Below are 288,358 nucleotides of genomic sequence, written 5' to 3'. Positions count from 1 at the left end.
AATAATAAAAAAGAAGAGTTAGCTGGGCATGATGGTGCAGGCCTGCCAGTCCCAACTACTTGGGAGGCCGAGGTAGGAGAATCTCCTGAGCCTGGAGAGTTTGAGGCTGCAGTGAGCTATGACTGTGCCACTGCACTCCAGCCTGGCTTACAGCGTGAGACCCTGTCTCAAAAACATAAAATAAAATGTCATTGCTTAATCTACACATCTTACACATATCATTGCATTGGGTATGCACATTTACTTACTGGACATTAATGAAGGAATCAGACATATAGTCCTCTTCTGCCATGTTCAACTTCATATGGCTATAGTATCTACAAATAAAGTAACAATTACTTTTTTTTTTTAGTTTATCAGAATGGAAATAAACCTTTCTGTATCTGCAGCCATGAGCTGTCTCTAGAGCTCCACTATATATTCAGGTGCCCTTTGGACATCTTTATCTGTGGACGTTTCGAACTCAACACTCATTTCTTTCCCCTCTCCCCAGCCTTCTACATCCCCTGTATTTCCATATTAATGTCATCATTATCTCCTTCTTCCCGACCTCTTAGGAAGCTCTGTCAAGTCTTCCTCCATAAAACTCCTCACAGACATTTTTTCTACAGCTGCGACCACTGCTTTAGTTCAGGCACTTTTTTTTTTTTTCCCTCACCTGAACTATTACAACAGCTTCTTAACCAGCTTCTTAGTTGGTCTCCTCTTCCAATCCATCCTCTGCACCCCATCCAGAGGTTTTTTGTTTATTTGCTTGTTTGTTTTTAAATACAAGTCAGGTCAGGTTACTAGCCTGTTTCAAATCCTTCATTAAACCTGACTCTGTAGGCAGTGGGGGACCAGTCAGTTTTGCAAAGCATGAGATGTTGTCCTTCATAATCTGACACAACTGTCCCTAAGGATTCATTATTCAAGCCCCATGGCTTCTAACGGCCCTCTGAACACAGCATAGACATTTCTTCCCTGTAGGCCAAGGCTACCCTCCCTTCAGAAACCTGTCCTGACCACTCCAGGCCTTTCTCTACAGCACTTTATGTCCAAGCTGCTCATGTGGAACTCGATAGAGTTAACAACTCACTTATATGGAAATATTTTTGAGGGACAGTTTCTATCCAGAATAGTTAAAATCATGTAATTACTGGCCCTTAATGGGTTAAAGTAATTATCTACAAAAGTACTACTCAAACTTTATTGTGTATACAAAATGCATTGAGATCTTCTTAAAACGCAGAATCTGATTCTGGGGCTGGAACCTGAGGTTCTGCATTTCTAACAGGTTCACAGGCAATGTCAATGTTGCTAGTTCAGTTGCTTTTAAGACAAAAGTGTAGTCACTTGTTGTGGTGCATATATACTGTTTTTTCCTGCCTACCATCTTTTCCTTTGGGAACCCAACCCTCTGCCCTTCATGTGGTTCTAGTAGAAGGTGGCAATGTCACTATCCCAGATTTCCTTGGGCACAAAGATGGTGAATTATAGTACCCTATGTCCAGCAATAGGGGACGAGATGACCCAGCCAGGGAAATAACCATCTCTTTCCTTACATTATATGAATATATGGGTTGTCGGGGAAAGAAAGTCTTTGATGGGTGTTTCTGAACTGGGAGAATGTGAAGCTGGGCTGTGGATGGCCATCTTCTTGGCCACATGAAGGGATCTTGTCTGAAGAATGAAGCCAGATAGAGAAAACGAGCCTAGTTTTCAAGGCCGTGGATTCTTTGATGCTGCGACTTAGCATTCTACCCCATTACATAGACTAATACATTTCTGCATTACCTAAGCTTGCTGAAGTAGAGGTTCTGTCAACTGCAACCAAGTGTCTAGAAAATTACACTGGATGAAAAAAGGATTACTATACTAATTTTTAATGGGTTTCTTTTTTGTTTTTTGAGACAGAGTCTTACTCTGTCGCCCAGGCTAGAGTGCAGTGGTGTGATCTCAACTCACTGCAACCTCCACCTTCTAGGTTCAAGCAATTCTCCTTTCTCAGCCTCCCGAGTAGGTGGGATTACAGGCATCCACCACCACACCCAGCTAATTTTTGTGTTTTTAGTAGAGACAGGGTTTCATCATGTTGGACAGGCTGGTCTCAAACTCCTGGCCTCAAGTAATACACCTGCCTCACTTGGTCTCCCAAAGTGCTGGGATTACAGGCATGAGCCACCATGCCTGGCCTGGTTTTTTATATTTTTAATGTATATCTTCTCAACTAATGTATATCTTGTGTTAAACACAAAAACAAGTCCCCTGTATCATCCCTACCTATCACTGCATCCCAAACATAAATGCTTAATAATTGTTTAGCAACAATGAGGATAAAAAGGGTCTTTAATATTTGTGATTTTATAACTTTTTCCTATGTCAACATGTCATTTTTAAACACTTTTTAAATAAGTACAGAAAACACATAAAACAAACACACAGCTTAATACATTTTTGTGAGTCAAACATTCTTGTAACCATGTGGTACCCTCCAACATGGCTCCCAATCATTCTTGCTGCTTGGTTTTCTACATCCTTAGTGTAGTCTCCTTCCACAGTGAACAGGATTAATCTGTGTAACCAATAGGATTTTGTGGAAATGATGGAGTTGATTTATTGGTCATAACTGCAGCTCTTAGGTCATTCTAACTTTGAAATTGGATGACTCACTTGAAGGAAGTCAGCTGTCACATAATAAGTATACTCAAGAAGCTCTATGGAGAAGGTCACACGATTGGAATCAAGACCTCCTATTAAAAGTCAGCACAAATTCATGAGCCACAGGAGCGAGCTACCTAGGAAATGGATCCTCTTGCTCCAGTCAGGGAGGCCTTCCACTCAGCCTGGGCTGGCATCTTCACTGCAACTTCTTAAGAAAGTCCATGCTAATAAACTAAGCCAAGCTGCTAACAAATTCCTGACTCATAGAAACTCTGAGATAACAAATGATTACAGTTATCTTAAGCTGTTACATTTGGGGATAATTTGTTATGCAGCAAAAGTTATCAGGAGGTAGAACCTTAACAGGCACCTGGGAGCCCTCCTCCCCTACCCAGTTGCACCTCTCTTTTGGTTCTAAGAATAGTCACTATTCTGGTTTTTATGGCAATCATTTCCTTCATTTTCTTGGTAGTTTTGTCATCCACGTGTGCATCTTTAAACATTACAGTTTAGTTTACCTATTTTTATTATAAGTTAAAAACGTGCACTATTATATACAGCATTTATAATTCACCTACTCCCTCTAAACCTGATTCTTCATTTGTAATAACAGCATTTTTACACATAATGGTTTCACATTTACCCAGTATATCACACATTTTTATCACACTTAACCACCACTAACAACTCTACAAGGTAGGAATTGTTTTTCCTATTGGAGAAATTAAGGCTCAGTATGGCTAAATGACTATTTCAAAACCACAAAGAATCCAGGTCACAGTGCCTTGCAAATAGGATTACATTGTTTTTAAGAGACCTATTTAAAGTGCCAGGCACATCTGAATGGGGTTACAGGTTGCTTTTAAAGCTCTCTTTCTATTGGTAAAATATACTTTAGCATTATCCATTTCCATCAAACATAAGCATAAACGTCACAAGGCGATACTCTGGCAGAGATGATGGAGGCTTGGACCAGAGTGATAGCAATGGAAGTGGTCGCATTTGGGGTATACCTGAAGGTAGAGCTTACAGGATTTGCTGATGTTGTAGGTAGTATGTAAAGAACGATGTCAAGATAACGCTAAGTTTTTGGCCTCAATGCATGGAAGGAGTTAACATTTTTTGAGAGTGGGAAGACTGTAGGAGTAGGTTTGTTTTCGTTTTTTTACTGGGTGTAGTCAGGAAACAGACATATTGAGAGTACTATTACATATAAAAGTGGAGAGATGGACCTACAGTACAAATGTGACAAGAAATGTCCCACTCTCAACACTACGCTCAGGAACCGCTGATCCCTTCCCTCCCGCGTTCCTCCTGGCTGCAAGCGCCCCACAGACGCAACCACCCATGGATGGAAAGGTGGCTGACGGTGTGATATGGTACTCACGGCCAGCGCACGCTGCCTTTTATCATTCTACCGGCGCTTCCCAGACCCTTACCTGACAGCTCTCTTATCTGACAGCTCTCTACTCGCCCCGGTTCAGCTCCGCGGAGCGCGCGCTGCGCATGCGCCCACCAACCAGCATCGGACTTCCGGGCCTCGGCTCACAGCAGTTTCCGAGCGCAGACTCAATTGGAAACTTGCGGTGGGTGATAGGAGGACGTGGTGACTGCGCTTGCGCAAGACCAGCCCTCCGCGCAAGCGCTGTTCCCTTGTTTCCTGCAGGCAGGAGTGCGGGAGGTGGGGCATCCGGGTCTCTTGGTGGCTGCCTCTGCCCCCGGAGCTCAGCTGATCTGCCTTTTCAGACTAGAAGGTGAGGTCGCGGAAGCATGCACGTTGACACGCACGGACTCCTGTCCCACGTACATTTTTAGACGGGTGGGGAGGAAATTTGAGTTCGTACTGAACATTTTCCCTTTTCTGGCTCCCTGCGCAGTTCCGAGCCGCCGCCTCGTGCTATTGACAGCCTGCGGAACCCCACGGAGGCTTGCGGCGGCCTCTTGCGTTTCCCCGGGTCCGCCGCTTTCGGTTTTTGGAGTAGCCGGGTGAAGCCAGACCCCGAGCGCGCGAGGCTTCTCGGGTGCATTCCTGACCGCCCGGTGTTGTCACTGAGGCTTTGGCCGCCGGGACCTGGCCGCCCCACCCATCCCCTTTGGAAGAGTCTTGGAGACCTGCAGTTCGGGATGTCTGTGCTGGGTGCTTTGACCTCAGTCCCCCGACCAGGTGCAGCGCGGGAGGGTAAAGGTGCGATATACCGAGCAGTGGACGAGAAAAAGAGGAGGATGGTTGTCAAGCCCGGCTGGGGTGTTTGATCTTAGTGCTTCAGTTTTCTCATTTATAGAACGGGTAAATGACATATGTGTTGCTGGACATATTTCTTCTGGAATAATGCCTTTTTTTGGGCAATAATTTATTTTAATTTTCCTTTCACTCCATGATTCATTCTTCCTTATACCAAGCAGTTTTTTTTCGCTTTTTTTTTTGTTTGTATTTTTGTCCTTTAAAAGTATGTTTGTTTTCAGGTTTTGCCTCAAAGAAGTTGAGTTTTTCCCCAAAAGAAATGAGTAGTCATACTTTTCTTAGTGGGTATATTCCATAAAGCTTGACTTTCAACATTAAAAAAAAACTTACAAGTATTTTTTACTTTGTTAAATTTAAGGTGTGAATTTAAAACTTCAGTAATGGAGTTAGCCCACAGTTTATTGCTAAATGAAGAAGCTTTGGCTCAAATCACTGAAGCAAAAAGACCGGTTTTTATCTTTGAATGGTTGCGATTTCTTGATAAAGTCTTGGTTGCTGCCAACAAGGTATGGTATTGCTCTTTTTTCCCAGTTGCATTAATGTAAAGAGATTATGTGGTCATGATTCTTAAGAAAACATATATTATGTTTTGGAAGGTTTGTGGGTCACTTGTGGAACTTGAGAATATTGCACGAATGGGAATTTAGTGGCAAAACTCAAACCTCGTTTAAATCCGGCTCATTGCCTACCTTCTTTATATCTCTACCTGTGCAGTTCATTGTAACTGGAGAAAAACATGGCTACATGATTGGTGTCACTTTAAATTTATCATCACCCATTGCAAGTGATCTCTCTATGCAGCCTAACAATCCCAGTATCTTCACTTATCTCTCTGAGGAGTCAATAATAGGCTTTTTTTTTTCTTTGTTTTCTTCCTGCGTAGTCTCGATTCAGCTTATTTTTTATTGTCTGTGTATTTTATATTCTGTCTTTAAAAGTAGCTATGGCCAGGCCTGATGGCTCACGCCTGTTATCCCAGCACTTTGGGAAGCCGAAGTGGGCGGATCACCTGAGGTCAAGAGTTTCAGACTAGCCTGGCCAACATGGTGAAACCCCGTCTCTACTAAAAATACAAAAATTAGCCAGGCATGGTGGTGGGCGCCTGTAATCCCAGCTACTCGGGAGGCTGAGGCAGGAGAATCGCTTGAACCTGAAAGGTGGGGGTTGCAAGGAGCCTAGATCGCACTATTGCACTCCAGCCTGGATGACAAGAGTGAAAACTCCATCTGGGAAAAAAAAAAAAAAAAAAGGTAGATGCTTCCCTCAAATGTCTGATGATCTTTGGCTGCCTGTTCAAATTTAAAAGTGAGTAGTAAAACCTTTTCTCAGCAGGGCCAGTCTTTTAAACTGGACTTCACTGTAGGCTGGTCTGGTTCCTGACCGTAGTATTTCAGATTTCTGTAGGCTGCTTATTCCCCAGAAGATACTTTTCTACTCTCAGGTCTGAAGAGTATATGGCTAGCTGGCTATATTCTTGGAATTGTGGGAGAAGAGTGGAGACTTTAACATTCAGTATGTGTACTTTCACTGCATATCTGTGTTTTCAGTGCAGTTTTCCCAGACCGCAACTGTGCCTGGGGTCTCCTAGTCTAGACATACGGTATTTCACTCTTCCCAGAGAATAAGGTTTCAGTCTGCTTCCATAGTGGAAAAGAGGAGTCTTACTGCTTCTTAGACTCTCAACCATTCCCTCTCTCTCAAGGTACAACTTCACTCTCACCTCCAAAAGCACCTAGGGCTTAAAAATACCACGATCTCTTAGGGGGTCCTGTGTAGTAAGATAGGTCCTTTCTTAGCTTTCCCTGTTGGGAACACTTGGTTTCCAAATATTGTGCTGATTCTTTTTCCTATTTTCTTTACCCTTTGGATTTGTGCTTTGTTGTTATTATTCCTCTTGTTGCCCTTTAGTATGGTTTTAATGGAGTTTCTATGGAAACAGTTAATGCTTGACCTAATGTAAATGAGTTAATAGGTGCAGCACACCAACATGGCACATGTATACATATGTAACAAACCTGCACTTTATGTATATGTACCCTAGAACTTAAAGTATACTAATAATAACAACAACAACAAAAAGAAACAGTTAATGCATGGATTCACTTGTAATCTTTAACTAGAAGTTTCTGTTTTCTCTTAAATCCCCTACAACCGGGGATTTACTTCCACTCCACTGAAACAGCTCTTGTCCAGCCATCAGTGGTCTGGGCAATCAGTGGTTAGTATTCTGTCTTATTTGATCCATCTCTATCTTTTCACCTCGAAACACTTAAAACATCTTTAATTTTGTTGTGAAATTGATAAATACAAGAGTATATAAAACATAGTTATGAAGCATAATATGAATATCTGTACACCCTCTACCCAAATTAGAAAATAATATTGTTTTCATTGCTTTGCACAGTTTGTGTGAAGTTTTCTTCCTGTTCGTGGCTTCCCAAGACACTGTTAGGTTTTGGTTCCTCTCCCACTTCACTAACTACTACTAGTTCTTTTTTTAAGTCTTCCTCAGTTCAGGGCATTTTAAAAAAATCTGTACATATTCCCTTAGTGATATCTAATTGTATGATTTTTACTATCTATAAAATAGTGATTCCCAGGATAATGTTTACTCTACTTATTTCTTACCTAAGTGGCATCCCAGATTTAACATACCCAAACCAAATTCTTGATTTCTCCTCCCAAACCTGTCTTTTCCCCTATGTTCTCTATCTCAGGAAATGACCATTTCATCCTTCTGGTTGCTCAGGGGGAAAACCATAGAGTCATTTTTGACTTCCCTCTTTTTCTCAAATTTCACGTCATATTCATCAGCAAATCCTATGGTTTCATCCACAAATAAATCCAGAGTTTACTTGTCTCCATGGTTACCACTATCATCTCTCATCTAGATTATTGCATCTGCTTCCTATTTGCTCATGATGCTTTCCATTTATGGACCTCATAGAGTATTCTTTGAAGTCAGAGTGAGTCTGTTAAAACATTTAGATCACGACCTTCCTCTACTTCAAACTCTTACTCAGGGTAATATACAAAGTTCTCTTACTGAGAGTAACATACAGAGTTCTATAGTGGGGTACAAGAGACTACCTGATCTGGCCCCTTCTATCCTTCTGACTTCATCTCTTACTACTTTCTCTCTCTTACTCCACTCCAGTCAAACTGGCCTTCTTGCTGTCTTCAAGGATGCTAAGAATGCTCCAACCTCAAGGCCTTTATGCTTCTTCCTTCGGCCTGGAATGTTCTTCCCCTGGGTATCTGCCTGGCTCACCCCTTCACTTCCTTTCAGAGAGAGGCCTTTTCTAATTAATCCACATAAAACAGTAAGCACCCATACTATTCATTTGTTTGTTTGGTAAACCCTATCCCTCCCCGCTAGAATGTAAACTTCATGAGGGCAGGGACTTGTCTATTTTGTTCACTGTTGCACCCTAGTACATGGCATACATTAAGTACATAATAAATATTATTTGAATAAATGAATGAATTGTAGGTATTGATTATGGGTAGAGCTGGGTATTTTTTTTTCCTGTTGCCTAGGGCTCTTCAGTTTCTTTTGGTTTCATTTGCTGGCCTGTAACTTTATGAACTGCTGACTTTGCTCTTACATGGGAAACCTATCTGGGTTGTAAGACATCAGTTGTCCATACACCCAATATTTTGCATCCTTTGGCTGCTGGTTTATTTCTCAGTAAGTTGGTCTCATAACTTTTTGAATCAGAGTCTTCACTTTTATTGGAGCTAACCTTTTGGCTTTGGAGGAGAATGAAGGAGAATATTTAATGTAGGAAAGAATGGCTCATTTCTTACTGAACTTTTCCTTAACTTGAAAATTCTCACGGTTTATGTTTAATACAATACAGATTTTTAATTATTAGAGTGCCTTACGTGTTAACTATTTTTTATTTTGATTAAAAGGTAACAGAATTTTTTTAATGATGTTCTTTTAAAAATGTTTTTGTAACAGACTGATGTAAAGGAAAAACAGAAAAAACTTGTCGAACAATTAACTGGATTAATAAGTAGTTCACCTGGACCACCTACACGAAAATTGTTAGCTAAAAATCTCGCAGCCCTTTATAGCATTGGAGATACTTTTACAGTTTTTCAGACACTTGATAAATGCAATGACATTATCAGAAATAAAGATGACACTGCAGCCTACTTACCAACAAAATTGTAAGTACTTACTTTAACAGGGGCCCTTGAAGTGTTATTTTTTCTTTCAAGGAAACTTAGTAGGAGACTATGGACCATAAAAACCCCCAGATGGGTGTAATCTGCGACATGCTGCTAACAATGAGAGCTCTAAGTGGATCGAGTTGTGTTGGGAAGAAAATGAGTTAAATTTTAGGCATGCTGATTCTGGAATACAAATGGGAATATCCAGATGACAGTGTATAATAGGTAGTTGGAAATTCTTGTTGGGATTTTAGAGATTTGTTGGGAATGTAGTTTTGGTGAGTAGGCAGAATCCTTTGATATGAGTAAAGTTACCTAGGAGGAGGAGTATATTTGAGAAGAGAAGAGAAGGAGTGTATTTGAGAAGAGAAGAAGGAGTATATTTGAGAAGAGAAATTCTTGTTGGGATTTTAGAGATTTGTTGGAAATGTAGTTTTGGTGAGTAGGCTGAATCCTTTGATATGGGTAAAGTTACCTAGGAGGAGGAGTATATTTGAGAAGAGAAGACGGCTAGGGATACAACTCTAGAACGTCAACATTCAAGGGGCCATGGTCGGTGTAATAGCTTGCAGAGGAAATAGAGAGATTATTCAAAACCTGGATTCTGATTTTTAGGTCTACTTTTAGATAGTTACCTGGTATCACTAGGTAACTACCTAGATACATTGTGATTAGATTTTGTGTTTTGCTTAGGATAGATGTAAACCTCAAAAGTTTTAGAGGAGATTAGACAGTTCTAGTACTTTCTAGTTTATTTTGAAGTTTGAAGCTATGTTCACTGCTACTTAGCAAATACACACATAATTTTATAGTTCTGGTTAAGTAGAATTGATTATAAATTCATATGTATTTCCAGCGGATCCATGGGTCCTATTTAGGAAATCTCTAATGTATGCTGGCATGTGACGCCAGTCATTTAAAATTTATTATCAGCCTACAGGGTATCAAAAAGCATGAGATTTGGAGTTGAAGAGGTGAAAGTTGATTCCCTGATTCTACTGTTTATTATGTGTTTGATTATGAGCTAAATTTAGTTAACCTCTCTTATCTGTAAATTGCTCAGATCATACAGCGTTTATTTATTTTTATTTGTTGAAACTGGAGTGACTCGCCTCATGGTAGACCACCTGCCCACTTCCAAGATCCAACTACATGTAGCTATTAGACGGTGGGTTCTAGGATTTAGGCACAGGTCTGCCAGACTCCAAAGCATCCGCTCTTAACCACGACGTCCTACTTTTGCCTTTAAGCTAAACCCACAGCTATTCACTTACTATTGACCTAAGTGACAGTGGGGTCATTTCTTGCTCCTGAAGAAATGTGTTGCTATTGGTTTATTCTTCCGAGTGTTCTGTTAATGTAATTTAGATTAAATTTTACAGGTTTACAAATAGTATAGTATTATTTGTAAATTAAGAGGCAGACACTGTGAGCAATGCAAATGTGTGAGATATATTCCCTGTTTCTGGAGTTTACATTTCCACTGGCAGAACAAGATAGAGACATATAAAATGGTCAAGTTACAACACAATAAATGATATAATTTTGTCAAAATGAGTGATTGACATTAGTGTTACATATAATGAAAGAAGAGAGGGATTGTTGAGGATTGACATAATTTGGAAAGTCTTCATAGAAGCAAAGCTTAGGGGCTGGGCGCAGTGGCTCACGCCTGTAATCCTAACACTTTGGGAGGCCAAGGCGGGAAGATCACCTGAGGTCAGGGGTTCGAGATCAGCCTGGCTAATGTGGTGAAACCCCATCTCTGCTAAATATACAAAATGAGCTGGGAATGATGGCACGCACCTGTAATCCCAGCTACTTGGGAGGCTGAGGTGGGAGAAGGGCTTGAACCCAGGAGGCGGAGGTTGCAGTGAGCCGGGACCATGCCACTGCACTCCAGCCTGGGTGACAGAGTGAGACTTTGTCTTCCCCCTCAAAAAAAGAAAAGCTTGGATTTCTTCCCAAATAATGGGTATGATTTATTATGTACATATGTAGATTCTTTTGTATTTTAACAAGAAAACAATTTATAGTATTTAACAAGAATACAGTGTAAATATAGTATAGTATTTGTTGCAGTTATGAAGGATAAACAAATTGTTTTCGATAGTTGAAATTAAGGATTATAGCCAAATGTGTCCTAGACAAATGCAGATTGATTTCTGAAAATGAGAAAAGTATAATTGTATCATTAACCTGAACGATGACCAGTGAAATTGTCACTTCTCACAGGGCTGCAGTGGCTTGTGTCGGAGCATTTTATGAAAAAATGGGGAGAATGTTGGGCAGTGCATTTCCAGAAACAGTGAATAATCTGTTGAAATCTCTGAAAAGTGCAGAGGTAAGTTTTACAACCAATATTATTTGAATATTTGCTTGTGGCAAGAGTTAGATGTCAGCTAAAATACGTTTGTTTCTTTTTCTGTCACTGTGGTACTCATATTGCTTAACAAGGAGGTAATTTCAAATTATTACTTGTCCCTTCTTTTAATATACATCGGGGGAAGAGAAAGAATACTTCTCTTTGACAATGAATAGGTTTACCTGTTATTTTTTATTTAGTCCTGTAATACTTTTGGATTGGCTTTTTTTTTTTCTTCTTTTTTTGGTATCATAGCTAATGTGTTAATTTTCTGGTTGCTGTAATAAATTACCTTAAACTGGGTGGCTTAAAACAACAATTTATTGTCTCACACTTCTGGAAGCTGGAGGTCTACGATAAGTGTCAGCAAGGCCATGTTTCCACTGAAGGATCTAGAGAAGAATGCTTCCTTTCCTTCTTACCTTCTAGTGATTGCTGGAAATATTTGATCTTCCTCGGCTTATAGATCCATCTCTCCCATCTCTGCCTCCTTTGTCACATAGCCTTTTCCCTGTGCCTGTGTGTTTTGTGTCTAAATTATTTTCCTGTTCAGTGATACCTGTCATTGGACTAGAATTGGATACCTCTTCTGGGAACTATTTGTCTATTCATTAATTAAAAAGAATTGATAAAATATTATTTGTCAGGCATTAAGCGTACAAAGATGGTCCTGACCTCAAAGAACTTACAATCTAGTGGAAGAGATCTAAGTGTGAATAAGCATTGTGATACACTGTGATGAGTATACTGTTAGAAATAACAATAAGCACTATGAGAATATGGATATAAGAGTTTGAGTTAGTCATAGGAAGACGAAGGTTTGCCATATTTCTGACACTTTTTAAAAATGTGTTGGTTGTTTTCTGCTTCCTCTTTTGGATGGTTTATATATTTTTTTCTTAACTATTTTATACTTAATATTTTATATTCTGAAAATATTTTATATTCTGAAAGTTTGAGTCATTGAGATATATTGAAGCTTTTGAGTCTGTCTTCATGTTCTCAGTATATTGTATGTACTTCAGTAAGTCATAGAAACATTGGAATATATTTACTTATCACCTAATTTTTAAGAAAGATATTATTTAATGGAATATTCTTACTTTCCAGGATACTTAATTTTATTGTACTTTTCATTATTTACTGTTTATAATTTGGAGGTAAGACCATTAGACCCAAAGAACTTTTGTCTTGGCATGTTCTTGTTTAAATATGGAATTTATTTTACAAAATCTTTTTTTTTTTTTCTATACATGTCTAGTCTCAAGGGCGAAGTGAAATCTTAATGAGTCTGCAGAAAGTTCTAAGTGGCCTGGGTGGTGCAGCAGCTTCCTCTCATCGTGATATTTATAAGAATGCCAGGTCTCTCTTGACTGATAGGTCAATGGCTGTTCGATGTGCAGTGGCCAAGGTTAGTACTTGACCAATTTAGAATACTGCTCCTTATCCTTCTTGCTCTTAAACAGTCAATGATTTTTTTTCTTTTACAATTTTAAATTATGTTTTGTGTTCCAATGGATTAAATTTTCTAGAATTATATGTAATAGTATCACATCATGAGATATACTTTTGTGCATATGTGTATTCTGGCTTCTTTTGCTTAGTATAATTATTTTGAAATTCATTTATGTTGTATATGTATCCATAGTTCATTCCTTTTTATTGCTGAGTAGTATTTCCTTGTATGGATATGTCACATTGGTTTGTTCACTCACCTGTTATAAACATTTGAGTTGCTTCCAGTTTTGGTTATTATAAAAAAAGCTTCTGTGAACATCTGTGTATAAGTTTTTGCATGAACATATGCTTTCATTTCTCTTCGGCACATACCTAGGGATGGAATAGCTGGTTCATAGGGCAGATTTAGTTTACCGTTCAGATAACTACAAAACAGTTTTCCCAGGTACTTGTGCCATTTTACATCTCTACTAGCAGTGTATGAGAATTTCACTTCCTCCATGTCATCACCATTGTTTGTTACTGACAGTCTTTTTAATTTAAGCCATTCTGATGGATACATATCTCATTGTATCTCATATCTCAATGGTATCTCATTGTGGCTTTAATTTGCATTTCCCTAATGATGAATGATAAGCATATCTTCAGGTGCTTATTTGCCATCCATATCTTCTTTGAAGAAGGGTGTGCTCAATCTTTTGTCCATTGTTTTATAGGGTTGTTTTGTAATTACTGACTTTTGAGAGTGTTTTTTAGGTTCTTTACATATTCCTTTATCAGATACGTGATTTACAAATATTTTCCCAATCGGTGGCCTGTCTCTTTATTCTCTAAATGGTGCCTTATAAGGAAAAGACATTTTGAATTTCATCCAATGTATCTGTTTTTCTTATATGAATTGTGCTTTTGGTGTTGTATCTAAGGAAACATTTTGTAAACCAGGGTTTGTCCTGTGTTTCCTTCTAGAGGTTTTATAGTTTTATACTTAGATATATGATCCATTTTGAGTTAATTTTTGTATATGGTGCAAGGTTGGAATCAAATTTTTTTGTTTTTTGTTTTCAATATGGATATCCACTTCTTCCAGTGCCATTTCGAAAAGCCTGTCTTTTCTTCACTAAACTCCCTTTGCTCCCTTTGTTGAAAATCAGTTGTGTGTGTATGTATAGGTATAATTTTGGACTCTATTCTGTTTTATTGATCCATTTGTCTATCTTGATGCCAACAACACTTTTCTTCATGACTGTACCTTTATAATAAGTCTTGAAATCAAGTGCTGTTAGTCCTCCAACTTTGTTCTTTTTCAAAATTGTTTTGCCTAGTCTAGGTTTGTCAGTGTCTACAAAAAGACCATGCTGGGATTTTGATTCAGGTTGCATTGAATTTGGAGAGAATTGCCATCCTAACAATATTAAGTCTTCCACCCTATGAAAGTACGTGGTATATCTCTCCATTTATTTTGGTCTTTAGTTTCTCTTAGCAACATCTTGTAATGTTAAATGTACAGATCTTGACAGAATACAAATAAGCCTGGGAAAATATGAATAAAATCATGAATTATATCAATGTCAACATCTAGGCTGGCGTGGTGGCTCACACCTGTAATCCCAGCACTTTGGGAGGCCAAGACGGAAGGATCACCTGAGGTCAGGAGTTTGAGACCAACCTGGCCAACATGGCAAAACCCCATCTCTACTAAAAATACAAAAATTAGCCAGGCGTGGTGACATGTGCCTGTCAAATCATTTTTCAGCATCTATTGAGCTAATGATTTGATTTTTCTTTTTTAGTTTGCTAATGTGTTGAATAACATTGATTAGTTTTAGAATTTTAACCAATATTGCATTCTTAAGATAAACCTCACTTGGTCATGATATATTATCCTTATATATTATTTTATTAATGTTGCTAGAAGTTTGTTTAGAAATGTGTATCTGTGTTCATATGGGATATGGATATGTAGTTTCTTTTTCATGTAGTGTCTTTGTTAGGTTTCAGCGTCAGGGTGATATTGGCATTATAGGATTAGTTGGAAAGTTCCCTTCAATATTCTGGAAGAGTTTGTATAGAATTGGTATTATTTCTTACCTGAACATTTTGTTGAATTCACTGGTGTAGCCATCTCCTAGAGTTTTTTTTGAGGGAAAGATTTTGAAGTACAGAATCAAATTTTAACATAGATACTGGGCTATTCAGGTTATCTGTTTCTTCTTGAGAAAATTGTCTATTTCCTCTAAGTTGTCAACTTTATTGGCATAAAGTTGTTCACATATTCTCTTTAACTTTTTAAAACATGTTGAGTCTGTAGTGATTTGACCTCTCTCATTTCTAATTTTGGTAATTTGTATTTTTACTGTTTTGTTTTTCCTCATCAGCCTGACTAGAGATTTATCAAATTTATTACTCTTCTTAAAGAAGCAGCTTTGGTTTCATTTCTATTATTTTTCAGTTTCCTAGTCATTAATTTCCTTTATTATTTCCTTTTTCGGCTTGCTTTGTGTTGAATTTGCTCTCTTTCATCTAGTTTTTTAAGGGTGAAGCTGAGGTTATTGATTTGAGACCGTTCTTCTTTTCTAATGTGGTAGTTTAGTGTTACATGTTTCTTCCTAACTGGAAACTCTCTCAAAGCAGTAGGCTGGGACAATTGTAGGGTTCATCTTGTTTTTTCCTCATCTCTTAAGGATACCTTAAAATGCTTCATTGCCTGAGGTCCAGTGTCTTGAAAACTTGTTTCATTTATTTTGTCGAGTGTTTTGGTTATCTCAAGAGAGGCGGTGAGTCTGGTTCTTGCTCTTCCATATCTGGAAGCAGATGTTGTAGGATGTTATTTACTTTTTTGTTTTTAATTCCAGTGTCTACTAGAACTACAGAATGAAGCTGTATTTATGTGGACTGCTGAACTAGAAAATATAGCCACTCTCTGCTTTAAGGCTTTGGAAAACTCAAATTATGGGGTACGAGTGGCAGTGTCTAAACTTTTAGGAACAGTCATGGCCACAGCTTTAATGCCAAAACAGGCAACAGGTATTGTGTTTGCCCTTGATTTAGACCATAACAGACCTAATTAGTTATTACATATAGACAGGTCACTGTAATGGATTTAAATTTTTAAGTATCTTTGTCTACTTTTTCATAAAATGAAAGAACCTGGCTGGGCGCGGTGGCTCACAGCTGTAATCCCAGCACTTTTGGGAGGCCAAGACGGTTGGATCACGAGGTCAGGAGTTCAAGACTAGCCTGGCCAAGATGCTGAAACCCTGTCTCTACTAAAAATACAAAAATTGGCCAGGCGCAGTGGCTCACGCCTGTAATCCCAGCACTTTGGGAGGCCGAGGCAGGTGGATCACAAGGTCAGGAGATCGAGACCATCCTGGCTAACTCGTGAAACCCCATCTCTACTAAAAATACAAAAAATTAGCTGGGCGTGGTGGCGGGCGCCTGTAGTCACAGCTACTTGGGAGGCTGAGGCAGGAAAATGGCATGAACCCGGGAAGCGGAGCTTGCAGTGAGCCGAGATTGTGCCACTGCACTCCAGCCTGGGCAACAGAGCGAGACTCCATCTCAAAAAAAAAAAAAAAATTAGCCGGGCATGGTGGTACGCACCTGTAATCCCAGCTACTCAGGAGGCTGAGGCAGGAGAATCGCATGAACCTGGGCAGCAGAGGTTGCAGTGAGCCGAGATCGCACCACTGCACTCCAGCCTGGGTGACAGAGCCAGACTCCATCTCAAAAAATTAAAAAAAAAAAACCCAAATGGCATTTTCCTTGATATAGTCACATTTTTTGTGATGATAATGTACAGGATATCTAGAAATTATGCTGGACATACAAGCATATAAGATTTATGAAATGATTTTGGATAATGTATAAAGTACTGGAATCTGGCACTTTATTTGCTATTTATTTTCAGTCTCTGATGAGTAGATCCCCGTTTGTACCACAGTGTTAATTTTTAATTTTTCCTGATTATCATTATAAACAGAATCAGAGGCAGCATTGAGTTTTCAAATTACTCTTGCTTTGCTTCACAGTTCCGTAGAGATATCTCAGGGGTGCCTGTGAGCAGATGCTGAGTGAACCTTGCTCCGGTCTTGTCCTCACCTCTACCCCACCTCTGTATCATAGAAACAGAACCAGATGTTTTAGGTTCAAGTCCTGTCTCTTGTATTTGTTAACTGTGAAACCCTATTTCACTTCTCTGAGCTTTGATTTCTTCATCTTTAATGATAATTATTTCAGTAGATTATGATGATGATGTAATGTTTTGAAGTGCTGACTACGTGCCGGGCACTGAATTACGTGTATTACAAAATTTATTCCTCCTAAAAGCCCTGTGAATTATATGTACTGTTGTTATTACTGTTTTATAGATGAGGAAATAGAGACTTAGAGAGATTCTGTAACTAATTTTCTAAAAACTGTTCTGTGTTGGAAATGAAATTCATGTCCCGGGCAGCCAAATACCAAAGCTTGCATTCTTAGCCATGAGCTTTATACCTCCTCTACAGAATTTTTGTGAGGATTGCATTTGCTACTGTATGTGGAAGGACTTCATAAAATATGAAACTCTATACCAGGGATGCTGATTCAGTTGCATTCCCAGTAACATTTTAATCTATTGGTAGCTGCTGTATAGAAAGCAATGTGATGAGAAAAGTTTTTTGTGTCCACCTCCGGTGGGAATGAGAACTGAGATCAGTTAGTAGTATCTGCTGTGGGTACGCTTTGTCCTTATTGTGTTACACACAGTATTGTCATTATTATTAGACTGTTTTGCATAGATTTATTGAATTGCTTTTATTTCTAGCGCTTTCCATTTTTCTGAGCATTTTTTGCTTTGGAATTGAATTCAGGTTTACAAGTACATTGAAAGTTTTAAGAAAAAAATTATAAGGATACTAAACCATTTCCCCATTGTAGTAACATATCCTTAAAAATAATTATTTGAATTATTAAGCTAGAGTGCCGCAGAAATATATTTGCTCATACTTTTATTTTTCTTCCTGAAAGTAATGCGTCAGAATGTGAAGCGAGCAACATTTGATGAAGTCTTAGAGCTCATGGCCACAGGATTTCTGCGTGGTGGGTCAGGTTTCTTAAAGAGCGGTGGAGAAATGTTAAAAGTTGGAGGGTCCGTTAATCGTGAAGTGAGAGTTGGAGTTACACAGGTTTGTAACACATATGTGTAAAATAATTTTGGCTGGGTGTGGTGGCTCATGCCTGTAATCCCAGCACTTTGGGAGGCTAAGGTGGGCGATAGCCTGAGGTCAGGAGTTTGAGACCAGCCTGACTAATATGATGAAACCCTGTCTCTACTAAAAATACCAAAAAATTAGCCAGGCGTGGTGGCGCACACCTGTAGTCCCAGCTTCTCAGGTAGGAGGATCACATCAGCCAGGGAAGTGGAGGTTGCAGTGAGCCAAGATCATGCCACTGTACTCTAGCCTGGGTGACAGAGGGAGACTCCGTCTCAAAAACAAACAAAAAAAGATTTTGTTCATATCACTTATGAAACTTCATGGAAGACTGTTATGAAGTAACAGCTCACAGAGAGATTTTTAATATTGTCTGGTTTCTTTCGAAATGTTTCTTTTACCAAATAAATGAGTTACATTCAAATTCCAAATTACATGCTTACATGGAAATTGAGTAGATATTTAATGATACATAAATAAACCTATGTCTACTATATTTGTGTAAATATCTTTAAAGTTCCTATGTTTTGCTTAACAGAAAATCAGATATAAAATAACTCAGTTTTCATTGAAACTATATTCAGGTAGCTTGAGCATTTAGATTTTAATATTCTCCAACAACCCTGTACCTAAAAATATTGGTTAATGCTTTGATTGGATTTTCTGTCAGTGTTTAGTCACCAATGTAATTATAAGATTATATCTGACTTGGAATTATAATTTCAAATAGCAACACCAGATACGAGGTTATGGTTAATGATCTAATAATACTTAACACCTAATAAGATGAAATGGTGATCATAGTCAAAATCGTGACTGTACCTTGATCCCGGAACAAGTATAAAATATTAGTAAACAATGTTTTAACTTACAGAGAAAGTCGTAAGTAAGATTTTATAGCTCTTTAGGATGTTAAGGTTTTCTTGTTTCTGTAACCTGTTACCTTCCCGATCACTGGGGTAAATTCAGCTTCCCTTCCCTCTCACTGCTGTCCCTTTGTGTTCTTCATGAAGTTGTTATCTTAAGAACTGTTTTTTAGTCAAAGATACTTCACTAATAATTCCTATTCCGGAAGTAGTAAAAAGATCTCAAGTTTAAATTTTCTCTGTTTTAGTCTCAAATATAATTTATTCTGCATGCTGTTATCATTTATTTTTGTAGTTCCTTTATCTTTGATTTCTGTTCAGTGATGTAAGTATATCTGAAGTTGTCCCTTCCTCTGTTTACAGGCGTACGTTGTTTTTGTGACAACATTGGGTGGTCAGTGGTTGGAGCGCAGCTTTGCCACGTTCCTGTCCCATGTACTTGATCTGGTTTCCCATCCTCGGGCAACACAAACACATGTGGAGGCTGTGTATTCAAGACGATGTGTTTCCTTTATCCTAAGAGCTACTGTGGGCAGTTTGCTAGGTGAAAAAGCCCAGATTGCAGCTGCCAAAGAAATCTGCCAAGCTATTGGAAAACAAATGAAAGCCGTAGGTAAGAATTGGTATCATTGTGTGTGTTGATTACCTTAGTCATTTAGTTCTTTATTATTCTTCTTAATAAATATCGATAGGACTGATTAGTTTATCTTTCTATGTGTTTTCATGCTTATTTTTATTGACTACTCTTATTTGATATTAAAATCACATAATTACAGTGAAATAGAGTTTTTGAAGATTTGGGTGGCATGTTGGTAAGATTGTGTTTTCTGTTTTATTTCTAGCACCTTTGCTGGTTTTATAACTTTCCTGGCATGCAGCAGCACATTGGTTGCTGTCTTCAAAGAATAATATATTGTGATCTTTCTGCTTTTAGAGCCTGTTGTTTTATAAACATATATTTTTATTGTTTCTTTTCCTCCCCTCATAGGCTTAATATGAAAACTTAGAGAGGAACAATTACAGATGGTTATTAGCCCCCATAAGATGCACTGTGAAACCTCAGTTATACATAATTACAAGAAATTCTTTTCTAAAAAGTATCAATTTTATAAATTTTTCAATTTAACAAATAGTTACTGAGTGAGATTTGCAGAGCAGTAATTCGGGGTTTCAATAATGAATGAGATAAACTTTCTGCCTTCATGGAGCTTTTAATCCAGTTATAAGCTAAATATAAAAGCAAGGGCCGGGCGCGGTGGCTCAAGCCTGTAATCCCAGCACTTTGGGAGGCTGAGACGGGCGGATCACGAGGTCAGGAGATCGAGACCATCCTGGCTGACACGGTGAAACCCCGTCTCTACTAAAAAATACAAAAAACTAGCCGGGCGCAGTGGCGGGCGCCTGTAGTCCCAGCTACTCGGGAGGCTGAGGCAGGAGAATGGCATGAACCCGGGAGGTGAAGCTTGCAGTGAGCTGAGACCTGGCCACTGCACTCCAGCCTGGGCGGCAGAGCGAGACTCCGTCTCAAAAAAATAAAAAATAAAAAAAAATAAAAGCAAGGCAAAATATAAATTCTAAAAGACAGTTTAGTTTTTTCACTATTAGAAGTATATACTAACTTTAATAAGGCAAATTATATTGCCTAATAGAGGTCTTTTGGAATAAGGATTTAATGAATAAATATCATCAATAATTTATTTTTCAGATATATATGTATTAAATGTTTTATAAAATTAGTGGAAAAAACACATAAATAGTTGTAGTTTTTGTTGTTGATAATGGCTTACTTAGTAAACTAGTTTTATTTTTTATTTTATATTATTTTATTTGAGACAGAGTGTAGCTCTGCTGCCCAGGCTGGAGTGCAGTTGTGCGATCTCAGCTCACTGCAACCTCCACCTCCTGGGTTCAAATTATTCTCCTGCCTCACCCTCCTGAGTAGCTGTGATTACAGGCATGTGCCACCACATACCCTGCTAATTTTTGTATTTTTAGTAGAAACAGGGTTTCACCACATTGGCCAGGCTGGTCTTGAACTCCTGACCTCAAGTGATACACCTGCCTTGGCCTCCCAGAGTGCTGGGAGTACAGGTATGAGCCACCATGCCCAGCCAGTAAACTAGTTTTAAATGTATAGAGCTAACTGAAAATTATGAATTGTGAATTAAAGAGTGTTTAATGAGATATCATTCCTTAGATATGCTAAAATAGTCATCTATCTTAGATTCACAACTTAAAGAATAATTTGCACGTTGATTCACTGAGGAAATGTTTAGTGCACAAAATAGTGGGAGTAAAATAGCAAGCCAGATGCATACAGCACCTGTCCACAGGGAGCTTAAACTTAGCAGTCAAAAGCTAGAGTTTATGCTTTTCCAAGTCCAGAAATACCTAAAAACAAAAGAGTTATTTGGCCAGGCATGGTGGCTCATGCCTGTAATCCCAGCACTTTGGGAGGCCAAGATGGGTCAATCACTTGAGGCCAGGAGTTCTTCGAGAACAGCCTGCCCAACATGGTGAAACCCTGTCTCTACTAAAAAATACAAAAATCAGTTGGGCATGGTAGTATACACCTGTAATCCCAACTACTCAGGAGGCTGAGGTGGGAGGATTGCTTGAACCCAGGAGGCAGAGGTTGTAGTCAGCTGAGATGGCACCACTACACTCCAGCTTGGGCAACAGAGCAGGGCTCTGTCTCAAAAAAAAAAAAAAAATTTAATTACAGTCCTCAATTTATTAATCTGTTATATCCTATTATTCTGTATTAAGTATTTTATAGTCTGTTAAGTCATAATGATGCAAAAAAGAAAGTTTTACTATCATTTAAAGGTTCTTAATGTTAAGGTCATAAATTCGTTATTTGATTTTTTTTTTAAGTCCTGAAAGCAGAATTAAATACAATGATACGTACTGGGGATTTGTGGGCCAGAATGTATTCTCAATTAGTAATTTGGCAAGGGATCTTTAATTGTCTCTTGTCAAACACATTTCAATTCTAGGGGAAGCTAAAAGGTTGGGGTAGCGGGCAGCAAGGCTAATGGAACTTTCAGAAGGATTCCAGTAAGAAGTTCTTAAGTCATTTTCTTTATAGATCCATTTTCTGGTCAGTAATTTGACAGATACCTCCAATATATTGGAACACTTAAAGTAGCAATGGTAATAAAGTAATAATAGCTGCTAACATTTATTGAATGTGTATTATGGGCAGCATTGTGTTAAATTCTTTATATGCACTGACTTTTTAATCACCACGTACCATTTGAAATAGGCGTGTAAGCCCGTTAACAGATAAGGAAATTGGGACAGAAAAGTTGAATATCTTGCCCAACGTCACATAACTAATAAAACTAGTGGAATTGGGATTTGAACCCGAGTCTTGTTTCTGCAGTATCTGTGCTTTTAAACAAACTGGATTGCTGCCGCTCACTAAAATTAGGTTGTATTCCTGGAAGCAAAGGTATATCTCAGTGTATATTTTAGCATTATTATAAAGCCATTAAACAGTGTTTTTAAGTCACTTCAGTGTTTAGTTCTACAAGTTTTCCACTGAGAAATAACTGCATAGTTTTTAACACTGAGACATCAACTGGTATGGCTAAAATCATAAATTGTGTAGACCAAAAAAACCATTCAGTTCTCCTATGTCAAAGACATGATTTTGTGTTTCCAGAAGCAGTAGTAAATGACACAAGTGGAGAAAACAAATCTGGTGCAGCAGACATTGCAGCAAGCCAGCATGTGATGGTCTGTGCCCTCCAGGAACTCGGGAGCCTGGTGCAGAGCTTGAATGCCACCGCATCCCCTCTTATTCAAGAAGCATCTATAGGTTTGACATTCAGTTACTTCCTAGCATGTTTCTTTCACTTTTTTCAGTCATAAGTGTGATTGATATTTAATTCCTGATTAGTTGCTTATCATCATCATTAGCACTTCAGATCATCAGGTTTTACTTAAATTAAGATTCATTGTGATAGGCTGGGCGCGGTGGCTCATGCCTGTAATCCTAGCACTTTGGGAGGCCCTGGTGGGCAGATCACTTGAGGTCAGGAGTTCGAGACCATCCTGGTCAACGTGGTGAAGGTCTGTTTCTACTAAAAATATAGAAATTAGCCAGGTGTGGTGACATGTGCCTGTAATCTTCTTGGGAGGCTGAGGCAGGAGAATTGCTTGAGCCCAGGAGGCATAGGTTGCAGTGAGCCAAGATCGTGCCACTGCACTCCAGCTTGGGGGACAGAGCGAGTCTCAAAAAAAAAAAAAAAAAAAAGATTCCTTGTAAAGAATATTGAATTAAATGGTTAAATAAAGTTTTGGAACAGAAATCGAAAGCAATCGTGGTAGTTTTTTAATAAAAATTGACTGAAATTTGTTGAAGCCTTCTATTAAATTTTATATCAACATTGGATATAATTGTACTATGTTCTTCATAGAAAACGTTCCTTTGAAGTACTCTACTATTTATGAATAATATATGTAGTTTTAGGCAAAGTTATGGATCTATGTGGGTGAAATCATGGTGATTGTGATTTCAGTTATTGTTTTTTAGGTAGTCTTTGAGTTTCTGAAATAATTTGGCTTCATTAAAGAGTAATATTTTGAGTATTTCTTTTTTAGGGCTTTTGGAGATTGTGACTTCAGTGCTTCTTCATCCAAGCATGGCTGCCCGACTTGCTGCTGCATGGTGTTTGCGCTGTGTGGCTGTGGCATTACCTTTCCAGCTGACACCATTTCTAGACAGGTGTGCAGAGCGGCTCAACAACTTGAAGACCTCACCAGAAGCTGTTAGTGGATATAGTTTTGCAATGGCTGCTTTGTTAGGTGGAGTACATCAGTGTCCTTTGGGCATTCCTCATGCCAAAGGAAAGGTATGATGGAGATCCTAGATATGTGAATGTTGTCACATGGGCTTTGGTCTTCATAGGAATGCTGCTGTGTTTGATGTTGAATGGGATGGTCAAATAACAGTTTTACTATGTTAATGTAAAACATAGTGTTCTTACTATAGGGTTAGCAGACCCTAATTATAATTTGATATTTAATTCTGATGTAAGGATAATAGATTTTGTCTAAGTATAGTAATATGTTATAATTTATTTTAGAGGGAAAGAATAAAAAACAGCCTAGGCAACATAGTGAGACCCCTTCATTATAAAAAATTAAAATTAAAGTTAGCCAAGCTTCATGGTCCTAGCTGCTGGGGAGGATGGGTTGGAAGGATCTCTTGAGCCCAGGAGTTTGAGGTTACAGTGAGCTATGAACATGCCACTGTCCTCCAGCCTGGATGACAGACCAAGACCTACACTGTTTCTAAAAAAAAAAAAACCCAACCTTATACTAATATAGTAATTATTTGAAAGTCAGAGCTTTTCTTTCAGCTTTTAGAAATAAAAGTTCACATTGCTATATATTCAAAGATGTTAGGAGAATATGCTATTGTCATATTTAGCATTTTGATAATGTTTAATAAAAACTGAGTCGTTTTAATAAATCATGGCTGGACATGGTCGCTCATGCCTGTAATCCCAGCACTTTGAGAGGCTGAGGCAGGTGGATCATTTGAGGTCAGGAGTTTGACACCAGCCTGGTTGACATGGTGAAACCTTGTCTCTACTAAAAATACAGAAAAATTAGCCAGGCATTGTGGCCCATGCCTGTAATCCCAGCTACTTGGGAGGCTGAGGCAAGAGAATCGCTTGAACCCAGGAGGCGGAGGTTGCAGTGAGCTGAGATTGCGCTACTGTACTCCAGCCTGGGTGACAGAGTAAGACTCCGTCTCAGAAAATAAAATAAAATAAAAATATGAGTAGCTTTTTTTTTCTGCTTTCTTTCTATTTATATTACTATCATGGTTTTCTTCTCAGTAATCTTAAGTGTTTATATAAATATTATGTGAAACCCTACATAGGCAGATTGGGGCTAGAGTTTTAAATTTTTATTTTTTTCTGAGACATTAAGCCCAGGTCCATTCATAGGAGTTGCATAGCTACCGATGAAATCCAGACTTCCCTCTCACTTTGTCAAACAGTTGCTTCCTCATTCTTCTCATTTTCCTTAGACTTTCTGTCTTCCCCACACCTGCCATCTTCCTCACACCACTTTCATATTTTACATTTGCCCAGAGATCCTTAGGGACTACCCAGTACTCAGAGAGTAAAATATAATCTCCTTTGTCTGATAAACTGCTATCTTATAATTTGACTTCATTCCGTCTGTTCATTCTAATTTCCTGTTGCTCTGATTAGACTAGTTATCTTGCTTCCTTCTCTGGCCTTTTTCGGCTTAGCAGGCTTTGCTTTGCTAACCTCGTAGAGTTTCATCTCCCCGCTCATTCAATTGTACCAAATTTAAGTCTATACTAGCCATTCCGTGTGGATGTTAATACAGCAAAGCACTCAGAACAGGTGTAGCCCATGTGGCCACTAAATAAATGCTATCATTATTGGCACTATTATTCCACATTCAAAGATTTGTTGAACTCCTGTTATGCATCTCCCATTGAGCTAACCTTGCCCGGGCGTGGTGGCTCAGACCCGTAATCCCAATGCCTAGGGAGGCTGAGGCTAGAGGATCACTTTAAGTCAGAAGTTTGAGACCAACCTGGGAAACATAGCAAGACCCTCTCATACAAAAAAATAAAAAATGAAATTTTTAAAATTAGCCAAGTATGTTGGCATACACTTGTAGTCCTAGCTACTCAGGAGGCTGAGGTGGGAGGATCCCTTGAGCCCAGGAATTCCACGTTACACTGAGCTATGATTGTGCCACTGCACCCCAGCCTGGGTGACAGAGTGAGACCCTGTCTCTAAAAACCAAACAAATAAATAAGCTAATCTTTTGGAGCTTACCGTCTTAGGAGACACAGGAAAAATGAGAAGTGGATTTGTCGCATGATGAAATGACAAAAGTAGTAGCACAGATGCTATGTTAACTTATTTTATCCTTGCAAGGCTGAGATAGGCATTCCTATTATTTCTGTTTTTACCAGTGATGGAACTAAGTTGTTGTAGATGAGAATGCGAGTAAATGGCAGAGATGGCATTTGGCCCTGGAGCTTGTCCTTAACTACTACACTGTTCTGGGTTCTTCAGAGTCATCATTTCAGTCAAGACTGACCAGGTCTTGATGTCTTCAAAACATGCTAATAACGTGAAAGGACAAAGTCTTCTTTTGTGTGTGTGTGTGTGTTTTTTGTTTTGGAGACGGAGTCTCACTCTGTCACCCAGGCTGGAGTGCAGTAGTGCGATCTCGGCTCACTGCAACCTCTGCCTCCCCAGTTCGAGCAATTCTCCTGCCTCATCCTCCCGCAGAGCTTGGACTACAGGTGCCCGCCACCATGCCCAGCTAATTTTTTTGTATTTTTTAGTAGAGACAGGGTTTCACCGTGTTGCCCAGGCTGGTTTTGAACTCCTGAGCTCAGGCAATCCACCTGCCTCAGCCTCCCAAAGTGCTAGGATTACAGTCATGAGCCACCGCGCCCGGCCAACAACTTCTTTTAAGTAAAGTATGCTAGTTATCTGTGTCCTTATTTAATTTAACTTCTTTGAATTAAAATCCAATTCTAAACTTTTCTTGCAGATGGTAGTTAGTATTGCTGAAGATCTTTTACGAACTGCTGCCCAAAATAGCAGGCTATCTTTACAGCGCACCCAAGCTGGCTGGCTTTTACTTGGAGCACTTATGACTTTAGGTATAATTATATTTGAATAGGATTTTGTCACACTATAACCGTCAGTAGCCTGTAAAGTAAATTTAATTTAAAAGTATTAAACTTCACATTCTAGATTTTCATTGAAGTTGTAAAAATGGTAAAGATGTTTTCCTCGTCATTTGCTAGTAGATTTCTCTTTTTGGTAATTATTGCTTAAGTACATTTAGTGAGAAAGTTGTTAGCAAAGTTTCACCTTTACCATCAGAATAACCTTTGTCTACCTGATGAGTTTAGTGTTTAAAAGAGATGAAAATATGAGGAAAAATGCCATCCCCTAAGTGAAAACCAGCAACGTGATTTTAGTAGAGTGGTAAAGTCACATTTAATTGGTGTTGGTATTTTCTGGGGTAACGCTTAATGTGTTTCACTCTTAAGTAGTATGACAAATCGGCAATACAGGCAAAATTTAACTTGTACATAGTACAAAAATACCTATTATTGTGATGGCCTATGTTCACATTTTAGTTCATATGTTTAGCTGCTGCTGTAAAAAGTGTGTGTATATGTGTACTACAAAGTTATGATACAGATCTAAGCATCTGTCTATTGGAAATTATAGTTTGACCTACTTTTCTTTTCTGAAGAAAATAAAAAGTTGCAACTCATTTCCAGGAGTTTATGTTAAGTGGTATGTTAAATGAGTTATTTAGCAATGTAAATATAGATTCCTAGGTCCGAATATATTGCTTCTCCATGAAACTAAATTGGCCATGTAAATTACCCCCAAAACTGAGGAATATGTATATGTATGTGTGTGGGAGTGGGTGTATCTGTTTATATACATATATATATATGAAAAAGACCTCATAGAATGTGTCCCAGATATATTTTATTGATAATATGCAATCCACCATTCTCAATATAGTTGGGTAATCCTTTAAAAATTGCTTTTTGTGTATTTATGTTTGGATTCTGAAAGTATTGATAGTTCAAGGTGAATTTTGTTATGCGTTGATCTATATTTTAATCAGTGAATGAAGTTTGAAAATGATGTAATTTTAGAGATAAAAATAGAGTGAAATGACAGATACTGTTAAATAACAGTATTTTACTCTATTTTCGTCTCTAAAGTTACATAAAGTTTGTGTTGGGCTCATTTTCCTTGACACCTGTTTGGAAGGTTTGTTACATATACATGGTTTTATATTCTCATTTTCTTGGTTAGGACCGTCTGTCGTTCGTTACCATCTGCCCAAGATGTTGTTGTTGTGGCGAAATGTTTTCCCACGTTCCTTAAAGGAATTGGAAGCTGAGAAGGCCCGAGGCGATTCTTTTACCTGGCAGGTAACTTTGGAAGGTCGTGCTGGAGCCCTATGTGGTAAGAACTGAAAGGATTGTGCTTTCACAATATTAGGATATTACTAAAATATTTATAAAGTAAAAGAAACTAGGTAATGATAAATTCATAGGCTTTTAGATTTAAAAAGAAGCTTTATAAATGATCCACTTCAGTTTGCTAATTTTGTAATAAAAATGAAACTGAGACTCTGAAAAAGTGTTTAGACCTGGTGATTAGACAGGAACTAGAACCCAGTCCTCTTATTCCCACTTGTTGCTATCTTACCTGTCAAAGAAGCACTGAGTCACCATGTGAAAAAAAAAAACAACCCGATAGCTATTTAAAGAAAAAGAAACTCAGAATTACCAAAGTGATTGCATTTGCAGTTAGTCTTTTCATAATGGAGAAACAGCTGTTTTTTTACATCCTTATCAAATCTCCAAACCTTAATATGTTTTTCAGATGTCAACATTACAAAAATTACAGATACAGTTGTTTTTGTCTGGGAGTTACAGGAAACACTCAGGTTTTGTTTCATTTGAGAACTAGAATGACATTGGATGTCCCAGTTCTTTTTTGGTTTATCTCAGGGTGAAAAGTACTTCTTTTTCCAAACTGGGAGAGAGATATACATTTAACCACAAGGGCAGCCAGGCTAGGGGGCACCTTTACTCACACATCTAGGAGGTGTTTTAGTCTTGGCTCTATTGCTAAAGGGCCAATAAAAATATTCTTTCCTCACTGGACCATTTTTGTTTGTATACGTATATATTTACATAAATATATGTAAAAATTCAAAATGCGAAAATATATGTAGTGGCTGGGTGTGGTGGCTCACGCCTGTAATCCCAGCACTTTGAGAGGCCGAGGCAGGTAGATCACTCTCAGGAGTTCTAGACCAGCCTGACCAATATGGTGAAACCCCGTCTCTACTAAAGATGCAAAAATTAGCCAGGCGTGGTGGCGGCCACCTGTAGTCCCAGCTACTCGGGAGACTGAGACAGGAGAATTGCTTGAACCTGGGACACGGAGGTTGCAGTGACGTGGAGGTTGTAGTGAGCCGAGATCCCGCCACTGCACTCCAGCCTGGGTGAGAGTGAGACTCCGTCTCAAAAGAAATAGATATATATGTATATGTATATACACACACACACACACACATATATACATATGTATCTGTAAAAATTGCAAAAATATATGTAATATATGTAAAAATTCATGTAAATTTTAAGGCATTGTTTATACACATAAATGTATATGTTTATAAACAGTGCCTTAAAATTTCTTTCTTTGTAGTCATCTGAGTTCCTATGGGATTATAGTCCTCTGATTTCCACCTACAGAAATCTCTCTAACCAGTACCTTCTCTTCCTCCATTTTTCTGTCCACCTTTTTTCTAGCCTTTTCCATGATTTTTCTTTGTAGTTGTTGCAAGTTTTTCTTTTGGTTCGACATGGTTTCAGAACCTTATATGTTGTAATAATTAAATATTATATAAAATGCCTTTATATTTATACAATTTTGTAAATTCATGTTCACAAAAGCTACTCCAAATCTGTCCTTTTAAACATTTTAGCCATGAGGAGCTTTGTTGCACATTGTCCTGAGCTCCTAACCGAAGATGTGATTCGAAAATTGATGACCCCTATTGAATGTGCCATGACCATGATGTCACAGTAAGTAAGCAATTAGGACAAGTTCACATCCTATTTTATATATTAAATATATAACAAATTATACATATATAATATATAGCAACTTACATAATTAAATATATATTAAATATATATATTATAGTTCTCAGCCATATTTTGTGCTTTCTTCTAGAATTATCTAGAAAACATATACAACTTTATTTTTGTAATATAACTTTACAAATTACAGCAATGGTGTGGACTGAAATACAGTTGTATCTTAAAGTGTTTTTGTTACAGTGAAGATCGCAACATAAGCTAAAATGAAAGTGTTTACTTATCAGTGTACTTTGGCAGTACATTGATACATTGCTAAAAAAATGTATAAGTAATACATATTCTGGTAAGCCAATACCAACTATGTTTTTGATATTTTAGCATTCCATCTGTAATTAAAGCCCATGGAGCTCATCTGAAAGCCAGTGCTGCAATGGTCCGTTTAAGACTTTATGATATCTTGGCTTTGTTACCTCCAAAAACTTATGAAGGTAAATTAAACATTTGTGGTATCTGATAAAAATTTTTCTTTACAGTTCTTCACTGTGTTATAGAGTCTGACCAAGGCTCTCCCGTGGACTTACTTTGCAAAGGAAGGTCACCGTTTTATTTTTCTTCATGTAGAGTAGCTGACGCTTGTTGACTGCTTACTGTGTTCTGGGTCTCATTTTTAGCCCTTTGCATGTATTAGTTTCTTTGACTCTTTTGCAACTTATGAGGCCATTAGTCCTATTTTATAGATGAAGAATCTCAGATTGAGAGACTTAAAGAAACTTAACTTACCCAAGACTTAGAGGTAGTTAAGTGGCAGAGCTTGGATTCAAATCTAGCTGGTTTATCTTCAAAGTATGCACTTTTTTTTTTTTTTTTTTTTTTTTTGAGACGGAGTCTCGCTCTGTCGCCCAGACTGGAGTGCAGTGGCCGGATCTCAGCTCACTGCAAGCTCCACCTCCCAGGTTTACACTATTCTCCTACCTCAGCCTCCTGAGTAGCTGGGACTACAGGCGCCCGCCACCTCGTCCGGCTAGTTTTTTGTATTTTTTTAGTAGAGATGGGGTTTCACCGCGTTAGCCAGAATGGTCTCGATCTCCTGACCTCGTGATCTGCCCGTCTCAGCCTCCCAAAGTGCTGGGATTACAGGCTTGAGCCACCGCGCCCGGCCCAAAGTGTGCACTTTTAATGCTTCCTATGTATTGTAATATAGCCAATAATTCAAGGATCTGGAGGGAGAAATCAAATATTATATAAAATATTAATAGTAAATAAATCATTGATTTATTTCTGGTATCATCATGCCCAGGAATTTTGGTGTGCTGTGGTTCATTGTTTATATATTATTGGGCAATAAATAGTAAATCATCATCATATCACATTTAATGTATTTAAAATAAAGTATCTTTTTTTGTGTGTATGTTTGAGACAGGGTCTTGCTGTGTTGCAGAGGTTTGTCTCAATCTCTTAGGCTCAAGCAATCCTCCCGCCTCAGCCTGCTGAGTAGCTGGGACTACAAGCATGCTATGGCATGTGCCTCTCTTTCCTCTATTTGAGTTTTTTGGTTATTTTAAATAATTTGGGCAAAAAGACACAATACAGTATATGAAAGGAAGTACCATTATTGTATATTAAAACCAGCATTTAAATATAGATTTTTTTAAGAAGAGAACAAAGACCTAATTTTTTTATTCCTGTTGAACATGTTGCAGCTCTTTGTGGGCAATGATTATAATTTTCACAAAAATTATTCTTTTTAATCTGATCTGAAGTTCTGTTTTTTAGGATCTTTTAATGCACTTCTTAGAGAACTGGTAGCGGAATTCACTTTGACTGACAACTCAGCCAACACAACTACTTCCCTCCTCAGATCCCTCTGCCATTATGATGATAGTGTTCTTCTTGGTTCTTGGCTTCAGGAAACTGATCATAAATCAATTGAGGACCAGGTAATAAACCATACAGGGAAATGAAATACTTAATCTGAAACAATGGTCCTATTACACACTGTCACTTAAAAAGAAAGTAGTGTATAGAAAGGTTTCATCCCCATTTAGTGTTCTTAGACACTTAAAGATGGCATCCTGGTGGTAGTGAAAAAAGTTAAACAGGAAGAGTTAGAATTTGGCAAATTGTCTTTGTTTAATATTCTTTGTATTTCGATACCTTGTGGTGGCTGTGATAAAGATCAGTTTTAATTGGCTTTTTGGTTTTTGGTATTTTGTTTTGTTTTAGTTTTGTTTTGGGACAGGTTGGAAAGGAATAAGTTAGTAGGTTGAAGATTTAGAACTTTTGCCCACTGAATATATTATTTCTTATGTACTTTTTAAAAAGACTGATTAAAGCCCCATTTAAAATAATTGTTTGTGGGATTAAGTTCTTGCTTATATTGTTCACGCAGTAAGGTGGGTAGTGTAAACATGTTTTCAAATGAATAAAGCTTTTCTTAAAATTGTAGAAGGCGTTACTGATGATTTTTTAATGACTAAATTAACATTTTGGTCTGTTTTCAGATGTTCGGATCCAATCATTCTTTTTTTGTTGCCTTTTCTCCTTTTTCCTCTGCTGTAATCCTCATTCCTAATGTTTAATAAGTAGATTTCCTAAAGTTGATTTTGAATAATTTTTATGTCACTCTTTTGCAGCTCCAGCCAAACAGTGCATCAGGAAGTGGGGCTCTGGAACATGATCCTTCCTCCATTTATTTACGGATCCCTGCTGGAGAAGCGGTACCTGGTCCCCTCCCTCTCGGAGTCTCAGTCATTGATGCCTCTGTGGCCCTTTTTGGTGTAGTGTTTCCTCATGTTTCTTATAAACACCGGTTAGTATAAAGTCAGTCAGGTAATTTTTGTTAAATACATATTATATTAAACAAAGAGTAGATTTTCTCATCCCAGTTAACTCTGCAATAAAGTGAGTTATTATAATACTTAAACATTACTCTTACAGATTTACTAACATAAGTGACACATACATGATGAAAAAAATTGCATGCAAATTCCATATAATTTGAGACTGTATGTAAGATTTGACCCTGTGAACTAGCATCTGATATCGGTTGCATTGTGGACTGTGTATTCCTTAGCAAAATTTTCATTATATATGCTAGAAATGACAACTATTGGCAAAAAAAATGCATTATAATAGTTCGTTTGATAGTTCATAAGTAGGTCTTGACTGTATCTTTAATTAAGGACGTCAATTTGCTAAGCCTGTTGACTTTGTTGTTGAAGAAGTAAATGGGTGAAAATTCCACTCCCTAATAGCATTTGTGAGATGATTCAAGTCTAGAACTTGGAAACTAACGTAATTGGTTCTTTTTGTAATAGAAGCATTTTGGTTTGCTATATTCTATATCCACAGACACTATTCCTAGCTTTAGTAGGCAGTTTGCATATTGTGATTTTCCCAAAAGGAAAACAGAAATGAATTAATACAAGATCATCACAGATAACTTAAAAGCTTTACAAAATTAAAATGTCTTAGAAATATTGTTGGGTCTGGTGTGGTGGCTTATGTCTGCAATCCCAGCACTTTGGGAGGCTAAGGCAAGAGAATTGCTTGAGGCCAGGAGTTTGAGACCAGCCTGGGAAACATAGTGAGACACTCATCTCTACAAAAATTACAAAATAAAAAATGTTTTTAATATGTAGGTTACTTGATTAATTGCTTTTTAATTTGAGGAGAAAAAAATATATCTTTAAATATGTAGGTTACTTGATATAATTTCTTTTTCATTTGAGGAGAAAAAAGTTTAAATATGAAACTTGACCCTACCCAAATACCTTTAAGAACATTTGGTTGCCACATAAATGTTAAATGATGTTAAAGTTGGAAGAATCTTATAAAGCATCTATTTTAACATTTTGGTTTTAAATCTTAAGGAACTCCATATCTAAGAGTTTTTGGTTTACCCAAGGTTATACAACTAGTTATGAAAGTTATAACTGAAATCCAGGATTATCTTAATTCTATATGATTGCTTTTATAGAATAAGATGAAGTATAAATAAATTCTATTAAAAATATTAACATAATAAATAACATAAATATCCAATAGTAGGATAAGTGAATAAATAATAGAAAGTCCATTTGTGTAGAGACAATGTTTTGATAGAAGATGCTCATGATACAATGTAAATTAAAAAGGTAAAAAGCTAGAAGTGATCCTACTTTGGTTTTTAACCAGCAGGCTGTGCAGCTTAATATGTTTACTGCTGTTCTTAGTGCACTAAAGGTACTTACTTTTAAAAGTTTTTTAAAGCACATCAAAATGTACATGTATACACTTACATCTGAACCTATATCTTCATGTGAATTTTGAAGAATGCTTTGACCTGAGACCTGTGGACTATTGTAAATTGAGCTTTAAATCCATAATTACAGCGACTTCAGGGAGATTTTATTACCAACTTTAGGTTATAATTGTCTTAGTACTAAATCCAACTTCCTTGGATTCTTTTGTTTCACATCATTTCTTTTTAGAAGAATACTCTCTCACTCTCTTTTTATCAAAATCTTCTGAAATGGGCTGCTCCCACCTGTAATCCCAGCACTTCAGGAGGCCAAGGTGGGCAGATCACCTGAGGTCAGGAGTTTGAGACCAGTCTGGCCAACATGGTGAAATCCTGTCTCTACTAAAAATACAAAATTAGCTGGGTGTAGAGGCGAACACCTGTAGTCCCAGCTACTCAGGAGGCTGAGGCAGGAGAATCATTTGAGCCCAGGAGGCAGAGGTTGCAGGGAGGCAAGATTGTACCATTGCACTCTAGCCTGGGCATCAAGAGGGAAACTCAGTCTCCAAAAAAAAAAAACAAAAAAAAAAGACTGGGCGTGGTGGCTCACACCTGTAATCCCAGCACTTTGGGAGGCCGAGGTGCTCAGGGCAGATCACCTGAGGTCAGGAGTTCGAGACCAGCCTGAGCAATGTGGAGAAACCCGGTCTCCACTAAAAATACAAAATTAGCCAGACGTGGTGGCACATGCCTGTAATCCCAGCTGCTCGGGAGGCTGAGGCAGGAGAATTGCTTGAACCTGGGAGGTGGAGATTGTGGTGAGCCAAGATCGTGCCATTGCACTCCAGCCTGGGCAATAAGAGCGGAACTTCATCTCAAAAGAAAAAGAGAGAAAAATCATCTAAGATGGCCATGGATTTTTTTTTTATAAACCGATTCTTTTTTTGTGTTAAAGCAAAGAACAATTCACTTCTGGTTTTTTACATTTTAAAAAGTTAGCCAAAGCTAAATCTTTTTGAACTTTCTTGAAAGCTTTGGAGGCTAGGACATGAGGTACTATTCTCTCTAAGAGTATTTTTAAAAAAGGAAAAAGAATTATACTACATTAAAAATTTTCTAACTTAAAAATCTTCCACAGAGATGCATAATTAATGGTTGTTATCTGTACAAGAAACCTTGAGCATCTACTAGATGCCAGGCGCTTTGTTGGACACTGCTGTTGATGTTGAGGACCACTGCAATTATGACCTTATTTTGTTAATTGAAACTTAATATCTAGTCTCTTGCCTTGTTCCATTTAATAACCGCATGTCTGTATAATAATTTGGGAGAAGGAGATCTGATTTGGACTAGCTGTGGGAATGAAATAGAAAAGAGATGGCGTGGGGAATTATTTGCTAAACAATTAACTTGTACTCTTCTTATCGGTTTTTGAGCCATATTGGAATAAAATTTGTCACTAATGTGATTTTTTTCTTATTGTTATAGATTACAAATGTTGGATCACTTTGCCGAATGTGTTAAACAAGCTAAAGGTGTCCGCCAGCAGGCTGTGCAGCTTAACATATTTACTGCCGTTCTTAGTGCACTAAAGGTATTTACTTTTAAAACGTACTATTCTGAAATATGATTTTAATTAATGCATTTAATAAGCCAGACATAGCAAGATTATTATAATGTTTATATGTATATCACTTGGTAACTATGCCTTTATATTAGCTTAATTAAATTACTTGAAACTTTATGTTAAGGCTCAGTGTAGGTAAATAAGCGTTTTATATTTTAATGTTGTTAAAGTTTATGTTTCAATTTGAACTTCAGATTTTACAAGTGCCAATAAATTCTTTCAGAATTTTCGAAAGTGTTTGACAAATGAAATCTGATATTCTACTGAAGGTTAACTAAATAGAACTGAAGCTTGATTTGTGGTTTAGGCCGTAAATCATATGAGGCAGTGTTATATAGTTGAAAGAATGTTGCATTTAGAGATTGTGTTCTAGTTAAGCTGCTGTAGGTTTGTGTCCAGAGTAATTTCCTTAACCTTTTTTAACTTTTTTTGAATTGTAGTTTCTACAGGTATGAAGTAGAATACAGTAGTCCCTTCCTTATCTACAGTTTTGCCTTCTGCAGTTTCAGTTACCTATGGTCAACTGTGGTTTGAAAATACTTTAAATGGAAAATTCCAGAAATAATTTATAAGTTTTCAATTGTGCAGCATTCTGAGTAGCATGATAAAATCTTGTACTGTCCTGCTCCATCTTGCCCTGTCCTGCCTAGGACGAAAATCATCTCATTGTCCAGTGATTCCACACTTTCTGCCCTACCGTGCTATTCACTTAGTCACCATCTGTCTCAGTTATCTGATGGGCTGCTGCGGTATGGCAGCACGTATGTTCAGGTAACCCTTATTTTACTTCATACTGGCCCCAAAGTGCAAAAGTAGTGATTCTGGCAATTTGGATATGCCAAAGGGAAGCTGTAAAGTGCTTCCTTTAAGTGAAAAAGAGAAAGTTCTCAACTTAAGAAGGAAAGGAATAATATCATGTGCCAAAATTGCTGAGATCTACAGGAAGGACAAGTCTTCTGTCTGAAATTGTGAAGAAGGAAAGAGGAATTTGTGTTAGTTTTGCTGTCCCATCGCAAATTACAAAAATTATGGCCACGGTGTGTGACAAATGCCTAGTTAAAATGGAAAAGGCATTAAGTTTGTGAGTAGAAGACGTGAACAGAAACAAGTTCCCATTGACAGCAATCAGGTTCCTAATCCCATGGTTCAGACATCCAAGGTGGGCCTTGGAATGTGTCCCAGAGGGGACCACTGTTACAAATATTTTGCCTATCTCACGGAGTTCATGCATCATACTAGGCACGCTATCATAACATATTTGAATACTTTTTATATTATTTAGCGCTAAGCTTAAAGTATTGTTTTAAAGTAAAATGGTAACAAATATGTGTTTGCACGAGCATGTCTTAATCATTGCCTATATATGTCCCTTTTCTCTGATGTTTACAAAACCTTAAGTCATGTTTTGTAAACATCAGGGGAAAAGGATATATATAGGCATTGATTATAGAAATAAAGGTTTGGGGCCAGGCACGGTGGTAATCCCAGCACTTTGGGAGGCCAAGGCGGGGGTATCACCTGAGGTCAAGAGTTTGAAACCAACCTGGGCAACATGGTGAAACCCCATCTCTACTAAAAATACAAAAATTAGCTGGGCGTGGTGTCAGGCGCCTGTAATCCCAGCTACCAGGGAGGCTGAGGCAGGAGAATCACTTAAACGTGGGAGGCGGAGGTTGCAATGAGCTGAGATCATGCCATTGCACTCCAGCCTGGGGGACAGAGCAAGACTCTGTCTCAGAAAAAAAAAAAAAAATACAGGTTTGGACCATTTATATAACCATTAGTATATACTTTATGAAGAGACCATCAACTAATTTGGACCTGTGAGTTTTTTAAAAAAGGAATGGGGTGGTCATGGTCTCCAGTGATTGGGAGAATGGTGAACCAACTGTAATATTGCTGTACTGATTACACTTTTCTTCATAGATATGCTAATGCCTCTGTTGTAGTTAACATTTTCCCCATGCAATATGACATAGATTTTTGGTCTCAAATAAGTAAATTAAGTTCCAGGACGGTAAGTACAGCGAGAACAAAGAGAGTGACATTTAATATGATGAACAAACTACTTCAACATTGAGTTACTGATTATTTTTACCTTTTTTTTTTTTTTTTTTTTTTTTTTGAGATGGAGTTTCACCCTGTTGCCAGGCTGGAGTGCAATGGCGTGATCTCGGCTCACTACAACCTCCACCTCCTGGGTTCAAGTGATTCTCCTGCCTCAGCCTCCCGAGTAGCTGGGATTACAGGCACGCACCATCATGCCCAACTAATTTTTGTATTTTTAGTAGAGACGGGGTTTCACCATTTTGGCCAGGATGGTCTCAATCTCCTGACCTCATGATCTGCCCCCCTCGGCCTCCCAAAATGCTGGGATTACAGGCGTGAGCCACTGCACCTGGCCACCTCATTTGTTTTTTATTTTATTTTATTTTATTTCATTTCATTTTTTAAAATTTATTTTATTTTATTATTTTTTTTGTTTTGTTTTGTTTTATTTTTTTGGAGACGGAGTCTCGCTCTGTTGCCAGGCTGGAGTGCAGTGGTGTGATGTCGGCTCACTGCAGTCTCATCTCTGCCTCCCGGGTTCAGGCGATTCTCCTGCCTCAGTCTCCTGAGTAGCTGGGATTACAGGCACATGCAGCCACACCCAGCTAATTTTTTTTGTATTTTTAGAAGAGACAGGGTTTCACCATGTTGGCCAGGATGGTCTCAATCTCCTGACCTCATGATCTCCCCACCTTGGCCTCCCAAAGTGCTGGGATTACAGGTGTGAGCAACTGCGCCCGGCCTCATTTTGTTTTTAGATATATGTTGATTACACTGTTTAAGTCATATAATTGTCTTCTGTGAAATTTTTATATAAACTATTCAAAGTTTCATACTCATCAAGAGTTTTCCTCTTTCCAAATATTTGCCGTTGATTCTGAAATCACTTTTTTGTTAAAGATGTCTTAAAAGATAGAACCAATCCATTTAATGGTTTGTGCTCTATTTCATAACAGGTGAAATAGGAGAATGTTTCTTTAGAGTGATAAATTTCAGTTAAATAATGGTTGATTTAGTCATACAGCGTCCTTAATATATGTAAGCAACTTTTAAGTACTAGTCTTTGAATAGAGACACTCCTTACAATTAGGGAGTATTTTATAGATCATGTTCTGAAATCGTATTTAGGAAAGTAATTACCATGAATCTAACAGTTACAGATTCTAGGCGTTAGTATATACGTGTGAAAATTGACTGAAGACAATAACTTATGAAGATGTGTGTATATTTTAGAAAGATTGCAGCATGTGTTTCTCCTTTAATATGAATTGTGAGGCCAGGTGTGCCTGTAATCCCAGCACGTTAGGAGGCTCAGAGGAGGATTGCTTGAGCTCAGTAGTTTGAGACCAGCCTGGGCAACATAGTAAGACCCTGTCTCTACAAAAATTTTTTAAAAATTAGTCCAGCAGGGTAATTTTTAGCAGGCACGCACCTACAGTCCCAGCCACTCAGGAAGCTGAGATGAGAGGATTGCTTAAGCTCAGAAGGTCGAGGCTGTAGTGAGCAGTGATTGTGCCACTGCACTCCAGCCTGGCAAGGGAGCAAGACCTTGCTTTAAAAAAAAAAAAATCATGAATTATGAATTGCTTTTTTTTTTTTTTTTAATGTAGGGCTTAGCTGAAAACAAAAGTACTTTAGGACCTGAGGAAGTTCGTAAATCTGCTCTAACACTGGTTATGGGTGCCCTGGACAACCCAAACCCCATCTTACGTTGTGCGGCGGGGGAAGCTCTTGGAAGAATGGCTCAGGTGGTTGGAGAAGCAACTTTTATTGCTAGAATGGCCCAATATAGCTTTGACAAGTAAGTGGGTTTCTTTACTAACAAGTTTCATATGTAGGAAAAGATGTCTTTTAAATAATAATTAACTGGAGTATATGTTTTCCGCATGGTATATAGCATGTGATAATATTTTGTGGGTTTTTTTGTAATGATCTCAATTTTTAACTTAGCAGTTGATTCAACTCTAGAATCTGGGAAAGTTGTAGTATGTTAGATACTTTCTGTGTGGAGAGGCCTTCTAATCCGGCTCTTGAATGTTACTTAATGGAATCAAGAAAAATGTTAATAAGGACTTCTCTCAGTTATGTGTATTCAGTGAAGAGGTGCTCTGAAGTCATTGTCTCTTCTCCCTGCCTTTCCTTGTCCCTCTTTATTCTTTCTGTTAATTATCCACTTTTTGGGATAAGCCATTCTTTTTCTAACTGCTACCAAGTTTTCCTCTTAAATTATGATTGAAACAGAATAGTTAAGCATCAGGTTTTAAGGATTTACTTACATGTTAATTATAAAGAGTGATCTCAGAGACCCAAATAAGTATCATTAAGATGATGAGTTATTAGTGACTGTCGAGTTGTTAATCAAGTACATAAGTAGAGAAATTAAAAATCAAGGATTGTCGAGAATTGACATTGTGTTATGTAACATATACACCATGGAATACTATGCAGCCATAAAAAAGGATGAGTTTGTGTCCTTTGTAGGGACATGGATGCAGCTGGAAACCATCATTCTTAGCAAACTATCACAAGAACAGAAAACCAAACACCGCATGTTCTCACTCATAGGTGGGAACTGAACAATGAGATCACTTGGACTCAGGAAGGGGAACATCACACACCGAGACCTATCATGGGGAGGGGGGACGGGGGAGGGATTGCATTGGGAGTTATACCTGATGTAAATGACGAGTTGATGGGTGCAGCACACCAACATGGCACAAGTATACATATGTAACAAACTTGCACGTTATGCACATGTACCCTACAACTTAAAGTATAATAATAATAAATAAATTTTTTAAAAAAAGAGTGAAAAAAAATTATATCATTCTTAGCTATCATGTATATATTGAGTATTAAATATACCAAACTACATCATGATCATTAATAAAAGAGAAAGAGTATGAAGCAGTGGCTATGAAGTAGTAGTTCTGAAGAATATGTATTTGCTGAATTATTGCATATCTGTAAATAGCTTTCCTTGTCTTGACTTGTGAATGGCAATTTGATTGGTTATTCAATAATGCCCTAATGCACTAAGGATAATATGAGCAGGCAGAAGACAGTTAAAATATAACCAGACACTTAATCTTCTGCAGAATGATTGCTGCTATTTTCTAGCAATAGATTAGTTTGCCTCTTTCCAAATATTTTCCATTGATTATAAAGTAGCTTTTTATTAAAAGATTTATTTTTTTTTATTTTTATTTTTTTTATTTTTTTTTTTTTTTGAGACGGAGTCTCGCGCTGTGTCACCCAGGCTGGAGTGCAGTGGCGCGATCTCGGCTCACTGCAAGCTCCGCCTCCCAGGTTCACGCCATTCTCCTGCCTCAGCCTCCGAGTAGCTGGGACTACAGGCGCCCGCCACCACGCCCGGCTAGTTTTTTGTATTTTTAGTAGAGACGGGGTTTCACCATGTTAGCCAGGATGGTCTCGATCTCCTGACCTCGTGATCCGCCCGTCTCGGCCTCCCAAAGTGCTGGGATTACAGGCTTGAGCCACCGCGCCCGGCCTAAAAGATTTATTAAAAGCTAGAAACAATCTTAGTTATCCATTTAATGTTTTGTGCTCTGTTCATAACAGATTAATTAGGAGTATGTTTCTTTAGAAAGCTCTTGAAGGGTATCTTTTTTTTAATTACAAGGAGTTTTAGTTTATATGTCCTTGACCTGGCGCTTTGTCTTCTGCCTGTAATCCCAGCACTTTGGGAGACTGAGGTGGGTGGATCACTTGAGCCCAAGAATTCTGTATCAGCCTGGGCAACATGGTGAAACCCTGTCTCTACAAAACATACAGAAATTAGCTGGGCATGGTTGCCTGTACCTGTAGTCCCATCTACTTGGGAGGCTGAGATGGGAGGATCGCTTGAGCCTATGAGGTGGAGGTTGCAGTGAGCCAAGATCATGCCATTACTCTCCAGCCTGGGTAACAGAGCAAGACGCTGTCTCAGGAACAAAAAAAAAAAAAAAGTCTGTGTCCTCAGTGTCTGTAGGATACTGTATTTATTTTGTACTTTGAAACACAAGGGCATTTCATTTATTTATACCTGCCCAATTTAGTGGTTTACAAGTATTATCAGTGCTTGCTTTCATTATCTTTTTCAAATCCTTAATTATGATCTAAAATAATTATTACGAAGATTTTGTTGCCCAATTTTTCAATTTTATTTAAAACTGGGATTTTTCTTAAATTCTGTATGAAATGTTGTAATATTTGGCAGCATTTTAATTCTTTTATACTGCTATGTAAAGTAATAGTACATTTTTTAAAACTATGGTGTCTTAGATTTGGCAGAATCTGGCTGTATTTTGGAAAAACTTGTCTTTCACAGCCTCATTATATTAGACTGTTTTCATCAACATCATCTCTTGCTGATATAATATCTGACTGTGAAACGCTAAAATCTCCTATCGCTACAGGTCCGTCATCGATATTTGCACATTGAAATATTATGCTAACTTAGCATGAACACAGAAATTCACAGAAATTAAAACAGGAATCATTCTGTAAACCATCCTAAGGAAGTCAATAGGGAGTACCTTTCAATTGCTTAAGACCCAGTTCGGATAAAAATAAAAATCTTTGATAGTTAAATTTATTTCCATTCAATTGAAAGTCACTTTGAGACCTCTGAGAAATGTATATTCTTATATCTCAGATTATTTACTGTGAATAGATGATTATCACTGTGAACATTGATTCTACTTTGTAGTTCACTAAACTGTTACTTTTTGAGAAATAATAATACAAAGATAACTTTCTAATCTGTATAATGTTTTAGAATTCACAGATTGCATTTATTCTTAACTTTATTCCTCAAAACAACTGCTCTTTAGTAATAATAATAATTTCACTTAGATAAAGAAATGGAGGCTTCAAGAGGTAAAGATTACTTACCCAAGGATAGATATAATATGTTAGAAATACTGTTATGGATAGACCTAGTTTACTTCATTCATTGCTACATTTCTTTTTTCTTTTTTTTTTTTTTTTTTTGAGATGGGACCCTGCTGTGTTGCCCAGGTTGGTCTCAAACTCCTTGGCTAAAGCAGCCCTCTCACCTCAGCCTCTTGAGTAGTTGGGATTTCAGGAGGGACATACCACACCCAGCTTCATTTTTTTTTTTTTGAAATGGAGTCTGGTTCTGTCACAGGTGCGATCTTGGCTCACCAGAACCTTCACCTCCTAGGTTCAAGTCATTCTCCTTCCTTAGCCTCCCATGTAGCTGGGATTACAGGTACACGCCACCATGCCCGGCTAATTTTTGTATTTTTAGTAGAGACAGCATTTCACCATGTTGACCAGGCTAGTCTCAAACTCCTGACCTTAGGTGATCCACCCGCCTCGGCCTCCCAAAGTGCTGGGATTACAACCATGAGCCACTGCACCCAGTCTGCCACATTTCTTAACATCTGTTCTGTGACAGCACTTAGAATTTTCTGTTGTTTACAATTGGCAAACTGGCCAGCTAGAGTCTTGGGGATGATTATTCATCTCTCGATTTTTTTTTTTTTTTTTTTTGAGACTGAGTCGTACTCTATCGCGCAGGCTGGAGTGCAATACACAATCTCAGCTCACTGCAACCCTCCACCTCCTGGGTTCAAGTGATTCTTGTGCCTCAGCTTCCCGAGTAGCTGGGATTATAGGCGACCGCCACCACGCCCAGCTAATTTTTGTATTTTTAGTAGAGATGGAGTTTCACCATGTTGGCCAGGCTGGTCTCGAACTCCTGACTTCAAATGATCCACCCACCTTCGCCTCATTACAGGCATGAGCCACTGCGCCTGGCCCATTCGACTTTTATGAGGTTGTCAGAAGTCTGGTTGTGGATAGCTTATTGAGAGTTTTAATGAAGTTTTGAAAATACAACCAAAATTGCTTTTTAGGCTGCTTTGTTAATTTAGGTGCTTTATTCTTAGTAGTATTTTGTTCTGTTTTCTAATAGTAGTTGACTGTACTGGTGCGTGATTATGAGTCATAGTATTTTATGGCTTAAAAAAGTATTCCTTCATAGCTCCTTTTATTTGATCCTTTCCATTGTTTAAAATGAGGTTTACATGTTAGCTTCATTTCAAATCTCTACATTACTAGTTAAATATGAACAAAATGATGAAATCTATTCTTTCAGATACACATTAAAAGAATATACAGGACTTTCACTGCCATTAATGGTGGAGTAACAGGGACTATATTTACCCTTGTGTCTTAAACTGCTAGAAAAACAAATAAATAAAACAGCAGTTTTGAGACATTGGACAACAGCCAGCATAGGACAGTGATTCCTAGGGATGGGAAAGAAACAAAGGGAACACTAACATTGCTCCAGATTACTGCTTGAAGAAAGTTTCCAGGCTTAAGTACAGAAATAGGAAACCCAAACTTGAGGAGAGAGCATTTGCAATTTGGAGAGGCAAGGTAGCTAGAACGTGTAAGGTAGAATAACAGAGAGGAGAGAGCTGCACAGGGAGAGAGCTGTGAACAGAAGGGTCATCTAAAGTCTTTGGCTGAATACTGATATGTGCAAGAATACAAGGAGACTACCCAAGACCAGGGAAAAAACCATCAAAAGGGAATAGGTGAAACAATGTTCAGAACTCACAGGGCTGAGAATATTTCGTGTTCCCACTATTCAGAATAGAAAGACCTCCTGAGATGAAGCCCTCAGAACGATATTGCTTTAGTAATGGGAGCAATGTCCCTGACCCACCCTAAAAAAGCTTAAAAGCAAACTTTGAAAAAATGAAACTGATTTTTAGTAGTAGCTTAACTATATCCCAGAACAAAACTCAGCAATATTTAAAGGAATACAATAAATGGAGCAACTCAGCATTGTAAAATTCACAATATCCTGTATCCAATCAAAAATTACCAGACACATAAAGAAGCAGAAAGATAAGACCTCTTACTTGGAGAAAACATCAATCAGTAGAAACAGGCCCAGAAATGAAAAAAAAAAAAAAAGATGAAATTAGCAAAAAAGAATATTAAAAGAGCTATTATAAATATGCTTTACATTTTCAAGGAAGTACAGGAAAACCTAAGCATGATATGAGAAAAAGAATTTGTAAAAACAGCCCAAAGGAAACTTCTAGAAGTGTAAAATGTGTGTGTGAAATGAAAAAATACACCGGATAGGATTTACAGAGGATTAGACAATGATGTAGGAAACAACAGGTCAGTCAGCTGTATTTGTGTATTGACATCTTACACCAGCTTAGAATTAAGACTGAAATTCACAGAAATTGAGAAAAGAATCATTCCAGTGATGTTGAAGACATAGAAACGATCAAAAAATGTGGCATAGAGAGAAAAAAGACTGGAATTAAAAATGAACAGAGTCTCAGTGACTTCTGGGACCAATATCAAGCTGTGTAACATGCATATAATTGAAATCTCAGCAAAGGGTAGGTCAGGAACTCTCAGACATTGCCAGTAGAAATGCAGAATGACACTTTGGAAGATCATTTGATGGTTTCTTATAAACGTAAATATACACTTCTGTTTCGCCTAGCCATTCTACTTCTAGGTATTTACCTAAGAGAAATGAAAACGTGCGTGCATACAAACACTTGTACTCAAACTTTCATAGTAGCTTTATTTATGAGAGCCAGAAACTGGGAAGTATCCACAATTATTGATGGTTGAATAGATAAATAGTGATGTATTCATAAATGGAATATTGCTCAGCTATATAAAAAGAGCAAACTACTTATACAATAAATTGGATGAATCTTAAAAGCATTATTCTATGTGAAAGAATCCAGACCCCAAAGACTAGGTACTGTCTGATTTCATTTGTATGAAACTATATAAAAAGTAAAACTATAGTGATAGAAGACAGATCAGTCGTTGCCAGGATGTTGGGGGAAGAAATATGACAACAAAGGGACCTAAGGCAACTTTTTGTGGTGATGAAAATGTCCTATATCTTGTGTTGTCAGTATGGCAGCCACTACCCACATACGACTATTGAGCAATTGAAATGCATTTTGCCCAAATTGATACACGCTATGAGTGTGTAATACATACTGGATTTTGAAGACTTAGTTCAAAAAAAGAATGTAAAATATCTCAATGATTTGGTATATTGATTACATCTTGATATTTTAATATTTTGGATATATTGAGTTAAATAAAATTTATTGAGATTGATTTCAAGACAGGAGGATCACTTGAGGCCAGGCGTTTGAGACCAGCCTGAACACTAAAACCTTCAATTCTATTTAAAAAAATAATAATTTCACCTGTTTCCTTTTTGTCTTCTGGAGTGTGGCGACTGGAATATTTTGAATTACATATGTGGCTTCTATTAGGGACTTCAAAAAGTTCTTGGAATAATAGAATGAAAAGGTACAAGTAAAAAAGATAAACTTTTTTCTTGACATAAGCTCCATCAGGTTCAAGACACTTTTGTAAGTGATGATACCAGCCATTTAGTTCATCCCTAAATAACTGAGAATCCTGGGAATTTAACCATGTCAATGAAGTCTTTTTTGCATTATTAGCTGAAGAAAAATGAGCACGCTTTGAAAATTTTTGTAAGATTAGGAAACAAACAAAAAGTCATAAGAAGCCAAATCAGGACCGTAAAGTGGTTGTCTAATGACTTTCCACTGAAACTCTTGCAGAATTGCCCTTGGAGAAGAACTCTCTAGTGAAGCTTTCCCAGTCATTTTTCCACTAAAGCTTTGGCTAACTTTCTCAAAACACTTTTATAATGAGCAGATGCTATTGTTCTTTGGCCCTCTAGAAAATCAAGCAGCAAAATGTATTAAGCATTCCAAAAAACTGTTGCCATGACCTTTGCTCTTAACTAGTCCACTTTTGCTTTGACCGAACCACTTTTACCTCTTGATGTCTATTGATTTGATTGTGCTTTGTGTCAGGTTCTTACTGTTACAGCCATGTTCCATCTCCTGTTACAGTTCTTTAAAGCAATGCTTCAGGATCTTGATCTCACTTGTTTAAAGTTACCATTGAAAGCTCTGCCTTGTCTGCAGCTGATTTGGGTAGAACAGTTTTGACACACATCAAGTGGAAAGTTTGCTCAACTCTAACTTTTCAGTCAGAATTATGTTAGCTGAACCAGTTGAGATATGTATGTTGTTGGCTGTTATTTCTGCTGTTAATCATCAATACTCTTCAGTTAGGGCACAGGTAAGATGCATTATGCATTATTTTCTCTCAAATTGATGGGTGTGGTCTTCAGCTGTTGGGCTTCATCTTCAACATTATTTTATCCCTTCTCTTCTTTTTTTTTTTTCTTCTTCTTGAGACAGTCTTACTCAGGCTGGAGTGCAGTGGCGTGATCACGACTCACTACAACCTCTGCTTCCTTGATTCAAGTGATTCTCCTGCCTCAGCCTCTGAAGTAGCTGAGATTACAGGCACGTGCCACCATACTTAGCTGATTTTTGTATTTTTAGTAGAGACAGGGTATCACCATGTTGGCCAGGCTGGTCATGAACTCCTGGCCTCGAGTGATCCACCCGCCTTGGCCTCCCAAAGTGCTGGGAGTACAGGTGTGAGCCACTGTGCCCAGCCTGCCTCATCTCTTCTTAAAACGAGCTATTCATTTTCATTTGCTGATATCTTTGAGAGCATTGTCCCCACAAACTTTCATGAAGCATCGGTGATTTCACCATTCTTCCACCCAAGCTTCACCATAAATTTGATGTTTGTTATTACTTCAGCTTTAGCAGAATTTATGTTGCTCTGATAGGGGCACTTTTCAAACTGATGTCTTATCCTTCTTAGTGCCTAAAACTAGGTCCAGTTCAAATGTGTTACAACAAGCTAGTACAAGTTTATTTTGGTACCCCAAAATATTGAAATCCATGTATAGTTCTTGCATTAATGCGTAGTTTCCATGAACTTTTTGAAGACCCCTCATATTCATCTTGGACATCCCTGTTCTAATGATTATGCCGTGGTTACATACTGTATACTTATATCAAAACTCATTAAATTGTATATTTTTATATACATTTAAAATGTAATTGTATATCTGAAGTTGGTGCATATTGTATATGAGTCTCAAAGCTTGTTTTTAAGGTAATGTTCATCTCCTTTTATGTATTTGAATTCATGTAAAATATATTTCACAAAGAAAAAAGATTGACCTTTTTAAAAGAGGTTCAAATCATAATTATAGGGTATTTCTTAAGTGTAAAATATTTTATGTAATACTGTGAATACAAATACCTTTTTACTATTTTTAAAACCAGACATAAAAGTTATTTTATTTTTTTAAAATATAAAAATGTTTCAAGTAAGTCTTGACTTTTCAAGGAGTAATTAATACTAAAAATGAGTTGTCAGATTTTCTCTAAAATTAAAATAGGCTTTATTCGGTCAAATATATGTTTTTAACCAATTATTATTATTATTATTATTATTGTTATTATTATTGAGACAGGGTCTTGCTCTGTCACCCAGGCTGGAGTGCAGTGGCGTGATCACAGCTCACTGCAGCCTCAACCTCTCAGGCTCAAGCAGTCCTCTCACTTCAGCCTCCCTACTAGCTGGGCCTACAGGCATGCACTGCCATGCCCGATTAAGTTTTTAATTTTTTTTTAGAAATGGGATTTTGCCATGTTAGCCCAACTGGTCTCCAACTCCTGGGCTCAAGTGATCCACCGGCCTCAGCCTCTCAAAGTGCTGGGATTACAGGCATGAGCCATCACACCCAGCTGCAGTTATTTTAAATTGAAGTTCTAACTCCTGTTAGGGAGTAGAGAGAGAAAGAAGTAATTGATTGTAATCTTTTCTTATTTCCCCAATAATTCCCTGTTTCTGTGTGACTTACAAGGTTGTTGTTTTTATAGGGAAACAGCAAAATCAGTTCTTGAAGCATAATCTTTTTTTCAGGTTGAAATCGGCTCGAGATGTTGTATCTAGGACTGGTCATTCATTGGCTCTTGGTTGTTTGCATCGTTATGTTGGTGGAATAGGCTCAGGACAACATCTGAAGACCAGTGTCAGCATTTTATTGGCTCTAGCACAAGATGGGACATCCCCTGAAGTCCAGGTATAATATTATTGATTTTTTTATTATAAAAGTTTAGAAAATTTTTGGAAAATTATTTGCTCTGTAAAATAAAAATGACTGTGGTAAGTTGTTAGGACAAATGTATTAGGGTTTGTTTTTATAATAGTGCATAGCAAGATTTTGTTTATCAGCCTAGTCTTAAAGTCTGTCTTATTCTGAGAATTTCACCCATTCACGTACATTCCTTCAAACATATTTTCTTTTTATTGTTTATTATTCTGTGTACTTGTTTCCTCTTTTTTTTGATTTTCCTTAGATTTGTTAGATTGATCAAGTTATTTTTTCAAATAACTTTCCTTCTCTCTCTTCCTGTAATACTCCAACCTAGGTCCTGGGTCATTGGCTGAATCTTCATGTGGACCCTTTGAATATTTTGTTTTTGTTGTTTCTTTTTAGACATTATTATACATAAGTAAATATAACTACAGTGAAGATGGAGAGTGTGTGTGAAAATATCCTACAATCTTCATTTGCTACTTCACATTGATATGCCTCAGAATATTAAGAGTATACCCATGTCACAATTCAGTATACTTAATTCAGTACATTCGAATTCTTCCTTACAACTAAAATGAAATTGTATTTTATTCTAGACTTGGTCTCTTCATTCACTTGCTTTGATAGTGGATTCTAGCGGTCCGATGTATCGTGGCTATGTGGAACCAACATTATCTCTAGTTCTTACCTTGCTGTTGACAGTTCCGCCTTCACATACGGAAGTTCATCAGTGTTTGGGTCGATGCTTAGGTGCTATAATAACTACTGTTGGCCCTGAACTACAAGGTAAGTAAATCATCTGAAATTAAGGAACCTAGACAGATAATCACTATCTTTAAATTTCCTGACTATCACCATCACATTGCTTGAAGAAATTTTGTGATAACAATTACTATGTACTGAATACTTGGATTTACTGAAAGCCTGGCGCTCAGCTTTTTGCATGTGGCATTTTGTTTAATCCCTATGAGAAACCTATGACATGATAATGTTTGTTGGAGTTTTGAGCAGAGAAAACATTTTAAATGAAATTTTACTTGGAGTCCCATGAAAACAAAGTTAAAAATGGAGTTCCTTTGGCCTAGAGTGCTATCCACTTGTCTTCATGGACTTTTGCTTCACTTTTTTTGAACTCTAAGGATTAGGAACATAGCTTGAAAAGCCACTGTCGTAAGGTAAATATTATCTAAATTTTGTTTTCTTTATGTTAGAGGAAAAAGATATTAGCTAATTTTCTATGAGGAAGTAAACTGGGAGAAGATAAGTAACTTGCCTAGAGTTAGTCAACTTATGAGTGGCACATTTATGATCCTAAAGCCTATGTTTGTACCACTTAATTCCACTGAACTAATTCTACTCATGGTTAAACTCCCAAGTCAGCAAGTTATTGTAAAGATATCGTGAATACATAAGCCCCTTTCAGAGTTTTCCTTTTTCTCCTTTGTCATTTATTATGTATGTTTTCAGAGGGTTGAGCTTTTAACATACATTATTTAATTCTGTTAACAACCCAGAGACTGATATTATCTCTATTTTATAGATGAAATATTTAAGCTGATAGAGGTTAAGAACTTTTGTTGTGGGTTTTTTTTTTTTTTTTTGAGACGGAGTCTCACTCTGTAGCACAGGCTGGAGTGCAGTGGCCCAGTCTCAACTCACTGCAAGCTCCGCCTCCCGGGTTTATGCCATTCTCCTGCCTCAGCCTCCCTCCCGAGTAGCTGGGACTACAGGCTCCCGCCACCATGCCTGGCTAATTTTTTGTATTTTTAGTAGAGACCAGGTTTCACCGTGTTAGCCAGGATGGTCTTGATCTCCTGACCTCGTGATCCTCCCGCCTTGGCCTCCCAAAGTGCTGGGATTACAAGCGTGAGCCACCACGCCCAGCCGAGAGGTTAAGAACTTTTACAAGGTTTTGGAAACTAGTGAGTGGTTGGAGTAAGAAGTGAAGCCCAGATCAATCAATTTCCGATGCTTGCATTCTTTTTTTTTTTTTTTGAATCTGTTGCCCAGGCTGGAGTGCAGTGGTGTGGTCTCAGCTCACTGCAACCTCCGCTTCCTGAGTTCAAGCAATTCTCCATGTTGGCCAGGCTGGTCTCGAACTCCTGACCTCATGATCTACCTGCCTCGGCCTCCCAAAGTGTTGGGATTACAGGCCTGAGCCGCCATGCCCAGCCTTTTTTTTTTCTTTGTTTTGTTTTAAGAGACGGGGTCTCGCTATGTTGCCCAGGCTGTTCTCAAACTCCTGGCATCAAGCAATCCTCCCACTCCCATCTCAGCCTTGCAAAGTGCTGGGATTACAGGCACGAGCCTCCCCACCCAGCCCGTTGCCTGCATTCTTAATCCCTATGCTATGTTGCCTCCATTTTGACAGGTATTTTTAAAAAGAGAGGAAAAAGAAAAAGACTTATAGAAAATGCTAGAAATTGAAAAATATGTGATTTTTTTTTTTGTTTTTCTTTTCAGCGAGACAGAGTCTTGCCCTGTCTCCCAGGCTGGAGTGCAGTGGCATGATCTCGGCTCACTGAGACCTCCGCCTCCTGGGTTCAAGCAATTCTCCTGCCTCAGCTAACTTTTGTATTTCCAGTAGAGACGGAGGTTTCACTATATTGGCCAGGCCGGTCTCAAACTCCTGACCTCAGGTGATTTGCCGCCTTGGCCTCCCAAAATGCTGGTATTACCGGGAAAAATAGGTGATTTAAATTAGCCTCTTTCTAAGACCCATTGTCCTCCTTGGGAAAGTGAGGATAGTTCTTCCTGTGAATATCACAGGGACATGAAGAGGATAAATATGTGCCTTTTATTAAGCATAGGTGTTTATCAAGTATTTTCTAAAGTGATAATGATAAGGCAATGCATATAAACTAGAATGTAGCTCTTATGTGATTTTTATGATTTTCTTGTTTACATATAAAGATATGCATATAGGCCAGGTACGGTGGCTCATGCCTGTAATCCCAGCACTTTGGGAGGCCGAGGCGGGTGGATCATTTCAGGTCAGAAGTTCAAGACCAGCCTGGCCAACATGGTGAAATCCCATCTGTACTAAAAGTATAAAAATCAGCTGGGTGTGGTGGCACGTGCTTGTAAACCCAGCTACTCCAGAGGCTGAGGCAGGAGAATTGCTTGAACCTGGGAGGCGGAGGTTGCAATAAGCCGAAATCACGCCACTGCACTCCAGCCTGGGCGACAGAACGAGACTCTGTCTCAAAAACAACAGCAACCAAAAAAAACTGAATAATAATTGGGTGGAATGGTTATTGAGAAGATAATTGTTTACTAGGAATATTTTTGGTGGTACTAATAAAATAATTGTATTTTATATTTTCTTTCAATTTGCACTAGGAAATGGAGCAACAATTTCTACAATTCGTTCCTCTTGTTTGGTGGGTTGTGCAATAACACAGGACCATTCAGATTCTCTTGTTCAGGCAGCTGCCATATCTTGCCTTCAGCAGCTTCACATGTTTGCACCACGACATGTCAATCTATCTAGTCTTGTTCCTAGCCTTTGTGTAAGTATAGAGCTATTTTATTCATTGATTTTTAAGTTGTATTTTATTTTACGTTTAAAATATTTCTATGGGTACATAGTAGGTATATATATTTATGGGATACTTGAGGTATTGTGATACAAGCCTGCAGTGTATAATAATCACATCTGAGTGAATGTGGTATTCCTCACCTCAAGCATTTATCATTTATTTGTGTTACAAATAATCCATAGTTATTTTAAACTGTACAATTAAAATTATAGTCACCCTCTTATGATATCAAATACTAGATCTTTGTTTTTTTGAGCTTCAGTTGTCATTTTATGACTTCATAAATTCAGAAATATCTTGATGAACTGTTTATTTTCTCGCTAAGAATATATCACATTTGGGCTGGGTGCAGTGGCCCACGCCTGTAATCTCAGCACTTTGGGGGGCTGAGGCAGGCAGATCACGAGGTCAGGAGTTCGAGGCTAGCCTGGCTAATATGGTGAAACCCCATCTACACTAAAAATACAAAAATTAGCTGGGCATGGTGGCACGCGCCTGTAGTCCCAGCTACTCGGGAGGCTGAGGCAGGAGAATCGGTTGAATCCAGGAGGCGGAGGGTGCAGTGAACCGAGATCGCACCACTGCACTCCAGCCTGGGTGACAGTGCAAGACTCAGTCTCAAAAAAAAAGAATTGATCACATTTTTAGTTTTTCCCACTCAGAATTTTATTTCCTAAAACTTGATTGATACTTCTGAGTATCTGTTGCTATTATAATTGTTAATTTATTCATTCATCAAATACTTACTGATAGCCTGTTATATGTCAGGAACCATGCAACATACTGGAGATAACATTTGTGGATGAGACAAGATCAAGCCTCTGTCATAGTAAAGTTTATAGTTTACAAAGGAATATGGAAAAATATTATTTACATATAAGTGCTATAAAAGCCTGGAGGAAAGCCTAAGAGAGCATATAGCAGGACGCCTATCATAATCCTGACATTCTGAAAAGATTTTCATTAAAAAATGGTATTTAAGGCCAGGCACGGTGGCTCACGCCTGTAATCCCAGCACTTTGGGAGGCCAAGGTGGGTGGATCACCTGAGGTCAGGAGTTCGAGACCAGCCTGGGCAACATGGTCAAACCCCGTCTCTACTAAAAATACAGAAATTAGCCAGGGGTGGTGGCAGGCGCCTACCATCTCAGCTACTTGGGAGGCTGAAGCAGGAGGATCACTTGAACCCAGGAGGCGGAGGTTATAGTGAGCTGAGATCACGCCATTGCACTCCAACCTGGGCAAGAAGAACGAAACTCTATCTCAAAAAAAAAAAAAAAGATATTTAAGGTGTGATCTGCAGAATAAATAGGAGTTGGTTTGCAAAGGGCATGATACTGAAGTAGACAGCATTTACTTTTAGACAGGAAGAAAAATATGTGCAAGGCCCTAAACTGGGAAGGGCTGTCATACATTTAAAGAGCCAATTAGTTAGTGTGGTTAAGGCTGAGAGAGAATAGGGAAACGTGGGGTCTAGAGGAAATGATGAGGCTGGGCAACTAACCAGGTGACATACCACACAGACTTTCTACATACATAAAACCTTTGGACTTGATTCTACAAGCAGTGGGAAACCATTAGAAGGTGTTCTCTGCAGGGGAGTGACATAATCAGATTTGCACTTTTTACATTTTGTTCTTCCTGCATGATAGAGACTGGACTCTACAGGGTAAGAATTGTATTCTCAGAAGAAGTTAATAGTGATTTGCTCTAAGTAGTAAGGGAATGAGGAGAAATCAGTGGATTTGGGTAATATTTAGGATGAAGGATTTGTTCATTAATTGGCTCTCAGTGGGGCATAGTTGGGGAAGAGGGTTAGAAGTATATGGCCTAGGTTTTTTACTTGAGTATAGTAATGTAATTTCCTGAGATTGGCAACATTGGAGGAGGAGGATTGGGAAGAGTGGATATCTTAATTCAGTTTTAGACACGTGGATAGTTAGTTATATGGGCCTGGAGCTCAGAAAAGAGAGGTCTGGTTAAAGAGGTAAATTTGAGAGGCATAAGCATTTATATGGAAAACAGAGACATAGGAGTAGATGAGATCACCAAGGAGAGAGTCCTGATTGAGGAACCCAACTTAAAAAATTTAGAAAAGAGAAAAGGAGTCAGCAAGGAATATGTGGAAGCAGTTAAGAGAGAGTAAAGAAGAAATAGAGGTTGTATTGTTCACAGAAGCTAAATGGGGTAGAAGAGTGGTGTTTTTGGAAAAATTGACAAGCTGGTTCTAAATTTAATAGGGAAATGCAAAGTGCTTATAAAGATCAATGAAGTTGGAAGATTTACTATACTTACTATCAAGATTTACCATAAGCTCCAGTGAGAAAGACAGGGTAGTATTGCAAGTATACACAAGTAGACAAACGGAACACAATGGAGTGTCCAGAATTGAATTCACACATACACAGTCATATAACTTACAACTCTGGCACATGTTACCACTACAGTGTGGATAGGATTATCTTTTCAATAAATACAGGGACTGAAAGATACCATTGATTGTACTTTACAACTCTAATATCACAGATGTTAAAATGAAAGAGAAAAGTACACCTGAGAATGACTGCAGTGGAGTTTTTGAAAACACTTTGTAAAGTGTTTTATTTCTTTCACTTAGGCTTTGCCAGTCAACATTTGTTGAATGTATTTTCTGAGCTACAATTCTCTGTAATTGTTACTAAATTAAAATTTTATGATGTTCTCCATATATGTTTTATCACTGGATTCTTACAGCAGTTGTGTAAGATGGGTGGGTTGGATGTTGTCCCCACTGTAAGAATAAAAAGGCAGAAACTTCAAGAGACTAAGTGACTTGTTCTTCCCATTTGATATGACCATGCTTGAGCTTTCTAATTAATTATGGAGTATTTGAAATTTCCAAAATGTGTTTATTTTCGGGAAGAAGAGTAAATAAAATCCCAGTGCTTTGGGAGCCCAAGGCAGGCAGATCACTTGAGCACAGGAGTTTGACACCAGTCTGGGCTATAATATAGTGAGACCTTGTCTCTACAAAAAAATCAAAAACTGAGGCGAGAGGATTGCTTGAGCCCGAGAGGTTGAGGCTGTAGTAAGCTGTGATTGTGCCACTGCACACCAGCCTGCATGACAGAGTGATACCCTGTCTTAAAAACAAAACAAGCTCAAGCCTGTAATCCCAGCACTTTGGGAGGCCGAGACGGGCGGATCACGAGGTCAGGAGATCGAGACCATCCTGGTTAACACGGTGAAACCCCGTCTCTACTAAAAAAAATACAAAAAAACTAGCCGGACAAGGTGGCGGGAACCTGTAGTCCCAGCTACTCAGGAGGCTGAGGCAGGAGAATAGCGTAAACCCGGGAGGCGGAGCTTGCAGTGAGTCGAGATCGCGCCACTACACTCCAGCCTGAGCGACAGAGCGAGACTCTGTCTCAAAAAAAAAACGAAAAACAAAACAAAAAGACAAATAACCAAACTATTTTGTTGATAAAAATCTGTCAGATTTTTTTTTCTCTTCAGTTATAGTTTATTTTTATTAATGCTTGGTATAAATTTCATGGGCTATGATTTTATGCAAGTATATCTTGAGTTCCAAATGCTGTATTAATAGCCTAAAAATATACTATCTGGCATTGTGAAAGGAGGTGTATTCCATACACCTGTTCTCCATCCCCATCATTTGTGTCTGGGATTCTTTCTAAAAGATTCCTTCCTTGCTTAAAAAGCAGCACATGGAACATAATTTAATATTTTTTTCATGAGTCAGATTTATAGTAACAATTATAATAGCTTACATTTACTGAGCAGTTACCATGTGGTAGCCAGCATTGTAAGCATTTTACTTATTTACACCGTATTCCTGTGAAGAGTTAATATTCCCACCGTACATGTGGGCAAATCAAGGCACAGAGGGGCTAAGTAACTTGTGTAAGGTGTCATAGGAATAAGTGACAGAGCCAGGATTCAAACCCAGTTTGGCAGCTGTGCCTGAATTCTTAACTTTTATGCCATGCTGCATCTTATACTTTTATGTTTTAGAGTGTACTATATTCGGGGACCTTGCAGATGAAAAAAAAGTCTGTAGCAAAAGGCCCCATTTTGCAATTTTTTCGGGTGATTATGTTTGCCTTGATTTGGTTTTTTCACTTTACTAAATAACCTCCTTTGCTTTCAAATGTTATGGTGTGCTCTGCCCCCTAACTTTTCATTCACTACATCTGATCTTTATATACTTAAAACATTTAGATGACAAAATTGAGTAGGACTATGTGTAAAATAAGATGTGCAGAAAGTCCTTCTGGATTTTTCATCTAAGTATATTGTATGAGCTTTAGAGCACAGATCTTGGGACAGTTATTTTGGCAACTAACATATTTTTCGTATATTTTATTAGTAGTAGTATTTTGTCAGAAGGCCATCATTTGACTATATTTTAAACAACTGAGGTTGTTAAATTAAGAGCATCTTCAGAAGTAAGATGTTAATATATATTCATTAGGGCCGGGCACGGTGGCTCATGCCTGTAATCCCAGCACTTTAGGAGGCCGAGGTGGGTGGATCACGAGACCAGGAGTTCGAGACCAGCCTGGCCAACATGGTGAAACCCCATCTCTACCAAAAATGCAAAAATTAGCCAGGCGTGGTGGCAGGTACCTGTAATCCCAGCTACTCGGGAGGCTGAGGCAGGAGAATCGCTTGAAACCGGAAGGCAGAGGTTGCAGTGAGCAGAGATCATGCCACTGCACTCCAGCCTGGGCAACAAGAGTGAAAATCTGTCTCAAAAAAAAAGAAATATATGTGTGTGTGTGTGTGTATGTATGTATATATATGTGTATGTATATACATACATATACATTCATTAGACAAGTAAGATTAAAGAATTACAGCTTTTTTAAGAGAAATTGCCTAACATTGTTATGGTTTACAGGTTCACTTATGTAGTTCCCATTTGTTACTTCGACGAGCAGCTGTGGCATGTCTTCGGCAACTGGCACAAAGAGAAGCAGCTGAAGTTTGTGAATATGCCATGAGCCTGGCAAAAAATGCAGGGGACAAAGAGAGCAGTAGTGCCAGTAAGTTATATTATTGGTCAATATTCTTTTTTGTTTAAATACTTTTACATTTCAAATAAGTATTATTTATCAAATAACATTTTTGTGTTGAAATGTGGCCAGATGTCTTATTCTTTGAAATAAAACCATTACCACTTTAAAAATTCCAATGTGGTTTTCTTGGTAATTTTGCATTTTTGCTTTTTAAAAATTTTTGCAAGTTGGGCATAGTGTCGTGTACCTGTAGTCCTAGCTACTCCGGAGGCTGAGGGGGGAGGATCACTTGAGCCCAAGGGTTCAAGGTTACGACGAGCTGTGATCACACCACTGCGCTCCAGTCTGGGTGATAGAGTAAGACCATGCCTCCTAAAGAAAGTAAGTAAATAAATAAGTAAAAAGTAGGGTGTGAACGACTGGATTTAGAAAAAAATTATTTGTAGCTTAAACTGAATAATATTTAGTATCAGAATATTTCTGCCATTTCCTGAGGATGTTTTAGGGGCACTTGAAGGTTTCCAGTTCTGGATGGTAGTTAGCCTTTTGTGATGTAATTTTCCCTCTAAGAAGGTAAGACCAAAGTAGCCAATAAAGCTATGAAATATCAGTAGATGTTTGGTAGCAAAAGGTTGATTTTTGCTTCCTTTAGTTCTTTCTGCTTTTTGGACGGTTTTAGGTATAGCTTAAATTCCTAGCTGGTCTTCTAATATCTGGGTGTAGGTGGTTTGGAAACTTTTTAAGAGTTTAATTGACAGAGGTATTTCCCCGATTATGAGGGAAATTTTTTACTTATAAAAGTTTTCTAATGCCTAGAATCCGCTTGGATACAAAGAAGCAAGATACAAGAATAACTTCAATTTTTAGCATAGCATAAGAACTTTATTAACAACCATACAGTATTGTAGAATATTAAAGAAGTTTATTAGGCTGGGCGTGGTGGCTCACACCTGTAATCTCAACACTTTGGGAGGCCGAGGCGGGCGGATCACGAAGTCAGGATATCAAGACTATCCTGGCTAACATGGTGAAACTCTGTCTCTACTAAAAATACAGAAAAATTAGCCGAGTGTGGTGGCGGGTGCCTGTAGTCCCAGCTACTCGGGAGGCTGAAGCAGGAGAATGGCATGAACCCGAGAGGTGGAGCTTGCGGTGAGCCGAGATCACACCACTGCACTCCAGCCTTGGTGGCAGAGCGAGACTTCATCTAAAAAAAAAATAATAAGTTTATGATAAAAATCTAACAGTAGACATTATTGCTTTTTGGAGAGAAGACATCACCAAAAGTAGTTACAGACCTCTTCTGAATACATATAAATTTTCAGAACTTCTACATGTCAGTTGCCATAAACAAAATTGAGACTACTTGGAAGACTGAGACAAATCACTTGAGCCCAGGAGTTCAAGTCCAACTTGGGCAGCATAGTGAGATCCTGTCTCTTACAAAAAAAAAAAGAAAGAAAAGAAAAGAAAGACAGCTAAGATAGGGAAAAATATTTGCAAAATATATTTTTTATTAACTAATTTTATTTACTAATGTACTTATTTATAAAAGTGTTTAAAGCTTTTACAAATGAGTATGTTTGGAGTCCCCAAGATCACCCCCAGGTTTGATGATTTCCTGGGTGGACTCATTGTATAGGCATTTTCCTGGCTGTGTTTATTATGACAAAAGGAAGAAAAGGTGTGTAGGATGAAGTTAGAGGAAACCAGGCACAAGCTCCCCAGCGCCCTGTCCCCATGGAGTCGTACAGATTGCAGCCCAGCAATGTGTTGTGACAACATGCGTGTAATGTATTCTCCCAGAGAAGCTTATTAAAGACTTAATGCCCAATGTTTTTACTGGGGGCTGATCCCATAGGCATGGCCTGCCTGGCACATACCAAAAGTTCAGACTCTCAGAAGGAAAGCAGATGTTCAGCAGAAGCCACAATTTAGGTACAGCGAGCCACTTTTATCAGGGAATTAATGGGAAACCTCTAGAAACCCAATTCCCAGATGCTAGCTAAGGGCTAACCTTGTAATTAAGTCTTACTAAGGTAGTCTTAGGGCTGCAATGTTAATTTCTCTTTGCATCTTGTAAAAACCACTAGAGCACGTTTTATAAAGAAAAAATAACAAGTGTCTTTAACCTCCAGTGATTTAACAATTGCATGTTATTATACTCATAAGATAGCATTTTTCTTCTATAAAACTAATCAAGATTAAAAATAATGTTTATAACCAGTGTTGGGAAAAGTAGGAATAGATATTTCTTGTACTACAGATAGAAATGTAAAAAATCACGCACATTTCCTGGAGGGTTTTTTGGCACTGTGTCCTTGAAGTTTTCAAAATGTGCTTACCCTTTGACCTAGAAATTCCCTTTTAAGGAATTTGTCCTCTAATCAATTAATTTTCTTTTAAGGAATTTGTCCTCAGTGATTAATCAATTAATTTTATCCTAATGTATTGGTTTGCTGTGTAGCCATTAACATTCACACTGTAGAAGTATAATTACTGAAATGGGAAAATATTCACTATGCACTGCTAAGTGAAAGAAGAGTCTCTGTGCCTAATCTCTTTCTAATGTTCTCTTTTCTTGGAACCTTTTCATTTAACTTTTTCTATTGTTTTAGAATTTCACTCACTATGGCTATTTTCTTCAAACCTCACTTTATTCTGTATTTGGGGTGACAAAACAAAAATAGTTAACCTTTCAGCTCCATTCCTCTATCTTACTCCCTTAAGGGTTCAGAGGGCTCTAGACTTCAGAGGGCATAGTAATACTCATTCTTTTTTTTTTTTTTTTTTGAGACGGAGTCTTGCTCTGTCACCCAGGCTGGAGTGCAGTAGCCGGATCTCAGCTCACTGCAAGCTCCGCCTCCCGGGTTCACGCCATTCTCCTGCCTCAGCCTCCCGAGTAGCTGGGACTACAGGCGTCCGCCACATCGCCCGGCTAGTTTTTTGTATTTTTTAGTAGAGACGGGGTTTCACCATGTTAGCCAGGATGGTCTCGATCTCCTGACCTCGTGATCCACCCGTCTCGGCCTCCCAAAGTGCTGGGATTACAGGCTTGAGCCACCGCGCCCGGCGTAATACTCATTCTTAAAGCCACCAGTTATATACTACTGCTGTTTACAAGAATGAAAAGATTTTCCAATGAAGCAAGAAATTTAACTAATATTTCGTGACAACATTACTTTTTGGTTGTTGTTAGTCTTTGGGTTTTCCCAATTTTTATTTATTTTTTATTTTTATATTTATTTATATATTTATTTATTTATGAAACGGAGTCTCACACTGTCACCCAGGCCGGAGTGCAGTGGCACGATCTTAGCTCACTGCAACCTCCACCTCCCAGGTTCAAGTGATTCTCCTGCCTTAGCCTCCCGAGTGGCTCGGATTACAGGCACCTGCCACCGCACCCGGCTAATTTTTGTATTTTTAGTAGAGGCAGGATTTCACCATCTTGACCAGGCTGGTCTTGAACTCCTGACCTTGTGATCCACCTGCCTCAGCCCCCCAAAGTGCTGGGATTACAGGTTTGAGCCACCGCACCCGACGGAGTTTCCAGGCTGGAGTGCAATGGCACAATCTCGTCTCACTGCAACCTCCGCCTCCTAGGTTCAAGAGATTCTCCTGCCTCAGCCTCCCGAGTAGCTGGGATTACAGACACCCGCCACCACACCCAGCTAATTTTTGTATTTTTAGTAGAGATGGGGTTTCACCATGTTGGCCAGACTGGTCTCGAACTCCTGACCTCAGGTGATGGGGCCTTCTAAAGTGCTGGGATTACAGGTGTGAGCCACTGCGCCCGGCCTTGAGTTTTCCCAATTTTTAAATGAACTGTTAGGATACAGTCCACTTAGAGTTTGTGTTCTGACTTTAAAAAATTTTTTAAATCTGAACTATAAGACTGAGTAAGTTTCAATTTATTCTTCTAACAAATAAAACAGTTTTTTAGTTTGTTAAATATATTTAGCTGTATATCTCTTTCCCACACTTTTTCTTATTAGAATCAAATATTTATTGAGTGTTCCCTGAGATTTGTTTACAATATCTCAGAATAATCAGTTTTACAGTTCAAGGTTTTACTCTAATTGCCAGATTAAATTATGATCCCAAAGATACGTAAACTAGAGGCCGTAGTTAAATTGTATGTAGCTAGCTGGTTTTGTGGCTGTTGTGAATTTATATGGAAGACTTGATCTTTATCATAATGGTTACCTATAGCATACAACAAAAATCCCGTACAAATTCATTTGTAAAAATTACCTTTCAGATGTCAATCCTTTTGCACCTGGGGTTAGTTCTCGAAGTGATATCCATTGCCGGCACCAAGGTGTTAATATAACAGAAACTGGTCTTGAGGGACTACTTTTTGGAATGCTAGACCGGGAGACAGATCGAAAATTGTGTTCTGATATTCATGACACTTTGGGACATATGCTTTCTTCGCTGGCAGTAGAAAAACTTTCTCATTGGCTAATGCTTTGTAAAGATGTCCTGGCAGCTTCTAGTGGTAAGTATTTAATATGTGTTCTTAAAATAATGGAAATTGTTTTACTTCTGATATATGCATATAGATATATGTATAAAGATACATACATGTAAATCTGAGCTTATATTTAAAAGTAATAACTTTTGATCTACAAATCCCTGTCAAAATGTTGAAGGTTAAATTATGTTATAAACAAATGAGCTTTTTTATATTGTTGGGAAAATGTATTTCAAAATTTTTTGGAACTTCAAACTAAATTTTCATACATAAAAATCCCGAGTAACTCTAGAGTAACACATACTATGTAAAACTATTGAAATATGTAAATGTAGTTTATATAAAAGTAATTTATGTTATCCTTTCCTTGGCTTTTGATTGTTGAAAAAAAAAGTTTGCTAGTTTTACTGTTTTCCAGAAAGTAAGAATTTAGTCTTTTTTTAAAATTAAAAAATTTTTAACATTAATAACTTTTTAAAGGATCATTTTTGCTTATGTAAGGTTGTTATAATATTCCTTATTCTTGTTATAGATATGAGTACTGCAACTCTCTTAAGTAGTGGAAAAGATGAAGAATCTGAAAAGAAGGATGAGATGGATGATGATACCATGTTTACCACGTTAGGTGAAGAAGATAAATCAAAGCCTTTTGTGGCCCCTCGCTGGGCCACTCGAGTATTTGCTGCGGATTGCCTGTGTCGAATCATCAATTTGTGTGAGAATGCAGACCAGGCTCACTTTGATCTTGCCTTGGCACGTTCTGCTAAACTTCGAAACCCTACAAGTAAATTTAAAATCAGCACTTATTTTCCCCAAAGCATTTTTACAGCTTGAGATGTTTTACTGCTATGAGATATTTTACTGCTATGGATGTAGTGTGCTTTAGAATGTGCCATTTGTTTATTGTAAGTTCTCTTGCCTTTCATCTTAGTTTTCTGTCCCCTCTACATACTCTTCATCCTATTCATCTTCTGATTCCTATTGGGAAGATAAGTTGAAGAAGGTGGTCCACAAGATACATTGATCTGTGTGTCTGTCTCTTTAATCATCTGCCCAAAGGATAATCATGGCAGTTACTTAGATTTTCTTAGTACATTGTCCTGGATTTTAGCATTTCAGCAGAAAGGAAATGGTAAAATTTTATGGCATATAAATAAAGTGAGAATCCCCAGCCATGGAGAATGTCAGAATTCATGAATGCCCTGGTAGATTGCAAACTCTCAAATTTCAGAAGTGCTATTAGGTATTTTTGAAAAGGTGAAAATTGTTTATTATGGAAACAATTTTTATCTCATTATTTTTTATCTTTTGTAAACTTTTTATACCGTGTATCCCCTGAATCTGATATTATAGGGAATTTACAAAGAGACCATCAGGCCCAGTACCTTCATTTCATAGTTGAAGAGACCCAGAGAAATTGAGAGGTGATAGAGTAACAGATTCCTTATCCTATAGTTTGCTGTCTCTTTATCACCCAATCATTTTTTAAATTTCTGAAGACAAATTGTATGTATTAACAATATTGACATCTATGAATTGAAAATGTCTTTTGGGTTATTTCATTGTGTATAAGAAGCAGCAGAGCTCACATACATATTTTTAAAACAAACAGGCTGAGTACGGTGGCTCATGCCTGTAATCCCAGGACTTTGGGAGGCTGAGGCGGGTGGATCACTTGAGGTCAGGAGTTCGAAACCAGCCTGGCCAACATGCGGAAACCCCATCTCTACTAAAAATACAAAAAATTAGCGGACATCCTGGCATGTGCCTGTAGTCCCAGCCGCTCGGAAGGCTGAGTCAGGAGAATCACTTGAACCCAGGAGGCGGAGGTAGCAGTGAGCCAAGATCACGCCACCACACTCCAGCCTGAGCGACAGAGCAAGACTCTGTCTCAGAAACATACAAACTGGAAAACAGTAGTACAACATGTATAAAATGAGACTCTGAATATAGAGTATCAGCAAAGCACAGTACATCATGAACACAGTGTTTTTGTTCATGTCATTATTCAGCAAATATTTACTGCATCCTATTTTTTGGTATACAGTGGGGATACAGAGAAGAAAAAAACATAGTCCATACCCTGGAAGAACTTACAGCCTAGAAGACAGAGAGACAGACTTCTCAGTCAAATGGTTGTGGGGTGTCCTAATAGTAGTATGTTAAAGTACTTTGAGAACATTAAAAAACATATAGTATTCATTTCCTATAAAGCCAGGGAAGACATCACAGAAAAGGTTATTTTGAAGTTTTAAAGGCAGAGAAAGGGTTAGAAGAGACTGGTGGCATTAGTTTTCTATGGCTGCTATAACAAATGCCCACAGACTTGGTTTAAAATCGCACAAGTTTATCATCTTACAGTTCTGGAGGTCAGAAGTCTCGGTGGGGTAACATCAAGGCGTCAGCAGGGCTGTGTTCCTTTCTGGAGGCTCTAGGGGGCATCCCTTTCCTTTTCTTTCCAGCTCGTATATGCTGCCTACACTCTTTGGCTCACGGCTCCCTTTCTCTCTTTTCAAAGGCAGCAGCGTTAAATCTTTCTGTGATGCTTCTTCAGTCCTCACGTGTCTCTGACTGCAGCCAGGAAAGGTGCTCTGCTTTTAAGGACTCATGTGATTAGATTGGGTCTGCCGTGATAATTTAGGCCAGTCTCCATGTTTTAAACTGCATAACCATAATCACATCTGCAGAGTCCCTTTTGCCCTACAAGGTAACATAGTCACAGATTCTAGGGATTAGGTGTGGAAATTTTGGGCTGCCAATATTCTGCCTACCACACTGGATTATTAGAAGCGGAGGGATTCAACATGAAAAAGCTGATTGCCAAAAAATAAATAAATAAAAAGAATCAGAGGAAGTAAGAGAATTTGTAAAGCCGTGGAATCATAAGTGTGCATACTACATTTAGCAAATAGTGAAAATCCTTAGGTAGGCTTTTCTTTCTTTGTAGATCTTAACTGTTGTTTTTCTTCCTCATTGTGTCTTGTTCTTTTTACCTTAGTGCTCAGAGATCCTCACAGGTTTTTTCTTTATACATTGATGTTTTGCTTTTTTTAGCCTTCATTAATAATCTTAAATCTGCTTTAATTTTTTTAATTTTCCTGTAATTTGTCTACATTTCTCCCACCTCCATTGTATCATATCCGTTTTACTCTCTAAGATTTTCTGTTTTTATACCATAGCAGCCATGATTCTTTCCATCCTATTGAGGATGCCACATGATTTTTTTTTTTTTTTAATTTTATTCTGGTTTTTATAGAAAATTGTTTGCAGAGATTAGCCATTTCTCTGAATCTTCAGAATCTTTCTTTTCCCTGGTTGCATTTTTCTTTAATAAACTTAATTGTTTATATATTCTTGAAAGAGAAGATTCCATATTTGAAATTTTCTCTCAGTGTAGAGGTGGATTGCCCGTGTTCTCTGTTGTTCATGTATTTCCCACCTGTAGTTGGATGGTAAGCTGCTGTAACAGCTCCCACCCAGATTCCAGTGTCTGGCATATTTTGCTGTGGATCCTTTCTAACAGGATGCTTTCTAACATCACCGCCTGCCATTCTGATTCCGAACAGTCATGGCAGAGTATATGAAAAAGTATAGACCCAGTAAATGTGCTCTTCAGGCTCTCCTGTATCATCTTCATCTCTTCATCTTCCTATCTCCTATGCTTTAATTGTAGAGAATTGCTACTCCCCACATATAATAAACCCCCTAATTTTTTTTCCACTTTGAAGTTTTTGTTCAGTCCCCTTTTCATACCCACCTTTTCAAGAGTTCACTTCCTGGGATTTAGAAAAAGACAAGAGGTCTTGCTTTGGAAGGGTAGACAGAGAGATGGGCAGAGAAGCAGCAGCACTCTGGTTGTTGGGGAAAGTGGCACCCTCGTTCCAGAAGCAATTGCCTAGATTTTAGTTTGGTAGATTGATACAGTCCTAGACTTTGTATATTAGATGATAGAGTGCAGGAGGAATAATAGGTCTTTTTATTTACTTTCAGGTTGGCATAATATAAGTAGACTCATTTTAATCTACTTCCTACTGCCTTGGGAATTTTCTCCCAAATTTTGGCCGTAGTTTATTATACCTCATTCTTGTTTGTTTCTCAGTTTTTTTGTTGTAGTAAAATACATATAACATAATAATTATCATCTTAACTTTTTTAGTTTATCAGATGGGCAAAATTTGTTTAATTGACTTACATATATATATATATATATCATGTACAACAAGATGTTTTGAAGTATGTATACATTGTAGAATAGTTAAATCTAGCAAATTAACAAATGCATTACCTCACCTAGTTATCATTTTTGTGTGAGACCACTTAACATCCACCATCTTTGCATTTTTCAAGAACACAGTGTATTGTCATTAACTATAGTCACCATGCTATAGAGTAGATCTCTTACATTTATTCCTCCTATTTAACTGTAACTCAATATACTTTGACCAATATATCCCCATCTTACCCTTAACCACCCAACCTCTGGTAACCACCATTCTACTCTCTACTTCTGTTAGATTAACTTTTTTAGATTCCACGTATGAATGAGATCATGTGGTATTTTTCTGTGCCTGACGTATTTCAGTTAACCTAATGCCTCCAAGTTCATCCATGTTGTCTCAAATAATAGGACTTTATTCTTTTCTATGACTGAATAGTATTCCATTATGTATTTATACCACATTTTCTTTATCAATTGATAGATACTTAGGTTGGTTCCATATCTTGGTTACTGTGAATAGTCCTGCAGTAAACATGAGAGTGCAGATAACTCTTCAACCTACTTAGTTCAAAACCTTGCTTTTGGCCAGGAGCAGTGGCTCAGGCCTGTAATCCCAGCACTTTGGGAGGCCGTGGCAGGTGGATCACGAGGTCAGGAGATCGAGACCATCCTGGCTAACATGGTGAAACCCCGTTTCTACTAAAAATACAAAAAAAAATCAGCCAGGTGTGGTGGCGGGTGCCTGTAGTCCCAGCTACTCGGGAGGCTGAGGCAGGAGAATGGCGTGAACTCGAGAGGCAGAGTTTGCAGTGAGCCGAGATCGTGCTACTGCATTCCAGCCTGGGCAACAGAGCGAGACTCTTTCTCAAAAAAAGAAAAAAAAAAAACCTTGCTTTTATTGGTGGTATGTTTTTGCTTCCTTTAGGTGAGGAAGCACTGCGGGCTTCTAGCCAAATGTTTTCCCTTCTCTGCTTGCCTCCCACCCACAAAGCAACAGATATTCTTTTATTTTTATTTTATTTATTTATTTTTTTCTGAGACAGAGTCTCGCTCTGTCACCCAAGCTAGAATGCAGTGGTGTGATCTCGGCTCACTGCAGCCTCAGCCTCCTGGGTTCAAGCGATTCTCCTGCCTCAGCCTCCCGAGCAGCTGGGATTACAGGCACCCGCCACCATATCCAGCTAATTTTTGTATTTTTAGTAGAGATGGAGTTTCACTGTGTTGGCCAGGCTGATCTCAAACTCCTGGCCTCTGCCCGCCTTGGCCTCCCAAAGTTCTGGGATTACCAACATGAGTCACTGCACCTGGCCAGATATTCTTTTTAAACTCAAGATTCTAGAATTAGTTTTTTTGGTAGGCACATGAAAAAAAATTGAAGGTACACAACTTGTAACTTTGACAACAACAATAACAACAAAAACTTATTTAAATAGGAACTGTTTGAAGATCAGGCTGAACCGTAGAATTGTCACTGCTTCAAAAAGACTTTGTGGGTTTTGAAGCCTCCTGAAGAACTTTATAGGCCTTGAGCTTAATAATTTCTTTAGATAATTTGTGTTGCTATGTCTTTTAAGTTCACTGATCTGTAGTATTTAATCTCTATTAATTTTATCCAGTGTAGTTTTCATTTCAGATATTTTACTTTATATCTCTCAATTCCCCTTTGTGGTTTTTTTCTACCTTTCATTTCTCCCTTCATTATTTTCGTGCTTTTCTTTTCCTTTTTTTGAACATAGGAAACATATCGATAATAGCTATGTAAAGTTCCCTGTCTACTTCTCTTATCTTTTTCATTTCTAGACTTGTTTCTATTCACCGATTTTTTTTTTTCTCTCTTTGTTGTGAGACATATTTCCCTACTTCTTTGCATTCTTGGTAATTTTTTTATTAGATATCAGACATTATAAATTTTATGATATTAATGCTGGATTTTGGTGTGTTCCAAAATAATTTTGGACTTTGTTCTGGGATGTAGTTAAATTAGTTGGTATCATTTTAATTATTTTGAGACTTGCTTTTAAACTTGGTTCATACAGATCCAGGACAACTTTTACTCTAGGTCTAAAAGGAAAAACATTTCCCTTTTCCACATCTTATTCTTATAAAAGTCTTTTCTTTCTTATTTTGTAGATTTAAGTTTCCTGACAAGGGTTTTTCTGAAGTAGAGATTGGCAGACTACAGCCTACTGTCCAAATCCAACCTACAGTCATTTTTGTAAATAAAGTTTTACTGGAGCACAGCACACTCATTTCTATACGTATTGTCTGTGGCTGCTTTTGCACAGTAACAGTGGAGCTAAGTAGTTGCAATGGAGATAATATAGCCTGAGACCAGGCACACTGGCTCACGCCTGTTATCCCAGCACTTTGGGAGGCAGAGGTGGGCAAATCACAAGGTCAGGAGTTTGAGACCAGCCTGGTGAACATGGTGAAACCCCATCTCTACTAAAAATACAAAAATTAGCTGGGTGTGGTGGTGAGGCCTGTAATACCAGCTACTTGGAAGGCTGAGGCAGGAGAATCACTTGAACCCTTTGGGGGCAGAGTTTGCAGTGAGCCAAGATCACACCACTGCATTCCAGCCTGAGAAACAGAGCAATACTCCATCTCAAAAAGAAATAATAATAAGATAATATAGCCTACAAAGTGTGAACCAAAAAGTGACTGAAGCGCAGATATCAATTGATAGAGGCTTTTTAGCCAAGGTTAAGGATTCACCTGGGAAAAAACATAGGTAACAGGAGCATCTGTGACCCATGTTTTATCCAAAGGGGGTTTTGGGAACTTCATTATTTAAAGAAGAAAGAACAGCAGGATGGAAAAAAAAAAGGGGGAAGGGAGGGTAAGCAGTGAGGTAAATGGTTATTATATTCCTGTGAGGCTTTGATTAGCCTCAGTAAATGTTTTTTTTTTGTTTTGTTTTTGAGACAGGGTCTTACTTTGTCACCCAGGCTGGAGTGCAGTTGCATGCTCTCGGCTCACTGCAGCCTTGACCTCCCAGGTTCAAGGGATCCTCCCACCTCAGCCCCCTGAGTAGCTGGGACTACAGGTCCACACCACCAAGCCCAGCTAATTTTTGTATGTTTTGTAGAGATGAGGTTCACCATGTTGCCCAGACTGGTCTTGAACTCTTGAGCTCAACCTGTCCACCCACCTCAGCTTCCCAAAGTGCTAGGTTTACAGGCTGAGCCACCTCACCCTGCCTAGCCTCTGTAAATCTACATTTTACATGTGAAAAGGAGGAATAAAGGAAAAAGTCGGTTATGCATTGGCCTCAGTGTAGAGAGAGGGATGATTTCTCATCTTGTCTTTGTCCTATACCTGTGAAAATAAGCTGGTAGTTGACATTGTCAGGGTGAGATTCAGCAGAACTTGGTTTTAGGGCTGGTTCTTAGCGAGGGATATGTATTTGGAAAGATTCCTTGTGAGCAATTTGTGAGAGGAGGCCATTTGGGAAGATTTTTGGCCTTCTGTCATTGTGGGAATGTGGCTTAAAATGAGGCAGTGACACACAGATGTGAAATTAACAGCTACCTGGGAGCAAAAGGAAGGCAGTATTGCAAGACTCAGTCCCCAAGCCTCAGTTTCTCTTTGGCATAGTGAGTTTGGGGTCCCAAGATTCTATTTTCTTTCATAAAGTCAAAAGTATTAACTGTCTGGTTCTTTACCTAAAAAGTTTGCCAAGCCTTTGTTCTTAAAGAATTAGAAACTGATTTTGGGAAAGTTACGTTAAAAGTATTTTGCATCAAATATCATTGTACATCCTATAACATCATCAGCATTACTGTATTGTATATCACTATTCTTGAAAGATTGATATAGAAGTTGTCTTGAAAGAATATAGTATCTTTACTATTTCCAAAGTCATGAAATATGTGGATTGTGTTTTTTATCAAAACTGTATTTCATTTCATATTTTTATGTTATTACACTTATTTTTGGAAGAGTTTTCATTTTTGCATTCTATTTTTATTTTTAGATGACCTCTTGGTACTTCATCTCTCTGACCTCATTCGCATGGCATTCATGGCTGCGACTGATCATAGCAACCAGCTGCGAATGGCTGGGCTCCAGGCACTTGAAGACATTATCAAGAAGTTTGCGTCTGTGCCTGAGCCAGAATTTCCAGGTCATGTGATACTGGAGCAGTATCAGGCTAATGTGAGATTTTCTATTTATTTAAAAATTTAAAATTGATCTTTTGAAAGACGACTGAAGAAGTGTGGACTTCCTGAAGGACTGCATTTGGAACTGCAATCTGTTTATTTCTGTAGAATGCGTCTCTATCTCCATTGTCTGTTACCTAGTTTTAGTCACCCCACAAATGAAGAAATAAGTGTCAAGCTGTTGTCACTATTTTTAAGTTGTGATAACATATTAGTGATAAAACTAGAATAGAAATTCCAGCTCAGTTTTCCAGTCTTGTGTTTAGATATTTAGCCCTGCCGTTTAAGAGATAAAAGGAACCTTCAAAAGAGTGTTGTGGATTTGCTGCCATTATTTTTATATGGCAAACCTTCATAAGCATTTTTAGAAACAGATAGCAGTTGCCGCTTGTATAATAAAGGATAAATTAACTCTTAAGAACAACAGTTAAAAGTATTACTGAGGTCAGGCACAGTGGCTCACACCTGTAAACCTAGCACTTTGGGAGGCTGAAGCAGGTGGATCACAAGGTCAGGAGATTGAGACCATCCTGGCTAACACGGTGAAACCCCATCTCTACTAAAAATACAAAAAATTAGCCGGGCCTGGTGGCACACGCCTGTAGTCCCAGCTACTCGGGAGGCTGAGGCAAGAGAATCCCTTGAACCCAGGAGGCGGAGGTTGCAGTGAGCTGAGATCGCGCCACTGCACTCTAGCCTGGGTGACAGAGGGAGACTCTGTCTCAAAAAGAAAAAAAAAGTATTGCTGAAAGAGTTAGATAGTTTCAAAGTTTTTTGTTTTGTTTTGGAGACAGAGTCTCACTGTGTCGCCCAGGCTGGAGTGCCGTGGCATAATCTTGGCTCACTGCAAGCTCTGCCTCCCAGGTTCATGCCATTCTCCTGCCTCAGGCTCCCAAGTAGCTGGGACTATAGGCTCATGCCACCAAGTCCGGCTAATTTTTGTATTTTTAGTAGAGACGGGGTTTCACCGTGTTAGCCAGGATGGTCTCGATCTCCTGACCTCGTGATTCACCCGCCTTGGCCTCCCAAAGTGCTGGGATTCCAGGCGTGAGGCACCACGCCCGCCCAATTTTTTTTTATTTCATTCAAAAGAGGGATCTGCTTGTTGGTCCTGAGATTCATACCTGTACTTATGTTATTCAAATGAGGCACAGTAAACTAATCCTAGCAGTGGGGGGTTATATGAAGGATAAAATTTTTTAACAAGGAAATAACAGATTTTTTTTTTTTACTGTGATTATGGCAAAATCTTTGCTTCAGTACGCTATACCTCATCTAAAAGTTGTGCTTAAATATATAAAAAATTTAAAATGTGAATTATGTATAATCCGTTGTTTTACATCTTAAGTGAAGAAATTATAACTTCTAGCCCAACTAGCTATAGAAAACCTGTATACAATTGTTTACTCCCAAATACCCAACCTATTGGAATGGTGGGTTTCTTAAAAGACTTTTTATTTAGAAATGATATCGCCAGCTGAGAGCGGTGACTGATGCCTGTAATCCCAGCACTTTAGGAGGCCGAGGTGGGCAGATCGCCTGAGGTCAGGAGCTCGAGACCAGCCCGGCCAGCATGGTGAAACCCTATCTCTACTAAAAATACAAAAATTAGTTGGGCATGGTGGTGCACACCTGTAATCCTACTCAGGAAGCTGAGGCAGGAGAATCACTTGAACAAGGGAGGCAGAGGGTGCAGTGAGCTGAGATTGCACCATTGCAGTACAGCCTGGGCAACAGAGCGAGACTCCATCTCAAAAAAAAGAAAAAAAAAAAAAAAAGAAATGCTATTGCTGGGTGCGGTGGCTCACGCCTATAATCCTAGCACTTTGGGAGGCTGAGGCGGATGGATCACCTGAGGTCAGGAGTTCGAGACCAGATTGGCCAACATGGCGAAATCCCATCTCTACTAAAAATACAAAAATTAGCCAGGCATGGTGGCACACACCCGTAATCCCAGCTGCTTGGGAGGCTGAGGAAGGAGAATCACTTGAAACTGATAGGTGGAGGTTGCAGTGAGCCAAGATCCCACCACTTCACTCCAGCCTGCAGGATGGGAGAGCAAGACTCTGTCTCAAAAATAAAAAAAGAATGATATCAAATTTACAGAAAAGCTACAAGAATAGAATAAAAAACTACCTTACAACCCATATTCATATTTGCCAGTTGTTAATTTTGCCTCATATGCTTAAACAATGGTTCTCTCTCTCTTTCCCCAACACACAGTTTTTTTCTAAACCATTTAAAAATAAATTGTTTAAATCATGTGCTTTTACCCTTGAGCATTTTAGACTGTATTTTCAAAGGACAAGAACATTGTCTTATATGACTACAGAATAGGTAACCTCAAGAAATTCAACATTGATATACTACTTTTACATAATCTGTCATATTCCAGTTGTGTCAGTCAACCCAGTAACCTATTTCATACAGTATTCTTTCTCTGCCAGTACAGAATCCAATACTGGCTCACATACTGTGATCAATTACCATCTGTCTTTAGTCATAGAGAGGGAGTCTCGATTCATTTCCTAACTACTATCGATATACCTGACCAACTGGATCTCTATTATAAGGGAAGAATATCTCAACGTAGGAGCTGACTACATCTTACTCCTGTATTCAACTTATACTTGTTGTATCTAATATAGCTAAGAATCTGTGACTGATGTGGGCTTATTTAAAACAGAAGCTCGTATTCCTCTACTTATTAATATAACAAAAATGCATAAATTAATATTTTTGAGCAGCTTTTTAAAGCATCTCCTTTTGAGGTTAAATGTCCTCTAGGGTCATGGAGTGACTGTAAATCTTTAGTACTACTCAGTTGTTTAAAGAAATTGATCCAGATAGAAGATTGACTCATAAGGTAAATACTCTTAGAAATAGGTTTAGAAAAATATAGACAGAAAAAAAATCTAACAATAGCAATTTTTGGTATGTCTGATAATGTGACTTTGTCGGAAAATCCTGTTTAGTATGAAACAAAAACGAGAAAAAAAACAAGATTTTTGCCTACTTTATATAACATTCATATAGATTTGATAATGATAACCTCCTGGAAAGCAAAAGAAAAAGGGTATGACTGAGTTTATTATAACTGAAAAGAAATAAGGGAGAGGTCATAAAAAGGAAAGGAACATAGAAGGGTTTTTGTGTGTTTTCATCTCCAAACACACAAGAGGCTTTATGTTTACTACTTACCTTTAAAAATAAAATGCCTTGGGCCAGGCGCGGTGGCTCACACCTATAATCCCAGCACTTTCGGAGGCTGAGGCGGGTGGACGATTTGAGGTCAGGCGTTCAAGACCAGCCAGGCCAACATGGTGAAACCCTGTCTCTACTGAAAATACAAAAATTAGTCAGGCGGTAGTGGCACACACCTGTAATCCCAGCTACTCAGGAGGCTGAGGAAGGAGAATTGCTTGAGCCTGGGAGGCAGAGGTTGTGATGAGCCAAGGTCGCACCACTGCACTCCCACCTAGGTGGCAGAGTAAGACCATGTCTCAAAAAATAAAAATAAAAAATAAAATGCTTTATTTATTTTTCTAGGTGGGAGCTGCTCTAAGACCAGCCTTTTCACAAGATACACCATCAGATATAATAGCGAAAGCTTGCCAGGTAAGGAGAAAAATGGGACTTTGTATAGTTGTCTTCTATAAATTCATAGATATCTTAGAATTTAACTTGTGTGAAAGAATAGAGAAAAATTTGGGAGCCCAACATGGGAGGATCGCTTGAACCCAGGTGTTTGAGATCAGCCTGGGCATCATGGGGAAACCCCATCTCTACAAAAAAATACAAAAATTAGCTGGGCATGGTGACATACACCTGTAGTCCAGGCTACTCGGGAGGCTGACGTTGGAGGATATCTTGAGCCTAGGAGGTCAAGGCTACAATAACCCAAGATTGCACCACTGCACTCCAGCCTGGGCAACAGAGCGAGACCCTGTCTCAAAAAAAAAAAAAAAAGAGCAAAACTAAATAATATTTTTATCTTGGAAATACAACAGTGGTAATTTTCCTTTTTATTCTGTATGAAATGATGAAATAATAATTAGGTAATAAACATTGTGGTTGAAACACTGTTTTTGACCACATATTATAAAAATTTTGCTAGTTTGTAGGTATTAAATCATCCTGAAGAGAATTTCACAATATACACATTTCATTGCAAAATTAATCCCAGGGAATTACTCTCACCTTATTATATCTGAGGAGACTCAAAACAAAACCACCAAAAAATGGCACATTTTCTTTTTATTTTTGGAGACTGAGTCTTGCTCTCTCGCCCAGGCTGGAGTGCAGTGGCGTGTGATCTCGGCTCACTGTAACCTCCTCCTCCCAGGTTCAAGCAATTCTCCTGCCTCAACCTCCTGAGTAGCTGGGGTTACAGGCGCCCGCCACCATACCCAGCTAATTTTTGTATTCTTAGTAGAGACAGTGTTTCACATGTTGGTCAGGCTGGTCTCAAACTCCTGATCTCGTGATCCGCCAGCCTTGGCCTCCCAAAGTGCTGGTATTACAGGCGTGAGCCACCACACCCAGCCCTCAAAAAACGCATATTTTCTTATGCCTTTAATCAGTTTCTCTTTTTCATATGCTTCATTTTGAAAAAGGATTCATGTATTAAGCTCTAATCTTTTAGGAAATCAGGTTATTTGTCTGCTTACCTAAAGACGGAAGAGAAGCAACTCTCTTCTTCTAGTTTTCTGGAGTAAAGTGCCGTGGTCCATCATTTTTGCTTAGAATCCATGGCCAAGCTTCATGTAGCCTCTATGCAGAGAAGATTCTGCAATAATAGGTTTAAAATTCTGACTTTATTCTCTCTGTAACTGAAGACGAGTTTGCCCCTTCCTTCCATTTTTGAGATTGGTATCTCTGAAACCTTAATGGCAGGCAGTCTTCAGAGAAATTAACTCTCTTCACTGACAGGAGACCAGAGAGAGAAGAAACGTTGTTGATAAGAGATAGGTCTCGGGATCATGGTGCACACCTTCAAGTTCGACTAGGTAATTTGGTTTGGGATACTGCCACACAAATATCAAAAAATTACTGTCCATATGTAAATAAGTGTATCGTGATTATGTTTCAGAGCACAGCATTTAAGCAGACAAAATCTCCTACAATGCTCCTGATCATTAGAAAAGCAAAGGCTATTAGAATTTTATCTTGTATATGAGTATTGAATTTGCCTTAAACTTACTGCTTTTGTGGCCCTAGCTGCGTTTTTTTATAAGAAGTTTCCTTTTTTCTAGTGGCAGGCTTAAATTTGTGACCTCCTTTCCTTCTATTGCTGGGAGTGGTTTCCTAACAGGTAAAGCTGTAGGTTACAATTTCCTTTCCTTAAAGGAAAGTAAGGAGTTGGCCTACATGATATCCTAGCCTGTCTGTTAGAACAAATGTCATGTTAAGAAACTTTAAAATCAGGGTAACTCTTAGATTATAGGAAGGACCCTCAGTTGTCACACAACCGGGTACAGTAATCAGTGGATCAATCAAAAATTATTTAAAGTAGGGTCAGATCATGAACATAATGCATACTTAAATATTTCATTTCAGCATAAAACTTTTAAATGTACATTCATTCACCAGGCTTTTCATGTAGGGCAAAGTCTTTTCTCTGAAGATTATTTTACTAATTCAGTGCTACTTTGTCACTCTTCATAAACAGACTCCATAATGCATTATCTGTGATTCTAGTTTCAGATTTTTTTTTTTTTTTTTTGAGACAAAGTTTTGCTCTTGTTGTCCAGGCTGGAGTACTGTGGCTTGATCTTGGCTCACTGCACCCTCCACCTCCCAGGTTCAAGTGATTCTCCTGCCTCAGCCTCCTGAGTAGCTGGGATTGCAGGTGTACGCCATGATGCCCAACTAATTTTTTGTATTTTTAGTAGAGATGGGGTTTCACCATGTTGACCAGGCTGGTCTTGAGCTCGTGGCCTCAGGTGATCCACTCACCTCAGCCTCCCAAAGTGCTGGGATTACATGTGTGAGCCACCGCACCTGGCTGTTTTTTTTTTTTTTTTTTTTTTGGAGACAGAGTCTCCCTTTGTTGCCCAGGCTGTAGTGCGGTGGTGTGATCTTGGCTCACTGCGACCTCCACCTCCCGGGTTCAAGTGATTCTCCTGCCGCAGCCTTCCAAGTAGCTGGGATTACAGGTGTGTGCCACCACGCCCAGCTAATTTTTGTATTTTTAGTAGAGATGGGGTTTTGCAATGTTGGCCAGGCTGGTCTCTAACTCCTGACCTCAGGTGATCCACCCACCTCAGCCTCCGAAAGTGCTGGGATTACAGGCATGAGCCACCACGCCCGGCCTAGTTTCTGATTCTTTAATGTGAAGAAAGTACTTAGGTTTTTGCAAAGAAAGCTTAGTGCCAAATTCCTAATCTCTGTAATTTTCCCCAACTTTTAGTTACATTTCTACCAAATTTCACAGAAATATTTATCAAATCTTTCCCATATGTTCTTTAGTTTCCGTAGGAGTAACAACTCTTTCTTTTCATATTCATATTTAATTTCTTTTCACTTTATATTTAATTATTTTTCAGCAGTTTTGACTGACATTTTAAATTTTGCCATCAGTATGTCCTTAATTGGTAACAATCAGTTAAAAATGTCCTTATTAATTTTATTAAAATTAGTTTTGAATTCTTTGAGAATAAAATTTGATATAAATACTTATTCTTAACTTTTAAAACGTTTTCAATGTAGGAACTCAAGTCCATTAGCCATGATTTGAAACCCAAATGCTGTGAAAACCAAAAGCTTTTTTTATCATTTATTTGGCAGCAAAACCTGAGCTGACTTGTACTCATTTGGCTCTGACGTGAAGCTAAGTGAGAATGTAGCATTGGTTAATCTTTCTTATTGTGATTTATAATACATTTTGTTGCAGATACATCTATATGGTAATTATGGGGTGCTGCCACACATCTTGCTAGGTGTATTCTTTAATGAGGTTCAGGTACCTTAGTACCTTTTACCCAAAAGTTGTGAACTCTGATAAAAATCTTGGTCCAAGGATTTCAGATAAGAAAGTAAGGGCATGTAATTATTGTTGATAAAGTTGACACTATGAGACCACCCCTTCCTTCCTGAAATTCTTCCCTTGGCTCCATTGGCACTGCACTTGCCTGCTTTTTCTTTTGTTTTTCTGGTGTTTTCTTTTCAATTTCTTTCTTTATTCTTATTTTACTTGTCCCTTAATTATAACTATATTCCATCTGGTCTGGCTTTAAAGCTTTTTTTTTTTTTTTAACCTGTCCTTGAAAAAATATTAGCTAATAATACTTTAGTTATCACCTTTGTGTGGGAATTCCTAGGGTTATGTAATTACCCTTGAACTTGCTCCTGAAATCCATACCCAAGTTTTTAATTGCCTGCTGGATATCTTTCCACAAGTCTCTTAGTGGCACTTTGAACTCAGCATGTAAAAATATTCAAAATTAAAATCATGCTCTCTCACTTCTCATCTCCACGTAGTTTCCTTTGTTCCCCTATCATCCCCGTAAAGCAGTAGTATCACCTTCCTTCCATTCAAGTCAGAAGCTTCAACAGTCAGCATTTGGCAATTGTTGATTCCTTACTCTTTTTGTATCTCCCTTCACCCTTTCCCTAAAATAGCTAATTGGTTTCCATATCCTGGGATTTCTAACTACAAGTCTGTCTCAGATGCCTCTCCTTTTTTTTTTTTTTTTTTTTTTTTTTTTTGTTGTTGTTGAGACGGAGTCTCGCTTTGTCACCCAGGCTGGAGTGCAGTGGCTGGATCTCAGCTCACTGCAAACTCCGCCTGCCGGGTTTGAGCCATTCTCCTGCCTCAGCCTCCCGAGTAGCTGGGACTACAGGCGCCCGCCACCTCGCCCGGCTAATTTTTTGTATTTTTTAGTAGAGACGGGGTTTCACTGTGTTAGCCAGGATGGTCTCGATCTCCTAACCTCGTGATCCGCCCGTCTCGGCCTCCCAAAGTGCTGGGATTACAGGCTTGAGCCACCGCGCCCGGCCTGCCTCTCCTTTTTTATTCCATTCCCAGTTTGATCCATATCCTCTCTGTTCTATGGTATTGTTGAAGACACTTAGCTGAACATATTACTTACTATCTATATACATTTTTTCTTATACATAAGTACTGGAACAGTTTTCCTAAAGCACAATTCTAATAATATGATCCCCGTGTCCAGAGGCCATAGAAACTCACAATTGCTTACAGAATGAGTGTGAATTCATTTTCCATGGAATTTAAAATTTACCTTAATCTAATCCCAGTTAACTTTCCTAATCACATTTCTTCCTCATGTAACTCTCCTATGTCTATACATACAAACCTCCTTAACACCTAAACATTCCCATTTCTCCTGCTAGAATTAATCTCTCCCTTGTCTGTTTTTAAGTGTCGTGTAACAGTGGTAAAACATTCCCATGTGTTCATTCAATCTGTGTTTTCTTTTTTTTTTTTTGAGACGGAGTCTTGCTCTGTCACCCGGGCTGGAGTGCAGTGGCCGGATCTCAGCTCACTGCAAGCTCCGCCTCCCAGGTTTATGCCATTCTCCTGCCTCAGCCTCCCGTGTAGCTGGGACTACAGGCGCCCGCGACCTCGCCCGGCTAGTTTTTTGTATTTTTTAGTAGAGACGAGGTTTCACTGTGTTAGCCAGGATGGTCTCAATCTCCTGACCTCGTGATCCGCCTGTCTCGGCCTCCCAAAGTGCTGGGATTACAGGCTTGAGCCACTGTGCCCGGCCTCAATCTGTGTTTTCTTACTTGAGGGTAGGGACTAGATTTTTTTTTCCTATTCCTTTTTATTTTTTGAGATGGAATCTCGCTCTGTCGCCAGGCTGGAGTGCAGTGGCATGATCTCGGCTCACCGCAACTTCTGGCTCCCTGGTTCTAGCGATTCTCCTGCCTCAGCCTCCCGAGCAGCTGGGATTACAGGCATGCACCACCACTCACACACCCAGCTAATTTTTGTATTTTTAGTAGAGATGGGGTTTCACCATGTTGGCCAGGATGGTCTCAATCTCCTGACCTCGTGATCTGCCTGCCTCGGCCTCCCAAAGTGCTGGGATTACAGGCGTGAGCCACCGGACCCAGCCTCTTTTTTTTTTTTTTTCTTTTTTTTTTTTAAGTCCCCTTCATAGCAGCTAGCATAACCCTTTGCCTATGGTAAGCAGAAATTTTGTTGAAGAATTATTCAAGACTGAACTGCTTTGGGTGGAAAATTATTTCTGTTAACATTTTTGTTAAAGTACACAGTGGAAACATGTTAAGTACTATTTTGTTTTCTACATAGGAGAACAATAAAATCTGTGCTTTCCATTGATATAAAAAATAATATCGGCTGGGCACGATGGCTCATGCCTGTAATACCAGCACTTTGGGAGGCTGAGGCAGGCAGATCACAAGGTTAGAAGATCAAGACCATCCTGCTAACATGATGAAACCCCCGTCTCTACTAAAAATACAAAAATTAGCCAGTCGTGGTGGTGGGCACCTGTAGTCCCAGCTACTTGGGAGGCTGAGGCAGGAGAATTGCTTGAACCCGGGAGGCGGAGCTTGCAGTGACCCGAGATCGCGCCACTGCACTCCAGCCTGGGTGACAGAACGAGACTCTGTTTCAAAATAATAATAATAATAATCATCATCATCATCATCATCATCATCAAAGCATAGCATTGGGTAGTTTATTTTACTTTTTTCTTTGGTTTTCTTTTGTGTTTTATCTGCTAGGAAAAAAATCATTTATTCCATTTTCTTATACCGTGTTAATTTTTTTTACACAAAAGTTTTTGAATTCTCTTTGTCTAGGTATGTAGTACATGGATTGGAAGTGGAGTTGTCAGTGATCTCAATGATCTCCGTCGAGTACACAATCTTCTTGTTTCTTCTCTGGACAAAGTTCAGGCTGGAAAAGGATCCTCTAGCCAGCTGTACCGAGAGAGCGCCACAACCATGGAAAAACTGGCTGTTCTCAAAGCTTGGGCAGAGGTAACGACTACACCTATTGTTTACTACACTGCAACCTATTGTTTTTGACCCATTTATTCATCCATGAGAAAATGTTCCCCTACTTCTGTTGGTAAAAAAATGTTTGTTTTTTAAAAATTAACCCGTGATATGGAATATTTTTTGAAAATATGTTAATCAGTTTACTGAAAACCTCTGTATTGAGGAAGGGCTGTCCTGCATAATATGAGGAAATTAGGTAGGAAAAACTCAAAAATATAAAAAATAGAAAATATTTTATGCCAAAAATCTTTTCTTTGATTACATTTCAGTAGACTTGCCACCTTGATATCGAGGCCATAGGGGTTTTGTTTGTTTTTTTTAAAGGTAGGGTCTTTGTTGCCCAGCCTGGGCTTGAACTCCTGGGCCCAAACAGTCCTCCTGCCACCGCCTTCCGAGTAGCTGGGACTGCAGGCATGCACCACAGTGCCCAGCTTATTTTGTTTTTTAATAGCTAGTTTTACCTTTTTCATTCTCACAGTCACTTTAAAAAATATATAATTACATTGTTTTAAATTCACTTTTCTAAATTCCTTCTGCCAGTTGCTATAGAATTCTTATCATCTGCCCTCCAGTATTGAAGTAACTAATTCCTTCCTGTACCAGCTCAGTATCTCACTTCCCTATTTTCGTGGTATTATTCAGCAACAGGTAACTGAAACCACAGAAAGTAAAACCACGTTTAAGGGAAGACTATTGGAATTATAATTGTTTTAAGCTTTTCCGCTAATCTAAGACTAAACTTTTCTCATTCCCTTACTTCCCACCCTCTGATTCATTCAACAAAGTGTTATTTAGCTTCAGCTCTGTCAGGTTAGCAGTTGAGAGTACAGGGGTGAGATATACTACATTTGCTGAGCAACACAAACTGATAAACAAGTAGATGCAACAAAGGGTAAGGAGTATTATCGTAGGAGAAATACGAAGTGTTTTGAAACACATAGCAGAGGCACTTACAATAGACTGGAGGCTCAGAAGTAGTCTTTTTGGAGAAAGCGATGTTTACACTGAAACATGGAAGATAGGAGGAGATACCAGTTAGGCATGAGGGTGAGGAGGAGGCTGTGTGAAGCTCAGTGCTGTCAACTCTTCCTCTTTGAATCTTCAGCACCTTCCTCTGTACATCCTCTAAAACTGCACACATAGGCGAGGCACAGTGGCTCACGCCTGTAATCCCAGCACTTTGGGAGACTGAGGCAGGCAGATTACCTGAGGTCAGGAGTTTAAGACCAGCCTGGCCAACATCGTGAAACCCTGTCTCTACTAAAAATAGAAAATTAGCCTGGCGTGGTGGCGCATGCCTGTAATCCCAGCTACTTGGGAGGCAAGGCAGGAGAATCGCTTGAACCTGGGAGGCAGAGTTTGCAGTGAGCTGAGATTGCGCCATTGCACTCCAGCCTGGGCAACAAGAGTGAGACTGTGTCTCAAAAAAATTAGTTAATTAATTAATTTTAAAACTGCACACGTTTGTCGACGACTTTATTCTCAGGAATATTTAAGGATATGCACAAAAGTTCTGCTGCAAGGGTATTTGTTACGGTGGTGTTATTCACAAAAAAGTGGAAGTAACCTAAATGTATTTCTTGATCTTGAAAGATGATATTAAGTGACTAGAAAATTGGGGTAGAAATTATACACACACACACACACACAAACATACACACTCATTATTACGTAAAAAACTGTGAGCATGTTTACATAACTGTCTGGACTGTTAACAGCATTGTATCTGAGTAGTAGGATTATGTGTGGTTTTAATTTTCATTTTGCTTATGTTTCTGATTTTTCTCCTTTTTTGTGTAATATCTATAAGAAAAATAAGCCTAAAATTTATTTTAAAATAGATCTGAAAGATATATTCTCATATATTGCAGGTAGCAATGTAAAATATAGAACCTTTTTAGAAAGCATTTGGCAATGTCTATTCAGAGTCATAAAAATATTTGTAAACATTGACCTAGTAATTCCATTTCTGGGCCTGTATTCTAGTGAAAAATATCCAAAATGTGGAAAAGAGGTAAGTTTACAAAAATGTTTACTTGCAACATTATTTATAATATGAAGAAATGAATATCTTTTGTCTTCAAAAGCTGTATTTCATCTTTCTAAGATTCCCAATGCTAAGTAAAGAATGAGAAGTAAATATAAAATTTCAACTGTGGGAAAACTGGTGGATACATCATGGGTCATCCACTGTAAGTCATTAAAATAATGATTATGAAAACTGGTATTCACATGAGAAAACCCTGTGACATGTTTATCAGTAAAACTAAATACGGAATCTCTGTACACAAAATTACAACTTACAAAGATGGAATCTAAAAACCCAGAAATTGAGGTTATGAGTCATTTTTAACTCTTATTTTCCCAACTTTTTATAGCATGATTATTAAAATAAAATTATAAGTTGAGGAAAAATGCATACATAGACCTTAAAGTCTTACAGTGACACCCTTGCTTCCCCATTGCCTGCAGAGTAAAACACTTCAACTACTTCCAGCTTATAACCTGTGCTCAGTCTATATGAGAAACTTGCTCTTTACTTAGATTACCATGCAGTTTCCTATTTCTGTGCTCTTGCTCTGGCTGCTCCCTCTGCCTCTAAGCTCCCTTTCCATCTTTGCCTGTGAGCAAGTGAACTTTTGTCCTTAAAAACTGTCTCACCTTTCTCACACTCCCAAGGCTAAGATTTGTTTATCTGTGATGTTCCCTGAGACTCATTCATTCATTGCGTAAACTGCCAAGTGTTCATTAGGTACCAGACACTGCCTACGCACTGGGTAGAGTATACTAGAAGATAAATCATTAAAAAGATTATAGAAGATAAATAATTAAAACCAAATATTTAAAAGTTTCTTCTTTTAAGCACTTTTTCACTTCCCTCTCATTATAATATTAGCCTGTGAATTCATGGAGAGCAAAAACTATGTATTATTTGTTTTTGGTTTTTTTTTTGCTTCCAGTCTTAGAACAATAACAAATTCAAGGCAAAAGGTGCCTACATAGTAAGGATTTGATGAGTGAATGGCTGGATATACTTAAGAGTGCTTATCGTGACATTTTCTTAAAAATGTTAGTGGCTGGGCACTTTGGGAGGCCGAGGAAGATGGATCACCTGAGGTCAGGAGTTTGAGACCAGCCTGGCCAACATGGTGAAACCCTGCCTCTACTAAAAATACAAAAATTAGTCAGGCGTGGTGGTGTGTAATCCCAGCTACCCGGGAGTCTGAGACAGGAGAATCACTTGAACCTGGGAGGTGGAGGTTGCAGTGAGCTGAGATCGCGCCACTGCACTCCAGCCTGGATTACAGATCGAGACTCCATCTAAAAAATAAAAGGTGTTATAACAAATTTAGGGGGGAAAACAAGCGTGTAATCACTAGAAGATATGACTATGATATATTTATAACTTTGGAGATCCAAAGTCCCTATTTTAGAATTTAGTCAATTACTCTGTATTTTCTCTGTGCTGTAAGTCTGCTCGGTGTAGGAATAGGGGTAAGACACAGTGCTTCTCATCAAGAAACTTGCAGTGTACCTATACAGATACTGTACTTAGACTTTCTCGTTAGGTACAATAGACATAACACTGTGGAGGAAAGACAGTTTTCTCAAGATGTTTATCTAGCGTAATTCTTTTCTTGCTTGCTGTCATTCCTTTGTTTTTTGTTTTCTCATTAATATGCTATTCAGCTTTGTATGTGCCAGTTGCCAAAGCCTAAATGTATTATAAAAACAAAGGAAAATAAATATGATTCAACAAAGAAGAATCTTTGAAATTATATTTTAGGAAAGTTGCTTTTATGTCTTTTTGGCTCACAAACTAGAGAGAAAGGATACAGATAATGTATGTGACTAGCAGATTATATTGGCCAGGCTATCTGTTGTAAAGGCTAGATTGCAAAATATCATTTAAGGTCTGTGTAAGGAGGAGTTTAGAAAGATATTTATGGAAATCCTTTCTGATGTCTCTTTTCACCTCTCAGCTGCTTACTTTGAATGCCTGGTTGTCTAATGAGTCTAGGAAGGTGGAGGCAGAAAAAGAGTTATACCCTGTGGCGAAAAAAAAAAAAAAAAAAAAAGTGGGGGGTGCTTTGTAAAGTAGAAAGAGGGAAGCCGGAAAAAACTCCGAGAAGCCTACTCAAGGAACATGCCATCAGAGGAGTAGTCAGAAGTCAGATCAGTTTTTTAAGAAAAATACCTCCAAAGCAAATGGAATTATTCTTTTGTGTTTATCAGGAAATCATGGAGTTGTATATACTTTTTTTTTTCTTTTTTTCAGACAGGATCTCAAATCTGGTGCCCAGGCTGAAGTGCAGTGGCATGATCATACCTCACTGGAACCTTGAACTCCTGGGCTCAAGCGATCCTTCTGCCTCAGCCTCCCAAGTAGCTGGGACTACAGGCATGTGCCACCATGCCTGGCTAGTATTTTTGTTGTTTTTTGTAGAGATAGGGTCTTACTATATTGCCCAGGCTGATCTTGACCTCCTGGCTTCATGTGATTCTCAGCCTCTCTAAGTGCTGGGATTACAGGCTTGAGCCACCATACCCAATCAAAGTATATACTTTCTTTTTTTTCTTCTTCTTCTTTTTTTTTTTTTTGAGACGGAGTCTCACTATGTCGCCTGGCTGGAGTGCAGTGGGGCGATCTTGGCTTACTGCAGCCTCCGCCTCCTGGGTTGAAGCGATTCCCCTGCCTCAGCCTCCGGAGTAGCTGGGACTATAGGTGCCCGCCACCATGCCCGGCTAATTTTTGTATTTTTCATAGAGACAGGGTTTCACTATGTTGGCCAGGATGGTCTCGATCTCTTGACCTCGTGATCCACCTATCTCGGCCTCCCAAAATGCTGGGATTACAGGCATGAGCCACCGCACCTGGCCAAAGTATATGCTTTCTAATATCTATACCCAGTTATCTTTGATGATTTAACTGTATTTTTATAATAACTTAAAATATCTTATTTTTTTATCTTATGCCTTGTTATTTTGTCCTCCTAAATATCGTCTTAGGTATATGTGGTTGCTATGAATATTAAAAAGGAAGCAGAGTCAAAACCAAAAAGAGCAATTAAAAATACTGACGATGATGATGATGACTACGGTACCATCGATGAACTGCCACCAGATAGTTTAATAACACTGGTACAACCCGAGCTGCCAACACTCAGTCGCCTGTGGTTAGCAGCATTAAAAGATTATGCACTCTTGACTTTACCAGCTGAATTTTCTAGTCAGCTTCCTCCAGATGGTAAGTATTACATTCTGAGTTTTACTTTTATGGAGTTCAAAGTAGTAGTTAAACAAAATAGAGACGGTATAGGCTAGCAACAACAGTTACTATAGTAACACTTTAAATTTCTGTGACTTAAGTTTGATATCTCAGAGTATGTACTCTATATTGAATTTGTAGATGGAAGATATAGCATAGAGCTTTTTTGTTGGCTGAAGCAAACATATTAGCAAGCACTGTTACAATAATAGCTGTGTGAGCTAGGGTATTCTAAATAGCTATGGATAACAAGTCATTATGCATAACCATAGATATATATTGCTGTACTGTTCAATGTGTGTATTTTCATATTCTATTTGAGATTCCTAGTGTGCCAATAAATTATGTTCCTAAAGTGCTTTGCAAATTGTACTTTAGTTTTCTTATTGAAATCAGTATAGAAATCATCAACATTTTTTTCTGTTTAGAAAGTGTGTTACCAGTTCCTACTCGAAGAACCCATTCTCCTTCCTGTATATTAATGATAAGAATAATGGAGTTCCCCCTACCCCCTTTTTTCCTTCCTTAATCCATCATAACAGCAAGGAGTGATGAGGAAGTCCTCAGTGTTAGTAGTGGAAACAACAGGAGGTGGAGAGGATTAGCAGAAAAAGAAAGAAACAGAAGGAAGAAATGGAGTTCCCTGGTTATGGTAGAAAGAGAAGATGATAGGGTGTTAGGAGCCACTGGTAACAATGAAGAGGTAAATTCTGTGACAACAGGGTAAGAAAAGGCAAGAACACTTAGTGAAATCAGCAGTAGCAGAGGAAAGGCTGGAAAACTAGCATCAGTGAGGAAGAGACAGGTATTCCAGTTCATCAGCTACAGAAAAGGGGTTACTTTTGGTGACTTTATAAAGAGGAGAAGCCCTTTGGCTAGATTTCTCTTTTGTATGTAACAGATATTTTTGTTAGTGGTTTATAAATGAGCAAACATTTATAATAGTAATGTTTTGGCTGGGCGCAGTGGCTCACACCTGTAATCCCAGTACTTTGGGAGTCTGAGGCGGGTGGATCGAGAGTTCGAGACCAGGCTGGCCAGAATGGTGAAACCCCATCTCTACTAAAAATACAAAAAATTAGCTGGGCGTGGTGGCGCATGCCTGTAGTCCCAGCTACTCAGGAGGCTGAGGCAGGAGAATTGCTTGAACCCAGCAGGAGGAGGTTGCAGTGAGCCAAGATCACACCATTGCACCCCAGCCAGGGCGGCAGAGTGAGACTTCGTCTCAAAAAAAAAAAAAAGGTAATGTTTTTAATTGATTTGATTGTTTTACAGGTGGAGCATTTTATACCCCTGAAACTATTGATACAGCTAGACTTCACTATCGGAATTCCTGGGCCCCAATTCTCCATGCGGTGGCACTTTGGTTAAATAGCACAGGATTTACGTGCTCAGAGTCTACAGAAGCAGCAGCAATATCTGGTTTACAAAAACGTTCTACTACTGTCAGTTTAAACCAGGCGTCAGGAGCAGCGGGTAGTGCTAAATCTTTGCCAGAAATTAACAAAGACAGAATGCATCTGATTTTAGGTAGGTCTGTTATATTAATGTATTTCAAGATTTATCACTTCTGAAAATTCATATCTTTCATTTTAAAGCTATGGAAAGATTTTGTACAGTATAGCACAGTTCAGAGAAGGAAAAGTGAAAGGATTTTTCACCTCACCTTATAAATTGTTAATTGAATTTTTAACCTAAAAATTAAATTATTAAAAACTACTGAAACTACTTAGCTGTCATGTTCATTCACAGAGCAGTATCGAATAATTTTCAGTAAAAAAACTTAATATGTTTTTTATTCAACAACTCGTTTTCTTTTTACTTGGCACTTAACCAATTATCCTATTAAGAAAAAAACGTTTAAGCAGATTTCAGTGAATCCTAATGTAAAATTGCTTTATAGATCCTTTTGTTTGTTTGTTTGTTTTTGAGACAGAGTTTCACTCTTGTTGCCTAGGCTGGATTGCAATGGCGTGATCTCGGCTCACCGCAACCTCCACCTCCTGGGTTCAAATGATTCTCCTGTCTCAGCCTCCCAAGTAGCTGGGATTATGGGTATACGCCACCACGCCTGGATGATTTTGTATTTTTAGTACAGATGGGGTTTCTCCATGTTGGTCAGGCTGGTCTCGAACTTCTGACCTCAGATGATCTGCCCACCTCCGCATCCCAAAGTGCTGGGATTACAGGTGTGAGCCACCGTTCCTGGCTATAGGTGCTTTTTTAACATTTAAGAATTTATACATTGTAATGAAGCTTTTGGTGATCTTATGTTTTCTAGGGTTGAAAAGGAACACAATTAATAAGGTATAATTATGGGATTCATCAGTAGGTCTCGGAAGTGAAAAACTTCCAAAACATTGACTTTGCCCTTATGTAAATTAAAAGAAGTTGTTTCCTATGATACCCATTGTGCCTCTATAACTTGCCATTTAAGAACTTTGTATACATGAAAAATTATTTGGCTACCATTTAATGAAAAGCAGTTTTATAATGTTTGTAAATTTATTTTCTTAATGTATTGTTTTAAAAGTCCTAGAAATAAAAACTTATTATCTTCATAATCAACCTGACGGCATGGGAATTCCTTCTTTCACACATAGCTAATTTGAATATTAACCTAATTGCAAAACTACAACCTTGTGTTGAGCTTGGCTGCTTAAGTTGGAAACCATTTTGAACTCTAAGGCATTAGTAAATATATGTTAAGGTAATCTGTAAAAACATAAATAGAGAAATATGGGATCAAACAACATAAAGTGTTTTATAAGTGAAAAAACATGTTTTTATTTTGTATATTTCAGGTGTGAGTATACAGTTTCTTTGTTCCCCTAGACCTGAGGAGCCCATTGAACATGTTACAGCATGCCTACAGGCCTTACATACCTTGTTAGACTCTCCTTATGCTCGAGTCCATATCGCAGAAGATCAGGTACAGTGTATTGCTATGATAGATAATTGTGTGTTTTTTTCCGAGTATTGCTTTACAACGGAAAAAAGGATGGAATTTTTTTTCTGTATTGGATCCTATTTTAACACGATATGAGTACACTGACTCCCTATATTTATTCACCCAGTTACTTTTACTCTGTGCCTGGTCTGCCCCAAACATGGTTTGAGGTTACAGATAGTGAAAGCAGTTTCACTGTGCCTGAATTAGGAGATAAGTACAGTGTGATAAGTGCTATTTTAGTACATGTAAAGCTGAGAATAGAGAGGAGGAGCCCGATGTTGTGATAGGAAAGCAAAGGATGGTTTCTCAGAGTGGGCAATGGTTGAATCAAATCTTCAAGAGGAATTCATGAGGCAACACAAGCAGGATGGGTTTTCCTCTCAGAAAGAATAGCGAATACAAACACTAGGAGGCATGAGAGAACACGGCAAGTTCAAGGGCATTGCCATTTACTATGGCTGATTTGAATCGAACATGAGGTTGTTAGATGAGGCTGGACAACAAGGTGAAGACCAAATCATGAAGGTTTCTTGATGACATGTAAAAGAGTTTGAACCTTATCCTGAAAGTGATAGGGAATCATTAAAAATGTTTAAGTAGAGGAATGATGTCACTAACTTTATATTTCAGAAGGATCATTCTGTCAACCCATAGAGGTAGGTTGCCTTGTAAGAGATGCGAAGGGTGACGGATGCCAGTTCTGAGGCTTTTTTCATAATTCCAGAGAAATAACAAGTGCATTAGCCTAGGAAGGCTGAATAAAGGAAGAAGAAAAGAGGACCAGGATTGGAAGCTTGAGGATAAATAGCATTTAAAAATTGAGAAGAAGGGAATAAATCAACAGTGGAAACTACTAGAGAGGTTGGAGGAGAACCAAAAGAGAACAGAGTTATCAAAGACAAGGGAGGAGTTTCAAGAAGGGTAGACAGTCTCAAAAGAAAGAATAGAGTAAATAAGCACAGAAATGAATCTAGAGGAGGCTATTGGTGACCTCCTGCAGAGGATTGTTTGAGGTGACTAGTAGCCAGATAGTAGGAAGATCAAGGAAGTGGAAGCATCTAGGCTGGGGAAGGAAGGAGCAAGATACATAGAGGAGGACATGGGGTAGATAAAAGGATCTGGAGGCTTTGGGAGTGCAGGGGGGACATTAGATAAGAAAAACTTGAGCATTGTCATTATACTGAGGAGCGTAGCCTAACTAGAGAGAGAAGTTGAAAACATTTGAGATATGATCAGAGCCCTTGAAGAATCCCTAGGAAGTCAAATAGGATAGGATAGGAGCACATAAGGAAAGATTAACCTCAGATTAAGCCCCAGATAAGAGGCTGAACACATGATCTTAAGGAAAGAGGTAAAGGTGACTTTGGTTGCAGTTAAGCATTTTCCCCCTCTTTGAAATTTCCGTTAGGTTCATTGGATGGATTTGATGTGTAAGATTGTGAGTAGAAGCTTAAAGTCGGTGGTGAAAGTTTGTAGTAGTTGCTGAAGTGAATAGAAGAGGAACTCACCAAAAATTTCTACAATCTCTGGTAAGCAGAGGTTGTAGAAATTCTTGGATATTCAGCTCAGGTTAGAAATTATAAATTTTAGCCGCATTGGACTCTGCAATACTGTTTAGCTCAATTATTTCCTTCCAATAGGAGAATGATCATCTTTGAATATAAAGCGTATTTAAATATGTAGATAATAAATCATTTGTTGCTTGAAAATATACATCGGGGTAAAATGTGACCATTTCTCAAGATTTTTACAATGTTCTTATTTGTTACATAGTCCTATATTTTAATTTTAGCTACCCAATTTCTTTTTTTACATATGTATTTTCTGATTTTAACAATATAAATTTATCCTTTGACATTGAAATTAATTAAATGTATTTGTGTTTATTTGTATTAGCTGATAGGTGTTGAGTTGCTGAGTGTTTTGCACCGCCTCCTATTGACCTGGAATCCATCATCTGTCCAGCTGTTGGTTACTGGAGTTGTACAACAGATAGTAAGAGCTGCTCACGATTATTTGCAAGAAAAAAGAAACACTCTAAGTAAGCAGTAGAAATTACACGAACTTGAAGTAAATCTTATTTTATACTGAAAAAAAAATTTTTAAATATTACTGCCAGGACATATTTCTGTAGTTTTTATATTCTTTTTTAGAGACAGGGTCTCATTCTGTCACCCAAGCTAGAGCGCAATGATGTGATTATAGTTCAGTGTAGTCTCTAACTCCTGAGCTCAAGATCCTCCTGCCTTAGCCTTCTGAGTAGCTGGGACTATAGGCACGCTCCACCAAGCCCAGCTAATTTTTTTTTTTTTTTTTTGCGTGGGACAGTCTCACTCTCAAGAGCCCAGGCTAAAGTGCAGTGATGCAATCTCGGCTTACTGCAGCCTCAAACTCCCAGGATCTTCCCACCTCAGCCTCCAGAGTACCTGGGATTACAGACACACACCACAGTGCCCAGCTAATTTTTGTATTTTTGGTGGAGACAGGATTTTGCCATGTTACCCAGGCTGGTCTTGAACTACTGAGCCCAAGCAGTCCGTCCATCTCGGCATCCCAAAGTGCTGAGATTACAGGTTTGAGCCACGGCACCTGGCTAGAAGTTACTAATTTAAAAAAATAATAATCATACATTTAGAAGATTTGAAATTGATTTTATTTTCATTAGAAAGGACCAAATGAAATTGCTGAGAGTCAACTGTTTTTCACCTTTTGTCAATTTAATTTGGTTCAACGTAACATATGTGTTATTTCTATTACAAAATATACACCCAATAAAAATATGTGATAAAGATTTTCCAAGTGAAAAATGAACTATTACCTTTAAGGACAGATCAATGCACAGAATTCTAGGAAGGCAGAGAATTAATTATACAGAAAAAGACGTGTGACATCAGTTAGACATTTGCTTGTAAATTCTTTTGAAGGAATTTCCTAAATATACTTGTTGTGTTGTTTTACGTACTTTTTTTTTGTTGGAAATTTCACCAAATTATCTTTTACCTCAGATGAAGATGATATGGAAAAAGAGGCCTGTACTGTATTGGGTGAAGGAGGTGACAGCGGTGGTCTCATTCCTGGAAAGTCTCTTGTGTTTGCAACTATGGAGCTGCTGATGTTCATTTTAGTACGGCATATGCCACATCTCAGTACCAAGGTGTCAGACTCTCCAAGTCACATAGCCACTAAAACTCGACTATCAGAAGAAAGTGCTCGTTTGGTGGCAGCCACAGTTACCATACTCTCTGATTTACCATCCCTTTGTTCACCCGCTGGTACGGTATTGATCAGTATTTGGAAATGCATTATATTACAGTAGACAAAGATGAGCTTGCCTTTGATTTTAAGCGCTGTAATAACTTAGTTTCCTCTTAAATCTCAAGTGAGAAATAAGAAGCTGGTCTTTTTTTAAGGTTTTGTTTACCTTTAGGAGCCTATGAAGATTAAAGATTCAGAAAGTCAGAAATCTGAGGTGCTCTTTCCAGGTGTGTTTCAAATAAGACATGGGATTACAGGTTGAGGAAAGACAGTGTCAGCAGATAGACATAAAGTGGAGTAACTAAACTCTGTTTTCCAATCTGGTTGCTACTCTTGAGCAACACGGAAAAACTCAGGGCTGGGCGCGGTGGCTCATGCCTATAATCCCAGCACTTTGGGAGGCTGAGGCGGGTGGATCACCTGAGGTCAGGAGTTCGTGACCAGCCTGACCAACATGGTGAAACCCCGTCTCTACTAAAAATGCAAAAAAATTAGCAGGGTGTGGTGGCGCATGCCTGTAATCCCAGCTACTCAGGAAGCTGAGGCAGGAGAATCGCTTGAACCCAGGAGGCAGAGGCTGCAGTGAGCCGAGTTCGCGCCATTGCACTCCAGCCTTAGCGACAGAGGGAGACTTTTGTCTCAAAAAAAAAACAAAAGAAAGAAAAAGAAAAACTCAAGAAGGTCAGAGGAGAATGACAGCCAACTTTAAGGAACACTGAAAGAAATTATGGCTGGAAAAAAGTAACAGCTGGCTGCAGATATTGAAGAACTGTTGAATGTAAAAGTAGACTTTCCCTCTGTTTTATCCAGAACAAGCTTGTCCAGCCCACCGCCCAGCATGGCTTTGAATTTCACCAACACAAATTCATAAACTTTCTTAAAACATTATGAGATTTCTGCGTGGACTTTTTTTAGCTCATCAGCTGTTGTTAGTGTTAGTGTATTTTATGTGTGGCCCAAGACAATTCTTCCGGTGAGGTTCAGGGAAGCCAAAACATCAGACATTCCTGATCTAGAAGGTAAAAATTGTATCAGTAGATAAAGAGGTAAATTTCAGCTCAACCCAAGGAAGACTTTTCTACCTTTTAGAGTTACCCTACATGTTTGAAAATAATGACTTCTCCATCACTGGAGTTTTACAAGCAGAGGCTACAATGGCTGCAGGTCAGAGTGGTGAAGGGATTTTTTTCCTTTTGTGGGAGGTTAAACTTTCATGACCTAGAATTTTTAGTTACAAATTCTAGGATTATTTCATTTCTTCTTTCCTTCCCCCAATAGTCCTTTTACTTTCCTGGCTTGATTAGGTTGACTTTAGTACACTGAGGATTGATTATATGTCTTACAATTGCTGTAAAATTCACCAAGTTACTCAGATGCTTCTCACAGTATCTGGTAGTGTTTTTTTCCTGTTTTTCTGTCTTCCTTTTTCATTTTCATTACAAAGGGCATGAAATATTAAATAGGTGAAGTATTAGAAGTAATAAAAACAAGGCTAGCTGGAAAAAGAAAGAAAATACCAATTCTGTCTTTGAAATGCTATGACACTTCCTTATTTTCTTTTTCAAGCATTGAATTATAGTAATGGTAATACAGTAAATTTTGTATAAAGGCAAGGTAAAAAACAATATTAAACCACCATCAAATGCAAAAAAAAATAAGCAATGGAAACAACTATAATGTGAGAACTGAAATAGTTATGAGGTAATCTGATTTGTTTTTCTTTCAGGATGTATGACAATCCTGCCTACAATTCTGTTCTTAATTGCAAGAATATTGAAAGACACAGCAATAAAGTCTGCAGATAATCAGGTTCCTCCACCAGTCAGTGCAGCTCTTCAAGGGATTAAAAGTATTGTGACACTTTCAATGGCCAAAACTGAGGCTGGCGTTCAAAAACAATGGACAGCTCTGATTCGTAGCACGCTTGCGTGCATCCTGGAATATTCTCAACCAGGTAACCTATCAGTTTTAAACGTTTTAATCAGTTAGGATATCTGTTCCCTAGGTAATGAATTAGTTGAATAAGCTTATCAGAAAACTGCTGTATAACAATCAACTCAGAGAGGTACGTTAATCATACCTTTCAGATGTGAACTTTAATACTCTTTTCTGGATTGTTGACTCTAAATGCCCTTGTGTTAGTACTTATAAACATGTTGGGGCCACGCATGGTGGCTCATGCCAGTAATCCAGCACTTTGGGAGGCCGAGGCAGGCAGATGCCTGAAGTCAGGAGTTTGAGACCAGCCTGACTAACACGGTGAAACCCCATCTCTACTAAAAATACAAAATTAGCCAGGTGTGGTGGCGTGCGCCTGTAATCCCAGCTACTTGGGAGGCTGAGGCAGGAGAATCGCTTGAACCCGGGAGGTGGAGGTTGCAGTGAGCTGAGATCACGCCACTGTACTCCAGTCTGGGCAACAAGGGGGAAACTGCATCTCAAAAAATCAGGGCCGGGTCTGGTGGCTCACACCTGTAATTGCAGCACTTTGAGAGGCTAAGGCAGGCAAATCACGAGGTCAGGAGTTCAAGACCAGCTTGGCCAACATGGTGAAATCCCATCTCTACTAAAAATACAAAAAATTAGCTGGGCGTGGTGGGAGGCACCTGTAATCCCTGCTACTCAGGAGTCTGAAGCAGAAGAATAGCTTGAACCTGGGAGGTGGAGGTTGTAATGAGCCAAGATCGCGCCACTACACCCCAGCCTGGCAACAGAGCAAGACTCCCTCTCAAAAAAAAAAAAAAAATGCAGAATTTAGCTGAGCATGGTGATGTGTGCCTGTATTCCAGCTACTCAGAAGGCTGATGTGGGAGGATCACTTGAGCCCAGGAGGCAGAGGCTGCAGTGAGCCCAGATCACACCACTGCACTCCAGCCTGGGCAACAAAGCAAGACCCTGTCTCCAAAAAAAAAGAAGCATACTCTTTAGCCTTATTGATAAAAAAATTATGTTCAAGGTTATTTATCATCTATTATATCTTACAACAATGAAAATGTGTGATAACTATATCTGGCAATGGGAAGAATTATGAAGTACATGTTCGTATATTCATTTGGATAATATATCCATTATATCTAGTAAGTATCATGTTTATAACCAACTATATAAATTAACCCAGACCCAAAGAAATTAAGCCACAACCTAGTAATTTAATTTAATTTAAACTATTACTGGGTGGTAGAGTTACAAGTTTTACTTTCTCTCCTGTACTCTTTTTATATTTTAAACAATGAATTCGTTTAAGTGAGTATGTGACTTCTAAAAAATTATAAGGGATAACTTTAGTTTTATTAATGTTATTAAAATTATTTTTGCTTCATCAAGAGCTGGTATTTTGTTTCTTAAGGTAGATTTTAACAAACTGAAGAAACATTAAAAGCCGTATTTATATATGTATATGTGTGTATAGATAGGAATAACAAGGGCTGGGCATGGTAGCTCACACCTGTAATCCCAAAGGAGGCCAAAGTGGGCAGATCATGAGGTCAGGAGTTCAAGACCAGCCTGGCCAATATGGTGAAACTCCATCTCTACTAAAAATAACAAAATTTAGCAGGGTGTGGTGGCATGTGCCTGTAATCCCAGCTACTCAGGAGACTGAGGCAAGAGAGTCACTAGAATCCGGGAGGCGGAGGTTGCAGTGAGCCAAGATCACACCACTGCATCCCAGCCTGGGCGACAGAGCAAGACTCCATCTCAGGAAAAAAAAAAAAAAACAAGGAATAACATGAAGAAGAAATACTTAAGAATTTGTTTAAAAATAATTGATTTAATTTTTGGTGAGGGAGTCCAGAGTCAGTATTTTTGAAATTGTTCATTAAGGGAAAGTTTTGATATGTTATCAAGCTAGTTCATTCATATGAGGTGAATTTAAAGGTCTGATAATAGAATTAACTTGCCTGAGATATTCTGTCTGGAACTAAATTCCAAGGAGACACAGTCAGTTATGGACTACAGGAAACACAGTCAGTTATGAAGTAGGGATCAAAGCCACAGGCATATTTATATTTGTATATCAAGGCAAGCAGATCCCTTGGTTAACAAGCAAAGTCTTATAATTATTTCCATTGTGGAAATCCTATTTCCTGTTATAAAATCTGTCATCTTTCACTTTAAAAAGTGTATTGTGCATGTGAACATGCACAAACATGTACAGAAATCTTCTTGGATCTAATGAATCACTCTTGATTGCTATAACATTGTTTTTCGTTTTCAGACCCTTTGACTTTGAAATAAATTTCAAACTTTAAAAAAAGTTACAAGAATAAAATAAGGAACTCCAGCATACCCTTCTCCTAGATTCACCAGTTGTCAGCATTTTGCCACACATGGTTTATTACTTTCTCTGTAATCCACATATCATTATTGTTAATATTATTATTAATTTTGCTAAACCATCTGAGGATATTAAGTCATCATGACTCTATTCCTAAATACTTCATGGATATCCTAAGAATAAGGACATACCCTTCCATAACCACAGAAGAATTATCAAATTTGGCGCTACTTGTCCTGATAATGACCGTCATAGAGCCCTTTTTTTTTTTTTTAGTCATTATATTGCCTTAGTCTCCCCTAATCTGGGGCAGTTCCTCAGCCTTTGTCTTTCATAGCATTAACGTTGTTGAAGAATACAGGCCATCTATTATGTAGAATGTTTCTCAATTTAGAATTGTCTAATTTTTTTTTCCTCTCAGGTTAGATTCAATGTATGCATTTTGGCAGGAATACTGCATAAGTAATGTTATGTCTTAGTACATCATATAACTAGGACATATTGCTTTGTCATGTTGCTTTGTCCCATTATTGGGAATCTTAACTTTAATAACTTTTTTTTTTTTTTTTTTTGAGACGGAGTCTCGCTGTGTCGCCCAGGCTGGAGTGCAGTGGCCGGATCTCAGCTCATTGCAAGCTCCGCCTCCCGGGTTTTTACGCCATTCTCCTGCCTCAGCCTCCCGAGTAGCTGGGACTACAGGCGCCCACCACCTCGCCCGGCTAGTTTTTTGTATTTTTTAGTAGAGACGGGGTTTCACCGTGTTAGCCAGGATGGTCTCGAACTCCTGACCTCGTGATCCGCCCGTCTCGGCCTCCCAAAGTGCTGGGATTACAGGCTTGAGCCACCGCGCCCGGCCCAACTTTAATAACTTTTTTAAGAAATTGTCTGCTGTGTTTCTCCACTATGAAGTTGCCATTTTTCCATTTTATAGTTAATAGGTAATCTGTGGGGAAATGCTTTGAGACTTTCTCACTTGTCTGTTCCCATCAAACTTTCTTTTTTTTTTTTTTTTTTTTTTTTAACAGAGTCTTACTCTGTTGCCCAGGCTGGAGTGCAATGGTGCGATTTTGGCCCACCGCAACCTCCACCTTCTGGGTTCAAGCAATTCTTCTGCCTCAGCCTCCCAAGAAGCTGTGACTACAGGCACCCGCCACCGTTGCCGGCTAGTTTTTGTATTTTTAGTAGAGATGGGGTTTCACCATGTTGGCCAGGCTGACCTCGAACTCCGGACCTCAGGTGATCCCCCCACCTTGGCCTCCCAAAGTGCTGGGATTACAGGCGGGAGCCACCGCGCCCAGCCCGTAATTTTTTTAAATTCAGTGGGTCCCTTACTGTTACTTCAATGTATCCCCATTATTTCTTGAGCACTTCCATGCTTTCTAGCGCCAAGATACAGCAGACTGAGTATTTTCCGCCTCACTGTTCTAGAATCAGCCCCTTCTCCAAAAGCCTTGATTCCTTTTAGTAGAAAATCATATTTAGATGCTCAGTCTTCTTTTTTTTTTTTGAGACGGAGTCTCACTCTGTCGCCCAGGCTGGAGTGCAGTGGCGCAATCTCGGCTCACTGCAAGCTCCGTCTCCCGGGTTCATGCCATTCTCCTGCCTCAGCCTCCCGAGTAGCTGGGACTACAGGCGCCCGCCACCAAGCCCGGCTGATTTTTTGTATTTTTAGTAGAGACGGGGTTTCACTGTGTTAGCCAGGATGGTCTCGATCTCCTGACCTTGTGATCAGCCCGCCTCGGCCTCCCAAAGTGTTGGGTTACAGGCGTGAGCCACCGCGCCCGGCCCCCAATCTTCTTAAAATCAGTTTAAAAATAAAATGGGGCCGGACACCTTGGTTTAAACCTATAATCCCAGCACTTTGGGAGGCCAAGGTGGAAGGGTTGCTTTAGGCCAGGAGTTCGCCACTTGCCTGGGCGATATGGTAAGATGCTGTCTCTATGAATTTATTTATTTATTTATTTATTTTTAATTTTTATTTTTTTTTTGAGATGGCGACTCGCTCTGTCGCCCAGGCTGGAGTGCAGTGGCGCGATCTCGGCTCACTGCAAGCTCTGCCTCAGCCTCCCAAGTAGCTGGGACTACAGGCATGGGCCACCACGCCCAGCTAATTTTTTGTATTTTTACTAGAGACCCGGTTTCACTGTGTTAGCCAGGATGGTCTCAAGTCTCCTGACCTCGTGATCCGCCCCCCCTCGGCCTCCCAAAGTGCTGGGATTACAGGCGTGAGCCACCACACCCAGCCTCTATAAAAAAATCTTTAAAATCAGCCGGACATGGTGGTGCACACCTGTAGTCCCACCTCCTTGGGCAGCTGACATGGGAGGGTTGCTTGAGCCCAGGAGTTCAAGGCTGCCGTGAGTTATGATCATGGCACTGCACTCCAGCTCTTTCCAGGGGGAAAAAAGAAAAAATAATAATTTTTAAAAAATGAAAATAAAATAATTTTTGACAAATTGCTTGCAGCATTGCCAACTCTTAGTAAGAGATTATATTAATTCTACGTAGAATAAATTCCCTATGATGGGGTTTTCAGGGTTTTTTTGTTTTAGGTTTTTTTGTTTGTTTATTTGTTTTTGAGACAGGGTCTCACTCTGTCACCCAGGCTGGAGTGTGGTGACATGAACACAGCTCACTGCCACCTTAACCTCTGGGGCTAAAGTGATGCTCCTGCCTCAGCCTCCTAGGTAGCTGGGACTGCAGGCATGCACCACCATTCCTGGCTACTTTTTTTGTTTTTTGTAGAGACAGGGTCTCACCATATTGCCCAAGCTAGTCTTGAATTCCTGGGCACAAGCAATCCCCTCCCTCCTCAGTCTCCCAGAGTGCTGGGATTACAGGAGTGAGCTCCCTAGTCTGGGTGAGTTCTCAGGTTTTTAACATTTGTGACTCAGGTTATTATAAACTGGTTAAATCCTTCAAATTTTACACCTCTTTTGTTTGTTTTCCTGTTTGTTTGTTTTGAGACTGAGTCTCACTCTGTCACCCAGGCTGGAGTGCAGCAGCACAGTCTTGGCTCACTGCAACCTCCGCCTCCCGGGTTCAAGCAATTCTGTAGCCTTAGCCTTCCGAATAGCTGGGATTACAGGCGTGCGCCACCACACCTGGCTAATTTTTGTATTTTTAGTAGAAATGAGGTTTCACCATGTTGTCCAGTCTGTTCTGGAACTCCTGACCTCAGGTGATCCGCCCATCTCCGCCTCCCAAAGTGCTGGGATTACAGGTGTAAGCCACCACACCCAGCCGACATCTCTTTTTTTAAACTTTATTTCTTTACATTAAGTTAATGGACTTTTTCTAGACTATTGTTCTTAACCCATTATTCCATATTACAAAAAGCTTGTACCCTTATTATGAGATAATGTTAGCATGTCAAATGTGTATGTTTGTAATCCTTCTAAAGTACTGATTATCACTGGGTATTTACAGTTGTCAAAATAGCTCAGATTTAAACAAAAGGTGGGGATAAGATATGATAATCACAAAATGTTTGGAACTCCTATTTTATATGTTCAGAAGTATTGTTCTTTAGAATAACTTCATATTTCTAGTATTTCTAATTATGTACTGTATTTCTGTTCAAGTTGTATCTATTCTTGAATAAATGTAATGGCAAGAAATTCCTTAAAATTCTTAGAACACTGTCTTCAGGAAATTGTCTAAGTTTATTTTATTTATTTATTTATTTATTTGAGACGGAGTTTCGCTCTTGTTGTCCAGGCTGGAATGCAATGACACGATCTCGGCTCACTGCAACCTCTACCTTCCTGGTTCAAGCAATTCTCCTGCCTCAGCCTCCCAAGTAGCTGGGATTACAGGCATGCAGCACCACACCTGACTAATTTTGTGATCAAGCTGGTCTCGAACCCCTGACCTCAGGTGGTCCGCCTGCCTTGGCCTTCCAAAGTGCTGGGATTACAGGCATGAGCCACTGCACCAGACTGATTTTTTTTTTTTTTATGGTTTTATGGAATTTACAGGTTTTCATATTTACTAAATTGAAAGGAGATACCACTTAAAAAGTACTCTGAATTTTAAAATTAATTAGAATATTTTATAATCATTTAGCGTTAAACATAACTGTATGCATTTAACTTTATGCATTGAACTTCTTACAGTTGTCTGTGGACTGTATTAGATTGAGGCAAATACTACTATAAATGTTGCGGGGAGAAAGAGATGATTGTTCAAGACTAAAATTCTGGCTGGGCGCAATGGCTCACACCTGTAATCCCAGCACTTTGGGAGGCCAAGGCAGGAGGATCACCTGAGCCCAGGAGTTCAAGAGCAGCCTGGACAACATGGCAAGACAACATCTCTCTCTACAAAAATAAAAAAGCAAAATTCCCAAACGTTTTAGAAACAACACACTTCTTTCATTTTTCATTTTCAGAAGACTCTGTACCTACACCTGATGAAGTCAGCATGCTGACAGCAATTGCACTCTTCCTGTGGTCTGCTAGTAGTGAAATAATAGGAGTCCAGTCATTACAGAATGGCTGCATGAACAGATTTAAAAATGCATTAAATTCATGCGACCCATGGGTAAGTTACACTTTAAACAGACATAGATAAAAACATTTCCCTTTATCAGGAAAATGTCAGATTGATTCATTAAAATATGTGATACATAATTAAAAGCTAAGTATTTGCACTATGGCTTTTAAATGGAAAAACTAAAATCACTGGGTTTAAGCACTAGAACACATGTGTATGTTTATTCACATATGTAGAAATTCTCCAATATCTGAAATATTTGATTAACCCTGGGGCATACTGGTAGAGACAAGAGTCTATGATTTTGTTTTCCAGTGTTTATTTAAATGACACTAAGGACATTAAAGGAGAAGTTTACATTATTAGACATTTTAATGAACCTACTAGAACCTCTAGTTTGTCTAGAATGTAAGATTTTTTATTTTACAATGTCAAAGTCTAAACTTGTGATTCTCAAGCCTGCTGCACGTCAGAAATTTTAAAAAGCAGAAAACATTTTTGAAGGCCAGGCGCAGTGGCTCACACCTGTAATCCCATCACTTTGGGAGGCCAAGGCGGGCAGATCAGGAGGTCAGGAGTTCAAGACCAGCCTGTAGTGAAACGCCATATCTACCAAAAATACAAAAAAATAGCCGGGTGTGGTGGCAGGTGCCCGTAATCCCAGCTACTTGGGAGGCTGAGGCAGGAGAATCACTTGAACCCAGGAGGCAGAGTGAGTCGAGATTGCGCCATTGCACTCCAACCCGGGCAACAGTGTGAGACTCCGTCTCAAAAAATAAATAAACAACAAAAAAATAAACATTCTTGGACTCCACCACTGTCTTCCTGAATCTGAGTCTCCAGATTGGTGGCTCCAGGATCTGTATATTTAAAATGTTCTTCAGGTTTTTCTTGTGTCTATCCAGATTTAGCCACTTGTGTTCTACTGAAGCACTGAAATAGTTTTATTCTATTCTGTCCCATATATTGATGAGTCTTCCCTCCCTCTCTTCCTTCTTTCCTTCCTTCATTTTTTTTTTTTTTAAGTGTTAAATCTGAAGCCTTTCTAATACAAAGTGGAGCCAGTAAGCCTTTATTTTTTAGGTCTGGAAACCTTACATTGTTAACAGTCATTTCCAGGGAATCAAATGGTTTTGAGATATCTAAGCAATGTATTTTCATAGCTTTGTTTCAGATCATTCAAATATTAACTTTCCTTACTAAATATATTTGGTTAAAATGGGAGGGACAATTGTACATTAAAGGAAGAGTTAAAAACAGAAGTGGGAATAACTGATTTCTAACATATTTCACAGTATAAAAATATGGGAATTGGCCGGGCACGGTGGCTCACACCTGTAATCCCAGCACTTTGGGAGGCCAAGGCGGGCAGATCGCATGGTCAGGAGATTGAGAACATTCTGGCCGACATGGTGAAACCCCATCTCTACTAAAAATACAAAAATTAGTTGGGTGTGGTGGTGCACGCCTGTAATCCCAGCTACTCAGGAGACTGAGGCAGGAGAGTCACTTGAACCCGGGAGGCAGAGATTGCAGTGAGCCAAGATGGCGCCACTGCACTCTAGCCTGGCGACAGAGTGAGTCTCCATCTCAAAAAAAAAGAAAAAAAAAGAAATATAGGAATTGTATAAGCATGGTGATTTGATCATTAAAATATATGAACATTTTTTTACTAATTTTGGTCAGAAAATTCTATTCTACTCCATTTCTCTAAGTAGAAAATGTAATATCCATTTTCATCCCGCAGTATCACTTTTTTTCAGTACATAGTAAGATGCAATGTGATTGTACAGCAAATAAGAACTATACACATGTTAATTGATAATATGTTCTTCTTGTACAGGTTCAAGCCAAATGTTACCAGCTACTCCTCTCAGTCTTCCAACATTCCAATCGTGCCCTTTCAACTCCTTATATTCATTCATTAGCTCCAATAGTGGTTGAAAAGCTAAAAGCTGTTGAAAGAAACAGACCAGCCAGTAACATAGAGCTTTTAGCGGTTCAAGAAGGAATAAAAGTTCTTGAAACATTGGTTGCTCTTGGTGAAGAACAAAACAGTAAGTATATTCTTATAAAAAGCTACTAGTTCAAAATGAAGATCTGTATTATATATAAATCTTATTTGATATTAGAAACAGGCCTGCCGGGCATGGTGGCATACACTTTGGGAGTCCCAGCATTCTGGGAGGCCGAGGCAGGTGGATCAGGAGGTCAGGAGATCGAGACCATCCTGGTTAACACGGTAAAACCCCATCTCTACTAAAAATACAAAAAATTAGCCGGGTGTGGTGGCAGGCGCCTGCGGTCCCAGCTACTTGGGAGGCTGAGGCAGGAGAATCACTTGAACCCGGGAGGTGGAGGTTGCAATGAGCTGAGATCGCGCCACTGCACTCCAGCCTGGTGACAGAGCAAGACTCCATCTCAAAAAAAAAGAAAAGGAAAAAAAAACAGACCTTTGCTTATGTTATATAATGTAGTGAGTTGACTTTTTTTTTTTTTTGAGCAGGAAGTTAAAATGAATTGCCAATGGCATTTCAACACACTGATTTTTTAAAAAAAATTTCTAGGAATGTAGGCATCCCTTAAGATCTAGGAAAAATATAGATGTTTAATAGGGCTTTTTTTTTCTTTTTCTTTTTAAGACAGAGTCTCGCTCTGTCACCCAGGCTGGTGTGCAGTGGCACCATCTTGGCTTACTGCAACCTCTGCCTCGTGGGCTGAAACAGTCCTCCCACCTTGGCCTCCCAAATAGCTGGGACTGCAGGCACATGCCACCATGCCTGGCTAACGTTTGTACTTTTTGTAGAGACAGGATTTCGCCATATTGCCCAGGTTGGTCTCTGACTCCTCCTGGACTCAAGTGATCCACCCGCCTTAGCCTTTCAAAGTGCTAGGATTACAGGTGTGAGCTACCGTGCCCGTTTCTTAGGGTTTTAAAATAATAACATTCTAATCTTTGTATTAGAGGTATAAAAGCTTTATAACAAATATAACCAGTTAAGTATTAATACCAAACATCATTATTAAAATATCTCAAAACTTGTTATTTAGAAATTTTTTTTAATTTAATGAAAAACTACTGCATACATCCATTTAACCAGAGACTTATGCAGTTTAATATATATTTTCTTTATTCCCTTAATACTTAAGCTTTGATTTTATCACAATATAATATTTGTCCTTCAAAATATGATTTTTAATTGTAGAGAGACTGTACTTTTTAAACTAGTATCTTATGATTGAACATGAAGCTGTTTTTAATTTTTCAAGATCACAATGAGCATTTTTTTTTTTGAGACAAAGTCTTGCCCAGGCTGGAGTGCAGTGGTGCAATCTTGGCTCACCGCAACCTCCGCCTCTGAAGTTCAAGTGATTCTCCTGCCTCAGCCTCCCGAGTAGCTGGGATTACAGGCATGCGTCACAACGCCTGGCTCATTTTTGTATTTTGAGTAGAGATGGGGTTTCACCACATTGGCCAAGCTGGTCTTGAACTCCTCACCTCAAGTATTCCACCTGCTTCAGCCTCCCAAAGTGCTGGGATTACAAGCATGAGCCACTGCACCTGGCCGAGATGAGCATCTTTATTCTTTTTTTTTTTTTTTCTTTTTTTTTTTTGAGACAGAGTCTTGCTTTATCGCCCAGGCTGGAGTGCAGTGGCACGAGCTCGGCTCACTTCAAGCTCCACCTCCTGGGTTCAGGCCATTCTCCTGCCTCAGCCTCCCAAGTAGCTGGGACTACAGCCGCCTGCCACCACGCCCGGCTAATTTTTTGTATTTTTAGTAGAGACAGGGTTTCACCGTGTTAACCAGGATGGTCTCGATCTCCTGACCTTGCAATCCACCCGCCTCGGCCTCCCAAAGTGCTGGGATTACAGGCGTGAGCCACTACACCCGGCCGAGCATCTTTATTCTTAAATTATTTCTATCAGATTCCTAAGAGTGAAATTACTGACGAGAAGGGAATGCATATATTAAGACTTTTAATTGGCCAGGCGCAGTGGCTTATGCCTGTAATACCAACACTTTGGGAGGCCAAGGCGAGCAGATCACTTGAGATCAGGAGTTTAAGACGAGCCTGGCAAACATGGTGAAACCCCGTCTCTACTAAAAATACAAAAAATTAGCTGGGCACGGTGGCTCATGCCTATACTCTCAGCACTTTGGGAGGCCAAGACAGGCAGATCACGTGAGATCAGGAGTTCGAGACTAGCCTGACCAACATGATGAAACCCCATCTCTACTAAAAGTACAAAAATTAGCCAGGGTGGCATGCGCCTGTAATCCCAGCTACTTGGGAGGCTGAGACAGGAGAATCGCTTGAACCTGGGAGGTGGAGATTGCAGTGAAAGACTTTTAATCTATATTGTCAGATTGCGCTCCACGTATATAAACTGTACCTGTTTTTTTCTGTCAAAATTGTTTTCCTCTTCTCTTAAAAACATTTCACAGGAAATTGGAAAAGAGTAGAGATTTTTGAAAAGCGATTGCAGTAGCTCCTCTATAAAATAATAATCCAGAACTATGCCAGTAGAAGAAAAGAATGCAGAGGAGAAAGTGGAAGAAAGGTTTATCTGATTTGATGATTAACTGATTATAGAAGGCAAATGAAAATAAGCAAATATTACTATGTTGCATGAAAACAACATCAAAACTGGGAAAGTCAGAAAAGGCAGTGTTTGAAGAAGTTGATAAATTTAGTTGAAATTAGTAACAATATATATTATTTAGGCAAAAATTTTATGACTGACATGGCCTATGTTTGGCAAATCAAAATTTTATTTGTATTTTTATTTTACTAATTGTAAATTCCATAAAGATGAGGACTGAATCTTATTCACTTTGTAATCCCAGCACTAAGTTTTATTGCCTTCTAGTATTTAAAATATTTTTGAGTTGACTCTTGGGATCAATTCTTGTTCAGGCACCCTAATTTGGAATTAAATTTAGCATGAGGACAGATAGGGAAGGGAACCTTTTTGTTTGTTTTTTAATTCTGTATTTTTTTTTTGACAGTAAAAATATATATGTCTTTGCATAATTTAGTTTAATAGCTCGTTAGACTTTAACAATGTCCTTGAAATAAATGACCCTTTTTCAGTTTAAGGTATAAAACAACCAAAGCATTGTAATTTCAACTATCAACCAGACCAATCTGTAGTGTTACTAGTGAGGTGTATCAATGATCAGCACCATCTGTCGGTCATGGTGGCTCACGCCTGTAATGCCAGCACTTTGGGAGGCCAAGGCAGGCAGATCATGAGGTCAGGAGTTCAGGACCAGCCTGGCCAATATGATGAAACCCTGTCTCTTCTTAAAAAAAAAAAAAAAAAAAAAAAAAAATTAGCCGGGCATGGTGGCACACACCTGTAGTCCCAGCTACTCAGGATGCTTAGGCGGGAGAATCGCTGGAACCCAGGAGGCAGAGGTTACAGTGAGCCGAGATCGTGCCACTGCACTCCAGCCTGGGCAACAGAGTGAGACTCTGTCTCCAAAAAAAAAAAAAAAGGCACCATCATGATTTCTTCATTTTTTTAATGGACTGCTTCACTCAGATAACAGATATTTTGTACTCTAACAAGACTTTTAAGAGGTAGAATAAGCAGTTCGCCTGTTTTTAAAATTAAAACTAAATCTAAGGCTAAATGCCATGCAAAAAGTAAAGGCAAACAAGTCTTATTAGTGAAATAAGATGACATTCATTAGGAGGATACCATCAAATAAATGAATGGATGTAAATCATATTCATTTGATGGCAACATTTTTATACTTCATATTTTATATGGTTACATGATTCCAAGAGGGTAAGTTTTCAGCTTTTGAATTTAAGTCACTCAACTTTTTTCATCTCATTTACAGGTGTTAATTTTGTTTTCAACTTTACAGTATCCAGTATAAGAATGGGCCGTATATGTTTTCTCACCCTGCATGACCAAGGTTATAAGCTAAAAATACTAGAATTATATTTGACTCCTTGTTCATCATCTTTATTGACTCTATTATTCAAATCTTGCCCTATCTCTTTCTGAAATTTCTCTAGGATTCAAAAGAAACTTGTACCCTAGTCTTATATCTAATCACCTCCTAAATAGATAACTATAATAGTTTTCCTAGGTGATATTCCCCATCAAATTTACCTAAAGTAATTTTATCTCTCCTTTGCTTAAGAATTTGGAAAAGTTGGCCGGGCGCGGTGGCTCAAGCCTGTAATCCCAGCACTTTGGGAGGCCGAGACAGGCGGATCACGAGGTCAGGAGATGGAGACCATCCTGGCTAACACGGTGAAACCCCATCTCTACTAAAAAATACAAAAAACTAGCCGCGCGAGGCGGCGGGCGCCTATAGTCCCAGCCACTCGGGAGGCTGAGGCAGGAGAATGGCCTGAACCCGGGAGGCGGAGCTTGCAGTGAGCTGAGATCGGCCACTGCACTCCAGCCCGGGCGACAGAGTGAGACTCTGTCTCAAAAAAAAAAAAAAGAATTTGGAAAAGTTTACTGTTTCCTTACAGCATCAAGTCTGAACATCTTTGCTTGCTTTTCAAAATGTTTTTTCTGCTCCCCAACGTGTACCTACTAACCTGACCGGACCAGTTTCCTTTCTGTGCTTCTTTTAATCACTTTACATTGTTCATATTATTTTCTCTTTCCTCCGTTGTTGTTTCTCTTCTTCTTATACAAATCCGTTAAACCTACATTAGATCTTTTCTTTGAGGAATATTGCCTAATTACTTAGCTCACTCTGATCTTACCCTTTATATAATTTATTTGGTATTTGTAACCAGCCAAATAAAATCCCAAAGTATTCCTCAGCTTCATGAGTCTCTTGGTGAATTCTATACTGAAATGCTACCCACGTTTTTTAGCACTTAGTACTCTAATTGTTCTATGTGCTGTCTACTGTTTTCATTTAGATAATAAAAGCATCCAGGTAGAAACGAATTATGTAACATTTCCTATAATACTTAGCGTATTTCTCGATATTTGATGAATACTTAAATAACTTATAATTTTTCCAGTTATATTTTAAAATTGTTAAAACCAAAACCTTAATTTACAACCTACTGTTGAAAATGTATTGAAACCTCTTCCGATTTAGCAAGCCAGTACACTGAAGATAATTTTATATATATTTTATAATTCTCTATTTTTGATTATGAAAGCCAGCTTTTATAATACTATTAACTTTTTTTTTTTGAAAGGGAGTTTCACTTTGTCACCCATGGTACGATCTCGGCTCACTGCAACCTCTGCCTCCCGGGTTCAAGCAATTCTCCTGCCTCAGACTCAGAGTAGCTGGAATTACAGGCATGTGCCACCACACCCAGCTAATATTTTTGGGTTTTCTTATTTTGTTTTGTTTTGTTTTTTGAGACAGAGTTTCGCTCTTGTTGTCGAGGCTGGAGTGCAATGGTGCGATCTTGGCTCAACACAACTTCCGCCTCCCGGATTCAATCGATTCTCCTGCCTCAGCCTCCCAACTAGCTGGGAATACCGGCATGCGCCACCATGTCCGGCTGATTTTTTTTTTTTTTTTTTTTTGTATTTTTAGTAGAGATAGGGTTTCCCCATGTTGGTCAGGCTGGTCTCAAACTCCCGACCTCAGGTGATCCGCCCGCCTCGGCCTCCCAAAGTGCTGGGATTACAGGCATGAGTCACCGCGCCTAATCAAATTTTTTATATATTTAGTAGAGACAGGGTTTCACCCTGTTGGCCAGGCTGGTCTCAAACTCCTGACCAAGGGATCCGCCCACCTCGGCCTCCCAAAGTGCTAGGATTACAGGCATGAGTCCACCGCGCCTACCCCTATAATACTATTAACATTCTACATGAGGGAAATTAAATTAAATCTAGAAGATTGGAGGATTTACCTGGGACTTTAAAAATAACCTTTTACCTTTCTTCTGAAAACTTAGTATGGAAAAAAAATCCTATTAATTGGAAACTTCTGGGTATTTGCCAAGAGAAAGAGTGTGTATGTTTATTCGTTCAAAGGATAGTTATTGAATGCCTGTGTGCCAGATAGTGTTCTAGGCATTGAGAATTTAGCATGAAATAAAACAGGCAAAGGTCCCTGAGTTCGTGGAGCTTACATTTATGGTAGGAAAACACTGACAATAAACACTTCTCGTCCCCTATACCTGTGTGTGTGTGTGTGTGTGTGTGTGTGTGTGTGTGTGTGTGTGTCTATTATATGTAGACATAGTCTTTGTATAATTTTATATAGTGATGAAGATGGATATATCAATTTTAGATGTAGATATAACATCTATGGTTCGATGCAGGAATTGATAGGAGCTGTGAAGAAAAAAAATACAGCAGGGAAAGAAAATAGGCAGTAAGGTCCAGGGTGGGACTGGGATTCTGGAAAGGCTTAGCTGATTTTTATAACTGTCCTTGCTGACATCAGTGAGTGTCACACATTCTCTCCCAGATGCTACCTGCAGCCTTACAATTGTATCGATTGTCATTCTACAAAAATTGACAGTAATTAAGGGGGAGAAAACATAATTCTCAATGTGATTATAAGAGATGTTATACACACACACAATTACATATAAAGGTTAATTGTTAGAAAAATATCACCTTTAATGAAACTTATATCTCAGGATGGAGTTGTTAATAAGTAACGACGAAAGACTGACAAAAGACTACCAAAAGGAGATGAAGCCTCCAAATAAATCTTTTTTTAAGGACTTGGAATTTATATCAGTCAGACATAGGTTCTTGTTTTTTTGACCCTAAGCTTATGTATTCCCTTAGTTTTGAGGAATTTCCCCTCACTGTGAGTTTTGGGGGATGATGAAATAGGAAAAAAGTTGTGTTTCTACTTAAAGAGGAAAGAAACAACTAGTTTTAGTTAAATAATGGTAAATAGATGCTTTTCAGGTTTCTGTTCCCCGCGCCCAATCTCCTGATTCTAGAATGCCCGTACAAATTTTATAATCTTACTCTCAAGATACATTCTACAGATGGCAATTGTAAAGTGTTTTATTACTTTTTAACCTTTGGCCCATTTTTTATTTGAGTAAAGCAAATTAATGTAAATGTAAAAATATAATTAACAAAGCTGGTTTCCAGCTTGGACATTTAGTAAATATTTAATATTAATTACGCGTTATTGAGGTCTAAAGTAGGCTGTGCATGTTTACTTTTATTACAGTTCAGTCTTCCATGGCAATTGCCTAGTTTTTAAAGTTTATTATAATCTTTATGTTTGTGATCTTTTTTCATACTTTATTATTTACAGGAGTCCAGCTACTTGCTCTTTTAGTTCCCACTTTGATATCTTATCTGCTGGATGAAAATTCTTTTGCCTCAGCAACTTCAGCTTCCAAAGATCTTCATGAGTTTGCACTCCAGAATTTAATGCATATTGGACCTCTGTATCCACATGCTTTCAAGACGGTAATGGGAGCTGCTCCTGAGTTGAAAGTGCGTCTAGAAACTGCCGTTCGAGCAAGCCAAGCAAGCAAAGCTAAAGCGGCTGCCAGACAGCCAGCCCCCGCCATACATTCTGCACCAACAATTAAGCTAAAAACAAGTTTTTTTTAATTTATACTTTCATTTATTTGTATTTATATTGTCACCTAGCACCTAATTAGTGATGGCCTCTGTATCATTCCAGGCTATCTGTGGGTTCTGTTGTATTTGTATTTTGGTATTATAGTGCTTCCAAGTAGGATGAGTGAAATAATGCTCACACCACTTATTGATTTTTAAGGAGTGATTTTTTTTTTATCATGTGGTGAATATGTTTTCTTTTTCCTCCTAATAATGTTTCTCTTTTGTTAATTTATTTATTTTTCAAACACTGAGCCATAGTCTTAAATTTAAATGCTAAAAACATAATCGTATCATGTAGTTGGGCAGCCTATTGATATTGTCAGGGAAAAAAAATGGGTCAGAACTCAGCATCTGTCATGAAAAAAAGCGATTTGAAAAACAAGCAGATTTTAAATTTTGAAGTAACCAAAATAATGGAAAGTGTCTGTTTTGTGGTGTATATACTATGAATAAAATCACAGCATTTTCTAAGCATTTCCCAAAATGTCCTTACCTTTCTGATGGGTCTTTTAGCTTTCATATCAAATTACCAAATTATGCTATGTATATTTTAGTTGTTAGCAGAATTAAAATTCTCATTTAAAGATTCACTAAAATGTTTTAAATGTAATATTCTGCTTTTTTAATGGCTAAAATTTGGCTTCAGTTATGTTTTGTAATTACAGAACCTCAAGTTCTGGCTATGATGGTTAGTTTCCTTCATCAAATATTTATTGAATGCCTACTGTGTATAAGGCATCAAGCTAAGTGCTGCAGGGGATACAAAACTGAATTAGGCATCATTACTGTGATGCTATTCTCTCATGTAGTGGACATTTTACCATACGAAATAGATAATTCACAAAATGAATGTTTGCCAGAGCATTTAGCAAATTTTAAACACCAGGTTTTACACCACATAGTGTAACAGACTGAACAAGTATGATCAAAAGCAAAGTTACTTTTCTGAACATTTTCTCTTTTCCCTTTTCCTTTCTTTTCTTTTTTCTTTTAGAAACAGAGTCTTACACTGTTGCCCAGACTGGAATGCAATCATAGCTCACTACACTTGAACTCCACTCAGCCTTTTAGATACCTCAGATAGGTACTTTGTCTTGCCTGTTTTCTCACTGACTTCTGTGTGGTTTTTTTTTTCTTTTTTTTTTTTTAGACGGAGTCTCGCTGTGTCGTGCCCAGGCTGGAGTGCAGTGGTGTGATCTCGGCTCACTGCAACCTCCGCCTCCTGGGTTCAAGCGATTCTCCTGCCTCAGCCTTCTGAGTAGCTGAGATTACAGGCATCCGCCACCACGCCTGGCTAATTTTTTGTATTTTTAGTAGAGACGGGGCTTCACATGTTGGTCAGGCTGGTCTCGAACTCCTGACCTCAGGTGATCTGCCCGCCTTGACCTCCCAAAGTACTGGGATTATAGGCATGAGCCACCGCGCCCAGATTCTTTTCCTTTTTCGTTTTTGTTTGTTTGTTTGTTTGTTTTGAAGCAGGTCTCACTGTTGCCCAGGCTGGAGTGCAGTGGCACGTGACCACGGCTCACTGCAGCCTTAATCTCCCAGGCTTGAACAGTCCTCCCACCTTAGCCTGCCAAAGTGCTGGGATCACAGGCATGAGCCACCACACTTGTCCCTGGTTGTTTTTTCATTTCAGGTTTGCATTGCCAAAATTATTCTCCTTGGTTTTTGTTTTTGGTAACAACTTCATGGCGATCCAGTTCACGTACCATACAACTCAATTCAGTTTGGGCATGGTGGCTCACACTTGTAATCCCAACACTTTGGGAGGCTGAGGCCAGGAGTTTGAGAGCAGCCTGGGCAACACAGCAAGACCTCATCTCTACATTAAACAAAAAGAAAATTAGCCAGACGCGGTGGTGCACTCCTGTAGTCCCAGCTACTCAGGAGGCTGAGACAGGAGAACTGCTTGAGCCCAGAAGTTTGAGGCTGCAATAAGCTGTGATCATGCCACTGTACCCCAGCAAAGTGTACAGTTCAATGGTTTTTAGTGGTGCCACCATCACCACAATCAATTGTGAACATTACCCCAAAAAGAAACCTTGTATCCTTTATCCTCCTACAATCTCCCCATTTCTCCCCAACTTTGGCTAATACTAATCTGCTTTCTGTCTCTCTTAGATTTTCCTCTCATGGACATTTCATATAAATGGAACCACTTAATATGTGGTTTTTTGTGACTGGCTTCTTACTGTAATGTTTTCTGTTTGTTTGCTTGTTTTCGAGATGGGATCTTTCTCTGTTGACCAGGCTGGAGTGCAGTGGTGTAACCTCAGCTCACTGCAACCTCTACCTCCTGGGCTCAAGCAATCCTCCCACCTCAGCCTCCTGAGTAGCTGGGATTACAGGCGCACACCACCATGCCCTGCTAATTTTTTTTTTTTTTTTTTTTTTTTGAGACGGAGTCTCGCTCTGTCACCCAGGCTGGAGTATAGTGGCGCGATCTCGGCTCACTGCAAGCTCCGCCTCCTGGGTTCACGCCATTCTCCTGCCTCAGCCTCCTGAGTAGCTGGGACTACAGGTGCCCGCCACCACGCCCGGCTGATTTTTTGTATTTTTAGTAAAGACAGGGTTTCACCGTGTTAGCCAGGATGGTCTTGATCTCCTGACCTCGTGATCCGCCCGCCGCAGCTCCCAAAGTGCTGGGATTGCAGGCATGAGCCACCACGCCCGGCGCCCTGCTAATTTTGTATATTTTTGTTAGAGGCAGGGTTTCACCATGTTGCCCAGGCTTGTCTCAAACTCCTGAGCTCAAGTGATCCATCTGCCTTAGCCTTCCAAAGTTCTGGTATTACAGGCATGAACCACCAACCCACTGTAATGTTTGTTTGTTTGTTTTTGAGATGGAGCCTCACTCTGTCACCCAGGCTGGAGTGCAGTGGTGCAATCTCGGCTCACTGCAACCTCCGCCTCCCGGGTTCCAGCGATTCTCCTACCTCAGTCTCCCCAGTAGCTGGGGTTACAGGCGCATGCCACCGTGCCTGGCTAATTTTTTGTTTCACCATGTTGGCGAGGCTGGTCTCGAACTCCTGAGCTCAGGCAATCCACCTGCCTCGGCCTCCCAAAGTGCTGGTAATACAGGCGTGAGCCACCTCGCCTGGCCCACTGTAATGTTTTTGAAGGTTCATCCATGTCGTAGCATGAATCTGTATTTCATTCCTTTTTATGGCTGAATAATATTCCATTGTATATATACCACATTTTGTGAATCTATTCATCAGTTGAAAGACATTTGGATTTTTCCACCTTTTTCTTGCCTGTTAGGAATAATGATGCTATGAGCAATTATGTACAAGTTTTGGGGTGGACATATGTTTTAATATCATTTGAGTATACCTAGGAGTGAAATTGCTGGTTCAAATAAGTCTAACTTTTTCCTTTTTTTTTCCTTAAATATGGACTTTCTGACTCATGTTTAACTTTCTAAGAAACCACCAGACTGTTTCTAATCTCCTTATTTTTTTGCACACATGCATGTACACACGTAACCCCTTTTCCCTCATCTATTTATAAAGTATGTTTATTTCTGCCTTGGCTATTTTTTGCTGTTCTTGGCTTCTCCCATCATTTCCCACTTTAGGGTAGACTGCATCATGCATTAGCAATGATCCTCTCCCTCCTGTCTCCCTTCCTCTCTCTGTCAGTACATCTTTATGCTTTCTCTAGACCCTTCTTTTTTTTTTTTTTTTTTGAGGCGGAGTTTCACTCTTGTTGCGCAGGCTGGAGTGCAATGGCACGATCTCGGCTCACCTCAACCTCTGCCTTCTGGGTTCAAGCGATTCTCCTGCCTCAGGATCCTGAGTAGCTGGGATTACAGGCATGTGCCACTGTGACCGGCTAATTTTGTATTTTTAGTAGAGACGGGGTTTCTCCATGTTGGTCAGGCTGGTCTCGAACTCCTGAACTCAGGTGATCCACCTGCCTCGGCCTGTAATCTGGAATTACAGGCGTGAGCCCCCATGCCTGGTCTTCCCTAGACCCTTTTAAGTCACTGACAACTTCTAGTTTTCTGTGATCATATCTGTAAAGGGAAGATCTGTTTGAAGATTAATATTAATTTGTTTTTCTGCCCAACCCATGAGATTTTTCTCAACCTAAACGATCTTATTTATTTGATTATGAACATCCAGTATCATGAAGCTAAACGGAGAAGCATCATTATAGCCAGTAATTCTTTCTGAAGCATAATCTGAGCAGTTTTCATAGTTGAAGAAATAAAGTATCCTCTGTTTGCTTTCCAAGTTCTTATTAATCAATATTATACATTTGAATAATTAATATTATTTTTGAGACAGGGTCTTGCTCTGTCATAAGGGCTAGATTGCAGTGTTGTCATCGTAGTTCACTAGAGTCACAAACTCCTGGGCTCCAGCGATCCTCCCTCCTCAGCTTCCCAAAGTGGTGGGATTACAGGCATGAGCCACTGTTTTTTTTGTTGTTTTGTTTTTTTTTTTTTTTTGAGGAAGAGTCTCACTCTGTCACCCAGGCTGGAGTGCCGTGGCTTGATCTCAGCTCACTGCAACCTCCGTCTCGGGTTCGAGCGATTCTCCTGCCTCAACCTCCCAAGTAGCTGGGATTACAGGCGCCTGCCACAATGCCTGGCTAATTTTTGTATTTTTAGTAGAGATGGGGTTTTGCCATGTTGGCCAGGCTGACCTCGAACTCCTGACCTCAGGTGATCTGCCGGCCTCAGCCTCCCAAAGTGCTGAGATGACAGGCATGAGCCACCACACCCAGGCCTGAGTTCTTAATTAGAGAAAACTCAGCCCTGATGAGGTCAAGTATCCCTGTTTTAAATAGGTTCTGTCATCAACTAGGAATAGAAGTTTAGACAACCTAACCCTTTGGGGCTTCAGTTTTATGACAGAATTGAGTAGATATCCTCTCTCTGATCTTTTACACATTAAAAAAAAAAAAAGTACATATAGCTGAATATTTGTCCTGCTTATTTTTATCAAGCGAATCTTTGGCCAATCCTTTAATATTGGTACATAACATTATGTAGTCTGACAAGTAGTCTTTACATGTGTGTAGAACTATCACAGTATGACAGTGTAAAACACAGTAAACAAGGCTGGGCATGGTGGCTGATGCCTGTAATCCCAGCTCTTTGGAAGGCTGAGATGGGAGGATTGCTTGAGGCCAGGACTTTGAGACCAGCCTGTGGAACATAGCAAGAGCTTGGGAGACTGACACAGGAGAGTTCAAGTTTACAGTGAGTTATCATCACACTACTGCACTCCAGTCTGGGTGACAGAAAGGGACCCTGACTCAAAACAGCAACAACAAAAAACCCACTAAACAGAATCCAGATATAGAAGTTAAAATATTACAGATTGATATTGTCAGTAAGAATGACCATTTCTGTTGTGTTCCAAGCACTGTACTAGACACTTCATACCCATTATTTATTTCAATTTAAACAATATTGAATGATGGATATAATTATCCCAATATTGAAGACATTCAATTATACAAATTATTATCCCTGCATTTTCTTTTTTTCCTCTGGTTTATTTTCGATATTAGAATTCTTAAATCTCAGTTGGAATTTTTAGGTTAATGTCAGACATGGCTAGAGTAGAACTATAAATAAATTTCTTGCCTCAGTGCTTTCCATTAGATGGATTATTTTTTATACCTGATTTAATAATTACAAACTCATTTCTAGTTCTCTCATATCTAAAAGCTTATGAAAGTATTTATGGGCTTCACAGAATTTTATTAAGAATTTCACATCTTTTTTTTTTTTGAGACTGAGTCTGGCTCTGTCGCCCAGGCTGGAGTGCAGTGGCCGGATCTCAGCTCACTGCAAGCTCCGCCTCCCGGGTTCACGCCATTCTCCTGCCTCAGCCTCCCGAGTAGCTGGGACCACAGGCGCCCGCCACTTCGCCCGGCTAGTTTTTTGTATTTTTTAGTAGAGACGGGGTTTCACCGTGTTAGCCAGGATGGTCTCGATCTCCTGACCTCGTGATCCGCCCGTCTCGGCCTCCCAAGAATTTCACATCTTAATTAATTTTTTATGTGTTATATTTTTTTGAAACAGGGTCTCACTCCATCGCCCAGCCTGGAGTGCAGTGGCATGGTCACAGCTCACTGAGCCTCAGCTTCCTGGGCTCATGTGATCCTCACACCTCAGCTTCCCAAAGTGCTGGGATTACAGGCGTGAGCCACAGCGCCCAGCCTGCCTCAGCTTCACAAGTAGCTGGGACTGCAGGCACATGCTACCATGCCTGGCTAAATTTTTTTGTATTTTTTTTATTTGTTTTTTGTAGAGACAGGGTTTCGCATGTTGCACAGGCGAGTCTCGAACTCCTGAACTCAAACAATCCGTTTGCTTCGGCCTTCCAAAGTGCTGGGATTACAGGCATCAGACACAGACCCCGTTCCCTTAATCATAATTTAGAAAAATTATACTGAGCTAAGTTTTGTTTTGTTTTGTTTTTTTGAGACAAAGTCTTGCCCTGTCGCTCAGGCTGGAGTGCAGTGGCGCGATCTCGGCTCACCGCAACCTTTACCTCCCAAGTAGCTGGGACTACAGGCATGTGCCACCATGCCCAGCTAATTTTTGTATTTTTAGTAGAGACGGGGTTTTGCCATGTTGGCTGGGCTGGTCTCGAACTCCTGACTTCAAGTAATCCACCCACCTCGGCCTTCCAAAGTGCTGCAATTACAGGCATGAGCCACTGCCAGTAGTAATCATTTTTTGATGGCTACTTAATAATGGATGTACCATTATTGACTTAGTCATTACCCTAATCTTAGGTAATTTACTTCCAGTTTATGTATGTATATATAAACTGGAAACTATACTTCCATATTTCCAGTATTATATATATACAAACACACACATATGTATATACAAAGTGTGTATATATACAAAGTGTATATATATAAAGTGTGTATATATTACATATATATATATTTTTTTTTTTTTTTTTTCCTTTTTTGACACAGGGTCTTGTTTTGTTGCCCAGGTGGGAGTACAGTGCCATGATGATGGCTCACTGCAGCCTCAACTTCCCAGGCTTAAGTGATCCTCCTGCCTCAGCTTCCCAAGTAGCAGAGACTACAGGGGCATGCCACTACACCTGGCTAATTTTTGTGTTTTTAGTAGAGTCAGGGTCTTGCCATGTTGTCTAGGCTGGTTTCAAACTCCTGGGCTCAAGTGATCCTCCTGCCTTGGCCTCCCAGAGTGCTGGAATTACAGGAGTGAGCCATTGGACTGGGTCAAGTTTTTATATTTTTATAAATAATGTTGCATTTGGGGCCGGGCACAGTGGCTCACGCCTGTAATCTCAGCACTTTGGGAGGCCGAGGCAGGCGGATCACGAGGTCAGGAGATCGAGACCATCTGGCTAACCCAGTGAAACCCCATCTGTACTAAAAATACAAAAAAAAATTAGCTGGGCGTGGTGGTGGGCACCTGTAGTCCCAGCTACTAGGGAGGCTGAGGCAGGAGAATGGTGTGAACCTGGGAGGTGGAGCTTGCAGTGAGCCGAGATCATGCCACTGTACTCCAGCCTGGGTGACAGGCGAGACTCCATCTCAAATAATAATAATAATTATTATTATTATATTGCATTTGTGTTTTTGTGTTTTTAAAAATAGAACTTTGTGGCCAGGTGCGGTGGCTCACTCCTGTAATCCCAGCATTTTGGGAGGCCGAGACGGGCAGATCACCTGAGGTCGGGAGTTCGAGACCAGCCTGACCAACATGGAGAAACCCCGTCTCTACTAAAAATACAAAATTAGCCGGGTATGGTGGTGCACGCATGTAATCCCAGCTACTCGGGAGGCTGAAGCAGGAGGATCACTTGAACCCAAGAGACAGAGGTTGCAGTGAATCAAGATTGTGCCACCAAACTCCAACCTGGGTGACAGAGCAAGACTCACTCTCAAAACAAACAACAACAACAAAAAAACAGTAATTGTTATTACTTTCATGTTGCTCTTTATGTGTCGGCCATATTGGAGTTCTTTCAACATATCAAATATACCGTGTACTTTTCTTCCTCGGGGTATTTGAATTTTGCCAAAAATGCTCCCCATCCCACCCTCATCTTCTAGCTTATTTATACTCTTCCTTTAGCATTTTAATCTGGCTACATTCTTATAAAAAAAAGTTGCAGCATTAATTTGGTTATTGCCATATACTAAAAACCATGTTATTTAATTTATCTTTTTCCACTACAATGAATTTTTATGTATCGGCTCCCTAAGCTTGAATACAATCAGTTTATCAGGAATAATGTTACGTATTAGAGTTCATGTGAAAGTGTATATAAGCTGGTTCCAACCACTCCCACTCTTGTTACTTCATGTCCTGCAGCTGAGGGGAAATCTGGGAAAGAAGATAACATAGATAATGATAGAATTTTCCATTACAGAGAACAACTGCAAGTACTATAATTAACACATATTGAACAACAGTAGCATATTGAGGGCCTGGAGAGTAGAGGGAGAGAGATATAGCACAAGTGAAATAGGTTAAATCCTGTTTTAGAAAATCTAAGGAAAACAGTGTTCAAAACGTAACAAAATGTATTGAATTTCTTCAACTTCATTCATTTCTCTTGTTTTTCTTGCACAGTGCCAGATTTCGTTCCACCTCCCCCTCGCCCATCATATTTGTAAAAAATATTGTACCACATTTGAATTTTTTTGAGGATCAACTTAATTTATGTCTAAGCACTACCAGGTGGGAGCTTGGGAAGGCAGTGCTGTTCCGAGCAATTCAAGCCTAAATGAAAATTGAGTGTCGTCTGCTGAGAAAGTGGCTATACCTGGAAATGAGTGCATCTCAGCTAAAGAGTTGACAGGAATAGCAAGCTCATAAAAAATGTTCTTTTTCTATACACCACACATACACACACAGTTATTTTTATGTAATGAGGTAGACGTTAATTGTTCGAAATTCAGTTTCTGGCTTAGAAATGAGGACACCTTAGTTACTAAAAGAAAACAATCTGTTGAATAGAGCTTACATTCATTGGAAAGTTTGAAAGAGAAAAGGAGTAGGGAAGGCAGGCATGGGATTGATGGGGAGAAAGGAAAAGAATGTCTTCAAAAACCAGTTTACCTTTGCTTAGAGAAATAGAATCTGAAGTTGATCACCATTAATATTCCAAGAGAAGTCTTGCTACAGCTTCAGAGCTGTATTATTATTTCAGTCTCCCGTGTGTTAGATATTTAGATTTGTCAAAGTAATCCTGATTTTAGATTTGAAGTATCTGTTTCTCTAAATATCAGTCACTACAAAATTAACTTTAACATTAAATTAAGTTTTATTTCATTAAACTTATTAAATTCAACAAAATGAAACATCAATTTAGAAATTAAAATTAGGCAACTCCCTAACTTCAGTCATACTATTACAAAAGAAAATAATAGTAACAATAATGATAACAACTGATAGAAGCTAATTTCTCATCCTATCACAAGACTGAATATAGATTTAATTCTTGGACTCCAAGAGAAATTTTAGATGCTACAGTTCCTTCATTTCTAACTTATTATTGGCTGTTTCCCCAACGCAGCCATTACCAGACTTCAAATTTAGGGAGTAAGTCTGGCTGGAATCTGAGAAAGGTTGAAACAGAGACTGGACCCCTGAAGCACGGTAGGCAGAAAGGAGAGGTGGGAGAGATTAGGGAGTGAGCAGGTGGTAGAAGAGGTGGATAAACAATGGGTTATTGCATATTTCTATTCCCTAAAGTTCTTTTTTTTTTTTTTTTTTTTTTTTGAGACGGAGTCACGCTTAGTCGCCCAGGCTATAGTGCAGTGGCGCGATCTCGGCTCACTGCAAGCTCTGCCTCCCAGGTTCATGCCATTCTCCTGCCTCAGCCTCCTGAGCAGCTGGGACTACAGGCGCCTGCCCCCACGCCCAGCTAATTTTTTGCATTTTTAGTACAGACGGGGTTTCACCATGTTAGCCAGGATGGTCTCGATCTTCTGACCTCGTGATCCGCCCACCTCGGCCTCCCAAAGTGCTGGGATTACAGGTGTGAGCCACCGTGCCAGGCCAATTCCCTAAAGTTCTCTTAATCCTTGGGGAGGCCTTTCTCCTGTCAATTAAGTAGTCCTTTTTTTTTCTTTCTTTCTTTCTTTCTGGCCATAATTCTGAAAGAGCCATCAAGTTCAACTTAAAGATCTTTCTTTGAGCAGTTAGAGTCAGAGCCCCAAATAACTGGTCATTTTGAACAGTTTTAGAAAAATAGACTGGGCATGGTGGCTCACACCTGTAATCCCAGCACTTTGGGAGGCCTAGGTGGGCAGATCATTTGAGCTCAGGAGTTCAAGACCAGCTTGGCCAACATGGCAAAACTCTGTCTCCATGAGAAATATGAAAATTAGCCAGGCGTGGCGGTGTGCCTGTAGTCCTAGCTACTTGAGAGGCTGAGGCAGGAGAATCGCTTAAATCCATTAAGCAGAGGTTGCGGTGAGCTGAGACGGTGCCATTGCACTCCAGCCTGGGCAAGAGTAAGACACCATCTCAAATACAAGCAAAGAAACAGAAAACATTACAGTAAGAAGCCAGTCACAAAAAAATACATATTAAGTGATTGGATTTATGTGAAATTTTTGTCCATCTCAAAAAAAAGAACCATTCATTTTAATGACAAATTTTATTTATTTATTCATTCATTCATTTGCTTATTTATTGAGAAGGTCTCTTGCCTTGTCACCAGGCTGGAGTGAAGTTGTGAGATCTCAGCTCACTGTAATCTTGCCTCCTAGGTTCAAGTGATTCTCCTGCCTCAGCCTCCAGAGTAGCTGGGATTACAGGCACCCACCACTAGGCCAAGCTAATTTTTATATTTTTAGTAGAGAACAGGGTTTCACCATGTTGGCGAGGCTGGTCTTGAACTCCTGACCTCAAGTGATACGCCTGCCTCTACCCCTCAAAGTGCTGAGATTATAGGCGAGAGCCACTGCGCCTGGTCTGACACATTTTTCAGAAGAACAGGTGAATTATTTGTCATTTTATAGATCTATAATCCTCATCCCACAAAGCATACACATATAAACTGAAAAATAGTAAACACTCAGCAGGACAAGGTGGCTCACACCTGTAATCCGGGCACTTTGGGAGGCCGAGGCAGGCAGACAGGTCAGGAGATAGAGACCATCCTGGCCAACATGGTGAAACCCTGTCCCTACTAAAATACAAAAAATTAGCTGGGCGTGGTGGTGTGCACCTGTAGTCCCAGCTACTGGGGAGGCTGAGGCAGGAGAATCGCTTGAACCCGGGAGGTGGAGATCGCAGTGAGCCGAGATCACGCCACTGCACTCCAGCCTGGTGACAGAGGGAGACTCTGTCTTAAAAAAAAAAAAAAAAAAAAAAAAAAAAAAAAAAAAAGGCTGGGCGCGCGCAGTGGCTCACACCTGTAATCCCAACACTTTTGGAGGCTGAGATGGGAGGATCATGAAGTCAAGAGATTGAAACCATCCTGGTCAACATGGTGAAACTCCGTCTCTACTAAAAATACAAAAAATTAGCTGGGTGTGGTGGCCCATGCCTGTAATCCCAGCTACTTGGGAGGCAGAGGCAGGAGAATCACTTGAACCCGGGAGGTGGAGGTTGCAGTGAGCCGAGATCGCGCCACTGCACTCCAGCTTGGCGATAAAGCGAGACTCCGTCTCAAAAAATAAAATAAAATAAACACTCCTATTATCTAAACAACCTTTCAACATTTCACAATTTTCACTGTAAACTCATTGTAGTGATATATGAAATCAATATTTTGACAATTGCTCTGTGTACTGGGAAAGGAACCCTTATTTTCTGTCATTTTGGCTTTATTAATTATAAAATGATCACAACACGTTGAGATCTGAGGCTTAATGATTAGGCATAGGCGTTAGTTTTTTTGGGGGGGGTTCTTTTTGTTTTCCTTTTTTTTTTTTTTTTTTTTCTGAAAACGGAGTTTGGCTGTTGTTGCTCAGGCTGGAGTGCAATGGCACGATCTTGGCTCACCGCAACCTCCGCCTCCCAGTTTCAAGACATTCACCTGCTTCAGCCTCCTCAGTGGCTGGGACTACAGGCGCGCACCACCATGGCCAGCTAATTTTTGTGTATTTTTGGTAGAGATGGGGTTTCACCATGTTGGCCAGGCTGGTCTCAAACTCCTGACCTCAGGTAATCCACCCACCTCTGCCTCCCTAAGTGCTGGGATCAAAGGCGTGAGCCACCGCCATCTGGGCTGTTTTTTTTTTTTTCTTTCTTTCTTTTTTTTTTAAGGCGGAGTCTCCCTCTGTCGCCCAGTCTGGAGTGCAGTGGTGCAATCTCGGCTCACTGCAACCTCCTCCTCCCGGGTTCAAGTGATTCTCCTGCCTCAGCCTCCCAAGTAGCTGGGATTACAGGCGCCTGCCACTATGCCCAGCTAGTTTTTTGTATTTTTAGTAGACACGGAATTTCACCATGTTGGCCAGTCTGGTCTCGTTATCCTGACCTCGTGATTCGCCCACGAATCACGGCCTCCCGAAGTGCTGGGATTACAGGCATGAGTCACCGCACCCGGCCCTTTTTTTGTTTTTTAAAGATTATTTTAACTAATTTAAAGTTCTGAATAGGGGAAAGGAGGGAACAATTATTGAGCCCCTAGAATTTAACAGGGACTGTTTCCTTCACATATTTTGTTTCAGTTACTCTCGTGAACTAATATACCGTATAGTAGGCACTATGAGAGAGGATTTACTTTTTTTCTCTCATTTAACTTTACAGCAACTTTATTTGGTGCCTATTGTTCCCATATTAAACAATGAGAGAATTGAGCTGGGATTATAGGCGCAAGCTATAATTTTTTTTTTAAATTAGCCACGCCCGGCTGATTTTTTTTTTTTGCATTTTAGTAGAGACGGGGTTTCGCAGTGTTGCCCAGGCTGGTCTTGAACTCCTGAGCTAAGGCAATCCAATCCACCCACTTCAGCCTTCCAAAGTGCTAGGATTATAGGCATGAGCCACCGCGCCGGGCCCAGTTAAAAGTATGGTATTCATACTCCTATAGTTTTTTTTTTTTAATCAGTCTCGCTGTATTGCCTAGGCTGGAGTGCAGTGTCATGATCTCGGCTCACAGCAACTTCCGCCTCCCGGGTTCAAGCAATTATCATACCTCAGCCTCCCAAGTAGCTGGGACTACAGGCATGTGCCACCACACCTGGCTAATTTTTGTATTCTTAGTAGAGACGGGTTTTGCCGTGTTGGCCAGGCTGGTCTCCAACTGTTACCGGTGGAGGGTGTCCAGGTTATTGAAATATTGAGCAAAGAACTGGAAAAAACGCACAAACAAAGCAAGGAAAGAATGAAGCAACAAAAACAGAGATTTGTTGAAAATGAAAGTAGGCTCCACAGGGTAGGGGCAGGCCCGAGCATAGGGGCTCAAGAGCCCCGTTACAGAATTTTCTGGGGTTTGAATACCCTCTAGAGGTTTCCATTGGTTACTTGGTGTACGTCCTATGTAAATAAAGAGGATGAAGTAAAGTTACAACGACAGTTACTTGGTGTGCGCCCTATGTAAATGGAGAGTATATTTCCTGTTATAGCTGAAGTGTTTCCATTTGATTCAGTTCTAGGAAGTCAGCGTGAATCTACTTTATGTTCCCTGCCTCCAGACCCTATTCTCCTGCTTCCTGCCCACAACTCCTGGGCTCCCGTGATCTACCGCCTCGGCCTCCCAAAGTGCTGGGATTACAGGCGTGAGTCATGGCGCCCGGCCAAAATGTAAATGAGTTCTCGTAAAGCAAAAAGAGGTATTGTGAGTAATAAAGCTGAACTATGAATTAAAATAGTTTTTGTATATGTGTGGTAGTCCAGATTATCTATAAATTTAATTACATTTTGTGGTCTGCTATGAATTGACTTAAAGGAATTTTCGGATATGTCGTCTCACTCAAGGCCTCATTGTTGACAAGTCTCAATTTTTTTGGAATTTAGTTCCTTGAGCTATTAATGAGAAGACTGGGCTGTATCTCAAAGGACGCCGACAGCCAAAATAAGTTATGGCACAGGGAATTTGGCCAGGCCTGGATCAATCTTTGATGATAATAAAGAAGGAATTCATAAAGCAGAAACATTAACCGAGAGAAGAGAGTTCTCCATCTTTATTTGCAACCAGAGCAGACACAATGTGTTTCCTGTCCTTTCCGCAAGTAGCCATGCGAAAGGGGGGAGGGGACAGAGGACAGGGACAGGATATCTTTCCCTGACATGTCACTCAGCAGCCTAGATCTTTACATTTTTTCATGGCCATCAAGTCTGATAGCCCAGAAGTACATCCTACAAAACGTAAGAGTTCGGTAACTTGTTAGGGTGACAAAATAAGTGCTTAATTTCATTTGCATTTGTTAAATTGTTTCCAGGGGCCTTCCTTTCTGCCACTGTTGTAGTGTGAATTTATAGTGACATGTTATCAGACTTCGGAGAAGGAAAATATTTACAGGGAGTCACTTAAAAGGAAAGGACTTTGGTGTACCTTTGGTAGGCGGATGCTGTTGCCAGTTGGCAGGTGAATCGTGAAACTGGGAACAGGACAAGAGAAAAAGGAGCGGAGCCGGGATATCTAAGACCGCGCTAGGGAGCAGAAAGGGAACTTGCTTTTTCAAGGGGGTGTAGCTACTAAGGCCTTGTGATATTTGATTATATGCCAATCTCTGATTACAGAAACGACGTCATTTATCTTAATATTCCCAGCGCGGGAGATAACTGGTAATAAAAATATTTGTTCAATTAAGTGGAGTAAAAATGAGCGGGAGTAAGATAGGAAAAATGAGACAGAAAAAACAATATCTGTTATTGGATGCTAAAACTTTTACAGGATTTACTGCAGGAGGACTGCAAAGGGAAAGAAACTTCAACGGAGCCGTTTTTTCAGATGGGCTGTCAACAAATCACAATTTGGAAGCAGCAGCAGAAAGCTGCGGCGTTGTCTTAGATGATCGGCGTTCCTTAGAAATGAAAACTGGTCAGGCAACAGGTTTGAGCCCCTCCAGTCAGAAAAGAAAGGCAGGAGCGACAGCGACCCGCAGATTGGCAGAATGGAGGAGCGTCTAGGGTGAAAGAAACTCCAAAGACTGAGCCCAAGCGAGAGCACGCAGGGCAGCTGGAGGGAGAACCCCAGTCCAGCGCCCGCACCGGGTAGCTCGCTTTGAGCCTGTTTCTTCACAGAACGGCCAGGAAGCCTTAAAAGATGTGCAGCTCGAGCTGGTATCTTGGCGTGATAACTTCCGTGTGTGTGTGTGTGTGAATGCAACAGGGAGCGCCGCCCGCGAACTTCCGCGTGCGAGGAAGGCTGGAGAGCTGCCAGCCCGCGCCCAGCTGGCCCCAGAGGAAACCCGCGCTCCTCGCCCAGCCGGCCCCCTCCGCGGCGAGCCGGGGCGGGGCGGGCCCGAGGCCACGCCCAAGCTGAGGCGCAGCCCTACAGGCCGCCCGGGCCGCGCTCGCCCGCGCTCCGCCCCGCGACTACATTTCCCGGCAAGCCCCGGGCCGCCAGCGCGCCGCAGTTGACCCATTTCCCGGCCCGTCACGGGCTCGGCCGGCCCCCGCGCCCAGGCGGCTGCTCCCTGCTGACTGGGGTGTGGGCGGGAGCGGCGGAGGGAGGAGGAGGCGCTGCTTGCCGCCGCTGTTGCCTCCGCTGCTGGGCGCCGGGGCAGCTTCCCGGGTATCTGCAGCCGCCATGGACGAGCAGGCGGGTCCCGGCGTTTTCTTCAGCAACAACCACCCGGGCGCCGGCGGTGCCAAGGGGCTCGGGCCTCTGGCGGAGGCTACCGCGGCCGGCGACGGGGCGGCTGCGGCTGCGGCTGCGGCGGGGGCGGCCCGAGCCCAGTACAGTCTCCCGGGGATCCTGCACTTCCTGCAGCACGAGTGGGCCCGCTTCGAGGTGGAGAGAGCCCAGTGGGAGGTGGAGCGGGCGGAGCTGCAGGTAAAGACCCTCCCGGCCTGGCCGTCTTCATCCCGCCTCTTTGCTCCCTTCCGCCCCGCCCCGGACCCTTCTCCCCCTCCCCCAGCCTATTCGCGTCCCCTCCCCCTTTGCTGCCGCCCATCCCACCCGGAGCCCAGTCCCCTTCTCTTCGCCTTTTGCCTTTCACTGACCCCATCTCGACCCTGTTCTCACTCTCGCTCCTGGTGCGTTGTTTACCCTCCCCACGCCTGTTCGTCCGCACCATCCCACTCTTTAACTCCCAGGCTCATTTCAACTCTCTGGCCATCCTGCATCTCAGGGCTGCCCTCTCGGTTTACTAATTGGGCTGGCAGTAGTTTTGAGAGACGCGGCGCAAATCGTCCGCTGTCCTGGTGTGCCCCATCCTAGGTCTAGAGACAGTCTCCGCAGAACGTGCCGGCTTTGGCACCTCTCTTCTTCAAGGAAGGTGATCAAGAAGAGAACAGAAGTTGTGTCAGTGAGGCCTTGACTCGAGGCGAGAAGTTGACGTTGGGCAAAAGTGTTATTCATATATCAGCTCCCTTTTTTATATATGTAAATGTCTCTTCCCCACTTTCTTGCGATCCCCCGGCCCCTTCCCACGTTTCTTTTAGGTATTTCCAATTAATGCATTTTAAACGAAGGACCTACATGATTGCAGTCAGAGAGAATGGTTAAGAGATGGTTCCTGTTCTCAGAATCTGAAACTTCCCACGGGTTAATTTTATGTTCAGTGTTTTGGGAGATTTTCTTGTACTTTAAAAGGAACTAAAGGGGCTTTGAAGTTAGTTACATTGCCTTGCATAATCTACAAGATAAAGTATATCCAGGGAGGAGATTTTGTGGGCTCTGAAAAGAATGAAAGTGCGGCTGATACTTTACAGGCCATTCAGAATTGGTGAATAGGTTTTCAGTGGTTCTTCTTAAAACTTCCAGGGCATACACACCAATTTCAAAAGGAACTTAAAGAACTATGAATAGTTGTGCCTTTCTGTTTTACGGGCTAAGCCTGTATACTTATGAAATTTGAGTATAGTTTTAGTTGGCGAAACACTTGAGTTTAAAATGCTACCCAGTGTGTCACTTTTTTTGGTAACATGTATTTTCTTTGGCACTTAAAAAAAAAAAAAAAAGAAGAGGAGAAATCTGTTAAATAGAATCATGTGCTGGAACAGGCTCTGTGATGTAGTGGAAGTGGCTATGGAAAGAGCGAACACACAGGTCTATAGTAGACAAGGTTATAGTAAGGGCTGTGTTTGTTGCTAGCTCTGTGACCTTGAGGAAATCCTTTAACCTCTCTGGGTTTCAGTTTTATCATTTATTTATTCAGCACCTGTGTATTGAGTGCCAGCTATGTGTCTGGGCCCTGTGATTTTAAAAAACCGACCAAGCTTCTGCCCTCATGGAGTTTATGTTTTAGTGGAGAGGCAAACGGTCGAGCAAATGCGCCTATAGAATATAATGGCTTATAGTGGCAACTGCTGTGAGGAAGAAATAAGTCAGAGTTCAGGAATAGAGTGTGATAGGGGCAGCTATTTTAGATGGGGTGGTCAGGGTAGGCCTCTGAGAGATGACAAATGAGCAGTTGAATGAAGTTAGGGAGTGGCCGGTCGTTCCTATGATTCTTTGTAAGTCTGTAGTTATATGTTTATATTATTTGGCAACTTTTTCATCCCTACTGTTACGTTGCTGTAGTATTTAGTCGATCTAGTCTATCTGATATTTGCAAGTCTTCTTTGACCTTGTCTATGTAGTTTCCAACAAATTTGAATACTTACAGATTGATCTTTATTAGCAGTACCTTCTAGAAAGGTGTGGATTTCAGGCTTCAAGGAAATGTTAAAGGCAAAGTTTAATGTGCGGTTGTGGGGAATGATTTTTGTATTAGCTACTTAAAATTTAATTTCTTTTCCAGTTTTGGGAATGGAAGATAAGTCACACTAATTTGGTTAAAAAAAAAAAAAAAAAAAAAACAAAAGCCACACCAGAAAACAATGCTTACCTTTCTACCTGTAGAAGCTGGAGAATTCCAACCCATCCTCACCCCCCCTTAACTTTTCAATTTACCGGCAGCTGTAGTTGATCTTCAATTTTTATACGCACATCCACAAACAATTGTTTGTGGCAAATGTTTATTAATTTCAGATAGCTTTCCCATGGGTACTTATCATATTAAAGAGACTCCTGTTTTTTTTTTTTTTCCTTTTATTGGAGAGAGGGTCTCGCTCTGTTGCCCAGGCTGGTGTGCAGTGGCGCAGTCTTGGCTCACTGCAACCTCCACCTCCCAGGTTTAAGCAATTCTTCTGCCTCAGCCTCCCAAGTAGCTGGGATCACAGGCATGAGCCACCATGCCTGGCTAATTTTTGTGTTTTTATAGAGACGGAGTTTCACAGTGTTGGCCAGGTTGGTCTTGAACTACTGACCTCAGTGATCTGCCCGCCTCAGCCTCCCAAAGTGCTGGTATTACAGGCGTGAGCCACTGTGCCCTCCAAGGACACTACTTTTTTAACATTATCTTTTGTTTTGTGCTCAAATTAAATTAAGCTTCCACAGAGAAACTTTAAAAATGTGTCATTTTCCTAACAGAATGAGTATGATATATTTTGAGGGGAAGAGTTTGCAGTAATCTCTGGTCTTTGTCCCCCCTTATTAGTGTAATTGGAAAAAAAATTATTTCTTGACCGTCATTACTTTGAATCTTCTTTATTTTTCTTTTGCTACTGGAATGTTCTTAGAGACACAATAGGAAGTAAAATAGTTGAATGCATTGTGATGAAATACGAATCAGTTGGTGTCTTCCTTTTAATTTTTAAATCTCTTCCTAAGCCATTAACACCAGAGTCAACACAAATACCTTTACGATTAAGTCAAATTTGCCCCTTCAAGAACCTGTCAGTCCTGCTCTTTCAGGTTGCCAGGGAAGAGTTGTGAAAGGCAATCCCAGCTCTCATCTACCTGGCCTGCCCTTACCGCTTCCTCCCTCCTTCAGATCTTAGGAGTAAGGAAACAGCCACGTTTTAGCAAAAAACCTATTTATTTGTCGTTTATTTCACTCTTGCCCATCTTAGTTGAGAAATTCTTTTATTTTTGGTAATGCTCCCCTCCTCACATCCAGTTGAGATTAGGCGTCAGTTCATGGGGGGAAAAAAGAATGATTAAGATTATTAGTGAGCTTTACATTTGTGAAAGGAATTGGAGAAGGAATACTAATAATATTTGAGAAAAATTTCTGTATGTGAGGTGTTGTGCTAGATGACCTCAAAGAAACATGCAGTCTAGTTATTAGTATGATATAACTTGTAGAAGAATCAGAGTGTTTATCATTTGGGGAAAAGGCTAATTTCTTTAGGATAGTGAAGGAGAGGCCGGGCGCGGTGGCTCACACCTGTAATCCCAGCACTTTGGGAGGCCGAGGCAGGTGAATCACGAGGTCAAGAGATCGAGACCATCCTGGCCAACATGGTGAAACCTTGTCTCTACTAAAAATACAAAAATTAGCTGAGTGTGGTGGTGTGTGTTGGAGGCTGAGGCAAGAGAATCACTTGAACCTGGGAGGCGGAGGTTGCAGTGAGCCGAGATCATGCCACTGCACTCCAGCCTGGCGACAGAGTAAGACTCCATCTCAAAAAAAAAAAAAAAAAAAAAAGGTGAAGGAGAGAAGAGCTAGCAGTGAATGGGGAGAATAGTAGCAAGAGGAAAGAACTTTATGAGGTCATGAGAACCTAAGGCTCAGTATTTGAAAATCTCTGACTTATGAGAAAGCAGGCAAGTAAATAAAAAATAAACAATGTTGGCTCTAGATTTTGGTATGTGTGTGGTGTGTGGTATAGGAGAGGCCCTGATATTTACCTGGAAGTGTTAGAGTTGTATGGAAAAGGTGGCAAGATTGAGTAGCTTAGGGCATTTAGTGTGGAGGCTGTATGCTGGAGTTTTGGCATTAATAATTTGTATTTTCTGGGTTTTGGCATTAATAATTTGTATTTTCACTCCCCACATATTTTTCAAGCATCTACTTCGTGCCAGGCCTTGTTCTAGACACTGGAGATACAACAACAAAAATACGGATCTTGCCCTTATGAGGCTTAAATTGTTGAGGCAGACAGACAGTGATAAATAAATACATAGAATGTTGGGAAGGAAAATATGAGGGTTTCAGAGGGTGGAATGGGGAAGAAAGGATTCACTGATAAGATGCCATTCGAGCTAAGACCTTTAAAGGTGATATCTAAGGTGAGGAAAGAGCTTTCTAGACAGAAGGAACAGCTGGGGGAAGGGAGCATGCTTGGAATATTTAAGGAATATCAAGGAGGTAAAAGTGGCTAAAGTAGAGGAAGAGAATGGAAGAAGTCATGTCAAACAGGTAGTAATGGAAGAAGTTGTGTCAGACAGGGTCTTGCCCATTGTAAGGACTTTGGCTTTATACCTCCACAAGATGAGCAGCCAGTGGAATGTTTTAAGCAAAGGAGTGAAACCATCTTTAAAAGGGAGCCCTTGTAAGGATTCAGAATAGACTTGGAGGGGAAATAAGTAGAAGCAGCAGGGGGACTAGTTAGGAGGCTACTTTAATAAATCCAGGCAGAAGATGAACTAAGGTGGTAGTGATAAGATATGTGAATATATATTTTGATACATTTTTGAAGGTAGAGCCAACAAGATGTGCTAAAGGGTAGAATGTGGGGTTTGAGAAAAAGGGGAGTCAAAGATGACTCAACAGTATTTAGAGGGCCAGGCACAGTGGCTCAAAACCTGTAATCCCAGTACTTTGGGAGGCTGAGGCAGGAGGATCACTTGAGCCTAGGGGTTCAAGACCAGCCAGGGCAACATGGCAAAACACCATCTCCAGAAAAATAATTTTTAAAAATTAGCTGGGTGTGATGGTGTTCACCTGTAGTCCCAGCTACTTGGGAGTCTGAGGTGGGAGGATTGCTTGGGCCTGGGAGGTTGAAGCTGCCATGAGTCATGATCACTCCACTGCACTCCAGCCTGGGCAACAGAAGGAGACCCTGTCTCAGAGAAAAAAAAAAGTGCTGCCTGGGCAACATGGTGAAGCCCCATCTCTACAAAAAATTCAGAAAATTAGCTGGGTGCGTTGGCATGCGTCTGTGGTCCCAGCTGCTTGTGAGGCTGAGGTACGAGGATTGCTTGAGCCCTGGAGATCAAGGCTGCAGTGCGTTATGATTGTGCCTCTGCACTCTAGCCTGGGTGCCAGAGTGAGGCTCTGTCTCAAAACAAATCAATCAAATAAACAAGCAAACAAAAATATATGTATATAGAGAGAATGAGCAGCCTCATGGGACAGCTGAGAAGATTTACTGAGCTTTTTAATGGAAAACATAAATACTTAAAATGAGTTTGTCTTTATTATTGTGACTATTATTTATAATTATCACAAAAGGCAATATGGCAGAGACCTGGGCTTAAAATTCTTGCTTTAAAACTTACTATTGTATTTTACGCCTAAAATACATATTTGCCATGATTCTGATCTCTCAGAGCCTTAGTTTCCTCATGTGTAAGATGAGGATAACAAATTACCTTGTGAGAATTAAATTAAGATAATTTAAAGTACTTAGCAGAGGCATGGTACATAACATAAAGTAAGTGCTTAATAAATAAATGGTTGCAGATGCATGATGCTAAACTTTTGCTCTCGGTTATCTCCTCATCCCCAGAGAAAAGCATAATCTTCAGTCATGAATTTTTCTGAGGCTAGAGCATACAAGTGCCATCCTGAGGCCATGCAGTATAATATTCTGGGACTAAAAGATATTTAATGGGAGTGAATGCTTGCCTTCAGTGTCAGCCTCAGAACATTGAGGATATGCTTCAAGAGTATTTGCTTTCCTAATAACCTTGTAGGTATCTGTTACCTTGGAATTCATATAAACTTTTCTGAATGTGTTTATCTTAACTTTGCATTACATCATGGGTAACAAATTGTGTAAATTTACTAACCACATTATAAAATGAATCCTACACTTTATTTGGCTCTTTAAACCACTTCCTTTACATTTGGAGGAGGCGAGCCCCATTGTGGTATGGTATAATTTTGTCAGCAGGTTCGTTTTTCATTCTCATATTCTTGATAATTTCATAATCTTTATATTTTAGAAAGGTTATAGAGGCTTTAATCTTTTAAAACACATCCTATTATATGTCTCTTCAGTTCAGTGTTTCTCAACCTTAGCTATAATATTAGAATAATCAGAGGGAACACTTAAAAATACCAATGCCCTGGACTGTACCCCAGATCAATTAAATCAAAATTTTAGGAATGAGGACCCCTAGCATTAGTATTTTTTGAGCTCCCCAGTAGGCAGCAAGGGTTGAGAACCACTGCTTTAGTTGTTTTTTCTGTTTTTACATATCTATAAAAGTTTGGTGATTTCAACACTTCTATTAGTATTCCATATATGGTTGGCTTTTTATAGAATTTGGGATATAATTTCTTTTTCCATTGTTCTTTCTGATGATAGCTAGCATTTTATTTTTAGGCAGTAGAATATTATAATTTGAATCACCTCCTTCTGACTGAGATGTACTGACAGAGTAATCTTTGAGCTGGAATGAACTTTGGAAATAATCAGGTCAATTAGGTAAAGTGAGGTTCAGAGAGAGGCTGAATGACCAAGAATGAAATAGGTTTTGTACAAGCTGTCACTTACATTTCCAGATATCTTTACAGTTTTATTTTTTCATATTTTTTGTCTAGGGGCCAGGCTAATCATCTGTATTGTTCCAATCTGAGTATATGTACTGCCACAGCCAGCACTCTTTACAGTTTTCTTTAAAGCCCTTTCAGATACACTGTATCATTTAATCTGTACAACCTTCTGAGGTAAGCAGAGCCACACTGATGCTTATTTATTTATTTTTTTAAATAACAGACATAAAGATGTTACTGTGTTTTACTGCTTTCCAGCTTATTTTATTGGTTGCATTTGAGATTTTCTCTGTCTTTGGTGTTCTGTAGTTTCATTATGATGTGTCACAGTATAGATTTCTTTTTTTCTTTTTTTGGGGGCGATGGAATCTAGCTGTGTTGTCCAGGCTTGAGTGCAGTGGCACGATCTTGGCTCACTGCAACCACCACCTCCCAGATTCAAGCGATTCTCCTGCCTCAGCCTCCTGAGTAGCTGGGATTACAGGCATGCGCCACCACGCCCAGCTAATTTTTTGTATTTTTAGTGGAGATGGGGTTTCACTGTGTCAGCCAGGATGGTCTCGGTCTCCTGACCTCGTGATCTGCCCGCTTCAGCCTCCCAAGTGTTGGGATTACAGGCATGAGCCACCACTCCCAGCATAGATTTCTTTTTATTTTGTTTGGGACTTCGTTAGACTCCTTGAATTTGTGGATTGGCTTCTCATTAGTTCTGCACATTTCTCACTTGCTGTCTTGTTAGGTTTGTCCTTGATTGCATTTTCCTTTCTTCTCCTTTTGGGTGTTCGATTACATGATCTTATGGTTTCTCCATTATCTGCACTGTATTTTCCGACTTTTTATCTTTCCATGCTTTATTCTTGATAATTTATTCTGACTTATTTTCCAGTCTGTAAATGACTTATCTTCCAGTCCATTAATTTTCTCTTCAGTTGAGTCTAATTTGTTAAAACCATCCACTGAATTTTTAGTTTTGGTTATTGTTGAAGTTCATTTTGGTTTCTTTTCAAATCTGCTCAGTCATTTCTTAAAAAATTATTGTTCTGTTCTCTGCAGATGTTTTCAATGTCATCTTTAATTCTTTAAATGTAGTAAGTAGTTATTTTTTAGTTAGTGTCTCTGCACTTCTTTTATCTGAGGTCTTAGAGATGCCTTTGTGTGGTCTGTTATTTCTGCTGGTTCTTGCTCATGATGGCTTGTTCCCTTGTATCCTTAGTTTATCTTTGTGTGCTGTCTACTGTCCTTGAAAAACTGTGAGACTGGACAGGCACAGTGGGTCATGCCTGTAATACCAGCACTTTGGGAGGCTGAGGCAGGCGGATCACCTGAGGTCTGGAGTTCGAGACCAGCTTGGCCAACGTGGTGAAACTCTGTCTCTACTAAAAATATAAAAATTAGCTGGGGGTAGTGGTGGGTACCTGTAATCCCAGCTACTCAGGAGGCTGAGGCAGGAGAATTACCTGAACCCAGGAGGCAGAGGTTGCAGTGAGCCGAGATTGCACTACTGCAATCCAGCCTGGGCGACAGAGACTTTATCTCAAAAAGAAGAAAAAGAAAAACTATGAGACTAATCTGAGCTCTCAAATAAAGGTATCTTCTTCAGAAAGGATTTTTTTTTGTTTTTTTTTGTTTTTTTTGCATTTGTTTCTGGTAGATGTCTAGAGTTATTACCAGTCTAGAACCACTTAATTTTTCATGTTTTTTTGAGACAGTCTTACTGCCACCCAGGCTGGAGTGCAGTGGTTTGATCTTGGCTCACTGCAACCTCTGCCTTCCAGGTTCAAGCAATTCTCTTGCCTCAGCCTCCAGAGTGGCTGGAATTATAGGTGTGCACCACCACACCTGTCTAATTTTTGTATTTTTAGTAGAGACGAGGTTTTGCCATGTTTGCCAGGCTGGTCTTGAACCACTGGCCTCAAGTGATCTGCCCGCCTTGGCCTCCCAAAATGCTGGGATAACAGACGTGAGCCACTGCGCCCGGCCCAGAATCACTTTAAAGTAAATGCGTTACTTTAGATGTTTGGGCCACCTAGCTGATGTGAGTTTTGATTGTGGATACATTTGAGGGCCAATATACTTCTGTTTCATCTTTGCTTTGAAGACATAAGCCCTTTAGGGTCCTAGCTAAATGTGAGGTATATCACCTATTAGAGTGTACACTCTGAAGGAGTGGGGTGTTTGATTTTTGCTCCTTGGGTCCTGGCTGTTTGTTCTGATTGTCCAATATCCTAAGGGCAAAAATGGCTTTTTGTTCCCTTACCTCACAGGGTTCCCATTTTCCCTTTTATTTTGGCCAGATAATTCCTTGCTATTTTTGTGTTGCTTTTAAGAAAATTGTGAAAATATTTTGTCCAGAATTTTTGGCTGTGTTCAGTGGAAGAATTGCTGTCGGGCACCGTAACTGGAAACTGAATTCTCTTATTTTACTTTCAAAATCTGACAAATAAGTATGGCCCTACAAATTTTTGGGGGAGAAATAATATTGACAGCACTTCTTTATGAAGAGATGTGCCTATTTAGTCCTGAACTTTATTTCTGAATCTATGTTTTTTTGAATGGTAAAAAAAAAAAAAAAAAAAAAAAAAATCTACTTTTTTTTGAAGGGAGACCTACAGTTTTTCTCCAAAACCTTGGTAACTGAAGCAGAGTTTAAAACAAACAAAACCCTTTGCTATGCAGTCTTTAAGTGGTGTTTGAAAGTTCAGATAATCTGGATAGAGTCCCCTTTGCCAGCCTGCTGTCTCCCTGATGTCAGCTGTACTTTTGATTTACTAATGTGTGTAGCATCCAGGTTTCAATTCTGGGCCATTAGAAATAAAGTTGTCCTTGGATCTCTGGAGTTTCTTGCCTTGGTGGCCAATTTGACAGAACAATCTATTGACCATCATAAATTGGATAGTGGAAAGTATGGGTGTCAGAGTCAGACATCTCTGTCACTTTCAGTTTACAATTTTTCTAGGCCTCATTTTTGTAAAATGTGGGTGACAATTTCCCTACTAAGCAGGATCACTGTAAGGTTTAAAAAAGATAAAGTATGTAAAATATGTGATATATGATGGTGTCCAATAAGTGGTTTGCTTTTTTGTTGGTTGAGATTTCTATGGACAGAAGGCATTAGATTTATTATTTATATAAGTCCGTAGAAGCCAAGAACCAGTTTCAGTGATCCATTTATCATAGTAGTTACTTACATTCTCTTTGTCCTCTAAGTACAGGTTGAGCATCCCTAATCCAAAAACCCTAAATTCAAAACGCTTCCAAATCTAAAACTTTTTGAATGTTGACATAGTGTCATAAGTGGAAAAATCCATACCTGACCTCATGTGGCAGGTTGCAGTCAAAAAGCAGGTGCACAACAGAATTTAGTATCCTGGAGGGAAAAATAAAATTACCTTTAAACTGTGTGTATAGGGTGTATATGAAACATAAATGAATTTTGTGTTTAGACTTGGGCCCCAAGACACCTCATTAGGTATATGCAAATATTCAAAAATCTGAAATCCAAAACACTTCTGGTCCCAAGCATTTCATATAAGGGGTACTCAATCTGTAGTGGTTTGAGGACAATGAATTGTGTGTTGGAAGTAGGGGACAGGCTAGAGATGGCAAAAGTAAGTGGTGATAGCTTGTAGACATTAAGGACTGGATGTAGTAATCAAGACAGATTTGGAGTTCAGGAGAGAAGCTCGAGGCAAGAGAGAAATTGAGGAAGCGGTTAGAAGGGGGGAAGAGACAAAAGAAGGGAGGAGAGGGGTGGAAAGAGCAGAGGCAGAGGAGAAACTGTACACATTAACGTGTTCTTAACTCTGCAAGGATGTCTTATCTTTATTTTTCATTTCGGCACTTGTAGAATCCTAGGGTTGGCAGGGATGCACACACATGCACATGCACATATGCGCACATGTGCACTGCCCTCCTCCCTCTCGATTTTCTTTCTTCATTAGACTAAGAATATTTTACCTCAGAGGGACCTTAGAATTTAAGTAATCTCATCCCCCGTTTCATCAGTTAGGGCTAGAGAAAGGAAGTGACTTTTCTCAGGTCACTCTGTGAATTGGTTTAGTCTTAGTTTAGAACCCAGGAGTCCTAGTAGCCAGGACGGGGCGTTGCTCCCTATACCATATCCTCTCCTTTTGTTGGTCCTTCACTCTGTGTAGCTGCTTCTGACCTGAAGGAGCCAAGTGAATTTTAATATTTAGATGATTAAGTATGGTTTGAATAGCTGTCATAATTTAAATTCTTATCACTTATTATTTGAAGTTTTTTTTCAAGTAAAATAATTTAGTGAAACAGTATAGTAAGGGGTTCAGGAAAGTCTAACAATTTGTGTTTCTCAGAAGTGTTTAACAATGTTCTTGGGCCGGGCACGGTGGCTTATGCCTTTAATCCCACCACTTTGGGAGGCCAATGCGGGCAGACCACCTGAAGTCAGGAATTTGAGACCAGCCCAGCTAACATGGTGAAACCCCGTTTCTACTAAAAATACAAAAAATTAGCTGGGCGTCATGGTGTGTGCCTGCAATCCCAGTTATTTGGGAGGCTGAGGCAGGGAGGATCGCTTGAACCCAGGAAGCAGAGGTTGCAGTGAGCCGAGATCACACCATTGCACTCTAGCTTGGGCAACAAGAGTGAAACTCTGTCTCAAAAAAAAAAAAAATGTAGTTCTCTCATTTCTTTAAATAATTTTATTTTTGTGTAGGGTTTACTGAAATAAAATCCTTACTTCATCTTAAAAAATCTGCAAATTTGGAGCTTTTTTTTTTTTTTTTTTTTTCCCCTGGTCGAGACAGGGTCTTACTCTGTCGCCCAGGCTGGAGCGCAATGGTGCAATCTCGACTCGCTGCAACCTCTGCCTACTGGGTTCAAGCAATTCTCCTGCCTCAGCCTCCCAAGTAGCTGGGATTACAGGTGTCCATCACCACACCTAATTAATTTTTTCTATTTTTAGTAGAGACGTGGCAGGGAGGTTTCACCATGTTGGCCAGGCTGGTCTTGAACTCCTGGCCTCAAGTGATCCATGTACCTCAGTCTCCCAAAGTGCTGGGATTACAGGCGTGAGCCACCACGCCCAGCCAAATTTGGAGCTTTTTTAGCTTGCTCCAAGGGTAGCTTAACTAAGTTCTGTATATGCATTTTAATATAGTTTGTGTTTATTGATCATATGTCAAATATTGTGATCTTTGATACATCAAAGATCAGGCACTTTGATTTGATTTTTAGGTCATTTTAAATTTTATGTTATTTGATTAACCTAAAAATTTGATTTTTGGTTTGTTTTTAATTTTTATTTTAAAGAGACTGGGTCTCTGTTGCTATGCTGCCCAGGCTGAAGTGCAGTAACTGTTCATAGGCATACTGATAGTTCACTGCAGCCTCATACTCCTGGCTCAGTTGATCCTCCTGCGTCAGCCTCCAGAGTAGCTGGGATTACAGTCTTGACCCACTACATCTGGTTATTAGTCTATTTTTAGGCTGTTTTACATATGCTGTGGTAGAACAGAATAATATGTTATCGGGAGAACCCGCTCCCGATGTTTAACGTGGGTTCTTTTTTATTTCCTAAGTGTCTAGGCTGGTTTGAGAAGTAAATGGAAAGAGCACAAGAGAGAGAAATTTAAAGCTGGGTGTTCGGGGAAGACATCACATGTCGGCAGGATCCGTGATGTTCCCCAAGCCGTAAAACCAGCAAGTTTTTATTAGCGATTTTCAGAAGGGGAAGGAGTGCATGAATAGGGTGTGGGTTACAGAGATCACATACTTCACAAGGTAATAAGATATCACAAGGCAAATGGAGGCAGGGCGAGATCACAGGACCACCGGATGAGGCGGATGAGGCGAAATTTAAATTGCTAATGAAGTTTCAGGCACGCACTGTCGTTGATAACATCTTATCAGGAAACAGGGTTTGAGAGCAGACAACCAGTCTGTCCAAAATTTATTAGGCGGGAGCGCTACAGGAGACCGGGGCTTATTTCATCCCTTGGGCTTCCACCATAAAAGACAGCATGTCTTAAAGGGGCCATCTGTAAGCCTACCTTCAGGGCGCATTCTCTTTCTCAGGGATGTTCCTTGCTGAGAAAAAGAATTCAGCGATATTTCTCCTATTTGCTTTTGGAAGCAGCCAGTTCAAAGTTACCTCTCTCGTTCCCTGAACATCGCTGTTATCCTGTTCTTTTTTCAAGATGCCCAGATTTCATATTGTTCAAACACACATGCTCTACAAACAATTTGTGCAGTTGACACGATCCTCACAGGGTCCTGAGGCTACATTCATCCTCCTTAGTTTATGAAGAAGATGACGGGATTAAGAGATTAAAGTAAAGACAGGCATAGGAAATCACAAGGGTATTGATTGGGGAAGTGATAAGTGTCCATGAAATCTTCACAATTTATATTCAGAGATTGCAGTAAAGACAAGCGTAAGAAATTATGAAAGTATTAATTTGGGGAACTAATAAATGTCCATGAAATCTTCACAATTTATGTTCTTCTGCCGCGGCTTCAACCGGTCCCTCCGTTTGGGGTCCCTGACTTCCCGCAGCAATATGTCAGCTGTGTATTTGCTCTTATGCAGAAAGTTATTTGACAAAATAAGATCACTTTATTTTTAACAAAAAACAGACTTAATGCTGTTTTTTGTTAAAAAATAAAGTACCTTGGCCGGGCACGGTGGCTCACGCCTGTAATCCCAGCACTTTGGGAGGCCGAGGCAGGCAGATCATGAGGTCAGGAGATCGAGACCATCCCGGCTAACACGTGAAACCCCGTTTCTACTAAAAATACAAAAAATTAGCTGGGCATAGTGGCGGGCGCCTGTAGTCCCAGCTACTTGGGAGGCTGAGGCAGGATAATGGCATGAACCCGGGAGGTGGAGCTTGCAGTTAGCCGAGATTGTGCCACTGCACTCCAGCCTGGGTGACAGAGCAAGACGCCGTCTCAAAAAAAAAAAAAAAAAAAAAAAACCTTATCTGAATAAGATAATGGAATATTATAAAACATTGATATGTAAGAAGGAAAATTTATTATAGAATTGACTGGAAGCAGTGTGGCAGAAGACAGAAGCATTAGGTATTTTGTTTTGTAGATGAGATGGACAGAAAAATAAGGGAGTAGGAACCCTGGAATTAAGGTGAGCTGGGGAAGTATTGAATAAGGTTGGGTGAAATAGGTATTTTGGGTGTGGCAAATAAGCATCACCACCAGAAAGATTCAAGGAAAGGACGAGGGGGAATGTTTCATTACTGAACATACAGGTTACATTAGCATTCATTTAAATGTGAGAGAAATCAGATCCAATACCAGTATATCTAGTTAGGAGAAATAAACACCATGTCAAATTCCACAATGGTGATACCAATTTCACCTGACGGAAAATTACAGCCCATTCTGGGATTTGTTGTTTTTTTTGTTTGAACTTCCTAAATGAGAAGGTTAACCAGTGAGCAAAAGAGCTTAATTTATAGGCACAACCAAAACCTGCTCCTGAGGAATGTGGATTGGTGTAAAGCTGAAAGGAGGAAACAGGGAGGAGCCTGTGATCTGGGTCAGTGCACTTGCTGAACTTGAAAAGTAGAGTCATCCGGGGAAGAAGGTATCCATGGCCCTAGTAATTCAATCCAGTACTTTATCTGTTGTTTCTTCTTTCTGTTCTTCATCTGCCAACATTAATAATAATTTCATTTATTGACATTTTCTGTGTGCCAGGTACAGTTTTAAGCGCTTTACATCTACAATCTATTTTAATCTTTGTAAAACTGTGTGTGGTAGATATTAATCATTCCCAAATGGATAGGTGAGAAATTTGGGAAGAAAGGTTAAATAATTTGCTATAGAAAAAGGCTGAGTGATGGGTCTGGGCATGGTAAGTAGAAGGAGATATTTTGACTTTTTTTTTCCTCTCATGCTTCAGGGTCACTGTGCAGGGCTGGAATGTTTTCTTCTCCCTTGTTTGCCTAGTGAATTTCTAATCATCTTTCAATATTCCATTAATTCTGGGAAACCTGTCTGACTTCCAGGCACAAGGAAGCTTCGTGCTTCCCTAACAGCTTATATTATAAAGCAGAAGCATTGTTATCTAGCACCATCCAAACTGGTGGTTGATCAGTTAATCGGAAAACATGTTAAAATAGTATCTTAAACAATTTGTTTTAGGTTAACAGTATATAGATGTATAGTCCTTTCCCAGTGTAAGACAGGCCTACCCACCCTTCACATTTTTGTTTCTTAAAATTAGAATACTAATTCAAGTTTTGTATTGTCATTCTTGAATAAGCCACAATTGTGTGTGTGTTTGTGTGTGTGTGTGTATTTTTGGGATGAAATTGTTCCACCTCACATCGTCAGGTGTTAGAATCTTGGAAGGAGGGCCGCACAACCTAGATCCTTTGCACAGGCGCTCCTGTGAGAATCTAATGTTGCCTCTGTTCTTATAGCAGGCAGAGCTCAGGCGGTAATGCTGGCTTGCCTGCTGCTCACCTCCTCCTGTGCCACCCAGTTCCTAACAGGCCATGGACCCATATCGGTCCGTGTGGCCCAGGGGTTGGGAACCCCTGTCCTATCTCATACTTGGTATATTTGTTTCCTCAGTAGACTCTGAGTCACCTAAGGGCGTTTTTATTTCTCTAAGGCCGATAGAGTGACTGGCACATAGTAGCTGCCTATCAAGTGGTTCTTAAGTGAATGAATCATATATTAGGTTACACTGTTACTCAATATGTATTAACGTGTCTATATACGTATATCTTGTCTGTCAGCTAAATCGTGTCCTTAAGGGCAGTACCTGTGTTTCAGACATCTTTGATATTTACCATGTTTGTCACAAATTTAATGAATATACAGTATATGTTGGTTTTAGGGGAGCAGTGTATCTGTCCCTTTTGCTGCTTGCCTTACGACTTCCACTAGTACAAATAGTGTCTGCATTTTATTGTATAAAGCATTGCCTGGGCCATACCAAATCATTTTGACAGAGGTCATTTCAGGGATGCCACAGGCTTCATAATTGCTACTTGATGCTAGTTGTAGCAAATTGCGCTTGAGTTTGGTGGTTATGAGTATAGTGTTGTCTCCTTCCACCCCCCTTGTGTGTTAATCACTGACTGCCAGGAAATGTCTTTGGCATAACATCCTAAAAAGTTTTTGTTAACCAGCAGGGCCCTGTAACAGTTTTTTCCTTTTCTAAAGCCTGTGCCTTCATATTTTTTACAAGCGTCTTATTCCTTCTAAATTGAGAACTAATTGAATATTTTTTCCTTGTAGATAAATCTTATTTTAAATATCTAGTTATCATTACTTTGCATTCTCCTTTTCTGATTTTGTTTATATGTTACATTACCAATGTCTTATGATATTTAAATTTTTCGAACTCTGCTTTTTAAAATCAATAATATAAATGCCTCAATTATCTGGAACTTAGACTGAAACCCTGTAATCTTATCTTTGAGCCTGCTTCCTCTCAAAAAACTTACATTTAGCTTTTCAGATGCTTATAGCTAGCCAAGTAAGTGAGAACAAACACAAAAAGGCTAAAATACGCAAGTTCCAGAGTTGCCAAAGCTTCATATAAAATGTGTCATTGTGGAATTTAAAAAATTCTGTGCTTTTTCATCAAGGTTTTTGGTTGGGGCATTAGACACTTCCTGAAATCTGGCATTCTCCTAGGCACTGGGGATACCATAGAGAAGAGGCAGATATGGTCTCAGCTCACATGGAACATATAATCAAGCAGTAATTCTTAACCTTGGACAGACTTGAGTCCATTATGCCAATGGTCATCTCCACTTTGCCATGCCATTTTAGTTTTCCCTAATTCAAAACCACTCCTGTAATCCTAGCACTTTGGGAGGCCAAGGCAGGTAGATCACCTGAGGTCAGGAGTTCGAGACCAGCCTGGTCAACACATTGAAACCTCATCTCTACTAAAAATACAAACATTAGCTGGACGTGGAGGTGCGTGCCTGTTATCCCAGCTACTCAGGAGGCTGAGGCAGGAGAATTACTTGAACTTGAGAGACGGAGGTTGTAGTGAGCCAAGATCATGCCACTGCACTCCAGCCTGGGTGATAGAGTGATACTCAGTCTCAAAAAAAAAAAAAAAAAAAAAAAAAAAACCCCAACTGACCAGTAACAACAAAAGAAACCCCTTTCTCAGCTCCCTTATCTGTTAGTACTGCCATCCTATCCCTCATTCTCCTTCTGAATTTCTCTAAACAACCACATTTACTACCTTCAGTTTTTTACTAGTCTCATCTTTCTCTCTGTTCCTTTGCTGTCTTTCTCTTTTTCTGTTTTTGGTTACTCATTTCTCAATCTCTTGTGTTCTTGCTTCTGATCCTCTATTCAGATAATTGATTACCAAATTACATATTTTTTTCAGCAGTTACTCTTTGACTGAAGTCCTCCCACTCTACCTAATTACTTTTCTTTGGATAATTTACAAAATTATCTCTCTAATTAGTCTTGATACTTTTTTGCAGTTAAAATTTTACATGTCCAGTTTTTGCTGATGTCTTCATCTGGATGACATCCTTTCTAAAATCCTTTTCCCAAACCTAGTTGGCCCTTTTCCTCAGATCTAGCCCCCAGTTTACCCTTTCTAGAAACCTAGCCTCAGCTTTCACTCAACCTTTCACTTTCTTATAGTCACTCTTCTAGCCATGCGTTAGTTTTGTAAAATATGTAGTTTAAAATCCATTTTTGATCATTTAATTACTAATACTACTTCTTCCATGGTTACCTCATCACCTCATAACGGGGTGACTGAAGTGGAAGTCTTCCCTAATATTTCACTTCTGGTTTCTCCCTTGGCCAAAGTAGTTTACATAGTATTGCCTCCCAAGCTTCTAAAAATTGATTTGTTCAACACATTCTTTTTATTTTTTATTTTTGCCTGTTATAGGTTTTAAATCTCTCCATGATTAGACTGTTTATATTTCCTAGATATTAGAGCACAGTCATGAATTACTTAACAACGGGGTATGTTCTGAGAAATACATAATGAGACAATTTCATTTTTGTGTGAACATCGTAGAGTGTACTTACACAACCCTAGATGGTATAGCCTGCTACATACCTAGGCTATATGGCATAGCCTATTACTCCTAGCCTGCAAACCTGTATAGCATGTTACTATATGGAATACTGTAGGCAGATGTAATACAATGACGAATATTTGTGTATCTAAACATATCCAGGCCCTAAACGTAGAGAAGGTATAACCTTATGGTTATGGTTATGGGACTACCATCATGTATATGTGGTTCATCATTGACTGAAATGTCGTCGTTCAACACATGACTGTACTCTTTCTAAACCAAAATAGTGTTAGCTTGCTTTGTACATAAATCATACCTGCTTTTTTTGTCATTGCTCAAAAGGTTTATTCTGGAATGTCCTTCTACCACCTTGTAGATTTATATATTCTTTATTCAAATTTAGCTCAAGTCCCATTTCCAACACTAAGATTTTTGGATACCCTCAGCTTTTAGTGATGTTTCTTTTTTAGTACTTGTTTTGTTATTTCGCACTTAGGGTGTGTTACCTTATACTGTTTTTTACTTGCTTCTTACAAATCTGTTCAGTCAATTTAACAAATATTTGTTGAGCGTCTACTACATGCAAGTAACTGTTAGGAATTGGGGATATAGCAGTCAACAGCACAGACAATCTCATCTCTTTAGCAACTTCCTCTGTACCTTTAAAAACAATTATCTCCAATACCTATCACAGTATATGTTGTTACTGATGTTAAAATTGTGTCCAAATTAACAAGTGGCCAAATTTTTTTTTTTTTTTTTTTTTTTTTGAGACGGAGTCTCGCTCTGTCGCCCAGGCTGGAGTGCAGTGGCGCGATCTCGGCTCACTGCAAGCTCCACCTCCCGGGTTCACGCCATTCTCCTGCCTCAGCCTCCCGAGTAGCTGGGACTACAGGCGCCCACAACCGCGCCCGGCTAATTTTTTGTATTTTTAGTAGAGACGGGGTTTCACCGTGGTCTCGATCTCCTGACCTTGTGATCCGCCCGCCTCGGCCTCCCAAAGTGCTGGGATTACAGGCGTGAGCCACCGCGCCCGGCCCCAAATTAACAAGTGGCCAAATTTAACATTGAAGTCCAAATTTCTTGGCTAATAATGCAGGTAAAAAAAAATAGATGACACATTTTGGCTGATCAGAATACACTGGTAACTGGCTGGATGCAGTGGATCATGCCTGTAATTCCAGCACTTTGAGAGGCCGAGGTAGGTGGATCACCTGAGGTCAGGAGTTCGAGACCACCCTGGCCAACATGGTGAAACCCGTCTCTGCTAAAATACAAAAATTAGCTGGGTGTGGTGGCACATGCCTGTAATCCCAGCTACTTAGGAGGCCGAGGCAGGAGAATCACTTGAATCCGGGAGGCAGAGGTTGCAGTGAGCCCAGATCACATCACTTTACTACAGCCTGGGCGACAGAGTAAGATTCTGTCATTAAAAAAAAAAAAAAAAAAAAAAAATAGAGTATACTGGTAACTGTAGAGGAGAGGATGATCATTCTACAGGACGAGGGGAAATGTTTTGGAAGATGGTTATTTTGTTTTTGATTTAATAATTAATTTTTTAAAAATTAGCCAAAGTAATGCTGCCTTGGAAGATGTTACTTTAACTGCATACCCTTCGTGTCCCATGAAAAGGAGACAAATAAGCAGAATGCAAATAAATAAATAGAAATTTTTAAAAAAAATACTTATTATATTGGGATCAGTACTTATCTTAGTCTTCCACATGTCATCTTTAGTTCCATATCATCACAGAATGTTAAACTCTTTAATTTGTAGTTGAGGGAACTGAGGTTGCTCAGAAAGGTTAAGTAACTTTAATAAGGTTACATATATTTGTGAGAGAACCAGGAGTAGGAATTTCCCAACTGCCACTCAGTACTTTCTCTGTCAAAGGACATTGAATTTTTGTAGAACATAGTTCTACATTGAATTTTGTAGAACACAGTTCAGTGATTATATATATATTTATAAAATATATAAAAATAATATATATGTTCCCAAGTTATCAAGAAAAATTAGGTTATATTCACTGGGTTTTTTTGGTAATAAAGGTAGGAATTTGTAGGTTCTTGAGATTTAATATACTTAGTGGTTAAATGATTTAATTTATTTGGAATATTTTTACATATATCTAGCATTTTATAGTATATACTTTGTGGTGTCTTTTGTTTTCAGACTGTTTGAATAAAAACTTTGACATTTCAATTTAGTTTTGTATATTTTTAGCAGGAAGTGAATATTGATAATTGAAATTCAGGTAGTTATTAGTAAAGGTTTGTTTTACTAAAACTTATCCTTCCTAGTTAAGGAATTTATTTACATTGACTTTTTAAAAAATGTTTTTGTGGCCAGGCGTGGTGACTCACGCCTGTAATCCCAGCACTTTAGGAGGCCCAGGCGGGCGGATCACGAATTCGGGAGATGGAGACCTTCCTGGCTAACATGGTGAAAACCCGTCTCTACTAAAAATACAAAAAAATTAGCCGGATGTGGTGGCATGCACCTGTAGTCCGAGCTACTCTGGAGGCTGAGGCAGGAGAATCGCTTGAACCTGGGAGGTGGAGGTTGCAGTGAGCCAAAATTGTGCCACTGCACTCTAGCCTGGGTGACAGAGCTAGAATCCGTCTCAAAAAAAAAAAAAAAAGTTTTTGTAAGTTTGGTATAATGTAAATTAGGGAAAGATTTGGAACATGGATCATTGACTAGAAACTATCAACTTTTTTACAAAAAAGAAAGTTTTAGTTCTTATTTGGAATTGAGTTAAATTTAGATTTTTAGAAGCTGTCTAAATTTTACATTAGAAGAAATGATTTATTGAAAATAAGAATACATGTATATACAAAAACACAGGATGCACAGAAACATATAAAGTGGAAAGTACCCCAGCCTCTCTCCATTCCTTTTTACAAACCTACTGTTTAGAGATAAATTCTATTAACAATTTAGTGTATATCAGATTTTGTGTATACACACACACAGGTGGGATCTTTACTGAACTTGCGTTTACCTTGGTAATAATTGGGATGTTTACATTTCAAGTCTTCTCAAACAGGATTTTTCTTAATTCCTTAAGTAGAGACATCCTATACTTAAATACCTAGGAATAAAGTAAAGAATTTATAAGTTTTATTACTAGTGTGAGTGGGATCTTTTTTCCATTTTGTCTCTAACTGGTTATTTCCAACACATGGGAAAGCTCTGCTTCTGTGTGCAAAGTCGTTTGGTCACCTTGCAGAAATACTTCATTCTTCCTCTCTTTTTTTTTCTTTCTCATGTTTGGATGTTTTAGGTAGAAAAAAATCAACTGGAAATATTTCCGGTATTTATACCTCTCTTTTTCTAGTATTTTCCGGTATTTATACCTCTCTTTTAATAGTACTGGTTATTAACTCTAGAGCTTTGTATCATGATGGTCATGCTACAGGGTTTTTCCTTAAAAAAAAAAAGTTTATTTTAAAGGTACATGAAAAGTGTGAAAAAGTGTAGTATTTATTGTTTTCTAGGAATTACTATGTGGCATGTTAAAAATGTTTCTAGTTTTCTGAGAGATGTTAACACTAATAGATGTTGAATTTTGTGAATTGATTTTTCGCATCTAAGATAATGTGTGTTTTTTCTCATTTAACCAACTAATGAAATAAAGTTGGTTCTGCAGTATTTTTCTTTTGATATACTGCTGTATTTGCTTTGTTAATATTTTATTTAGGATTTTTACTTCTGCATTCTTTTTTTTTTTTTTTTTTTTTTTTTTTTTTATTGAGACAGAGTCTTGCACTGTCACCCGGGCTGGAGTGTGGTGGTGCGATCTTGGCTCACTGCAACCTCTGCCTCCCGGTTCAAGTAATTCTCTTGACTCAAGCAATTCCCCTGCCTCAACCTCCTGAGTAGCTGGGATTACAGGCGCATGCCACCACACCCAGCTAATTTTTTGTATTTTTAGTAGAGATGGGGTTTCATTATGTTAGCCAGGCTGATCTTAAACTCCTGACCTCATGATCCACCTGCCTTGGCCTCCCAAAGTGCTGGGATTACAGGCGTGAGCCACCATGCCTGGTCTCTGCATTCTTAAATATAAAGTCATTATGTATTTTTGATAATGTTATTTTGAACTCAGATACACAGAATTAAGTTCTCCTAGTTAGACATTGTTTGGTCTGGACATGGTCCTTCTGTTTAATTTACTTATCCATTTTTATCTCCATTCCTCTCATATTTATTTCCCTTTTTTTAAAAAAAGTATCTTTATGAAATATTATTGTTTTTCTGCACGTTTTTTATTTATAAAAATCAAATTGTACCATTTTCCTCTCTTTTTTAAAAGATCCAGCTGTGATGTTTCATATATATTAAATCCATTACTTTTAACCGTTTGAGATTTTCTTTGACATATTACTAAATATTGGAATTGCTGGTTTGTTGGCTGTGTATACACTTGATTTGACTAAGTACGGCACATTGCTTTCCAGAATGACTGCTCTGGTCTGTGTTCCCATTTCAGTATGTGATCCCATATTGCTGCTAACACTTGGCATTATCTAGCATTGTACTTCTTGCTAGTCTGATACGTTTAAAGTTGTATCTCCTACTTATATTAATTTGCATTTCTCTGATTACGACTGAATTTAAACATCTCTTCCATAGTGTGTTAGCCTTTTGGGTTTCTTCTCTGAACTGCTTGTTTCTATCCTTTGTATTCCATCTAAGGAACATGGAATGTTTTTCTGTCCATTTATTGAAGTCCTCTGCTATGTATATTTACAAGTGGGAACAGTTTTCTTTTTTTGTTCTACAATTTATTTTTGGCAATTTTTCAGGTTAGTGTTACAGTTTTAGCAGAAAACAATGATAATTTTATTAAAGATAAGTCTATACTTGTAAATTAAATAAAGTCATTGGGATTTGTGTTTATACTAGGAACATTACTTAAAATAACAGACATTGGCTTATGTAATGGATTTAATCTTTAAAATATTCTTTGTCTTATCTTACACATTATTTTGTTTGTATGCACAAAAACTTTTAATTGTTTATATGAGATTACCAAATATCCTGAAAACTCTTGGAACTGCAGCCATATATTTCCTCCTGCCTGTAAGGAGTGTCTACCTTGATGGTTAAATCAACAATGTGTGATCTTAGATATCAGTCTTTCCTTCTTTATAACCTTTTTTCGTTATATCTGCATTGCTTTTGTATATTAAGACAAAAACAACTTAATAAAAATTTAACTCTAGCATCTATATTTTCAACTGTCTGTTAGTGTTATATATTTGTTTTAAATATGAGTTTTTTGTTTGTTTTTTTGAGACAGCGTTTCGCTCTTGTTGCCCAGGCTGGAGTGCAGTAACGTGATCTTGGCTCACTGGGTGACAAGAATGAGACTCCATCTCAAAAAAAAAAAAAAAAAAAAGTTTACATAAGAAAATAAGTTATAAAATTTTGCACCATGATTCTGTTCATGTTGAGAGATGCATTGAAAGGCAAATTCAAGGGAAATAATTCAGATGATAAAAATAGAAGCTAAAATAGAGCATGCCATTTAACAGCTTTGAGCATTACTTTTTTATGGGGTGGAGAGGGATGTGGAGAAAGAGGCTGCTGGTGTTCTTGGGTTGTATTTTCCAAGGCAAAATGACCAAATAATAGAGTCTGCACATAGCTTCGTAGTCCCCTTTTGCAGAAGAGATTGAACTAATTTGCATTGCCACCAACAGTATATAAATCTTTATATGTAATTCATCTAATATCTATAATTCATCTGCCTGTGAACATTGGGTTTTATCTTTTTAATTTACTTTCTTTGTTTTGTTTTGTTTTGTTTTGTTTTGAGACAGGGTCTCACCTCTGTTGCTCAGGTTGGAGTGCAGTGGCAGGATCAACTGCTCACTGCAGCCTCAGCCTCCCTGGCTGGTCATCCTCCCACCTCAGCCTCCCTAAGTAGCTGGGACTACAGGCATGTGCTACCATGTTCAGCTAATTTTTGTATTTTTTGTAGAGAAGAGGTTTGGCCATGTTGTTCCAGGCAGGCCTCAAACTCTTGATCTCCAGCAATCCACCTACCTTGGCCTCCCAAAGTTCTGGGATTACAGGCGTGGGCCATTGTGCCCAGTCTAATTTACTTTTTTTTAAGACAAAAACGTTTTCAAATTTACAGAAAAGTTTCAAGAGGAATACAGTAAACTTTTTACTCAGTTTCACCAACTATTAATATTTTCAACTGTGATAATTTGTATTTTTTATTACTAATTAGACTCTGCAGTTTTCCGTGTGATGATTCATCTCTGTGTATTCTCATGGTTCTTCATCAGTCTGCCATTTGTTTCTGAGTAGAATCTGGTTATTTTGTTTATTAATATTGACTAGTATTCACCTTTTAAGAAGGTAACCTTTTTAAAATTATTTCTCTTATATTTTTCTATTTTCCTTTGAAGTACATCTTATATAAAATGCCTCATTTGAATATGTTTACTACATATATCTTAACTCTGATTATAATCTGCATTTCTTCAGTAATCAGAAAGGGTTATACTATTTCTACAAGAATGCAAAAAGTACTTTAAAAATTAACCTATCAGTGTTTTATGTAGATTATAAGTTCAATGAAAAATTGGACTATGTCTGTGGTGGAAATATGACCCAAACGCTTAAACAAATTTTTGGTACATAGTAGGTACTCAGTAAATGAATAAATGGATTTTATTACAGTATGTTGGTTAGAATATGAATGGATTCAAGTTCTTTTCAGAATCATTCCTTTTTGTCCTAATAAATACTGTATCATGATCTTTCCCTAGTATTATATTACTTCTGATTTAATATACTTTTAGTTGTTACGCTATTTTGAATCATTTTTTGAAACCTATTTTATTTACTTCTGTTCAGCAAATGCTTACAGAATAGTGATTTTGTGTCAGAAACTGTTTCCACTATTAAGTGGCAAAATGAACTTTGAAAAGACTAGATGCTGGCTGGCTGGGCATGGTGGCTCATGCCTGTAATCCCAGCACTTTGGGAGACTGAGGTGGGAGGATTGCTTGAACTCAGGAGTTTGAGACCACTCTGGGCAGCATACTGAGGCCCTGTCACTGCCAAAAAATAAAAATAAAAAATAAGAAACAATAGATGCTGAATTTTGCTGAATGCCTTTTTTGAATCTATTTTTGATTCCTACCTCATGTTACTGCTGTGAAGAATTAAGATACATAATGCGAATAAGATAGATATATGAAAGTGCTTTGTGAGCCACAGTGGGAAAGCTAGATGTTATCATCACTTCTAATTAATGTATCTGAGATAAGGTATGGTGTATGATATATTAGGTAATTGGTCTGTAAAAGCAACAGGAGATCCCTGAGTGGCTTCGGAAAAAGAATGTCAGTACAGTGTCCCCTATGCAGTACTTTGATTAAAACAAAAAACAGGCCAGACGCCGTGGCTCACGCCTATAATCCCAGCACTTTCAGAGGCTGAGGCGGGGGGATCACGAGGTGAGGAAATCGAAAGCATCCTGGCCAACATGGTGAAACCTTGTCTCTACTAAAAATATAAAAAAAAAAATTAGCCGGGTGTAGGGGCATGTGCCTGTAATCCCAGCTACTGGGGAGGCTGAGGCAGGAGAATCACTTGAACCAGCAAGTTGGAGGTTGCAGTGAGCCGAGCTCGCACCACTGCACCCCAGCGTGGCGACAGAGCAAGACTCAGTCTCAAAACAAAACAAAACAAAACAAAAAACAAAACAACTTGACACACTTAGAAAATGAAGGTTTGTGCTATTGGTTTCCTTTTATTTTAGAAAAATAAAGCATTGTTTAAATGTTTCTTGCAAGTACAAATGTAATTTAAATTAATAAATGTTCAAAGATATCTGTAATTAAATTTCATTCAGCAGACATATATTATGTCTAATAGAGAACTTGCTAAGTAAGAGATAAAGGATGATTACATGAACAGTCATAAAATTGTCAGTAAGAGTCCTAAAAGTCAGTGATAGGACAATAGTTAAAAGATATCAAATAATTATTTATTCTTAAACATTAAACAGGATATTAATAGTTTTAATAACTTTGAAGTTTGACAACACCGTAAAAACATTACAGACCACTTTTATTTATGAAAATACATGCAAATAGCAAACACCAGATGGGCTTAAACCTGCTACTTAATTACCCAGTAAGTGACAAAGCTGGAATTCAAACCAGATTTGAGCTGTACTAGTACTACCCTTGAAAAGAGTTCCTTACACTCAGCTTTCCTTAATTTCTTAAACTTTTTTTTTTTTTTTTTTTTTGAGACGGAGTCTCGCTGTGTCGCCCAGGCTGGAGTGCAGTGGCGCGATCTCGGCTCACTGCAAGCTCCGCCTCCCGGGTTCACGCCATTCTCCCGCCTCAGCCTCCGAGTAGCTGGGACTACAGGCGCCCGCCACCATGCCCGGCTAGTTTTTTGTATTTTTAGTAGAGACGGGGTTTCACCATGTTAGCCAGGATGGTCTCGATCTCCTGACCTCGTGATCCACCTGCCTCGGCCTCCCAAAGTGCTGGGATTACAGGCTTGAGCCACCGCGCCCGGCCAACTTTTTTTTTTTTTTTTTTTAAATTGAGACAGAGTCTTGCTCTGTTGCCCAGGCTGGAATGCAGTGACATGATCTTGGCTCACTGCAACCTCTGCCTCCCAGATTCAAGCAGTTCTCGTGCCTCAGCCTACCAAGTAGCTGGGATTACAGGTGTGCGTCACCACACTTGGCTAATTTTTGTGCTTTTAGTAGAGGTGGTGTTTCGCCATGTCAACCAGGCTGGTCTTGAACTCCTGACCTCAGGTGATCCGCCCGCCTCGGCCTCCCAGAATGCTGATATTACTAGTGTGAGCTACCATGCCCAGCCAATTTCTTAAACTTTTGATTATACTAAATATGTTCCTTCTGCATAACACTGTTTTTATAAAATTAATCTCTTAAAATACTTTAAAATTCAAAATACACTTTTTAAATTCTTTAAGATACTCATTGCCGTGTTCATGGCCTTTAGACGTGTGATCATAGCCTATTTGTTTTTCATTGACTTAGTTTCATATTTCTTAGCCTTTTTCATTCTACTTTTTCTTATAGAACTATTTACTAGTAATGAAATCATTTTAAAGAATACACTTTTTCTTCCTCCTGCTAACTGTTAAGAGAATGTTTTATAACCACTCTCATAGCCTGTAAGTTTCTTTTCTAAACTACCTTTTCAGGATACATATTTATTAACTTGCTTTCAAATGAATATGGTCATGTCTATGCAGCAAGTTTCTCTTCCTTTTCTTTCTTCCTTCCTTGTCTTTTCTTTTTTTTCTTTTTCAAGGCAAGGTTTTGCTCTGTAGCCCAGGTTGAAGTGCAGTTGTACAAACATGACTCACTGTAGCCTCAACCTCTCTGGCTCAAGTGATCCTCCCACTTCAGCCTCCCTGCCAAGTAGCTGGGACTACAGGTGTGCACCACCATGCTCCACTAACTTACTTAGTTTTTTATAGACATGGAGTCCCAGTGTGTTGCCCAGGCTAGTCTTGAACTCCTGGACTCAAGCCATCTTCCTGCCTTGACCTCCCAAAGTGATAAGATTACAGGCTTGAGCCATTATGCCTGACCTCTTTTTCCCTTCCGTCCGTCCGTCCGTCTCACTCTTGTTGCCCAGGCTGGGGTACAGTGGCATGATCTTGGCTCACTGCAACCTCTGCTTCCCGGGTTCATGTGATTCTCCTGCCTCAGCCTCCCGAATAACTGGCATTACAGGCATGTGCCACCACGCCCGGCTAATTTTGTATTTTTTAGTAGAGACGGGGTTTCTCCATGTTGGTCAGGGTGGTCTCGAACTCCGGACCTCAGGTGATCCGCCCATCTTGGCCTGCCAAAGTGCTGGGATTGCAGGCGTGAGCCACCGTTCCCGGCCCTCTTTTTCTTTTTAACTGAGCTTATTTTTCTCTTCCCCAGCTTGTGTCTGGGTCCTACTGTCTTGGTCAGAGTATTTTACTATATTGACCTGGACAATTCTGCCATCATGAACCATATTTTAAACCTGAATACGGAAGAGCATAGATTATTTTGGAAGGATAATTTTAACACACACACACACACTTTATTCTGAAAATTTAGCAACAAAATGAAAGGTGGTTTGTGATAGTTGATGTATCAACATACAGGAAGAAGAAAGCCTATAATCTGTTTCAGAATGCTATTTCTGGGGCTGGTAACATAAAAAATAATCAAATTAAACGTTAACTTGCTGACTCATAAGATTTTCTCAATTTAGAAGTTGGAGAACATGTATATTCTTCTATTACCACTTTCCATCTTTCTCAAATACAGTTTTTGTAGTTTTCTGTTGGCTTCATCATCGTATTGAAAGATTATTAATCACTTACATATGTGTAGTTTTCTGTTAAGTCCTGTTCAATATATTACAAAATTGTGATCTATGTTTGTAATATCAATTAATAAGATGGTGTTAAATCAGATTACGTGTTCATTTACTTGGTCATTGTTAATACTTCACAGAATATAAATTGTGTTGCATGAGCATGAATTTCTCTCTTAATCCCACATAATTGTCTTAAAATTATGCACCATTTATCGTTAGAGTGAAAGATTATGTGTCATTTATTGTAGTGGTAGAAGAAAATAAAACCAAAACAGAATCCAATCCAAAAGCTTAGGTTACTACAGTAATTACATCTTCATATACTAAAGACAGCACACTATTACTGTTCGAGAGCGGTGTCTTGGACAACTGGTTACTTACACTCTTTTCAGAGAAGAAATAGGAACATAAGGAAGCAGGAAGATTTTTGTCTAAATATGAAGCAAGAAAGGCTTAAATGTCTTTATTCTAGGTATTAGGCATCGTAAGTTTTTTTTAGAGAAACTGTTTTCATGGTATTTCCTACCTGCATTTGTCACTTTGCTTTTGTCTAAATACTTAACATTTATAATATTTATAAATTTATTATTTACATGTAAATACCAACATTTTTTATTTATTTTATTTTATTAATAGGAGCTCTGATTCACATTTCATAGCCACCTTTGTATGGGCAAAAGAACTGATAATTAAAATTTTCAAAGCTTAAGAAAAAACAAACTTTCCAGTTTATGGTAATTATTGTTTATATTTCTACTTTGCATGTTCTTATCTGTTTTTTTCCATTTACTGCGATTGAACTTTTATCTTTTAAATCAACATTGAATAACCACAGTATTGCTAGGCACTTTGGGATGGAATAGTTGAGTATATTTTTATTTAGCTGTTATCCTCAGCAGATTTATAATCTAGTAGAATGCAAAAATCCCCTTTTTGTGTGTCCTCAATACAAGTGGGAAGCACTTAGTAGGCACTTAGTTATTTTATGTTGAATGCATGAATGAAGGCTTCTGCCTGGTTTGGGATGAGATAAATTATGAACATTTTGAAAATTAAAAGAGAACAAGACAATAATTATGTAATAGTCCTAATTAAATGAGATTAATTATAGAAGGTGTTTAGTAGAGTTCGTGATACATATTAAGTATACCAAAGTGCTTACTTCCTTGCCTTTTTGCTGAACATTAATATAAGTCCCATAAAGTGTTAAAATAATATGTACATACAGAGGTTTTTTTGTTTTGTTTTTAAACAAAATAAGAAATGCTCTTGGAATTCAGAGAAGGGATTACTGTAGTGTATGTAGGCTCAGACTTGGACATTGGTAGAATCCGAACATTAAAGGACATTTAGAGAGATAGGAGAGAGAAGAGCATAAGCCAAGGCATGGAGCTGGGAAAGTTCAGGTAGTAGCTGAAGACTAATTGTCTACTTACTTTTTTAAAAATATAAAATTATGAGTTTTGTTCCTCCCTTTGCCCACCATCCTCCCCTCTGTTGCCCAGGCTACAGTGCAGTGGTGTAGTCTCAGTTCACTGCAGCCTCTGCCTCCCAAGTTCAAGTGATTCTTGTGCCTCAGCCTCCCGAGTAGCTGGGGTTACAGTCTTGAGCCACCATACTTGGCTAATTTTTGTATTTTTTAGTAGAGACAGGGTTTCACCATGTTGCCCATGGCTGGACTCAAACTCCTGAGCTCAAATGATCCATCCATCTAGGCTTCTCAAAGTGCTGGGATTACAGGCGTGAGCCACCGGACCCAGCCTAATTGTCTACTTTGATTGGAGCATAGGATGTGTGTGAGTAGGGATGTGGAAGACAAAGCTAGATAGAGGGAACAGATTGTCGATAGCCTCATTCCATTGGGAAGAGTTTGGGCTTTATGTAGTTCCTTAAGATTTATGGATTCATAATTTATACATAAAGACTGAATGTTTTAAATATTAGAAGTGTTCCCTGTTGAAGAATACTTCTTTAGAGATCATATACCTACCAACGGATAATCATGTTGGTTTAAAACATGTTTAAAACTCCTTTGGAGCTAACCATAAACAAAATCATACATTATAGAAGACTTATCATTTGCAAGTAGTACGTTCTGAGAGCTCTGTAAATCCTCAGATTTTAAGATTAAGATAATTTTTTGTGGAATTCTTTATCTGAATTATATTTCCATTGAGAGTCATATGTTTTGTTTCTTACATGTATGCATATTCTACAAGTAAATTAAAATCCTTTTCAACTTTAATGAAAGTTTTATTTCACTTGAATCCTTTTTGCTCAGGTTGGAGCATTTGCTAAATTAGTTCAGTGATTTTTGGTGGTGGGGTATTGAACATTTCTGTTCTTTTTCTCGTGAAGAGCTGCTATTTTCTTAGTCCTTACGTTTTTCTTTCTTTGTGGGGGCAGAGGGCATTTTACATCAATAGATTTAGGTTTTTTTCTTTTTTGAGACGGAGTTTTGCTCTGTCACCCAGGCTGGAGTGCAGTGGTGTGATCTCTGCTCACTGCAAGCTCCGCCTCCCAGGTTCTCACCATTCTCTTGCCTCAACCTCCCAAGTAGCTGGGACTATAGGTGCCCACCACCACACCCAGCTATTTTTTTTGTTTGTTTTTTTAGTAGAGACGGGGTTTCACTGTGTTAGCTAGGATGGTCTCGATCTCCTGACTTCATGATCCTCCTGCCTCGGCCTCCCAAAGTGCTAAAATCACAAGGTTGAGAGCCACCGTGCCCGGCCTAGTTTTTTTTCTTAAACTGTTTAGAGTCATTGCCTTTTAACTTTAATACAAATGCTTGGCTGGGCATGGCGGCACACACCGGTGGGCCCTGCTCCTCAAGAGGCTGAAGCAGGAGAATCGCCTGAGCCCAGGAGGTCAAGACTACAGTGAGCTGTGATTGTGCCATTGCTCTCCAACCCTGTCTCAAAAAAACTTCCAAAGACAAATGCTTGGTGTTAGGCTAGACTCATGCTTTTAACCTCTAGATTGGGCCTCTAGCTTCTCCATTGCCTTAACAAAGTATCTTCTGGGTAGCTCTTAAAACAGTGGTAAGCATGAATGTTAAATCTATGAATGTCATACTGTCTCATACTGTAAATATGCAGAATTCCTCCCTTGATTGATATCTTATTCTCTCTTTTCTTCTACATATGTGTATATGTACATATACAGTTATCCTTCGATGTCTGTAGGGGATTGGTTCCAGAAACTCCCCCACCCAATACAAAAAACTGTGGATACTCAAGTTCCAATTTTCTTATATAAGGTGGCGTAGTATATGCATATCCGGGCGAGGTGGCGGGCGCCTGTGGTCCCAGCTACTCGGGAGGCTGAGGCAGGAGAATGGCGTAAGCCCGGGAGGCGGAGCTTGCAGTGAGCCGAGATCGCGCCACTGCACTCCAGCCTGGGCGACAGAGCGAGACTCCGCCTCAAAAAAAAAAAAAAAAAAAAAAAAAAAAAACAAAACAACTATGCACACCCTCCCATATACTTTAAATCATCTCTAGATTATTTATAATACCTAATGTAAATGCTGTTATACTATATATTTTTAAATTTTTCTATTTATTGTATTGTTTATTGAATGTTTTTGATAGATGGTTGATTGAATCCGCAGATGCAGAACACATGGATATGAAGGGCTAACTGCATATGTGTGTGTGTGTGTGTGTGTGTAAATTTTAAAAAAATGGAATTTCTAGCCCTTTGAGCAAACATAAGGAACATTTATAAAGAGTTGAAAGATAGGAAGATGTGCTGAGGGAATTTAACTGACTGATTCGAGTTCTGAGGTAGCCTTTGGGATCTCAAAAAACCTACTGATGTACATTTATTTATATGCTGCCATAAGGTGACAATGTGGGTGTAATTAATTTAGTGCTTTAAATGAGAATTTGGGCAATTGAGGGTTTTCTGTACATGAAAATCTATATTTGTAGTCTTACATTTAGGGATGGAGAGATTGCTTTTGAAAGAACATACCACTATCTCCTATAGCATTTCAGAGGTAAAATGTTATCTAGAAGGATCACTTGAGCCCAGGAGTTCAAGGCTGTAGTGAACTACAATCATGGCACTGCACTTCTAACCTGGCAGCAGAGAGAGACCCTCATCGCTAAAAAACATACAATGAAATGTATCTTTATTTTCAATATAATCCATCAGTTCACATCTTATCTTTTTTTGAAATGTAACGAGATAAATAAAATGGTACAGTATTTTATTTATTAGGAAAATTTCAGGAGACTCACTAGTTTGTTAAAATGTAAAACTTGGCCAGGTATAGTGGCTCACGCCTGTAATCCCAGCACTTTGGGAGGCTGAGGCGGGCGGATCACCTGAGGTCAGGAGTTCGAGACCAGCCTGGCCAGCATGGTGAAACCCTGTCTCTACTAAAAATACAAAAATTAGCCAGACACAGTGGCAGGCGCCTGTAATCCCAGCTACTTTGGAGGCTGACATAGTAGAATTGCTTGAACCCAGGAGGCAGAGGTTGCAGTGAGCTGAGATTGCGCCACTGTTCTTCAGCCTGGATGACAGAGCGAGACTCTGTCTCACAAAAAAAAAAAAAAAAAAAAAGGTAAAACTAGCTGTAGCATAAATACCAGATTAGAATACAGTTTTTAGGCCTGGTGCAGTGGCTCTTGCATGTAGTTCCAGCACTTTGGGAGGCCAAGGTGAGAGGATTGCTTGAGGCTAGGCAACAGCCTGGCAACATAGGAAGACCCTGTCTCTACCAAAAAAATTAAAATTAGCTGCATGTGGTGGTGTGCGCCTATAGTCCCAGCTACTTGGGAGGCTGAGGCGGGAGAATTGCTTGAGTTCAGGATTTTGAGCCTGTGGTGAGCTATGATTGCACTCCAGCCTGGGCAACAGAGTGAGACCCTGTCTCAAATAAACAAACAAATACATGAATAAGCAAGCAAGCAATTTTTAAGTTGCACATCAGTTCTCTACTTAACTCCAGAGTTAAATAGGCATCCAGTTACTTTTTGTGTTTATTTTTATATTGACTGCTTTTGCCTGCAACTGTGTTTCTAGTTCTAAGTAAATATAACATATGCTGCTGGTACACATACATCTTGGGCAGCATATGTTTCAACCACTGGATTGTTAGCTCTGTTTTGTTTTGTCACTACTTTAGTCCCAGTGCCAATAACTGCCTGGCACAAAGTAGGTGTTTAGTTAATATTGTTAAATGAACAAATACGAATATTTGACTGTATTACTTGAATCCTCATTTATTAATACTGCACTATCTTTTCTTAGCTGTTTTTGTGAACATATGTGTACTGGTCTTGTACCCTAACTAGATTGGAAGCGCCTTGTGGGTAGAAACTTGGTTTTATTTGTTTTTCCTATATTCTCCTTTACAACAGTTTAGACCTTGATGGGAAGTAGGTATTTCCCAAACGTGATTGAACTGAAATATATTGGTAGATTTTATTTTATCAGGAGACTGCTAAAAGTATAGTCATAAATAAGGAATTTGGAAGAGAATCAAAAAGCTAGTATGTACTCGTCTGTCAATTTGAAGGCCTGTGTAAGACTCTATACTTCTGTGAAGTAAAAAGGTAGGGCTCTGGGGCTGGACGTGGTAGCTGACACCTGTAATCCCAACACTTTGGGGAAAAAAAGAGGTAGGGTTCTGGGACTGTTCTTTGCTTCTTTTTTTTTTTCCGAGAGAGAGTTTTGCTCTGTCGCTCAGGCTGGAGTGCAGTGGCATGATCTCAGCTCATCACAACGTCTACCTCTCAGGTTCAAGCAGTTCTCCTGCCTCAGCCTCCCGAGTAGCTGGGATTACAGACGCTTGCCACCACACCTGGCTAATTTTTTAATATTTTTAGTAGAGATGGGGGTTTTACCATGTTGGCCAGGCTGGTTTCGAACTCCTGATCTCAAGTGATCCGCCCGCCTCGGTCTCTCGAAGTGCTAGAATTACAGGCGTGAGCCACCACGCCTGACTTCTGGGACTGTTCTGTTCCTTGCTCCTCAACAGACTGTTTCCTGGTTTGTGTTTTGTTTTGTTTTGCTTTGTTTTTTGTTTTTGGCCTTCTAACTGTGTTACAAATGGTTTAAGTCCGTGGTTCTCCAAGTGTGGTCCCAGATCAGCAGCATTATCACCTGGGTACTTACTAGAAATGGAAATTCTTGGGCCCCACTCCAGACCTACTGAATGAGCAACTCTGAGGGTAGAACCTAAAAAAATTATGTCTTAACAAGTCATCTGGGTGATTCTGATGGTAAAGCTTGATGTCACCAAATGATAATGACACTTTTTTTTTTTTTCCGAGATGGAGTCTCTCTCTGTCACCCAGTCTGGAGTGCAGTGGCATGATCTTGGCTCACTGCAACTTCCACCTCCCAGATTCTCCTGTCATGGCCTCCTGAGTAGCTGGGACTACAGGCGCACGCCACCATGCCTGGCTAATTTTTGTATTTTTAGTAGAGATGGGGTTTCATCATACTGGTCAGGCTGGTCTCAAACTCCTGACCTCAGGTGATCCACCTGCCTTGGTCTCCCAAAGTGCTGGGATTACAGGCATGAGCCACCATGCCCAGCCTGATAATGACACTGTCTTTAAGAGAGAGGAGAGGGCTAGAGGCAGTGATTATGTGCCAGAGAAAACTAGCAGCCTAGATTTAAGAGCATAATATAATCCAGAGCTTTTCAGAGGGAATAGTTATAGTTTATAAAAGGCATTAAGACATAAAGCAGATTATTGAAACTTCATTGTACACTGTAACCATATAATTGACTTTTACTTACATATTTCCTCTTTTAAAGTTTGTGTTCAGATCGAAAGATGAGAACCTTAATCAAGTTTTATAATATTTTATTTTAGATTTTTGTAAAAGTGAATGCTCTTTATGTTCCATAGCAAGTAACAAGTAACTGAAAAGCTACTGAAAAGTGTCCAACCCAAGAATTTTGTGTATTTTTCATTTTGAATATACTTCTTGGTGATTTCAATTTTGAATCCTAGCCCTTTTAAATTTAGTTTAAAATGGCTTCAATAAGACTGGGCATGGTGACTTGCGCCTATAATCCCAGCACTTTGGGAGGCCCAGGTGGGTGGATCACGAGGTCAGGAGTTTGAGAACAGCCTGACCAACATGGTAAAACCCTGTCTCTACTAAAAATACAAAAATTAGCTGGGCATGGTGGTGCATGCCTGTAATCCCAGCTACTCAGGAGGCTAAGGCAGGAGAATTACTTCAACCCCGGAAGACTGAAGCTGCAGTGAGCCAAGATCACGCCACTGCACTCCAGCCTGGGCAACAGAGACTCCGTCTCAAAACAAAAAAAGGAGGGAGGGGCTTTAATAAATTAAGTGGTACATTTTAAATATTTTAATTGTTTATTATATATTATATATGCAGATAAACCTGGTTAGATATAGAAGATTTATATTCCTATTTACGTATATCCTTTTGACAAATTAGAATTGAAAATAATATAAAAATAAATTTTCTTTTTGTCATGCAGACTTAAAAAGTAAAATATCTACCTACTATTATTTGTATCTTTTTTGTTTATAATGGTTAGGAAGTGAATATCTGATTTTCTATACTGTGAAAAACATGTATAAAGTATCATGGAAGTTCAACATTCATTTTCCTTGAAGATAATTCCAAAGTTTTCTTTCCAGAAATATATGCTGTTATCATTAGGTTTAGTTGTACAGATAAATGGCAGTATGATGATTTGTAATTTTTAAAATATATTTGATTCATAACACTTTTTTTTTTTTAAGATGGAGTCTCACTGTGTCACCCAGGCTGGAGTATAGTGGTGCGATCTCTGCTCACTGCAACCTCTGCCTCCCGGGTTTGAGCGATTCTTCTGTCTCAGCCTTTCGAGTAGCTGGAAATACAGGTGCTTACCACCATGCCTGGCTAATTTTTGTATGTTTAGTGGAGGCAGGGTTTCACCATGTTGACCAGGCTGGTCTTGAACTCCTGACCTCAGGTGATCCCCCTGCCTCATCCTCCCAAAGTTCTGGGATTTACAGGTGTGAGCCACTGTGTCCGACCTATTTTCCTCTTTTTTTTTTTTTTTTTTTTTTACCTTTTTTCCTTCCCTTTTTTCCTTCCTTTCACTGTTTTTGTCTTTTATGTCTCTCACCCTCGCCCTTCCTTTTCAATGAACTCAATTCAAAGAGCAAATACTGCCGTATCTGGAGAAGTTTTAGCTGGATTTTCATCTTTATTGTTAAAGGGTAAGAATTTATACCAATTACTGTGTTTTCGACTGAGGTTGTTTTACAGAAGGAATTCGTTTTTTTATGTAGGAATGTGTTTTAAGACTTTTTGTTTATAAGTTTCGTAGAGAAAAAAAGGTAAAAGATTGACATTATTCTCATACTCTTTTACTCTTTTCTCAAAGGTCTTAGTTCAGGTCCTAATTTTCTTTCAATTATAGTCATAATTTATTTAACCGGTCCCCTTTAGATGGTCATTTGGGTTGTATACATATTCTTGTCTGTGTTTTATCAGTCATGTATTATGTAATTTCACATATGTGCAAATATATATATTTGAAGGATAACATTCTAAAATTGCTGAGTTAAAGGGTATATGCATTTACAAACTTGACAGATATTGCCAGTTGTCTCTATAAAGTGGAACTGGTTTATACCATCACAGCTAGTATATAAATGTCTGTTTTCTACCACATTATTAAATTACTGAACTTTATCCGTTTGATGGAAAAGGAGAAATCTGATTGTAGTTTATTTTTTATATTTTTAATTTTTTTATGAGATGTCTTGGTATGTTGGCCAGGATGGTCTCAAACTCCTAGCCTCAAGCAGTCCTCTCACCTCAGTCTCCCAAAGTTCTGGGATTACAGGCATTAGCTACCATGCCTGGCCCTGATTACCCTGTCCCCCCCACTGTTTTTAAATTTTGAGACAAGGTCTCACTCTGTCACCCATGTTGGAGGGTGGTGGTGTGATCACTGCACCCTCAAGACTGCTCACTGCAGCCTTGGCCTCCTGGGTTCAGGTGATCCTCCTGCCTCAGCCTCCCAAGTAGCTGGGACCAAAGACACATTCCACCGTGCCTGGCTGATTTTTTTAATTATTTGTAGGGACGTGGTCTTGCTATTTTGCACAGGCTAGGCTCAAACTCCTGAGCTCAAGTTATCCTCCTGCCTCGGCCTCCCAAAGTGCTGTGATTACAGGGCTGAGCCACTGTGCCCAGCCTCTGATTATACTTTTAATTGTAATTTCTCTTATGCTCGAAGTTGAACATATACAGTAAGGACTTTAGAGTATTATAGGCTGAAGTTTCAGAATCATCCAGGACCAATGAGGGTAGCAGAAAGACAAGTAGCCAAGGAGTACAGTAAAGACTTTAGAGTATTATAGGCTGAAGTTTCAGAATCATCCAGGACCACTGAGGGTACAGAAATACAAAACTAGCCAAGGAGTATCGAGAGGACAAAATTGATAATTGATATTGTTATTACTTTCAATGTTTGATTGCATTGATTAGCTTATTACTTTTATTAAAGTCATTTTAAAGAGCATATAAAGTTCTATGCCAAAGCATGTTTGGCCTGACAAGTTGGGCTGTCATTTCCTTTTGACAAGACTTTCATTTTTATCAGTTTTAAATGCATGTATCATTACAGTTCTGGTTAGGTAACATAATTATCCCATTGCAGAATGTGTAATTTCAGAAGAGTATTGTGGATATTTGATGCTTCTCCTCTGAAAACAATTGAATTGTTTTCAGACCACTTTTATTTCAGTAAGATAAATGTAAACTAAGTTTGAATGAGATTTAAGTTTAATGGCTCACTTGCTAAACCGGAGTTGGACAATCCTCACAATTCCTTACGGATGTGGCAAGGTCATCCTTAAATGTAAAGTTCTTGCTTACTTAATGGAAAGCACTGTAGATACATAAATAACATTGTTACCTGTCTTAGTGGGTCAGTATAATAGACAGGGGGTGGTGGTACATGTGAGAATAGTGAAATATATAGCTAGTTTTGAGGCCCTCATGACTTTTAAGAGGTATTATGAGTCACTTTAACAAATTAGTGTTTGTGACATAGTTTCAGTTTCTTATTGGAAAGATAGTATTTCAATTGTAAATGTTCTTTTAATATTCTGGAGAGCTACTCTTTCTTAGCCCCTCTGTTTTACTGACTTTAAAAGTTGTTTACAGTTTGTTTCATGTTCAAATACAGGGTTTTAGTAATTCCTTGGGGTGGGGGCAGAAGGCCGTTGTCTCTGATTTTCCTTTTCCCAACTTTCACTTTCTTTTTTCTTTGGATTACATTCCAAGGTGAGTGAGGAAAAGGGTGGGGATTGAGAAAAGGGAGCAATTTATTGTTTGTTGGGGAGGTCCAAAATAAAGTCATTTAAGGAATCTGTCATAAAATTTAAATATATGATGAAGCTTGTGCAAAGGGATTATAAGAACTAGCTTTACTTTAACCCTTTTTGCTTTATAAAAAAGAAATCCTGTTGATGGCAAAAAGACAAACACATTAGCCAACTGTACTGTACACCTTGCATTTGTTTGCATTAATATTAGTTGTTTTATTTTATTTTTGAGATGGAGACTCACTCTGTTACCCAGAATGGAGTGCAGTGGCATGATCTTGGCTCACTGCAACCCCCGCCTCCCGGGTTCAAGCAGTTCTCCTGCCTCAGCCTCCCAAGTAGCTGGGATTACAGGTGCCACCAGGCCTAGCTAATTTTTGTATTTTTAGTAGAGACGGAATTTCACCATGTTGGCCAGGCTGGTCTTGAACTCTTGACCTCAAGTGATCCGCCTGCCTCAGCCTCCCAAAGTGCTGGGATTACAGGTGTGAGCCACCGCGCCCAGCAGTATTAGTTGTTTTAGATTGTAGACTCTTTAATGATATGGACTATGTGTTGTAAAATCCCTAGCCTGAAGTAAAATGCATTTGGATGTCCCCACAGCCCTATTTAACTTAAATCCTTTTTCCCCCTTGCAGTCAGTGCATTTTTATATTTGTACATACTTTGTGAGAAATAGGTAAAGGAAATATTTTTGCATCTAATTGTTCTAACTTCCAAAGGTTCTTTACTGAGTTAAAATAATTTTTTTTTTTTTTTTGGTCTAAACTGAATTTTGTCTGTCTTTCCCCTACTCAGGCCCAGATTGCCTTCCTACAGGGAGAAAGGAAGGGCCAAGAAAATTTGAAGAAGGATCTTGTGAGGAGGATCAAAATGTTGGAATATGCTCTTAAACAGGAAAGGTAATTCAGTAAAATGAAAAGTGGTGTTCTTTTTTTTTGTTTGTTTTTGAGATGGAGTTTCGCTCTTGTTGCCCAGGCTGGAGTGCAATGGTGCGATCTCGGCTCTCTGCAGCTTCCGCCTCCTGGTTTCAAGCAGTTCTCCTGCCTCAGCCTCCCCAGTAGCTGGGATTACAGGCACCAGCCACCACACCGAGCTAATTTTGTATGTTTAGTAGAGATGGGATTTCTCCATGTTGGTCAGGCTGGTCTTGAACTCCTGACCTCAGGTGATCTGCCCACCTCGGGTCTCCTAAAGTGCTGGGATTACAAGTGTGAGCCACTGGGCCCGGCAAAAATGGCGGTCTCTTAAATGTTGGAATAATTTTTTCATCATTCCTAAAATAAATTTAAATGTTAATACTGCTTGGATTCAGGAGTATCTGTAGTAAACATTTGTATGAATGGTTGTAATATGTTAATTTTATGAATAGTTTAATAATGATCAAAAAACTGATTTATATGATTTTTTTAAAATTAGCAACATGTTTTTCCTACTCTGCCTGTTTTGAAGAAACAGATGTACTCCCTGAACTGTCAATATCCATTCATTTTAAAGTTGAAATCGTTTTTAATTTTTAAACAAAATTTCTATAATGTTTACTCTTTTTCCTGTCATTTAATATTACTCAATTTGATGTATTTTCTTTAGAAAAAAATTGTTCCAGCAGACTATGTTAAGATTCTATATAGACTTTTTTTTTTTTTTTTTGAGACGGAGTCTTGCTCTGTTGCCCAGGCTGGAGTGCAGTGGCGTGATCTTGGCTCACTGCAAGCTCCACCTCCCGGCTTCACACCATTCTCCTGCCTCAGCCTCCCAAGTACCTGGGACTACAGGTGCCCGCCACCACACCCAGCTAATGTTTTGTATTTTTAGTAGAGACGGGGTTTCACCATGTTAGCCAGGATGGTCTCGATCTCCTGACCTCGTGATCCACCCATCTCAGCCTCCCAAAGTGCTGGGATTACAGGCGTGAGCCACCGTGCCCAGCCTATAGACTTTTTTGTGTGTGTTTTGTTCCTTTGCTGTCTGCCGTTACAATCTCTCCAGAAGCTTATCTTACCTTTCTATTTTGCTAGTGTCTAAGATACTCAAGTAACAAAATTTGGGTCACAAGTAAAGGAAAATAGGTCATGAGTGAGAGTTTTGGAAGTTATATGAGTTATTTATTTGCTTTAATGAATGGGCCTTGGATTTTTTTGTCAGTAATCTGAGCCAGTTCATTTTTTTTAGGTAACTGAGTATGTATAGGTAATATTGGAATTATCTCTTTTGCTACTTTTTTGCTTCGTTTTTAATGATGCTTGTTTTGTTTTTCTCTTTTTCAAGTTGGTGAATGGGATATTTGCAATAAAATAGCATTTAGATACAATTGGATAAATAGATGATATTTATGAATAATGAGAAAGATAAAATTCTATTAGAACTTGTGTTCATCATCATGTAGAATCTTTAAATGGCATAAGAGATTGAAAATAGGTTGACCTCTTAGTGAAAAATATGTGTTTCTTTTCATATTCAGGAAAGTTGGTGAAAAGCTGTATTAGGGACATGGAAAGAATAGAAACATTTTTAAAAGTACGTAATTTGGGAGTAGTGAGATTTTTTTTTTTTTTCTGTTTCTTTTTTTTTTTTTCCCCCCCGCAGAGTCTCGCTTTGTTGACTAGGCTGGAGTGCAGTGGTGTGATCTCAGCTCACTGCAGCCTCCGCCTCCTGGGGTCAAGCAATTCTCCTGTCTCAACCTCCCGAGTTGCTGGGACTACAAGCGCATGCTACCATGCCTGGCTAATTTTTTTGCATTTTTAGTAGAGGCGGGGTTTCACCATATTGGTCAGACTGGTCTTGAACTCCTGACCTCAGGTAATCCACCGCCTCGGCCTCCCAAAGTGCTGGGATTACAGGCATGAGCCAATGTACCCGGCCGAGTATTTGAGATATTTTTTTTTTTTTGAGACGGATTTTTGCTCTGTTGCCAGGCTGGAGTGCCGTGGCACCATCTCAGCCCACTGCAACCTCCACCTCCTGGGTTCAAGCAATTCTCCTGCCTCAGCCTCCCGAGTAGCTGGGATTACAGGCGCTCGCCACCACACCCAGCTAATTTTTGTATTTTCAATAGAGACGGGGTTTCACCATATTGGCCAGGATGGTCTCGATCTCTTGACTTCGTGATCCGCCTGCCTCGGCCTCCGAAAGTGCTGGGTGGCATGAGCCACCGTGGCCCAGAGTGGTTATTTTCGTCTGGAACGTGAAAGTAGAAAGGAGGGCAGAGTAAGAGGAGGTGAGGCTTGGATAGCATGAAATAAGAAGGTGCTTGTTAGACAAGTTGTAGGACGTAGAGAAAACATGTTTGACGTGGAACAAAGCAGTTTGGTGTGTTGAGAAATTTGTAATCTTTGTGTGTGGAGAGTAGGATGTTGGTTGTGGTCCTCCTCTCAATTGATGACCGATAATGGTAGAGGGGGCAAGAGTCAGATCACAGAGAGCCTAACCAAGGAGTTCAAACTTTTATCTTACATGTAACAGGGAATATGGGAAGTTTAAAATTTTTTTTTTTTTTTTTGAGACAGGGTCTTGCTCTGTCGACCAGGCTGGAGTGCAGTGGCACAGTCATGGCTCACTGCAGTGTCAACCTTCTGGGCACAAGTGATCCTCCCACTTCAGCCTCCCGAGTGTCTGGGAATACAGATATACTCCAGTCCACACAGATAAATTTTTTAGTTTTTAGAGAAACAGGGTCTTGCCCTGTTGCCAGGGCTGGTCTGGAACTCCTGGGCTCAAGCAGTCCTCCTGCTATAGCCTCTCAAAGTGCCGTGATTATAGGATTATAGGCATGAGTCACCATGCCCAGCCAAAAAAATTTTATCTAACATGATCTCAAACTAACAGAGGAGTTGCAAGAATCTTGTATACCCTTAACCCAGATTCACCAATTGAAAAGTTTTGCTATGTTTGCTTTATTGTGTTTGCTATCTCTATAGGTATCATTTTTTCCCCTAAATCATTTGCTAGTTTGTCCCTAACTACCTCCGTGTATATTTCCTAAGAGCAAGGACATTTCCTTATATAATTATAGTACATTACCAAATTAAAGAAGTGTAACATTGATATTTTATTATCTGATATAGTCTATATTCAGATGTCCTAATAATGATCTTTGTAGCATTTTTTTTCCCTGGTTCAAGATCCAATCTGGAAATATATACTGCATTTAGTTGTTAAGCACTTGAAAGTTTTAAGCAAGATAGAGTATGAAATACATTTTTAGAAAGATCTCCTGACCTCAGTGTGGGGGGTGGACTGGAAAGATCTGTAAACACAGGCAGAAAGATTGTAATAGTTTAAGATGAGAAATGATAACATAGTAGCTGCTAAAATGGAGACACATCAACTATAAAAAATTGTTAAAGTAGAATCCGTGAAATCTGAAGATTATATAAAAATTTGGAGATGGGACAGTGGGTGAGTGAGAAAGATAATTTGAGAACGACTCCCAGGTTTCTGACTTGAAGGACTATCTGAATTATGAGAGACTTTTAGAAGGTATCAAATGAGTTAAAAAGAAGAATTAAAGATCAGATATGTGAGAGGGACTCATGATGATAGATATATACTTGGGAATCATCAGTATTACTGTCAGTGAAGTGAAAGGAGTAGTTGGTAGAACAAGTATTGTGGAAACAGAAGAGAGAACTAGAAGGAGTGACAGGAAGTAGAAATACTTGAGGAGAAGACAGAGGAAGAAGAGCCAACAAAGAAATAGAGAAGGAAGGAGGAGAGGGTAGTATTTTGGAAGTGAATTAAAGGAGGGAGTTCAATAACTGAAGATGCTAAGTAGACCCCAAGTAAGTTGTATACTGAAAATAGTCATTTGGAGTTGCCTGTTGGAAGCTTATTGGTACCCTTACTAAAGCATCCTTAGTAAGGCAGCAGGAACATGAGCCAGATCACAGAGGATCGAGGGCTGAGAAGGATGAAGTGGGGAGAGATAGAGTTGCTTATTTATTTCTTTTTTTCTTTGAGTTGGAGTCTTGCTCCGTCACCAGGTTGGAGTACAGTGGCGTGATCTCAGCTCACTGCAACCTCCGCCTCCCGGGTTCAAGCCATTCTCCTGCCTCAGCCTCCTGAGCAGCTGGGACTACAGGCGTGTGCCACCACGCTGGGCTGATTATTTTATTTTTAATAGAGGTGGGGTTTCACCATGTTGGCCAGGGTGGTCTCGATTCCTTGACCTTGTGATCCGCCCACCTCAACCTCCCAGAGTGCTGGGATTACAGGCGTGAGCCACTGTGCCTGGCAGAGTTGCTTATTTTTTTAAGAAATTTGACTCTGAAGGACAGTTGATATAAGAAACTGGCTGAATGTAGGGAAGATTTTTTTCTTTTCTTCCTTAACTAAATGGGATGCTCCTGGAAAAGAGTTGCTGGTTTTCTGTCTTTTTTTTTGAGACAGAGTTCTGCTCTTGTTGCCCAGGCTGGAGTGCAATGGCACAATCTCGGCTCACTGCAGCTTCCTCCTCCTGAGTTCAAGCGATTCTTCTGCCTCAGCCTCCCCAGTAGCTGGGATTACAGGCATGTGCCACCACAGCCAGCTAATTTTGTATTTTTAGTAGAGATGGGGTTTCTCCATGTTGGTCAGGCTGGTTTCGAACTCCCGACCTCAGGTGATCTCCCCACCTCGGCCTCCCAAAGTGTTGGGATTATAGGCGTGGGCCACCGTGCCCAGCCTGGTTTTGTATCTTTTGAAGTATATAGAATGATTTGGGATTATTCATGATGTTACAGCACTATTTGTATAATAAACTAAGAAATTTTTAAAAAGCATTTATTTGTGGCTTGAATTTTAAATTGAATTTTAAAAAGAATTATTGAGGAAAATGTGAAATATACTCATAGAGAAACTAATATCTTTTATATATACAGCCCCAGGTTTTAACAGTTAATGTTTTTGTCAGTCTTTTTCACCTTGATCTATTTTAATACAATTCCAGATATCTTGTCATTTCACCTGCAAATGCCTAAGTAAAGATCATGATTTTACATGATTTTCTTTGCATGATTTTTGCAGATTTTCTAAGCAGTCCCACTTTAAGATCCAAAAGTAAAACCAAATTGTTAATGTTACAGAAGAATTACTTATCTAGCAGTGGATTTATCAAAGCATTCCTTAATGTGTGATAAAATTTACTATAAATTTTCAGGATTACATAGTGTATAATCTGAGGTTGACTTAGGAGCATCTATGCTGAGAAACCTCAAATACTATATAAATACAATTCTGAAAAATTTCTACCATTCTAAAAATTTCTATTCACTGCTACTTTTATCTACTCTACTGTAGTAACTTAACTGTCCTCCTCGCTTCTAGTATTTCTATATTTTAATTCATCTTCCATATCCATAGAATTCATTTTCTAAAACACAAATATGATAATCCTGTTATATCCCTGTATAAAAATATCTAGCTAATTTCAGGTTCTTAGTAAAGTTCTTCACAACCAGGCCCTTTCTGTTCCTTCTCTGACTCCATTCCTTCCATACCTTTTGGGTGTAATTATTCTGTTTGCTGTTTTTTGACCCACTTTGTGTGTTTTTTTTTTTCTTCCACTTAAGATGTCCCTTCTGACAGAAATGCCCTCTCCGTCAATCCATTTTCTGATTGGAAAACTCCCACTGGTTTTTTGAGATTTAGCTAAAATCTCACGTGTTACCTTCTTTTTGGTAGCTTTCTTTGACACCGATTTTGACCAAATTAGATAATCTCTTATCTGCATTCTTGTAATACTTGTTAATAGCCCTTATAGCTCTTACACAGTATGCTATAGTTATTTACATTCCTGTCTCTTATGCATACCCTTGCCTTCCACCCTTACCTAACTACAAACTGTAGGTTGTCCCAGCAGCCAGCACAGTGCCTGTAAACTAGGAATTCAGTAACAGTTCATTGAAATTAATCAAATTATTTTTAGCATCCACATTTAAGATACAATTGAGATGCTATGTTATACTCCTAGCATAATATGTATAATAATAGGCTTTGAAACAAAGCTAAAATTACTCTTCTTTAGTGTATTATAGTTATTAAATAATTTTTATGTTATTTTTATCCAATAAAGGTCATTTATGGAGGGTCTCCCTGTGTATCAAACATGGAGTTGCTAGATATAAGATATCCTTTTTTATCTTACAGGCAGAATTAGACAGAAAAGGAATAGCAAACAAGAAAGATTGGTTAAAACAGTGAGCTGAGTGTTAAAACAGTGGAAAACGGTATGAGTGAGAAGGTATTTTCACATATTGACTTCAAAAGGAATGCTATTAAGCTTAAGGAGGGTTCTGTGAGAAAAATATATTTTAGCGAATGTAACAATTCAGTAGGGAAACCTTGATTTAAAGGACCATAGCTTGTGGCAAACACAATAGTTCTTTACATATTTTACCTTTGTCTAATTTTTAAAATAAAATGTTCATAATGTGTCACAATTTTTGTTACATTTATTTTCGTAAAATATTTTCTCTTCCCTTTTTGTAGGTTCTGTTGTAGTTTTTCCTGAGACCACTAGATTGCACTATAATACAGCATTTTCTGTTTGAAAATGTTTTTCTATATATATATAAAATATAAACTCCATAACATTTTATTGCCACTATTATTTTAAAAGCTTTAGTATAATCTGTCTTCAGGCTAGTTACATTCAGTTGCTATTTTGACTTCTAGCAGGTATTACTACTTTGTCTTATGGTAAATGAAGTGTGTTTCTGGAAAAGTAAGAGATTGACAGTTACATTTAGAACCTTATTTACTTTCTATTAACTGCAAGTCAAATTAGTGTCTGTAAATCTTACCTTCTGATGATCAATAGTATTACAAATGCATTGAACTAGATGGGCAAACATTTAGTCCAGTGACAAAATCTTTGTGGTTAAGAGACACATTGAGAATAGATGTTCTAAATAATTTGGACCAAACATATTTACTAAAGTTTAAATATATATATATATAGTTAATTAACCAAATAACAACAAAAATTGTCTCCCTTCTGCCTCAGTTCATTGATTTCCTTTCCCAAGGAAATCTTATCAACTGATATCTTACGTATTATGTATCCTTCCAGAAAGATTCATATGCATAGGCTAATAAAATAGATATATATCTTTTAAAAAATATATGGAGACATACGTAGTATTTTGTACCTTTTACTTTTTGCTTAAGAGATCAGTTCATTGTCATATGAATATATTTTTTTCTTCTTAATGTGTAAATGTTACTATAAAACATTTCATACATACGTATAAGATATAAAGACTATTGTAAAAAATGCTTATGTACCCATCACCTACCTTAAGAAATAGGATATCAACTGCCTATAATTTTCATAGGTTTTCTTAGAATTCCCAACTTTTTTTTTCCTGTTGTGACTGCAAAATGATTATTGCAAAATAAGAAGGATTTCAGTAATTTATACATTTGAGCAAATAATTTTTCATTTCCTTTCTACTTTTCTTTCTTTTTTTTTTTAGACAGGATTTGGTTTAAGTGATTCTCCCACCTTAGCCTCCCTAGTAACTGGGATTACAGGTGCACCGCCATGCCTGGCTAATTTTTGTATTTTTTGGTAGAGACAGGGTTCCACCATATTGGCCATTCTGGTCTCGAACTCCTGACCTCTGGTGATCCATCAACTTTGGCCTCCCAAAGTTTTGGGATTACAGGCATGAGCGCCCGTGCCCAGCCACTACTTTTCTTAAATTGTGAAAAAACCTAATGGTAAGTGCTCAGTTAGGTTTTTATTAAAAAACAAAAACAAAAACAAAAAAAACTTTCAAATTTGGCTGTTACACTTTTCTTCCTTTATTACTTTATTTTGGTTTTTCAGATTATTATTTTGGTTTTTCAAATTATTGTTGTTTGTATTAATATCCCAGTCTTAACACATTGAATATTTATTATAAACGGCCTCAATATTTTAGGGAGCTGACAAGTGAAAATATACAAATAGATTAAGCAGATATGGCTATTTTTAGTCACCCTTTAAAAAATTTCTACATTATCTGGGTTATTTATCTAGTCTCAGATGGTTAAATCTGAGATATTTAAATCAGATGGTTAAATCCTATTAACCAGAATGATAACATTCTGTCAACTTTGAAAAGAAGATAAGATAGTATTCCCATTCACAGTTCTTTTTGAGTAAAAGACAAAGGATATCTTGACTAGTTTTAAAAAATTCATTTCTAGTGGAATATCTTACTCAACATTGATGATTTGGGTTTCTCCCCTTGGATTGTACAGTATAATGCATATTTGGCAAATCATGATTATCTGACAAGGCACATAATATTGTAGATGAGTTTTCTTTTTAAAAAGCTCAATTTTTTTAGAAAAGTCTTCTACAAATTTATTTCACAATCCAAACTTTTTTTTTTTTTTAACTGTTTTTGATAGTAAAATTTTGCTTTGACAATCATCAGGAAAATTTGAATACTGCAGAAACTAGGATATTATATGGTTCATTTTGTTATTACAGAAAGAAGAGTTATGGTTCCCAGAGTTATTCCTTTATTTTGTTAAAAGGATACTTGATGGTATAACAACAACAGCAACAACGAAAAAGGCAAGCACTTTTGTATTATAACTTTGACACCATGGAAAGCTATGAGCCTTTGAAAGTTCTAGGAGTGTTCAGCCAGGACTACTGAATTCTTGTAACTACTACTATTGTGTATGTTAAAATTAATTTAAATGTATTTTAAGATGGTCTATGTTTTCTCATTTCTTTGTTAGAGCCAAATACCACAAGTTGAAATATGGGACAGAATTGAATCAGGGAGATATGAAGCCTCCAAGCTATGATTCTGGTAAGCTAATTTTAAAGGAAGTTGAAGTGTTAAAAAGAAATAATTAATGTCTACTATTTTCTAGCAACAATGTTTACAACTATAAGTTAGTTTCTAATTATTTGCATGTTATTTTTTCTGACCTACTTGTCTTTTGGCACCAATCATTTAGTGTCATTTAGATCATTTTCCACCACCTTCCTTCCTTTTCCCTCTTCCCCTTTCTTTTAGTTTGCCATTTTCTGCTTATGTTCTACACTTACTGGAAGGATCAGAGTTCATGGGGTAACATGCACCAGCATAACCTTGTCTTGCTGGGTCTGTCCAATTAATGGGAACTTTGAGATGTGCAGTACAAAGTACATCATGCCCTTGAAATCCTGAGAAAGAGTAGGAAATATGGAGGTAAGAGATTTCTTCTTAAAGCACAGAGGAATTCCTCATCCCAAAAACATAATTCTTCGGTTTCAGATGGAGAACTGTTTTGGTCTTTCTTGCCCACAGGAGTTTCTGTAACTAGAACATGTTTTAACAGCTGAAGCATTTATTATAATTTTGAGTTATTTCTTCTTTTTCTCCTACTTCTTCATACCATCAAACAATATAAACTATTACTTGTAAATAATCAGATATTAAGAAATATAGATATAATTCACTTAGTAGAACCCGGGAGGCGGAGCTTGCAGTGAGCCGAGATCGCGCCACTGCACCCCAGCCTGGGCGACACAGCGAGACTCCGTCTCAAAAAAAAAATAATAATAATAATAATAATAATAATAATTCACTTAGTAGGTATTAGGGAAGAATGACAAAAATTAATCAAAAGTTATCAACCATATTTCAGATAGGTACGTTTTTGGTATAATTTCAGGTTAAATTTCCCAGTCAGATATCTGAAAACATTAATGTTCATTTATATCATTTACTGAAATACGTACCTTGTGCTAGAGGCTTTATAAATATATATTTATGTACATATCACTTTAAATTTTAAAGTAGTTATTCAGTAAAGTATCTTCGGTACAGATAATGTTTATTTGGATTTTACATATGTGAAATTTAAACTCAGAGAAGTGGAAAAAGTTGCCCAACGTCACAAAGATATTAAGTAACGACAGAATATGGAGACGAACCCAGGTCTTTCTGACCCCAAAATTCATATTCTTCCCATTTTATCATATTGCTTCTATATTTGACAATGTATGAAAGAACTTTCCAAAATTAGTTCTAAATGTACTGCCAGTTTTATAGTTACTTCAGTGTAGTAGTGTATTAATGCGTTTCCTCAGCTGAATATTGAATGCTTGAGATCTACAGCAATGCCAGTTGATCACTGGTGTATTTTTTTTCCTTTGTTTTTTACTATTCTGTCTTTTACTTGAGTGTCTGTTCTTGTGACCTGAGTTGTGCTTAAATTTCAAAATAAATTTTTAAAAAATCTAGGCTATTTGTTAGAAACGTTCTAATACTATATTAACTGACTCAAAAGAGTGATTTTAATTAGTATTGTATTAAAAGGTTTTCATTTCTTAAGTTTTGGATATCAATTTAGGAGAATAGAAGCCTAGATGCAATATATTTTTTAAGTGTTCGTAAGTAAACATGACTGGCTGCAGTGGCTAATTCTTATAATCCCACTTTGGGAGGCCAAGGTGGGAGGATTGCTTGAGGCTAGGAGTTTGAGACCAGCCTGGGCAACGTAGCAAGACCCTGTCTCTACAAAAAAATTAAAAAATTAGCTGGGGATGGTGGCACATGCCTGTAGTCCTAGCTACTGGGGAGGCTGAGGTGAAAGGATCACTTGAGCTCAAGAGTTTGAAGTTAGGTTACAGTGTGCTAAGATTGTGCCACTGCACTCCAGCCTGAGTGAAAGAGTGAGATCCTGTCTTTTAAAAAAAAATTGTAAAGTTTGTAAGTAAGCAGCGCAGCTCAGTAGAAGGGGCTTGTGTTTTAAAAGCAGATAGATGTAAGTTTGACTCTGCCCCAACATTTTAAATTCCCGTAATCCTGCTTAATTTCTCTATGGTTACTCCATTCCTGATCTGTAAACTAGGAAATATTCTGAGGATACTTCCTTACTCAAATGTTTATTTTCTTAGTATACAATACCTAGTTATTCTCAGTGTATAATATTTAGTTAGTACGTAGTATCATTTGTTCTATCTTTCTAACCATCCACTAATCTTATAAATATTGTATATATAATGTTTTTCAGACCTAGTACCAAATCCAGTGAATAAGACCACAATGCCCTGTTGGATTTTTATAGGGAAGATAGTTAAAAAGGCGATTACAATAACATATGACATGTATAATGGAGAAATAATAAGTGTTACTGAGCGCAGTAGCACAAACTTAGTCAAGTGGTCAAGAAAGCCTTCTTGGAGGAAGTGATGTTTAATTTTGACATCTGAAGGACAAGTAGAAATTAGCCAGGGCAAGTAGACTGACTAAATATTTGTTGAATGGGAGGTGGGAGAAAGACAGAGTATTAGCAGCAAAGCTTCTGAGGTAAGACTATGGCACATTTGAGAAATGGGATACCTGGATAGTAGTGGGAGAGAGGGAAGGAATGTTTCCAGAGGTAGATAGAGAGTTAGCTGGGGGGTAGAATAGTTACAAGGGTCTTGTGAAACATGTTAAGTAGTTCATGCCTAGGAATATTCTGAGCATTTGAAGAAGGAAAGCATTCGAAGGATCTTAATTAGGGGTTTATGATCAGATTTGCTCTTGGATTACATGGACTGTAGTGTGGAAGATGGATTAGAGAGGAGCAGTGTTGGAGAGGGGGCGACTGGTTAGAGGACTGTTGCAGCAACCTGGGCAAATGAGTAAGGTTTCCTTGACAAGGGTGTGTTCATGAAATATTTAGGAAGTAAAATCTGCAGGAACTAGTTCTTTTTATGTATACATAAATTTGATTTTATGCTGATCTTCTCTGTATTATTCTAATTTTAGTATATGTGCTGCCAAGGCAAGCACAGGAACTACTTCTTGATTGGATGTAGGGGGTGAAAAAAGGATGAGTCAGAAGTGACTCCCACATTTGTAGTTTGAACAACTAGACCAGAAGTAGGTTTGGAAAATGGTGGGTTCACTTTTGGATTTATTTCTTAGATAACCAAGTGAAGATGGCTAGTAGACAATTGAGTATATGGGTCTGAAGCTCACGCCAGAAATATGGATGTGTTAGAGACATAAATTTGAGAGGTATCAACACATGGTACTGGTGGCACTCACAGCCACTGGAGTTGAAACGATCACCCAGGAGCTGTATGTGAGGTAAGATTACATAAAATGGAACCCTGAGGGATGACATTTAAAAGACTGGTAGAAGAATGGAAACATGAAAAGGAGTCTGATACAGAGTACATTAATGGTAGGAGGAAAACCAGGATACCAAGGAAACCAAGAGAAGAGATGGTTTCCAGAAGGAAGGACTATTCCACACTACTGGTTAATTCCCAGAGAGCTGAAGAATATCTGTAGGACTTTGTGACACGTGGGACACTGAGAACTTTAGGAGAGAGGTGAGGGCAGAAACAAAGTGGGTATAGTTAGCTTTCAGGAAGCTTAGGTTGTGAAGGTGAAGGAGAGAGAGAGCAATAGCTGGAAGGACACATGGGGTCAAGGAAAGTTGTGTGTGCACGCACATGTGTGATATGTGTCTTAGAGGAGTAACCAATAAAAGGGAAAGAGTAGAGGTACTCAAAATAGGAAGATAATGTAAAGAAGGTGATAGGGTTTGGATTCTGAGCATAGCTGGAGAATGGCAGGAGGAGCATGTCTTTTATCATTACCAAAAGAGAATGTAGGAAATTAGGTTAACAGGTTTATAGATTTGGATTTCTGTTTGGTGGTGGGTATTTGAGGGAATGTCCACAAATGATAGCTTTATGTATGAGATAGGATTATCTGCTGAGAGTGGGTCAGATGTTTAAGAAGTAGAAAAGGTTTAAAATGCTAATGGTAAATAGGAAGACTAACTTTCTAGGAAATAGTAGGGTCGAGAAAAGCTAAGAGTCCAGTTGAGGTGTGTGATCATGAGTGTATGTAGAGGCACTAAGCTGCACATTTGGTAGCCTGGGTAAAGTCAAAGAGAATGCAGATAGTTAATAGTTGAATTCACGGAGAAACAAAGGGACAAAAAAATTTGGCAAAGGAATGATTGAAGTGATAAGCCATGAACTGAAACTACAGAGGGAAGGCAGTGAAGACATAAGGAGGCTGGCTAATGGGTGAATTAAAAGTAAGGGGGTAGATTCTGTTCTAGGGCAGGTCAGCAAACTTTTTCTGTAAAGGGCTGGATAGTAAATATTTTGGGTTTTGCAGGCTGTTTCAGCTACTCAACTTTGCCACTGTAACATGCAAGCATTCATAGACAATACATAAATGAATGGATGTGTCTGTATTATAAAAATAGGTGGTAGGCTGGATTTGATAATGCAGGCAGTAGTGTGCTGGCCCCTGGCTAGAGGTCCCAGCTAAGTTAAAGAACTAGTGAATTTAGGGAAAAAAGAAATAAAAAAGAGCTAATGAATTGGGAGTAAGTGAGCCTGACGGGTCTGCTCAGAGAATCATTTTGCATCTATGATAGTTCTTCATGATGACAAGACCTAAGATACGACAGCTAGAGAGGGTGGTGGCTGTGGAGAGGCAGAAGTGGATCACCTACATGCATACTGATTTCACTCAAGATAATGTAGAATTTTGGTGGCAGAAGCATGTGAGCCAGATTTGGAGAGTTACCATGGGATTTATAGATGACAGTGATAAGGACTAGGAGGTGACAGAAAGGGTATACTCAAATAGCATAACCTTTAAAGAAGCAGGGATTTTTTTTTTCCATTCTTTGCTCTTTTATGTATTTACCATATTTTCCTAAAACTGATAATCCATACATTTTCTGAAACATTTTTCACTAAAATTTACTTTGCCTTTCTGTTTTTTTTTTGGTTTTTTTTTTTTGTCCCACTCTCAGACCTCTCCTAAAGTATTTCTACTTTAGGAGAATATTATCTCAGGCTATGTTAAAGTGTATTTATTTTTGATATTTCAATCTCTCCTATTTAATATTAGAAGCCAGGTAGTTATTGAAGGTTGAATATATCCAGTGTGATAAATTCTGTCTTTTAATTGAGAAATTTAGACCATTTGCACTTACAATTATTGATATGGATGGTTAGGTTAATGCTACCACCTTTGTATGTTCAGTCTGTTCTTGTTTCTTTTCCTTCTTTTTCAGCCTTCTTTTGAATTATCAAATATTTTTTATGATTCAGTTTTATCTTTTGCTGACTTATTAGCAGTAATTCTTATTTTAGTGGTTGCTTTAGGAATTACAAGGCACATCATTAACTTATTACAATCTATCTTCAAGTGATAATGTACCACTTCATGGATAGTACAATAACCTTATAATAATGTACTTCGTTTCTCCTCTTCCCAGTCTTTGTGCTATTGTTGTCATGTATTTTACTTCTATGTATGTGATAAACCACACACTACATTGTTATTTTTTTTCAGCAGTCTTTTGTCTTTTAAAGATATTTGAATAATAATATGAAAAAAAATTCCCAATACTCATTATTCCTTTGTGTAGATCTGCGTTTCCATATTATTTTCCTTCAACCTTAAAGTCTTCCTCTCACTTATCTTGTAATATGGAATGCTAGTAATGAATTTTTGCAGCTTTTGTATGTCTGAAAAAGTCTTTTTTTTTTTTTTTTTTTTTTTGAGATGAAGTCTCACTCTTGTCCCCCAGGCTGGAGTGTGATGGCGCGATCTCAGGTCACTGCAACCTCCGCCTCCCAAGTTCAAGTGATTCTCCTGTCTCGGCGCCCCGAGTAGCTGGGATTATAGGTGCCTGCCACCACGCCCGGATACTTTTTGTATTTTTAGTAGAAATGGGGTTTCATCATGTTGGCCAGGTTTGTCTAGAAACCCTCCTGACCTCAGGTGATCCACCCGCCTTGGCCTCCCAAAGTGCTGGGATTATAGGCATGAGCCACCGCGCCCGGCCTGAAAAAGTCTTTATTTTGCTCATAGGCATTACTTCTGATGAGATATCTCCTGTTGTTCTTATTTTTGTTCCTCTGTATGTAATGTGACCTTTTTCTCTAGCTGCTTTTACGATTTTTCTCTTTACCATTGGTTCTAAGTGATTTTATTATGATAAGCCCTGGTGTAGTTAGCCCTCCCTGCATGTTTCTTATGCTTGAGATTTGTTGAGTTTCTTGGATCTGTGGGTTTATAGTTTTCATGGAATTTGGAACTTTTCAGCCATTATTTCTTCATATACTGTTTTTGTTACTCCCTGTGCTATGATCTGGAAACTCTCTCTAGGTGGTGTCTGGGACAATCATGAGGCTTACCTCTTTGCTTCCCCTTTCTCTCAGGTATTACTGTCCTTTGTTGCGTGATGTCCAGTGTTTTGAAAACCATTGTTTCATCTGTTTTGTGTTATAATTGTTTCAGCAGGAGGGTAAATCTAGTGTCTATTACTCTAATTTGACTGGAAATAGCAGTCAAATACTTTTGATATTACCGAGAAATTCAACTGTTATCTATATTAAAATCCTCACTTTTACATAATGTCACTTTTTGAACTTGACAAGGCAAGAATGAATGTGATAGTTGATGACTACTTGCTAACCATGGAAGGAACTGCGAGCTTAGCCTGAATAAGGAAATATAAGAGCTATTTGACTTTGGGTTTCTTTTTTTAACCTCAAATTTTTTTTTTCTTTTTTTTTTTTTTGAGATGAAGTCTCCAGCTCTGTTGCCCAGGCTGCAATGCAGTGGTACAATCTCGATTCACTGCAACCTTCAGCTCCTGGATTCAAATGATTCTCCTGCCTCAGCCTCCCTAGTAGCTGGGATTACAGGCGTGTGCCACGTTGCCCAGCTATTTTTTTTTTTTTTTTTTTTTTGATGGGAGATAGAGGCTTGCTCTGTCACTCAGGCTGGAGTGTAATGGTGTGATCTTGGCTCATTGCAACCTCCGGCTCACTGCAACTTCCACCTCCCAGGTTCATGTAATTCTCCTGCCTCAACCTCCTGAGTAGCTGGGATTACAGGTGTGAGCCACTGTACCCGGCCTTCAACTAATTTTTGTATTTTTAGTAGAGATGAAGTTTTACCCTATTGACCAGACTGGTCTCAAACTCCTGGATATGAATGATCCACCCACCTCGGCCTCCCAAAGTGGTAGGATTGCAGGCATGAGCCACTGCGGCCCAGCCATAACCTCAGATGTTACTTAGAGAGTCAGATTTTATCTCAGTATAAGAATACACTTTTTTTAAAAGAGGATAGGGTACATTCTTATTTTACTCTTATTAAGATATAATTTACATATCATAAAAGTCACCCTTTTTAGTGTTTTCACAAATGTCTCCCTCCCTACTCTAATCCCCTGGCAACCAGTAGTCTGTTTTCCATCTCTATAGTTTTGCCTTTTCTAGAAAGTCATATGAATTCCAGAATCTTACAGATTGTAGCCTTTTGATTCTGGCTTATCTCACTTAGAATAATGCATTTGAGATTTATGTATGTTTGTATCAGTAATTCATTCCTTGTTCTTCTTGAGTCATATTCCATTGATTTGCTGTATCACACTTTTGTAGTATCACTGGCTGCCAAAATAGACACAAGTAGTTGAGTATATTTGAGGATGGCATAGAAAGGATTTAGCCCTATTCTGATGGGAGATTTAATGACCTCAAAACTTCATTTCATATCTGAAGTCTTGAAATGGCAATGTAAATGTTTTTACTTGGCAAGTACAGGTTATTCACTTGACTTAAGAAGGAGATATATTGGAACATACTATGTTACATACACAGATCCTGAATTTGTGGTCAGTAGAAACAAGATGTATTTGTTTTCCCTTAGCTTGGGGACAGCGTTTTTGCCCCCTTCCTTTTTTTTTTCTTTTTTTTTTCTTTTTTTAAATTTATACTCTCTTTGAAGTTATCACAAAGTAATTAGCTTCTTTTTGGAACTAATTTAATTCCCCTTATTTTCTACCCGTCTCTGTGGTCTACTCTACTTCTGTTTCTTTCATATGTCACGGAAGCCTAGTTATTTTAAAGTTGTTTTAGGAGAAAAACAAACATGCAAGATTTAATTCTTGTTTTTATTCATGTATTTCTCTAATTTCCTATTGTAGTGATAGCATGTGAAGGAAAATGCTGGGGCTCTGGAGTGAAACAGAAATTCAGCACTTACAACTGTGTTTCTAACTAAAAAACCTGAAAATTACTTTCCAAAACTCAGCTTTCTTAGAATCTCTAAAATGAGGCTAAATACCTACCTTTGAGGTTATAAGGAATAAAAGAGATAATATATGTATTTTTAACACAGTATGTAGTAAATACTTAATTTCTTTTTTTTCTTTTTTTTTTTTCTGGAGACGGAGTCTTGCTCTGTCACCCACACTGGAGTGCAGTGGCATGATCTCGGCTCACTGCAACCTCCGCCTCCCAGGTTCAAGCAATTCTCCTGCCTCAGCCTGCTGAGTAGCTAGGATTACAGGCATGTGCCACCACGCCCGGCAAATTTTTTGTATTTTTAGTAGAGACGGGGTTTCACCGTGTTAGCCAATCTGGTCTCAATCTCCTGACTTCGTGGTCCGCCCACCTTGGCCTCCCAAAGTGCTGGGATTACAGGTGTAAGCCACCGTGCCTGGCCCGTAAATACTTAATTTCAAATGTTACCAAATAAATTTTTCCAGTCCCTTTTGTATCTCCACTTGAATAAGATCCTGTAAAGATCAGCAGTTTTTTAGAGTTTGATCAAGAGCTGAGGAAAGTATGCACTTTTTTTGTACTGTTAATATAGAATCATAGTGTAGCTTAGAGATAGATTGTACAGTCCAGACTTACCATAGGGAAAGCTCTTTTTATTTTACCACCTTCTAAAAAGGATTCTGCTTTTACCTAATGATGAATTTAAGGTTTAAAATATTTAGGAGATTTTCATTCAAAGAATGTGAAAAGAATACCTGAGGTGGGTTTTTTTTTGGTTTTGGGTTTTTGGTTTTTGGTTTTTGTTTTTTTGAGATGGAGTCTTGCTCTGTCGCCCATGCTGGATTGCAGTGGTGCAGTCTCGGCTCACTGCAACCTCTGCTTCTTGGGTTCAAGGGATTGTCCTGCCTCAGCCTCCTGAGTAGTTGGGATTACAGGCACCCACCACCACTAAGTTTTGTATTTTTAGTAGAGATGGGATTTTGCCATGTTGGTCAGGCTGATCTCAAACTCCTGACCTCAGGTGATCCACCCACTTCAGCCTACCAAAATGCTGGGATTACAGGCATGAGCCACCACGCCTGGCCTTCCTGAGGTTTGTAAATATAATAACTAACGAAGGAAACAGGTTTGGATTGAGGTTGTTACATATCTGCTCTTTACCAAATTGGCTTTTCTACCATTATTCCTCAGTACTTTGTTCTAGTTCGTTTTTTTAAAAATTATTTATTTGTTATTCGTTCGTTCGTTCGTTCGTTCGTTTTTTCGTTCGTTCATTCATTCATTTTTTTGAGACAGAGCCTCCCTCTGTTGCCCAGGCTGGAGTGCAGTGGCACGATCACAGCTCACTGCAGCCTTGACTTCCCAAGCTTAGGTGATTCTCCCACCTAAGCCTCTCTAGTAGCTGGGACCACAGCTGCATGCTACTATGCCCAGATAATTTTTTTTTGTAGAGATGGGATTTACTCCATGTCGCCCAGGCTGGTCTCAAACTCCTGGGTTCTAGAGAGCCACCTGCCTTGGCCTCCCAAATTGCTGGGATTATAGACGTGAGCCACCGTGCCCAGTTATTATTTATTTTTAATTTTTAATTTTTGTGGGTACATAGTAGGTGTATATATTTATGGGGTATATGAGATGTTTTGATAGAGGCATGCAATGGGTACTAGTCACATCATGGAAAATGGGCTATCCATCCCCTCAAGCATTTATTGTTCATGTTACAAATAATCTAGTTATACCCTTAGTTATTTTTAAATGTTCAGTTATTTTTAAATATTTTAAATGTTATTATTATTGACTTGTTCTAGTTCTGATGTGCTACTTTTTTTGTGGGGGGGAGGGGGAACAGAACAATAAACACCTTTATTACACGGGTGAAGACAAAACGAGGATTTATTTGCCTTTCCAGGCCTTGATTTTCCTAAGATAGAACTCCAGCTCTTTGCCCTCTAGCACATAGCCATCTGCTCGGCCACACTGTCCCGGCCTGGAAGCAATGCACGCAAGAAGCTTGCCGTGCTGGAACTGCTCCTCCAGGAGACTGCTGATTTTGGCATTCTTTTTCCTTTCATCATATTTCTTCTGAATTTTTTTAGATCGTTTTTTGTTTAAAATCTCTTTTTCCTCAGGAGTCAGCTTGGCTCCCTTCTTGCGGCCCAGGGGCAGTGCGTAGTGGGACTTGTACTACTGTCGGTACAGTGTGCTGTTGATGAGCACGATGCAATTCTTCACCAGGGTCTTGGTACGGACCAGCTCATTATTAGATGCATTGTAGACAACATCGATGATCCTTGTTTTACGAGTACAACACTCTGAGCCCCAGGAGAAATTCCCTACGTCCAGCCTCAGGGCACGGTATTTCTTGTTACCTCCCCGCACACGGACTGTGTGAATGCGGCGGGGGCCAATCTTGGTGTTGGCAGCCAGGTGCCCCAACTCATACTTCTGCTTCTTGTGGTAGGGCTTTCTCTTGCCCCTGGTTTGGCATGCTTGTGCCAGTTGTCCCGAGAGATGCCCATTGCTCGGCGCTGGCTGGAAAGAGCGATGTGCTACTTTATAATACTTTTATTTGGCTCTCATTTTGTGACCTGATTGGATAAGTCTTTGTTTTGCAGAAAAATTCTCAGTCTAGTTAAAGATAGGGAAAATGTATTTATTTTAGTTCTCATACTCTTAGGGAAATCCAGTAGCAATAATTTATATTAGAGTTTTGTTATAGAAATTACAGTTAAAAAACAACTTGCATTATCCTAACACATACCTTACAGTTGCAGTTTTACATATTCATAATCTTATAAATGTTTTTTGGACCTTATTAATGAATTGAGATGCCCTCTAATATGTAAAACAAGTCAGTTTTATTATGACTTAATGTTTTCTAGATGAAGGTAATGAAACAGAAGTGCAGCCACAACAAAACAGCCAGTTAATGTGGAAACAAGGTCGACAACTACTCAGACAGTAAGTGTCCCAAGGTCAAACTTATATGAATGGCTGAAGACAAGAAACAGTTTTATGAAGTTATTTTTACTATGTATTTTCAAGTCAGATGAATATTTTCTCTCATTATACGGATGCTGTGAAAAAGCTTAATTGAATTACTGTTCCTTTTTCATATTAAATACTTTTTCTGTGTGGTAGAACTTATATAGTTAAAAGAGTTTTATACCTTTAAAGTTATTCTTTTCATTGCATATTTTGTGTATGAATATATAACATTTTAATATATGTGCAATTGGTCAGGCACAGTGGCTCACACCTGTAATCCCAGCACTTTGGGAGGCCAAGGTAGATGGATCACTTGAGGTCAGGAGTTTGAGACCACCTTCACCAACATGGTGAAACCCCATCTCTACTAAAAATACAAAATTAGCCGGGCGTGGTGGCACATGCCTGTAATCCCAGCTACTTGGGAGACTGAGGCAGGAGAATTGCTTGAACCCGGGAGGTGGAGTTTGCAGTGAGCCGAGATTGTACCATTGCACTCCAGCCTGGGCAACAAGAGTCAAACTTAATCTCAGGAAAAAAAAAAAAAAAATGTGCAATGGGAGTTTACATGCAATTTTGTTATGTTTTTTAAATAATTGGAGAACTTTTTGAATTCTCCAAATTCGCAAATATTGCCTAACATGTCCTTCCTTCCTTCCTTCCTTCCTTCCTTCCTTCCTTCCTTCCTTCCTTCCTTCCTTCCTCCCTCCCTCCCTCCCTCCCTCCCTCCCTCCCTCCCTCCCTCCCTCCCTCCCTTCCTTCCTTCCTTCCTTCATTGAGGTGGAGTCTCACTCTGTCGCCCAGGCTGTAGTCCAGTGGCACAACCTTGCTCACAGCAACTGCTGCCTCCTGGGCTCAAGTGATTCTCTTGCCTCAGCCTCCTGGGTAGCTGGGACTACAGGCGTGTGCCTCTATGCCTGGCTAATTTTTTTGTGTTTTTGTAGAGATGGGATTTTGCCATGTTGGCCAGGCTGGTCTCAAACTCCTGACTTCGAGTGTTCTCCCAGCCTCAGCCTCCCAAAGTGCTGAGATTACAGGTGCAAGCCACCACGCCCAGTCACCTTTCTTCTGTAAAATATTAGTATGTATTTGAGACAATAAAGAGTAAACAAAGATAGGTTGAGGTTCTGATATCAAGAGGTAGACTAGACTCACCAGCTCAGTGCCTGGTTCTTGATTACCACCTTTGAAACTTGTATTCAGATTTGTGCCTCAGTAAAATGAAATTTGCTACCTGGTTTTTTGGAGGTTGATGATAAGTTGTTTAAACCCAAGGTTTCCAAAGTGGATGTATAGCAGCTATTCCTTTTGACTACGGAAGGAGAATCTTAAAATGTCTTTACGTATCTATTTTTTAATCTAGATAGTTACAAGAAAATGAGATATTTTCTGATATTTAATAAGTGGATTTTTACTAATGCCCACACTTTGATCTTAAATATGACTTACACATCTTCCTTTTTAAAATAGATGTGTTCTTAGAATGCTAATCTTTTTTAAAACGAAAAATGGTTTCATAATCAGCTACCCAAGAGATATTTTCAAAAACTTCAAAGGACCCATAATCTGTTCTTCAGAGTAAAGGTGTCATTTTATCGATGAATGGGGAAGTAACTGTTTAGTAAAACCAGCTTATCTATGGCAAGAGCAGTTTTGAAACAGGTATTTGTAATGTGATTTTGTTGCCAAAGTGAGGTATGTCTCAAATATTATTTGTTAAAAATGGAAAAATACAACATCTTTGAAGCAGTTTTCAAGAACTTTAAATTTAGGAAAGTTGGGAATTAATTATCCAAATTTTAATCGAGACCTTTCTGTAAATATTGGATGGAATTGAAAAACGAGCATCTTGATTTGGTAAGATACACTTAACTCCCTTTGATCACATTATGTTTTTGAGAACTCTTTCAGCTACTATAACTAAGACCAAATCTTCCAATAAACTGAACTTAAACTGGTTATCTCATCAACCTTTGTTTTCTTCTTTCATCCAGTAGACTTGGTGCCTACTTATAAGTTAATGTCTGATGTTTGTCTGTCATGTTTATTAATGGCATTTACCTTTTTCATGGTCCTGCCACTGCCACTTTTGGTCTCTTTTGGTCAACTTTGGTGTTACTAGGCACTGAGTGCTTTCTATATGCCAGGTACAATATTAGGTGTGTCTGTTTTAGGGATTAGAAAACTGAGGTTCAGGAGAATTAAAGTTATGCAAGTAAGTGGCAGAAATAGGACCCAGATCTAGCTCTCAATACAAAGCCTTTGCTCTTTTTTTGTGCTGCTGCCTTTCAGTAACGTACACACATGTGTGTACACACACCCCCTACATTCTACAATTTAATTGCCATCTATTTTTATTTTAAAGTTGTCTCAGGATAGAAGCTTCAATTCTGCAGAAGTGACTCGAGAAATACTGCCGCCTTGTGTGTAATGAAGGACACCCTATATGCTAGGAACATTCTGTCTAGATCACAAACAGTTGATCCATGACGAATGTAAAAAACTACTGAAATAACTATTATAAAATACTGATTTGGTAGAGTCTAGGAGTGAGCTAGCTCCAATCCAGCCTAAGGAAAGAATGTGCTATTAGATATATTAAAGACCAGCTTCTTCTTATAGTAAATGTAATGAATGGTGTATTGTATAGTTCTCTCATTTTTCTCAGTGACTGTAGAGGCTGGTACTGCAAGAGACAGCTCCATCTGCAGCTGGAAGATTATTTATTAACAAGTCTTCCTAGCATAGTACTGTACTGTTAAGTCTTATGCAGGGTATGAGCATAAATAAATACTTTTATTTACATATTAAATTATAGAATACTGATTCCAGTATGACTGAACTCTAAGGATTCTCTTCACACAGGTATCTACAGGAGGTGGGTTATACAGATACTATTCTAGATGTGAAATCTAAACGAGTGCGAGCTTTGTTGGGCTTTTCAAGTGATGTCACTGACAGGGAAGATGACAAAAATCAGGACTCAGTTGTAAATGGCACAGAGGCTGAAGTTAAAGAGACAGCAATGATTGGGTAAGTATTTTGTCTGGAAAGTGTTTTAGCTATAATTAGTTCTTATTAAATATTTTTGGTTTTTTGGGCATTACTTGTTCTTTTAGGTAGTGACAGAGAAGTAATTTAATTATAATTTAATAAAAATTCTAAAATTTTATTTGGTTAGAAGGTAACACAAGGATTAGAGTTACCATTTATGACTTTTAATTCAGGAATATTATTTATGATATTTATTTGCTTGAAACGTATGTATTTAATACGGATTTTAGTATATTGACTTAAACACTAAGTAAAACTTCAGAAAAGATTTTATTTGGAAATTCAGTACAAATCTGTAAGCATGATGTTTCATGATTGGTGATCCAGAAATTGTAAAAATACCTCAAATTCTTTAGAAGTAACCCTGTTTTTTAACCACTTTTGTTTATCTGATAATGTTGTAATTTATCTTTCCTTTGATATAAAATATCTATTTTAAGTAGCTATTTTGAAGTGACAGCGTAAGTGTGAAAAATTCAGTAGCTATTTGAAATATTTTATTTTCCATTTTGGATTGTGTATCATATAATTATATGTAATTCTACTCAAAATAAGCATAAACAGTTCAATAAAGAGATTCTTATTTATTGGGAAAAAATTTCCATGATTGTTAATTGAATAAAAAACCGAAAATTCTGTGAATGTTTGACTTTTATTTTGACACTTGTTTAGGAAGGAAGAGTGGTTTTAATTGAATTCTATAAATTTTCTAGCAAGAAGATAGTTCCTGTTATTTGGAATATAAATTAAAATTATGGGATTAGGTAAAGGTTCATTGTAGGATTTTTATAAACAAAGTTCCTTCGAGCCTTAAAGTGTATTCAGTAATAATTAAGAATACATTTCCAACTTTGTAGGCTGCGTTAAAAAATACATTAACTTGTATTTGTAAATGTAAGGCATGGTATTTCTCTGTATAGACATAGACTATGTGGACATTATCTTTAGTTCTGTTTTTACGTTATGGGTTTAACGTAAGTCATCAAGTTAACTTAGATAGTATAATTTTTTATTTTATTTTGTTTATTTATTTATTTTTTGAGACAGTCTCACTCTGTTGTCAGGCTGGAGTACAGTGGCGTGATCTTGGCTCACTGCAACCTCCCCCTCTTGGGTTCAAGCAGTTCTCCTGCCTCAGCCTCCCGAGTAGCTGGGACTACAGGCACCAGCCACCATGCCTGGCTAATTTTTTGTATTTTTAGTAGAGACGAGGTTTTCACCATGTTGGCCAGGATGTTCTCAATCTCGACCTCGTGATCTGCCCACCTTGGCCTCCAAAAGTACTGGGATTACAGGCATGAGCCACTATGCCTGGCCGATAGTATAAATGTTTTTGAAAACTATAATGCATACTTTAATACCTTCAGTAAAGACTTTCAGGAAAGACCACTCTTGTGCATTTTGGCCTTGATTTGTCTTTTAAGAATGACAAAGATACTGTTGCTAATCTGTCCGATTTCAGTAGGGATAAAGAGTTAGGGGAGGGTGATACCAAACACAAAGCTGTAAGCAGATTTGAAATTTAAGATAGATCTCTTTTGAAAATTTTGTCCATAGTGGTGTGTGTGTGTATATATATATATATATGTGTGTGTGTGTGTATATATATATATATATATTTTTTTTTTTTTGGGGGGGGAAAATCCTCTCTGTCTAAAAGATTACCTAATGAACTGGAGATAAATCTTTCTGTACTGGCCATTGAAATCTTTACTAAATTTGAGGGAACTAAATTCAAGTCATATATTTGAAAATTCAGCCATTTTTAAGAGATTAATGGCTTGTTAATCAACAGAGTCAAGTCTAGTAGCAATGTTAATTTGACTAGTGTATTGCTGTTAGTAACTTTAGGTACACATTTTCTCTTTTACTTTAGCTGTTAAGCAGAAATACAAGATTGCATCAGAGAAAAATGACATATTTGTTATTTCCTTAGTTGTGGAAACTTATGAAAGAGGTCAAAGGGAGAGTTGCAGAGAGGATAAGAGTAGAGAAAAAAGGAGGTAGAGATAATGAAAATATTTTAAAAAGAGAAATACATTAAGGTTGGTGTAAGGATCAAAATAATAATGAATCAGAAAGGGGAGTTTTTTACATTAGATTACCACTAATCTAAATAGATATGAGTAGCTCACGCCTGTAATCCCAGCACTTTGGGAGGCTGACTGAGGCTGAGGTGGGCGGATCACTTGGACTCAGGAATTAGAGACCAGCTTGGACAACATAGTGGAACCCTGTCTCTACTGAAAATACAAAATTAAAAGGGCATGGTGGCTCATGCCTGTAATCCCAGCTGCTCAGGAGGCTGAAACTGGAAAATTGCGTGAACCCAGGAGGCTGAGATTGGAATGAGTTAGATCATACTACTGCACTCTAGCCTGGGCGACAGAGCCCAGAGACTTTGTCTCCAGGTAGGTAGGTAGGTAGGTAGGTAGGTAGGTAGATAGGTAGGTAGATAGGATTACAAAGTACTTAAAGAGTATCCACTTCTTGTATTGCTTTTTAAATTTGTGAGAGTGTAATTGATAAGAATCAATGTAGATAATATGATTTGGGATTTATAGTTACCATATAAACAGAAGTTAATGCAACATATCATGGGTTAATTCTTTTGTCGAAGTTAAAAAGATTAACTAAGCAGTATATACATGTTTTACACCAGAAAATCAGAGTTAACAGATTCTGCCTCTGTGCTGGATAATTTCAAATTCCTTGAAAGTGCAGCTGCAGATTTCAGTGATGAAGATGAAGATGATGACCTTGATGGAAGAGAGAAAAGCGTCATTGATACTTCAACAGTGAGTTAGATAACTCATATGATATAAATATTTTTAGGGACTATGATACATACTGTATAATGCATAAAAGAATCCATGTTCTTTAATCTTAACCCCTAGCTTTTTCTTTTTCGTGAATTCGGAGACATTTATGAGGTTTTGTAATATTGATTTCAAGTTAAGAATATTTTTAGTATAGTAGCTTTCTCTTGAAATTCCTCACTTTTTGACTTTTTGTTCATTCATTGAACAGGACAACTTTTCTGTGGGGCAGATGAATATAGTAAATACTGTGTGTTATAACAATGCAGGGTTATTGGTTGTTAGAATAGAATTGACAGACACATCATGGTGCCTGATGGCGACTAGCATCAGCTCTAATATATGCAGTTTTTGTCTCTCTTGTCAGGATTGTTTTGGTAGACAAATTCTGTAGACTTTCAGAACTCTTCCATTAGATTTCTTCAAAATTGTTTAGGATTCTTCTCAAGTTTCGTTCAGATGTTTATAAGCTTATTGACTTTCCCATGGCAGTTTCTTGGAATGAGAGATGTCTCTAAGTACCTACTTCTTTCTCTTCCCTTCTCTATTTTTGTCTCTTTTCCCCTCTTTCCCCTTTTCTTCTCTCTTCGCTTTTCTCCCCTTCTCCCTTCTCCCTCTTCTTCCTTCTTCCTCCTACTCCTTTTCCTTCTTTTTTAAGTAAGATATGAGGACATGTTTTGCTTTGTCTAGGAAAATGTTTGCATTTTTTCTTTCACACTAATTTATGAATAGAGAGGAGGAAAGTAAAGTAATATAAAGCAGATTGGACCTCTAAATAAAGACTTGGGTTTAAGCTCCAGTTTTGCCACTATTTGTGTTTCTTAATGCTTCAGGCTTAGTTTTTTCATTTGTAAAATGAGGATTGTTATAAATAGCCATTTTAACCATGGAGGATTTTGTGAGGAACAAAGAGACACTATGTGCGAAAATGATCTGTTTAAGTATAAAGTGCTAAGTGTAACCTGTCTGTGTTTCACGCCTTCTGTTTCTTGGGCGCCATCAGAGACTCAAATTATTACTGCCAGATTGTTGTTTTCCCTCACCACTATTCAGTAGTATTCTACTGATAAAGCCCTGCCATGGAAATTATTTGAACTTCAAGTAGTAACTTCCAATTTTTTTTATCCAAACAAGCAGTAGTAGCATATGTCTCAATTTACCATAGTAAAAGGAAAAGCCTAAATTTCTGTGACACTTTTTCTGTGTCTTGATCATCTGGAAATTGTGTAGCCCCTTGTGATTTCTATGGGATGCTGGCATTGAGATATTATTTTTCCATCAAAATACTTTATTCATAGCTCAGTATTAAATAATGCCTTGAATCATAATGCTGTATGATTCTGTAAGTTAGTAATATCAGTTTAAATATTCAAAACATTCATAAACTAATTATTAAAACTATTACATATGATCTTACCAGAAATTCCTAAACCACAGACTGTTATCTTTTTAAGTAAGCAACATAATATACTGTCTTCTAATTAGTGCAGATTATAGCAGTTCTGTGCTGAGTGCAGTGGCTTGTGCCTGTAATCCCAGCTACTCAGGAGGCTGAAGTGGGAGGATCAGTTGAGGCCAGGCAACATAAGCCTAAGCAACATAGCAAGACCCCATATCTAAAAAAAAATTTTTTTTTAATTAGCCATGTGTGATGGCACACACCTGTATTTCCAACTACACAGGAGGCTGAGGAAGGAGGATCGCTTGAGCCCAGGAATTTGATGTTGCAGTGAACCATGATCATACCACTACACTAAAAAATTTTTTTAGTTTTGGCCGGGTGCAGGGGCTCACGCCTGTAATCCCAGCACTTTGGGAGGCTGAGACGGGTGGATCACAAGGTCAGGAGTTCAAGACCATCCTGGCCAGCATGATGAAGCCCGTCTCTACTAAAAATACAAAATGTTAGTGGGGCATGGTGATATGCACCTATAATCCCAGCTACTCAGGAGGCTGAGGCAGGAGAATCGCGGAGGCGGAGGTTGCAGTGAGCCGAGATTGTGCCACTGCACTCCAGCCTGGGTGAAAAGAGCAAAGTTCCGTCTCAAAAAAAAAAAAAAGAATGAATGAACGAAAGAAAGAAAGAAATGTAAAAGAAGGTGAAGAGGCAGATAATGAAGAAAAAGAAGAAGATGCAGAGGTGGAAAATAATCCCACATGTAACCTGAAGAACAAACTCCAAAGATGGCAAAGAGAACGAAGAGGATATGAGGCTCTTCTTTCTCATATGAGGCTGACCCTTGTCGGCCTCCCAAAGTGCAGGGATTACAGGCGTGAGTCACTGCACTTGGCCCTTATTTTTCTTTGCCGTCATTATTATCAGCATTGTCATCATCACCAGTTAAGTGTAATAACAACCTTGAGATTATACATGCATGTAAAAAGTGATCAGTTTCAAACTGTGTGAAGGCTAACTTCTGCTGCAACATTTAGTCTTCACACTCAGGAACTTTAGGAGGAAAAAGAATGGAACTAAGAGCTATTAACTATTTTTTTAGCCACAGTATAAAGAATCCCATGTCCCTTTGTGTCATGGCCCTCCTAATGGTTTTTGAAGTGACAGTTTATTCATTTTTCTAATCTGCTTAGGCATCCTATGTAACCCATAGCGTCTTTGGTTTTCTCTTAATTTCTTAAATTGGTTTATAAGCTGATTGAAGGTAGAAGTGGAGTGGAACCTTCTGTGTCAGGAAGAAAAGTAATATATGCTTATTATTACAAACTCTACCCCTTCCTATTCTAATCCTGTTCTCCAGTGGTAAACACAATTCATTTTTCTTCTATACCTAAACATTAAAAGCAGAGGACCTTTGGTTTATTTATTTAAAGTAGGATACTTAGTAAATAGTAATCTGCAATGACAGTAATAAATACGTCATTTATCTTTATTCTTTGTAAGGTTATACTGAGGCGATGAGACTAGTAACAGGTTTTTTTCCCCAAGAGTTGCTTTTGTTACTTAATACCATATTTAATGTTGAAAATACATTCAGACTTGCAATTTGAAGTTTCGTGTACTTCTTGTGGATTTTCCCTGGTCTTTTTGTCAGGCAGTGAGAACAAGGACTCTGTCTGTAAGATGTTGGAGATGGTCCCTCTGAATTACATCTGGCAACTCATCAGAGTCTAGAAGAGGAGACATTAAGCCTCTAGGGTAAAAGAAGATAGATTAGGCAATATATTTATATGTGGAACTCTGAGAATTGGGGTGTCCTGTTGGCATAACTCTTCAGATACACCTTTCTTTTTCTTTTTCTTTTTCTTTTTTTGTAATGGAGTCTCACACTGTCACCAGGCTGGAGCTCAGTGGTGCAATCTCAGCTCACTGCAAGCTCCGCCTCTTGGGTTCACGCCATTCTCCTGCCTCAGCCTCCCAAGTAGCTGGAACTGCAGGCGCTCGCCACCGCGCCTGGCTAATGTTTTTCTTTCATATTTTTAGTAGAGACGGGGTTTTCACTGTGTTAGCCAGGATGATCTCGACTTCCCGACCTTGTGATCCACCTGTCTCGGCCTGCCAAAGTGCTGGGATTGCAGGCATGAGCCACCGTGCTTGGCCCAGATACACCTTTCTACCTTAGGCTGGCTACCTAGGGAAAATTAGAACAGAATATTAGAATATGGTTTGTATTTATAAAAGAATGCACATTCAGCATGGGTTTTCTGTCCCAGTCTGCCACACTGATCTTGCTTTTTTTGTTTGTCTAATAGATTTGCTAGATGTCAAGAGTGGGAGGTGCTGTAAGCATAGAAGTATTTCTTGATTTTAGGAAAATATCCCAAATAGTTAAACAAATTATTCTAGCGTCGTTAAATACTCCTTTGATTTCTCCTATCCAGTTTTTATAAGTACCAGGACAGTTAAGGCCAGATAGGTTTTATCTGTGATGCCACCTTTGTTCTGTTGGTAGTGGTTTCTTGGAGTGCTGTGCTGAGAAGGATTTCTGAGGCTGTATCTTGTCTTTGATGATGAATGCTGTGATTGATGAATGATACCAATTATCAGCATGGGAACAGGGCCATACAAGTTACGTGTTTGTCATGTCTTGGGGTCTACTTCTGAACTCTCTAGTCTATCCTGTTGGTCTGTCTGTAAAACTTTTATATTTTTAAGCCACTCATAATAGTCCAGCGATAACATTTGATCATATCATGCTATTTCTGTTTTGCATGAAGTGAAGAAGCTGAAGTCTAGAGAAACTGAGATATTGAAATTTTATTCAAAGAAAATGCAAACCTAGCATCCTAATTTCTTTATGCCCATGTTGGTAAAGGTGATTGAGAAGGAGATAATTCATAAAGAGCTTAGGCGTGTAGATCTCAAAAATTGCCTCTGCATATATTAAGCTTAAGTTTTAGCCCTTCAACTGGATTTATGATTCCAGAGTTATTTCTAAATATAGAAAAATGAAACATAACAGCCTTTACCAATTTGGTGTTAAATCTAAGTTAGATGCACTCTGAAAAATCAACATTTTAGGGAAAAAATTAAATACATGGAGAGCTACTAGAGAAAACTGATGCAAGGTTGGGACAGTAGAAATAATTATGGGAACCTAACAGAGTACCTTGTAAATCAACTAGCTGCTGTTTCAATACATGTCTTATATTTCAGCATGTGGTTCCATTGGTTTACTTAAAACAAGCCGTAATACCGTTGAACGAAGTCTAAATTACTGCTTTAAAATTTATAATATACATCTTTTTTAAAACTATGTGATTTTCACTGAGTTAGATCGTACAGTTATTTAACACAACAGAGGTACACTTTCTGAAGAAAATAATTGAATTTTCTTATTCAGTGGTGAAGGGAAGCTATCTCTTATTTAATTTAGCATGTTTTTTCATCAGATTGTTAGGAAAAAAGCATTGTCTGACAGCAGTGAAGATCGAGATACAAAAGAAGCTCTAAAGGAGTTTGACTTCTTGGTTACATCAGAGGAAGGAGACAATGAATCTAGAAGTGCAGGCGATGGAACAGACTGGGGTAAGGAAGCATACTGGATCCAACCAGAGATGTTAAGTAAATAAAAGAAATTTATATTTTACCAGGAGGGCAATATCTTAACTATAATGTTGAAATATTGAACATTCTGTGAACTTGTTACTACTAGCACCCTTTATCCAGGGTGTTTGTGTGTGTATGTTTAAAGAACATTGTATAACTACCTCATTTAAAAAGAAAAAAAAAATACAGTATAAAAAGAATTTGAATTACTAAATAGAATATTCTGTTTTCTGTTTAGACAGTAGAACTTGCAAATCTAGATTTTTGTGGAAATTGATTATGAGACTTTAGAGGATTTTTGGAGATCTCATTTCTGACATCTTACATGCAAAAAGAAGTATAAGTTAGAAAAGTGTAGTCAGTCATTCATTGTAGTTTAAGATTTGACAGTTTGTACAAGGCATAGAAGTTTTCTTCTCAAAATGTTCTAAAAAATCGAATATTTTAAACATTTAATAAGAGTTAAAACAAGTATTTTGGGGAAACTTCCACAGCATAGATCATTCTAGTATGGAGATGTTATCACTATCAAGTTATTTAATAGAACAAAGGTACACTTTTTGTTTTTGAGATGGAGTCTAGCTCTGTTACCCAGGCTAGAGTACAGTGGGGCGATCTCGGCTCACTGCAGCCTCCGCCTCCCAGGTTCAATCTGTTCTTCTACCTCAGCCTCCCTAGTAGTTGGGATTATGGGCACCCATGACCATGCCCAGCTAATTTTTGTATTTTTAGTAGAGACGGGGTTTTGCCATGTTGGCCAGGCTGGTCTTGAACTCCTGACCTCGGGGTGATCCACCTGCCTCGACCTCCCAAAGTGCTAGGATTGCAGGCATGAGCCAGTGTGCCTGGCCCAGTGGCACACTTTCTGAAGAAAGTCATTGAATCGACTTAAGGTAGGATTATGATAAATCCTTCAAAACAAAAGTGATTCATTTCATCAGATGTATGTATATTTGTGTGAGAGAGAGAGAGAGAGATTGAAATTGAGAGAAATTTTCTCTTGGGATTGAAGAATTTCATTACTTAATTAGTTTACACTCTGTGTACTTCATTTTCCTTGGAGCTTTTCTTTTTTTTGAGACAAAGTGTCACTCTGATGCCCAGACTGGAGCGTAGTGGCTTGAATACAACAAACTACAGCTTCAACCTCCTGGGCTCAAGTGATCACAGGTGTGCATCATTACGCCTGGCAACTGTTTTTGGTTTTTAGTAGAGACAAGGTCTTGCCATGTCACCCAGGCTGGTCTCAAAATGGGCTTAAGTGATCCTCCTGCCTTGGTCTCCCAAAATGCTGGAATTATAGATGTGAGCCACCACTCTCAGCCTCCTTGGAGCTTTTCTTTGGGACCAACTTAACTATGTTGAACTTTAAACTTTGAATGTTTTATTCTTTTTTTTTTTTTTTTTTTGAGACGGAGTTTTGCTCTGTGGCCCGGGCTGGAGTGCAGTGGCCGGATCTCAGCTCACTGCAAGCTCCGCCTCCCGGGTTCCCGCCATTCTCCTGCCTCAGCCTCCGGAGTAGCTGGGACTACAGGCGCCCGCCACCTCGCCCGGCTAGTTTTTTGTATTTTTAGTAGAGACGGGGTTTCACCGTGTTAGCCAGGATGGTCTCGATCTCCTGACCTCGTGATCCACCCGTCTCGGCCTCCCAAAGTGCTGGGATTACAGGCTTGAGCCACCGCGCCCGGCCGAATGTTTTATTCTTTAAAAAAATTGATAAAGTTGGCTGGGTGGCTCAGACCTGTGATCCCAGGACTTTGGGAGGCCAAGGTGGGAGGATTGCTTGAGTCAAGACGTTCGAGACCAGGCTGGGCAACATGGCAAAACCCTATCTCTACAAAAAAATACAAAAATTAACTGGGCATGGTGGCGTGTGCCTGTAGTCCCAGCTGCTTGGGATGCCAAGGTGCAAGGATCATTTGAGCCTGAGGAGGTTGAAGTGAGCCATGATCAAGCCACGCCAGCCTGAGTGACGGAGTAAGACCCTGTGTCATAAAGAAAAGGATAAAGTTATTTTCACACTTGTAATTTTTTGTCTGCTACACCGTATAGTTCTGCTGATGACCTAATATAACTTCCTACTTTCAAGGTTTTCTTTCAACCCTAAAGCGAAATTTTAAGGATATTTCATCTTCGTTTTTGAAGTTGTGTTTTTACTATGTGTCGTATACATTTCACTTAAAACAAGAGCACACATTTTTCTTATGAAGGGTTTAGGAAACTAGTTTTCAAAAAAACTAAATATGTTGGGGAAAAGTAAGTGACAAAATCTTTCTTTCTGTTTGGCTATTCTGGCACATTAACTGTTGGTCTCCTGCTCTTTAATTGACAAATCTACAAATTAGATTACATTAAGACCTGTTAAGGGAGGACTAGGAAATTTTTTGCTTCTTTGAGGAAAAGGAATGGATAATTGATTTCTCTGTTTTTAAATTTCTTTTTGAGATGGAGTTCTGCTTTTGTTGCCTAGGCTGGAGTGCAATGGCACTATCTCGGCTCACTGCAACCTCTGCCTCCTGGGGCGGCTTCAGCCTCCCTAGTAGCTGGGATTATGGGCGCCTGCCACCATGCCTGGCAAATTTTTGTATTTTTAGTAGAGATGGGGTTTCGCCATTTTGGCCAGGCTGGTCTCAAACTCCTGATCTCCGGTGATCCACCCACCTCAGCCTCCCAAAGTGCTGGGATCACAGGCGTGAGCCACCGCACCCAGCCGGTTTCTGTTTGTTTGTTTATTTTTGAGACACAGTCTCGCTGTCTCCCAGGCTGGAGTGCAGTGGCACGGTCTCGGCTCACTGTAAGCTCTGCCTCCTGGGTTCACACCATTCTTCTGCCTCAACCTTCCCAGTAGCTGGGACTACAGGCGCCTGCCACCATGCCCGGCTAATTTTTTGTATTTTTAGTAGAGACAGGGTTTCACCGTGTTAGCCTCGATCTCGGTCTCCTGACCTCATGATCCACCTGCCTTGGCCTCCCAAAGTGCTGGGATTACAGGCGTGAGCCACTGCGCCCAGCCTGCTTTCTCTGTTTTTAAAGTGTAGAGCATATTTTGCATTTATAGGTAGGTAACTTCTATAGTATTCACATATCCACAAGGTAAATATGACTAACGTAGTACTCTTTCACAGTTCATGACAGTTCATGACAGCAATAATTTACTAAACCTTTTGAAAAATAATTAATTTGTATTTAACACATTTTGAAATTAAACATTATTTAGCATTCTTTAATGTTTGGCTGAAAAATTTTTCTTACGTTTTTCTGCCACTGAGAAGTTAGAGTCCTTATACAGAGGAAATAGGATTACGTGCTATAATTTGGTATTGTAATTTACTTTTTCAGGATTGTGCTTTGGCATAGGGGAAAGGTGAGAGGCAAACATACAGAAGGTTACCTTATTTCCATTTCCCTGTTTTGAAATAGTTTACAAGAGTCTTTGGTTTTGAGTCTGCAAAAAGTTGTTTGCAATTTTCTGACACCTCACAATGAGATTTTAGAATGTATTGATTTGCTAAATGTCAAATTATATTTATTTCAATACAAATTAATGGCATAGAGATGTGATTGTATAGAAGACTTAGTTAAGACATGCTAAAGTGTTAATGAGAAGATGGTTGGATTTTTTTTGTTTTTTTGAGACAGAGTCTTGCTCTGTTGCCCAGTTTGGAGTATAGTGGCGCGTTCTGGGCTCCCAGCAACCTCTGCCTCCCAGGTTCAAGTGATTCTCCTGCCTCAGCCTCCCGAGTAGCTGGTACTACAGGTGTGCACCACCAAGCCCAGCTAATTTTTGTACTTTTAGGAGAGACTGGGCTTCGCCTCCTTGGCCAGGATGATCTTGAACTCCTGAACTTGGATGATCCGCCCGCCTCAGCCTCCCAAAAGTACTGGGATTACAGGCGTGAGCCACTGTGCCTGGCCGAGAGTTGGAATTTTGACATTAAAGTTTTCCAACTTATGTTAAATTTAAATAAGACTGGGCGCAGTGGCTCATACTTGTAATCTCAGCGACTCCCGAGTCTGAAGCAGGAGGATAACTTGAATCCAGGAGTTCCAGACCAGCCTGGGAGTTATAGTGAGACCCCATCTCAGAATGAATGAATGAATGAATGACATATTTTTGCCCATATTTGAGAATTTTAACTAAAAGAGAAAATTACACTAAATGATACTATCGATGAATATTGCTTTTATTTATTTACTTATTTATTAATAAAAAAATAGAGATGGGTTTCACTATATTGCCCAGGCTAGTCTCTAACTCCTGGGCTCAAGTGATCTTCCTACCTCAGCCTCCCAAAGTGCTAGGATTACAGGTTGAGCCACTGTGCCCAGCCAAATGTTTTCTGGGTGATTGGTTGGTTGGTTTGTTTGAAACAGAGTCTCACACTGTTTCCTGGGCTGGAGTGCAGTGGTGCGATCTCAGCTCACTGCAACCTCTGCTTCTAGGGTTCAAGCAATTCTCCTACCTCAGCCTCCCAAGCATCTGGGATTACAGGTGCCCGCCACCACCCCCAGCTAATTTTTTGTAGTTTTATTAGAGACAGGGTTTCACTGTGTTTGCCAGGCTGGTCTCAGACTCCTGACCTCGTGATCCGCAAATATTCAAATACTCTTAAGTTTATATTTAAATTTTCATGAAGATATTTAGGATAAGATTTATGGTTTGTGTTGCTTTTCACCCACTGAAATTTAAGAACATTTGCTAGATTGAAAAGACCTTCATGGCTTAATATTTGGGCAAGTATTTATTTGTTGTGAGAATGTAATGTATCATTTTTATATTATTTTTCGTTTATCTTTATATAAAAACTTCCACTAAGTTTTCTTAAAAGATGAACCCATGTTTTTTTATTTGAAATAGACGTTCCTTTAAGTTAATATTTCATCCATAAAAATAAAAGTAGCTCCAAACATGACATAAAATTGTTTTATAGAATTTATTATTTAGATGTAGATATACCACATTATGAACTTTTCATCTACTTTTATTTAAACAGCTATATTAAATAGATATTTTTTCTTTTCTATTTTACTGTTCTTCACCATAGGATATTTATTCATTTTTATGACCTTAGAAAAGTTGTTGGCCAGGTGCAGTGGCTCACGCCTGTAATCCCAGCACTGCTGGAGGCCAAGGCGGGCAGATCACGAGGTCAGGAGATCGAGACCATCCTGGCTAACATGGTTAAACCTGTTTCTACTAAAAATACAGAAAAATTAGCCGAGCGTTGTGGCACACGCCTGTAGTCCCAGCTACTCGGGAAGCTGAGGCAGGACAATCGCTTGAACCTGGGAGGTGGAGGTTGCAGTGAGTGGAGGTTGCGCACCACTGCACTCCAGCCTGGGTGCAAGAGCGAGACTCTGTCTCAAAAAAAAAAGTTGTTTAATTTTTCCTGTAAAAATTTTGTGCATAGATCATTAAAAGTACTCTCAGTTGTTTTGCTATTCAAAGCAGTGCTATATTGAAATTATATTTTTAATTGTCTGTAACATATGTAAAGAAATCTTACTTAAGAGTTGTATATTGACTTTTTATACAGGCATTAAGGCTTATAGCCAGGACAGATATCCTACTGAGTTGCAGCAGCAGGGTCTGGCTATGTTTATGCTTTATTACTGGCACCTGACATTTTTCCTTGTTTTTCTTTCTAAGCTCAGCAGTGTGTTTACTTTTTTTTTTTTTTTTTCTCTCTCTGATACCAAGTCTCACTCTGTCACCCAGGCTGGAGTGCAGTGGCATGATCCCAGCTTACGGCAACTTCCACCTCCCGAGTTCAAGCAATTCTCATGCCTCAGCCTCCTGAATAGCTGGGACTACAGGTGTGCGCCACCACGCCCGGCTAATTTTTGTATTTTTAGTAGAAGCAGGGTTTCACCATGTTGGCCAGGCTGGTCTTGAAATTCCTGACGTCAGGTGATGTGCCCGCTTCAGCCTTCCAAGGTGCTGGGATTACAAGCATGAGCCACTGCTCCCAGCCTTGTATTTACTTTTTTAAAGTTAAGTTTTATATTATGTTCTTCCCAGAAGAGGATAGGGATCTGTTGGTTTGGGTCCAACCTTTCATGATGTTTGAACTTGAATTCTCCATGTGAATTTTAAAATCATTTCTTCATGTTGCATGAATAACTGAAGATTTGATTTCAGTTTCCCATATATGTAAATAATTTGCAGCCAATTGTTATCTTCTCAATATCGAGTGGTCTCCTCAATAAAAAAAGATATAAGTCCCAAATTATACAGATTACCCTGTTTATAAATAGTATTTTTTTGGTTTTTTGTTTTTTTTCTTTTTCAACTTTTATTTTAGTTTTGGGAGTACATTTGCAGGTTTGTTACTTGGTTATATTGTGTGATGATACAGTTAGTTATATTGTGTGATGATGCAGTTTAGGATATGAATGATATGTACTGATCCATATACTGAGCATAGTACCCTTACTTACCAGTTGGTTTTTCAGCCTTTACTACCCTTCCTGCCTCCCGCGTCTAGTAGTCCCCAGTGTCTTTGTTGCTTTCTTTATGTCCATGAGTACCTACTGTTTAGCTCCGAATTGTAAGTGAGTATTTGGTTTTCTGTCTATGTTAATTTACTTGGGATAAATACAGATTCTAATATACCTTTAAGAACTAGAACACAGGCTATAAGACTGGAATATAAGTATTACTTCTGTCCAACTGTTACTTAGTATGTTTTGCTTAAAATGAAGAACTTTTTTTTACATTTTTAGTTATACACATTAGAAATACTAATTAAATCCCTGTTTTTTTGGTATATTTCTTCTCTGAAGGAAAAATGAAAGAATTCTAAAGCCAAAATGAAAAAAAGTAAGATATCTTTTCCTTCTCTCATTCATTTAAAAATTTTGTTGAAATTGTTCCTCCTTCACAATGCTTGGTTTTTATATGTAGTGACTGATAAGAAAACTCTGTTAGGTAAGTTCAAGGAAAAGGTTTCCTAATGTTTTTAACAAACTAAAATAGATTTTTTGTAACCTTTTTTCCATCTGAGACATTATACAATAAAATTGATTTGTGTTTGCCTTAAGGAGATGTTCTTCCTCTGTAAATATTGAACAATCCCAGTAGCACAAGGTCTAGAAGAGATATTTTGTTATGTTGCTAATTTTTCTGCCTTGCATTCAGGGTAGACTTCAACCCCTCCCCCCTTAGTTATCACAAACCATTATAATAAGGGCATTTGTTGAATCTTTTTTTTTTGGTTTGTTTGGTTTTTTTTTTTTGACAGAGTCTCACTCTGTCGCCCAGGCTAGAGTGCAGTGGCACTATCTTGGCTCACTGCAATCTCTGCCTCCTGGGTTCAAGCAGTTCCCCTGCCTCAACCTCTGGAGTAGCTGGGATTACAGGTGCCTGCCACCACGCCTGGGTATTTTTTGTATTTTAGTGGAGACGGTGTTTCACTGTGTTGGTCAGGCTGGTCTCGAACTCCTGACCTCAAGTGATCTGCCCGCCTCGGCCTCCCAAAGCCAGGGATTACAAACATGAGCCACCAGGCCTGGCCCATTTGTTGAATCTTTTAATGACTCTTTTTGTTGAGGTGTTAAGTAAGTTACTTAAGTAAGGTTGACTGTCTATCCCTGATGTGAAATTTGAAACCTGAAATGCTCCAAATTCTGAAACTTGTTGAGCACTGACATGATACTTAAAGAAAATATGCATTGGAGCATTTTGGATTTTGGATTTTTGGATTAGGGGGTGCTGAACCAGTATAATACAAATATTCCAAAATCCAAAATAATTTGAAATCCGAAATACTTCTAGTCCCAAGCATTTCGGGTAAGGGATAGTCACTTGTAGTGTATTATTTTGCTTTTATATTGGAGCTTCCTATGAGAGCAAGAAACTGATTGTATTTGTAAGTCCAGCTGACTTCTTCTTGCCCTTTGGATTCAATTGAAAATTACTTTCTAGGATGATTGGTAGGTTCATTTGCCCCAGAATCATTAAAAAATAGTTTTCTGGGCCGGGCACAGTGGTTCACACCTGTAATCCCAGCGCTGTGGGAGGCCAAGGCGGGTGGATCACCTAAGGTCAGGAGTTCGAGACCAGCCTGGCCAACCTGGTGAAACACCGTCTCTACTAAAAATACAAAAATTAGTTGGGCATTGTGGCGGGTGCCTGAAATCCCAGCTACTTGGGAGGCTGAGGCAGGAGAATCACTTGAACCTGGGGGGCAGAGGTTGCAATGAGCCGAGATTGCACCATTGCACTCCAGCCTGGGCAACAGAGTAAGACTCTGTCTCAAACAAAAAAAAAAAAAAAGTTTTCTTGTGCAGCGATAATATTGACAATAGTAACTTTATAACCATAGCACACAATAAATTTTTCATATGCCTTTACTTTTCCTTAAACCATGTAAATTTTCCATTACCTTCAGGGACTGTGTCATGGTACCAATGGCATTTCTTTTCCTTTTTTTGTAGCAAATAATTGAAGAAATTATCTAAGATACTTATTTAGTCATTGAAGAATACAGTGGCTATCTAGTGACTGGCTTTTCTTTCAAGAAAAGAGGTCTGGAAACCAAAGGGAAGTTAAAGTGAAACAGGCCTCTATTCTGTCTTATTCCCTACTGAGCTTGTGTATCAAGTTACTCATATTTTAGGCAAGTCCACCAACATAGCTGCATCTGCCGTGCCGCACTGAGGTCTTTCTCTGAGGTATCACACATCTGCATAGGTATAGTTGGTCATTTTAATTGTGAATCATATCGCAAGGGTACCAGAGGTTGGTTTTTCCCAAGGACAGCTGCACTGTTCCTTGTGTAACTTCCTTTACTTTAATGTATGAGTCATAGCTCAGTGTATTATATGATACATGTGTGTACATTTTACTTAGCCTACTATATGAGTCACATGCGTGACTGTTCTCACAATTGAGTTTTCTCATTCTTTAGTAGTGTGCTGGATAGTTCTGTTAGTGAGCATGAGTAAATGGAATGTTTCAGTTTACTGGAGGTTTCTTTACCAGTCGTTTGACTTGTGTGTTTTAGAATTTTATAATTCAGATTTGAAGGGTTCACTTCTAACAAATTAACAAAACTAGATTGCAAAACTTGTTTAATTGAGTGAACATTTAAACCATTTTAAGGGTTCGCTCCATCTCTCTCCTACTGTACTCCCTCCCCGCTCTACCAAAATAAAAAAGGAATATGCTTAGGTTCAGTATCTGGTTAGATTCTTGCAAGCAAAAAGATTTTACCGTACATCTTCCATGATTATTATTGTTCTTATGAATCTAGTAAGATTATAAGGCTACATTTTAACTTCAAAAACCTGAAGACATTCTGGGGACCCAAAAGCCATCTAGTTTAATTTATTATTAAGACTTGATTGATGAAAATTAACATTTTTAATTGTTACGTCTTTCTGGGAAGATAAAGATAGATTATAGTTAAGTGTATAAAAGTGTTGTTTAAAGTGATATTTAATAGTATTATATTCAGAGGCCCAGGAAACAGTTATCTAAACTGGATTGAAACTCAAATTGTTAAAAACAGATTTCTGTTTATTATTATTCACTTTGGTTTACTCCGATCATTCATTCAACAAATACTGATCAAGTGCTTTCTATTTGCCAGGTTTTCTAGGTGAAGATCCTTATTCTTCTGGTGCTTACATTCCACTAAGAGGATATAGTATGGCAGAAGGTGATAAATGCTATGGAAAGTAGAAAAAGTACAGAGTAAGGGAGATAGAGAGAGCTCGGGTCAGTGTAGGGTAGAGAGGGCAGTTTACAATTCAAAATAGAGTGGTTAGCTGAGTGCGGTGGCTCATGCCTGTAATCCCAGCACTTTGGGAGGCTGAGGTGGGAAGATTGCTTGAGCCCAGGAGTTTGAGACCAGCCTGGGCAATGTAGCGATACTTCATCTCTACAAAAAATTTTTTAAAAATTAGCTGGGCATGGTGGTACACACCTGTTGTCCCAGCTACTTGCGGGGCAGAGGTGGAAGGATTGCTTGAGCGCAGGAGATCAAGTCTGCGGTGAGTTGAGATTGTGACAGTGCACCCCAGCTGGTTTGATAGAATGAGATCCTGCCTCAAAAATAAATAAATAAATAAATATGTGTGTATATATATATTTAAGTTAAAAACCCATAAAATATAGTGGCCATGGTAAGCCCCATTGAGAAGGTAACAACTGAATAAAAGACATGATAAGGGGATTGGCCATCTGGGGAAGAAGTGTTCAGGAAGAAGAAAGCCAGCACAAATGCCCTAAGATAGCAGCATCCCTGGCATGCCTGAGAAATTTAAGGGAGCCAGAGTGGCTACAGCAGAGTGATTCTAGGGAGAATGTAGTAAGAAATGACCAGATTATCTTGGGCCATGTAGACCAGTGGTGATATGGGGAGCCATGGGAGGGATTTGAGCAAGAAGGGTGACATGATATTTTATTTTAAACCATCACTGGCTGCTACGTTGAGAATAGACTGCACAGGGAAACTAGTGTTGATAATAGACTTGGGGGAGGGGAAGCAATTATTGCAGTAATCCTAGCAAGAGATCATAGTGGTCAGAGAAGTAGTAGATGTGCTGAGAAGCCAGATTCTGAAATTTGTGAAGGTAGAGAAAATAGTTTTTCCTGATATATTTAATGTGGTGTGGGAAAGAATGGGTATTGCTCTGAGCAAGTGCACATATAGAGTTGTCATCAAATAAGGTGGGGAACCCTTTGGATGGAACAGATTGGATGGGGAGAGAGGTTGGGTGTTTGGTTTTGTATGTTTGCTTTGAGGTATCTGTTAGTCTTCCTAATGGAAATGTAGAATGAGCAGTTGGAGATATCAGTCTTGGGTTCAAGCTAGCATTCTGAGTTAACATTTACATAGCATTATATAGTATTTGTGTTGTTTTATAGTAAATATAAATATATAACATTCTTTAAATTTTCTTCTCTTGAAATAGTGACAATTGATTATTGATTTTCTTTACTACTAGAAGCTGTTTCCTGTTTTAAGAATGTATAAACTTAACATCACTTAAATTGTAAATTTTTTTTTTTTTTTTTTTGAGACGGAGTCTTGCTCTGTTGCCCAGGCTGGAGTGCAGTGGCCGGATCTCAGCTCACTGCAAGCTCCGCCTCCCGGGTTCCCGCCATTCTCCTGCCTCAGCCTCCCGAGTAGCTGGGACTACAGGCGCCTGCCACCTCGCCCGGCTTGTTTTTTTGTAGTTTTAGTAGAGAGGGGGTTTCACTGTGTTCACCAGGATGGTCTCGATCTCCTGACCTCGTGATCCGCCCGTCTCGGCCTCCCAAAGTGCTGGGATTACAGGCTTGAGCCACCGCGCCCGGCCTTAAATTGTAAATTTTAAATGAAGATTGATTAATACGTTTTAACAAATGCTATGTATTAAGCCTGTAAAATAAAAATTATCACTTTTTTTTTCTTTTTTCTTTTTTTTTGAGATGGAGTCTCGCTCTGTTGCCCAGGCTGGAGTGCAGTGGTGCCATCTCGGCTCACTGCAAGCTCTGCCTCCTGGGTTCACGCCATTCTCCTGCCTCAGCCTCCTGAGTAGCTGGGACTACAGGCGCCTGCCACCTCACCCAGCCAATTTTTTGTATTTTTAGTAGAGACGGGGTTTCACTGTGTTAGGATGGTCTCGATCTCTTGACCTCGTGATCCGCCCACCTCGGCCTTCCAAAGTACTGGGATTACAGGCGTGAACCTCCGCGCCTGGCAATTATCACTTATTGATGAACACATGGCAAAAATATCAAATTCTTTAAAAGATCATTAGAGTTTATTTTGTACAATCTCTAAATAATAATTTTCTCTCATCACATAAATTAATACGAAGTGTCTTTTTGTGTTAGTCCTAGTGGAATTCTGAAAACGAGAACTTCTGTTTTTGTTTGTTTGTTTTTTGAGACAGAGTTTCGCTCTTGTTGCCCAGGCGGGAGTATGGTGGCACAATCTGGGCTCATTGCAACCTCCGCCTCCTGGGTTCAGGAGAGTCTCCTGCCTCAGCCTCCCAAGTAGCTGGGATTACAGGCATGAGGTACCATGCCCGGCTAATTTGGTATTTTTTTTAATAGAAATGTTGTTTCACCATTTGGTCAGGCTGGTCTCGAACTCCTGACCTCATGTGATCCACCTGCCTCGGCCTCCTAAAGTGCTGGAATTACAGGCATGAGCCACCGTGCCTGGCCAAGAAGTTCTTGATTGTAAAGTGTTTGGGCCTAATTTACTAAAAATCACTAAAATATTCCAGGGGTGTGTGTGTGTGTGTGTGTGTGTGTGTGTGTGTGTGTGTCTTTCAAGAGAAACTTACTATTCTAGGAAATCACACTGATCATTTATTCTTAGTGATTATATTTTTTGTGTGTGACTTATATATATATATATATAATGAATAAACAATGACTTCTTTTAAGTTAGTGATACTATAAAGAAAATGGTTGTTATGTCATTCAGACATATTGACTCAGAGTGTTCAATATTTTATTGAAAAAGACTGTTTCATTTGTTTCACTCTGTTTAGAAAAGGAAGACCAGTGTCTCATGCCTGAAGCCTGGAATGTGGACCAGGGAGTAATTACCAAACTCAAGGAACAATACAAAAAGGAGAGAAAGGGGAAAAAGGGGGTGAAGAGTAAGTGGAAAACATTGTATCTGTAAATCATAAATCTTGCCTCTTTACATCCCCCAGTGTTTTTTTTCAATGTTTTCCTAAAACTACTTACTCTTTTTCATTTCTGCTCCTGACCTCTTTCCTTTTCACCTGCTCTCAGGGGTTGAAATTAAATGATTAGCTATTTAATTATGAACTTAAAAGAAAACAACCCACATGTACTTATGGAATCATGTGTACTATATCCCAATAATAAATCCAGAGCCTCATGAGTATTGGGCTGTGTATTCAAACACAGTGATAATTTGGTTTTTAAAAGTACCTGTGCTTGTATTAACAGTGTTTTTTGTTTTTTGTTTTTCAGTAACAATTTATAACTCATTTAGTGTGAACCTCTGGCAATCCACCAAAATTATTGCTTATAATTTTAGACATTGGTGACAGAAAGAAAGTTAATTTCTACCCCTGAATGTTCTATGTGTTCATAACATGCAGTTCATTTATTCATAGCACTATATGCTATACAGGGCACAGAGTCAAATATATAACTTCTAAAAATATTTATTTTCTATTTAAACATTTTTGACCAGTTTTATTTATAACATTATTACCAATTACCTTTTTTCCTTTTTAATAAAATATGTGCCGCATCAAAAACAAAAGCCAGAAGGAAATTTCTAGCCCTGTGAATCATATATGTTTAATTATTTCATTATGCAAATTATTTAGCAATGAATCTAGTTAAGAATGCAAAATGGAAATACAAAAACTTGCAAACCATTCCTGAAAACAGTCTTAAATCATCTTAGGGGAACAAGGCTAAACTACCTCCTTGTGTTTACACCCTCACTGATAATATGGGCCTCCCTTTTATGGCAATAGGAATTTGATTATTTGAAATATTTAGGTAGTATCAAGTGAGATTAAAATCTAACTTAGTGAGAAATGTATTTTAACGTTGCGAAACACTGGAAAGATGTGCTTTTTCTTTTTCTCTCTCTGTAGTGATGCTAAAGCTTATTAAAGACCATCATTCCTGTTAGGACATTCTTTTAAACTTAAAACATTACTTAAAAGCATTTAAACCTTTATTTAAAATATTTTAGAATTTACAAGTGTTTAGCTTGATTTGATAAAAAGTCAGTGTTATTGATGTTAAAACGTAGTATCAACCATTACATAATGAGAGATGATGTTGTTTAATGCTATCTCAATATAGATTAAAATCAGAATGAGAAAGATTAATATTAAAACATAAGCACGTTTCGTACCTTTTAGCCAAATATACTTACTGATAGACAATTTAATCTTAACAAGCATAGGGACATGATTTGTCATGGCTTTTGAGTCATGTCAAAAAACCAGTTAAACTGAAATTTTGAGGAAAATTTGGATATCATATGTGAGAAATAATTTCCAGATTAACTTAATGTTGATATATTTCTTTAGGTCATTATGCTACAAAAATGAATGTCTTGAAATATAAAAGATCTTTTAGTTGGAAAGATAACCAGGACTTATTCTCAATCCATCTACTTTTCCATTGATTATTCAGTTCTTGTCAAATACCAAGGCATTGCTGTAGTTGGAATTTAGCACTTAACTGAAACTGCACCATTTGACTGGAACAATATTCCTACTAATAGAAGCAATTGGATTTCTTAAATCGGGAGATTACAGTGTGTTCAGACATCTAGCATATGGTTTTTTTAGTGTGGTGAAGAAAAATGACACTGTAAGGGAGAAATTTTTAACATCTTTCATTGAAGAGAGAGGGACTACACATTTTAGCACATTTTATTTAATGTCTTCAGTTCATGTTATCTTGATAAAAATAGCAGTCTGGGAACAAGTAAAGACTTAGGATAAAAATAGAACTGAAGCCATGCTTTGAATTGATATAAAGCATTGACTTATAAACCATCATGAAGTTGTTTTTTTTTTTAATTGAACTCGTACTCATTGGAAAAGTTTGAGTCTTTTCAATGTGGTCTAGTAGAGATATTTCCAGTCAAATCATGTACTCCAATCATACCATCTTGAAATACTTTTCTAGGCATTAGTTTAAATTGCTTAAAAATAGTTATATTCTTTGCTGGTATAGGAAAAAACCGTAACAGACTTTGGGTAAGATTTTCCCATTCTTAATTAAACTTATAACAGGAAAAACTACTGAAGATCTGTTTCAGCCTCTATCCTATATAAAACAGTCAAAACAGGGATGTGGGAGAATGAAGAATCAAAGTTCAGGTAAGTAATCAGTAGGGCATGAGACTTCACCTCGGGTACCATAGCTTCAGGATGTAAGGCAATTAATGCAACTTAATTTAAACAAATAGGGATGTTATTGTTTAATTCAGTGCACAGTAGGCTCACAATCTGTATCTGGCTGCATTTAGAGCAATATTCAGTGGTTAAAGAATATTTTTCATGGTAATGCTAACTGGACATGAGCATTCTTTTTTATGTAAATAGTGATATTATCCCATTTGCTTAATTTAAACAGTATAATTCTTTTCAAGAAATAATAAACTTTTACAATAATTTGAAAACTTGAAAATACTTATTAATCTAGTGGAATATATTTAAAGGTAAATATTGACGGATGGAAAATAAGGCTTATGATACCATTTTGAGGCAGTTGGATAATTCTCTTTTTTCTTTTTTATCTCCCCCTCCCCCCACTTTTTTTGGCTAGGGCCCAATAGGTCAAAACTCCAAGATATGCTTGCTAATTTGAGAGATGTTGATGAACTTCCTTCATTGCAGCCATCTGTGGGTTCACCTTCCAGACCCAGCAGCTCCAGGCTTCCTGAACATGAAATTAATAGGGCAGATGAAGGTAAGTATTTAAGATACTCTGGAGCACAAAATGCACTTGGATGTATATCTTTAAATTCATTCATTAGAAAGGACTCTCCTATCAGAGAGAACTTTATTTTGCAGATGTTTGATCTGCATAGTTTTCCCCAAATGCAAACTTTCTTACATTCAAGGGAGTTTGATTCCAACTTCAATCTTCAAGACTTGAGAAGGTGCATACTCTTAAAAATCAACTCTAAGTTCTGGTTTAAAATATCTGCTGGCTCCACTGATGCCCATGGCCCTATATATACCATTCCAACATTGGGGAAATTAACAGTCCATAAATTGGTAGTAAATGTTTACTTTGAAACTCATATAAATATTTAAGCAATTTATTAATGATAATTGAAAAAGGAGATAAAGTCACTTAAAAGTCTAGTCACATATTCTGCTATTTTAACTTGTTCCCTTTCAGTCCTGGTTCACGTGTGTGTGTGTATATGTGTATATATATATATGTGTGTGTGTATATATATATTTATTTTTATTTATTTATTTTTTTGTATGCCCGGGCTGGAGTGCAGTGGTGCGCACGATCTTGGCTCACTGCAACCTCTGCCTCCTGGGTTCAAGCGATTATCTTGCCTTAACCTCCTGAATAGCTGGGATTACAGGCACCTGCCACCATGCCTAGCTAATTTGTTTGTATTTTTAGTAGAGACGGGGTTTTGCCATGTTGGCCAGGCTGACTTTGAACTCCTGACCTCAAGTGATCTGCCCACCTTGGGCTCCCAAAGTGCTGGGATTACAGGCATGTGCCACCATGCCTGGCCTCACATGTATGTACTTTTTATACAGGTATAGAATATACCTGCATAAAAATATGCATTATTTTACATCATGTATAATAATTATATTTTGTGTTCTTAAAATCATAAAAATGATTTTCATAATGATAATTTTAAGAATGTATATTATATTTTAGACTTGATATGAAACTATTCCTTTTGGATATTTAGGTTGTTTTTAGTCTTGCAGTATAATCCTATGGTATATAAATACAGTTCTTTCTTTTAGACACAAGGTCTGATTTATCTGTTTATAAATGCGTAAAATGTTTATATGTGGAAATTGATTTTAAAGTACATATTTAAGCTGAGCATGGTGGTCCCTTGGGAGGCTGAGGTGGGAGGATCACTTGAGCCCAGGAGGGGTTTTTTTTTTTTTTGAGACAGGCTGTCACTCTGTCACTCAAGTTAGAGTGCAATGGTGCAATCACAGCTCACTGCAGCCTTGACCTCGCAGGCTCAGGTGATACTTCCACCTCAGCCTCCGGAGTAGCTAGGACTACAGGCACATGCCACCATGCCCAGATAATTTTTTGTATGCTTTTTGTAGAGACACGGTATTGCCATATTGTTCAGGCTGATCTCAAACTCCTGGGCTCAAGTGATCCAACTGCGTCGGCCTCCCAAAGTGCTGGGATTACAGGCGTGAGCCACCGCGCCTCGCCCCTGTTCAGGAGTTTGAGACTGTAGTGTGTGATGATTGAGTCAGTGAATAGCTACTGCACTCCAGCCTGGGTAACATAGTGAGACCCTGTCTCTTAAAACAATCAATCAAATATTTATATTAGCTGAAAATTCAGCATGACAGTAATTATGATTAATGTATATTTTAAAATATTTTAAAAAATTAATCCTGAATTTAAATACTGTATTTGTACTTTCTCTTCAAATTATTATTTATTGATCAACACAGCCTGAGAAAAAGTCACAGAATAATCATATGGTTTTTTTCTTGTTTTTTTAGTCCATTACATTTTAGAGAGACATAAACTGATACAATTTTGATGTATATAGATTTTCATGATTGGAATACTTTTTCAGTGAAATTTTTGACCAGTACATGGTTAATTATTTGTTAGAATTAATTATAGCATACTTGGGATTTATTACTCATACAAAGAATCAACACATTACATGCTAGATATAAAATTTATTTGATGTCTTTTGAATTACAGATGTGAGGTCATGTTCCTCAGTAGGTATGTTGATCACTAGGAGATGCATTCTGTTGACATTATAGGTATGAGACTTCTAATCAGTTGCATTTATCCCAAGATCAGGTCTAGATAAGGAGAAAAGTTAGTTTTTCTCTTATTCTCATAATTCAAAAAGTTTATCAGATTTCATCTCGGGCCATACATGAATTATGCAGAATTCTAATAATAGGGGCAGGATATGTACTATTTACTAAAGGACAGATGTACGAAAGCATTATATAAGCCACAGAAGATGTCCTTGATAAAAAAACATAGTGAGGAACTTTAAAACTCAAGCATTGAATGTTTGTTTAACTTGCTATCTGCAGCAGTGGTCATAAGCCTTCCCCCTCGGTGCAGGTTTTTCGGAAATAGAAAAAACATTTAAGTGATAGATTGTATATTGAATTGTCTATAACTGATACTTCTTGGTCTTCAGTCCACTTTCAGAAAGAACGTTCATATGCTGTGTGTGCGCTATAATTTTGTTACTTTATTTTTATTTTAATAATTCAGAAGGCAGGGCCAGGTGCAGTTGCTCATGCCTGTAATCCCAGCACTTTGGGAGGCTGAGGTGAGCAGATCACTTGGGGCCGGGAATTCAAGACCAGCCTGGCCAACATGGCAAAATCCTGTCTTAACTAAAAATACAAAAATTAGCCAGACATGGGGGCGTGTGCCTGTAGTCCCAGCTACTTGGGAGGCTGAGGCAGGAGAATCACTTGAACCCAGGAGGCGGAGGTTTACATCACACCACTGCACTCCAGTCTGGGCAACAGAGTAAGATTCTGTCTTTAAAAAAAAAAAAAAAATCAGAAGGCAGTGTCACACTTAAAAGGCACAGGGTTTTGTTTTGTTTTTTGGTAAAAGCTGATTAGGGCTAATAAGGTTTAGTTACCAGATGGAAATGTGACCTATAGTCTTAAGTTCTAAGGCTCCTTAGGAACAATCAGGTAACAGTGATGCTTATTATTGCTCTCCCTCTTCAGTCCTGGAGTGTCCTGGCTGTCCACTGGTATGTAAGGAAGGAGTTGTTACTTTCTTTGTTTTCAGGTTTTACTTGGCCGTTTGTAGAGGATTAGTTAGAATTAGCTTACATAATGTATATGGTCTATCCTAGGAATCTTAGTCTTTTACACCTGAACAAAGTTATCTGGAAATGTTAGAAATGAAAACAAATCAAACAAAAAACACCTGGCTGAAGACCTACCATCATAGTCTCACATGAGTCATTCAACTGATATTTTTGACCTGAAAATTGCTGTTCTAACTTAAACAATTCCTTTTCTTCTTTAGTAAATGTTTAGAGTTGTTTGAACTTCTCAGATGATATATGGTATTTTGGGTAAAACCTATTTTTATTTTTGCTACTGTATTGTATGGTGGTTTGATAATGTCTTAATTTATGCTCTATTTTGTTCTGATGAGGATTTTAAGAGTTTGTCACTACTGTTTTTAAAAGCAAGTAACTATTTTTAAATTTTTTTTAAAAGACATGGTCTTGCTCTGTCACCTAGGTTGGAGTGCAGTGGTGCAGTCATAGCTCACTGTAGCCTCAAACTCCTGGGCTCAAGAGATCCTCCTGCCTCAAGCCTTCCAGGTAGCTAGGACTAGAGGCATGCACCACTGTGCTTGGCTAATTGTTAAAAAAAATTTGTAGAGGCTGGGCGTGATGGCTCATACCTGTAATCCCAACACTTTGGGAGGCCCAGGCGGGCGGATCACTTGAGGTCAGGAGTTTGAGACCAGCCTGGCCAACGTGGCAAAACCCCATCTCAACTAAAAATACAAAAATTAGCCAGGCATGGTGGCATTAGCTACTTGGTAGGCTGAGACAGGAGAGTTTGCTTGAACCTGGGAGGCGTAGATTGCAGTGAGCTGAGATTGCACCACTGCACTCTAGCCTGGGTGACAGAGCGAGACCCCTGTCTCAGATTTTTTTTTTTTTTTTTTTTTTTTAAGAGATAGGGGTCTCGCCCTGTCGCCCAGGGTGGTCTCAAAGACTCCTGGCCCCAAAGGGTCCTCTCACCTTGGTATCCCAAAACACTAAGATTACAGGCATGAGCCTCCGAGCCTGGCCAATTCTTTCATTTATTCAATGAGTATTTATTATCATACATGATTGAATATAAATCTGAAAAATGTCTTGTACATGTACTAGTCAATACAGTTGACTTGTTTCTTTTAAGAAAATGACCCCTTTAGCAGCTAGGGTTTGAACTACTAAATTCATCTTATTGAATCACAAATGTTTGTCATATATAACCACCTCTAGGAAACTACTCAAAGACCATCTCTGACGTTTATCAGAACAATTTGCATTTATGGAGAGTGACATTTTGTTATTGACCAAATTAAATAAAATCATTGATATGACATTTTGCTTTTGACTGATTTTTCTATGATGGTTGTTGAAGGAATTGGATTGGTATGTTCAAAATGTTACAAAATAGGATATTTCAAGTTATTCACAAAGTAAAACTGACATTTTTGAAGTACACAGTTCACAGCTAATGAAAGTGTTCAAATGGACACTTTAAATTTTCTCACCAGGTGCGGTGGCTCATGCCTGTAATCCCAGCACTTTGGGAGGCCGAAGCGGGTGGATCTCCTGAGATCAGAAGTTTGAGATCAGCCTGGTCAACATGGGGAAACCTTTCCATCTCTACTAAAAATACAAAAATTAGCCAGGCATGGTGGCAGGCACCTGTAATCCCAGCTACTTGGGAGACTGAGGCAGGAGAATCGCTTAAACCCGGGAGGCGGAGGTTGCAGTAAGCTGAGATCACGCCATTGCACTCCAGCCTGGGCCACAGAGCATGACCCCATCTAAAAAACAAAAAAACAAAAACAAAAACAAAAAATTTTCTTTACCGGGTGCGGTGGCTTACGCCTGTAATCCCAGCACTTTGGGAGGCCAAAGCAGGTGGATCGCTTGAGGTCAGGAGTTCGCGACCAGCCCGGCCAACATGGTGAAACCCCATCTCTACTAAAAATACAAAAATTAGACAGGCATGGTGGCACGCATCTGTAATCCCAGCTGTTCGGAAGGCTGAGGCAGGGAGAATTTCTTGAATCCAAGAGGTGGAGGTTGCAGTGAGCCAAGATGTCACCACTGCACTCCAGCCTGGGCGACAGAGCGAGACTGTCTCAGAAAAAAACATAAAAAAATAAAAAATATTATCTGAAGTAAACATTTTTAGATGAAGTATAATATACCTACAGAAGAGTGCTGATGTTACAGCTCAGTGAATTGTCATCAAGGTAGAATTATTACCCTCCCATGTCACCACCCCTTAAGTCAACAAGTAGAACATTACCAGGGCCCTAGAAGTCCTGTGTTGCTTCTTTAATCACTACCCCTCTCCTGCCCAGCAGAGGTAATCCTGACTTGTAACACCACATATTGATTTTGTCACATAAATAGGCACATTTTAGAGTTTGACCCATTTTCATTTGAAATTTTCTATACTCTTCTAGGTTATAAAATTAATGAATTATATTTTGAATGAGACCAGCACTTGTTACATATATTTAGTAATTAATAGAAATTGTTTAGGTAATTAGCATGAAATATCAAACAAGGAAAACTTACTTTCCTATAGTCATTATTTTTTATATAGTGAAAATGAAAGGACAGTGGATTCTTAGATTTGTTTCCTGTTTTACTTTTCTAATTAGTTGATGCCTTTACCTGTGGTTAAGATATGGAAAAAGCAATAAATTATTTAGGATTTTCTGTTCACTGAATTTTATTGTGTTTAAAAGCATTTAAAAACGATTAAGTATATACGTGCACTATAAGAAATTTGATGTAAGCAAATGAAACTAAATGTTGGCTCCTTAGAGATTTTTAAATGTTTCCTTTGTCTTCCCTCTTCAGTGGAAGCATTGACATTTCCTCCTTCTTCTGGAAAGTCATTTATCATGGGAGCAGATGAAGCCCTTGAAAGTGAACTGGGACTTGGAGAACTAGCAGGCCTTACGGTGGCCAATGAAGCAGACTCCCTAACTTACGATGTAAGTAGTAGTTTTGTTTTTGATGTTTTTACTTGGTTTTTAAAAATAAAAACTTGCGCTGGGCGCAGTGGCTCACGCCTGTAAATCCAATGCTTTGGGAGGCCGAGGCGGGCGGATCACTTGAGGTCAGGAGTTCAAGACCAACCTGGCCAACATGGAGAAATGCTGTCTCTACTGAAAATACAAAAAATGAGCCAGGCATGGCGGCAGGTGCCTGTAATCCCAGCTACTCGGGAGGCTGAGGCAGGAGAATTGCTTGAGCCTGGGAGGCAGAGGTTGCAGTGAGCCAAAACCACACTACTGCACTCCAGCCTGTGCAACAGGGTGAGACTCTGTTTCAAAAAAGTAAAATAAAATAAAAAGTTGATTTTATAGAAAATGAAGACAGTGGTAAAACTTCTTTACAAATATAGAACTTGGTTCAGTTTCCATTGAAAACTTTGAAAGATACATAAAGAAAAACTAACATTTTCCCATAACCTAGAGATGAAAATTACGGGCTTTACCTAAATCCATAATTTAGTATGATTTGTTTATTGGTTTTTGATAGGGGAAAGAATTCCTTTTTCCATTACCAAATTTGAATTTTGTTTTCTGTTTTAGGGCACCAGCAATTAGTTGTAATTCATGCCTACCTAAACAATATTTGCTTTGCTTCTTTAGTACATAAGTCAATATCCTATTGAGAAGAGATTTTAAGTATTAGTAGGCGTGGATGTGTACAGTGTGCTTTCCAGATGTTAAGGCTGACCCATCAGAGATTTGGACCAAAATTGATATCTTTGTACCTTTGTGCATACATTTACTTAATTCCAAACAATTGTTTTATAAATGTGTTTATAATTCCTCATCACAATAAATGATTTATTAGAAAAATAGTTGCTTATGTCATAGGTAAAGTATTTATAACCTGCCTTATTTCATTAAATTCCTCTCACTTTGATAGTTTATGAGCTCTATTGGAAAACACAATGTATCTCTTGCAGCACACACACCATCTAGGGGATGTAGGATGGATGCCTAAGCAAATCATAGGTATGGTAAAGAAGCACTCCAAAGAGGAACGCTTACCACCCACTCCTCTTCATACAGATAAAAAACTCCCAACCTCTTTGCTAAGCCCATTAGTAAGTCTTTTGGGTTCTACCTCCAAAAACAGTTGAAAATCCATATACTACTTTTCACTTTCTCTCCTGGTCCATTTTTTTCTTAGAGCTACTGCAATAACCATCTAATCTAAACGGGCTCCTTGCACTCCATTCTCCACGAATATGATACAGATTTACAAATTTTTTTTTTTTTTTAAAGCAGGGTCTTACTCTGTCACCCAGGCTGGAGTGCAGTGGCTTGATCTCAGCTCACTGCACCCTCTGCCCCCCCGGGCTCAAATGATCCTCCCATCTCAGCCTCCCAAGTAGCTGGGACCATAGGCACGCACCATCACACCCAGATACTTTCTTTTATTTTTGGTAGAGACAGGCTTTTGCCATATTGCTCAGGCTGGTCTCAAAACTCCTAAGCTCAAGAAATTCACCCGGCTCAGCCTACTCCAAAATGCTGGGATTACAGGCCTGAACCACCATGCCTGACCTGTTACAGATTTTTAAAAAATCGTTTCTAAGCTGGGCACAGTGGCTCACGCCTGTAATCCCAGCACTTCGGGAGGCCGAGGTGGGCATATCACGAGGTCAAGAGATCGAGACCATCCTGGCTAACACAGTGAAACCCAGTCTCTACTAAAAATACAAAAAAATTAGTTGGGCGTTGTAGCGGGTGCCTGTAGACCCAGCTACCTGGGAGGCTGAGGTAGGAGAATGGTATGAACCCAGGAGGTGGAGTTTGCAGTGAGCTGAGATCACACTACTGCACTCCAGCCTGGGCGATAGAGTGAGACTCCCTCTCAAAAAAAAAAAAAAATCATTTCTACTTCCAGTGTTTTTGTTGCCTTATATTTCACATTTGTCTTTTTAAAACACCATTGATTTTTGCTTTTTTTTTTTTTTTGGTAATCTTTGATAACCTGTGTCTTTTATTTGGAGCATTCAATCCTTTTTTTTTTTTTTTTTTTTTTTTTGAGGCAGAGTCTCACTCTCCTGCCCAAGATGGAATGCAGTAGTGTAATCACAGCTCACTGTAGCCTTGACCTTCTGGGCTTGAGCCATCCTCCCACCTCAGCCTCCCAAGTAGCTGGGACCATAGGTGTACACCACCATGCCTGGCTTTTTAATTTTTTGTACAGACGGGATCTTGCTATACTGCCCAAGCTGGTCTTGAACTGCTGGGCTCAAGTGATCTGCCCACCTCAGCCTCACAGAGTGCTGGGATTACAGGCATGAGCCATTGTTCCCGGCTGGGGTACTTTATTTTTTATTCAACCTTCCACCTTTCTACTACTTGGAATTTCTATACTCTTTCGCTACTCTTCAATGAGTACCCTAGAGAGTATCACATACGTTTTTATCAAAATTTTCCATGCAAAGACCTTATAATGCTTTTAATTCTTAATTCCCACCCTACTTACATGTCATTCTTGTTAACACATTTCTGAATATGTTTATCTTCTATAAAAAAATTGTTTTGTATACTCTACATTCAGTTAGGATTATTTATTTTACATTTTACATTATCCTTTACACATTTTGCTTTTTAAAATTCTTTTCTGCATGTCTGTCCATCTGGGATCACTTTCCTTTCACCTGAGGACATTTAGTATTTCTCTTTAGTGAAGGTCTGTTGGTGTCCGGTTCTCTCCGTGTCTTGTTTTCTGAAATATCTTTGTTTAGCTTGAGTGGGTCAACTGTTATTGCACATTGAATTCTAGTTGGCAGAGGTGGTTTTTTTTACTCTAAACATAGTATTTTACTGTCTTTGTTTTATGTTTTCTGCTAAGGTCAACTATCATTTCTGTTGTTGGTTGTTTAATGGTAGTCTGATTTTTGTCACTAATATTATCTGTGTCTTTTTTTTTTTAGCCAAGGTTTGTTTTCCTTTTTTATTTAAGTTTCTTGAAGTTCTTAAATCTTTATGACTTGATATATTTTCATCACTTTTGTAAAGTTCTCAGCCATTTCTCTTCGAGTACCACTTTTGCACCTCTATCTCTCTTTCTCTTCTCTTTTTGGAACATAGTTATATGTGTGTTACACCCTCTTCCTCTTCTTCCTGTGACCTCTGTCTCCTATTCCCTTTATTTTTTTAATGATTCATCTTTCAATTCACTAATTCTCTCTTCAGTAATCTGTAGTCAGTAGTTAAGCCCATATGTTGAGGTCTTACAGTTTTTTGTTTTGTTTTGTTTTGTTTTGTTTTGTTTTTGTTTTTGTTTTTGTTTGAGACAGAGTCTTGCTCTGTCGCCCAGGCTGTAGTGCAGTGGTGCAATCTCGGCTGACTGCAAGCTCCACCTCCCGGGTTCATGCCATTCTCCTGCCTCAGCCTTCCAAGTAGCTGGGACTACAGGTGCCCACCACCATGCCTGGCTACTTTTTTTTTTTTTTTTTGTATTTTTAGTAGAGATGAGGTTTTCACCGTGTTAGCCAGGATGGTCTTGATCTCCTGACCTTATGATCTGCCCGCCTCCACCTCTCAAAGTGCTGGGATTACAGATGTGAGCCACAGCACCTGGCTAGATTTTGCTTCTTGAATTTTTTTTTTTTTTCTTTTTTTTTTTGAGACAGAGTCCTGCTTTGTCGCCAGGCTGGAGTGCAGTGCTGCGATCTTGGCTCACTGCAACCTCTGCCTCCCGGGTTCAAGCAATTCTCCTGCCTCAGCCTCCCGGGTAGCTGAGATTTCAGGCACATGCCACCACACCCAGCTAATTTTTGTATTCTTAGTAGAGACAGGGTTTCACCATGTTGGTCAGGATGGTCTTAATCTCCTGACCTTGTCATCCACCTGCCTCAGCCTCCCAGAGTGCTAGGATTACAGGTGTGAGCCACCGCACCCAGCCAAATTCTTTTTTTTTAGATTGTTTACAGATTTCTTCCAAAATTTTCAGTCTTGTCTTTTATCGCCTTGGACATAATCAACATTATTATTATTATTATTATTATTATTATTATTATTGAGACAGAATCTTATTATTTTAGCCAGGCTGGTGTGCAGTGGCGTGATCTTGACTCACTGCAACTTCTGCCTCCTGATGGAGGCTCTCCTCCCATCTCAGCCTCTTGAGTAGCTGGGACTACAGATGTTCACCAGTACGCCCAGCTAAAGCATGATTATTTTAAAGTTGAATTGGAAACTCTGTAGTTCTTTTATTGTTATGTGTTGTTTCTGCTCATTTTCAGTTATATTGTCTTACATCCTTATGTACATGATTATTTTTATTTTCAAGAAACTGTTATTTGAAAAGTTGTCTGTAGAAATAACTTCAGACCAAATGCTATAATTTAAATTGCTTTTCTCAGATGTATGCAGCCACTACCTCTGGGATCTGGGATCGATTTATTTCATTTTGAATTTTTACAGTCCCTGCAAGGCCTTGGCTTCTTCTAGTTCACCCTTATGTGTAGGATGCCACACTTTGAAATCATAACCCAAAGCAAAGTGGCTTACTGAGCCCAACTGTCATGGCAGGTTCATCAATTTGTATCCCCATGACACTTCAAAACTGTCAGAAAAACTGCTCAGCCTCTCAGCTGCCCCCTCTGGAATCAGTAAACAGCGTCTGGGGAAAACAGCCCAAATATTGGACTCACCTTTTAGGCCTCTCTTCTTCTCTAGATTTTGGCCTGATTTTTCTTCAGTGTTTTGTTCTCTGTTTTTTATATTTAATTCTGCATTTCTACTTGTCCTTAGTGCAGAGGTGGTCCAAATTACCTGACTTGTCATGGCTAGAAGCAGAAGTTCCCATTAGATACTTCTGTTCTCTCTATTCTAGCCCCACAAAGAGTTTATCCAGTATGTAATGTAACTTAGTCCTCTCTCCAGATAAAGCTCATTCTTTTTTCATAGTTTTTAATTGTTAGAAAACTTTGTGTTAGGTCTGTCACTCGGTTTTCAAAAGTAGTTCCTGGTTTCATAATAATACCAGTAATCTGTGGCTGTGTAACAAATTATGCCAAAACTTAGCAGCTTAAAGCAAAAAACATTTATTATCTCATAGTTTCCATGGGTCAGGAATACGGAAGCAGTTTAGCCAGGTGATTCTGTCTTAGGGTCTCTAATGTAGTTGCAGTCAAGATGTTGGCAAGGGCTGCAATATCACCTGAAGACTTGACTTGTGGGGTGGATCTGCTTTTAAGCTCTTCCTGTGGTTGTTGGGAGGCCTTGGTTCTTTGTTGGCTATTGGGGGAGACTTTAGTTCCTCACCACATAGGTCTCTCCATGGGCTTTTCAGCATGGCAGCTGGCTTCCCCCAGTGTGAGTGCATGTGAAAAGAGAGAGCAAGAACACCCAAGATGGAAGATGTTATAACTTAATTTTGGAAGTAACTTGTTATCACTTCTGCTATATTCTGTTGGTGACAGAGACCAACCCCGTAATGTGGGACGGAACTATATAAGGTTTACCTATAAGGAAATGGAGCTGACTGGGGCCATCTTAGTGGCTGCCTACCACATTAAGACATTCAGAAGGAATTCGATTGCTCTTTCACCTGAAAGCCTTTCAGGTGCTTAAAAAGAGCAGACATGATTCAACTCAGCTTTTCTTCTTCCAGAATAAACAGCCCCAGTACTTACAGTAGTTCCTTGGATGATGTGTTTTATGTCTTTTATTATCCTAATTTAACAAGTTGTATCCATTTTTTTCTGCAGATGTTTTATTGAGGGTAACTTCTAAATTCCAATGGCTTGGGTTTGAATCCAGGCCCCTCCACTTACTAGCAGGGTTCTTTGGGCAAGTCACTTCTCTTTTCCTGGTTTATCTAGTCTGGAAAGTAGAGATAATGTTATTTCCTTCTTCATAGAGTTATTTTGAGGATTAAGTGAGTTAATGCATATAAAGTATTTTCAATAGTGGTCAAAATAATGAATAATGCCCAAAATAATAGCTATTGTTAGTATTGCTGTATTTTTGTCTTTTGTAAATAAGTAGTGTTTCTCCAGTCTTTTACCAATACAGTCATACCTTGCTTAATGATGGGGATACATTCTGAGAAATGTGTTCATTAGGTGATTTCATTATTGTGCAAACATCGTAGAGTGTACTTACAAGCCTAGATGGCATAGGCTTTACAAATCTATACAGCATGTTACTGTACTGTAGGCAACTATAACACAATGGTAAATACGTATCTAAACATGTCTAGACATAGAAAAGGTGCAGTAAAAATACAGTATAAAAGATTTCAAAATGGTACACCTGTATAGAACACTTATCATGAATGGAGCTTGCAGGACTGAAAGTTGCTCAGAATGAGTCAGTGAGTGAGTGGTGACTGAATGTGAAGGTGTAGGACATTACCGTACTGTTGACCTTGTAAACACTGTACACCTAGGCTGTGCTAAAATATATATAAAAAAACTTTCTTCAATAATAAATTAGACTTAGCTTACTATAATTTTTTGCTTTATAAACTGAATTTTTAAAAACATTTTAACTTTTATAATAACACAGCTTGAAACAAACACATTGTATAGCTGTAGAAAAATATTCTCTTCCTTTATATCCCTATTCTATAAACTTTTTCCTATTTTTAAAATTTTAATGTTTATTTTACTTTTTAACTTTTTTGTTAAGAATGAATACACATACACGCGTATTAACCTAGGCCTATACAGGGTCAGGATCATCAGTATCACTCTCTTCTACCTCCACATCTTGTCCCACTGGAAGGTCTTCAGGGGCAGTGACAGTCATGGAGCTGTCATCTTCTGTGATAACAGTACCTTCTAGTAGAATACTCTTTAAGGAACTGTCTAAAGCTGTTTTACAGTTAACTTTTAAAAAATAAGTAAAAGGAATATACTGTAGAATAAAAATTATAATATATAAACCAGTAACAGCAGTTAATATCATTATCCAGTATGTGTTCTGTACATAATTATACATGCTATACTTTAATAGCACTGGCAGCCCAAATAGGTTTGTTTACACCAGCATCACCACAAACATGTGAGTAATGTATTGTGCTACAGCATTAAAACAGCTATGATGTTACTATAGGAATTTTTCAGCTCCATTATAATTTTATGGGACCACTATCATATATGTGGTCCATTGTTCACCAAAATGTAGTTATGTGGCACATGATTGTACTTTTGCTACTCTTACTTAAACTTAGTCTGATTGCTAGCCTTGGAGTGTGAAGAATTCGTACCCTGTGGTGCTAGTGTAAATTCAAATATAATCTACCTCTTTAGCTTTTCTGTTATATGATTGGAATGAAAAAATAGTACTTTTTTTTTTTTTTTCGTTTTTGAGATTGAGTTACCACGGAGGGAAAAAACATGTGTGTGTTTTACCAGTAGAATGCGTTCTTTGAGTTATCTCTTCCATTTTTAACATTTTATGCTTCCAGTTTATAAACTTTGTTTCCAGTTTGATGAAAAAAATTTAGCTATTAGAAAGTATTTAAAATCTCAAAAGTATGATATTTTAAAATGTTAGCAGGTTTAAAGATAGCTTAGTTTTTCAACTCTTGCCCAAAATTATATTTGTATACTATAATTTGTGTTAAATTACTTGGTCTTATTTAGCATCCTAATAAGATCTATTTTATGTAATTTGATTCACTTTTTATATTCAATTATGTTAATTGTTTTTGTAATAATACACCTTTCATATTTCTTCAAAGAAAACTAGTGTTGGGTTATTGCTAATTTTGCTTCTTGGTTTGGTTATTTACATATACAAATTACATTCTTTTAAAAATTGCAAAGTGATGGTTTATTGACAAATCAGCAAGAATTAATGTTGAAATGCAATTTTTTTCCCCTATCCTGAACTAAGTGTGTAGATATCTTTGTTTTCTTTCTTTAATAGATAGCAAACAATAAAGATGCCTTGAGGAAGACATGGAACCCTAAGTTTACGTTGAGAAGTCACTTTGATGGCATCCGAGCCCTTGCTTTCCATCCCATTGAGCCTGTTTTGATAACAGCATCAGAGGATCACACATTAAAAATGTGGAATTTACAGAAAACAGCCCCAGCCAAAAAGTGAGAATATTCTACTTTGACATACTTGAATATTTTAATTAACATTTTCAGCAGAAAACGACATATTTTATCTCTATTAAATTTCCCAAATATTTCTTCTAGTTCTTTCTGCCATGTCATGTAATTTATTGTGTTTTTCCGTTTATACGACCTAGTGGTAGTTTAGAAAACTGATGCTTAGGAAGATGTGGTGTTATCTGTTGGTTTCACCAGGGTTTGTGAATACTGATTACCATCCTTATATATAACAGTATTTTTAAATGGCTGCTATATTTGGGGAGCCCCTTATCTGTACTGAAGGTTTTGACTGTTCCTATAAACAGGTATATGCATCTTTAAAATAATCAAATCTCCACCTCCACCCATTGTTTAGTAGATTAGACTTATGGGGTGGAGTAGAAAAAAGCCTCACTGGGATGAGTGGAGGGTCTTGGTCTTGTCTTTTGGCCTTAAGACTTTATGTACTTTCCATACCCACCAGTATGTCTAGACTCAGGCTAACTTAACTGCCGAAGTGCTTGCCTTGGCCCTTTAGTTCTTGTCTAAGTATGGATAGACGTGAGTTAGTATAAACCCTTTAAAAGTCACATAGCTAAACCTGATTCTACTTTCTTGGGTCCTTATTGGAGCTCCACTCCTTTGGGTCACATGTCAAAAAAAGAAAAAAAACCAGCATCTGCCAGCAAAGACCCTTTTGCAGTGTTGGGCACTTTGTTATTATAAGAGTCATCACTGAACATCAAATAGAGGAGGTTACAAAAATTTTACTACCAATGGAGGAAATCTGTTGCCTGGTTTAAGAGAGATCAGTGTCATTCATGCTGTGTCATACATAGGGTAGATGAAATACTTGATTTATCAGTCTGCTTCAGATAGCTCAACCAGATATTGCTAAAACCAGATGGACTTTCATATAGATTAGGTGTTTTCAGAAGAGAAAAATAGTTTACTGGCTATGCATTATGAGATAACATGTCTATACATAACTGCAATACAGTGTAGAAATCGGTAAGTACGTGACTTTAAATCCAGTTTCCATCAAAGTCATAGCCAGTATTAGGGTATAGTGTACCTATAATAATGGTGTTCTGAGTAGTGAATAAACTGATAATTTGGACAATTATCTGATTGTCCAAACTGATAATTTGGACAATTCAGTATGGAGGATAGACATATTAACCTTATTGAAAAGGCAAGGAAATAGAAGTACCATTTGCTGATATCCTACTATGTGCATGATTGTGTCCTGGGGTGTTTTTTAACTTGTAGAATCCTATTTAATCCTGTGATTATTTGGTGTCATTCCCATTTTTTTGTTTTGTTTTAAATGGAGTAATCTGAAGTTCTGAAACATTAAATAATTTGCTTAAAGTTCGCCAGTTAGTGATAGAACTGGAAATTGAGTTCAGAAATTTATCTCTTCAAAGCCCATGTTGTTTCTCTTAATGAAGCTGTCTTTCCCTTTAGTCAAATAGATTATGACATGGCTAAAAATACTGTAACAAGATATTATTACTAAACAAGAATCTTGTTTCTTGATGCCATGAAAGTATAATTGGTGTTAAGTAAGCTTTCTTATGTATCATATAGTTGAGAATGGTATATTCCCATAATGTTTGTATTTTTAAAGGCAATTTTATGACATATGTTCAATTATACTGTTTATTACTGAAACTTCGAATGTTAAAGTCATCTCTCTCTGATTTAGGAGCACTTCTCTTGATGTAGAACCTATCTATACATTCAGAGCCCATAAGTAAGTATATGCTTTTTCTTTATTTTAAACCAATATCTTTGTAAAACAGGCTGGTTAGGATATTTTATTTTCTTTCACTTACTAGGTATTCTTTGTATTTAGGAGTTTTTTTAAATGTAAAAGAATTTGGCAGATAATGTAATGCTAAAACCAAATTCATCACTGCGAAATAGGGATTTGCGCTTAAATTAGATTTTATTTACATGATGTTTAAGTAAGTTACATATTTATATCTTTAAACTAGAGCCAACTAGGTTTAAATATTAGAAATTCCAACTTTTTTTCCTTATATAACCTGGATTAAAATATTCAAGTACCTGCTTTGGCAGTACCTACCCTACAACTGGAAAGATACAGAGATCAGCAAGGCCTCAGTACAAGGATGACACAGATTCACGAAGAGTTCCATATTTTTCTTTTCTTTTTTTTTTTTTTGAGACGGAGTCTCGCTCTGTTGCCCCACCTGGAAGGCAATGGCGTGATCCAGTAGAGACAAGGTTTTACACTGTTGGCCAGGTGGTCTTGAACTTCTGGGCTTCAACTCTTGACCTCAAGTGATCCGCCCACCTCAGCCTCCCAAAGTGCTGGGATTACAGGCGCCTGGCTGAAGGGTTTTGTATTTTTCTAAATGTGGAAACAAAAGAATACTAGCCTGGCGCGGTGGCTCACACCTTTAATCCCAGCACTTTGGGAGGCTGAGATGGGTGGATCACGAGGTCAGGAGATCGAGACCATCCTGGCCAACATGGTGAAACCTTGCCTCTATTAAAAATACAAAAAATTAGCTGGGTGTGGTGGCAGACATCTGTAGTCCCAGCTACTTGGGAGGCTGAGGCAGGAGAATGGCATGAACCCACGAGGTGGAGCTTGCAGTGAGCAGAGATCGTGCCACTGCACTCCAGGGTCACAGAGCAAGACTCCGTCTCAAAAAAAAAAAAAAAAAAGATTACCAGCTACCACAAAAACACAATTGGTTACATAGACCATTGACACTTTATAGCAACTACACAATCACGTATGTGTAATAACCAGCTAACAACATGATGACAGGATCAAATGGGCGCATATCATTGTTAACCTTGAATGTAAAAGGGCTAACTGCCCCAATTAAAAGGCACATAGTGGCAAGTTGCATAAAGAAGCAAGAGCCAACTGTATTCTATCTTTAAGCAACCCATCTCACATGCAGTAACCCCCATAGACTCAAAGAAAAGGGGTGAAGAGCAATCAACCAAGCAAACGGAAAACAGAAAGAAGCAGGAGTTGCTACTCTAATTTCAGACAAAAAGACTTTAAACCAACAAAGATCAGTAAAGACAAAGAAGGACGTTACATGACAGTAAAGGATTCAATTCAAAAAAAGTCTTAACTATCTTAAATATATATGCACCCAATACAGGAGCACCCAGATTCATAAATTCTTAGAGACTGTCAAAAAGATTTAGATAACTATACAATAATAGTGGGAGACTTTAACACCCCACTGATGTATTAGATCATCAAGGCAGAAAACTAAGATATTCAGGACCTGAACTTGATACTTGACCAAATGGACCTAACATATATCTACAGAACTCTCCACCCCAAAACAACAGAATATACATTCTTCTCATTTGTACATGGCACATATTCTAAAATCAACCACCCTCCTGGCCATTAAACACTTCTCAGCAAATTTAGAAAAACTGAAATCATACCAGCCACACTCTCAGAACAAACACAATAAAAATAAAAGTCAATGGCTGGGTGCAGGGGCTCATGCTTGTAGTCCCAGCACTTTGGGAAGCTGAGGCAGGCAGATTGCATGAGCTCAGAAGTTCTAGACCAGTCTGGGCAACATGGCAGGACCCCATCTCTACAAAAAATACAAAAATCAGCCACTAGTGGTGATGTGTTCCTGTAGTCCCAGCTCTTCAGGGGGCTGAGGTGGGAGGATCACTTGAGCCCGGGAGGTGGAGTTTGCAGTGAGTCGAGGTCATGCATCTACACTCCAGCCTGGGCAACAGCAAGCGATAGCCTGTCTCAAATAAATAAATAATAGAAGTCAATACCAAGATGGCTCAAAACCATCCAGTTACATGGAAATTAACCAGCTGTTGAATGACTTATTGGTAAATAATGAAATGAAGGCAAAAATCAAGAAATTCTTTGAAACTAATCAAACCAAAGCTACGACATACCAGAATCTTTGGAAGGCAGCTAAAGCTGTGTTGAGAGGGAATTTTATGGTGCTAAACACCCACATCAAAAACTTAGAAAGATCTCGGCCAGTGCAGTGGCTCACAGCTATAATTCCAGCACTTTGGGAGGTTGAGGCGGGCAGATCACAAGGTCAGGAGTTTGAGACCAGCCTGGCCAACATGGTGAAACCCCATCTCTACTAAAAATACAAAAATTAGTTGGGTGCGGTGGCATCCATATATGCACCTAGTACAGGTATAATCCCAGCTACTCAGGAGGCTGAGGCAGGAGAATTGCTTGAACCCAGGAGGCAGAGGTTGCAGTGAGCTGATATCCCGCCACCATACTCCAACCTGGGCAACAGACTGAGACTCCGTCTTAAAAAAAAAAAAGAAAAGAAAAGATATCAAATTAACAACTTAACATCACACACAAGAGAAAACCAACCCCAAAGCTAGCAGAAGGCAAGAAATAACCAAACTCAGAGCTGAACTGAATGAAATCGAGACACAAAAAACCGTATAAAAGATCATTGAAACCAGAAGTTGGTTCTTCGAAAGAATAAGATAGGTAGACCACTAGCTAAACTAATAAAGAAAAAAAGAGAAGATCCAAATAAACACAACCAGAAATGATAAATGTAATTTTACCACCAACCCCACAGAAATACAAAAACCATCCAGAAACTATTATGAACATCTCTGTGCACACAAACTAGAAAACATAGAAGAAATGGATAAATTCCTGGAAACAACATCCCAAGACTAAACCAGGAAGAAATTCTGTGAACAGACCAATAATGAGTTCTGAAATTGGATAGTAATAAAAAGCTTTCCAACAAGAAAAAGCCCAGGTTGAGATGGATTCACAACTGAATTCTACCTAGCGCATAAAGAAGAGCTGGCACCATTCCTACTGAAACTATTCCAGAAAATTGAGGAGGGGCTGGGTGCAGTGACTCACGCCTGTAATCCCAGCACTCTGGGAGGCCAAGGTGGGTGGATCACCTGAAGTCAGGAGTTCGAGACCAACCTGGCCAACATGATGAAAACCCCATCTCTACTAAAAATACAAAACAATTAGCTGGGCATGGTGGCAGGTGTCTGTAATCCCAGCTACTTGGGAGGCTGAGGCAGGAGAATCACTTGAAACCGGGAGGTGAAGGTTGCCATGAGCCAAGATTGCATCCATTGCATTTCAGCCTGAGCGACAAGAGTTATGAAACTCCATCTCAAAAAAAAAAAAAATTGAGGAGGGACTTCTCGCTAACTCATTCTATGAGGCTAGTGTCATCCTGATACCAAAACCTGGCGGAGATACAACAAAAAGGAAAACTTCAGGCCAATATACAAAAAGGAAAACTTTAGGCCAGTATTCTTGATGAACATAGACGCAGAAATCTTCAACCAAATACTAGCAGGCAGAATCCAACAGCACATCAAAAAGCTAATCCACCACAATCAAGTAGACTTTATCCCTGGGTTGCAAGGTTAGTTCAGTATACACAAATCAATAAATGCGGTTCATCACATGAACAGAACTGAAAACAAAAATCACATGATCATCTCAATAGATGCAGAAAAGACTTTGAATAAAATTCAGCATTGCTTCATTAACCCTGAACAAACTAGGCCTTGAAGGAACATACTCCAAAATATTAAGAGCTGTCTATGACAAGCTCACAGCCAACATCACACTGAACAACAAAATCTGGAAGTATTTCGCTTGAGAACTGGAACAAGACAAGGATGCCTACTCTCACCACTCCTATTTAATATAGTACTGGAAGTCCTAGCCAGAGCAGTCAGGCAAGAAAAAGAAAAGGCATCCAAATAGGAAGAAAGACAGTCAAACTATCTTTTTTGCAGACAATGTAATTTTGTACCTAGAAAACGCTATAGTCTCTGCCCAAAAGCTCCTAGATTTGATAAAACAACTTCAGCAAAGTTTCTGGATATAAAATCAACGTATGAAAATCAGTACCATTTCTATATACCAGTAATGCCCAAGCTGAGTACCAAATCAAGAATGCAGTGTCATTCACAGTAGCCACAAAAAAGGTAAAATACCTAGGAATATTGTTAACCATGGAGGTGAAAGATCTCTACAATGAGAATTACAAAACACTGCTCAAAGAAATCAGAGATGACACAAAGAAATGGAAAAACATTCCATACTCATAAGAAGAATCAATATTGTTAAAATGGCCATACTGCCCAAAGCAATTTACAAATTCAATGCTATTCCTATCAAACTACCAATGACATTCTCACAGAATTAGAAAAAACGTTTAAAATTCATATGGAAACTCAAATAGCCAAGGCAGTTCTAAGCAAAAAGAACAAAGCTGGAGGCATCACATTACTGATTTCAAACTATACTACAGGGCTATAGTAACCAAAACAGCATGGTACTGGTACAAAAACAGAAACATAGACCAATGAAACAGAATAGAGAGCCCAGAAATAAAGCTGCACACCTACAACTTCAACAAATCTAATCTTCAACAAAGTTGACAAAAACAAGCAATGGGGAAAGGACTCCCTATTCAATAAATGGTGGTGGGACAGATGGCTAGCCATATGCAGAAGATTGAAACTGGAGCCCTTCCTTATACCTTATACAAAAATCAATTCAAGATGGATTAAAGACTTAAAGGTAAAACCTAAAACTATAAAAAATGTTGAAGAAAACCTAGGGAATACCATTCTAGACATAGGCCCTGGCAAAGATTTCATGATGAAGGCACCAAGAGCAATTGCAACAATGACCAAAAAAAAAAAAAAAAAAAAAAGACAAATGGGACCTAATTTAACTGAAGAGCTTCTGCACACGTTAGAAACAGAGTAAATAGACAACCCACAGAATGAGAGAAAATATTTGCAAACTATGAATCTGACAAAGGAACAATATCCTGAATCTATAAGGAACCTAAACAAATTAACAAGCAAAAAACAACCCCATTAAAAAGTGGTCAGAGGACGTGAACAGATAGTTTCCAGAAGAAGACATACATGTGGCCGACAGGAAAAAGTGCTCAACATCACTTATTACAGAAATGCAAATCAACACACGATGAGATGCCATGTCACACCAGACAGAATGGCCGTTATTAAAAGGTCAAAAGATAACATGCTGGCAAGGCTGTGGAGAAAAGGGAACACTTAAATGCTGCTGGTAGGAATGTAAATTAGTTCAGCCACTGTGGAAAGCAGTTTGGTGATTTCTCAAAGAAGTTAGAACTACCAGTCAACCCAGCATTATTAGGTATATACCCAAAGGAATATAAATCATTCTGCTATAAAGACACATGCATGCATGTGTGTTCATCATAGCACTATTCATAGTAGCAAAGACGTGGAATCACCCTAAATGCCCATCAGTGGGAAACTGGATAAAGAAAATGTGGTACATATACACCATGGAATACTATGCAGCCATAAAAAATGAGATCATGTCCTTTGCAGGAAAATCATGGAACTGAAGGCCATCAGGTTAAGCAAACTAATGCAGGAACAGAAAACCAAACACTGCATGTTCTCACTTACAAGTGAGAACTGAACATTGAGTATACATGGACACAAGAAGGGAACAATAGACACTAGGGCCAACTTGACTGTGGAGGGTAGGAAGAGGGTGAGGATTGAAAAACTACCCATTGGGTACTACGCTTTTTTCCTGAGTGATGGAATAATATGTACAGCAAACCGCCAAGGCATGCAATTTATCTCTAGAATCAACCTGCACATGTACGCTTGAAACTAAAAGTTAAAAAGTTTTTTGAGAATTGTTTGTGTGTGTGTGTGTGATGATGCATTTCATTTTTTTTTTTTTTTTCTGTTTCTGTTTAAGGAATGTGCCTTTTCTCTTGATTTAGCACAGAGAGTGGCATACTTTTTTTTCCTTTTTTTTTTTTTGAGATGGAGTCTTGCTGTGTCGCCCAGGCTGGAGTGCAGTGGCACAATCTCGGCTCACTGCAAGCTCCGCCTCCCGGGTTCACGCCATTCTCCTGCCTCAGCCTCCCGAGTAGCTGGGACTACAGGCGCCCGCCACTGCGCCCGGCTAATTTTTTCTATTTTTAATAGAGACGGGGTTTCACCATGGTCTCGATCTCCTGACCTTGTGATCCGCCCGCCTCGGCCTCCCAAAGTGCTGGGATTACAGGCGTGAGCCACCGCGCCCGGCCGGCATACTTTTTATATAAAGAGTCACATAATAAATATCTGACTTAGGCTGTTAGGCTTTTTAAAATATTTTAGGATTTGCTAGTCATATAATTTCTGTTGCATGTTATTGTTTTTTGTTTTGTTTTGTTTTATAACCCTTTAAAAATGTAAAGACCATTCTTAGCTTGAGGACTGTACAGAAACAGACCAGTGGTTGGATTTGACATGCAGACCATAATTTACCAACCTCTTAAACCAGAGGAAGAAAAATGAACAGTGCTTTGCTAGTACCTGAGTTTTCATTTTTTATAAAAAGCAGAAAAATAGTCATTTGGGTAATTAAACATGCTTATTTTTAACAAGTCATATTATCAGGTTGGTTTTTGAGAATAGCAATTGATTTATTTTTTTTTAATCTCCCAGAGGTCCAGTGCTTTGTGTGGTAATGAGTAGCAATGGTGAGCAGTGTTACAGTGGTGGTACTGATGGACTGATCCAGGGCTGGAATACCACTAATCCCAACATCGACCCCTATGATTCTTATGGTAGGTGATTTCCCAAAGATCTGAAGGAATAAAATTGATTTTTTAAACACATTTTTTCATAGAATATAAAAGGAAGAGATAGGAGATTTTTGAAAATAGGTAAAGAGAACCACGTCTTTATTTTGTTAAAAAGGACTTCTGTATTTAGGAATTAACTTGATATACAATGCTAAAAGAAGAAAAGAAAAAAACATTCTTCTTGAAAATACAGTTCCCACTTCTCCAGAGTCTTATTTATTGGAAATACAGGCTTGATTGACAGTTGTTTTCTTATTTTAGGCGTCTGTAGAGTTCTTGGTACATTATTACTAAGCCATAGTAACATTTCATCACTATTCTTGTCAAACAACTTTTAAGGAAAATGAATATTGGTGCCATCCCCTTAGTCAATTATTGGAGGGCTGTAGAAGCTAATAATTTAAAAAGTCCATGACACCAAAATAGGTAAAAGGCCTCAAAAGTTAAGAAGTGCCCTTTAGTTTTGGGAACAGTACCATACATCATAAATACATATTATAATCTATCAATAGATATTACCATAAATTCATTTGTAAAAACTGTTTAGGAATTGGCTATTTTGGTTTTCTGTTAAGTTCTAGAGTAGTTTGAAGTATCACATTTGTCATAAAAGCATTTTAATTCAATCATCATTTTAGATTAATTTTACCACCAAACCAGAGTAAGGATAAGAAATTCAATAAACAAAATTTTTTCCCAGCATTTATTTAATAAGCATTAATATTTTGTGAAAAGTAGCCCCACTCTCCTCCAATTCTCTTATAAGTTATCTGTTCTATGCCTTTCGTTACTTCCTTTACCTCTCTGCTAGAGAATCAACTGTCCCTCATTCTGTCCTAGGCCAGTCTTTCCCATTTTGACTTTATTCATTTTAGTTTCTTTTGGGACTGTACTCGAATCTGTCTCTCTTTGCGACTGCATTCTAATCTTTTGCTCTTCTGCTTTTGTTCTCTTGCATCTTAATTAAGCCTTACTCTCTTTGCTTCCTTTGCATCCCCTCAGCAAATAAGTAAATTCGGGTACCTTCCATTCTGAGCAAGGAGAAGCCTTGACCCTGTTTCCCTCTCTGGCTTCTGTTTAGTTCCTCTCATTCCCTCATGATCTGTTTCTTTGATGGTATTGTCTAGAAAACATAATTACCAGTTACTAATTTCATGTTTTTTCTCTGTGCTTCATCCTTCTGCATACTGGCTTCTGGCTCTAACACTTACATATAACAAGATTGTCAGTAACTAATTGCCTGATCCAAGAATATTTTACAGTCCTTATTTTACTCGATGTATTGGCTGTATCTGAGATTGTTAACAGCTCCATCCTTTTTGAAATCTGTCCATGCTATTGGCATTTTGACACTTTGTGACAATTTCTATTCTCTGTCCTTCATAAACTGCTTTTATTTTTCTTGCCTTAAATATTGACATTTATCAAGACCCAGACCCTAACTTTTTTCAGTGTACAAACATTCCTTGAGAGACTGAATCTACATCTGTGCTTAAATCTTTGAGCTTCAGATTGACTACAGGAATTTCAGGATGACTGTTGAATGGTCTGTAAATCCTAGCATGTTCTGTGTTTCTTCTCCTGTATATTCTTTTTTAGTTGGTGGCACTATGAGAATCACCCAAACTAGAAACCTAAGAATTATTTTGGATTCCCTGTTCTGTCACACTGTCCCCACTTACTAATTACCTAGTTTTTTGGTAAAGACTCCCTAAATGTTTCTTGAGTTTACTTTTTCTGCTCTGGACCTCTCACTGCTTCCCCTGGCCTTAGGTCTTTGTCACTCTTTTTGTCTGCTGAAACAATCCCTTGCCTTTGTCTTGATTCTATCCAATCTGTCTTCTGTACTACTACCAAGCTTACCTTATTAAATACATACTTGATCCTGCTGCCCCTGGAGACAGATTCCTTGTTGCTTTCAGGATAATTTCCAAGTTCCTTAATATGTAGTAGAAATCACATCATAGACTAGATGCCCTCATCCCATCTACTTCCTGCTTCAAAGTCCACACTCCAGTAATACTGAATTGCTTCTATATTTCCTTGCATATCATGCTGTTTCTTTTTTCATGTGGTTTCGTGGGTGCTACCTCCTTGTCAAGCATTCTGTCCCCTTCATCTTCAGCTGGCTGACATCTGTAAATTCTAGGTTTCACTCTCCAGGTTTTCACTCATTCCAGTTACTCTCTGTGCTAACTGATGTCTGTCACTATTGTTGTACTTTCAACCTTGTCTGTTGAGGACTGGGATAGAATTGGGTCTTAATCATATATTTGGCTCCATCATTGAGCATAGTGTCTGACACACAGTGTGTCTTCAATAAATATTTTATGGTATGTGTGACAGAGGGTATAAGACATAATACCATTGACATTTCCAGACTTAACATTTGTGAGTCTTCTTGAAAGTACCACTTCATAGAATCATTGTGAAGATTAATAAAGTTTCCAATTTGACTTTTATCATGAGACTGTGCTTACTTAACCTCCCCACTTCCCTCCCTCTTGCCCTGCATACACTATCACCACATCTCAGTTACTGCTGTTTGAGAATTTGGGATTCCTGTAGATGTCACTTCCTGTCCATTATGAATGTCATATTTTCAGGAATAACTGCCATCCATCATATAGTAAGATAAGTGGACAGAAGGAAGTGTAGCCAAAGTGCAAAGTGCAGAGGGAGAGGACCTCTCTGTTCACTTCCTCAGGGAGTATGAGTTGTGGTTTCTCCAAAGACGAATGAAATTCAAATGATTTTATATTAACATGCTTTAAAAATATTTAGACAAATGGAAGGACAAAAGGAAGGGGGAGGAAATACTCACTTTTTTTAAGGGGAAAGATACGTGCTTTTAAATTTTAATTTAAAAATTTTAAACTTTACATTTGTATATTTCCAAGCCTGTTTTGATTTACTGTAGCCTGTCAGAAGAATTATAGAAACCAAGAGTCATATTTTATACTGTTATCAGGTGCCGTTGTTTATATATTTTACTTTCTCTGAAATCTGAGTACCTTTGTGATTTTTTTTTTTCTTTCTGATTTTGCATTTTTACTGTTTTGTATAGATCCTTCTGTTTTACGAGGCCCTCTGCTAGGCCACACGGATGCAGTCTGGGGTCTGGCTTATAGTGCAGCACATCAGCGTTTGTTGTCCTGTTCAGCAGATGGCACTCTGCGTGTATGGAATACAACTGAGGTTGCTCCAGCACTAAGTGTATTTAATGATACTCAAGGTACATACTTTAAAAAATCATTTTGCTGAATCCCCTATAAAACAGTTTATTCTGAAAACAAGCAAGCAGATGAATGATTCTCTGAACGCTTTATATTTAATTTGAAAGTTTTTGAAGCAACGAAAGTGTGTTTGTTTGAATTTCCAACCTATGTATAATTTTGTTGTTGTTGTTTTGTTTTGTTGAGATGGAGTGTCACTCTGTCGTCCAGGCTGGAGTGCAGTGGCGCGATCTCAGCTCACTACAACCTCCGTCTCTCAGGTTCAAGCAATTCTCCTGCCTCAGCCTCCAGCACACACCACCACACTCAGCTAATTTTTGTATTTTTTTTTTTTAGTAGAGACAGGGTTTCACTATGTTACAGGCCAGGCTGGTCTCGAACTCCTGACCTCAAGTGATTCACCTGCCTCAGCCTCCCAAAGTGCTGGGATTACAGGCGTGAGCCACTGCACCTGGCCTGTAATTTTTAAAGGAATGGTTTTTGGTGAAAGAACACACAGATTTTAGATTTTAAAAAATTAAGATATAATTTATGTATAGTGAAAAACAGGTATTAAGGATACATTTCAGTGAGTCTGATAGGTAAGTACACCCATGTAACTCATACATCAATCAAGACATAGAGTACGGGTGTGGTGGCTCACACCTGTAATCCTAGCACTTTGGGAGGCTGAGGCAGGAAGATCACTGGAGGCCAAGAATTTGAGATCAGCTGGGCAACATAGCGAGGCCCTGTCTCTACATTTTCTTTTAAAAAAAAAAAAGACTATATTTGCCCATTCTCGTACCACTATAAAGAAATACCTGAGACTGAGTAATTTGTTTGTTTGTTTGCTTTTAAAATGTTTAATTGCCTGACGGTTCTGTACAGGAAGCATAGCAGCCTTTGTTTGGCTTCTAGGGAGGCCTCAAGCAATTTACAATTGTGGCAGAAGGCAAAGGGACAGGAGGTATGTCTTACATGGCCAGAGCAGGAGGAAGAAGGGGGTGGAACATACTTTTAAACAACCAAATCTTGTGAGAACTCTATCACGAGAATATCACCAAAGGGGAAAATCCGCCCCATGATCCAGTCACCTCCTACCAGGCCCTATCTCTAACCTTAGGGATTACAGTTTGACATGAGACTTGAGTGGGGACACAGATCCAAACCATATGACAGACAGCATATTTCCTTTACCTCCCCAAAGTTCCTTCATGTCTTTCCAAGTCAATCCCCTCCTCTCCTTATTCCCAACCGGAGGTACCCACTGTTGTGATTTCTTCCATCATAGATTAGTTTTATCTACTCAAACTTCATGTAAATGGAATAATACAGTATGTGTTCTTTGTATCTTGCTTTTACTCTTCATTATAATTTTTTTTTTTTTTTTTTTTTTTTGAGACGGAGTCTCCCTCTGTAGCCCAGGCTGGAGTGCAGTGGCCGGATCTCAGCTCACTGCAAGCTCCGCCTCCCGGGTTCACGCCATTCTCCAGCCTCAGCCTCCCGAGTAGCTGGGACTACAGGCGCCCGCCACCTCGCCCGGCTATTTTTTGTATTTCTTAGTAGAGATGGGGTTTCACCATGTTAGCCAGGATGGTCTCGATCTCCTGACCTCGTGATCCGCCCATCTCGGCCTCCCAAAGTGCTGGGATTACAGGCTTGAGCCACCGCGCCCGGCCCATTATAATGTTTTTTAAATTCATTTGTGTTATATCAATTACTTCTTTCATTTTTATTTGATAGTATTTCATTAAGCCATAATTTGTCTATTCATTTACATCTTGATAGATATTTGGGTTGTCTCTAGTTTTTTGCTATTTTGAGTAAAGCTGCTGTGAACATTCGTATATTTTCATTATAGGTGTGTAGAGACTTAGAAGTAGAATTGCTGGACTTTCAGTTGGATGTTTATTTTACTTTATGTGAAATCACTAAAAAGTTTAAAAAAAAATTTTGTGGTTGTTGTACCATTTTACACCTTTGACAGCCATGTATGAGCGTTCCAGTTGCTCTGCATCCTTACAAAAATTTGGTGTTGTCAGTCTCTTTAACTTTAGCCATTCTGGTGGATGTGTAGTAGTATTTCATCGTAATGTATTTGCATTTCTTTGATGGCTAATTACGATGAGCATTTCTTTTGTTTGCTTATTGGTTATTTGTATATCTTCTTCTGCAATATACACATTTTTGAACTGTTAGCTTGCTGTAGTTAGATTTTGAGCCAAATGAAAAAAATCAGATTATTATATTCACTTTATACGTTTCCTTCTATTTTTTATGTTTATAAATAAGCTCTAAGTTTTCATGTATTCTAGATGGTAAATAAAAATACCTTCTTTATTCTTGAGCTATTATAACTTCTCTCCAGGCTTTGATGAGTTGTCTTCATATGGTATTTGCATGACTCTAACAATAAATAATTTTAAAATTTACTTTTTAATTTCTCTATTTTTGATGAGCTAACATTCCTAATAAGAGATGGGTTTTTTAAAATGAAGAATTCCCACTATGTCACTCTAAGCTCAAGGTTGAGTGGAAGCAGCAAAATTTGTAATTCATACATGTTTTCCATTTGCTTTCTGAATAAAGGCTTGCATTCCATGAATATATCAGCTGAGTAACAGGGAGAAGATCTGCTAAGCAGGTAAGGGAAATAAATAGACTAGGGCTAAAAGTTGCGAAGAAATAATCTCCAATGATTAGTTATGAGCTAATTCTCATTCTTACGGTAAGCCTTGTTTGCTTCTTAAGGAAACCATGTCATTATTTGTTTTGCTGTATTTTAAGTGCATTGTCAAGTAGATGGTTTAATTGCCATTCTATTTCAATATGTTCTCTTTCAGAATTGGGAATCCCCGCCTCTGTGGATCTAGTAAGCAGTGACCCGAGCCATATGGTAGCATCATTCAGCAAGGGATATACAAGCATCTTTAACATGGAAACACAACAACGCATTCTCACTTTAGAATCCAATGTAGATACAAGTATGCATACCAATTTTAAATAGTCTGTGTTTATTTTTTTAACATAATCAAAATTATAACTACTAGAGTCAGCTGTGAAAACTATTTGTCATTATAAAGCTTTCTGTCTCTTAAATCTCAGAACACAGTTACTTAGAAGGATGTAATTATTTACCTTTTAAGAATTTGGGTTAAGTTTATGTACATTTATAACTATACTGTTTGAAATAGCATTTGAGCTATTCCAAAAATGGGTCAAGTTTTATTTTATACTAAATGATTAATTTTCAATTCTATTTGAAGAAAGCCTTATTTATTCTGAATAGGAAATAAAATATTTTTTGTTTCTCATAATTTCATATTTTAAATCAACTTAATTTTATATTAATAGTGTGATTTGGTACAGCTCAATACAGATCATGTTGTGGCACTCAGAATTCCAAACCTGAAGCATCTTATTGGATGCAGGAAGTCAGGAAATAAATGCTTTTTCAGGTTATGAAGAAGATATTACAGACTCTTTTTTGCTTTTTGGCTTTCTTTACCATTGCTTGCTGTCTTTAGCCATAATCCAGACAATCACAGTTTAGGTTGCAGTTGATGAAGAATACCACATACAGATACTGTTGTTTTAATCTGAGAACTAGCTTTAAAAGTGATTACATGTTGGGTGTGTGTACGTCCATGTGTGAACATGTCCATGCATATGTATACATATATTGTTGTGTTATTCTCACTCTCTGTCTCTCAAAAAGTTTCTTTATTCCATTGTGTTTTTCATCGTTTTCCCTTCCTAACCTGTTGTTCATTGTTTTCTTCTGATATGCGGAGACTTGTGTGGGGAAGTAAGCATGAATAGAACTTTGAGCTACTTGGATGTAAACAAGAGAGACAGGAAAATAAAAACTGAGATGATAGATTTGGAAAAGGAGAATATCACCAAGAAATTACAGGTTTTAGACGCTCAATAAATTTAAAATCACATTTAAATATATGATCCAAAGCTACAGTAGTAAAAGTAAAATCTAATATGAAATTAGAAAGGATGAGAACATTTTTGTAATTACCTTCAGAGATTATATGGCCAATTCGTGAACATCCTGAGTGGAAATAGTGCTTTTTAATGACTGCAGGTTAATAAGATGTCAAGTCTGGTAGATAAGATGGATAAAGAGAACTAGGCAAGTGAGTCCATATTTTCCCCCAAGAGATGTGACCCTAAATTAATAGGACTTTTTACCTGACACTGGAAATATTTTGAAAAAACTTCCAAGAATATTTTTAACAAAGGCAACATTACTGGAATAAATGATCATTATTTTGAGTTGTAATATGTCCTGACATTTTCTAAATTATGTTTTTTACTTTTAAAGTTGCATAAAGCAAACTTAAATTAGTCTCTTACTATGTTTTACTGTGAACTACCCCTTGCTATTTATATTTGATTGTGTTGTTCTGTTTTGGAATTTAGCATTTTTTTAAAAAAAAAATGAAAAGACCAAACAAGCTTCAAGGTGAAAGTGAATTTTATATAGAGTTTAAAGTGATGAAGGATGTTTGTTAGAATAGGAATAAATTACCCTTCTTCTCGTTGATGTCAGTGGCGATTTGACTGTGATAAAGTCAAAGGTAGTTGAAGCAGATATGTCACAAGCTGGGTATGAGTAGTGTTCTTTGCATTCTGCCTACTTCTCTGATTTGTCATCAAGTGGAGAAGCTTCCTTAAAAGTATTACCAAATAAGAACTTTCTTTTGCCTGTTTCCATGATTTGATTTCAATCATATTTATTTTCTAGCTCTCAAAGCAATTGAGACTATTCTCTAAAACATCTCTCTCAGAATATATGGGATACTTCACTTAAAGTATTTCTTTTTTTGTTGTTACTGTTTTTCTCTTGCTGGACTTTACAACAGGTATTGCTCAATGGAGTATTATCTGTGGAGGAAATAATGCATAGTCTGAATTTTGTGAATAAGCATCTCTTTGTGTAGGATCTAAATCAGGTGTAACTGACTAAGAACTTATTCCACATGGTCAAGTGAGTTTTTGTTTTTATATATATATATATTATATATATATATATATATATTTTTTTTTTTTTTTTTTGAGACAGAGTCTCGCTCTGTTACCCAGGCTGGAGTGCAATGGTGCGATCTCAGTTCACTGCAACCTCCACCTCCTGGGCTCTAGCGGTTCTCCTGCTTCAGCCTCCTGAGTAGCTGGGACCACAGGCATGTGCCACCATGTCTGGTTCATTTTTGTATTTTTTGTAGAGACAGTTTCACCATGTTGGCCAGGCTGGTCTCAAACTCCTGACCTCAAGTGATCCGCCTGCCTCGACCTCCTAAAGTGCTGCGATTACAGGCGTGAGCTACCATGCCCAGCCACGTTTTATATTTAAATAACAGGCTGGGTAATTACCTGCCACTATCTTTGGGAAGAAACTATCTTCAGTTTTTAAGATGTCATATTTCTAGGAGCCACATGAAAATTCTGTAAGATTAGACTGTTTTTAGCTGTATTTTCTATTATGTGAATATAAACTTGTAATACCTATTCTAGGGTTCAAAAATTTTTTTAAACACTTTATTTTGAAATAATTTTAAACTTGCAGAAAAGGTACAAAAACAGTATAAGAACTCCTGGCTACCCTTCACACATATTTAGCAGTTTTTAACATTTTGTCACATTTACTTTTTCACTCTATATATGTGTATAATTTTAACTTCTGAACTGTATGAGAGACATCATGCTCCTATCCCCTAGATCCTCTAGCGTGTAATTCCTAAGAACAAGGACATTCTCTGATGTAGTGTATTACAATGATCAAAATCAGGAAACTTAACATTGACACAATACTATTATCTGAGTTACTATTTATATTCAAATTTTGACAGTTGTCCCAGTAATATACTTTACAAGGATGTCCCTTTCTCTCCCTGGACCATAATTTAATTTTTAAAACTTTGACATACCTTCAATTAGTGTTTTCTTTTTGTCAGTGTTTCTTTTCTCTTAAAAAAAGCCTAACAGAAATCACTGAGGTTTTAAATTACTGATTTCTTTTTAATAAAAGCCTTTCAGGAAGAATGTGTGATCATTTAGGAACCAATTTTGGCAGTTGTGTGATCTGCATGAACCATCAGGTTGGGAGAGAGTTAGAAGTTAGAATAGGTACTGATATTGTCACCTGATTGTGGAGGAGTCACAACTTTTTCTGAACCTTGATGTGTTCACTGTAATATGGGCTTGATATGTGCTTTCCTATTGCATTGTGTATATAATTGAAGTTTCTTTGGAACTTACTAACAAAAAATACAGTTAGGATGCTGACTTTTAGGATTCCAAACCTGGTTCTGTCAAATGATGACCATTTCTATTATGATGAGGAAGAGTGAAAAAGGGATTTAAGGATTAAGAAGCTTTCTTTGTCATATTTATCTTTAGATGATAACGATGTGATACAAAACATTGTATGCAAAAAGAGCTGAGATTTAAATTTGAGAATTACCTCCCTGTAAGTGATGATAGAACTTACTTATATTAAAGTAGCAAAATCTTACAGAACATTGTAGAATGAACAGTGTTAGTGGTTCTAGACTAAGCCTTAGGTGGCACCCACATATAGCAGGAAATTATAATTTATAAATATTTCCAGATTTATCAGTATAGTATAGCTCTTTCCTAACATTGAAATTTTGAAAACAATCACAGCATAAATAAACTAAAAACAAATAATAAAAGTCACATTATTTACTTTTTCTTTTTCTTTTTCTTTTTTTTCTTTTTTCTTTTCTTTTTTTGAGACAGAGTCTCGGTCTGACACCTAGGCTGTGGAATACAGTGGCACAATCTTGGCTCACTGCAACCTCTGCCTCCCAGGTTCAAATGATTCTCCTGCCTCAGCCTCCTGAGTAGCTGGGACTACAGGCATGCGCCACCACACTCGGCTAATTTTTGTGTTTTTGGTAGAGACAGGGTTTCACCATGTTGGCCAGGATGGTCTCGATCTCCTGACCTCGTGATCCACCTGCCTTGGCCTCCCACCTTGCTGGGATTACGGGCCTCAGCCACCACGGCCAGCCTACTTTTTCAGTCTCTTAGGCAGATAATTTAGTTCTTCTTTATGTGAAAAATATCTTTGACTAAATTGTGTTGCTTTTTAATTTTTTCTTTTTAGCAGCCAACTCTTCCTGCCAAATAAATAGAGTCATCAGTCATCCTACTCTTCCGATCAGCATCACTGCTCATGAAGACAGGCACATCAAATTCTATGATAACAATACAGGTAAGAACTTACTAAGAATTGATTTTTATTAAAGAAAAAAAAATCCCTACCACAAGTAGGCTAATTTTGGTGTTTGTTGGTGGTTTCGTAGTCAGGGAATAGGCACTGGAACACAGATACTCTCCCGGCTCAGTTTCTCTTCATTCCATCCAAATCTGCTAAGACTAGTACAGAATCATTTTGGTTTATTTAATAGTGAGCAGATGCTATATGTAGGCTTTAGAGCCAAGGTTATCACTAGGGACACCAGGAAAAATTCACTCAAATACCAATAAAAATGATCTGTTGCTGTGATCTGTTGTAGTAGTATATATTGGGGAAAAGTAGAAACATTGGAAATAGAGGCATATGGTCATTATGTTGTTCAATTATTGAATAGCATTATTCAATATTCAATTATTCCGTTATCAAATAGCCTTTTTTAGTGTTGCAGATGGAAAACCTCCAGGTCATTGTATTCGTTTTTCCATGGACTAATATTTTCTGTGTTATAAAACTGACTAGTTGGTCCTCATTGATTTGAATTGTGCATGGAGACTTGCCCAAGTTTTATTTTACTACATTTCACCAGTATAAAGGAAATTTAGGAAGCGTTGTGCTGGGAGAAAAGCACCGTATATTAGCTGCCATATTTATCTAAGTATCTGCCTTTAACATGTTGACTTTTGGTGACTTTGTTTAGCTGCTGGTGATGAATATTTAATGTTTAAAATTTTTTTCTATATGTTGTATCCACCAAAATTATGGCCATGTTTTCTTTCTGTCCCTTTTTCCTTGCCTCATTGTTTTCTCTCTGTGAATTTGAATTCTGTGTTTCCACAACTCATAAGTTGCCAGTAGCTAAAGAATGCAAAGTAGGTGATTAATAATGTCTACGTTCTAATTAACAAATGTGGCTTAAGGGGTGTGTGTAGAAATTACTGACTTCCATATTGTGGATTAAAAGACAAAAGTGTAATCTAAAATTTGAGCTTTTTTGGTTTTCCGTGTCATTGCCATGACTAGAGGCAAGAGGGGAGACATGTTGTTTTAGTTGATGGAAAAAGCTGTTCATACAGTAAGCACACAGAGAGGGATGACTGGAGAAACCAGCATGACATGGTAACTGGCACATATAGACGATGAGGAAAGGCATTAATAAGGAATATCCATCTCTTTTTCCAAAGGCAAACTGATCCACTCGATGGTAGCCCACCTAGAAGCTGTTACAAGTTTAGCAGTTGATCCTAATGGCCTTTACTTGATGTCTGGCAGTAAGTACCTCAACTGTGGATTATTTATTTGTCCTTACCATTTTCATGTTAATGTAATTTTTTCCTTTCAATTTTTTTGGGGTATAGGTCATGACTGTTCAATACGTTTATGGAATCTAGAAAGTAAGACGTGTATCCAAGAATTCACAGCTCATCGAAAAAAGTTTGAAGAATCGATTCATGATGTAGCTTTCCACCCATCCAAATGCTATATAGCCAGTGCTGGAGCTGACGCACTGGCTAAAGTCTTTGTATGACGCAATGTATCATCTTCACCTTCTAGCTGTTTATAAGTAATCAACTGCACAAAAGAGATACAGAAGACGAGGGCAAGAATCAACTCGTCCTGCCCTTTTGTTCTGCTGAAGGAGCACAGAGAACATTTGTTGAAGTATAGTTTTGCAATTCATATACTGTTTTCTAAAACTAAGGTTTGTTCAGGTTGCTGCAAGCTCAGCTGAATCTGTGAGCCTGAGGTCTGTTTCAAATTTCCCCCAATAGGCATCTTTATTTCTGAGGTGGTTCTAATTCGCTAGGCAGGCCTGAGCGAATACAAGTTTAGCTTGTCCCTGTTGAGTAAGTAGGGCATGCTACAATGGATAATTAAAAAGCTTGATAGCTGGGACTGAATAGAAGAAAACGGGAAAGTTAGACCAAGTTCTCCCCTGCGAAATCTTATTAAACACATTAAATAGTCAAAATAGTAATCTTTATCATATCTGCCTTATTAACCCCTTTTGTGTATAATGACCACACAGTGTTAAGCTGAGTTTTTAATTTGGCTCTCCTTTCAACTGTTCACATAAAGCACCTGGCAAAGTGTTTTACCTGTTGGGGGAGAAAAATGCAATAATATGTTAAATATATTATTATTCAGAAATGCTAAACAAATAGTTTGCAAGCAGATTTCTATATTGTATTACAGTTTTGAAAATAGATTTGGTATCATTCTGAAGTTTAGCTATCAAGCATTCACCATTGTGAAGAATAGTTGATTGACTCTGCTTTTACTAACAGATTTAACTTATTCAGGTTTGAAATTCTGTTTATTTTTAAGGGTAAACAGGGCATATTTCTTTAATAATTTCTATTTAAAATTCACTTTATTCATGTGACATTTATAGTACCAGAGTGATTATTTCATACCAATGAAATCTTACTTTTCAGTGACTGAAAAGATAGAAGTTATTTGCTAATAGTCATTTATCAGCACCCACCTAATCATGCTTCAGATAATCTGTGCTCTTTCTTCTTTGTCATATTCAAGTTATCTGACATCTACCAAGAATAGTTCATAATTATTAAGAGTCCAAAGAGTATGGTTAACTTCACACAGCTGCTTTTGCAGAAGTACTAATAAAAACGAATGTTTTTTACCCTAGAAGTCCTCTATTAATCTCTCTAAGAAGAATCTCCTGGAAATCTGGATGAAAGAGTTTAATGCCAAATATTGGCTAAAAAGTTCTGTCTTTCTCCCTATTCCTCCCCCGTTGTTTAATTGAGATATATGTGTTTTAATGGGCAGTTTATCTGTATTGTTTCTAGGGAAATCCACACCTTAAAAGGCCAGGCTTCCCCAGCCCAACTTACCTGTGACCCACCTACATGTGGTCAACTTTTGGGATTCTGAGGACCCCGCTGTCTAGACCTAGTCCTCTGTCATACCTTATTTCTGTAGCCGTTATGTCTCTCTTCATACTCTTTCTTCTTTGTCCCAAATGACAGAGACCAATCTAGAAATTAGAAATAAATTGTTAATGTCCAACTTGCCACCAAAAATATAAATAGACTCTTAGATTTTAAAAATATTAAATCTATAAATATTTTAACCAGTTAAAACAATTTCTACATATTCCATTCCCCACATTTTCCATCGTCACAACAATGATGCTCCTCATGATATGTACATCTCCTTCTTGAGAAAGTATGCTGGTGGTGATGTGGCTAATGATTGACAGTATTTTTGTAAAATTTCTGCTTGTTTGCCTCTGGAATTCTGCGTTATACAGGCAGATTTTCTTTAAAGCTAAAGACCTGTGCTAAATTTGCATGATTTTCATACAGATTTGCTGTAGTATTTTAATACAGCTACCTTTTCATCGCATCTTTGTGCTTTGGTTAACAGGCAAGCTCAAGAGACTTCATTGTGTACTTAAATGAATTGACCTACACATGGGCTATCAGGTGAATACTTATATTTCCAGGCAGATACAGGGTTCCATATTGTGTTCAGTAAATTTGTTTTGGTTCTTCACAGTGAAGAAAGAATGTTTCTAACCTAACATTTGTAGAAGGATACTGGAAAATTCCTTCGAGGAAGGAAGGAAGGAAGTTGCCATTACTTGGTGTGTTTGTGATGGATGACCACAAAGCTATTGGTCTACCAGTTATTGTTTTAATTACCTTCTAAGATCTTCAGTACCTGCTTTACTAATGTCACTGAAATTCTAAAAACCAAGACATTCTTCCCCTGTTCATTTTATGCTTCATGGTTGAAATTTTTCTGTCAGTAAGTGGAAAATAACCATGAGATACATTGACTGTAGTGCAAATGGAACTGTTGAAAGTTCCTTAGAAAGCCAGTGCTGTGGCATTGGAGACTACAGAGAGAGTCTTCTCTACCAGCAGTGCATGATCTCAGCCTAGAAATGAGCCAAAGCTGTCTTCCAACCAGAGTAGCATATACATGTGTCTGACTTTTCCCCTAGCCTGTTGAACATTCAATGAAAATTCACGGAATGAACAAATTCAATGTTTAAGCAGCCATTGAAATGCTTTCATAGAGCTTCATTTGTAAATATCTTGTTTGAAATGTATTGGAATAGTATGAAAATTAGCAGGAGGTTTGGATCCCTGCCTTATTTTCATATGCTATGGATACATCTCTGGGAGCTTGCAGCACCCTTCTCAAAACTCAACTGTCATATGGAGCTCATTTGCTACTCAAACCATAGACAGATTATTTAACAGAAGTGATATAATGACCTTCAGTATTTTTCTATTGAACAAGTTTAACAACTTTTGCCATTAAACAAATACTTAGTTATGCAAAGTATTTAGCTTTTATAATCATTTTAGTTATGACTAAAAGGGGGGAAATTGAGCTGCATCACTGATGATGAACTTTGTGAGAAATTTTTTTTTTAATCTGACTTTCGTTCCTTCAATATTGTTGCTATAAATTTCTTTTGGAGATAATGAAGATTTATTTGAAAATGTCTAAAATGTATGTATATTTTATAAGTATATATTATATATATTGTAAAAATATATATAATATATAAACTATATATATATATAAAAAAACCATAGGTGCATTTTACTGTTTTGTATTTTCATTTTTGGAGGTAGTATACACAGCAGATGATGATGAGTATGATGAGTGTTGTGCTGTTTGCTTTTGCAGTATAATATATAGTTCTAAATGTTTAAATTACTGTATATACAATATTCATTATAGGCTAGCATGCTTGTTTTAAAGACTGTCATTCTAGTGTATTAAAATCTGAATGTAAGAAAACCTGGCTATTCAAATGTGAATTGAAAAATATTTCATTCTTAGTACTGAACTATTTCCATTGAACATTCAGGCTTTTTAACAAAAACAAGTATCATCAAGAAGGCAATAGCTAGAAAATGAGAGGTGCCTTTAAAAAAAAAAAAACAAAAAAAAACAAATGCAGCCTTACAGTGAGGATGAAGATTGAGTGGGGGGGGGGGGGGGGGGGGGGGGCACAGAGAGAGAGTTAATGTGTGTGTGCATGCATGCGTGTGTGTATGTGTGTTTACCAATCTGTGAAGGTCCTGATTTGTGACCATCAATGTCTTTTTAATGTATCTGCTCAACTTCTAGGACTTCAGGGGACATTTCATGCGCTTTGTGCTCTTGAGCACCATATATACTTTCCAAGAATTTTGAATGTGAATTCCTAGAAATTTCAGTAGAGAAAAAAATAGCTATGCTTTAATTATAGTACAGTTCAGGTAGAAGGAGAAATTATTGGTTCACCAAAATTATGGGATCTCATTAATGTTGGCTAAGTAAATGTAACTTTTTAAAGGCTCACTTTTTAATACTTCATGTATTTCCCTCTTACAAAACTGCATGTCATGAAGTTCTTACATGATAAAGATTCAACTAGTAAATATTTTTAGGTTAAATACCTGAACTAGTTAAAATTCCACCTAAAAAGAGTCTTAAAATATTTAAATGGCATCTCTCATATCTACCTCTTTGTCATTGCTGCCATTTTAACTGAAGCAAATCTTTATGACATCTGAAATGACGGTTGGATGCAATTTTAAAAAATCTATGTTGGTGCTTTTCTCAGGCTTTGTCATTTAAGTTATATTGTATTAAGATGTCACAAATCAGATTGAAAGGCTTAGAATTAATTTTGTTTTTCTTTGAAAGAATTGCTTAAAATTAACCATCAATGTTGTTAGTGAGTGGAGATACTGAATCTTTCATTGGTGTATGTCTGTGTGATGTTTTCAACCAATAGCCAAATAATTATTGAACTTAAATGAAAAAGAGTTCTGAGTATAATTTTATTCAGATTACTTTATTCTTTGAAACTGACTACAAGACGATTAAGTACATAATCATTCATTTTATTTACTCAGAAGTTGCCTCTCCATTACTGTTAACTTGTTTAGTTATTTATATAATTGCAGTACTTTAAGTGTTGGACACTGGGATTCAGGTTGTACAAAGTAGTAGCTGACAAAAAATATGTATATTTTTGTGAAATGTATCAAACCCTAAAGTTCATTTTAGAGAAAGGCCCAGAAAACATATCTGTGTTTAAAAACAAAGGACAGGTCATTCGTCAATAATTTGAATCATTTTTACTTTTGCCAGTACAAACTTTGTAATTGGCCATATCCATCATCCAACTGGATCTTCATGTCAGTGTAAGGGATGCCAGGTTGACAAAAGTATTTAACAGTTCCTTTACATCAGTTTTTGTTTTTTGTTTTTTGTTTTTTTTAATTCTATAGAAAGTAAATGTTAGGCCAAACAGATCCCTAGATCCCACTCATTGATTCTGGCAGTATTCCTAAAGTGGTGCTTAGGGGGTCAGAATTTTCTGGATCTTTGCTAATCCAAGCTTTAGATTTAATTTAACTGGGACCACATGCTTGTCATCCCTCTGATGCAAATTTTCAAAATCATTTTAATTTAGATTCTGATGTCTGCCTGGGTTTTTAACAGGCTGTGAACCAGTGAGTGCCTTGTTAATGTAGAATGATTTTTTTTCACCCTGGGTGGGTGTTAGTTAGCTCCTCTCTGAAAATGTCTCAGAGAATGGTATTTTAATTGACTTGTAGAGAGCTGCTAAATTTGTTATTATCAGCAATCAGAAAGTCTTTGGTCTACCACACATCTCCCTCCCTACTATCTCTTCATTGTTTGGCTGAAGTTTGCCTCTTGTGAGAAAACAATACAACTCCCCTTCTCCACACACTTTTTTCCTAGCCTAGATTAATAGGTATCCCTACCCCCATCCCAACTCTATGATCTCATACCTGTTTTTAGGAGGAACCTCTTCTTTTTAATAGTGAAATATGCTGGTTATTTTATGTTTTCTCAAGTTCAGTTCACTAGAGCTGGCCACAGGGTGTCATCAGTTCAGATTCCTAAATAATCCTTTCTCTCCACACCCAATCCTCCAGCTGGTGAGCCCTGGGCCAGATTGTTTGATCTTCAGGTATTTTAAATTTTAGTTACATCAATTAATGTAAATTAATCCAAATGCTAATTTTTGTGGTGCAAGAAGTTTCTTTTGTAAATTCAGGGTATGGATAAGCTAATTAAGATATCCATCTTTGGTGGCTCTAAGTGTATTATTTGTTTTTAAATAAAGTGTACAAATATAGATAACGTGCTATAGGTGTCATGAATTGGAATATTTGTCAGATTTGGGATCTAGCTGTGACTTTACAGTGAATCAGTTAAATTAACATAGTCTCATTTGGGGCTTTTGGGGGAGGAGTCGTAGAGGGGTGCAGAGAAATAAAAGGATATTAGACAAAGTATATGTGAGTCCAAAATTAATGAACCAGTCTTAATTACTGATTGTGAGGAAGGAGAAGTTTATAGAGAATTTGGGCCTCTGAAAAGCCAGTCAAATTAAAATACCTTCTAGGATTGGGTCAGTGATACTTTCAGAGACACATATGTTTAATGAATAGGTTTTATGTTTTTCAAATGTTCAGTTTAAATGGCTTTTAAAATTTATACATGTATATAAATACAGTGTTTTTATTTTTTCTTTGGCTACTTAACAGACACACACAAGCCTTCCACATTCCTTGCCCCTTCAAATCAACATTATTTTTCAAGGCCTGTGGCCTGCCCAGAACTCACAATCTCTTTGTTCCAGTCTAGATCCACAATACAGTATGAAATTTAAAAGGCACTTCCGGTGTCCTTGAAACTATCCACCATTGTTGGTGTTCTGTATGCTGGTATATTAATGAGTATTATATCCTTTGGTATATACACACATTTTCAGTAGTGTTGGAAACATCTCTTTTACCTTTTAATGAGGACTGAGATTAGCTTGAGTAATTTTGGAGTAATCTATCTCAGGAGGTCATTAAGACTCCAAAAATTATTTATGGATTGATGAACCCCCTGGGGTCAGCCTAAGATTGCCAGGTAGTGTTTTGACCTCCTCTAGGTTTCCCAAGATCACTGATGTTTTGCAGGGTCCCAGCATTGTCCTGGCATATAAAATATTCCCAGAACACCTGGGGAGTCGAGCATACCTTTTCACCTAAACATGATAATCATGGAGCATTCCTCCGCCTGTTACTTCTCAGGACAACCAGAACACTCCAGTTCTGTAAAGAAGCACTGACATACGGCTCTGCAACTCTGAAAATTGGAATCCGTTTTCTGAAATACAGATTTTAACTAAGTTTCGTATACTTTCAAAACCAAACAATTCAAAATCCACCAAACAAAATGACTCACTTCTAAGTATCACTCAAACCCTACAAAACCTAACCCTTTCCTTATTCCTAATTGATATTTCACTAAAAGTAATGGTGGTTTCAGTTAGATTGGAAGTCATTTGGGTGAGCAAAGTCTGCAATAACCTACTGATAAGAAGGACCTATTTCATAGAAAAGTATCTTGTCCTTGGTGATTTAGCCATTCACCTTAGATGAAGACTGGTCCAGATGCCAGCTCCATACTGACTTTTTCTGTGTATCTCTTTAGATACCCAGTGATGTAAAGGAGAGCCCACAGTGAAACATCCATTAAACAGCACTTGGAGTACTATAGTGTTATGCCATCATAAGATCTCATGTATGTACCAGGTTCCCAATTCATTGCCTCAAACCGAAGATTTTTAAAAATTCTAATTGCATTGTCAAATTATGGGTAATGGTAGGGAAACCCATCATCCACAATTAAGTATGCCCAAACTGAAAACTTGAAGGAAAAAAGCACATGGAAAGCAACATTTTACAAACAGCTTGTGGTTTGTATATGTGCTGAAATGTTAAAGTATACTGGCATCCAACTACTTCCCTTTGGAAGTGGAACCAAGACAGTAATTTTTCATGCATAAACAAAATTAACTTAGAGCAAAAGTAATTTTATCAGAAAGTTTATTTTGGGTGCTGGATAACCTAGGTGAGTGTGGGGAAAGAAGTACCTTACCAAAAAGGAGAAGCAGCTGGCCCTGTGGCTGGAGCCATATTGTCTTCCACTTCAACTTCAATGGGCTGGCAAGATACCATTTCTGACCTCAAAGAATGAATGGTTCCAATTCTGGCTTGTCATTAGTCCTTGTTAACTAAATTAAATATTTTAAGGAAATGTATCAAAAGTATCCTAGAGCCCCCTGGCAAAGTGTAAGAGGGAATAGTTTTCATTTTATTTTAGGAGGCTGTAAAAACATAAGCCCAAGTATTTTGTATCGTCTGCATATGTCAGGATGAAGACCAGGCATGTAAGAAATATCCTAAAGTAACCAAGTGATAATCTCATGAAAAAATATGAGAAGAATTTTTACAGAGTGAGTTCTCTTTTGAATGGTTTTCACTATGCTGTTAAAAACATTCTTTTAAATGTACTTACATCTTTTTCTATAGCCCACAGATTTCAGAATATCCTCTTGATAGAATAATATCACTCCATATGATTTTTAGAAAAAGAAAAACTCAGTGGTCTCATATCTTTTGACAGTTGTTTGTGAATAATACCCTCCCCCACAACCTTCCCAGTACTCAACTGCTGTGTAGGAATGCTTTCTTATGCGGTAAATATCTCAGTATTTTGCTGCCTGGTATTTGTTCAGTTTCCTTGTATATCTCCAGGTCAGAAGGAATCAGGCTTTCTCCCAACTCTGACACTTTCAGACTTTCTTTTATTTCTTTTTGGTCAGCCTTTTAACAAGAAAGACAATAAGCTCCTTTTGTCAGAATCAATTTGATTTTAAAAAAAAAGACTGGCCGGGCGCGGTGGCTCAAGCCTGTAATCCCAGCACTTTGGGAGGCCGAGATGGGCGGATCACGAGGTCAGGAGATCGAGACCATCCTGGCTAACACGGTGAAACCCCGTCTCTACTAAAAATACAAAAAACTAGCCGGGCGAGGTGGCAGGCGCCTGTAGTCCCAGCTACTCGGGAGGCTGAGGCAGGAGAATGGCGTGAACCCGGGAGGCGGAGCTTGCAGTGAGCTGAGATCCGGCCACTGTACTCCAGCCTGGGCGGCAGAGCAAGACTCTGTCTCAAAAAAAAAAAAAAAAAAAGACTACGCTCCTTATTTCTCATTGCTGTAGAATACTTAGGAATACACATGTACTAATTACAATTTAAAAGTAAGAGAATCTTTAGAAACATCATTGCTTTCTGGGGGTATTTTGAACTTGAAGGTCGCAGTTCCAGGCAATTTTGTGCCCTTGAAGTGTCCAATTGATAATATAGCTTGCCTCTGCTAATAAATACACAAAAGTTTTATTTCCTGTGATTTTCAGAAATTATTTTTGGAATAGAAAGATTAATAAGGAATATGTGATTTTTATCTCCTGCATTATCTTTCAAAATCTTCTGGATATTTTTTGAGGCATGAGGAGCAGGTAATTAGATTTTTTTTCCAAATGCCTTGATTCTCTCCCTTAACCCAGATTTTACATTTATGCATTGCTCATTTGTCACCTGCAAAAATAAAGGTTAATGATTGTTTGCTTCTGTCTGTATAAGCTCCATAAGGCACAGATCATGTTTGTTTTTCGTGCCTGGTGCCTTGCCATATCAAAGGTACCCTATAAATATTTGTTGGCTGAGTAATCAGAGAGCCCATTTCAAAATCTAAATCTATCCAAATCATCAAAGACCAAAAAAAAAAAAAAAAAATCTCTGACAGCTGATGTTCAAATGCATTTAGTTCTGTAGAGCTTATCCTGAGATTGAGGTCTTCACCTTGACTGGGGAGGAATTTGGACTTTACTTCACAGGTGGCAACAAAATGCCTGAGTAGCAACCTCTTTATACTGCACAGTTCCAGTCCTGCCTGCATGAAAACTGAGCAGAGTATGTTGGGGACAGGAAGGTGTCCCTAAATCCTGTTGACCTCCCATCTATCCCTGCACCCCCATATCTCCTCTGCTCATCCCCTGTTCCCCACTGGCCTGTGATCAGTTGATGGGGAGATTTTCTAGCCTGGAACCTGAGCCTGCCTTGATTGTCCTGGGCTCCAAACAGGTCCACATCCACACTCTTTCCTTGCAACCCACAGATGGCCCTATTGACTGCTTTTGTCCGAGGAGAAAGAGGAACCTCCCAGTGGAATCTTGTCAGGAAAGGCATCCCTCTGGGGAGCTTTCTTTGGAGATGAAAACTCTGGGACAAAGTTCCTCAGGATGCTCTCAGGCTGGTTTTTGTCTTGAAGATTTTGTAGTAATTATACCAATGTTTATTAACTCTCCTAGGAACATCTCTGTCATTGGTTTTCTGACAGCACTCCAGCAGGGCCCAGGGCTTTAGCTGAACAGTGCAGTTGTTTTAGGAATAGTCAACAAGTTAGAGACCAATTTAATGTTTAAATCATTAAAAGAATCATCAACAGCAAATTACATATGAAATACTCAATGAATCTCAAACTTATATACCATGTAAGAACTATCTGTCATTAAAATTACTAAAAATATGATTCCTTTAAGATCAGTTCAACACGGAAGAAAGAGCAGGAATTTGGCCTGGAGTTAGGACATTTATTGTGTGTTAGATTTTAGACAAGTCAGCTCTTCTAAATTGGCTTCTCATCTGTGAAATGGGGATAACAGATCTGCCTAATTAGGTTGATTTGAGATAACGGATGTAAAACACCTAATAAAATAAGCATCCAGCAAATAACTATTGTTCACTCTCTGAATACAGACTTCTGGTCATGTAGTTGTGTCACACTCCTGATAGCTTCTGGAACATCAAGGTTTTAGGGGAGAGAGGATAAAATGAACATTAAGAGTAGCAGAAGACTACTTTCCTTAATATTTGAGTGCCAGCTATATGCCAGACAGTTCTAGTTGCTGGCAGTCAGCAGTAAACAAAAACTTTATCTGATGCAGCACACACATTCCAGGTGGGGGAACAAGTGAAATACATGGAATATTAGTGATAAGTGCAGAGGGAAAAAAAATAGAGCAGGGAAGGGGGATGGTTTGATGTTTTTCAGGTTAAAGTGACACAAATTAAATGCAAAAAATTAATAAATGCATAAAGGTGCATAATGGCAAAACTAATCATGTCCCATCATACCCCTTCATTCCTACCTCCCTGATATGTATTTTTCTAATTATACAAATATGTATACCTAATTATTACATATGGGGTTTTATTCTACATGTTACACTGTACTTGCTTTTTCTAATATAATGTGTATCGTGAGCACCTTACAAATCTATAAAGGTATCTCAGATTTCTCTAAGTACACACATACAGTCTAACATTAATGAGAAGATATTTTGGTGGGCAGTTTGCTTTAAATAAATGGGATCATGTACATTCTCTGCATCTTGCGTTTGTCATTTAACAATATATGATGAGAATTTCTCTAAGTCTATCATAGCTCTTATTTCCTTTTTATTATTACAATAAACATTCCTGTGTATATGTTTGTCACTATGATGGTTTTACATCTGCGGAATAGATTCCCTGGAGTAGGATTGCTGCATTGAGGAATATGTATATTTAAATTTTTAACTAAATATTGACAGATTGTTTCCAAAAGTGGCTGGAACAGTTTGTATTTCCATCAGTAAATGTATAAAAACACTTTTCCCTTAATACTCATGGCAATAACTATTGTAACATTAAAAAATACATAGAAAAAAGAAAAAAATCCTGGCGGATGTAGTGATTTTTCGGTGTTATTTTGATTTCCATTTTCCTGACTACTATAAATAGACATCTTTTCAAATGTTTGTTGGTCATTTGGATTGCACTTATAACTGAATTATCTATTAGTATCTCAAAGTTCTGTAGGTTAGAACTCCAAGGAAACTCAACTGGGCTCTGTTCAAGGCCCAGCAAGGCTGAACTGAAAGTGTCTTCCAGGGTGGGTACTTAACTAAAGCTCTGAGGAGGAATTCACTTCCAATCTCATTAAAGTCAGGATGGAGGTCCCTGTCTCCTAGCTGACTGTCAAATCTGATCCCTTAGAGGTTGCTCCATGGTCCCTTGCACGTGGTTCCTTCCACCTTCAAAGCTTGCCAGGGTGCATCAAATTATTTTTAGACTTTGACTCTACTTCTACCAGCAAGAGAAAACTCTGCTTTTAAGGGCTCTTGTGACTAGTTTAAGCACACCGAGATATGTTAAGGTCAACTGATCAGTAGCTTTAATTACATCTGCTAAGTCCCTCTGCCCTGCAAGGTAGCATCACCCATGGAAGTAACATGAGGAGCAGAGTTCATGGGGGCCATCTTAGAGTTCTGCCTACCACAAATATTCATAGTTATACCTTTATACACATGTTTTAATTTTTATTCTTATTTTTGGTCCATATGTTTCTACCGTTTGTCTTTTTAATTAACTGGTTTGTAAAAGCATTTTGTATATTGTACAATATATATTCAGATTTTCTGCTCTTGGATGCAAACATTTTTTTTCAACTCTTGTAAGTTGTCTGTTGACCACATTCATAAGTACTTTTTCCAAATAAAACTTTACCATTTGAATTTCACTTGAGTGAATTGCATATTTGCATTTAAAATGTTTATTTTGTCATTCATTTTTATTAAAATTGTGCCCATGTTTCCACTGTGTTTTTTAAAATTTGCAGGTGCTCTTTTTATACTACCTGTAAACCCTTTTTCTTATTATTTGCAAGTGTTTTTCTCCAAAACTATATTATTTTTGTTGACCATGTTTATAATGCCTTTTCTCATTTAAAACTTTATATTAGGGCTGGGCAGGGTGGCTCATGCCTGTAATTTCAGCACTTTGGGAGGCTGAGGCAGGAGTATTGCTTGAGCCCAGGAGTTTGAGACCGGCCTGGGCGACATAGTGAGACCTCAGCTCTACATACAATTTGTAAAATACTAGCTGAGCACGGTGGCACACAGCCATAATCCCAGTTACCCTGGAGGGTGAGGTAGGAGAATCGCTTGAGCCCAGCAAGTGGAAACAAGATGGCTCCACTGCACTCCAGCCTGGGCGACAGTGAGACCATGTCCCCAAAAAAAAACAGAAAAGCCCAGAAAACTTTTTATTAGTAGATCTTCAAGTATACTTATATATAAAATATAGGCATTTGTGACTATAAAATTTTAGAAGTATTCTGTATTGATTAAGAAGGTTTCCATTCCTGGGTGGCATGTATAAGCCACTAGAATGGCTTCAACATTTTTTGTTTTTTGGTTTTGGTTTTCTACATTTATGTCTTTACTCCATTTGTATTTGGGTGTGTGTGTGTGTAGAATGCAAACATCCAACTAAATTTTCTTCCAAGTGGGTTGCCAATGCAGCACTCTATTAAGCTACCTTTTCCCAATGAATTGAAACACCAGCATTATCATAAATTTATATATTTAATAAGGTTTATTTCTCAATATATCATGCTGTTTCACTTACAGTTCTCCTTTCATGTGACAATATCTCATGGATTCAGTTATTAGTGGCTTTATAATATGGTCAGGGGAGCTTTTCCCCTTGCCAAGCCCCTGCCCACTGTTCTTTTTACTGCCTTTTTGGCTATCCTTAGCATTTGAAGTATGTGATAATGTAATCCAATTTAACCAAATTAGGAGTTAAAAGTACATTAAATTTACATATTCAGTTGGGGAAGTTTGGCTCACGATACTGTCTTCCCATCTAAGAACATCATATCATTTTCTGTTTGGATCTCATTTATATCTTTAGTAAGATTTGAGAGTTTTCTTTAAGTTCTTTGCCTTTAAAACATTTTAAATATGTTCTTATTTTGGTCACTATTGTGACCATTTTCATTTATAAGAGCTTATTACAAAGAAAGAGAGGGGCCAGGTGCATGGCTCATGCCTGTAATCCCAGCCCTTTGGGAGGCTGAGGTGGGAGGATTGCTTGAGCCCAGGAGTTGCAGACCAGCTTGGGCAAAATAGCAAAACACCATCTCTTTTAAAAAAATAAAAAATAAAAAATTTAGAAAATAAATTTTAAAATACACAGAGAAAATCTCTTTTTGTATACTTATATACAAGAAACATTGTATATGCTTACTAAGTCTCATGAATTCTAGCACTTCAGAGTCTCTTGAGATTTTTAGAAATACAATTAGGACATTCACGAAAATAATTTGATCTTGTCTTTTTCATTGTTTGACAGATTCCTTTCTGAAATTTTTGTTGTCTAGAAACTCCAGTATGGTGTTGAGTCATAATGGTGAAAGTAGGCCTCCCTGTCTGTTACTAACTTTAGTTGAAATGGTTTTGGTACTTAGTTATTAGAGTATTTTACTTGTTATTTGGTAAATATCTATTTTATTTAAATAGGTTCTTTCCTGTTTTGTCAGGAGATCTTATTTTAAGAATGGCTGCTGAATTTCATCAAATGCCTTCTTAGCATCTTTTGATGTGATCATGAGTTACTCTTTAAGCTGTTGACTAACCGGATTGTGTGTATGAAGTTGACATTAAAACATGCTTGCCTCCTTGAAATAAAGCCAATTTGGTCATAATATGTTGTTCTTTTCATATAAGTCCTTGTTTCTGTTGCTGATCTTTTATTTGGAGCTTTAGCATATTCGCAGATTAGTCTTACCGTTTTATTTAAAGGTCTCTACTTTCAACTCTTCTTTATTCCTTCATTTTAAGTGTGTTTCCTATTAGCTGCCTATTTCTAGGTCTTCCAGGAAAGAAAGTGGCTGGTATTGGATGTATTGGGTGTTCACTGATTTTGTTTTATTGTGTTCATTATTTTACTTCATTGTTTCTTTTCATTTTTGCTGGATTGATCAAGTCATTCACTTCCTGTCTTTCTCATGTTAATGTGGGATTTCTACTGTGCGTTTCTCTTTCAAAATTATCTTCGTTCATAATCAAATATTTTCGTGCTACTATGTGAAAAAACGGAGTCACTCTAATCTTCACTAACCCCCTACCAACCTGAAAAAAAAAATGTGATTTTTAGAATACTTTGACTTCCTGTGCCTCTCCAAAATAAGTGATGCTTAAAGATACTGTTACTTTCCCTTTCCCTATTCTCTGTCTGCGTCTTAGATTTTACTGTTATAATTTAATTTCTATGCTTTTAGACTACTTAAATTTCCATTTCGGGATCTTATATCAATAATGTTAGTATTTTCCTCACATATTTCCAGATAGTCTGTCATTATTTTGATAGAGAACCAGTCATATCAGTGTTTCTTAAGCATTTTGGTATTTTAGGTGGGACAATTCTTTGTCGTGTAGAACTACCTCTCATACATCTCATGTCATGTAGAACTGCCTCCCCTCCCCTCGCCTGCCCTCCTTTCCCCTCCCCTCCCCTGCCCTCCTTCCCCTCCCCTCCCCTCCCTTTGCCAGATGAGAACACAACAAGAAGGGAGCTATCTGTAAGCCAGAAAGAGAGCCTCACCAAAACTCAACCATGGTGGCACCTTCATCTTGGACTTCTAGCCTTCAGACTGTGAGAAATAAAATTTGTTTATTTAAGTCACCCACTTTATCATATTTTGTTATGGAAGCCCAAGCTGACTATACAGACGGCAAAGGAAGTCTTCCTAGAGGCCTCCAGCAGACTTCCCACATGTCTCATTGGCCGGAACATTGGCCTCCTCTACATTTAAGGGATGTTGAGAAAAAGTATCTCACGTTTCTGCCTCTGCAGGAAATAACAAATGCCAACCAAGAAATTCTGTTTGCCACAACTCTCTTTAGTCCTTCATTTCTATTTTGCAATTTCCCTGTTAAAATAATTAATTGGGAGCCATTAGGCTGAGACACCTCCAGCACCTTGGGTTCTTATGTAAACACAATGTAAACAGTAAAATGAAACTTAACCAATCAGAAACTGCCAACTAACCTCTAATAAGGGACTGTCCACTTTAATCAAACAGTTATTTTCTTCGTCTTGCTTCCTTGAATACTGTATTAGTCACAGTTCTTTTTGAGGGACAGAACTAATAAGATTATAGATATATATGTGTGTGTGTATATGTGTATATATATGTATATGGGAATTTATAAAGTATTAATTCACACGCTCACAAGGTCTCACAATAGGCTATCTGCCAGCTAAGGAGCAAGGAAAGCCAGTCCAAGTTCCGAAACTTGGAGTCCAATGTTTGAGGACAGAAAGCATTCAGTATGGTTGAAAGATGTAGGCTGGGAGGCTAGGCCCATTTTGTCACTTCACGTTTTTCTGCCTGCTTTATATTCGCTGGTGGCTGATTAGATGGTGCCCACCCAATTAAGGGTGGGTCTGCCTTCCCCTGCCCACTGACTCAAATGTTAATCTCCTTTGGCAACACCCTCTCAGACACACCCAGGATCAATATTGCATCCTTAATCCAATCAAGTAGACACTCAGTATTAACCATCACAAACACCTTATACCTTTTTACCTCCTCAGTGGAGTGCTGAACTGCTTCCAATCTGGTGCTGCCTAATTTATGAATTGCTGAATGCTCAAATAAACTCATTAAAATTTTGATGCACCTAAGTTTATCTTTTAATATCTCCCCCATCATTTATTACTGATTATAAAAAGTAATAAATGTAATTTGTAGACCAAGTCCTAACATCCTGACTCTTGAAAACAGTGCTTCACCTACAGAATGGAAGAAGAATTTTGCAATCTATCCAACTGACAAAGGTCTAGGATCTGGAATCTACAAGGAACTTAAACAAATTTATAGGAAAAAACCCCATCAAAAAGTAGGCAAAGGATATGAACAGACACTTCTCAAAAGAAGACATTTATGCAGCCAACAAACATGAAAAAAAGATCATTGGTCATTAGAGAAAAGCAAATCAAAACCACAATGAGATACCATCTCACTCTAGTCAGAATGGCAATTATTAAAAAGTCAGGAAACAATAGATGCTGGAGAGGATATGGAGAAACAGGAACGCTTTTACACTGTAGGTGGGAGTGTAAACTGGTTCAATCATTGTGGAAGACAGTGTGGCAATTCCTCAAGGATCTAGAACCAGAAAGAAATACCATTTGATCCAGCAATCCCATTACTGGATATATACCCAAAGGATTATAAATCATTCTATAAAGACACATGCACACATAGGTTTATTGCAGCCCTATTTAAAATAGCAAAGACTTGGAACCAACCCAAATGCCCATCAATGACAGACTAAAGAAAATGTGGCACATATACACCATGGAATATTATGCAGCCATAAAAAAAGAATGAGATCATGCCCTTTGCAGGGACATGGATGAAGCTGGAAGCCGTCATTCTCCGCAAACTAACATGGAACAGAAAAACCAAACACTGCATGTTCTCACAAATGGGAGTTGAACAATGAGAACACAAGGACACAGGGAGGGGGTACAACACACACTGGGGTCTGTTGGGGTGGGGAGAAGGGGAGGGATAGCATTAGGACAAATACCTAATGCATGCAGGGCTTAAAATCTAGATGCCAGGTTGATAGGTGTGGCAAACCACCATGGCACATGTATACCTATGTAACAAACCTGCACATTGTGCACTGTTGGGAGCAAGCCCCCCAAAATCTGGCCATAAACTGGCCCCAAAATTGACCATAAACAAAATCTCTGCAGCACTGTGACATGTCCATAATGGCCCTAACGCCCAAACTGGAAGGTTGTGGGTTTGCAGGAATGAGGGCAAGGAACACCTGGCCCGCCCAGGGTGGAAAACGGCTTGAAGGCATTCTTAAGCCACAAACAATAGCATGAGCGATTTATGCCTTAAGGGCATGTTCCTGCTGCAGTTAACTAGCCCAACCTAGTCCTTTAATTAGGCCCATCCCTTCGTTTCCCATAAGGGATACTTTTAGTTAATTTAATATCTGCAGAAACAATGCTAATAACTGGTTTGGTGTTAATAAATATGTGGGTAAATCTCTGTTCGGGGCTCTCAGCTCGGAAAGCTGTGAGACCCCTGAATTCCCACTTCACACCTCTATATTTCTGTGTCTTTAATTCCTCTAGCGCTGCTGGCTTAGGGTCTCCCCAGCCGAGCTGGTCTCGGCAATGCACGTTTATCTTGGAACTTAAAAGTGTATCTATAATACATATATGTATATATACATACATATATGTATGTGTGTATATATATACATACCATGGAACACTACTTGCCATAAAAAGGAATGAAATAACGGCATTGCCAGGAGCCTGGATGGAATTAGAGATCATTTTCTAAGTGAAGTAACTCATTTCACTTAGACTGGAAAAACCAAACATCATGTTCTCACTCATAAGTGGGAACTAAGCTATGAGGATGCAAAGGCATAAGAATGATACAATGGACTTTTGGGGACTTTGGGGACTCAACGGAAAGGGTGGGAGGGGGGTGAGGGATAAAAGACTACACATTGGGTACAGCGTATACTGCTCCAGTGATGGGTGCACCAAAATCTCAGAAATCACCACTAAAGAACTTGTTCATGTAACCAAACACCACCTGTTCCCCAAAAATCTATTGAAATAAAAAAAAAAAAAAGGAAAAAAAATAATAAAATAAAAAAGAAAACAGTGACTTAAATCACCTTCCAAATGTGACATCTGCTTCCTTCATAGTACATCACAATCATTCTAATCTTGTCAATTTTCGATTTGGAATTCACTCACTACTATTTGAAGAATGATCAAACATCAAGCTCTGGTAAATAGACTTCCTGTTATGCAAATTCTGAAGAACTCTACCTTCCTACTTATAGCCCTGAGTATGTCCCTAAGGTTGTGTTTACATTTTACATCAGATGATTCTTCCTGTAATCTTCCTCCTCCAAGTGGATTATCTTTCACACCTCAGAAGAGGATGGGTCGCCTTCCTGAAGATGTTGAAAGCACTTAAGAAACATCATGGCTATGCGCAGTGGCTCACACTTGTAATCCCAGCACTTTGGGAGTCCAAGGCGGGCAGATTACCTGAGGTCAGGAGTTCGAGACCAGCCTGACCAACATGGAGAAACCACGTCTCTACTAAAAATACAAAAATTAGCTGGGCGTTGTGGCATATGCCTGTAATCCCAGCTACTGGGGAGGCTGAGGCAGGAGAATTGCTTGAACCTGGGAGGCAGAGGTTGCGGTGAGCTGAGATGGCGCCATTGCACTCCGGCCTGGGCAACAAGAGTGAAACTCCATCTCAAAAAAAAAAAAAAAGTCATAAAAATAAGCCTCTTGGGGCTAACCAATATAAAAACTCCCACATCTTACATGAAAAGTGGAATTCCTTTGCTCTTAAAGACCAAATTCTGTTTCTGACCAATATGGAGTAACAAGGACTAGAATGACCTTCCTCTCTTAAACAATTTTTCATAAAAGAGAGAAAACAAAACAATAGAAGCAGGTTTCAGGCATTGAAAAACAGGTAGCACAAGACAATAGCCCCTGTGAGAGAGGAAACTAATTGTCCCAGTCTACTGCTCAGAGAGTGTTCATGACTCAGTGCAGGAAGGGACAACCCAGGCAGACTATAAAGGTTTCTGTGAGTTGACACTACAGAGTTGGGAGTTTGCAAAGGCCAAAATAACTAGTGTTTGCAGGAAAGAATACCTCAAGCGAGTTCTAGAGATCTGAACTGGACTCTCCCCTGTCTTCAACTGAGTACTGATAAGTACAAGAACCTATACTGATTAAGTACAGGAACCTATGTGAGGAATCTATCAGAGGCTGGGGAAAGAGTTACCCAAAAGGTGCAGTAAGAACAGTCTCCTTATGTTGCATAGGGCTGAGAATAATGTTTCCACCAGCCACAGAGGAAAATCTCATATAACGTGAGGTATAATGATTAGAAATTTCCCAAATATCACAAAAACTATATAGATCCAAGACATTCAATGAACCCCAAACAAAAGAAAAAAAAGGAAGAAAGAAAAATATTACATAAAATCACATCATAATCATCAAATTGCTTAAAGCCAGTGAATAAGAGAAAATTTTAAAAACAAAGGAAAAGAAACATGTACAGAAGAAAAACGATAAAAATCACGTCAGGCTTCTCCTCAGAAGCAGTACAAACCGAAGACAGTGGAGGCACATCTTTTTTTGTTTGTTTGTTTGTTTGTTTGTTTGTTTGTTTTTGAGACAGAGTCTCGCTCTGTCGCCCAGGCTGGAATGCAGTGGCCGGATCTCAGCTCACTGCAAGCTCCGCCTCCCGGGTTTAGGCCATTCTCCTGCCTCAGCCTCCCAAGTAGCTGGGACTACGGGCGCCCACCACCTCTCCTGGCTAATTTTTTGTATTTTATTTTATTTTATTTTTTTTAAGTAGAGACGGAGTTTCACCGTGTTAGCCAGGATAGTCTCGATCTCCTGACCTTGTGATCCGCCCGTCTCGGCCTCCCAAAGTGCTGGGATTACAGGCTTGAGCCACCGCACCGGGCGGGCACATCTTTAAAGTACTGAATAGAAAAAACAAAACCATCAACTTAAAATTCTGTACCCAATAAAAATATCTTGTGGGAACAAAGGCAAAATAAAGAACTTTTCAGAAATACAAGAACTGAAAATATTCATCATTATAGATATTTTAAAGGAAGTCCTTCAGGAAGAACAAAAGTTATACCAGATAGAAATCTGAATCTCCACAAAGATATGAAGGCTGTGGGAATGGTAAATATTTGGATAAATAAAAATTAAATTTTCTTTCTCTTAAAATCACTTTAAAGATATTTGACTCTTTAAGGCAAAACTAATAAAAATGTATAGAAGCTTACAAAATGTAGAAGGAAAATATATGACAACAACATAAAGGCTGTACAGAGGAGAAATGGAGTATACTGTTGTGAAGATTTTATACTACATGCAGACTATAACAAGTTATAGATGCTACTCTTTCTGGTTTTTTTGAGATGGAGTCTTGCTCTGTTTCCCAGGCTGGAGTGCAGTGGCGCCATCTTGGCTCACTGCAAGCTCCGCCTTCCAGGTTCACACCATCCTCCCACCTCAGCCTCCCCAGTAGCTGGGACTACAGGCACTCGCCACCACACCAGGCTAATTTTGTTTTTTGTATTTTTAGTAGAGACGGGGTTTCACCGTGTTAGCTGGGATGGTCTGGATCTCCTGACCTCATGATCCGCCCACCTTGGCCTCCCAAAGTGCTGGGATTACAGGCGTGAGCCACCACTCCCGGCCACAATTTATAGATGTATACTCTTAAACATAAGTAACCACGTTATTATTATTATTATTTTTTTTTTTGAGACAAAGTCTTGTTCTGTTGTCCATGCTAGAATGCAGTAGCATGATCTAGGGTCACTGCAACCTCTGCTTCCCGGGTTCAGGTGATTCTCATGCCTCACCCTCCCAAGTAGCTGGGATTACAGGCGCATGCCAACATGCCCAGCTAATTTTTGTATTTTTAGTAGAGATGGGGTTTCACCATGTTGGCCAGGCTGGTCTCAAACTCCTGACCTCGTGATCTGCCCACCTTGGCCTACCAAAATGCTGGGATTACAGATATGAGCTACTGTTCCTGGCCACCTATACTTTTTTAAAGTGGTTTCTTATTGGCTGGGCTACTAAAAATACACAAATTAGCCAGGTGTGGTGGTGCACGCCTGTAATCCTAGCTACTCAGGAGGCTGAGACAGGAGAATCACTTGATCCTGGGAGTTGGAGGTTCCAGTGAGTCGAGATTGCACCACTGCGCTCCAGCCTGGGTGACAGGGCAAGACTCTGTCTCAAAAAATAAAAAAATAAAATAAAGCTTCAGTGTCTGTATTAATATCACACAAAATAAATTTTAGAGAAAAGAATACTACCAAGGATAAAAATATTTATTTCAAAATAGAGGTCAATTCATCAAGAGAACATAACAATCCCCAAAATTTATGTGTCTAATAACAGAGACTTCAAATTCATATAGCAAAAACTGACAGAATTGAAGAGAGAAATAGATAAACACATAATTACAGTTGGAGACTTCAACATCCCTCTCTCAATAATTTATAGAATAAGTAGACAGCAAATCAGTCAGGATATAGAAAACTTGAATCAACACTACCAACCAACTTGACCTAATTGATATATATAGACTACCCCATGCAACGACAGCGGAATACACATTTCTCCCCAGTGCCAAGAACAATTACCATGATAGATCATATTTTAGGCTATAAAAAAGCCTTAATAATTTAAAAGCCATTTAAATCATAAAAGGCATGTCCTCTGACCACAGTGAAACTAAATTAGAAGTCAATAAAAGAAAGTTATCTGGAAAATTCCCAAATATTTGAAGCTAAATAACCCACTTCTAAACAAACTAAGGGTCAAATTAAAAAAGGGAAATTTAAAAGTATCAGAAATTTAAAACTGAAAATGAAAACACAACATGCCAAAATTTGCAAGATGCAGCTAAAGCAAGGCTTAAGAGAAATTTCTAACTCTAAACTCCTGCATAACTCTAAATTCTAAACTTCTTTCAATTCAATGACCTCAGTTTCCACCTTAAGAAGTTATAAAAAGAAAGGTAAAAATAAAATAAACACAAAGTAAACAGGACAAAGAGAATGATAAAGAGAAGAAGTCACTAAATTATAAAATAGGAAATCAAAAGAACAAATCAATGAAAATATAAGCTGGTTTTTTTTTTTTTTTTGAGAAGATAAATAAAATTTATAGACATTTAGCCAGACCTATCAGGAGTAAAATGAGAGAATACACAAATTAATAAATCAGGAATGAGAAAGGGAACATCGTTACATATTTTGGAGACATTAAAAAGGTTGTAGAAAATCTTATAAACAACTTAATGCCAATACATTCAACTTAGATGAAAGGGACACATTCCTTAAAAGACAAAGCTCACTAAAGAAGAAATAGATAATCTGAATAGCCCTATAGCTATTAAAGAAATAGAACTGTTTGTTTAAAACTTTCCTGTGAAGAAAACTCCAGACCCAGATAGTTCGTTGAGGAATTCTACCTAACAAAGAATGACTTAATTCTATACAAACTCTTCTTTAAAATTGAAGGGGGAACATTCCCCAACTTATTCTATGTAGCCCACTTTTATTACCATCATACCAAAACAGGAAAAAGTCATTACAAGACAACTATAGGTCAATATCCCTCATGAACATAGATATAAAAATATTTAATAAAATTTAGCAAATCAAATCAAACAATATGTAAAAAGGATAATACAGCATGACCAAGTGGAGTTTATCCTTGTAAGGTTGTTTCAACATTTGAAAATCAATGTTATTCACCACATCAACAGACTACAGTAGAGAAACCGCATGCTTATCTTAACAGATGCAGAAGAGGATAGTATAATCTAGACACAGAGTATGAGTATTTTCATGAATTTATGTGGTTCAGATAAAAGTGAGAGTGAATGTCCCACACTCAGGCTGTTAGGTGCTAGGAATATGGAGAAATACAAGTTATTGTCAGCTTGACCTCAGTCACCACCTTCCACTTCTGTAAATGGGACTTATCAATAAGTTGGTAACCCATTATATGTTATTCCTGGTATTTGTTATAGGGTCTCTCCTTTCTGACACATCAGATTGTAGAGCAGTCACTTGTCTGATTTTTAAGAAGGCTTTCGCTGCTTAGAGACACGCTCCTGAAGTCCGTTCTGCAGACTCTCCAGACGAGCTCCTGCCAGAATAGGTCAAGGAGTGGACTTATAATGCCGCATTTCACCCAGGAAAAATTTTAAAAGAAGTCTGTGGTTAATGAGAAATGCTTAGTTCCTACAAGCTGATGGTGATGTTTCCAAAAACAAGTAATGTCTAATGTGGTTCTTTAGTGAGAAGAGTACAAGATTTCTTGCCTCTTCCAAGAAAATTATTCTAATCAAGTCATTTGAGAAGTTTCTATAAATACTGTTTTAAAAGTTCTAAAACAGTATTTCTTTAATTAATTCTGTATTCCTGACTTCACATTTTAGACATCCTTCTTTCATTTTCACGCTGTTATTCCGAATTTATAAATTTGAACTGTCTTCTTAACTTCACCTGATTTTGTTCCATGACTTTTAGCTCATTAGTATCATGTGTTTTCTTCTATGAAGAGCAAACCTTAAAAAAATTGGTGTTACTTTTTCTTCAAAATGTCAGTGTACAATTTTGTTGTATTTACTTAAATAATTTTTCAGAGACAGACTTGATTTGGAACCTGACATTTAACAGATGTGTTTCTGAATCCAAGATAACCTTAAAAAAAACAAAAACAGAGGTGTGGCCCTGGGACAAGTTATTTAACTTCTCTAAGTTTCAGCTTTATCCTTTATGAAATGATGCCTGGAATTCTGCTACTAAGTATATATTTAAAACAAAAGAAAATCAGTATATCGAAGAGATATCTGCACTCCTGTGTTTATTGCAGCACTATGCACAATGGCCAAGATATGGAATCAAACTTAGTGTCCATCAACAAATGAATGGATAAAGAAAATGTGGTACATATACGCAATGGAGTACTATTCAGCCATAGAAAAGAATGAAATCCTGTCATTTGCGGCAACATGGATGAGCCTGAAGGACAGTATAGTAAATGAAATAAGCCAGGCACCAAAAAATAAATACTGCATCTTCTCATTCATATGTGGAAGCTAAAAAAAGTTAATTTCATAAAAGTACAGCATAGAATAGTGGTCACTAGAGGAAAAGAAGGAGCAGCGTCAGAGATTGGCCACTGGATACAAAAGTACGCTAGCTATAGGTTTGTTTTTGTCATTTGTTTTCATTTTTTTGAGACGGAGTCTCACTCTGTCGCCCAGGCTGGAGTGCAGTGGCGCAATCTTCGCTCACTGCAAGCTCCACCTCCCGGGTTCACTTCATTCTCTTGCCTCAGCCTCCTGAGTAGCTGGGACTACATGCGCCCGCCACCACGCCCGTCTAATTTTTTTTGTATTTTTAGTAGACATGGGGGTTTCACCATGTTAGCCAGGATGGTCTCGATCTCCTGACTTTGTGATCCTCCCACCTCGGCCTCCCAAAGTGCTGGGATTACAGGGGTGAGCCACTGCGCCCAGCCAGCTATAGGCTTATTATAATTAACAACAGTTTATTACATATTTTCAAATAGCTAGAAGAGTGGATTTTGAATGTTCTCAACATAAAGAAATGATAAATATTTGAGAAGATGATTTGATCATTATGCATTATACACATGTACTGAAACATCACACTATACCTCATAAATACATATAATTATTGTGTGTCAATTAAAAAAAACACATGGTGCCAGAAGTGTCATTGTGGGAGTTAATTGAACTTAACAGATGTGAAGCTAGCCAAGATGGTGCCAGGCACAGAAAACCTCCTCAGGAAGAAACCCACTCAATTCCCTTTCCCCCATCCCAACCCTCTGCAAACCTTGGGCAGTTGTTAACAGTGTCCAGCCTGAAGCCAGAAACTTTGCTCTGAAGAATTCTGGACCTGGTAACCAAATGAAACACATTACAAAGACCTCTTGGTTTAGAACCATACATAACCTGAATGTTTCCAGGTAACTTATTTAGAAACCTCCTTAGAAAATAATCAAACTAAAGGAAAACTAATTTTCTCCATTCCTAATTTTTTTCCAGTAAATAAAGAGATCTGTTCAAGAGAATTTATAGGCAATGCCACATTCAGGAAGAAAAGTAAAGAAAACTCCCTTTTAATTCCCCAAACGTGCTTCTTCAAGATGCTGTCTTGCTCCTTTAACCTTAAAGATGAGTAAATCAGCCTGGGGGTGGTGGCTCACACCTGTAATCCCAGCACTTTGGGAGGCTGAGGTGGGAGGATCACTTGAGCCCAATAGTTCAAGACCAGCTTAGGCAACAAAGTGAGACCATGTCTCTATAAACAAGTTAAAAAAGCCGGGCGCGGTGGCTCAAGCCTGTAATCCCAGCACTTTGGAGGCCGACACGGGCGGATCACGAGGTCAGGAGATCGAGACCATCCTGGCTAACACGGTGAAACCCCGTCTCTACTAAAAAATACAAAAAACCAGCCGGGCGAGGTGGCGGGCGCCTGTAGTCCCAGCTACTCGGGAGGCTGAGGCAGGAGAATGGCATAAACCCGGGAGGCGGAGCTTGCAGTGAGCTGAGATCCGGCCACTGCACTCCAGCCTGGGCGACAGAGCGAGACTCCGTCTCAAAAAAAAAAAAAAAAAAAAAAAAGTTAAAAAAAAAAAAGAAAAAGCTTGGCACGGTGGCACATGCCGATGGTCCCAGCCCTTGCTAGGCTGAGGTGGGAGGATCACCTGAGCCCTGGAGGTCAAGGCTGCAGTGAGCCATGATTGTACCATTGCACTCCAGCCTGGGCAACAGAATGAGACCCTGTCTCCAAAAAAAAAAAAAAAACAAAGTTGGGTAAATGCCCACTATGAGAACGGACACTGCCCTATCAGCCTCCCATGACAGACATGGATAATTGATTTTAGCATCTCTTTCTTTAAGAGAACCTTAAAGATTCAGAATCTTTCTTCTTACCATTCTTCAGGCAGTCATGACATCTCGACCCGCCAAAGCAAAACCTGCATATTATCCCAGCCCATGGGCTTTTAGGGAACCATCCCGAGTGTGGTGAAGGCAGTGTAATTGCAAACATTCATAGATCTGAAGGAAGAATTCTTCGTTCTGCACTTTGCTTCTTAGTGAGAAACAGTTGCCTGGTCACTGGCAGATGATCTGCAGCTGGCGTAGAATTCGGCATTGTTATGGATGTGCAGGGGGAGGGTGTTCAGAAGCCTCTTGGGAGACGCTGTGGTATGGAGGCCATCTTCCTAGGGCATCTCTGGAAACAGCTGCTGTCAGGTGGTCAAGCAGCCCCTAATAAACAGTGATTACTGCTGCAGTGGGCTTGCCACACTGCCATAGGTTTGGCAGGTAAAGACACGATAGACCCAAATGGATTCAGACAGTGTATTACTTACGTAGTCAGCAAAAGCAAGATCAGCGTGATGCTAGCTCCCTTGTCCCACAGGAGAGCACTAAAACAAGGAGCCAGGTGATGGACGTCATGTGTGGTGGGGTACTAATTCTAGAGGGCAATGAATGATTTTATTTTATTTTATTATTATTTTTTTTTATTTTATTTTTGAGACAGGGTCTTGCTCTGTGGCTCAGGCTGGAGTGCAGTGGCGTGATAAATGAACACATTTTAAAGCCTGCATCTGGGGCGGGCGCAGTGGCTCACGTCTGTAATCCTAGCACTTGGGGAGGCCGAGGTGGGTGGATTGCCTGAGCTCAGGAGTTCAAGACCAGTCTGGGCAAAACAGTGAAGCCATGTCTCTACTACAATACAAAAAATTTGCTGGATGTGGCGGCATGTACCTGTAGTCCCAGCTACTCAGGAGGCTGAGGCAGGAGAATTGCTTGAATCCGAGAAGCAGAGGTTGCAGTGAGCCGAGATCACACTGCTGCACTCTAGCCTGGGCAACAGAGCAAGATTCTGTCTCAAAAAAAAAAGAAAAGGCCTGCAGCTGTACTCTAAAGAGGAGTGAAGTATAAAGTCCCAGCCTTCACTGAAACCAGGAAGGCTAAAAAGAAAGTGCTTTGGAGACACCTCCTACAAGATAGAGAGAAAGATGGATGACAGCGGCCTTGGGACAGCTCCCTACAAACTACATGTCTTGCCATGTTTCTGGGATGAGATCACGGTATTCCAACAAGACTTAGGTCACACTGCAGTGGAACCTGGTCCACGTGGCCTATGTGGAGGCTTGCAAGGTTGCCAGGGTACCAGGCCGGAGCCATTTCCCTAGAGCTGCCACCTGACTGTGCTCTGTGGAAGGAACTGGACATGGGAAGGGTTTTAACCATGGAGTCTGGATTGGAGGGTGCCTCATAGTCCTGCACTGGCGTGCACCCAAGGAAACTTTCCTGAGATAGAACTATAGTTTGGTCAAGAAACATTTCTCAGATCAACTTGTTTTTAAAATGCTTAGTTTTAAAAAAAATATTCAGAGTCCCTTGAAATTCAAAACAATTCATTAATGAAATGACTTTTTAAAAAAATTAAGTGAGGTTTCCACATTAAGGACTCCTGCTCTTTCTTTTCACCCCTCAGCTGCCCAGAGCATGCACAGTCTGTGCCCCTTGTTCTGTATGAAACCATCATTTTCAGAGCCTGGAGTAACTCTTGAGCTGGCGAGCAACCCTTATGTAATGATCAGGGAAATAAGGGACACGGAGAGCAAAAGGCAACTGACAATTTCTAAATAACTTTCCAGTCTGCCACTGGAATCCCATGGACTTGGGATTCCATGTTGTAGGGTGAAAAACAGAGTGAAAATATAGGCACAAAATGTGTGAAGCTGAAAAGATAGTTCTCTATTATGTGACTGGAAAGATGGCAGCTAGGGGAAGAGGGAAACAGGGCTGAGAGCAAAGCGGCTGATGAAACCAGGGAGGACAAAGCAGACAGGGCAAGGTGGCTATTCTGTACGGAAGACAGCACTGAATCTGGAGTCAGGAGACCCAGGTTCATGACCCAGCTCTTCGTCCTACCTGCTGTGTGACCTCGGGCAACTCCTTAATCTCTGTGTCTCACTGTTCTCATTGGAAAATCGAATAGTAATTGAGGCCTTAATGAATTATGAAAATATGTTTGGCACATGGCTGACTTCCCATTATGTTTGATTGTCTTTCAAGACCAATCTCTCCTAAAAGAAGTATGGAAGAAGGATGGTTTTGAAATACGTGTTTATTCAACAACATGAATTTTGTGTGTATTCAATGACAAAGCCTATAAAGTTGCTAGTTCAGTTCATGGCGCGTAGGGACTTCATAACCGAGATCAATGATTGCTTTTACTATTGTCACCAAAATTTCCCTAGACCTTTCAGGCTGGCCGTCCATGCAAATGAAGTTACATGGACAATAACCACTCAGTGGTGTTGGCTTGTCTTCACTGGCACACTGCGGGACCAAGTATTTAGGGGGTTCTCTGAGGGATGCCCCTAATCTGCTCGTGAACAAGCCCACAGGCCCCTCTGGGACAGTCTTGCCTGCTGTCCATGTGGACAAATCCCTGCTGAGGCTGGCACAACTCCACTAGTATTTTGCTTCTAGAGATCTTTGCTGACTGTCCAGGATTAGAAAGTCTCCAGGATGAAAGGCTGATTTTCCACCTTGGGACAACGCCCTCTGTCTGAAGGTAGAACAGGCATGTGGCTGTTCCAGGCCTTGCATTTAGGTCACAGAGCTGGAAAGGTCCCCTGCCGTTTCCACACTGCAGTTGTCACCCAGTTCAATGAGGGTGTTTTCTTAGAAGAAAACAAATTACACTGACACTCTGCCCTTTAGAAAGCCCCGTCTGCTCGTTTGTTTTGCTTGGTGTCTATCTTAGACAGTCATTACCACAGCGGTTTGCAACCTTTCGATTTGTCCCTGTTCCCTCTTTGGCTTTAAAACACTGCACAACCCTCCTGTTGAGGTTGGAAAGAAACTCCCTTCTACTATGATTTCAAGGAGAACTTGTTGGGTTACTAACGTCATTTAAAAAACAATCGTTATCATGGTATCAGGGTACAGGTTTAAGAATGCCTTGGGGATGTCAGATCCACAACAGTTCAATTGGCCTTGGGTCTTGTTTTGGCGTTTGCACCGTTTCTATGGCCTCCGGAATCTCCCAGTTTCTGTGCCCTGGACAGTCATGTATGAGCTCTTTGTTGAGAACCCAGATTCCAGTTTGCCGTTAACCTGAATACACCCTGCTCACCTCAACCAAGTGTGAGGCTGCAGTTGTCGCAGAAAGGGGCTATTCACTAGGGATTGTATTTTTTTATAGCAGGATCTCAGCTGCCAAGCTGGATAGAGTGTTTGCTTACTTGGGCAGCTTACTGCCCGCAGGACCTGTTTGTGTAAGAGGGATGGCAGGGATAAAGTTCAGCTCAGTATTTTTCAATTAAAGGACATTAAACAAAAAGCAAAGACTTCCTTGAAACTGTGGTCTTTGAACCTTATTGGTTTTCCATGTGGATGGTTATTTATATAGGATGTTTCTCCTCAGTTAGGCCTTTATACTAGAAACAGAAGTGACTCCCAGAAGCATCACATCTGCCGCCCTGACAGTCTGAATAGCTCTTCAGCAGTTAATGGTATATAACAAGTAACATCTTGTAGTCATTGCATGCAAGAGAAGTGAAAGGGAGTCTTAGAGAGGCGGTCATTGGCTTTCAACGGTAAAGCTAAGCAAAACAAAGGAAGACTATAGACCTGGAAGACCATCACTCAGCCTGCATTTGGCCTTCCAGACTCGGGAACTTGAGGACATGCTTTCACTGGTGTTCAAAGCAACTTGATGCTTCAAGGAACTTCAAAAGGTTGTAGGCGATCGGATAGAAGAATGTGGGTGCTCACCTCCTTTCAGCCACGTCAGCTTGGATTGCTGGGTGGCCCTGATGAAGGGCCTGCATCATGGGCTCAGCCCCTAAGGGGAGGGAAGTCTCACTTTATTCCTTCTCTCCAGAGTTGTTCGCCTACTTCCAGATGAAGACCATTCTGGAGGAGGGTGGAGTGAGCGGCTCTCCTGTCCCGCTCCTGTCCCACTCCTGTCCCTCCTCCAGTTCCCGAGGTTCTGCTGTCTTCCTGATCCTGGAGTTCATGAGTTATTCCAGTTATCTTCAAACAATTGCCTTTTTGCCTGAGCTACTACAAATTGAGTTTCTGTTCCTTGCAACCCAGAGAACCTTAACCAACACAACCTTAGGTGGCCTGGCTCCTGCCTCTCTCTCTAGCTTCATTTCCTGGCCCCTTGCCTTAAGTTCCACACTGTCATTCTCTCTGGGCCCGACACTGTTTCATGCCTCGTTGCCTTTGCTTCTATCATTCATTCTGCTGGACCACCTTTTCCACTTTTCTTTGCCTGGTAGAAATGGACTCTTCCTAGAAAACCTAGCCCAGGAAACTTTCCCAAGCTTGCTTGTCACCTGTCACGCTAGTCACCTGTCACCAGTCACATTATCTGTTTATTTGCGTCTCTCTCATACTAGCCTACAGGTTCTTCGGGTAGGAGCAAGTCTTATTCCTCTTCATATCTCAGTGCCCACCTCAATGCCTGGCACATAATAGACATCTAAAACATGTTTCTTGATTAAAACTCAGAAAAATAAATAGAAAAAAAGGGTTTGCATTTCTGGTTGGGCACGGTGGCCTGTAATCCTAGCACTTTGGGAGGCTGAGGTGGGTGGATCACTTGAGGTCAGGAGTTGGAGACCAGCCTGGCCAATCCCATCTCTACTAATAATACAAAACAAAATTAGCCAGGTATGGTAGTGCATGCCTGTAACGCTAGCTACTCGGGAGGCTGAGGCATGAGAATCACTTGAACCGGGGAAGCAGAGGTTGCAGTGAGCTGAGATGGCACCATTGCACTCCAGCCTGAGTGACAGAGTGAAAGTGTGCATTAAAAGAAAAAAAAAAGAGTTTGCATTTCTGCAGGAGAAACGAGAACAGAAGGTGAGGAACAGAGTTACCCCATGGGTAGATACCCAAAGAAGATTCTAGTCCTAGAAAAAGCATGATTGTAGCATACAATAAGTAGGAGGGCATTGTGAAGGGTGGTATAGTCTGGATGGAATCAGAGCCTCTCTTTCTCTTGCCATAACATTCTGTTTCTCTCTTCCTGAAATGTCTGCCTCATATTCTACCAGTACCAATGTATCTGTGGTTGGTGCCATCAGGTGACTTAGGGTCGAAGTTTTCATTTTCTGGATCCCACGTCCTTAATGACGTGTGTAGGTTGTGTCTCCTCTTGCAAAGGGACCAAGTTTCTGGAGAATAGGTGGGCCAGGATTCTGTATCCAGAGAGCCTAAGTCTATTTGGAGCCAGGGAAGGCCCCAGAAAGGAAGTAGCATTTGAACTGAGACTTGAAGAATGAGTCAGAATCAAGCTAATAGGGTTGCCCAAAGTCTTCAACCATCTACAGGGACTGTAGACTTCAGCTGAAAATCACCCACGTTAAATGAGGGCAGGATGGCTGTCCAGAGAATCAGGATGAGCGATGGGAGAAAGTGGAGTTTGCATTGAATATTTAACAGACTCTGTTCACATTGTACATTTCATAGACCTTGGGAGTACATTTGGTGGAATTATATGTATATTTTAAATCGAGACACTTAATAGAGAACTCCCTATGCAGCCACTTGGGTTATTTTTTGGGCCACTGTTATAAGGAGCCAAGTGGCTGCTGAGTAAATGGAGCCTAGAGTCAGGTTGCCTGAGCTTCCTTTTTGGATCCACCTCTTATCAGTGATATGACCTTGGGCAAGTTACTGATGTCTCCATGCCTCAGTTGCAGGATATGTACAGTGAGAAGAAGAAGAGTATCTCTGCTATGGTTTGAATGCATCCACCAAAGTTTATGTGTTGGAAACTTAATTCCCAATACAACTGTGTTGAGAGGTAGGATCTTTGAGAGGTGATTTGATCAGGAGGGCACTGCCCTCATGAATGGATTAATGACATCACGGGAGCGGGTTTGTTATGGCAGGAGTAGATTCCTGATAAAAGGATGAATTCAGCCTCCTTTCTCTCTCCTGCTCTCTCTCACCATCCTAGTCTTAGGTATTCTGTTATAGCAGCATAAAATGGACTAAGGCAATCTTTCTCAGCAAATCACAGGGATAAGTGAGTTAATACATATGAAGCCCTTAGAACAGGGCCCACCATATGACAAACACTGTCAGGCATTATCCCAACTTCATTTCTCATGAGATTGTTTGCAATCGCCTGTCACGTACTTTGTGCATAATCCCATGATAGCAATTGTATGATTTTAATTATTCATTTGTGTGTGGTTTCTCACTGGACTATGAATTCCTCAAACGAATCACTTGCATAAACGTCTCTTTTCAAGGTAATTGAATTCATGCTTTTAAGCATATTTCCTACTTACTACATTGGTAATCTAAGGGAAGATCTTCTCTTAGGATTTTGATCGGAAAACATTATTGTTTGGAAATTCATTTTCTAAGCTGGAATATCCTTGGACACAGAAGCATTATCTTGTCTATAAACCCATGCTGGTCCCTTGAGAATGCTGCTGGGAAGCTTGCTTTATGGAGGTTTTGTCCTGTTCAAAAGGTTTAAAGAGCCCAGAGAAACCAGAAACCTCTGAACACTGTCAGTTTGGCCAGAAAGTTTTTAGCAGAGCCTTGTTGCAAAGCTTTGAGCCTCAGCAAAGAAAAGTCTGCCCAAGGGCCTTAACTCCTGAGAAATGGGAAAATTAAGTCAAATGAAGTTTAGATGTCATATGCACAGAGAAGCTGGCCCGATGGCCCTTGTGTGCTTGTGTTGGTTGAGTTTGAGGGGAAAGGGTGTGGAAGAGATTTTTCTACTGACACCATGGAATGAAGAATGGAGTTGCCTTAGGATACTGGCTCCAGAGTCTGCAGGACCCAGAGAGCTTTGCAAAGGCCAGACGAGAGCCCAGGAGTATGCAGAGCCAAGTTGGGTGGGGATGGGGATGGCATGGGGGTCTCTGACCCCGACAAAAGTTGGTCACATGAGCCAATAGATCAGCAGCCAGATCCAAATTCTGGTTCTGTCCCTCCATATCTGCACAACCTTCTTGTTGCCTGGGTTTCCTCTTTTGCAGTTTGAGGGATTGACATAGATTGTCTCTAAGGCTCTGTTTCTAGTGTTAAGATCTTAGCCCTGCCTCAGCAACATTCGGCACAGTTTAGGTTGTGGGAGGTGACAGTCATATCCAAGTCTCTCACTCATCCAACCATCCCCAGAACTTTTATCCCAAACTGCTCTGTGCAAACTCTGATTCGACCTCATCCCTCTCCCCACCCAGCCTTCCCCCTGAGACTCAGGGAACTCCTCTCTGGTGTCAGCAAGCTCCCAGAAGCCTCAGCCCCTCCACCTTCCTGGCCTGCTTATCTGAAACCAGGTTGTCTCTTGCAGACTCCCAAGTGGAGTCTGTTTATTCTCTCTCACCCCATGTATTTCAGGTCTGGAATGGGGGATAGGTCTGCCCTCTGCTCCACTGCCCCTTCCTCACTGTCCCCTTCCTAGTCCTCCTTCAAAGTCCCAGCTCCCTTGAAGGCCTTCCCTCAGATTGTATTCAGCCCCTCAAACCCATCACTGCTTCCTTCTACCAATCTCTGAGTCACTTTCTCTCATTGGCGAAGAGCCTGGCTATATTCTCTCCATCCTGACTCCTGTCATTGTCTTTCGTGACTTGAACATCCATACCGACAATTCTGATGACACCATAGCCTTTGAGTGTCTCACTCCCTATGATCCCTTCCTCCCCGCCCCAACAGCATACACTCAATATTTGTTGACAATGCTTAGACAATGGACTTATTGGAAGAGGTGCCAGTTATCCTCAAATTTATAATGCCTATAACTAGGGCGACCATATCATTTATTTTCCAAACTGGGACAGGTTTGTGAGTGAAAGAGGACACCAAAATAATTAAAATTATATTACTTTTGGAAATATTTACTTATTGATGACAAATTGGTTTTTATATTAAGGCCCCTATAAAATAACTAGATTCAAAAACCATTTTCCAAAATAAAATATTTCTTTAAAAAATCCAGATAACTTGTATGTGTACATAGAAGCAATGGTGAAAAACTCCTCTATGGGGTTTATCTTCACATCTTCACATGCAAAAACGTAGGCAGAATAATCATTCCTAGTCCTTTTTTTTTTTTAATTAGCTTCTTTTTTTTTTTTTTTTTTTTTTGAGACAGAGTCTCAAACTCACTCTGTCACCCAGGCTGGAGTACAGAGGCACCATCTCGGCTCATGCAACCTCCACCTCCCGGGTTCAAGCAATTCTCCTGCCTCAGCCTCCCAAGCAGCTGGGACTACAGGCATGCACCACCACGCCCGGCTAATTTTGTATTTTGAGTAGAGACGAGGTTTTACCATGTTGGTCAGGATGGTCTTGAACTCCTGAACTCAGGTGATCCACCCGTCTTCGCCTCCCAAAGGGCTGGGATTACAGGCATGAGCCACCATGCCTGGCCTAAATTAGCTTCTTAGCTGAGTCTGGCATGAATCGAGTGTCACCAGTATCTTTCCGAAAAATTTCCTTTAAAAAAAAAAACAGATTTATATTTTGAAGTTTTTGGATAAAATTATAATTGCATTCAAAGTAAATTTTATGGCAAATAAATCTGAAATTGTTGACACCTTCAATTGATTCTTCTCTGTAGACCACAATATTTTCAGTTGACAATATACTCTCTCTTCAGTTATTAAGAAATTTGGTGAGCTCAGTGTAAATTCTGCTAACTGAATGATATCCTTGATTCTAATTTTTTATGTAAATATTTTGTCCCAAGTATTGACACAATTATTGTGTTTCTGCTCCCATTCAGAGTAGCATTCGTCAAAATATATTTTTATAAAACATAACTTATCAACTAAGTCATCTCTATGATTGTTTTGAACATTTCCCAACTACACATGTATTTCACACGCTGATAGGTGAGTCTTTGGAGAAGCTGGAAGTAAAAAGTGAAGTGCTACCAAACTCATCCCAGCTTATTTTAATGCAGCTAGCAATACTGTTTGGTTAACAAATGAAAAATCCAAGAGAAATGCGCAACTGGGAGGACCCAGGGCAGCAGGCACAAACGGGGCCTCTTTGAGGAAATGTAACACTAGTTCCTCCGGGGTAGCTCGGTGCTTCTAGATCATGGCAGCAGATATGAATCACCAGAGAGCTCTTAAAACATGCCAATGTTCAAGCTCCAATCCCAGCGACTCAGAATTCACTGGTACTGGGGTGGAGCCTGGGAACCAGCACTGCAGTCTCCTAAGTGATTCTAATGCACAGCCTACTGCACCAGTTTTGTTTTTGGAGACAGAGTCTCACTCTGCCACCCAGGCTGGAGTGCAGTGGCACAATCTTGGCTCACTGCAAACTTCACATACCAGGTTCAAGCAATTCTTGTGTCTCAGCCTCCTGAGTAACTGGGATTACAGGCTCATTTTTGTATTTTTAGTAGAGATGGGGTTTCACTATGTTAGGCTGTTCTTGAACTCCTGACCTCAGGTGATCCGCCCACCTCAGCCTCCCAAAATGCTGGGATTACAGGCGTGAGCCCCCCGCACCTGGCCTACTGCACTACTTTTAAGCAAGATCAGCTTGGTGCTCCAGATTCAGCTGCTCCTAAAGCATCATGTTGCAAGTATCCATTGACTCAGACAACAGGCACATCAGGAGAAGCAAAGTCACTGTACATTGTCTCTCCACCTCTGCAGGTGCGTTATCACCTTGGGCCAGGTGTGAGCCCACAGAAGGTGCTCTGGGAACTGAGGAAAGCAAACGGTGGCCCCGCCACGAACCCTGTGTACACATGACACAGTCAGAAATATTGCATGTAATCCTTCTAAACATTTAATTAAGCAATTCCTACATTGTCACAAGAAAAATGAAACTTGCTGAGGGTTACAGAGTCCTCATGAGAAGCAACTTAAAAATCTCACAAAAGCTCTATGTAGGTCTGTGGTAAGGGCTGCACTGTATTCTGAACATTTATTTTGAAAACAATTGTCATAATGTAAAATCTCCAGGACCCTCAACATGATGTAGCCTTTTGGCTCTTTCTATACATTTGTGATCATCTTTCTAACTCCAAGTTTTGGAGTATGAAAAAGCACGATGGCAAAAAATAACAACAAGACATCTGTCTCCCCACGCCCTGCCCAAGCCTTGATGCCCCGTGCGTGCCCCATCAAGCGCTGGGGTTGTCCAAAGCGTCAGTCGGTAAAGCAGCACTTGCTGGTGCTCTGCCCGCTCTGGATTCAGTTCCGAGGCTGTGAGTTGAACTCTGTGCAAATGTTCTGGATGATCCTGGGGACATACTGGTAGAGGTTGTCAAACTCGTCCACAAAGAAGGAGTGGTCCCTGGCGGGGTGAGTGGCAATGACTTCCAGCTCCTCCTGGGCAGCCCAGGCAACGCCTATCGCATAGGTGATCACTCCTGTGGGGACAAAGGTTAGATAAACAAATGGCCCCAAGTAAAGGTGCTGCTGAAGAATCTCTCCCTTCCTGTGGCCCTGTCGGCACAGCCAAATCCAAAATCAGAAACGTGCCCAAACAAAACCAAACCAAAAATATCCTACGAGCCTCTAGGTTTCCAGAATTAAGACTAAGTATGGCCATTCATTCATTCACTCAATAAATGCCTTTGAGCATACACTATATGCCAACAGTAACAATATTTATATAATTGTTATCTCAGGAGTTGATAGTATTTTAGGAAAAAATGAACAAAGTGGAGTAAATAACATGGTAAGAATTTCATGTTCAGGAATAGAAGAGGGGAAGATATTTTGGGACAAGTGAAGCTTTTGGGGCCATGCAGGTCAGAACACATGACACATGCCCGCTCTACCAGCGTGAAGAGCCGAGCAAAATCTCAGAGAGCCTTAAATGCCATCAAAAGCTGGTTCAAGATCTTTTAAACTAAAACAGTGGAATGACATCACTTTAGGCTTGACGGTGACTTTACAAATCACTGAATCCAACCTCATTTCCAGTGCAGGAATCCTTGCCGAATGTGCCAGAGCGATGGTCCCCAGCATCTGTTCCAACATTGTGATGAAGAAAGGCTTCCAAGATAAAGAAGGGGGTGCCCAACACTGTTGGGTGCTACAGGGCAGTCATGTAAGATGAACATGAAAAAGTGCTCAATGGGTTGTTTGTTTGTTTCAGACAGAATCTCACTCTGTCACTCAGACTAGAGTGCAATGGTGTGATCTCCACTCACTGCAACCTCCGCTTCCCGGGTTCAAGAGATACTTGTGCCTCAGCCTCCCAAGTAGCTGGGATTACAGGCAGGTGCCACTACGCCTGGCTAATTTTTGTATTTTTAGTAGAGACGGGGTTTTACCATGTTGGCCAGGCTGGTTTTGAACTCCTGACCTCAAGTGATCCTCCTGCCTCGGCCTCCCAAAGTGCTGGGATTACATGCATGAGCCACCGCGTCTGGCCTCATTGGATTTTTTAAAAAGCAAAAACAGGCTGGGTGCGGTGGCGCACGCCTGTAATCCCAGCACTTTGGGAAGCCGAGGCGGGCGGATCACGAGGTCACAAAAAATCCTTTTTTTTTGTTTGCAAAAAATCCCTAATTATTATTATTATTATTATTGTAAAAATACAAAAAATTAGCCAGGCATGGTGACACATGCCTGTAGGCCCAGCTACTCAGGAGGCTGAGACAGGAGAATCGCTTGAACCTTGGAGGCAGAAGGTTGCAGTGAGCCGAGATGGCACCACTGGACTCTAGCCTGGGTGACAGAGTGAGATTCCATCTCAAATAAAAAGAAGAAAAAAACAAAACCAAGACATTGGTAGTTTGGTGGGAACAGTTTCAGGGGAGAAGATGCCAAAGAAACCAAATGAACTACTGTGAGCTGAGAGTGGAAAAGAAGTGAACATGTGGGGTCAGCACACATAGCTCCTTTCCTGAAGTTTGGCTGTGAAAGGGAGTCAGTAGGTGGTAACCGGAGCAGAACTGTGGAGTCACAGAGAATGTTTATTTATAGGGAGGGAGGAACTTGAGCACGTCTAGGTGCAAATGGGAAGGAGTATAATAAGACTGAAGGTGTTGGATTGCAGTGGGGAGAAGATGACCCAGGGAGGAGAGGACGGGACTCAGAGACAAGGCATCCATTCTTAGTGGGAAAACTGGGAGACTGCCTGGGGTGACGGGTCTTGATTTGGGTTGTGGGCAGCTGGTCAGCAGGTGCTTGACCTGACTCTACAATAGCCTATTCTCATACCACCTTCAGGCTGGTCTGAGTAGGGTGAGCAAAATGGCCATGAAACAAGAGGGCAGAGCCTGGATGTGGCCTTCCTGCCCTGGCACATCCCCCCAAGTCCCCCACAGTGGCGTCACTATCTCTAGCATCTTCTGGGTGCCTGGGAGAGTCATGCATACCTCACGTGGCTCTGACCTAAGCTGCTTTTTGATTGTGGTCCATTAAATTGCATTTAAGCTGCCAGTCCCCTTTCTCACCCCTCCAGTTTAATTTCTCGGAATATTGTCTAGATTAGAAGGAGCCAGCTTTGGGCTTTAAAGTGCTGCCAGGTGTCACTGAGAAGCAGCTTTGCTGCAGAGCTGGGTTTAGACAGTCTAAGCCCTCCTTCCTGCTCAAAGATAGAGAGGTTGCCCTTAAATAAAAACTACACAAACAGTATTAGAAATTTAGCTCTCCAGGCCGGGCGTGGTGGCTCACACCTGTAATCCCAGCACTTTGGGAGGCTAAGGCAGGTGGATCACCTGAAGTCAGGAGTTCAAGACCAGCCTAGCCAACATGGTGAAACCCCGTCTCCACTAAAAATACAAAAAAAATTAGCTGGGTGTGGTGGCAGGTGCTTGTAATCCCAGCTACTCAGGAGACTGAGGCAGGAGAATTGCTTGAACCTGGGAGGCGGAGGTTGCAATGAGCCAAGATTGTGCTATTGCACTCCAGCCTGGGCAACGAGAGTGAAACTCCATCTCAAAAAAAAAAAAAAAGAAAGAAAAGAAATTTAGCTTTCCAGATCCCAAGTCCACTCTTGTTGTAGAGAATCTCCTACTGGCAATTCTAACAGATGGTCACCCAGCCTTGACTTGGATACTCCCAGGAACACAACGCTCATTACATTTTCAGACAAATCTCAGTGTTAGGCTGAGTAAGAATCTGCCTCCAGGTAATTTGTATCTTTTGGTCCTAGTTCATTAAAGCTGCCCGGAGAGCACCTCAGCCATTTCCCTCAGTCTTCATTTTTCCCGATGAGTAGGCCAAGGATACTCTCTGGATGAGGCCCAAAAGACGTACATCTAGAAAAATAAGTGATGGTGTAGCTGAGCACAAACTGGGGACAGATGTTTGGAGAAAGCAGGAGAGCCTTGGGCTTGTAGTCAAAGCTGGGCCATCTGGCTCTGCCCATTCAATCTGGGAGTTTGGGCCGGTTGCTTCTGAGCCTTAATCCATCTTCACTCTGCTGATAGGAGCCTGGTGGACCTTGTGATTTTTGGCATGCAAGCCGTCAGCCATCCCACAATTATGAGGGTGCCCTACAGCCTCCATAAAGGGTAAGTCACTGGGAAGACTCTGCCTGAACTTGGTATCTGGTTACTTTGGATTCTAGAAACCAGCATTGTTGATTCATTAAGGCTTGTTTTAGGAAGAAATGAAAGTAGCTTTCAACCATTCAGAAAATCCTGCAAAATAACTGAAGTTAAACGTAGGCACAGAAGCCAGGCGCAGTGGCTCATGCCTGTGATCCCAGCACTTTGGGAGGCTGAGGTAGGCGGATGGTAACAGGTCAAGAGTTCAAGAAAAGCCTAGCCAACATGGCGAAACCCCGTCTCTACTGAAAATACAAAAATTTAGCTGGACGTGGTGGTGCCTGCCTATAATCCCAGCTACTCGGGAGGCTGAGGCGGGAGAATCAGTTGAACCTGGGAGGCAGAGGTTGCAGTGAGCAGAGATCGTGCTACTGCACTCCAGCCTGGGCGACAGAGCGAGACACTGCCTCAAAAAAAAAAAAAAAAAAAAATGTAGGCACAGAAGAAGCAGCAACAACCACAGCACTGAGTGAGTTGTGTATGCTCATATTGATCTCCAGGGCATTGGTGTTCATTGCCTACTTGGTTTACTTTTATTATTATTACTATTATTATTATCACTTGGGGTTTTCTCCAGGTTGTTTATATTCTTGATAGCTAATGACACTTTTCAGAACAGTGATTATACATAAATTCTGCAATAAAGGCATAAATGTGGCTGATTTTCTAAACATTTACAGACAAATTTTGCTCATTTTTCATATTTTAAAACTTCGTTGCCCTCTTAGAAATTGGACATAGCTCTTTGAACTTTTTTTTTTTTTTTTTTTGAGACTTAGTTTTGCTCTTGTTGCACAGGCTGGAGTGCAATGGCACAATCTCGGCTCACCAGCAAACTCTGCCTCCTGGGTTCAAGCAATTCTCCTGCCTCAGCCTCCCGAGTAGCTGGGATTACAGGCATGTGCCTCCTTGCTTGGCTAATTTTGTATTTTTAGTAGAGACAGGGTTTCTCCATGTTGGTCAGGCTGGTCTTGAACTCCCGACCTCAGGTGATCCACCTGCCTCGGCCTCCCAAAGTGCTAGGATTATAGGAGTGAGCCACTGTGCCCGGCCTTTTTTTTTTTTTTTTTTTTTTTGAGACAGGATGTTGCTCTGTTACCCAGGCTGGAGTCTGGTGGTGCAATCATAGATCACTGCAGCCTCCAACTCCAGGACTCAAGTAATCCTTTCACCTCAGTCTCCCGAGTAGCTGGGACAATAGGCATGAACCACCACCCCTGGTCTCTTTAAATATTTTGAATCGAAATTCCTTTCAGGTTTCCCTGAAGCCCCCCGAATCTGGTTAACAGTTGCTTACGGAAATAGTACTTGTCTTTAAAAACATTATTTTTCCTTAAAAGGTACTAATACCTTTTAAGGAATTAAAAGGTGAGTCGCTGGGCACAGTGATTCACGCCTGTAATTCTGGCACTTTGGGAGGCCAAGGCAGGAGGATCACCAGTCAGGAGTTCAAGAATAGCCTGGCCAACATGGCAAAACCCCATCTCTACTAAAAATACAAAAACTAGCTGGGTGTGGTAGCACACAACTGTAATCCCAGCTACTTGGGAGGCTGAGGCAGGAGAATCGCTTGAACCTGGGAGGCAGAGGTTGCAGTGATCCGAGATGGCACCATTGCACTACAGCCTGGGCAACTGAGTGAGATTCTATCTCAAAATAAATAAATACATAAAAGTTACAAACACAATTTGGTGGTCTAGGTACCAGAACGATTTGACATATTCAATAGAGATGGAGGTTTGGTGTTTTTAATAGAGGTAAAGGGAGAGTCAAATTCCCTTTTAATGTATCATACTCTTGTGGGAAATGCTTCAGGGCGCAGGATATAAAGGAAAGGGTTAATGTGCCCAGTTATCCACAGGCCGTGGGTTTGTAATGACACTTAGGAGACCACCTTGCTGCCCCGTCCTTGTTCCTTCTCCTTACTCAGAGGGGCTTTCTACCCCTAAAGCCCTCCCTGCGGCTTTGAACATTTGTATGAAGTCGTAGAAAAAACCAATGCATAAAAAGACAATACCTTCCTTGTCCCACTGGCCCACCAAGCCCCAGAAAGCGGCCTCAGCACCAGGCTGCTTGGCAAGCCCAGCTTACCCTTCAGATGGGCAGCCATGGCTGGGATGCGGACGTCGTCGTAGGACCTCCCGTCAGTGATGAGGATCATTAACTTCCTCTTGTTGGGCTTGGACTTCTTGAAGAGCTGCTCCAGGGCGAAGTTGATGGCAGCTCCCGTGCTGGTGCCACCACTCCAGTAGCCCACCCTCTTGATGGCGTTGAGGATGTCGGGCTTGCTGCTGTACTGGTCGAACCCAAACTCCAGCCGCTGTTCGTAGGTGTACTGCACGGCCCCGACGCGGGTGTCCGTGTCGGAAATCTCGAACTCTTTGGTGAGGTTGGTCACAAACTGGAGAACAGTGCGGAAGTTGCCCGTCCCCACGCTGCTGGAGCCGTCGATGACGAAGCCAATGTCGGCCGAGTTCAAGCAGGTCTTGCTGCAGGCCAGGCGGTCGGTGTCGCAGACCCGCTTCACCAGAGGCTGCAGGGTCTTGTGGAGGCCAAACCAGCTCTGCACGTGAAACGAGTAGAAGCCGTTTGTTCTGCACACGGCCTGGAAGACAGAGGGGAGGGACCCGTGCCAGGTCAGGGTCAAATCCTCCAGTGTCATCGTTAGGTTTGATCC

The 288,358-nt window shown here is 39.0% G+C and overlaps 4 protein-coding genes, 1 non-coding gene and 1 pseudogene across 13 annotated transcripts in view; 3 read left to right on the top strand and 3 right to left on the bottom strand.

Moving 5' to 3' along the window:
* The window catches only part of GPATCH11 (G-patch domain containing 11), a 13,607-nt gene extending 9,465 nt beyond the window's left edge, over positions 1–4,142 (bottom strand). For 2 of the 3 annotated variants that reach the window (XM_025354810.1, XM_025354809.1), the window contains exons 1-2: positions 4,083–4,142; positions 249–317 (exon numbers count right to left, since the gene is read on the bottom strand). In XM_025354810.1, the coding sequence (XP_025210595.1) occupies positions 249–304 (56 nt within the window). In that variant the 5' untranslated portion in view covers positions 305–317; positions 4,083–4,142. Of the gene's footprint in view, positions 1–248; positions 318–4,082 lie in introns of those variants that run through there. The other variant, XM_025354811.1, reaches the window with a different exon arrangement.
* Positions 4,143–4,326: 184 nt separating this feature from the next.
* HEATR5B (HEAT repeat containing 5B) lies at positions 4,327–110,293 on the top strand. Its single transcript, XM_025354649.1, has 36 exons — positions 4,327–4,397; positions 5,244–5,391; positions 8,853–9,064; positions 11,303–11,411; positions 12,694–12,843; positions 15,743–15,914; positions 17,901–18,058; positions 19,315–19,564; positions 22,622–22,777; positions 23,563–23,813; positions 26,524–26,635; positions 27,822–27,974; positions 29,512–29,611; positions 30,008–30,117; positions 31,403–31,566; positions 32,263–32,438; positions 35,340–35,445; positions 39,138–39,328; positions 48,397–48,556; positions 49,171–49,360; positions 51,917–52,086; positions 57,019–57,163; positions 61,401–61,640; positions 62,149–62,400; positions 69,815–69,996; positions 73,551–73,619; positions 79,800–79,979; positions 85,011–85,248; positions 86,545–86,799; positions 88,074–88,201; positions 90,119–90,263; positions 91,228–91,494; positions 93,204–93,431; positions 100,147–100,298; positions 102,094–102,307; positions 109,493–110,293. Exons 2-36 carry the CDS (start codon positions 5,266–5,268, stop codon positions 109,795–109,797), a joined length of 6,216 nt encoding a protein of 2,071 aa, XP_025210434.1. The 5' UTR covers positions 4,327–4,397; positions 5,244–5,265; the 3' UTR covers positions 109,798–110,293.
* Positions 110,294–125,408: 15,115 nt separating this feature from the next.
* Positions 125,409–251,882, top strand: STRN (striatin). Of its 2 annotated transcripts, XM_025354467.1 has the most exons (18): positions 125,409–125,732; positions 164,950–165,053; positions 173,872–173,945; positions 185,059–185,137; positions 188,030–188,197; positions 190,881–191,016; positions 195,886–196,021; positions 208,541–208,651; positions 211,329–211,472; positions 217,363–217,499; positions 225,426–225,601; positions 227,310–227,357; positions 234,128–234,249; positions 237,335–237,502; positions 240,329–240,469; positions 244,630–244,737; positions 245,904–245,990; positions 246,078–251,882. In XM_025354467.1, exons 1-18 carry the CDS (start codon positions 125,487–125,489, stop codon positions 246,245–246,247), a joined length of 2,355 nt encoding a protein of 784 aa, XP_025210252.1. In that variant the 5' UTR covers positions 125,409–125,486; the 3' UTR covers positions 246,248–251,882. The 2 variants fall into 2 exon arrangements, with proteins under 2 accessions (XP_025210252.1, XP_025210253.1); XM_025354468.1 differs by lacking the exons at positions 208,541–208,651; positions 211,329–211,472.
* Positions 184,018–184,695, bottom strand: LOC112604919 (annotated as a pseudogene). The gene has a single exon (XR_003115308.1). The product of XR_003115308.1 is annotated as a 40S ribosomal protein S8 pseudogene (transcript).
* Positions 227,671–227,772, top strand: LOC112605438. The gene has a single exon (XR_003115429.1). It is a non-coding gene; the product is annotated as a U6 spliceosomal RNA (small nuclear RNA).
* A 30,052-nt stretch (positions 251,883–281,934) lies between the features above and the next one.
* The window catches only part of VIT (vitrin), a 126,349-nt gene continuing 119,925 nt past the window's right edge, over positions 281,935–288,358 (bottom strand). For all 5 annotated transcript variants that reach the window (XM_025355062.1, XM_025355063.1, XM_025355065.1 and 2 more), the window contains 2 exons: positions 287,773–288,286; positions 281,935–282,543 (listed from right to left, as the gene is read on the bottom strand). In XM_025355062.1, coding sequence (XP_025210847.1) covers positions 282,365–282,543; positions 287,773–288,286 — 693 coding nt within the window. In that variant the 3' untranslated portion in view covers positions 281,935–282,364. The remainder of the gene's footprint in view (positions 282,544–287,772; positions 288,287–288,358) is intronic.

Source organism: Theropithecus gelada, chromosome 13 (assembly GCF_003255815.1).
Source record: "Theropithecus gelada isolate Dixy chromosome 13, Tgel_1.0, whole genome shotgun sequence".
Classification (NCBI taxonomy): Eukaryota; Metazoa; Chordata; class Mammalia; order Primates; family Cercopithecidae; genus Theropithecus; species Theropithecus gelada.
This window is presented reverse-complemented; position numbering and strand designations above follow the sequence as displayed.

Bases quoted from the DNA above. Each gene is read 5' to 3' on its own strand.
- STRN (XM_025354467.1), top strand. From the start codon at position 125,487: ATGGACGAGCAGGCGGGTCCCGGCGTTTTCTTCAGCAACAACCACCCG. The intron at 208,652-211,328 runs GTAAGTGGAAAA...TTTTTTGGCTAG, and splicing joins GGGGAAAAAGGGGGTGAAGA to GGCCCAATAGGTCAAAACTC. The intron at 225,602-227,309 runs GTGAGAATATTC...TCTCTGATTTAG, and splicing joins AAAACAGCCCCAGCCAAAAA to GAGCACTTCTCTTGATGTAG.
- HEATR5B (XM_025354649.1), top strand. From the start codon at position 5,266: ATGGAGTTAGCCCACAGTTTATTGCTAAATGAAGAAGCTTTGGCTCAA. The intron at 57,164-61,400 runs GTAAGTTATATT...ATTACCTTTCAG, and splicing joins CAAAGAGAGCAGTAGTGCCA to ATGTCAATCCTTTTGCACCT. The intron at 62,401-69,814 runs GTAAATTTAAAA...TTTTATTTTTAG, and splicing joins TAAACTTCGAAACCCTACAA to ATGACCTCTTGGTACTTCAT.